Below are 286,220 nucleotides of genomic sequence, written 5' to 3'. Positions count from 1 at the left end.
TGCTATGTCCTTGATCTAATAAATGGTACAGCACAAGTATAGTGTCAAACTGTCTTGCAAATGTATTTGTTAGCTCAGTAGAAGTGCTGTTTTAATCTATAACGGAATTATGCTGTTTCATGCTGTTTTGTGTCTCTGTATGGTTTGAGATGGCCTGAGGTTATGCGTGAATGTAAAATGGGTATTTAAAGACTGGGGCTTAATATTTACGCCAAATAGCTATCTTTTACCTATCAGGTGTATTAGAAAATAGTCTGTTTCTACAGTTCCCAATTCTTTATTCACAATTAAGGAGCAATTTGGCCTGGCCAATTCACTTACCCCACATATATTTTTTGGGTTGTGAGGGTGAGACCCACGGAGACACGGGGAAAATGTACAAACTCCACACGGACAGTCACCTGGGGCCAGGATTGAACCTGGGTCCTCGGCGCCGTGAGGCAGCAGTGCTAACCAATTTATTTTTACTTTCCAAGGGTATTTTGTACTTTTCCTCTACTGTGAGAATTAACCCAATGTTCTTTTTATCTTTCATGGGGCATTGGTGTCGCTGGCTAGGCCAGCATTTTTATCCCTAACTGCCCTTGAGATAGTGGTGGGGAGCCACCTTCTTGAACTGCTGCAATCCATGTGGTGGAGGTATATCCACAGCGCTGTTTGGGAGGAGATAAGGAGAACTTTGCAGGGTCGACAGGGCTGGGTTGGCTATTGGAGGATTAATTTATCTAATCTTCATTTCCTTTTATTCTTTATGGATCTGACTTTAAGAGCCCATATTCCCCCCATGGTCTATAATCTTGATATGCTTACAAAAATGTTTACTATTAACTTTAATATTGTTTCCAAGTTTTTTGCATTATCCTTTTCCCACCTCATTACTTTCTTGGCATCCATATGTTGCTTTTTATAGGCCCCCCAGTCAACTGAATTTCCACTTCTCTGTGTGAACCTTTTTTTTAGCTTGATACTGTCGCTTCCTTCGTAACAGCCTCCCCGTAACAGCCTCCCCGAACAGGCGCCGGAATGTGGTGACTAGGGGCTTTTCACAGTAACTTCATTTGAAGCCTACTTGTGACAATAAGCGATTTTCATTTTCATTTTTCCATTCCCTCATTTGTTGATCATTGTTGCTTAACTGCACACATGGGGCTTTAGTTTAAGGGTTTCTATTGTACAAATGACCTTTTTGAATACTTTATAATAATAATCTGTATTGTCACAAGTAGGCTTACGTGAAACGTTCCTAGTCGCCACATTCAGGAGCATGTTCGGGTACAGAGGGAGAATTCAGAATGCTCAAATTACCTAACAGCACGTCTGTTGGGACTTGTGGGAGGAAATCGGAGCACCCGGAGGAAACCCACGCAGACATCGGGAGAACATGCAGACTCCACACAGAGAGTGACCCAGCCGGGAATCGAACCTGGGACCCTGGGGCTGTGAAGCAACAGTGCTACCCACTGTGCTACTGCGCCCACCATTCGCCTGTCGGCCTATCTGCTAGAAGTTTAACAAAGCTCTGTGGTCAATTTATTTCCAGGTTAATTTCTTTCATATCAATTAAACAGAAACTAAGATTAATTTCAAACTTTGTTTGCAAGTATTGCCAAACGCTGGGGATTTACCTGCCCTGCCCAATTCTCTGGTCTACCTGGGTAAGTATGGAGCGGGCTTGTACAGAATGTTCTATGACATCAGAATCTTGCTAAACAGGTGAGAAACTTTCTTTGGAAAATGAGTGCATGTCATGCTATAAATAGGAATGCCATTGTAGCTAACAAAGCTCATAAATTCCTTCAGCTCCAAAAATAGGATTATTATGAACACATTATCTGTTCAACAAGCTTAAAATAGAATCACTTCTTGATGTAATTTTGTTTTGGTAACTTAGCACGGAAGATGAGTGCACCTAAAGGGCATTCCAGGGAACTACAGGCAAGTCAGTCTAACCTCAGTGGTGGGGAAATTATTGTAAGCAATTCTGAGCGTCAGAATTAATCTGCATTGAGAGACGCAGGGATTAATCAAGAACAGTCAGCCTGGTTTTGTTAAGGGGAGGTCATGTCTGACCAACTTAATTAGTTTTTTGAAGATGTGACCAGGTGTGTGGATGAGGGAAATGCATTTGACGTAGTCTACTTGGACTCAGCAAGGCTTTTGATAAGGTCGCACATGGGACACTGATAGCGAAAGTAAGAGCCCATGGGATCCAAGGAAATTTGGCAAATTGGATCCAAAATTGGCTGAGTGGCAGGAAGCAGAGGGTGATGGTTGAAGGTTGTTTTTCTGACTGGAAGCCTGTGTCCAGTGGGTCCGCAGGGATCCGTGTTGGGGCCTTTGCTGTTTGCGGTTTATATAAATGATTTAAATATGAATGCAGGAGGGTTGATCAGTAAGGTTGCGGATTGTACGAAAATTGGTGGGGTGGATAAAGATGGGCTGGTCAGATGGACTGATCAGTGGCAAATGGAATTCAATCCAGATAAATGTGAGGTGAATCACTTGAGCAGGACAAACAAGGCAAAGAAATACATGATAAATGGCAGGACCCTGCAAAGCACCAAGGATCAGAGGGACTTTGGTGTGCATGTACATTGGCCCCTTCAGGTAGCAGAGCAGGAGGATACAGTGGTTAAGAAGGCATATGGTATATTTGCTTTTATTAGCCAATGTTGGTTAGGCCACAGCTAGGGTGCTGTATGCAGTTCTGGAATCCACATTACAGAAGGAATGTGATAGCACTGGAAAGAGTGCAGAGGAGATTTACCAGGATGTTCCCGGGGCTGAAGAGTGTTAGTTATGAAGCGAGATTGGATAGACGTGGATTGTTTTCCATGGAGCAGAGGAGACTGAGGGGGGACATGAAAGAGATGTATAAAATTATGAAGGGCATAGATAGAGGAGACAGGAACAAACTTTTCCCCTTGGTGGAGGGATCAATGACCAGAGAGCATAGATTTAAGGTAAGGGGCAGGAGGCTTAGAAGGGATGTGAGGGAAAACCTTTTTACCCAGAGAGTGGTGGGAGTTTGGAATTCGCTGCCTGAAAGGGTGGTAGAGGCAGAGACCGTCGTAACATTTAAGAAGTATTTTGATGTGCACTTGCGATGCCAGGGCACACAAGGCTATGGACCAAGTGCATGAAATTGGGATTAGTCTCTGACAGGCGTAGATGCAATGGACTAAAGGGCCTTTTCTGTGCTATATGATTCGATGGCTCGATGACTAAAGTTTTAAAACTACTGTACTTGCAAATTCCTGTGCTCATTCCGTGTTGTGTAAAAACTATCAAAAATGGTTTATTAAATAACAGCCATTAACAAAGTGACCTGGAAATTCATGGAATCCTATAATGTTGGTGTAAGTGCAGCAGAGCAAAAAACTGACTGTTCCAACTCCAAACTACATCTACAAATTTGGGGATGGGCCCAGGGTAGAGGACCATCAACTTAAATGTACAAAACTGTCCCATTTTGAGCCCATCCGCTCACGAGCCCAAATAACTGAAGGGATTTCTTCTTTAATTCTCAGCTCCCACTGGAGCCACTCCATTTAAAATGCCTACCTATGCCAGCTGGCACACTTACTTTTCATAAAGACCTGGAACTGAAAGAAGAAATTTCAGGAAATTTGTCACATCTTCCAGGAATTGCTGAATCCGGGTGCTCTGGTTTCTTCCCACAAGTCCCGAAAGACGTGCTGTTAGGTAATTTAGACATTCTGAATTCTCCCTCCGTGGACCCGAACAGGCGACGAGGGGCTTTTCACAGTAACTTCATTGCAGCGTTAATGTAAGCCTACTTATGACATTAAAGATTATTATTATTACTATTATACTAGAAAGGTGCCAGGCAACTGGAGAAAGGCAAAGGTTCCCATTTTTAAAAAAATAGAAAATTACGCAGGAAACTACAGACAAAGGCGTTTACCATTAGATTTAAAGTTGTGAAATCTTCATTAAAGATTGTGGAGCATCTGGATAGAAATAAGATGATGAAGGACGACCAATATAGGCCCAACACAGATTGAAATTGCTCTAGCTCTGGCTTGACGGTACGGACAGCTTCATATCATCCAAATGGTATTCGTCAAATCATGAGGTTAAAGTGAAAGGGCACTGTTTGTCAAACACAGGGATCCAGGAACAGGATCTGCATTCCTATGGACTCTCAATCATGTGGTTGAGAGGAGATTTTGACCAGCTAATGTACATGCTTTCTTTGAGGAAGTGACAAAAGATAAACCTCTGGAAAGGGAGGCACTGAAAATAAAGCAGGTGGGATCCTTGACAATATTTTACAATGGTTATGTCATTGGCTGAATGATTAACTTAAAGAATGGTTGTTCAGGCAATGTCATCATTGTGTTACAGTGGGATCTCACAGGAATCTGTTTCGGAGATTTTTATTTAATATTTTTATCAATGATCTGGAGTCAGGAATCACACACTGTGGCTAAATTTGCATGCAATAATGAGGGTGGTTGTCTACAAAGCTCGAAAAGATAAGTCACTGCAGGATTTGTATATACTTTGGAATTGGACAGACAAGTGGGAAGAAATTCAATAGGAGAAATGTAAAGTGCTTCAGATGGGGACAAAGATCGAGCAATTATTTAAAGGGAAGAAAATAATGTGTGCAGATGAAAGAGATCTGGGGGTCGTGATGGAGAATAAATTGAAGCTATTGTAACACTGCTCAGTGGCAATGTGTAAATCAAATCAAATGTTAGGATGCATTAAAAGGCTGATTTAGCAAGGTAATCCTGCCATTTTATAAATCATTAGTGTGACTGTATTTAGAATATTGTGTAGAGTTCTGGAAACAACATTGCGGTTCTTGAAGTCTGCAGAAGAAGGCAACCCGAATGACTGATGTGAAAGAGGAATTGGATTATAAGGCGTGATTATGTAAATTCGACATGTTCTCAATGGAAAAGAGGAGTTGAGAGCTGATGTAAGGCTGATTTTAGGATTCTAAAGGACTAGATGATGTAGACCGTGATAAGCTGTTTCACCTTATCTAGAACAGTGGAACCAAAGGATAAGGCCTGTGTCCGAAAGGGAGCACATTCAAAACAAATCTGTAAAATCCTTTAAGTAAGCGAATGGTAAATCTACAGAACAGGTTTCCTATAGGTGAAGAAGATTTTATTGATTCCTTCATGTACATATTGCTTTCTGAAAATAATGGGTGTGATGATTCTTTGTAAAGATTTCTAAGTGTGATAGTGAGTGGGAACTGCCACGAGTTTCCCGTTGCTCGGCCCAGCGAGGCCGGCAACACAATGCAACATTTACTGGTCCACTTAACAAGGCCCCACGGGCATCACGACGTAAATGAAGGCTCGCTACAGCCGATTAGCCAGGACCGCGCTCGCCACCCCCCTGCTAACAAGGTCTAGCAGCACTTAAACAGCACTTGCACAGCCAACCCACTCAGCACACAGCCATGGCGGCGAGACGACCGGCCCCAAGGTTTAGAGACACAGTCCTGGGGAGGCGCCTGGATATAGTCAAGGCCAGGAGGGAGGTCCTGATCCCCCGAGGGTGCTGCAGGGTAAGCAACAGGATAGTCAGTGCCGCCTGGGATTAAGTGGCAATGGCTGAAAGCTCGGGAAATGTGATCAGGAGGACTGCACCCCCTCCGACACCTTCCCGCCCCCATGCGAACAGCACCCCCAACGCCTTCTTCACCATCCCCCCTCGCCCCAACAACTGTGAACCACACATGCGACGAACAATGCCCTCTCTGTGTCTCCGCAGGACAAGCTCTCCCATAATCACAGGTAGAGGGCCCAGACTGGCAGAGGGGTGCCGGACATAAGAATCCTCGCAACCTTCGAGGAACGGGCCTGGGAGGTTACGGGGGTAGCGGAAGACGGAGTGACCACCAATGCGGAGGACGTCCCGCGCCGCAGATGTAAGGATCCAGCAGGCCCCACCCTGAGGACTTGCACAAGTGAGTTGTTATTGCCATACAGACTGATGACGAGAGCCCGATTTCCGAGTGAGGCCAGTTGCGTCGCAAACGGTTTGGCGCCCGGCACTATTCTCGTTTTTGGCCTCTCCCGCTATTCACCTGCCTCATTGTGCTCTCGCTCGAGCGCAGCAAGTCCAGAGAATTACGCGCAATATGAGTGATTTGAGACAGTATATGTTGTTAGTGTATCATACTGGGGAGGAACATATCACTTTTTAACCTAAGGTTCCCAACACGACAAGTTTGCCTCATGTCTGGGCCTGTTGTACAGTAATTAATAGAGCTTGATTGTCATGATTAGTCCCTTAGTCCATAATTATTTTATCATCAGACGGACTAGTTGGACTTCAGTCTCTTTCTTTTGTCTAGAATGTTTTATTTTCCTCTGTTCATTCTGAATATTCCTTTAATAAGGTGAATGCAGGACAAGTTAAGGTACTAAGCTGTCTTCTTTTTTTTTTTCAGTTCTCTACCTGAAGGCAGGTGCCCACTGATTTGCACCATAGGTAGGGCAAGGAATCAGATCCGAAACCCATCCCCCATCGAACCCTGAGGTCCTGGAACCAATCTGATCCATATCAGCCATCCAGCCAACTGAGCCAACCCAAGGAGTCTGAATTGCCATGGCAACATGCGTTTTTCCATGCATATTGGAGCCATGGATAGTGACGAGAAGGTCTAGTTTCTTTCCATAGTACGGCTGATCAGGAATCTCACCTGTGTTCACCTCCTGCAATTGGTGTATGTTGGAAGGATTTACAAGTTGGTATCTATTTGGCTGCATTATGAACCATCAAGTGCTGGATCGATACTTGAACCTGGAGTTTCTGGTCCAGTGGCAGGGACACTACTCACTGCATCACACTCCTTGTACTAAGCTGCACAGAATCAGAAGGATGCCAAAGTCAATCCTTTGTCTCTCCTGAGTTAGTCGATCTTAAGCGATATGTGGACAGGCGTGCCTGATTTCAATACAATTGGACCAGGTAGAGTAAAGTTCAGCTAGAACTCCCATTCCTCATGCTATCTGTGACTGCTGGGAAAAAAAGAGCTGAACTGTGGCTATCAATCAGGTAAAGACAGGGTCAAACTTGACTGTGATGCCCTCTGCAGTAAAATACTTCCTAAAGTCATGCATGAAGAGTAAAGGATAAGGAGGCACTGCAGAGAGGAATGCTTTTCAACCAGAGTGACAGGGAAATATAGAATGTCTCAATAAACCAATTATGAGGTAGGACTTTATTTAAATTCTCCTTGAATGAACGTCATTATGCAGTGCCTCACCAACTGCACAGCAGCAGCTAGTAAAGAAGCGAAATCATTTGTACTTGTTTCTGTCTCTCAGTACAGCCCTGAAGCTACTCCTGCATCACTGCTCTGCAAACCATGAGTTGTTTCGTCGATTCAGCAGATAGGCTGCATACACAAGCCATTTGTAAATTGAAGAGATCATTCAGGTGAGTTGCGATACTTTGAGATACTTATTAATTCCAAACTGTTATTGTGCATTTTTAATAAGCAAGACATTCAAATTGTTTTGTCTAAAAAAAGCCATTCTTGGTTTCAGCACTTCAGGGCTAGAAAGGGATAAAATCATCCAATGCTCCTGCTCCTATTTGCTATTTAATGTCTCTGTAACAAACTAATTTCTACTTTATTAGTTGTGTAATTAGTTGTGATTAAATAAAAAGCTGTATCTTGTACTCTTGTGAATCTATTTTGCCACTGAAACCAGTTCAGTCAGTTTTGGTAATGTAAGTACAGGGCTAGTGGTGTTGCTTTGTGGATGGGGGTGATCATACTGTAATCCCAAATATTCTCCCCATCTCAGTTACACTGCTGTGCGAGATGCTGGTTGCTTCCTCACAGGGGAGAGAAGAAATCAGTGAGAGAGCATGCAATGACTGGGGAAGGAAAGAGGGTTGAAGAGAAAATAAAAAGTTTTGTGCCTTGGCAAAAAGGACTTGGGTATAGACGCACTGTGACAATCTTGTTATTACAAAGTTTGTAATAATTACTGCCACAACAATGCATTTCCTTTGATTTCAGCTGGAGCTCTATTACCATCAGCATTGGGGAGCTGGAACCTGAGTAAGATGAGCTGAACTAGATTCTATGGGGTGGCTTGTATGAATTAGGTTTATCTGTATAGTGCGATTATCATTTAAAACATCTATATTTCCGGGAATAGAATCTCATGCTGCAAGAATTGGATAAATCCCTTGTGTCACAACTGCTGCATTAAGGATACCAGACCAAGGAAAGGCTAGGTTAGATGCAGCGACACAATGTTGGGGATAAGTTCTGGGCCAGTTGGAAGTACTCTTGACTCTTTCTCAGGAGCTTATGGGTTCAAGTACTAATTCAGCAACTTGAGCAACAAAAATATCTAGACTGACACTCCGGTGCAGTACTTTCAGTTTCAGTTGAAAACATTCAGCTCAGTCTCTTGTATTCACATTAGGAGTTCTTCCGAACAGCACCTTCAACGATCTATGGAGCAAGGTTATTTGCATGCAAATCCACAGAGTTCAGCTCCAACGCAACTCTTCCAGTAATCAATTTTCCCTGGACAACAGAATGACAAATGTGTGCCAACCTAGGCTCGGGGATAGCACACTCATCTCTAACTCAGAAGGTTCATTCCGTGTCCAGAGCCATATATAGGCACATAGGTACAAGAGTGAACCATTTTAGCCCCTCATATCTGGCATGCCATTCAGTCAGTCCAACTTTAGTTACCCAACTTTGCTGAATATTCGTCGATAACCCTCGCTGAAAAAGTAAAAAATCCCAGTCTTGCAAATTTTAATTCACCCAACCAACATCCTTTTGTGCGTGAGAGCTCCAAACTTGCACCACACTGTGTGATAAAGAGCTTCCTGATTTTACGTTTACAGTGCATCGTGACTGAAAACTTCATAATCAGTGCTCCCCCAATCTACAGTGCCGTAAACCTCAACCAGTACCTTCACTCTGAGATTCAATATTCCCTCCTGATTTTAATAAGGACACAGGGCATCCACACCGAGTAAAATAAGAAACAAAGTTTTATTTACACTATCCGGTAGATACCTACCGGGTTCCTATTCTGGTCGATGCCTTACTGGCCGACCTTTTATACATTGGTCAATTGAGATACCCCGCCCCGAGCAGGGGAGCTTGTACTCCGCAGGGAGTAATGTCAGGGTAGGAATGATTAAAAGCTACATAACTCAACCTATCTGGCTGCATCACAGTCTGGTATGGCAACTGCTCGGCCGAAGACCGTAAGAAACTACAGAGTCGTGAACACAGCCCAGTCCATCACACAAACCCGCCTCCCATCCATCGACTCCATCTACAGCTCCTGCTGCCTTGGGAAAGCGGGCAGCCGAATCAAAGACCCCTCACACCCAGGTTACTCTCTCTTCCAACCTCTTCCATCGGGCAGGAGATACAAAAGTCTGAGAACACGCATAAACAGATTCAAAAACAGCTTCTTCCCTGCAGTTATCAGACTCCTGAATAATCCTCTTATGGACTGAACTGATCTCTCCACACATCTTCCCTACTGAGTATTACTAGACTCCATATGCTTCACCCGATGCCTGTGTCTATGTATTTATATTGTGCATCTATCATATGTCCTATGTTTGTTTCATGTATGGAACAATCTGCTTGGGCTGTACAAAACAATACTTTTCTCTGTACCTCGGTACATGTGACAATAAACCCAAATCTAATACAATACAATCCAGTTCATCTTGCTGAAACAGTTTTCCTTGGCCTGCTACCATGTGCTACCATATTTCTCTGCTCTCCCTAAGCAACCGGTCTGGACATTATGTGAAAGAGTGCTTCTCAAATATTCATCTTATTGCATAGTTCATCCAAATACATTTTAATCAAGCTTTAGTTTATTGCAGAGTTTGCAATTGAATGTAGAGTCAAAACCACATTTTTATGTTCAAATGTTTTTCAGTCCAATACGAATTGCTTACAGAAAATATCAGAAAAATTATCAATAATAATATTTCTCCTTGCAGTTCTTTAAGAGATGTTAATCCTGAGAAAATGGTATCTGAAATAAACCTGAAAACGGAGAATGAGAAACCTTTCTGTATTGAAGGAAACCGAGCGTGTTTACCCGTTGAGAGTGAAATACCATCCCACACCCAACAAGCTGAATCCAGTTCAACAGGCATACCTGGGACTGAACTCATACCTGTTGCTCCGGTTCTTCGTGGCAGTGAAACAAATCAGAAGAATGACAATGGTTCTTTGGGCACTACATCCAAGATGAAAGTAGATGGTGCTGATAAGACCCAAATTGAAGCTCCCTCTATCTTGCTCCAGAGCAATAATATTTCATTTAATGATCAGGACATTGTCTGTCCAACAAACTGCTGCAAAAAAAGTGGTGAAACCGAGAATGCCTCTTGGACTTTCTCTCCAGACGATAACATCATTGAACCGGTTGTAGGAAAAGCATTGGGAGATACAGACAGCAGCCAGTGCAAGACATCAGGGCAGAAAAAAGAGATGACACAAGAACTGGCTGACACAGAGGAGTTCCAATGCTGTAGTAGCTGGAGAGGTTGCTGTACAACATTCGCCTGTGGCCTTCTCACTGTGGGCTTGGTGATCTTCTCACCACTAATATGTGCTTGGGTTTTTTTGTATGAAATTTTTAGTTGTGTGCGCAAATGTAAGGATCCCAGTCCTGCTTAACACACTGCTGTTTCTCACACCTACCCAAGAGTTAGTTTCTCAACTAACAGGTTTGGCAGAAAATACTAAGTCTTTAATTTATCCGCTTCATGTCTTTGCGTCAAAGTTAACTTTTGACATTTGCAACTAAGTAAAGAAGTAACTAATGGATTTTGAAACTTCCGAATAATGGTGTAAAATTAGATAAATATGACATAAAATTTTTCATTTGCAGTTAAATTGATTGTTGGAATCTGATCGTTAACAATGCCTGTCAGCATTTTTTCAAATTTAGAGTACCCAATTCATTTTTTCCAATTAAAGGGGCAATTTAGCATGGCCAATCCACCTAGCCTGCATATCTTTGGGTTGTGGGGGCGAAACCCACGCAAACACGGGAGAATGTGCAAACTCCACACGGACAGTGACCCAGAGCCGAGACCGAACCTGTGACCTCGGCACCATGCTAACCACTGCACCACCGTGCTGCCCTTGTGTTCAACAATCACAACCTCTGCCTCCAACTTACTAGATATTTTCTTTTGCTGGTTTGGTCTTGTCTCATTTTTTTCTTTGTCCCTTAATATTTCATAAGGATGACTACTGTGTGGCCATTCACACCTCATCTGGGCATTTTTTCATTCTTTACCCATTATGACTAGGGCAGCACGGTAGCACAGTGGTTAGCACAGTTGCTTCACAGCTCCAGGGTCCCAGGTTCGATTCCCGGCTTGGGTCACTGTCTGTGCGGAGTCTGCACATCCTCCCCGTGTGTGTGTGGGTTTCCTCCAGCTGCTCCGGTTTCCTCCCACAATCCAAAGATGTGCAGGTTAGGTGGATTGGCCATGCTAAATTGCCCTTAGTGTCCAAAATTGCCCTTAGTGTTGGGTGGGGTTACTGGGTTATGGGGACAGGGTGGAGGTGTGGGTTTGGATAGGGTGCTCTTTCCAAGAGCCAGTGCAGACTCGGTGGGCCGAATGGCCTCCTTCTGCACTGTAAATTCTATGATTCTCGGACTAAACTATCGTGCGGGTGCGTGTTGACACCTTTCACGCAATTTCATGCACTTCCAGGTTGGGCGTGCCCAAGCAACATAGAAATCTGGCTCAGGACTCAAAGTCGATAGTCAAACTTCTAAGTGAGGCCTTCAGAGTGTACTTGTATTGCTTCCTTTGACCACCATAAGAGTGCAACACAGACTCCAAGGGCTGGATTCTCCGCTGGCAGCCCAGGGGTTTCCTGATGGCGTGGGGCTGCCCCCATTGACCAGCCGGCGTAACGGAGCATCCCGCTGGCGGGGTGAAACAGAAAGATGGCGCGGGGGGGGGGGGGGGGGGGGCAGCGAATCCAGTCCCAGCTCTCCACAGAAAATTTGCTTTGGTAATCGGTTGTCAGGAATTCTGGCTACTTGACCAGCCTAACTCAACAGTTGTGACTCTCACCATGGTGTAGATGCTTGGCCTGCCAACTCTGGTGAATGAATGAAAAGCAACAAGTGAAAATTAAACTCTTTACTTTTCTTTCTGTGCCAATTTTATTCCAATTTACCTGTAATAAGCTGCACGGGACACACGGGGCAGGGTTGATTGTTTTCCCTGTGTGGTGAGAGGAGCATGGACTCCCCCGCTAACTACGGGGCTGATAGCCATGTTGTATAAGAGGTCAGCCAGTCAGGAACCACCCGACACAGAGAGAGGACCCGGTGAGGTATAACCAGGCCCCATGTGAATAGGGCAGCACGGTGGCGCAGTGATTAGCACTGCTGTCTCATGGCGTCAAGGTCCCAGGTTCGATCCCGGCTCTGGGTCACTGTCCGTGTGGAGTTTGCACATTGAAAATTAATGAAAATGAAAATCTCTTATTGTCACAAGTAGGCTTCAAATGAAGTTACTGTGAAAAGCCCCTAGTCACCACATTCCGGCGCCTGTTCGGGGAGGCTGGCACGGTCTCCCCGTGTTTGCATGGGTTTCGCCCCCACAACCCAAAGATGTGCAGGCTAGGCAGATTGGCCACGCTAAATTGTCCCTTAATTGGAAAAAATGAATTGGGTACTCTACAAATTTCAAAAAATAAATAAATGCCGTATTTTGTTTACTCGCCGGACTCCCCTCGCCTTTACTAAACTGGCAACGTGGATAGGATTAAAGGCTTTTTCCACCACTATGTTGGAGCTGACCGTTGAGGACGGCTTCTTCCTGTCGGACACAAGGGTCGTCGCCCCTGTGAAATGGCAGCTTGGGTTCTGAAAAACCCTCATGCAGCACAACCGGGATCTCCAAAATGAAAATGCTGGCCAGGGCCAAAAAAGAGGTGTGCAATTGTTCGATGGTTGCATGGAGGTGATGGACGCCATTTTGTGGACCTCCAGCCACTTCATGTGCACATCACCAAGATGCGAAGCATGTATTCCAAAAACGAGCCAGCTAAACGCCTATGGGCGTCTTGGCCACTCTCAAGGGTGCAGAAGCACCACTGCCAGAGGCTTCAGATGTCTGGTGGCCGGGACTTGTGGCGGCCTTGAAGTGGTAGCCCAGCGCTGCCCCATTTGTCAAAAACATCTGATGTGGTGATGTGCAGTGATATTCGCTATGTTCGCTCCGCTCCTTATCACCTAGCGTCAAATGGACTGGCGGTGTGCACCATATATACTGCTTACTCATCAGACTTCCCTCGCCTTTATTAAATTACTTTAGTTTCTTCTCTGCCATTCCATTATTTATTTCTTGATCATAAAATCTCATTGGTTCCTTTGTTCATCAAAATCCCGGATGACCACTAAACATTATCGTGCTTACATTTCAGCTTCAGCTCACACTTCCTTAATGTGCAAAAATGTTTTGCACTGAGTGGCAAGGAGAAAATCTAGCAGCAAATCCTAAGCAATTGCATGTTCACCTTGTATCTATCCTACGCTATCTTTGACCAGAGTTCGTGAGCACAGAGACAATGGGCAGAATTTTATGGCCTCTCCCATCAGTGGGATTTTCCGTTCCCGCCGAAGTCAATGGATGTTTGACTGGCTAATCGCATTTTACCACCCCATCCTCACCACGACAGGTCTTCAAAATCCGCCCAATGTTACTCAACATCTAACCTATGATACCTTACTCTGGCATTGTGCGGTGCTTACTCTCAATGCCCAAGCTTAAAAGCACTTTGAATCTCACCCAGAGTGGTAAAATGCTCCTCAGCAGCTAACTGCACAAAACGTCTGTGCGAAATGAGTTTAGATGATCTCAATCTAATTCTTAGTAGCAAGGCACAGAGATTAAAACTGCCCCCGGTTTAGATCTAACTGATATTCATTGGGTAATCTTGGAAAGACGGTACATTTTTCATCCGGTTACTCAGAAAACCTCAGTTTTCCAGCCGTTCATGGGAAGAAAACGATTGAGCTGACATTTATACGGTGTCTTTCAAAGCACTTTACAGCCATTTAATTTTGAAATACATTCACTTTTCTAATGTTAGGAAATGTGGCAACCAATTTGTGTACATTAAGGTCCACAACCAACAAGCATTTCACAGACAATGAGCTACTTTTGAATTGCGGTTCGCCGTTGCAATGCAGGAAAATTGTCTCACAGCAAGGCCTCACAACCGGCAATGAGATAATGACCTATTTTAGTGATGCCGTTGAGGGATAGGTGTTGGTCCAGGACATGGGGAGAACTCCAGTGCAACAATATGTCACTGCTGCGCAAAACATTTAATATCCCATCCAAAAGACTGCTCAGTACGTCTGCAACATTGCACAGGAGTGTCAGTCTAGATTATGTGCTCACTCACATCTCCGGAGTGGAACTTGAACCCACATCCTTCTGATTTAAAGGTGAGACTAAGAAAACAATGCTAACAGAGAGGGTTCTAAGAACGATGAGAGTAAAGGAGAACCCAGAGGAGTGTGCCTCCTATAGGCCAATCTCGCCTTTGAACGTTGATTTGAAATTGTTGTCTAAGTTGTTGGTGTGCCAGTTCGAGGGAATTCTCCTGATGATCACCTGGGAGGGTCAGATCAAGTTCATAATGGGTCGGTTTTCCAGCAATAATGTCAGGTTACTGAATGTGATCCAAGTTTTCAGAGTGAGTGCTAGATGGGTTGGTGGTCCCCTTGGATGCAGAGAATGCTTTCAATAGGGTGGAGTGGAATTATACAATTTACACACTGCGGGTGTGGGATAGGTTAAATGGATTCAGATGCTGTATCGTGGGCCTCTGGCGGCAGTACTCATGAATGGTTTTAGATCTGAGAACCTTGGCCTTCAGATGGGGACGAGGCGGGACTTCCCCTGTCCCTGTGTGTTTGCACTGGCCACAGAGTCTCTGGTGGAGGCCTTTAGGCAGGGCCCCTTAATATCGCGGCTGGGTTATGGGGGGAAACAGCATAAGATCACGCTTTATGCTGATGATGTGCTGCTGTTTGTATTGGAATCGGATGTTTCATTCCCCTTACTATTGATATGATGGATAGATTCAGAGCCTTCTCTGGTTATGATTAATTTTACAAAGTCGGAGGCTATGCCGATGGGAAGAGTTGAGGGACAAACCTCCGCCCCCCCACCCCCATCGGTGCCAATTTTGCTTATCTGGGTGTTGCAATTACCCTCTCTTTCCGATAATTATTTGGGGCCAATTTTCGTCAGCTGATTTCATCTATTGGGCAGAATATGACACATTGGTCTTCACTACCGATTTCATGGCTGGGTAGGAGTGCGTTGATTAAGATCAATGTGTTGCCTTGATTGCTGTAACCGTTGCAGATGTTGCCAATCTTGTTGTCTGCTGGAGACTTAAAGGAGATTAATGGAATGATTAATTTGTTTACTTGGAATAAAAGGAAGCCTTGTCTAAAATCTGCCAAATTGCAACTCCCAGGTTCCAAGGGAGGTCTGGGTGTCCCGAATATTAAACTGTACCAATTAGCCTCTCATCTTAGACTTATAAGGGATTGAGTTAGGAAGAACCCTGCTTCCGGTTGGCTCGATATTGAAGCAGTTCAGTCGGTTTATCCTTTGCAGGTCTTGTTATTTTATGGAGTCTTTAGGTCAGGTTCTGCTAGGTGTGAGAATCCTATTATTACTCATAATCTTAGAGCATGGAGAATGGTCCGTCAGCAAGAAGGGAGATCTAAACTGACTTCCATTCTCTCTCCCATCTACGGCAGCCCGTACAGAACTTCTGGACCATGGATTCCATACTTGGAGAAGTAGAGGCATTTGTAGGCTAGGATATATGTTCAGTGATGCTTCCTTGTCATCCTTTGAGCAGCTATGCCAACAATTTGACATGCTGAGACACTCCTTTTGTAAGTATCTTCAACTTAGAGACTTTATCCTGAATAAGACAACCCTGCATCTTTACTCCTTTATTTTCCCCAGTGGAAAAACTCTGATTTCTACGCAGCCTGTTAGCAAGTTCTACAATAGGTTGTGTTCTAGATTCTGTGTTACTACATTGGGTACGGCACAGTCTTGGGGAAAAGACTTGGCAACTAATACTGATGAGGAGACATTGATGAGGAGACACGGGTAGTATATGAGATTATGCCAATAGAATTTCGGTACGTAACAGAATGATCGAGACTCAATTTAATATACTGCATCACACACAGTCTGAGACACAGGTTTGATCCTGCGATATCCCCAATGTGCCTAAAGTGCCCGTTAATCGAGGGTGCGGATGGACTTGTGTTAAGATTCAATCCTATTGGTCTGGTGTAGTTAGGGAGCTGGAGATGGTTTTTTGACAGGGCCTTAGAATTTGAACCTTTATTCCTAATTCTGGGTCTTCCAGATAGGAGAATTACTGACATTGATGAAAAAAGCCTAACTTTTGCAGCTTGTAAAAATATTCTCTGCTCCTAGGTCAGCGACGAGTATCCTTCAGTACAAATCTACCATAAATTAGTCATCCCTGGCACGGAGTCCCATGAGACATGTTGTAAGTCTTGATCTCGCTACACATAAAGATGTATGACCGAGGTATTATCCAATCTTATTTACATGGCTTTATCTATCCCCTCCCCTGTTTTCTGACTGATCCAGCATTAAAACTGGAGGCACTAGTTCCTAAGGTCCATTGTTGTGAATTTATCTTGCCTTGCTTGTTCTTACACTGCAGTGTCTGTTTTGTGCTGTACCAGTTGTGCGCTGAAATTTTTGTTGCGTTACTTGTAAAAAAATTGCAAAACTTTAATAAAAATGTATTTTAATAAACACAGAAAATTGAAGGCGTGGCAAGAGGACCAATCTAGGCAAAAAGACAGTTTGTCATTTTACCTTAAAAAATTTGAAGTATTGAACAAATTGCACATTTGTTCTCATCCAAAAGTATGAGTGAATTATCTGATGACTAAGACTTGCCGATTTTGAGAGAAACCACATCACCTGAAAAAGTTGGACTAGAAGTGGACTCTAAAATGACAACGAAACTGTAAGATACTGCTGATTTTGTTGAAGTGAGGGAAGAAACCTACCTGGAAGACATTGCCTTATGGCCAAAATATGTTCCACTCGGTATGATAGAATATTTCACACTAAATAAACCAGAAAACACCGGTAATATGGACAATTTGAAAAAAGAGTTTGAGGTTGGAGGCCGAAGCAGTTTAAAAGTCTTCATAAGTCCCATTTTCTGAGGGCGAAGAGAAATGGGATGAGGGAAATTAGAAATTCGGAAACCTCTGAGGCAGTCTCCTGTTATGTTTGCAAATTAGGCCCCATTCCTAGTAAAGGAAAACGAGTTTCATCGTTGGGTACTCTAACTGGAGAAATGTTGGAAGAGATTGTGCTGATCATGAAATTTCCAAAGCTCATATTAAAGCTTTGTGTGCATTCATTCAAAGATGTAAATTATTTGGAAGAACTGATTCTGCGTTATCAGCTCAGTTTGAAAAGGAGTGTTCTTGCTGGAGGAAAGCACTGAGACATGTTGTTGCCACAGTCAAACTTCTGTCTTCCTTGGGATTACGTCTAAGAGGACATGAAAAGACATCAGTGTCAAATTGAAGAGGTAATTGTTTAGCCTGCTTTGAATACCTCAGTGAATTTGATGAGCTTCTCAAAGAGCATTTGGAAAGTTATCAGTTGCTGCTGGGGGAAGGCCAACGTTTTAACGCACCAAACATACAATGATGTCATCATTATAATGGCAGACCAGCTCCGAAACCAATTTACTAATGAAGTAAAAGACAGCAAATATTATTGCATAATCGTTAATTCAACACCAGATGTGAGTCGTACGCTCCAATTAACATTAATTATAAGATATGTGACCAGCAATAGTGAAGTTGAAGTGCAATTTATTTGTTTCAACAAAGTAAAATCCCACACTTCTGAGTGTCTGGAGACAATTGTTTGGATATCATTTCTGGGAGGTGAGTAGTGAGTTTAAAAGCCTTACCTTTACAGGAGCAGCCCTTTGGATTTCGGCGGCAGCGGTGCGCAGGGGCCTTCTGGGAGGTGAGTAGCGACTTTAAAACCACTTACCTTTACAGGAGCAGCCCTTTGGATTTCGGCGGCAGCGGTGCGCAGGGGCCTTCTGGGAGGTGAGTAGTGAGTTTAAAAGCCTTACCTTTACAGGAGCAGCCCTTTGGATTTCGGCGGCAGCGGTGCGCAGGGGCCTTCTTGGAGGTGAGTAGTGTATTTAAAAAGCCTTACCTGGTCCCATTTCTGTTCTTCTTTTCTGTTTTATTTGTTTTTATATAAGGCGGGAACCGGAAGTTCGACCTCTGGCAAGTCCCCCCCCCCAACCAATAAATTCTGGTGGAGAGGAAACCCGAGACACTACACGTGTAGTGTCTCCCACCCGCCCTCCTCCTCTAACCTAATAATAAGACCCATTGGTGTAAGGTAAGTGCCATATTATATTATTATATTATTAGCATTGTGCAGGTCAAGGATCGGAGATGGAGGAGCAGTCTCTGTCAGCGAGAGAACCTGAGAACATCTCAGACACTCAGAAGGTAAGAAGGTAAGTAAGTGATTTTTACTTTTATACCTTTTTTCAAATTGTGTGTGTCGGGGGGAAACTGAAGTGACATCACAGAAAAGCTGTGACCTGAGTGGCTGGTTGGGATTCTAACCTAAATTTAAAAAAAAAAAAAAATTTGAGTATTTGGGAACTAATTAAACATTAATTATAATTTAGAGGATATCTAAGCCAGAGATCGGAGAATATTATAGTTAGCTATCGCATTTCTATTAGAAATCTAGTGCTAGGAAACAGATAGTTGACAGTAACTTTGCAATTTTAAAAAAAAGTATTTAAAAAAAAAAAAGACAAATTTTAATTTTAATTAATTGATGCAATGTCAGTTAGAGGGGTGCTGTGCTCTGACTGTGAGATGTGGCAGGTCCAGGAGGCTTCCAGCGTCCCGGATGGCTTCATCTGCAGAAAGTGCACCCAACTGCAGCTCCTCACAGACCGCATGGTTCGGTTGGAGCAGAAATTGGATGCACTTAGGAGCATGCAGGTGGCGGAAAGCGTCATAGATCGCAGTTATGTAAATGTGGTCACACCCAAGGTGCAGGCAGAGAAATGGGTGACCACCAGAAAGGGCAGGCAGTCAGTGCAGGAATCCCCTGTGGTTGTCCCCCTCTCGAACAGATATATCCCTTTGGATACTGTCGGGGGGGATAGCCTATCAGGGGAAAACAGCAGCAGCCAGAGCAGTGGCACCACGGCTGGCTCTGATGTTCAGAAGGGAGGGTCAAAGCGCAGAAGAGTAATAGTAATAGGGGACTCTATAGTCAGGGGCACAGATAGGCGCTTCTGTGGACGTGAAAGAGACTCCAGGATGGTATGTTGCCTCCCTGGTGCCAGGGTCCAGGATGTCTCCGAACGGGTAGAGGGAATCCTGAAGGGGGAGGGCAAACAGGCAGAGGTCGTTGTACATATTGGTACTAACGACATAGGCAGGAAGGGGCATGAGGTCCTGCAGCAGGAGTTCAGGGAGCTAGGCAGAAAGTTAAAAGACAGGACCTCGAGGGTTGTAATCTCGGGATTACTCCCTGTGCCACGTGCCAGTGAGGCTAGAAATAGGAAGATAGAGCAGACAAACACGTGGCTAAACAGCTGGTGTAGGAGGGAGGGTTTCCGTTATCTGGACCACTGGGAGCTCTTCCGGGGCAGGTGTGACCTGTATAAGATGGACGGGTTGCATCTAAACCGGAGAGGCATAAATATCCTGGCCGCGAGGTTTGCTAGTGTCACACGGGAGGGTTTAAACTAGTATGGCAGGGGGGTGGGCACGGGAGCAATAGGTCAGAAGGTGAGAGCATTGAGGGAGAACTAGGGAATAGGGACAGTGTGGCTCTGAGGCAGAGCAGACGGGGAGAAGTTGCTGAACACAGCGGGTCTGGTGGCCTGAAGTGCATATGTTTTAATGCAAGGAGCATTACGGGTAAGGCAGATGAACTTAGAGCTTGGATTACTACTTGGAACTATGATGTTGTTGCCATTACAGAGACCTGGTTGAGGGAAGGGCAGGATTGGCAGCTAAACGTTCCAGGATTTAGATGTTTCAGGCGGGATAGAGGGGGATGTAAAAGGGGAGGCGGAGTTGCGCTACTTGTTCGGGAGAATATCACAGCTATACTGCGAGAGGACACCTCCGAGGGCAGTGAGGCTATATGGGTAGAGATCAGGAATAAGAAGGGTGCAGTCACAATGTTGGGGGTATACTACAGGCCTCCCAACAGCCAACGGGAGATAGAGGAGCAGATAGGTAGACAGATTTTGGAAAAGAGTAAAAACAACAGGGTTGTGGTGATGGGAGACTTCAACTTCCCCAATATTGACTGGGACTCACTTAGTGCCAGGGGCTTAGACGGGGCGGAGTTTGTAAGGAGCATCCAGGAGGGCTTCTTAAAACAATATGTAAACAGTCCAACTAGGGAAGGGGCGGTACTGGACCTGGTATTGGGGAATGAGCCCGGCCAGGTGGTAGATGTTTCAGTAGGGGAGCATTTCGGTAACAGTGACCACAATTCAGTAAGTTTTAAAGTACTGGTGGACAAGGATAAGAGTGGTCCGAGGATGAATGTGCTAAATTGGGGGAAGGCTAATTATAACAATATTAGGCGGGAACTGAAGAACATAGATTGGGGGCGGATGTTTGAGGGCAAATCAACATCTGACATGTGGGAGGCTTTCAAGTGTCAGTTGAAAGGAATACAGGACAGGCATGTTCCTGTGAGGAAGAAAGATAAATACGGCAATTTTCGGGAACCTTGGATGACGAGTGATATTGTAGGCCTCGCCAAAAAGAAAAAGGAGGCATTTGTCAGGGCTAAAAGGCTGGGAACAGACGAAGCCTGTGTGGCATTTCAGGAAAGTAGGAAGGAACTTAAGCAAGGAGTCAGGAGGGCTAGAAGGGGTCATGAAAAGTCATTGGCAAATAGGGTTAAGGAAAATCCCAAGGCTTTTTACACGTACATAAAAAGCAAGAGGATAGCCAGGGAAAGGGTTGGCCCACTGAAGGATAGGCAAGGGAATCTATGTGTGGAGCCAGAGGAAATGGGCGAGGTACTAAATGAATACTTTGCATCAGTATTCACCAAAGAGAAGGAATTGGTAGATGTTGAGTCTGGAGAAGGGGGTGTAGATAGCCTGGGTCACATTGTGATCCAAAAAGACGAGGTGTTGGGTGTCTTAAAAAATATTAAGGTAGATAAGTCCCCAGGACCGGATGGGATCTACCCCAGAATACTGAAGGAGGCTGGAGAGGAAATTGCTGAGGCCTTGACAGAAATCTTTGGATCCTCGCTGTCTTCAGGGGATGTCCCGGAGGACTGGAGAATAGCCAATGTTGTTCCTCTGTTTAAGAAGGGTAGCAAGGATAATCCCGGGAACTACAGGCCGGTGAGCCTTACTTCAGTGGTAGGGAAATTACTGGAGAGAATTCTTCGAGACAGAATCTACTCCCATTTGGAAGCAAATGGACGTATTAGTGAGAGGCAGCACGGTTTTGTGAAGGGGAGGTCGTGTCTCACTAACTTGATAGAGTTTTTCGAGGAGGTCACTAAGATGATTGATGCAGGTAGGGCAGTAGATGTTGTCTATATGGACTTCAGTAAGGCCTTTGACAAGGTCCCTCATGGTAGACTAGTACAAAAGGTGAAGTCACACGGGATCAGGGGTGAACTGGCAAGGTGGATACAGAACTGGCTAGGCCATAGAAGGCAGAGGGTAGCAATGGAGGGATGCTTTTCTCATTGGAGGGCTGTGACCAGTGGTGTTCCACAGGGATCAGTGCTGGGACCTTTGCTCTTTGTAGTATATATAAATGATTTGGAGGAAAATGTAACTGGTCTGATTAGTAAGTTTGCAGACGACACAAAGGTTGGTGGAATTGCGGATAGCGATGAGGACTGTCTGAGGATACAGCAGGATTTAGATTGTCTGGAGACTTGGGCGGAGAGATGGCAGATGGAGTTTAATCCGGACAAATGTGAGGTAATGCATTTTGGAAGGGCTAATGCAGGTAGGGAATATACAGTGAATGGTAGAACCCTCAAGAGTATTGAAAGTCAAAGAGATCTAGGAGTACAGGTCCACAGGTCATTGAAAGGGGCAACACAGGTGGAGAAGGTAGTCAAGAAGGCATACGGCATGCTTGCCTTCATTGGCCGGGGCATTGAGTATAAGAATTGGCAAGTCATGTTGCAGCTGTATAGAACCTTAGTTAGGCCACACTTGGAGTATAGTGTTCAATTCTGGTCGCCACACTACCAGAAGGATGTGGAGGCTTTAGAGAGGGTGCAGAAGAGATTTACCAGAATGTTGCCTGGTATGGAGGGCATAAGCTATGAGGAGCGATTGAATAAACTCGGTTTGTTCTCACTGGAACGAAGGAGGTTGAGGGGCGACCTGATAGAGGTATACAAAATTATGAGGGGCATAGACAGAGTGGATAGTCAGAGGCTTTTCCCCAGGGTAGAGGGGTCAATTACTAGGGGGCATAGGTTTAAGGTGAGAGGGGCAAAGTTTAGAGTAGATGTACGAGGCAAGTTTTTTACGCAGAGGGTAGTGGGTGCCTGGAACTCACTACCGGAGGGAAGCAGGGACGATAGGGACATTTAAGGGGCATCTTGACAAATACATGAATAGGATGGGAATAGAGGGATACGGACCCAGGAAGTGTAGAAGATTGTAGTTTAGTCGGGCAGTATGGTCGGCACGGGCTTGGAGGGCCGAAGGGCCTGTTCCTGTGCTGTACATTTCTTTGTTCTTTGTTTTGTTTGATGTTTGGACATCAAAAATCATTGTTGGTGGAGCTTCGATAATGCACAAATATGGCAGGAAAATATTCAGGTCTATAAACAAGACTGAACAATGCAAGCCCCTGTGCATTCTTCATCCCATGTTCTATTTGCTCCTTGAATTTAATGTTCAGTGCTGCAGCTGAATCCTGGGAGGGAACTGTACATTTGTTTGACGTTATTCAAAATGTATATGCCTTATTTCGGTTTCCATGCATCAGTGGAATATGTCGCAACCATGCTGGGAACAGGCACATGGAAAACATTTGACGGTCAAAATAATTTGTGACACCAGGTGACCTGCTCATGCAGATGCTGTTTTGGCTTTGAAAACAAACTTTGCTGATACAAAGGAAACATTATTAGACATAACAGCATCAAAGTCAGAAAAAACATGTGTGAAAACAGAAGCAAAATCCTTAGCAGCGAATTTGAACAGTACGATATTGCTGTTTTAAATTTTTGTGGAACTATTTACTTTAAATAATTAATGCTGCCAGCAAAATATTGATACAAATTTATTGAATGCTGCACAATTTATAGCCTCAGTTAAAAGTTTTGTCGTGGAGGTTCAAAATTACTGTAGCTTGATGAAGGTAGAGGCACAAACATTAACAAAATAATAGGTCCCTCTGATATATCTGATGAGAAGAGTACAAGACAAAGGAAGCTATTTTTCGATGCAACTAGAGACAATTAAATGAATTTAAAAGGGAAAGAGAAGATCATTGTTGAGATTGTCAATGTTATTTGTCACATAGTAATGGTGAGTAGAAGTGAATCTCTGAGGAAAACTTTTGATTTATTTTGCGTGCTTTTTGACAGAGATTTGGATGAAAATTCTAAAAGCCACTGCAGTAAGAAATTAAGTGAATCCTACCGGGTGAACATAGACACAAATCTTTTTAAAGATGAAGTGAAACAAGTTATTAATTTCATTGCTAATGGTGAGCTCTGTGCTTTGAGGTCACCAACTGATTTGTACAGACTTGCACGTTATGGTCTGTGGGCAATTTTTCCAATTGTGGAAACCAATTTGAAAATATTTTTAACAATCATAGAATGATAGAATTTACAGTGCAGCAGGAGGCCATTCAGCCCATTGCGACTGCACTGACCCTTAGAAAGAGCACCCTATTTAAGCCCATGCCTCCATAACCCAGTAACCCCACCTAACCTTTTGGACACTAAGGGGCAATTTAGCATGGTCAATCCACCGAACCTGCACATCTTTGGATCACTTGGAGGAAACCCACGCAGACATGGGGAGAAAGAACAAACTCCACACAGACAGTCACCAATAAGTCCATAAGACATTGGAGCCGAATTAGGCCACTTGGCCCATCAAGTCTGCTCCGCCATTCAATCATGGCTGATATTTTCTCATCCCCATTCTCCTGTCTTCTCCCCATAACCCCATATCCCCTTATTAATCAAGAACCTATCTATCTCTGAGTTAAAGACACTCAGTGAATTGGCCTCCACAGTCTTCTGCAGCAAAGAGTTCCACAGATCCACCACCCTCTGGCTGAAAAAATTCCCCCTCATTTCTGTTTTAAAGGATCGTCCCTTCAATCTGGGATGGTGTCCTCTGGTTCTAGTTTTTCCTACAAGTGGAAACATCCTATCCAGGCCACACAGTATCTTGTTTCAATAAGATCCCCTCTCATCCTTCTAAACTCCAACGAGTACAGACCCAGAGTCCTCAAACATTCCTCATACGACAAGTTCTTCATTCCAGGGATCATTCTTGTGAACCTCCTCTGGACCCTTTCCAAGGCCAGCACATCCTTCTTTAGATATCGGGCCCAAAACTGCTCACAGTACTCCAAATAGGGTCTGACCAGAGCCTTATACAGCCTCTGAAGTACATCCCTGGTCTTGTATTCTAGCCCTCTTGACATGAATGCTAACATTGCATTTGCCTTCTTAACTGCCGACTGAACCTGCTCATTAACCTTAAGAGAATCGTGAACAAGGATTCCCAAGTCCCTTTGTGCTTCTGCTTTCTGAAGCATTTCCGCATTTAGAAAATAGTGCATGCCTTGATTCCTCCTTACAAAGTGCATAACCTCACACTTTTCCACATTGCATTTCATTTGCCACTTCATTGCCCACTCTCCTAGCTTGTCCAAGTCCTTCTGCAGCCCCCTTGCTTCCTCAATACTACCTGTCCCTCTACAGATCTTTGTATCATCTGCAAACTTAGCAACAGTGCATTCAGTACCTTCTTCCAGATCATTCATGTATATTGTAAAAAGTTGTGGTCCCAACACAGACCCCTGAGACACACCACTAGTCGCAGGCTGCCATCCTGAAAAAGACCCCTTTATCCCCACTCTGTGCCTTCTGCCAGTCAGCCAATCCTCTATCTATGCCAGGATCTTGCCCTTAACCATGGGCTTTTAACTTATTTAACAGTCTCCTATGCGGCACCTGGTCAAAGGCCTTCTGGAAATCTAAATAAATCACATCCACTGATCCTCCTTTGTCTAACTTGCTTGTTATCTCCTCAAAGAATTCTAACAGATTTGTTAGACACGACCTCCCTTTGACAAAGCTGTGCTGACTCAGTCCTATTTTACCATGCACTTCCAAGTGCTTCGCAATCTCATCTTTAATAACAGACTCTAAAATCTTACCAATGATCGAAGTCAGGCTAACCGGCCTATAATTTCCCATCTTCTGCCTCCCTCCCTTCTTAAACAGTGGTGTTACATTAGCCACCTTCCAGTCCTCTGGGACCCTTCCTGCCTCCAGTGATTCCTGAAAGATCATCACGAATGCCTCCACAATTTCCTCAGCTATCTCTTTTAGGACCCTGGGGTGTAGTCCATCCGGTCCCGAGGCTGGACTTGAACCCGGGTCCCTGGAGCTGTGAGGCACTGTGCTACCATGCCGCCCATCACAAATCCTTCCAGTGAATGTTCTTTTTCTGCATTGAAAATGTCGTGTTGGGTGTTCCGATACACAAATGAACCAATACGGTTGTAGAGGGTACAACTCTGTTTTATTGTTCTGTACAATAATAACTATTAACTTCTGGCTGATGTTTGTGCTTCACCAGTTAACCTGTGGACCCAGCCCTTGCACTATCTTGGTGAGGCACTCAGCACATGGTCTATGTCTGAGTGGCAGGCTGTGAGCTCTGTGCTCTGAGCCATCTCCTGGTAGAATGAGCGGGAACTGTGGTGTTCCCTGTTTTATAGTGCGTGTGCTCTCACTGGTGATTGGCTGCGATGTTGTGTGTGTGTTGATTGGTCCAACTACCTGTCCATCAGTGTGTGTGTGATTGCACCATGATATGCTAATGTGGATATCGTGACATCCCCCTTTTCACAAGGATATGTGCCTACATGCTAAGAAATATTGGTGTGTACTGAGTGCATCTGAGTATGTGTGTGCAATATTTACAACATGTACATGAGGCTAAACTATATACAGAGGAAGGTGTCAGGTGCAACAGAGCAATGAGGTTGTACCACTAACAAAACAAGTGCAATAAGCAAACATCGAAAGAGAACTTCTGGAACGACAAGAAATAAACACGTTAACAGTACTGTAACAATTCAGTGAGTCCAATGTGCTAACAGGCTCATAAGTCAAGTCTATCAGGTGGGCGACGAATTCGGGTTGACCGCCTCAAGGGTGAGTCAGGATCCATCGGCTGAGGAATGGGCCTGGCCACGGGCGAGAGAGGAATGGGCAGAGTGGCAGGAAGCTCAATGAAGTCAACATCAGGGACCACAGGAGGGCGTGGCACGGGTGCATGATCTCGTAGCGAGCGCGGAAGCAGCCGAAGGGCCCGCCGATTATGCCGGCGAATGGAGCCATCAGGCATGCGAACCAGGAACGAGCGGGGAGCCACCCGGCGGAGAACCTCGGCGGTTGCTGACCAGCCATCATCCGGTAGGTGTATGCGGACATTGTCTCCAGGTGCCAGGGCAGGAAGATCAGTCGCCCAAGCGTCATGTGCCACCTTCCGCTGAGCACGCTGTTGTGTCCTTTGCAGTACTGGAGCATGGTCGGGTTCAGGAACACGAATGGACGGCACAGTGGTTCTGAAGGTGCGACCCATCAACAGGTGGGCTGGCGAGAGGCCCGTGGACAGTGGGGCCGAGCGATAGGCCAGCAGGGCTAAACAGAAGTCAGATCCGACATCAGCAGCCTTGCAGAGGAGCCGCTTCACGATATGGACGCCCTTTTCCGCCTTGCCATTCGACTGCGGATGGAAAGGACTGGACGTCACCTGTGTGAAGTTGTATGAAGTGGCAAAAGAAGACCATTCTTGGCTCGCAAAACAGGGCCCGTTGTCAGACATGACGGTGAGCGGAATTCCATGGCGAGCGAAGGTTTCTTTGCATGCGCGGATGACGGCTGATGACGTCATGACGTGCAGGTGTATGACCTCTGGATAATTTGAAAAATAGTCAATTAGAATGACGTAGTCCCTGCCGAGCGCATGAAAGAGGTCCACACCCACCTTTGCCCAGGGGGACGTGACCAACTCATGGGGTTGAAGTATCTCAGGGGATTGCGCCGGCTGAAACCTTTGGCAGGTGGGGCAGTTGAGCACCATGTTGGCAATGTCGTTGCTGATGCCCGGCCAGTACACAGCTCACGGGCCCTCCGCCTGGCCTTTTCAACCCCGAGATGGCCTTCGTGCAATTGTTCGAGGACAAGCCGGTGGGATCACAATCCGGTCCAACCTTAGGAGGACACCATCAATGACAGCCAAGTCGTCCCGGACATTGTAGAATTGTGGGCACTGCCCCTTGAGCCACCCTTCCGTCATGTGGCGCATTACACGCTGTAGAAGGGGGTCAGCCGCAGTCTCACGGTGAATGTGGGCCAGACGTGTGTCAGTAGCCGGCAGATTGGCCGATGTGAAGGCTACTTGTGCGTCAACCTGACAAACGAACCCCTCCGATTCGGGCGGTGTGTTCACTGCCCTGGACAGAGCATCCGCGATGATGAGGTCCTTTCCCGGGGTGTAGACAAGTTGGAAGTCGTACCTCCGGAGCTTGAGCAGAATGCGCTGGAGGTGAGGGGTCATATCATTGAGGTCCTTCTGAATGATGCCGACCAGGGGGCGATGGTCGGTCTCCACAGTGAACTGCGGAAGACCATACACATAATCGTGGAATTTGTCGATGCCAGTCAACAAGCCTAGGCACTCATTTTCAATCTGTGCATAGTGCTGTTCTGTGGGGGTCATGGCCCGCGAGGCATAGGCGACCGGGGCCCATGATGCATTGTTGTCCCGTTGCAGGAGTACCGCCCCAATGCCGGACTGGCTGATGTCAGTCGCGATCTTTGTGTCCCGAGTGGTATCGAAAAACGCCAATACAGGGGCGGTGGTGAGCTTGACCATTCACTCTGGTGTGCGGGCAGCCACTGGAATTCCGTTGTCTTCTTGACCAGGTGGCGAAGAGCCGTTGTGTGCGAGGCAAGGTTGGGAATAAACTTCCCCAGGAAATTGACCATTCCGAGAAAGCGCAGCACTGCCTTCTTGTCTGACGGCTGCTGCATGGCTGCGATGGCTGCCACGTTGTCGGTATCCGGCCGCACTCCTGACCGGGATATGTGGTCTCCCAAAAACTTTAGCTCAGTCTGGCCAAAAGAGCACTTGGCTCGGTTGAGCCGTAGGCCCTGATCTCGTATCCGTGCAAAGACACGCTGGAGATGACTGATGTGCTCCTGTGGTGTGGTGGACCAGATGATAACGTCGTCAACATAGACGCGCACCCCTTCGATGCCCTCCAGCATCTGTTTCATGATGCGATGGAACACCTCGGATGCCGAGATGATGCCAAACGGCATCCTATTGTAGCAGTATCTGCCAAATGGAGTGTTGAAAGTGCACAACTTCCTGCTGGACTGATCCAGTTGAATCTGCCAAAAACCCTTTGAGGCATCAAGCTTGGTGGATATTTTTGCCCGAGCCATTTCGTTCGTGATTTCTTCCCGTTTGGGTATGGGGTAGTGTTCCCTCATGATGTTATTGTTCAGATCTTTGAGGTCGATGCAGATCCAGAGCTCGCCGGAGGGCTTTTTAACGCACACCATGGAGCTGACCCATGGCGTTGGCTCCGTGACCCGGGAAAGCACTCCTTGGTCCTGCCGGTCCTGCAGCTGCTGCTTGAGGCGGACTTGAGTGGTGCTGAGACCCTACGAGGTGCGTGAATGACCGGGGTGGCGTCCGGTTTGAGCCGTATTCTGTATGTGTAGGGCAGTGTGCCCATGCCCTCGAAAGCCTCCTGGTTGTGGGCGAGGAGTGAGTGGAGCTGCGCCCTAAAGTCTGCATCCGGGAAGTCGGACGTGCCTTCTGGAGACAGAGTGTGTACCCGCTGAACGAGGTGGAGGATCTTGCACGCCTGTGCGCCTAACAGAGAGTCCTTCGAGGATCCAACTATCTCAAAAGACAATGTGGCTTTATGTGAGTTGTGTGTAACCTCGAGCTGGCAGGACCCCATGGCCGGGGTTATAGTCAACCAGTTGACAGTGGGATGGCAGAATCGGTGGTTTAACCTTCAAGGTGTGGAAGGCTGACCATGCAAGGAGATTGGCGGACACACCAGTGTCCAAGCGGAATGTGATTGGTGATCGGTTGACCGTTAGGGTGGCACACCATTCATCGCCCGGATCAATGCTGTGCACTGGCATCGGCTGGTGGTTCCGACTTGGGGACATCCGGTTCTTGTTTATTACCGCAACGCGGAAGGGTTCACGGTCGTCGGTATCACAGGTCTGCATGTTGTCAGGGTATGACTCAGTGTATGGGGCTGAATGGCCTGCACGTCCCTGCGAGGCTGGCGGAATTGCGGAGAGTTGGCAGGTTGAGCTGCTCGACAGCAGGCAGCGTAGTGGCCCATCCTGCCACAGCGGAGGCATTGTCGCGCTTTGGCCGGACATTGCCGCTTTAAGTGTGCGGATCCACAGTTGCTGCACGTCGTGACGTCATGGCGTTCGTTGCGCCACTGCGATCCTGCGTAGAGCGCGCCTGCGCATCCCGTCCCTCTGTGTCGACGTCCCCTCTTTTGGCGCGTACAAGCGTGGGAGGCCTCGGAAAGCGCGCGAAATGGCCGCCCTCGTCCGGGCCGTGGGCCGAGAGGAACTCGATCGATTGGGCCCGCTCGGCCTCGTAGGACCCCTGCCGTGCCGATTCGGCCGCCTCGATTTGGGAGTACCGGCTGGTCGCATTTTCGTGGAGGACGCCGGTCTCGATGGCAGTCGCTGGGGTGAGGCGCTTTATTTTGAGGAGCTGCTGGCGTAGGGTGTCCGAGGTGACCCCAAAAACTATCTGATCCCGAATCATGGAGTCAGACGTGGCCTCATAGCCGCAGGACTGCGCGAGGATACGGAGGTGTGTCAAATAAGATTGAAAAGGCTCATCCTTACCCTGCATGCGCTGCTGGAATAGGTACCTCTTGAAGCTCTCATTAACTTCCACGCTGAAGTGTTCCTCAAATTTTAGAAGGACCGTCTTCTATTTCGTCTTGTCCTTGCCTTCCGTGAATGCCAGGGAGTTGTAGATGTGGATGGCGTGTTGCCCCACCGTGGAGAGGAGGAGGGCGATCTTCCTGGTGTCCGATGCATTCTCCCTGTCTGTGGCTTCTAGGAAGAGCTGGAAGCGCTGTTTAAACAGCTTCCAGTTGACGCCAAGATTTCCAGCGATTCGGAGCAGCTGCGGCGGGCTGATGGTTTCCATGGCGCAGGATGGCGGATTTCTGAAGAGGTGCAGGTAGGTCTCACAGTCGCTGGCTAGTTTCCAGTCCTGGTATCATGTCGTGTTGGGTGTTCCGATACACAAATGAACCAACACGGTTGTAGATGGTACAACTCTGTTTTATTGTTCTGTACAATAATAACTATTAATTCTGGCTGCGGTTCGTGCTTCACCAGCTAACCTGTGGACCCAGCCCTTGCACTATCTTGGTGAGGCACTCAGCACATGGTGTATGTCTGAGTGGCAGGCTGTGAGCTCTGTGCTCTGAGCTATCTCCTGGTAGAATGAGCGGGAACTGTGGTGTTCCCTGTTTTATAGTGCGTGTGCTCTCACTGGTGATTGGCTGCGATGTTGTGTGTGTGTTGGTTGGTCCAACTACCTGTCCATCAGTGTGTGTGTGTGATTGCACCATGATATGTTAATGTGGATATCATGACAGAAAAGTGTTAATGCGTCTTTACAAGATTTTACCTATGGTGATGTAATTGATACTTTTGTAAAGAAAAACTGTAGGAAAATTAACTAATTTGCCGTGCCAACAAGGGATGAAGGAAGAAAATCACAAAAATCTGTCCCTCTCCCATACTCTCTTGTTTAAATTTTATATTTCAAAATGGACCATTGCTGGTCTGATATAATGGCTGCAGCTCGTCACATGCTGATCAATCGAACCACCATCGCTCTGGGTGGCCGTCAGAAAGTCTCTAGGTGGACTTCCGGTTGCGGCTATGCCTAGGTAGGTCGCATGGTCGGCAGCTCCCGCCGACAACGGACTTTTGGGCCCTTGTACGGAGCTCCAGCAGCACTTGGACAGCGATTCCTGGTGTAGGAAGGAAACAGTGAGGGCCCCCCAGAGCTGTATGGAGTGGACCAGGAGTGGGGTGATAAAAAAAGCGGCTTTGGAGAGGAGAGGAGAATGGGCGTGAAAAAGCAAGATGGCGGCCGGCGTGGATCAGGCAGCGTGGTCACGGAAGCAGCAGGAGTTTCTTAGGAGCTGCTTCACTGAGCTAAAAGCGGAGATGCTGGCCCCTATGAAGGCTTCTATTGAAAAGTTGGTGGAGACCCAGAGGATGCAGGGGACGGCGATCAAGGAGGTGCAGCAAAAGGCCTCTGACAACGAGGACGAGGTTTTGGGCCTGGCGGTTAGAGTGGAGGCGCACGAGGCCCTGCACAAGAGATGGCCGGAGAAGCTGGAAGACCTTGAAAATAGGTCGAGGAGGCAGAACCTGCGGATTCTGGGTCTCCCTGAAGGCGCGGAGGGGTCAGATCCTGTGACCACGATGCTCGGAACGCTGATGGGCGCGGGGGCCTTCCCGTGGCCCCTGGAGCTGGACGGGGCGCACAGAGTCCTGGCAAGGAGGCCAAGGGCGAACGAGCCGCCGAGAGCTATGGTGGTACGGCTCCACCGCTTCACCGACAAGGAGTGTGTCCTGCGATAGGCAAAGAAGGAGCGAAGCAGTAAATGGGAGAACTGCGAGATCCATATTTACCAGGACTGGGGTGCAGAGCTGGCTAAGAGGCGTGCCAAGGCGGTCCTCCACAGCAAAGAGGTGAAGTTCCGGCTGCTACAACCGGCGAGGCTGTGGGTCACGTACCAGGACCAGCACCATTATTTCGATACGCCGGATGAGGCGTGGACTTTTATGAAGAACGAGAAGCTGGACTTGAACTAATGGACTGCTGTATGTTGTTGGGACACCCCGGTGGGGCGGTGGGGGCTGGGGGGGGCGGTGTTATGTTGGTTTTCCCCTGTGTTTTCTTTTTTTTTTGCCCCATTGTTCTGGGCCCTCGAGGTTCTGGGTCTGTTTGCTGTTGGTATAGAGCTGCGTCACAGGCGGTGGGGACGGGCCGGACAGCGAGAGCAGTTTGCGGGGTGGGGGGTGTCGCTCATCGTTGGGGATACCACCCAAAGTTTGTTTGTTTGTTTGAGCTTTTCTTTCATGACACACGGGAATAAGGTGGGGGGTTCTCTCTCCCTCACTTGGGTGGGGGGTTGGGGGGGGGGGGGGAGTTGGAGACCCGTAGAGGGAGCCAACAGTGGGCTTGGAGGTAGAGGCGGGAGCGGCCGGGGTCAGCATGAGTCAGCTGACTTACGGGAGAGCAATGGGGTGGAGAAGTGGGGTTAAGCGGATGCTTGACTTGGGAGAGGGGAATCGGAGGGGGGGAGGGCTGGGATGCTGCTTTGCTGGCTGTAGGGGAAGCAACTTTCGGAGTCAAAGGGGGAGTCGGGACGGGGAGCCTCGGGCTGGGGGGCTGGAGTGTGCGGGAGACGCGGGCACGTGGCTGGCCTAAAAAAGGGGATGGTTAGTCGGCGTGGGGGGGTTAATTAACCCTCCGACCAGGCTGATCACGTGAAACGTGAAGGGCGTGAATGGGCCGGTCAAGAGGGCCTGTGTGTTCTCGCACTTGAAAGGGCGAAAGGCAGACGTAGCCATGCTACAAGAAACACATCTGAAGCTCGCTGATCAAACTAGGCTGAGGAAGGGATGGGTGGGGCAGGTCTTTCACTCGGGGCTGGATGGGGGGGGGGGGACGGACTTTAACACGCTCCTGGACCCGGCACTGGACCGGTCTAGGTCTAGATCGGGTAAGAGCCGGCAGCGGCCAAGGTCCTGAGGGGGTTCATGGATCAGATGGGAGAGTGGACCCGTGGAGATTCGCTCGGCCAAGGGCGAAGGAGTTTTCTTTCTTCTCCCATGTCCACAAAGTGGAGGGGGTAGAGTACTCAGCCTTGCGGTCTCAGACCATGCTCCGCACTGGATGGAGTTGAGGCTGGGGGCGAAGAGAGACCAACGCCCTCTATGGAGACTGGACGTAGGACTATTGGTGGATGAGGAGCTCTGTGGGCGGATTAGGAAGAGTATCCAAAACTATGTGGCGACCAATGATACAGGGGATGTTTCAGTGAGTATGGTGTGGGAGGCGCTGAAGGCAGTTATCAGGGGGGAGCTCATTTCTATCAGGGCCCACAGAGAGAAGAACATAGAACATAGAACAATACAGCGTAGTACAGGCCCTTCGGCCCACGATGTTGCACCGAAACAAAAGCCATTTAACCTACACTATGCCATTATCATCCATATGTTTATCCAATAAACTTTTAAATGCCCTCAATGTTGGCGAGTTCACTACTGTAGCAGGTAGGGCATTCCACGGCCTCACTACTCTTTGCGTAAAGAACCTACCTCTGACCTCTGTCCTATATCTATTACCCCTCAGTTTAAAGTTATGTCCCCTCGTGCCAGCCATTTCCATCCGCGGGAGAAGGCTCTCACTGTCCACCCTATCCAACCCCCTGATCATTTTGTATGCCTCTATTAAGTCTCCTCTTAACCTTCTTCTCTCCAACGAAAACAACCTCAAGTCCATCAGCCTTTCCTCATAAGATTTTCCCTCCATACCAGGCAACATCCTGGTAAATCTCCTCTGCACCCGCTCCAAAGCCTCCACGTCCTTCCTATAATGCGGTGACCAGAACTGTACGCAATACTCCAAATGCGGCCGTACCAGAGTTCTGTACAGCTGCAACATGACCTCCCGACTCCGGAACTCAATCCCTCTACCAATAAAGGCCAACACTCCATAGGCCTTCTTCACAACCCTATCAACCTGGGTGGCAACTTTCAGGGATCTATGTACATGGACACCGAGATCCCTCTGCTCATCCACACTTCCAAGAACTTTACCATTAGCCAAATATTCCGCATTCCTGTTATTCCTTCCAAAGTGAATCACCTCACACTTCTCTACATTAAACTCCATTTGCCACCTCTCAGCCCAGCTCTGCAGCTTATCTATATCCCTCTGTAACCTGCTACATCCTTCCACACTATCGACAACACCACCGACTTTAGTATCGTCTGCAAATTTACTCACCCACCCTTCTGCGCCTTCCTCTAGGTCATTGATAAAAATGACAAACAGCAACGGCCCCAGAACAGATCCTTGTGGTACTCCACTTGTGACTGTACTCCATTCTGAACACTTCCCATCAACCACCACCCTCTGTCTTCTTTCAGCTAGCCAATTTCTGATCCACATCTCTAAATCACCCTCAATCCCCAGCCTCCGTATTTTCTGCAATAGCCTACCGTGGGGAACCTTATCAAACGCTTTGCTGAAATCCATATACACCACATCAACTGCTCTACCCTCATCTACCTGTTCAGTCACCTTCTCAAAGAACTCAATAAGGTTTGTGAGGCATGACCTACCCTTCACAAAGCCATGCTGACTATCCCTGATCATATTATTCCTATCTAGATGATTATAAATCTTGTCTCTTATAATCCCCTCCAAGACTTTACCCACTACAGACGTGAGGCTCACCGGTCTATAGTTGCCGGGGTTGTCTCTGCTCCCCTTTTTGAACAAAGGGACCACATTTGCTGTCCTCCAGTCCTCTGGCACTATTCCTGTAGCCAATGATGACATAAAAATCAAAGCCAAAGGTCCAGCAATCTCTTCCCTGGCCTCCCAGAGAATCCTAGGATAAATCCCATCAGGTCCCGGGGACTTATCTATTTTCAGCCTGTCCAGAATTGCCAACACCTCTTCCCTACGTACCTCAATGCCATCTATTCTATTAGCCTGGGGCTCAGCATTCTCCTCCACAACATTACCTTTTTCCTGAGTGAATACTGACGAAAAATATTCATTTAGTATCTCACCTATCTCTTCAGACTCCACACACAATTTCCCATCCCTGTCCTTGACTGGTCCTACTCTTTCCCTAGTCATTCGCTTATTCCTGACATACCTATAGAAAGCTTTTGGGTTTTCCTTGATCCTTCCTGCCAAATACTTCTCATGTCCCCTCCTTGCTCGTCTTAGCTCTCTCTTTAGATCCTTCCTCGCTACCTTGTAACTACCCATCGCCCCAACTGAAACTTCACATAGGCCTCCTTCTTCCTCTTAACAAGAGATTCCACTTCCTTGGTAAACCACGGTTCCCTCACTCGACGCCTTCCTCCCTGCCTGACCGGTACATACTTATCAAGAACACGCAGTAGCTGATCCTTGAACAAGCCCCACTTGTCCAGTGTGCCCAACACTTGCAGCCTACTTCTCCACCTTATCCCCCCCAAGTCACGTCTAATGGCATCATAATTGCCCTTCCCCCAGCTATAACTCTTGCCCTGCGGTGTATACTTATCCCTTTCCATCATTAACATAAACGTCACCGAATTGTGGTCACTGTCCCCAAAGTGCTCTCCTACCTCCAAATCCAACACCTGGCCTGGTTCATTACCCAAAACCAAATCCAACGTGGCCTCGCCTCTAGTTGGCCTGTCAACATATTGTTTCAGGAAACCCTCCTGCACACACTGTACAAAAAACGACCCATCTATTGTACTCGAACTATATCTTTTCCAGTCAATATTTAGAAAGTTAAAGCCTCCCATAATAACTACCCTGTTACTTTCGCTTTTATCCAGAATCATCTTCGCCATCCTTTCCTCTACATCCCTAGAACTATTAGGAGGCTTATAAAAAACTCCTAACAGGGTGACCTCTCCTTTCCTGTTTCTAACTTCAGCCCATACTACCTCGGAAGAAGAGTCCCCATCTAGCATCCTCTCCGCCACCGTAATACTGCTCTTGACTAGCAGCGCCACACCTCCCCCTCTTTTGCCTCCTTCTCTGAGCTTACTAAAACACCTAAAACCCGGAACCTGCAACATCCATTCCTGTCCCTGCTCTATCCATGTCTCTGAAATGGCCACAACATCGAAGTCCCAGGTACCAACCCATGCTGCCAGTTCCCCTACCTTGTTTCGTATACTCCTGGCATTGAAGTAGACACACTTCAAACCACCTACCTGAACACTGGCCCCCTCCTGCGACGTCAAATCTGTGCTCCTGACCTCTATACTCTCATTCTCCCTTACCCTAAAACTACAATCCAGGTTCCCATGCCCCTGCTGCATTAGTTTAAACCCCCCCAAAGAGCACTAACAAATCTCCCCCCCAGGATATTTGTGCCCCTCAGGTTCAGATGTAGACCATCCTGTCTGTAGAGGTCCCACCTTCCCCAGAAAGAGCCCCAGTTATCCAGAAATCTGAATCCCTCCTGCCTGCACCATCCCTGTAGCCACGTGTTTAAATGCTCTCTCTCCCTATTCCTCATCTCACTATCACGTGGCACGGGCAACAACCCAGAGATAACAACTCTGTTTGTTCTAGTTCTGAGCTTCCATCCTAGCTCCCTGAAAGCCTGCCTGACATCCTTGTCCCCTTTCCTACCTATGTCGTTAGTGCCAATGTGGACCACGACTTGGGGCTGCTCCCCCTCCCCCCTAAGGACCCGGAAAACACGATCCGAGACATCACGTACCCTTGCACCTGGGAGGCAACATACCAAACCTGAGTCTCTCACGCTCCCACAAAATCTCCTATCTGTGCCCCTGACTATAGAGTCCCCAATTACTAATGCTCTGCTCCTCTCCCCCCTTCCCTTCTGAGCAACAGGGACAGACTCCGCGCCAGAGGCCCGTACCCCATGGCTTACCCCTGGTAAGCCCCCCCCCCCACAAGTATCCAAAGCGGTATACTTGTTTCTCAGGGGAACGACCGCAGGGGATCCCTGCACTGACTGCTTTTTCCCAGTCCCTCTTACAGTTACCCACCTATCTCCAATCTTTGGTGTAACTAATTCCCTGAAGCTGCTATCTATGACCCCTTCTGCCTCCCGAATGATCCGAAGTTCTTCCAACTCCAGCTCCAGTTCCCTAACTCGGTCTTGGAGGAGCTGGAGATGGCAGCACTTCCTGCAGGTAAAATCAGCAGGGACACTAACTGCATCCCTCACCTCAAACATCCTGCAGGAGGAACATTGCACTCCCTTCCCTGCCATTCCTCTAACTTTCTACCAAGATCTGGCTAACAACTAAATTAAATTTTTTATAAAAAATAATAATATAATATAATAAAATATGGTACTTATCTCAGACCAATGGGTTTTATTATTAGGTTAGAGGAGGAGGGCGGGTGGGAGACACTACACCTGTAGTGTCTCGGGTTTCCTCTCCACCAGAATTTATTGGTGAGGGTCTTCCCAGACGTCCGCGGGTCGACTTCCTGTTCCCGCCTAAAACACTAATTAAAAAAAAAAAATTCTCAGCTCCTGCTGAAATTGACTAACCAGCCAGCTCCACTCCCGCCGAAATCGACTGGCCTGCCCCTGCAAAGACAAGTGCTTTTAAAGGACAGACTTACCTCCCAGCAGCCACTTCCACACTGCTCCCGCTGAAACTGACTCACCAGCTGTTCTCCCGCCGAAATCGACTGGCCTGCCCCTGCAAAGACAAGTGCTTTTAAAGGACAGACTTACCTCCCAGCAGCCAGTTCCGCACTGCTCCCGCTGAAACTGACTCACCAGCTGTTCTCCCGCCGAAATCGACTGAGGGATAGGAAGGAGAGGGAGAGGTTGGTGGGGGAGATACTCAGGGTGGACAGGAGGTATGCGGAGTCCCCCGAGGAGGGGCTGCTAAAAGAGCGCCGGAGCCTGCAGGCGGAGTTTGACTTGCTTACCACAGGGAAGGCAGAGGCTCAGTTGAGGAGGTTACAAGGAGCGGTGTACGAGTATGGGGAGAAGGCAAGTAAGATGCTAGCGCACCAACTACGGAAGAGAGAGACGGCCAGGGAAATTGGGGGAATTAGGGACGGGGGGGGGGGGGGGTAACACGGTCCTGAGCTCGGAAAGGATCAATGAGGTCTTCAAGGATTTTTATGGTAAATTGTATGAGTCAGAACCCCCGGAGGGGAGGGAAGGGATGAAGCAATTCTTAGACCAACTGAGGTTTTCGAAGGTGGAGGAGGAGCTAGAAGTGGGATTAGGGGCTCCGATTGAGTTGGAGGAATTGGTTAAAGATTTGGAGGGTATGCAGTCGGGCAAGGCCCCAGGACCGGACGGATATCCTGTAGAATTCTATAGGAAATTCTCAGAGCTGTTGAGCCCGCTATTGCTGAGAACCTTCAACGAGGCTAAGGAAAGGGGAGCCCTTCCCCGACGATGCCGCGGGCCTTGATCTCGCTCATCCTTAAGCGAGATAAGGACCCGCTGCAATGTGGCTTCTACAAGTCGATATCGCTCCTTAATGTAGACGCCAAATTGTTGGCCAAGATCCTGGCCACTAGAATTGAGAGCTGTGTCCCGGGGGTGATTAATGAGGACCAGACAGGGTTTGTCAGGGACAGGCAGCTGAACACGAACGTGCGGAGGCTCTTGAACGTGATCATGATGCCCTCGGAAGGAGGGGCTGCAGAAGTCTGGCTGCGATGGATGAGGAAAAAGCCTTCGATCGGGTGGAGTGGGAGGACCTGGGGGAAGTGTTAGGCAGATTTGGATTTGGTGAGGAATTCATAGGGTGGGTCAAATTACTGTATCAGGCCCCTGTAGCGAGTGTGTCAACGAATCGGATGTGGTCGGAGTACTTTAGGCTGCATCGAGGAACGAGGCAGGGGTGCCCCCTGTCCCCCCTGCTGTTTGCCCTGGCGATCGAGCTGCTGGCCATGGTGCTGAGGATGTCTAGAAACTGGAGGGTGCTGGTTCGGGGGGGGAGGAGCATTGTATTTCACTGTACGCGGATGACCTGCTCCTGTATATTTCAGATCCGGTGGAGGGAATGGGGGAGGTCATGCAGATCCTAAAAGATTTCGGGGATTTCTCGGGGTATAAGTTGAATGTCGGGAAAAGCGAGCTTTTTGTGATACATGCAAGGGGCCAGGAAAAGAGACTGGGAGAGCTACCGCTTAAGATGGTGGAGAGGAGCTTTCGGCACTTGGGCATACGGGTGGCTAAGAGTTCGGATGCCCTGCACAAGCTCAACCCAACTCGGCTGGTGGATCAGATGGAGGTGGACTTTAAGAGGTGGGACATGCTACCGCTTTCCCTGGCGGGCAGGGTGCAATCCGTAAAGGTGGTGGTCCTCCCCAGGTTCTTGTTCGTCTTCCAGTGCCTTCCCATCCTCATCCCCAAGTCTTTATAGATGGGACTTTTGCTAGCCTGAAGGCGCTGGAGGAGAAATTCAGGTTGCCCGCAGGGAATACCTTTAGTACCTACATGTCAGCGCTTTCTTGAAGAAGCAAGTGGTGGAATTTCCGCTGCTACCTGCCCGCAGGATACAGGACAGGGTGGTCTCGGGCATGTGGGTAGGACATAGAAAGGTATCAGACATATACCAGAAGCTGCAGGAGGTGGAGGAGGCCTCGGCGGAGGAGCTGAAGGGCAAGTGGGAGGAGGCGCTGGATGAGGAGCTGGATGAGGGCCTGTGGGCGGACGCCCTGGGCAGGGTCAATTCCTCATCTTGTGCCAGGCTTAGCTTGATTCAGTTTAAGGTGGTACACCGGGCGCACATGACAGCGGCAAGAATGGGCAAGTTCTTTGGGGTGGAGGACAAGTGTGTGAGGTGTTCAGGGAGCCCAACAAACTATGTCCATATGTTTTGGGCATGCCCGGCACTTAAAGAATTCTGACGAGGCATTGCAAAGACTATGCCCAAGGTCTTGGACACTCAGGTAAAGCCGAGTCTGGGGATAGCGATATTTGGGGTGTCAGAAGATCCGGGAATGCAGGAACCGAAAGAGGCCGGGGTTCTGGCCTTAGCCTCCTTGGTAGCCCAGAGACGGCTCTTGTTAATGTGGAGGGACGCAAAACCCCTAAGTGTGGAGACTTGGGTCAGTGACATGGCTGGGTTTCTAGGTTTGGAGAAGATAAAGTTTGCCTTGAGAGGGTCCTTGCTGGGGTTCTCCAGGCGGTGGCAACCGTTCCTTGACTTTCTCGCGGAACGCTAAGTGAGGAGGTCAGCAGCAGCAGCAAACCTGGGGGTGGGGGGGGGGATTCTTTTTTTTTGTTTTTTGTTGCCTTCTTTTAGTAGTGGTTTTGTAAAAATTCTGTAAAAGTTTGAATAAAAACAAGTTTAAAAAAAAAGAAAGTCTCTAGTACAAAGAATGGAATCCTGGCAGAGAAAGTCGATGATATTGGACTTGGACACACTGGACACTCCACTCACGTGAATTTAAGGCAATAATTTATTTGATTCAGTGGGAGGAATAATGGAGGTTAACTTTTATTTTTGAACGGAATGAGACTTTGTGAAATATACTGAATGGCAACAGATGCATCTTGTTGATTGGAGTTTTTGCTCCTGCGCTGGTCCAGCTCATTCTGTCCTGCACTGGCCTGTACTGCAGTGATATCATCGGCTGATCTTTCCGTCTCGTTGCTCATCAGCAAGTTCCCTATTTGCTCGCCTCAAAGCTCACATCGCAATATTGACCATTTTTACCGTCATTCTGACAAGAGGCAAGCTTGGATTTCAGCAATGATTCAGACAGGCGTGGTGTTACAAGTGAAAAAGCAGTGATCAATCTGTGTATTTTATGGCTTCCGCCTTCAGATTCTGTGAGGTGAGGGTGGGTGGGGAGGGACGTGGGCTTGGGGAGGGGGACAGAAATGAAGGTGAACACGGGGCACCACTAATTGTAAATCTGCCTCTGCCTTAAAAATATTCAAAGACTCTGATTCCAGCACCTTTTGGGGGAGAGTTCCAAACGCTCCTGACCTTCCGAGGGAAAAAGATTCTCATCTATCTTAAAATGGGTGACCCTTATTTTACAAAATGACCCCTAGTTCAGTTGCACAACAACTTTAGCAACGCAAGTACAGCATTATTTATATCATCATTATGGCATGATATCCCCTCTTCTAAAACCCATTGGCCGGATTCTCCATTCCTGAGATTAAGTGTTGATGCCAAAGTCAGGATTAACGGACTTCTACGACAGCAAGAGTGGCGCTGCACCTGGACCGATTCAACTACCATTAAGGGGTTAGCATTGGTGCCACGTGGAACACAATCGATTCCAAGGAGAAACGGTGTGGGATTCGTCAGGCCCTGGATTGGCACTAAGGAGGCTGACAAGCTGCAGCCACATATACACAGTTCACTCCCCACACACACACCATCCCAGCCAACAAGATGGCAGCAAGATGCCCAGTGATGCGGGACTGGAGACCCTGTTAGATGCCATGGAGGAGAGACGTGGCACCCTGTACCCTGAGGTGGGAAGGAGACTGCCAGCAACCGTTGTTCGCCGGGCCTGGATGCAGGTGCCAGAGGTGGTCAGCACCGTGGGCAACACCGTCCAGGCTCCACTCTCGCGCACCCCCCGGCCTGCAATGCAATCATGCATCCCCCCCCGGCCCGCAATGCAATCATGCATTTCCCCCCGGCCCGCAATGCAATCATTCACCTCCCCCCGGCCCGCAATGCAATCATGCATCTCCCCCCCGGCCCGCAATGCAATCATGCACCTCCCCCCCGGCCCGCAATGCAATCATGCACCTCCCCCGGCCCGCAATGCAATCATGCATCACCCCCTGGCCCGCAATGCAATCATGCAGCTCCCCCTGGCCCGCAATGCAATCATGCACCTCCCCCGGCCCGCAATGCAATCATGCACCCCCCCGGCCCGCAATGCAATCATGCATCTCCCCCCCGGCCCACAATGCAATCATGCACCTCCCCCCGGCCCGCAATGCAATCATGCATCTCCCCCCCGGCCCGCAATGCAATCATGCACCCCCCCGGCCCGCAATGCAATCATGCATCACCCCCCGGCCCGCAATGCAATCATGCATCTCCCCCCGGCCCGCAATGCAATCATGCAGCTCCCCCTGGCCCGCAATGCAATCATGCACCTTCCCCCGGCCCGCAATGCAATCATGCACCCCCCGGCCCGCAATGCAATCATGCATCACCCCCCGGCCCGCAATGCAATCATGCACCTCCCCCGGCCCGCAACGCAATCATGCATCTCCCCGCCCGGCCCGCAATGCAATCATGCACCTCCCGCCCGGCCCGCAATGCAATCATGCATTTTGTTGTGTGTCTTGCAGGAGTTGCTGGTGATGGGGCGAGCCCTTTTGGTTTTCCCGTCCCCTACCCCAGACACATCCGGAACTCCAGGTGACAAGCAGTGACGAGGATGACACCAACATAGACAGGAGCCCTCGACCCACATCCCAGGACACCCCAGAGCCCAAGTCCATGGATTACTGATTTCCCGTCCCAGCTGTCTCCAACACACTCCACCATCCCAAAGACACTCACGTCTGTTGGGCATCGGAGTGAAGAGGCTCCTGGGACACTATCTGGTGCTCACCACACACATGTTCTGGTACAGCAGGTGGAGGTAGGAACTCTCGAGGGGGCGGATGGTCGGAGGGAGGGCCAATCCCAATGACTAGCTGCGTCCAGATGGATTTCGAGCTTCTGGAACAGAAGGTCCCATTGATTGTGGAGATGCAGTCGCAGAGCCAGGGACTACATGAGGGGTTGTCGGAGAGCATCCAGCACCTGCAGGTGCAGTTGGAGGAGTCAAACTGCTTGCAGGAGCAGGGTGTGGTGCCGGGCATGTGTACCACGCAGGCCAACACCGTACGGGTGATGTCCGTGGTGGAGGCCTTGGGAGCAAAGGTTTCGGCCATGGATCAACATGTACAAGGCCTGGGGCAATCTGTGCAGGCAGTGATTGAGGTCCAGGACAGGGCTGCCCCTTCACAGGCAGCCATGTGTCAGAACCACCTGGACATTCAGCGATGCTCTTGAGCATGGTCCAGTCACAGCGTGCCATGGCTGAGAGCGTCGGCGGCATTGCCCAGACACTGGACGATGTGGTGCAGACACAGAGGGAAGTGACCCAGTCCCAGAGGGATATGGTGCAGTCACTGGCTGATGTGGCACAGACCCAGAAGGTGGTGGCACAGTCGCACACCCTCCCCCCTCCTGTCTCTGGCGATCACATGGGCAGCAGGCAGAACAGGGCAGCACCAGGCCACCTGGGACACCTGGTGGCCCCAGAAGACGGCTGCCAAAGGGGACCCAGGTCACAGTGTGGGAATTACGGCAGGCTGCTTCCACTCCTAATGTACCGTCTGGGGAGCCACCTAGGCGTAGTGTTAGTGCCCGTAAGGCCAGAAAAGTAGTCACCAGTTAAGTTGGCAGGGCACAGTTTAGCTATAGGGGTTAGCGCACATACCTGTATATATGTTTTTATATTAAACACCTGTGCACAATGTTACAACCTGCCTCGGTGCTCTGTCAGAAGGGTGTGAGGGGTGGCTGGGCTGGCTGCAGAGGGGCGGGTGGGGGGGGGGAATGGTCAGACGTTGGGGGTGGGCTCGGCCCAGGGACCAGGGTTCAACCACCGTTCACTGCTCCGGTGTCCCCCCTCACTCTACCCTAGGGAATTGATGGGATTGATGTGATGGGAGTGGCCAGCTCACATGCACCCAGGTAGGTGGATGGTGGAAAGTGCTCCAATGGGCAGGAGTCAGACATTGTCAAACGATGAGGAGCACCAGAGCTCATTGCAGGACGGGTTGTCATCATCCTCCATCCCATGTACCATACCCGCTGTTGCTGCTAACCCAGGGCCCGCACCCCATAGTGCGGCAGGTATGTATCACGGAGGGGGTTGCAGGCGGGGAGATGGCCAAGGGAGGAGGGGGTGGCGGGGGGTGTGGAGGTGAGATGTAGTGTCAGTGCCCCTGGCCAGTCCCTCCACCCCCCCAGTCGGTGAACCTGGAGGTGGTCAGAGCATCCCGTCCGCGTTGGCCCTGGCGCACACTTTGTAATAATAATCTTTGTTTGTGTCACAAATAGGGTTACACTAACAGTGCAATGAGGTTTCTGCGAAAATCCCCTCGTCCTCACACTCCAACCTGTTCGGGTACATTGAGGGCGAATTCAGAATGTCCGATTCACCTAACAAGCACGTCTTTCGGGACTTGTGGGAGGAAACCGGGGCACCAGTTGTGTGGCCTCCCAGGCCCCATGCCCTGCCTACCCTCGTCCTCCCCTGCATCCACCGTCGAGTATGCCAGGATGAAGGCATTGTGCCCGAGCATCGGGTACAGACGTGCATGATGCGCAGCAGATGGTCACACACCAGCTGCACCTTCATCGAGTGGAACCCCCTTCGGTTGGTGTACAGCAACCTGTTATCTGCAGGTGCTCGTAGGGTGACATGCATCCTGTTGTTTGATGTGTTGGGTAGGCTGGGTCGAGGTGAACTGCACTTGATGCAGTGTAACGAGAGACAGACCTCCAACACTTGATAAAATGCAACATGATTTTATTCAACATCCAAACTATTATACATGACTGGTGGTGCAGACCTGCACAAGGCTGCATAGTGTCCAGGCTTCCCGCAGTTTAAACATCGCCTGCCTCTTGCAGGGCAATGTCCCTTTAAGTAGGCCTTGCCACAGTTCGGGCACGTTATGACGTTGGTGTCGTGACGCGGTGTACGTCATCGCACATGCGCAGTGCGGTCGGCAGACTTCTGCACCTGCGCGGTGTGGGTGTCGGCCGCTTCGTTATCCCGTTCTCATCGCGCATGCGTGGGGCTCCGGGAAAAGCACGCAAAATGGCCGCTGTCTTCAATGCTGAGGCGCTGCATCCGGGAGATGGCCTGCACACTCACTCACAGTTTCTCATTTTCAGCCGATTTGTATTGGGAATACCGTTTTTTTGCGTGCTGATGCAATGTACATATTTCAATCGCGACTGGCAGGGTCATATGCTTGATTTTTAAGAGCTGCTCTCTCAGAGGATCAGAGTGAACTCCAAACACGATTTGGTCTCTGATCATGGAGTCAGCAATATGACCAAAGTTGCAGGACAGCGCTAGCAGGCGGAGGCTAGTTAAGAAAGCATTGAAAGATTCATCTTTACCTTGAAGACGTTTGAATAACGAGCGCTCAAAGATTTCATTGGTGTCCACTTCACAGTGACTATCGAACTTGTCCAAGATGGTCTGAAACTTTGTCTTGTCCTGGCCTTCGGTGAAGTTAAGCGAGTTGAAGAGTTCGATGGCTTGATCACCCGCTGTCGAGAGGAGAAGTGCGATCTTTCTTGCATCAGACGCACCCTCGAGGTCTGAGGCTTCGATGTACAGCAGAAACTTTTGCTTGAATATCCGTCAGTTGGCACTGAGATTGCCGGAGGTCCTTGTCATAATATACACATCAGTATATGATGGTGCGGAGACACACACTGACTGACACACTGCAAGACCAATCAACACACACAACACAGCAGCCAATCACCAGTTAGGGCACGGTCACTATAAAGACAGAGGGCACTAGTTTTCCCGCTCATTCGGGATGCAGCCTCTGAGACAGACAGAGCCCGCAGTCAGTAGGACAAACATCCACCATGTGCTAGCAGTACAGGCTGGTCAGGTTAGGCATAGGTCTTCAGTCAATCTAACATAGTGTCAACCCACAGTGCAAGCATGTTTAACAGGTCTTAGTTAAATAAAATAGAGTTGTACTATTACAAGTGTTGGTAGCCTGTCTATGTTATTGCTAAGATAAACGCAGTCTCCACAGATCCAGAGTACCCAACACATCATGGTACCAGTATGTGATGTTAGAGTTTAATAGGCCTACCTTCAAGTGATCTGCCTTCAACCAACAATCGGCCATCCGATAGTATGGACAGCATCCGCCCTCCCCCGCCGCTCCGCATCACCGGCAACCTCGGTGCGAACTGGAAAATCTTTAAACAACGATTCCAGCTATCCCTCAAAGCCACAGACCTGGAAGCTGCTTCAGACGCCAGGAAGATTGCTCTCTTCCTTTCCACGACCGGGGACCACGCCATCCATATCTTCAACTCCCTCACTTTCGCTGAAGGGGCAGCACGGTAGCATTGTGGATAGCACAATTACTTCACAGCTCCAGGGTCCCAGGTTCGATTCCCGGCTTGGGTCACTGTCTGTGTGGAGTCTGCACGTTCTCCCCATGTGTGCATGGGTTTCCTCCGGGTGCTCCGGTTTCCTCCCACAGTCCAAAGATGTGCAGGTTAGGTGGATTGGCCATGATAAATTGCCCATAGTGTCCAAAATTGCCCTTAGTGTTGGGTGGAGTTACTGGGTTATGGGGATAGGGTGGAGGTGTTGCCCTTGGGTAGGGTGCTATTACCAAGAGCCTGTGCAGACTCGATGGGCTGAATGGCCTCCTTCTGCACTGTAAATTCTATGATATCTAAGTCCAAGTTCAAGACAGTCCTGCTCAAATTCGACAGTCACTGTGACATTGAGGTAAATGAAAGTTTTGAGCGCTATGTCTTTCAACAGCGGCTGCAGGGTAAGGATGAAACTTTTCAATCTTTCCTCACCCACCTTCGCATCCTCGCGCAGTCCTGCAATTACGGCTCCACCTCCGACTCGATGATCCGTGGCCAGATTGTTTTCGGTGTGCAATCGGACCCCCTACGCTAGCAGCTCCTCAAGATTAAACAGCTCATCCTTGCGATAGCCATCGAGACCTGCGTTCTGCATGAACACGCCACTAACCGATACTTGCACATTCAAGTGGCTGAAACGGCACGGCAAGGTCCCCACGAGGCAGAGCTGGTGCAAGCCATTAAACAACTCCAGGGCCTAAGCCTGGATGAGGGCGGTCATTTCACATGCTTTTCGCAGGCTCCCGCGCATGCGGGCACTGACCGAGAGGACGGCGAGGCCGAAGACTGCACTGCGCAGGTGCGCACTACGTACGACCGCACTGCGCATGCACGGTGGCGTACCGAACGTTCTGACGTCATGACGTGCGGCAACTGTTGCTCCGCCCACTTAAAGCGACAATGTCCTGCAAAATCCCGACGCTGTCTCCAATGTGGCAAGTGTGGCCACTATGCAGCCCTATGCAGGTCTGCTCAACCTACTACCTCTCGTCGCTCCAACCAGCCATGCAGGGATGTCCGAACCAGCCACCGGTAACCGATTCCAGCTCCGACTTGATTCTGGACCTTGACACCGAGGACCCTAAAGCACCATTTTGGGTGGGCATCATCACCAAACACAAGATGCTCCAGAAGACAAAAGCCATTCAGCGTTGATCCAGACGACGAGTGGTGTGCCACCCTCACGGTCAACCGATCCCGCATCCGATTCCGCCTGGACACCGGCGCTTCGGACAACCTCATTACACGGTCTGACCTCGAAAGCCTCCATGTCAAGCCTGCCAGCCGCCTGCCAGCTTCTGGACTATAATGGTAATGCCATTGCTGCCAGTGGCTCTTGCCAGCTTGAAGTGTCGCACCGATCATTAAAGGCTAACCTGCCATTCGAAATAGTGGGATCCACGAAAGCCTCCCTGCTTGGTGCTCAGGCGTGCAAACTTCTAAACCTGGTCCAAAGAGTTCACTCCCTGTCGCCCGCAGACACTTCTGCATCTCAGGACGCTGACTTTCGGACACAGCTGAACGCCACCATCACCTGATACCACGGTGTATTCGAGGGCACGGGCACACTCCCATACACTTATAAAATCTTGTTAAAACAAAATGCCACGCCTGTGGTGCATGCACCTCGCAGGGTACCAGCACCCCTCAAGGACCGCCTCAAGCAGCAGCTGCAGGACCACCAGGACCAGGGTGTAATTTTGAAAGTTACAGAACCGACTGACTGGGTCAGCTCTATGGTGTGCGTGAAAAAAACCATCCGTCGAATTACGCATATGTATTGATCCCAAGGACGTCAATCGCAATATTATGAGAGAACACTATCCCATTCCAAAGCGCGAAGAACTCACCTGCGAGATGGCTCACGCCAAATTTTTCACCAAGCTAGACGCATCCAAGAGGTTCTGGCAGATCCAACTCGACGCATCCAGTCGGAAGCTCTGCACCTTTAACACCCCATTTGGCTGGTATTGCTACAACCGGATGCCGTTTGCCATCATCTCTGCATCGGAAGTGTTCCACAGAATAATGGAGCAGATGATGGAAGGTATCGAAGGGGTTCGGGTATATGTGGATGACATCATCGTCTGGTCTACCACCCCGCAGGAGCACATTGATCGCCTCCAACGCGTCTTCTGACGAATCCATGAGCATGGCCTCCGCCTCAACAGGGCCAAATGCTCCTTTGGTCAAACAGAACTTAAATTCCTCGGAGACCACATTTCACAGTTTGGTGTGCAGCCGGATGCTGACAAGGTATCTGCCATTAAGGCCATGAAGACACCGGAGGACAAGAAGGCGGTCCTCCGCTTCCTGGGCATGGTCAATTTCCTGGGGAAATTCATCCCTAACCTCGCCTCCCACACCACAGCTCTCAGGAACCTGATTAAGAAGACGACCGAGTTCCAATGGCTCCCCGCCCACGAACAAGAATGGTGGGAACTCAGGGCGAAGCTGACCAAGGCCCCGGTGTTGGCATTTTTCGATCCAGCCAAAGAAACAAAGATCTCCACGGATACCAGTCAGTCTGGCATTGGAGCAGTGCTCCTTCAACGTGACAACGCCTCCTCATGGGCTCCTGTTGCATACGGGTCACGTGCAATGACTCCCACCGAACAGCGCTCTGCGCAAATTGAAAAAGAGTGCCTGGGCCTTCTTACCGGAGTCGTCAAATTCCATGACTATGTCTATGGACTCTCAAATTTCACAGTCGAGACAGACCACAGGCCACTGGTCAATATCATTCAAAAAGACCTTAACGACATGACGCCGTGCCTGCAGCGCATTCTCCTTAAACTCAGGCAGTACGACTTCGAACTCGTCTACACCCCGGGTAAGGAGCTCATCGTCGCCGATGCACTCTCCCGATCTGTCACCACACCCTGCGACCCAGCGGGCTTCGTGTGCCAAATTGATGCTCAGGGGCATTCGCCGCATCCGTTCTGCCCGCCACAGACGAACGACTCATCTAAATTCGTCGTGAGATGGCCAACGATCCCCCGCTCCAACGTGTCATGCGCCACCTGACAGACGGGTGGCTCAAGGGTCAATGCCCTCAAGTCTATAACATTAAAGGTGACCTGGCGGTGGTAGATGGAATTCTACTAAAGCTGGACAGGATCGTCATTACACACAGCATGCGGAACCTCGTCCTTGAGCAGCTCCATGAGGGCCATGAGGGCCACCTGGGAGTGGAGAAATGCCTCCGATCGGCCTGTGGGGCAGTGTACTGGCCTGGAATCAACTAGGCCATTGCCAACACCATTCTTAACTGCCCAACATGCCAGTGTTTCCAGCCTGCTCAGCCAAGGGAGACCTTGCAACCTCATGAGTTGGTCACGTCCCCCTGGACCAAAGTGGGCATCAACCTGTTCCATGCACTTGGCCGGGACTACGTCCTCATAATGGACTATTTCTCAAACTACCCGGAGGTAGTTAGGCTACACGACCTCACCTCAACTGCGGTCATCCGTGCGCACAAGGAAACCTTCGCTCACCATGGCATCCCGCTCACGGTCATGTCCGACAATGGCCCGTGTTTTGCCAGTCAGGAGTGGTCCAATTTTGCCAAACGATACAACTTCACACATGTCACGTCCAGTCCCCATAACCCCCAATCCAATGGCAAAGCTGAAAAGGGGGTGCACATTGTCAAACGACTCCTGTGCAAGGCGGCCGATGCAGGATCCGATTTTTACCTCGCCCTGCTTGCTTACAGATCAGCTCCATTGTCCACCGGCCTGTCACTGGCTCAATTGTTGATGAATCGCATGCTGCGGATGACGATGCCGGCCATTCATGTCCCAGACTTGGACAACCTTCCGGTCCTTCGTCGAATGCAGTTGTCTCGGGCCCAACACAAATCGGCGTATGACGCCCGCGCCAAGCATCTCCCTGCTCTGGCTCCTGATGACGAGGTCCGTGTCCATCTTCCCGATGGTGGTTGGTCGGTCACCGCTGTGGTGCTCAGACAAGTGGCCCCCAGGTCATTTTTGGTTTGTCTACAAGACGGCTCTCTTCTTCGCCGAAATAGGTGGGCACTACGACTCCTTCCTCGCTCGCCACCAGATCATCATGTCCTGCCTCGCCGTCACGACTAACCCGTCACAGACTTTGCAGATCTCCCTTTCACTCTGCCACCCTCTGAGTCTGACACAGTCCCGCCCATTCCAGAACAGGTGGCCCCTGACCCACCCTTGAGACGGTCAACCAGAATTTGTCGCCCACCTCAGAGACTGAATTTATGAACTGCCTGAATTCATGGACTCTTTGAACTCATGAACTGATTGTTTCGGTACCCTGTTTGATTAACTCACTGGTTTGTACATACTGTTGTTCCAGTTATATTTTGTGTTACATACTGTCCATCTGTACTAGACAACTTCCAATGTAAATATCTTAGAGTTTCTGTACATAGTCCTGTAAATATGCTCGCATGTGCCACACATAGTTAGGAACATTCGCATACTACATTATTTATTGCCACGAACACACATTTTTTTTAGAAAAGGGGGGAGTGTCATAATATACACATCAGTATACGATGGTGCGGAGTCACACACTGACTGATACACTGCAAAACCAATCAACACACACAACACAGCAGCCAATCACCAGTTAGGGCAAGGTCACTATAAAGACAGAGGGCACTAGTTTTCCCACTCATTCGGGATGCAGCCTCTGAGACAGACAGAGCCCGCAGTCAGTAGCACAAACATCCACCATGTGCTAGCAGCATAGGCTGGTCAGGTTAGGCATAGGTCTTCAGTCAATCTAACATGGTGTCGACCCACAGTGCAAGCATGTTTAACAGCTCTTAGTTAAATAAAATAGAGTTGTACTATTACAAGTGTTGGTAGCCTGTCTATGTTACTGCTAAGGTAAACGCAGTCTCCACAGATCCAGAGTACCCAACACATCATCAATCACTGCCTGTCTGCACTCCATTGTATACATAGATGTATATTATGACATCTCCCCCCCGCTTTTTAAAAACTTTTTTTAATATTGTGTGTGGTGAGATAATAAATATTAAGGTGCATGTGCGTGTGGATGTGTATATGTGCGTGACTATATACAGAATGTGCTAAAATTACCTTATGTACACAGGAACGTGTTGCTAGTGCAGATATTGGGCAGATGAAATGGTAACAACGATATTTACAGAGGTCAAAACGATAAGGTAACACAGTTGTGCAAAAGTTCAGTATGTAAGTTTAGTCGCTGCGGCAGGTGACAAAGTCTGGTTGACCGCCTCAAGGGTGTATCAGGGGCCTCCTGCACTTGGATAGGCCGGCAATGCGGTGGTCGCAGAGGTTGACAGGATTGCTGGTCGATCGGTGGCCTCGTGGTAGGGCACGTCCGGAGGAAGCATTGTGTGAGGCGGGACATCATGGTTAGGTGGTGGGCGTGGAACTCTGCGCAGCGCCCGTCTGTTGCGTCGTAGGAAGGAGCCATCAGCCATGCGGACGAGGAACGATCTCGGGGCCACTTTGAATGACCACCGCAGCTGTGGCGGACCAGCCGCCGTCAGGCAACTGCACACGAACACGATCAGTTGGGACCAGCTCGGGGAGATCCGTGGCATGAGCGTCGTATGCTAATTTCTGTTAGGCCCGAGACTGCTGCATCTTTTGTATGACCGTGAGGTGGTCAAGGTCTGGAACATGGATGGCTGGAACTGTGATTTGCAGAGTGCAATTCATGAGCATCTGCGCGGGAGACAACGCAGTGGACAGCGGGGATGCTCTGTATGCCAGCAGTGCCAGGTTGAAATCGGAGCCTGAGTCTGCAGCCTTGCATAGTAATCTCTTGACGATATGGAACCCTTTTTCGGCCTTCCCGTTTGACTACGGGTAGTGGGGGCTGGAGGTTATGTGCCGAAAGTTGTATAGGCGGGCAAAATCAGACCATTCCTGGCTGTACAAACAGGGACCGTTGTCACTCATCACCATGAGCGGTATCCCATGCCCGGCAAACGTTTCTTTGCATCCTTTAATCACCGCCTTTGACGTGAGGTCGGACAGTTTCACCACTTCAGGGTAATTGGAGAAGTAGTCGACCAGGAGGACATAGTCACACTCCTTGGCGTGGAAAAGGTCGACACCGACTTTGGACCATGGGGAGGTCAATATCTCATGTTGCTGCAGAGTTTCTTTGGGTTGAGCTGGCTGAAATTTCTGACATGTGGGGCAGTTGAGGACCGTGTTGGCAACGTCCTGGCTGATGCCCGGCCAATAGCCTGCCTCTCGAGCTCTGCGTCGACATTTCTCGACCTCCAGGTGACCCTCATGGTGACGAATGTGATATAAAATAGCTACTTTAAAGATATTAGTTACTGTAATGTAGATATAGGCCGGTCTAATTCATGCTAGTTCACAGACAAAGGATTTCAGAAAGCATGGCAAAGGAGGGGGGATGGGGTGTTTAGTGTATGAGGAGAAAAGGATGCTGGGTAATAGGAGGCCAGAGGAAGGAATGAGAAGTGAGCCAATTAGGATGTATGGCCAGGTCAGGAGGGGTATAGGATGACCTATGGGAATTGTGTATGTGAAACTTGATGCCATTTGAATGTGTTGGTAGAGATTTCTTTGTTCTTGAGAATCACTCGATTCTGTAGACCTAAGAGGTAGCTTGTGTTCTTGGTTCTGAGAAATGAGTCAGACTTGCAAGTCGAATAAAAATAACTAATGCTATGCCTACAAATCAATCTCGAGTTTTATTGAGGCCAGACTGACGGGTAAAGAATTTATTATTTCTCAATGGAGTTGGCTGAGCACCATAGCTCGCTTGCTCTGCGGAATCACAATCCTATCGAGCTTCGTGAGGATGCTGTCCACCACCGTCAGGTTGTCCTTGACGTTGTAAAACTGGGGACACTGACCCTTCTGCCAGCCATTCGTGAGGTGCTGCATCACACACTGTAGCAGAGGATCCTTGACCGTTTCCTCACAAATTTGGATGACCCTCTCATCAGTGGCCGGAATGTTGGAGGCACACAATTGCACCTGCGCATCGATTTGGCAGACAAAGTCAGTTTGTTCACACGGTGTGGTGATAGACCTGGAAAGGGCATCTGCAACAATGAGTTCTTTGTCTGGCGTGTAGACAAGTTCAAAATCATAGCGGCGTAGCTTGAGAAGGATTTGTTGTAACCGAGGCGTCATGTCATTCAAATCCTTCTGGATTATGTGGATTAGTGGCCTGTGGTCCGTCTCAACCGTGAATTTTGGAGGCCATACACATAGTTGTGAAATTTGTCGATTCACGTTAGGAGGCCCAGGCATTCCTTCTCGATCTGAGCGTACCGTTACTCAGTGGGCGTCATGGCTCTGGAGGCATACGCAACTGGGGCCCATGAGGAGGAGTCATCCCGTTGGAGGAGCACCGCCCCAATACCGTCCTGGCTCGCATCAGTGGATATTTTGGTCTCTTTGGTAGGGTCAAAGAACGCCAGAACCGGGGCTGTGGTGAGTTTTGCCCTGAGCTCACGCCATTCGTTCCCATGAGCGGGCAACCACTGGAATTCCTTCGACTTTTTGACGAGATGGCGGAGGGCTGTGGTGTGTGCCGCCATGTTGGAATTGAACTTCCTGAGGAAGTTGACCATCCCTAGAAAGCGGAGGACCGCCTTCTTGTCCTCTGGGGTCTTCATGGCGTTGATTGCCGAGACCTTGTCAGCATCTGGCCGCACGCCTTGCTGCGAGATGTGGTCATCAAGGAATTTGATTTCTGATTGACCGAACGAGCACTTGGCTCTGTTGAGTCGGAGGCCATGCTCATGGATTCTGTGGAACACCTGCTTGAGGCGATCGATGTGTTCTTGAGGAGTTGTGGACCAGATTATGACATCGTCAACATACACACGAACACCCGCGATATCCTCCATCATCTGTTCCATGATGCGGTGAAATACCTCTGAGGCAGAGATGATGCCAAAAGGCATCCGGTTGTAGCAGTAGCGACCGAACGGGGTATTGAATGTGCACAGCTTGCGACTGGATGCATCCAGCTGTATTTGCCAGAACCCTTTGGAGGCGTCCAGCTTCATAAAGAGTTTGGCATGAGCCATCTCGCTGGTCAACTCCTCTCGTATTGGTATTGGGTAATGTTCCCTCATGATGTTGCGATTTAAATCCTTGGGGTCGATGCAGATTCAGAGCTCCCCTGACGGCTTCTTGACGCAGACCATGGAGCTGACCCAGTCCGTGGGTTCTGTGACCTTTGATATGATGCCCTGGTCCTGGAGGTCCTGTAACTGCTGCTTGAGGCGGTCCTTGAGGGCTGCCGGCACCCGACGTGGTGTGTGGATCACAGGGGTGGCGTTCGGTTTGAGCAGGATTTTGTATCGGTCTGGGAGTGTGCCCATTCCGTCAAACACGCTGTGGTACTGCGTGAAGATGTCATCAATTTCAGCCTGGAAGTTCTCATCAGGTGAGGCCGTCGCCTGTGAGGATGACATGGTGTGGACTCGCTGAACCAAGTTCAGGAGTTTGCAGGCCCGAGCACTGAGCAGGGATGCTCTGTCAGGTCCCACTATCTCAAATCGCAGTGTCACTTTAAATGACTTATTGGAAACTCCGAGTTGGCATGAGCCACTGGCAGCTATGGCATTGTCATTGTAGTCAAGGAGCTGGCAGGCCGGTGGAAGAATGCTTGGTCTGACGTGGATGGTGTTGAGATCGGGTTTGGAGATGAGGTTCGCCAATGCGCCGGTGTCCAGTTTGAACTGGATGCGAGCCTTGTTGACTGTGAGGACAGCACACCACTCATCGTCGGGATCCATGCTGAGGATCGGGAGGTACGTCGCTGTCTTGGAGAAAGGCAGCGCATGCTTCGTAATGATGCCCACCTGGTATGGAGATTTGAGGCACGCAGCATCAGGATCTGTTGGGCTGTCGAGGTCAGAGTCTGGCATGGCCTGCTGTATTGAATGGACGCTTCTGCGCCGCGGCTGGGATCGCTGGACAGTGGAGCAGATCTGCAAAGGGCTGCGTAGTGGCCAAGCTTGCCACACTGTGGACACCGTCGTGATTTTGCCAGACATTGCCGCTTTAAATGGGTGGAGCCACAATTCGGACACATTATGACGCCAACGTCAGCGCGGTCCGTACGCCATCGCGCATGCGCAGTGCGGTCGAACGACGTACGCACCTGCGCAGTCTGGTCGGCGGTCTCGCCGTCCCATCAGTCGTGGCGCGCATGCGCAGGGGCCCGGAATGGCCACTCTCGTCGATACTTAGGCCCTGCATTTGTGCGATGTCCTGCACCCGTTCCACCTTGTGGGAGGTTAGCTTTGCCGTTTCTGCCACCCTGATGTGGGAGTACCGATTGTTAGCATGTTCGTGGAGAACGCACGTTTTGATGGCGATGGTGAGGGTGAGCTGCTTAACTTTCAGGAGCTGCTGGCGAAGGGAATCGGAGTGGACCCCAAAAACGATCTGATCCCGGATCATGGAATCAGTGGTCGAGTCATAGTTACATGAGTGCGCGAGGATGCGGAGATGGGTCAGAAAGGATTGAAAAGGTTCATCCTTACCCTTAAGCCTCTGCTGGAAAACGTACCGTTCAAAGCTCTCATTCACCTCAATGTCGCAGTGGCTGTCGAACTTCAGCAGGACTGTTTTGAATTTTGTCTTGTCTTCGCCTTCAGCGAATGTAAGGGAGTTGTAGATGTGGATGGCGTGGTCCCCGGCTGTGGAGAGGAATAGTGCGATTTCCTGGTGTCCGATGTGGCCTCAAGATCGGTGGCTTCAAGATAGAGTTGGAACTTTTGTTTGAAGATCCTCCAATTTGCACCAAGGTTGCCGGCGATGGAGGAGGAGCGGAGGAGGAGGGCGGACGTTTTCCATATCACCGGATGGCTGTTTGTGGTCAGCGCTGATTCACTCAATGTAGGTCCGTCAAATTTTCAGCATCACTCAGCCGGTACCATGATGTGTTGGGTAGGCTGGGTCGAGGTGAACTGCACTTGATGCAGTGTAGCGAGAGGCAGACCTCCAACACTTGATAAAATGCAACACGATTTTATTCAATATCCAAACTATTATACATGTTCAGCTGTGGGTTGACACTATGCTGACTTGACTGGAGACCTGACACTAGCCTGACCCGACTAACCTAGCTACCACATGGTGTAAGCACTGGCCAGCTCACGAGCTCTGACTGTCTCAGAGGCTGGGTCCCGAGAGAGTGGGAAAACTGGTGCCCTCTGGCTTTATAGTGGTCGTATCTTGTCTGGTGATTGGCTGCTCTATTCTGTGTGCTTACTGGTCATCCTGTGTGTCAATCACTGCCTGACTGCACTCTATTGTATGCATAGATGTATATTATGACATTGGTCACCCCCCGGACCCAGGGCATCTTGATGATGGCGGCGAACCCCACTGCCCGGGCATCCTGGTGGACTCTGACCACATTGAAATGGATGTATTGTGCCGGATGGGAATATAGGGCCTTCGTGACAGCGCGGATGCACCTGTGCATCGAGCTCTGTGAGATCCCTGACAGGTCCCCACATGGTGCCTGGAAGGACCCCGTGGTGCAGAGGTTCAAGGTGATCATCACCAGTGGGTATCCTCCCCAATTCCCCCTGCGGTGCCAGTTGCGCCATGATCTGGCAGATATGTCGCACTGTCTCTCTGCTCAGCCAGAGTCTTCGACGGTATGTGCAGTCTGGCAGGTCCTTGAATGACAGGCGTTGCCGGTGTGTGCGAGGCTTGATGCGGCGCCTCCTTTACACCTCCTCCGCCTCAGCCTGTTGGATGGCTGATTCTCCATCCTCATGAGCTGATCCTCTTGGGGGGTCTTCGCTGTTGCAGTGTCCTCCTCCTTGAGCAGCTCCAGTGCATCCCCCAGGGTTATGGCAAATAGGAGGATATCACCATTGCTGGTTGTATTCCAATATTCATTGTCTGCAGGGGGTTAAAGGCCGATGTGTTAGCATGCTGAGTGGCCCGTGCCCAACCAGGTCCACTGGGCTACACGGTGACCTCGGTTGGCATTGCGGAACCTGCCCCCACATGTCCCTGTTCCCCCGGTCCGTGCCTGGACACCCTGGTCCCGTGGCAGGTCACCCTGCTCCCCCTCCAGTCAGCCCGGCCAGTGTCAGAACCGGCAACCCACAGTCAAGCCTCTGCTTGTCCTACCTCCTCTCTCCCCCTCATCAGCAACAGCACGCTTCCCAATTTTAAAAGCACAAGTGGACCTCGCCCTCGGAAATTCTCCCCGGTGGTGGCAGAGCATCGCGGAGGCCCTGGAGAATACTGGGTCAGGCCCACTAATGATATGCAAATGGTGTTTACTGTACGTGCGGAGTGGAACACATTGACACCGCTGCGAGGCACTGGAGCATTGCGATTTGGCAGGAACCCGTCACCCGTCACGATTTCGACGTCAAAACCGATTCGCTGCCCAATCGCCTTTCCCCATTTCGTCATCGGCCGATGGAGCATCCCGCCCCATATCTTTTTAACAATTCGAACAAATGTCATTTTAATTAATAAGCAAATCGAAATTGCGTGGTGTAGTGAAGATTTTACTGTTTAAAGAAATTCAGACGCTTGTTGCAAACATTTATACAAAGGTTTGATTCAGTCTGAAATCGATAGTTAAAGTGCATTTCAAATTACTGCCTGCATCTTTATAAGTCCTTGGCTGACTTTTAAAGTGTCTATATTTTGTGGTTGTCATTTTGTGCTTTTCTGACATTATGTGCCTTTGATAAGTCAAAGAAAACATAAAGAGTGTGCTATTAATTGATTATCAAACATCATGGTATTTGCTTTCTCAGTCATATTACTAGTAGATTTAGTAGAGATTGACTCAGGATATGACTGACATGGCTGATTACAATCCACCTACGAGTACAGCCAACCTTGCCTGCTGTCTGTGTATGCAGCCACTCTGAAGGAGGGAGAGCGCCATCTAGTGCATTTTACATTGTCTGAAATGACTCCGGTTTCTTCGCTGCTGAAAAAGCCTCAAACCGACCAACAGGAAAAGCCAACTGTGTGTAAGGCTCTTGCTTTGCATTAATGGCAAAACCCAAGGGAAGGTGCTAAGTCTGTGGTACAAGACCCTATTATTAAAGTTCAAAACAGTGAGAGTACTGTATGTTCCTGCAACACATGGACTGCAGCAGTTCAAGGCAGCAGCATATCACCACCTTCTCAAGGACAATTAGTGATGGGCAATAAATTACCTAGCCAGTGATGCCCACATCCTATGAATTAATATAAAACAATCAGGAAGTATTGATGTGACACTTCATCAGCCTTGCACGTATAGATATGCCTAATTAGTTGCTTGGTAGTACAGGACTTGAGTATTGCTGAAAAAAAAGACATGCAGTCAAAGCTTTTTGCCTTTTAAATTTGGTATTTTTGCAACTGTCCAGATGAGTGCAAAATGAAAAGCTTTGACAGCGTGCCTCTTTTCAACAATACTGATATGCATAATTCACAGAAACTCTACAGTGCAGAAGAAGTCCATTTTGCCCATCGAGCTTGCATCGACCCCCTGAAAGAGCACCCCATCCAGGCCCACTTAACCTGTATATTGTTAGACACAAAGGGGCTATTTAGCATGGCAAATCCACCTACCCTGCACATCTCTGGACTGTAGGAGGAAACTGGAGTACCCGGAGGAAACCCATGCAGACACAAAGAGAATGTGTAAACTTCACACAGTTGCCAGAGGCCAGAATCGAACACGGGTCCCTGGCACTGTGAGGCACCAGTGCTAGCCATTGTGCCTGCTATCCTTCTCTAATTCTATTACAATGTACAAACAAAGTGAAATTCTGCAAAGTTTAAGAAAATAACACAAAAGTTAAGTAGTTTCTGTCAGGCTCTGTTATGAACGTGTACCCTTGGCACAAAACCTCACATGACCATTTGGATGAAATGCTTTAGGGATTGTTCCTGGATATGTGCTCCTGGTAAATGATCCTCTCTCTGTATCAGGAGCATGTAATCAGAACATTTATCCTTCACTGTCCAGTACCTATAATATAAAAATGGGATGGTGATGTGTGCCAGTTGCTTGAAACATCACATTTCCTATGTCATGACATACATTCAGTCACACTTGACAACAATATTGTTTGACTCATTTCCTCTTTGGTAACTCACTTTTAGATTAATTCAATTTTTATCTCCAACAAACCATAACTCAGAAATTAAGAAATGTGACCAAAATCTACCTATGCAGCAAAACAGCACCAAACTAATTAAATCATTCAAACTTGTTTTAAATGTTGTTGTGTCTACATCCAATTATAATTCTACAACTACAAAGCTGATCAAAATCAACTAATAAAAATCAAAAACTGGGTAAGTAAAATCACTCCAAATACTCTTTCATACCATTTTCCCTCAGCCTGCCAACCACACCCACGTAAAAATATAATTAATTTAAGAAGTGTAAGAACTTCCCACTGCAGAGATTCAAATATATATGGCTGGAACTAAAGATCCCATTGTATATTTCAAATAATAGGAAATAAATTCTTCTGATGTCTTGACCAACTGGTATCCCACAAATAAAATGCCCCAAAATGGATTTCTGCCCATTTATTTCATTACTAAAGTCCAGAATCCTCTACTGTTGATGATGAATCCCCACATATATATATTCAGAATCACATGGTTAACACGCCTTTTAATATAAAAGGGTACATTCTCAAGAGTTACTTCTGTGCAAACCATCTGGACTCATGCTTATGTTGTAGGTATGTAGTAGATTGATAATTGCATATTTATTATAAATGTACATCGTTATACAAGTGTGGTGCATGTTATATTGTGGTGTATACATGTTTCTACACACAATATCTTCCTCTTTAATGTTCATTATGGTACCAAAGTAATATTACGATTTGCACTAAAATTAATGTCAATTTTGGCACAATTCATTAATGTTGCTGACATTTAGGAGACAATTTTAACCATAGTTTGCCAGACAGAAATTCTACCTTCCCATGTATCCCAATATTGTGAGATGAAAACCTGCCGGAAGTCAGTGGGGCTTGATTAAATATGCAGTTCAAGGTCTGATGAGATCATTGCTGTTCAATTGGTTAACCAAGTCCTCATGATTTTCTAGCTTGGCTATGCCAATCAGGCAGAGGACCCAGAGCCAGAAGGCAAGTTTCCTTTCTTTTTTGCTCCTTATAGACCAGACATCCCCACAATGAAACCACCCATCTTCCTGACCACTTATTCTTGTGCTGTGGGCCTAGTGATCTCTGCTAGGTTTGGGCAGAAGACCGCCCGAGTATGAAAAGGCAGCTTGGGAGTTAAAAGAAGTAGAGAGCAGGAGAATTTCCCATCCAACCCTCAGCCCCCCCCCCCCCCCCCCCCGCCCCCAAAAGCAACACCATGTTCTTGTCCAGCTCCAATGAGATCAGATTCTTTGTACAAAGTTCTTTACCCACACTCTGTAGAAACTGGGCAGAGAATGGTTGCAATTCTATATACTTTTCACAGCCGTGAAGCAAGCTGATCATTGCCTTAAAGCCACAAAAACTCCATATCCAGTTGTGCTTTAGGTAGAGCAACTGTAAATCTTGGGTTAGTGCAGTTCAACACTGCGTTGCAAATAAGCATTTTAAGTGCATCGTTTAGTGGGTGTAAATGTATCAATGTCATAACTCAAACTTCATAAATAAAATGTGGCCAATACTGCAGTTCTGTATGTATATCAGAGAATTAAAGGTATTCTTCTAATTTCTTTAGTTTATTTGTTAGTTATTTATATTTATGTCCCCCTGTTCTAGACTTAACTAGAAATGCTAGTTCATAGTTTTAAAGACTTCTATTAGGTTTCCCACTTATTCTTCTCTTTTCCAGAGAAAAGAGCTTTAACTTGCTGAGCCTTTCCTGCTAACTGCATCCACAAGTGTCCTTGTGAATCATTTCTGCATTTTTTCCTCTGCTTCAATATCTTTTGTCATCTGGAGACCATAACTGCAGTCCATAAAGTGTGGCCCCACCACGATTCTACCAAAATGTAACACTCCCAGCCCACTTCTGGTTATCAATTCCTCTAGAAAAGAACCTCATTAATTTGTTTGCAATTGATGGCCATAGCAACTTGCACTGCCTTTAATGATCTATGTATCTGTATTTCCAGGTCTATTTTCTCCTCTACTGCAATTAGGCTCTTTAGGAGGAGACAGTAGTATACTGGTAATATCACCAAATGCACAATTGAGAAGCACAGGCAAATGCTCTGGGAATGTGGGCTCAAATCCCACCGCAACTGCTGGTAGAATGAAGTTCAATAAATCTGGAATTATAAAGCTAGTCAACTCACTGTTTCCTATAACGGTCTAGCAAGTCACTCAGGTATTGAGCAATGAGGGATGAACAGCAATTGCAGTCCTTGCCAGTGATGCCCACATCCCAGGAAAGAATAAAGAAAAAAAAAACCTTCCACCAAATGATTGGCCACCTTATTTAGGTGAATTGGACATTCTGAATTCTCCCTCGGTGTACCCGAACAGGCGCTGGAATGTGGCGACTAGGGGCTTTTCACAGCATCTTCTTTGTAGTGTTAATGTATGCCTACTTGTGACAATAAAGATTATTATTTAAACTTTATTATTATTTCTCCCACCAAAATAAACAATCTCACTCATGGCTATATTGAACTTCATTTTCTATTCATCTACTCACTCTGGTTCACATTTGGTTGTAATTTAATTGGATAATAAATTCACATAAAACTAAAGGTTTTCCTGGTGACAGGTTATTCCATAAAACAATGCATCCTGCAGTTCACACAGATATAGCCAGATAAAACTTCCGCTGCTGGAGATTGCTATTAACTTCTTCTTAGATTAACCTATTTGCAACTGAAAAATCCTATGAGATTGCATGAGTACACATCATAAATTAGAAAGACCAAGGTCGCAGATTCAGTAACAATCACATTGATTTTAGCTGATCTCAGCTGGAGTGGCAATAGGCATGCAACAGCTCTTAGTTCCCCTGGGTTAGAAAGGTAAATAAAATCCCCACTCCTGGTTGCTATCCAATGACTGCTGCTGGAAAGTGCATGCCTGTGGATGTCAGGCAAAAATAGGATCAAGGTTGGCTATTATCCAAGCTCGCAAGTTATAAATGAGCACGTGTGAGATATTAATGCTCCCAGTATTAGGTTGTGTAGATATTCGGTTCTATCCACTGACACCGTGCTTTTATGTGGAAAGCAGTGATGCAAAGCCATGTATCAGTGCCACTCAGCAGACTAGTTTCTTCAATATTGCTTCATAGAATTTACAGTGCAGAAGGCTTATGAGGTTGCCACGAATGTTGCTTGGAATGCTTCCTCATTGAACTCCACCTTTCCTCTATTTGTCACCTTCCAGCTGAAACCTCCTTACAGAGAAACGGCAATGTAACATCTGGCATTGAAGCACATGAATCCACTTGCATATTGTTCGACTCTAGAATGCATTTTCCTTCCACTTGTTCTGAAGCCCTCCCCATTTCTCTCCTCCAATAAATCATGCCTACTGCCCATTCTTCAAATAAGCTTTGGTCAGCATTGGCAGGCTATTTAACCATGAGGAGGCATTAGAAAGTACATTTTAAACAAGGTTTAATTACACTAGGCAGAGACAAGTATTACTTATTTTTTGTTCATGTCACCATCAAGCACGGTTTTGTATTAGCTGGCTGAGAGCTATTTGGTGTTGGCATGTTGAATAACTTCTACTGCAAACAATAAGACAATGATGCTTTTGTAAATTAATCTTCAACCCACTAATGAGGCAAGGGGAGTTGTATATTTCTAGAACAGTCCATGTTGGCAAACTGAAAAAAAATTATGAATTTGAGAACTGCAGTAGATTTTCAAAAGAAATTCTTCGAAAACAACAGATTTTCTTTTTTTAAAGTGACACTTTACACCACAGAAAAAAACACCAAAAATAGGAAATAACCAAAACTTCAAAATCAACTCCTTATTTAAACAAATCCTCATGAGCTTCTTAAGGAAAATGCTAATGGGATTATTTCATGCATGTATAATTTATTGGTGTTCCATATTACTCCGTGAAGAGGGTATAACTTAAAGCTTCAAATAAAAACTAAACGTGCTTACATTTTGCACAGTACTCATTAGAAGAATAACACAGAAATTGAGAAGGAATGAGTATTTGTTTCTTCTATATCTCAAGCAAAGAACAAATTGGTTACAGTCTAATTTAATACAGGGTGCTCAGAGATACTCCTGAAAATGTTAAGGCATCATGCAGTAAGTATCAACAAATTGAGATTTTTCTAAAAATATTTGTATTCTTCAGATACTAAAAGGATAGGTGGTTACATGTTCTAAATTTATTGAACTGAACAATTTAAAAATAGTACATAAAAATTTTTACATGATCATTAAATACCGCTCACATGTATGTTGCTTTCCTGTTAAAAAGTGCATTCAGATGCTGTTTGTCCAAGTACACTCTCTGTCCAAAACTGTACAGATTGATGGTTTGGTTAATGTTATAAATCAAAGCAAGGAAACTGGTATCTTATCCACTGAAATTAGAGTGTTACCATATTGTAACTTCAAACATACAAATTGTTTAAGAACTTTTTTTGAGGCCTCATACATACAGATGATTTTGTTTCTTTTAGCGCAGCCAATGCTATTGTTATTCTTCTAGAAAAACATCAAACTTTTATAACCAAACATATACCCAGAAAATGTCTATTAGGTTCAAGTTGTTGTATGTTGGTAGCCGATCTTCAGCCGATGACATAACTTTCCCAAAGTCATCTTCAGTCTATGTACTGAGCTAGCCAGCGGAAACCTTCTCCATAACCTTGTCTCTTTAGGACACTGCACATGAAGACTTCTAGTGGTCGTGCATTAAGCTCCTTCATGGAAATATTTCCCTGTTTTTGACCAGTAGGTAGTGAAAGAGAAAGAGTTAGTTTAATTGATTCTGATATCACCTCACAGACTTCCATTATTGCAGATCTAAATCAGTGAACATAAACCATGAAATCTACCAAACAAATATATTTGTAAACAAAATGATCCGAAAATGAAAAAGTTACTTTGCTTCCATTCACCCCAAAGCATACCTACCCAAGCATAAAATGTCTTGACCAACAATTTGTACTAATAATGCATCTTGTTAAACTGCCCCAATGCACTTTATGGGATAATGATGAGACAAGACTGGACACTGAGCCACATTTGGAGATTCTGGCACAAGTAACCAAAATCATGGTCGCAGATTTAAGTTGTGAAGTATCTTAAATGAGGTGACGGAGAGCTGTTTTTGGAGGGAATTCCAGCACTTCAGGTTTAGACACAGTTTAGGACATGGTGCTCAATGATGGGGTGAACAAAATCAGAGATGCACATGAGGCCACAATTGAATGAATACAATGTTCTCAAAGGATTGTAGGGCTGAAGCCATTACAGAGAGGTAGGTGTAAGGCAATGGAAGTATTTGAATACAAGGACAAACATTTTCATTTATGGTAAAGCTGCACTGGGAACCAACCAGTACAGCGGTTATAGGAATGGTCACTGATGCTGAACCTAAAAAAAATACTTAGCAAAAAAACACCATTGAGATGACATGTTAAAATTGATAGAGTATGAAGGAATGACTTTAAATAAAGGCAGTACAAGAAATGCTACAAGGGAAGGGAGGAATTGAGATAATTGATATTAACTGCCCAAAGAGAAAATACTCCTTTAATGGACAGCTAATCAAACGACAATGGAGATATGTTTCCCTATAATATGTAGATCACCAAGGTGTAGTACTGTAGACGTTTCTGCTTTTGGTCTATTTGCCATGTTCCCAATTTTACCCGAGTGGCAACAGGAAGCCATTTAGCAGAGAACTTGTGCCAACACCAGAGCAGTAGTGATGAGAAAAAGAGGCATTGTATTAATCTGCTCTAGCACTGGAAGAATCCTCAGAGGTCATGTCATGTAAGTCAGAAAGAATAATAGAGGGCAAACCTTTTGAAATAAAACAAACACATTTCTCCTATCACATTTGCCTTTCAAGTTTTACTAATGGCAAGGGAACTAGAGAAAATTTGTATACAATATGGCACTTGTACCATGTTCAAGATGCACAAATAAACGTTTTAGGAGTTTTTTGTACGTCTCAGATGCTCTAGTATCAAAAAGACAAGTAAATTAGAATTCAATAAATTCTGGAATTGAAAGTCAAACGACAGAACATAGAACATAGCAGTACAGGCCCTTCGGCCCTCGATGTTGTGCTGACCTGTGAAACCACTCTAAAGCCCAACTACACTATGCCCTTATCGTCCATATGTCTATCCAATGACCATTTGAATGCCCTTAGTGTTGGCGAGTTCACTACTGTTGCAGGCAGGGCATTCCACGCCCTTACTACTCTCGGAGTAAAGAACCTACCTCTGACATCTGTCTTATATCTGTCTCCCCTCAATTTAAAGCTATGTCCCCTCATGCTACACATCACCATCCGAGGAAAAAGGCTCTCACTATCCACCCTATCCAATCCTCTGATCATCTTGTATGCCTCAATTAAGTCACCTCTTAACCTTCTTCTCTCTAACAAAAACAGCCTCAAGTCCCTCAGCCTTTCCTCATAAGATCTTCCCTCCATACCACGCATCATTCTGGTAAATCTCCTCTGCACCCTTTCCAATGCTTCCACATCCTTCCTATAATGCGGCAACCAGAATTGCACGCAATACTCCAAATGAGGCCGCACCAGAGTTTTGTACAGCTGCAACAGGACCTCATGGCCACGAAACTCAATCCCTCTACCAATAAAAGCTAACACAACGTATGCCTTCTTAACAACCCTCTCAACCTGGGTGGCAACTTTCAGGGATCTATGTACATTGACACCGAGATCTCTCTGCTCATCCACACTGCCAAGAATCTTACCATTAGCCCAGTATTCTGTCTTCCTATTATTCCTTCCAAAATGAATCACCTCACACTTTTCTGCATTAAACTCCATTTGCCACCTCTCAGCCCAGCGCTGCAGCTTATTTATGTCCCTCTGTAACTTGTAACATCCTTCCACACTTTCCACAACTCCACCGACTTTAGTGTCATCTGCAAATTTACTCACCCATCCTTCTACACCCTCCTCCAAGTAATTTCTAAAAATGACAAACAGCAATGGCCCCAAAACAAATCCTTGTGGTACACCACTAGTAACTGGACTCCAGTCTGAACATTTCCCATCAACCGTCACCCTTTGTCTTCTTCCAGCTAGCCAATTTCTGATCCAAACTGCTAAATCACCCTGAATCCCATGCCTCCGTAGATTCTGCAATAGCCTACCGTGGGGAACCTTATCAAACGCTTTACTAAAATCCATATACACCACATCAACTGCTTTACCCTCATCCACCTGTTTGGTCACCTTCTCAAAGAACTCAATAAGGTTTGAGAGGCACGACCTACCCTTCACAAAACCGTGTTGACTATCTCTAATCAAATTATTCCTTTCCAGATGATTATACATCCTATCTCTTATAAACCTTTCCAAGATTTTGCCCACAACAGAAGTAAGGCTCATTGGTCTATAGTTACCGGGGTTGTCTCTACTCCCCTTCTTGAACAAGGGGACAACATTTGCTGTCCTCCAGTCATCTGGCACTATTCCTGTAGACAAAGATGACTTAAAGATCAAAGCCAAAGGCTCAGCAATCTCCTCCCTAGCTTCCCAGAGAATCCTAGGATAAATTCCATCCGGCCCAGGGGACTTATCTATTTTGACTTTCCAGAATTGCTAACACCTCCTCCTTATGAACCTCAAGCCCTTCTAGTCTAGTAGCCGGAATCTCAGTATTCTCCTCGACAACATTGTCGTTTTCCTGTGTGAATACTGACGAAAAATATTCATTTAGCACCCCTCCTATCTCCTCGGACTCCAAGCACAACTTCCCACTACTGTCCTTGACTGGCCCTATTCTTACCCTAGTCATTCTTTTATTCCCGACATATCTATAGAAAGCTTTAGGGTTATCCTTAATCCTACCTGCCAAAGATTTCTCATGTCCCCTCCTGGCTCTTCTTAGCTCTCTCTTTAGGTTCTTCCTAGTTAACTTGTAACTCTCGAGCACCCTAACTGAACCTATGAAACCATGGTTGACTGTCATAAAAAAACCACCTGGTTCACTAATGTCCTTTAGGGAAGGAAATCTGCCATCCTTATTTGGTCTGGCCTATGTGATTCCAGGTCCATAGCAACATGGCTGACTCTCATATGCTCTCTGAAATGGTCTAGCAAACCACTACGGGAAATTAGGGATGGACAACAAATGCTGGCCCAGCCGGCGATGCCCACATCCCATGAACAATTTTAATTTTTTAATTTTTATTTTTAAAGTATTGTCTTCAGCTCGTTAGTTCAGCCATCACAGGCCCGGTTACAGGTGAGCCTATAATCTTGATCATCTTTAACTCTAAGGACAAACAGGGCGTCAGCTGTTGTGCTTTGTAGGATTCCTGTGGGCATTTTGGCGACCGCTAAGGCCGATCTGCACCCAGAAGGTTATGCTGCAAATAGGGCTAAATACACCAGACAATTGAGTTTTGGATGAGCTGCTGGCTTGGGATTTCCTCCACTTGCGCATTTCCCTCTGCTCCCAATACAGGTTTGATCTTGAACAAGCTTTCCCAGTTTTGATGAAAGGTCACAGACCCGAAACGTCAACTCTGCTTCTCTCTCTCCACTAATGCTCCTTGATCAGCTGAGCATTTCCGGTGATTTCTGCTTTTAATTCAGACATCTAGAGCATTTTGCTTTTGTACTGTGACTGAATCTGCCCTGCAGCATAAACGGTAGGGAAATGCTTCCATAATATTAAAGGGTCATCACTGCTTGAGTGAACTTTGTTCAGAAAATTAGAGCATGTTAAACAGTTGTAAGATTAAGTCTTACCTTTCCTGTTGTTTGTCCGTACAATCCAAACAGTTCTCGGAACTTCTCTTCACTGATTGCCTCAGGTCGATCAATTTTGTTACCAAGGATAAGAATAGGCACATTTCCAACGGTTTCATCTGTCATTAGTGCCTGCAAGAAGGAGAATGCCAAATTAATCATAAGATCCATCCATGTGCTGTGTTATATACACATTTTCCTTGACCACTGATTCCCCACATATTTTGCTTGAAGTTTACTTCACCCCTTTTCAAATACTCAGTTAGGAAATTATTTTTTTTTTAAGACATCCAAATGCATGTCACTAGTCTGATTCATTAAAGTACATATATCTAGGAATTTCTGTAGCAGCCTGTAATTTCATCCTTCACCTTCAAGTTGAATTCTAATATTTGGGGTGTATGGTGTGTAGATTCCGTTACATATATAATATAAAAGGTAGAAGAAAGATTTTACAGCTGTTTATTTGTTTTTCAAATACGATACTGGTTCCATTTTATTACTGAAGTTCCCATTTTCCAAATCAAAAAGATATTTATGGATCTGTGATGGGTTGAAATCTATGCCTCAAAGACTCTACATCTATATATAAAATATACTGAGAATGAAAATAGTTCCTATTGTCATAATTTTTACGAATCATTTTAATGTCTTGATTTCAAAATACTCATCCTGGTTTTCAAATTTTTCCATGGCCTTACCCCTCTCTAGCTCCGTAACTCTGCCAAACCCCGTATTCCGCTAATTCTGGGCTCTCGTGCATTCCCAATTATAATTGCTCCACCACTGTACTGATGGCCATGCTGCCTTCAGTTGCCTAGACCCTAAGTTCTGGAATTCACTCCCTGCATCTCTCCCCCTTCTCTAAATTGCTTGCTTCATTTGAGCCACTTGTTAAATCTATCTCTTTGACCATCTTGGTCATCTACCTAATATCTCCTTTTGAGGCACAGTGCCACACTGTGAAGTGTCTTCAATACGTTAAAGGTGCTATATAAATGCAAGTTGTTATTATAATAGTACTCAACACTAAAACTGCTTATGTGTATGTAAACAGCATCACGTTTCTCACTTGGTAGTGGTATGCCTTTGTTTTGATTGAGTTAATTCTAGCAAAAGAGCCAATGGAGAATTAAGTTTGTTTTCAATGTTCCCACCCTGAGTGAAATTCGTCCTAAGTTTCCCATACCTTGTTATATCTGTTGAAAGGTACGCGTACAAAGCCTGATTATACCTCAAAAGTCAAATGCCCCATCCAAACTCATTGTTCTGTATCACTGAGAAACAAAGGTTACTTGGCCGAGGGTAGTTACCGCCAATGGTAAAATAGTCCAAACTCAATTTCAGGATGGGAGTGATGAGGGAATAAAATTAAACAGTATTGATATAATTTATATGATAGAACTTACATTACACCGTGCACAGTTACCAAATATACCTGGAACTGAAATGTGTAAACACATTTATCATATTCTAATTATTTGAATAACTTTGTATAGAGACAGTTAAAAATATTTGTGCTCTAGGTGTTGTGGAGGTATTCTCACTAAAAATGTACTTACATCAAGCTCTGCTTTAGATTCTGCCAGACGCTCACAGTCTGCGCAGTCAACCAGGAAGACAATAGCATTGATAGCAGGGAGGTAGTTTTTCCAGACTCTGCGGGCTGAGGAAGTGAGAGAAAAGAATGGAAGATACCATTTCAGTTGCCATGATTTTTTATAAAATATTTTAAGATGCCACTATTAACTGATTTGTACCTTGTGCATGGCCACCCAAATCAAAAGTAGTAAAAGTCATCCCAGCAATCGTCAGCTCTTCTGAGGCTTTGGTAGAAACAAAGAGTTGGTTATTTATGTGGAAATTTTCCAGTACTTATTAACACACCTTTAGCAATCATTGCACCATACAGAATGTAACTACTCTGTACACTTGGGTACAAAAGAAACAAATTACAATTTGAAGCGACCAATAGTAATGTTTTGAGAATTTATTTGATCTCCCATATTAATACATGCAGAAATATTTTAATAAAGTATACTAGCAGATCTCCAGTGGTGTTGCTCCTGGTGAGTTAAACATTATGCTGTTTATAAGAACAGGAATGTTGTACATGTACTACATAATGTTTTTATTATGTTGCTAAGGTAGATCATGTTTAATGGGAGGGGTGATGATGTAGTGTTATTCTCACTGGACTAGTAATCCCGGGACCCAGGGTAAAACTCTGGGGACCCAGGTTGTAATTGCACCACGGCAGATGGTGAAATTCGAATTCAATAAAAATCTGGAATTAAAGGTCTAATTCACGACCATGAAACCATTGTTGATCGTGGTAAACACTCATCTGGTTCACTAATATCCTTTAGGGAAGGAAATCTGCCATTTTTAACTGGTCTGGCCTATGTGTGACTCCAGATCCACAACAATTTGGTTGACTCTTAAATACCTTCAGAAATGGCCGAGCAAGCCACTCAGTTCCAGGGCAATTAGGGATGAGCAATAAATGCTGGCCTTGCTAGTGACTGCCACATCCCACAAATTAATTTAAAAAAAAATTAGTTTGTCTTCCACTTACGCCACCGTGGCAAATTGGATATTTCCTGGGGAGATTAGAATTTGTCTTCTTTTCAGGAAACTTATATCTGTAATGGTAGATTCAGCATTTGCTTTCAGCTTACAGTTTGAGAGAAGGCTGCTTACTTACATTGATTTGAATTTATATTTAGCAATACAAAAGGGCTGTTATGCACAATTAAGACTTCAGGCTATGAGAAGATCATTCGTTGCTATACAGAAAGTCCTTGGTGTTGCTTAATTCCACGCATTACACAGCAGCAAAGGAGGGGCAGCTTAATTAACATAGAGATACCGGGGAATTTCACTTACACATCAAAGGGTAGGAATTCGCCTCAGGGTAGTGACTGTCACGTCATTGAGAGTCGTCAGAGAATTTTCAATCATTTAGACAGAGATTGCGGTGTGCTGTATCAAGATGCTGCGTTTTAAAAGATTTGGACCAGTTTAGCTAAAGAAGGTGAACTAACATTTAAGACTGTCTTCTCTTTGCTTCTGTAGCCAAGGAATGCAGAGAAATTGACTACTGAATTTGAAAACAGTACACCGCTCCTTCATGTGCTTTTTTAAAATAAAGCAGCTGATAATACACTTGTTTTCAGTGTGCCATCCATGACAGCTGGTGGCATGGTATATTTTTGATAATAAGGGCTCTCTTATAATACTTAGGGCATGCTGTCATTTAACTAGAGAAGTCAAAAGATGTGCATTGGAATGGGAGTTCTGCTCACAGGAGCAACTTGACACTGAGCCCAAGAGTACATTGCAAAAGTGCCTACACGTCAAAACTACTTCATTGATTGTAAAGCACTTTGGCACTGCTGCAGGTTATGAAAGCTGCTTTATGAATACAAATCTTTTATCTTTAACTTTTGTAAATAAGCGCAAGACAAATGTGATTTAGTAGTTAATCGCTGCAGAGGATGGAAGTTGGCAGATTGGAAGGTACTTGAAAATCCGGTTTCAGGTCAAGCCCCATGTTTCTCTCATAAACATTGTACTCTATATTAGATAACTATATTTGAAATGAAATGAAAATCGCTAATTGTCACAAGTAAGCTTCAAATGAAGTTACTGTGAAAAGCCCCTAGTCGCCACATTCCGGCACCTGTTCGGGGAGGCTGGTACGGGAATTGAACTGTGCTGCTGGCCTGCCTTGGTCTGCTTTCAAAGCCAGCGATTTAGCACTGTGCTAAACCAGACCCTGCCCGTAGATACGTGACAAGGTTCTCAAAACTTTCACATACTACAGAATCTCTTGTGATACCATTCAGGTTAGGTTACAAGATATACTATTTGAAACGAACAGCAACATGTGCTATGAAAAAGACAATGTATGATGGTGATGGTAACGTTTTGGTAGAATATCCAATAACCAGTGCATAGAAAGATGATTCAGGCTGAAGTACAGATCGTAGATTATCTGTGGCAGTGCCAACGTACAGAACAAGGACACTGAAACCTAAAGAGGGTGGGGGAAAAGAAAAACCTAAGTTTCCAATTCATATTACTATTCAGTGACATCTGCTGGAAATCCACATGGAATTTGGTCAAGAACAGGAATTATTTCAGTCTTAATGTCAAGGGGGTAGAGGACACTATCCCAACAGCAGACTTCAGGAAATTGTTGGGTAGAAAAACTAAACAAAAATTAAAATACCTGGTACGTAGATGTATGAAGGCATCAAAAATGTAATCTGTTTCTGAAAAATATATGATTTCGGCATTGGTGATAGAGAAAAGTGGATAACGTTATCCATGTTATCATGGAGTTATCCATGAAGGCCCCACCTTCTCAACTTTGCCCCTCGCCTGAGATGTGGCGATCCTCGGGTAAAATCACCACCAGTCAGCTTTACCCATTAAAAGGGAAAAGCAGCCTATGGTCATCTGGGCCGATGGCGACTTTACTTAAGAGAAGTGTATGAAATTTTGATGTATTTCCAGAGGTATTACTCTTAATATTTACATAATGGAATGAAGCTGTAACCAGAACTCAAAAGTTAGCACACTGATGGGGGTCATTGTGTTAATACCCAAGGAAACAGGCAAATGCGAAGTACAGTTGGCCGTTTATGTAAAATTCCATTTGCAAATACATCAAACACTTCTTCACTGAGTTATGAATAAAGCAGGTAATATAAATGCAGGCACAAAAGAAGACCGAGACTAAGGACAGATTAATATACATTAATTTCTCAAGGAAGAAAACCCAGGAAATTCAGAAACTTCTTATATTGTAAGCGCTGTCCCATTCTATTCTACTGTGACATGGGGCTGTGATGGCAAATAATAGAATATAAAATACCAGCCGTCATCAGCCAGCACTTGCAAAGTAGAACAACATGGTATCAAGAGAGTGCGACCAGTAACATTACAAATACAGCCCAAAATAATATTCAGTATTGAAGCTGCAATCAGTAGACTACTGCGTGAACAAACTACATCCAAAGTTATTATTGCCTGGGCCATTCAGCAATCCCCATTTTCAAAAATGGCCCAGCCCCAGGTTTGAGCTTTTTTTTCAACCAAAAAGAAAGAGCACAAGAAATAGGAACTGCAGCATGTCATTTGGTCCATTGAGTCTGTTCTGCCATTCAACAAGATTTTGGCTGATCTTCTACCTCCATCTTCCCACGCTATCCTCATATTCCAAAATACCAATAAGAGAACATAAGAAATAGGAACTGGGTTAGGACAAGAGCCACCCAAGACAACCCACTTGCCGATCTTCCCTTTCTTTGTTTCGAAGTGCAAAACCACCACTCAGTGTCCTTCCTTGCCCCAGGTGGTATAACTAAGACGAGGAACTTAGTGTGTACAATGCCACAGGCACAAACCATATCCTTTTCAGTTGGCATATCATATTTGATTTTGCAATTTCAATCAAATAACAGATTTAACTTTGGTTAACTTCGAATCATTCTTAGCTCTGGGCCAGAAGAATCTTGATTCAAATTCTTCCAGGGCAGAAGTCCCTAATCTGCACTAATGGCACACATCATTATTGAGTGAATGCTGCATTATTGGATGTCCTGTCACTTGGGTGAAATGCTACAAGTGGCACCATCTACTTTTCCAAGGGAAAATGCAGGACCCATGGTATTACTGAAAGAAGAGAAAGGAGTTTGCTTAGTATCCTGGCCCCAACACCACCAACAAATAAAATGGTCTTTCAGTTCATTTGTGTGTAAATTGCCTACCATCTTTGTCTACACAACAAGTGACTGTCCTTTCAAGTAATTCATTACACAGGGAGTACTTCAGGTTTTTCTGGGTGATGCAATGAGGTGCTATATAAATGAAAGATCTTTCTTGCATACACAAAAAACAGATGATGTAGAGGAAGTTTAATGTAAACTAGTGTGGGTAATGACCAATGGTTTAATTCTTACTTTACCATTACTTTTGAACTTCCCTTCACATTATTCTATCCCATATAACTTTTATAAAAGTATATAATAATCAACATATAATTTTCTATAGACCACATGGTGTGATGAACTATTGAAGCATCCTATCACTCCACAAACCAGATATGTGTTAACCCAGACTGAAGATTTCCTCTTTCCAAGTCTGGTTGAGTTCAAAGAGAAACAAAATTAGCTCGACTAATGGGTTAGGATCCACAGCTGAAAATTCCCCAAGATATAATAAAAATAGCAATTGCAACCACATTTTTATAGTTGGTTGGTATGGGAATGAAAAAAACTCTTGCTCCATTTGAGATAACCTTCTGAGGTTAGGGCTCAAGTAGATTTCCTGCTGCCTTGCTCTAGCACTTTAATCTGCACCTGACAACGAGAGACTACTTAGAAATGCTCAATATTGATACGGATTACCCACTCCATTCCCTATATAGATATCATCCACTCCATTCCCGATATCGATATTGCCCACTCCACTCCCGATATCAATATTGCCCACTCCATTCCCTATATGGCTATCAAACAACTTGAATAGCACAAAAAAGTTAAAGAAATAAATTCATAAACTGATGGTTTCTTGAAATCATAATTCTAAGAAGAATGAATTGTTAGTGACTGCACAACTTACTTGGATGTAGCGTTGGCACATGCTGTGCCAGTCTATCATCTTTGAGCATGTGCAACAGAGTAGTCTTTCCAGCATTGTCCAGGCCTAGAAATACTAATTTTCCCGATTTCTTGTACAGTCCTAGAACAAATAACCAAATATTTGACATTGGCAAAAATATCACATACTGTGATTAAAAACTATGTTCAACTAGGTGTGTCCTTCTCATTGATTACAAAAGTAAGTCAAAAGCAAATATTTGGCTGAATATTTAACAAAATGGAAAGGTTCAAGATGACATAGACCTATAGTGCATATGTTGTTTTGCCACATACAATGTTCTATTTTGGGATATGAAGGTGCACTCTTCACCCAATTCCTTGGCGCCAATAAATTGTCCAACTAGAGGGAGACCGTTTCCATTGTGCCTGGCAAGTCTTTCTTGTGAGACGTCCCGACCTTCCACTGTGTTCTTCGCACAGGTGATCTCTTTGGAGACCAGAATTTCTTGTTTGGAAGAAATCATAGATGCATACTTACATGTCGAGATGCCAGGGCATTTCAGATTGGAATTTTAGATTGTCATCTTGGTATCAGATCAACAGATCACTGGTGTAACAGTATTACAAGTGTTTTTAAAAAATACTTACCAGGAGTGTTGCAAATTTCCCGTCATCACAGGCTGCTTTACGCTTTACTTACACGTGGTTACTCCTTGAATGACACAATCTTCCTTACAGCAACCTGATTATTGGATGGTACAAGGTACATGGTGAGGGACATTTGACTTTGTCCCTCATCCTGTACAGGCACACCCTCATTCCAACTGCATTTATAATGCAGATGCTAGATATCAGATACCATACTAGTGTTGAACACATCTATTGTACAAACAGCAGAGCTCAAAGGGTTTGACACAGGGAGTGCATTTAAAATCCGAGGTAGTTCTACGTGCCTTAGTCTCAATAAGTAGACTTAAAAGAAATTCTGAATTGCTTTGTTGCACATTTCAATCAATCTATATAAATGATTGTTTTTCCATAGATTTTAAGGACGGGGAAATCTGCCAACAATATATCACACAGGTAAAAAGCCAGGGCGGTGTATATGTAGTGGGAAAATAATTGAACACATGTAGTAATGCACGTAATCCGGGTTAACCGTATACACCAAGCAGAAAACCAGCAAATGACTTTCTGTAGATCTCTTTGCTCCCAGGATAATTAGTATTTGACAGTAATCACCATTGCACTCGGTGTGTTTAATACAGGACACACCCAATCTATGGTACATTAAGTTGTTCGACAAGTTTGGATACAACTGGTGACAACTAAACCTTCTACTTGCCCTTACCGCTCCAATGACATATAAAATGGATCAAGTTTCAGTGAATGGAATAACCTGGAAATAATTGAGGATTGAATTTAAATAACACCCAGAAAAAAAACTGTCATTTAAATCTTTTGGGAACAGCTTTTTGATTTCTTGAATAATAATAACAACAATCTTGGGGTGGCATGTGGCACAGTGGTTAGCACTTCAGCCTATGGCGCTGAGGACCCGGGTTCGAAATCCGGCCCTGGGTCATTGTCCATGTGGAGTTTGCAAATTCCCCCCCCCCCTCCACCGCTGTCTGCGTGGGTTTCACCCCCACAACCCAAAGATGTGCAAGTTAGGTGGATTGGCCATGCTAAATTGCCCCTTCATTGGAAAAATAGTAATTGGGTACTCTAAATTTATATTAAAAAAATAAGAATCTTTTTATTGTCAACAGTAGGCATACATTAACACTGCAATTAGGTTACTGTGAAAAGACCCTAGTTGCCACATTCCGGCACCTGTCCGGGTACACAGAGAGAATTCAGAATGTCCAATTCACCTAACAGCACGTCTTTCGGGACTTGTGGGAGGAAACCGGGGCACCCGGAGGAAACCCACGCAGACACAGTGCTAATCACTGTCCTACGGTGCTGCCCATAATACAATCGATGGACATGGAAAATGAAAGCCATTTCTCTGCTGACAAAGTATAATAAGCTTCTAAGGCTCTGTATAATTCTACTTGGGTGCCAAACATTTGCATGTATTCTCGAATATTTATTAACACACTGCGAACTGTTAATGAGTATAATAATCTTGTAAAACGTTTTACGAAGCGCTGATATGGGTTGTGTGTGAGACAGCCTTGGCTAAGTAGATAGCACTCTTGCCTCTGAATCCTAAAGTTCTGGGTTCAAGTCCCACTCTAGGAATCAAACATAAAATTCGAGGTTGACATTTCAGTGGAGTACGGAGGCAATGGAGATAAAGATCTTTCGGGCGAGATGTTAAATTGAGGCCCTGTTTGTTTTCTCAGGTGGATGTAAAAAAATCCCACCACACTATTTTGAAGAGCAGCGGCATCATCCCCAACATCCTGGCTAACATTTATCCCTCAAGCAACATCACTAAACAGATGAAAACATTGCTGTTTGTTGGAGCTTGTGTGTAAACTGGCTGCCACATTTCCAACATCACAATAGTGAATATACTTCAAAAACATTGATTGGCTGGAAAGAGTTTTGGGACATCTGAAAAGTGCTGTATCACTTGCTCAGTATTCAAACAGAATGCTCAAATAAAATAATAATCTTTATTAGTAGGCTTACATTAACACTGCAATAAAGTACTGTGATTATCCAAATGCCATGTTTCCACAAGTTATATTGTAAAGGGGTTGGGGCAAGGAAGACGGAAAATAAATAACCCGAGTGAGAGCACATATTACAAATATTACATCTATAATTGTAAACCAGATATAACCCCATTGTGTTTACTCGGTGAACTTGCCTGAAGTTTAGAATTTATATAAACAGAAATTCTTACCTAGAAACTGAAGTGCACTACAGAAGCTATTAGTGAAACCATTATAAATCCATTCAAAAAAGGAGGTCATATCCGAGTCTTTAGGAATCTGAAAAGCAAATGAACATGCATTTTACACAGCAGAATATGTACACTATACAGTTTCAGCAACTGTCTTAGTTATAGCTGGACCAGACAAATTCTGGGAAATACTTCAAAAAATTGAGAATTTAAAATGTTTGAATTATGAAACTTGGTCAAATAGAAGAAACAGTTTAATCCTAAATTTTTAATTAGGCGGCACGTTGCCACAATGGTTAGCACCGCTGCCTCATATCACCAGGGACCCGGGTTCAATTCCGGCCTTGGGTGACTGTCTGTGGGGAGTTTGTACGTTCTCCCAGTGTCTGCGTGGGTTTTCTCCGGGTGCTCCAGTTTCCTCCCACAGTCCAAAGATATGCAGGTTAGATGGATTGGCCATGCCAAATTGCCGCTTAGTGTCTAAAAAAGGTTAGATGGAGTTCTGGGGATAGGGCAGGCTAGTGGGACTCGGTAGAATGTTCTTTCAGAGGGTTGGTGCAGACTTGGTGAGTCGAATGGCCTCATACTGCACTGTAGGGATTCTATGAATCTATGATTAGGTTTCAAACAACCAAAATCATGCACCATATTTTTAGTTAATCGCCACAAAATCTAATCGTATTCTTTGAAACAAAACTCAAAACATGGATACCGTTGCTCGCAAAATATCAATCCCAATACTCTAATGAATTTGGCAGTTTAAAGGATCATTGTTTGATTCATTAAAAATAACAAGTAGGGGAGAAGCATTTGACCCATCTCACCCACTTCTTCCAACAGACCATGCATCTACACTGCCATTTATATTCCTTAATTGCATTCAATCTCCTGAAGAATGTACAATTTTTCATCTCCGAAATGCACGTTTTACTCACCTTATAATTCAGCGCATGGGATCAAGGTGATAGGGGCCAAAAATGTTGCACGCGAGTTTGGTAGAAGTACACAGGTGAATAATAAACATAAATGGCTCCTAATGTAAAACGATTAAAGTACAAAGCTGATTTCAAGCTAAAAGTCATAACATTTGCCAACTCATCAAATAACTGCTGCAGCGAAGGAGTTTGGTGCAAATGAAAAAACTGCAGCGAGAACAGAAGGAGGAAGGTGCCCAAGATCAAATGTGCCATGAGAACAGGGGCCAGCCACTGGCCTGATCTTGAGAAGCATTTATTGGAGTGGGTCTTTGAATATTGTCACTAGAAATGCAATGCGAATATATGGATTTAAGTGGGCCAAATCAAACCTGGGTCCAGGAAAGATTTCAGAGCAACAGTGATTTGATGTAGGCTCTTTATGGAATGAAAATGCCTAGTGTTAATGGAATTATTGTTATTTTTGTTATATTTCAGAATGGCAACTCCCTACACCACACTGGTGGTTCCCATTCTATATTTAGTATACAAGTTGATTCCTGTCTTTGGAAGGATTTTGAGGTTTCAACGGTCAACTTATACAAATGTTTTTGACAATTTTGCAGTGACACTGAAGTACAAACACTTCCTCAATCAATATAAATATATAGATGATAAAAATAAAATAAAAACACAATGCTGGAAATCTACAACAAAAACATCAATGCTAGAAATACCAAACAGGTGCAAGCAACGATATTTTAGGCAGTTGTTTAGGACGCAGACGGTGCACAGTGCCTATTAAAGGCAATGGGAAAACTGTCAAGGTCAAAAACCTGAGAGGGGTGGCTAGCATCATCAAACCAGGATAGAGTAATAAGTTTTGATAATGGGAGTCAGGATTGTGATCGCTTGAAAATGTGCTTAAAGTGTGAATGTCAGATATTCCATCCAGCCACTCGTTTTGAGACTTTACGCACTACCAGACTGAAAGTGGGATAACAGCATTAAATTAATAAAATGCTTGACCCGTGAATGCCTTTTAAAGATGGTTTCCGGAATACATCTATGGAAAAATTCATGGCCCCCCATAACGTAAAGAAAAGTCGCTATAGTCCCAGATGTATAGGCTGTTTTCCCCTTTGAAGGGGAGAGCTGATTGGTGGTGATTTAACTTGAGGATCACCACACCTCAGACAAGGGGAAAGGTTGAGAAGGCAGGGCCTTCATGAATAACCTCAGGTGGTACAGGAATTGAACCCACACTGTTGGCCTTGCTCTGCATCAAGAACCAATTGTCCAACCAATTGAGCTGTATGTTGTTTCTTGTTGCTCACAATCGGTGATATCTCTTTAGACCACTTCACCCACTGTTGAGCTAATTGATCGTAAAGTGCCTCTATGGTTGGGTGAAATTGGTCAAGGTTTCCACCTTTGATTGCTGTTCTATCATCCCACTGGAAAATGCAGGTACGGAGATGTTAGGCAAGCACAAGACTGGGCTGAGTTCGGAGGATTTCCGGTGGCTTTATGTAGGGGAGGAGGTGCACGAGCGGCTCCCACTAGAGTAACTGCACTTTTAGCACTTTTCGCTTAGTTCCAGCAGGTATTTTTGTTTAAAAACCCACACATTTAATTGGATAAGGTACCGACATAGGTGAAATGCCTAGAAAACCCAAGGGGAAAAAGGCTGACAGTGGAAGGTCACCAACATAGTCCGAGGCCTCTCAGGGCTCGGTAGAAAAAATGATGGTGGCATCCTCCGAGACTCCGGCAACTCCACTAACAGCCGAGATGCTTACGAGCACCTTGGCGTCAGAATGAGATCACTGCAAATCGATGGAAGAGGCCTTGGCTCACATTTGTTTGCCGTTGGAGCGGACCAACGAAATGGTAAAAGGCACATGGAACCACGATACAAGGCATGGAGGTAGCCAATCCGAGGCATAGTGACCAGATTGCCTCTCTGGAAGCGGAGATGTTGCTGATGGTCGATGTGAATAAAATGCTAAAGGTCAAGTGGATGATTTGGAGATTTGTTCCAGGAGGCAAAACATCTGATTTGTGGGACGGCCAGAAGGGATGGTAGGCCCAACTCCCACTGAGTATTTTGTTGGGATGTTTGGGAAAATGGTGAGAGGGTGGACTCGCGTCCCCTCCTGTACTGGACTGTGTCCAGCGGGCACTCCGACAGGAGATCTGTCCCAACGAACTACCGTGAACAGTAATCATGGGCGGGATTCTCCGACCCACCGCCTGTGTGGGAGAATTGCTGGGGGTTGGCGTGAATCCCGCCTCCCAAAAATTGCCCCGGCGTGAGTCGCGCCGCCCGCCTCGGAGAATGGCGGGGTCCAGCTCGACTCAATGGGTGCCGGGGCTGCCCGAAATCTCCGGCCCGTGATGGGCCGAAGTCCCGCCCGTCTGTTGCCGGTCCCGCCGGCGTAAATCGGAGTAGGGCCCTTACCGGCGGGACCTGACGGCACTCAGGGCTCCAGGGTTCTTGGGGGGGCGGGGGGAACTGGCCCCGGGAGGTGCCCCCACGGTGGCCTGGCCCACCGATCCGCAGGCGGGCCTGTGCCATGGGGGCACTCTATTGTTCTGCACCGGAGGCTGTGGTCTTCTGCCATTCCCGGTGCAGAAGCGAATCCGTCTGCGCATGCGCGAGGATGACGTCAGCACGCGCTGGCGCTCCCGCGCATGTGCCGACTCGCGCCGGCCGGTGGAGGCCCTTCGGCGCCGGTTGGCATGGCGCCAAGCCCCTTACCCGCCGGCAGGCGGAGCGCCAACTACTCCAGGGCGGTACTAGCCCCTAAAGGTGCAGAGGATTCCGCACCTTTGGGGCGGCCTGACGCCGGAGTGGTTCACGCCACTCCGTCCCGCCGGGACCCCCCGCCCCGCCGGGTAGGGGAGAATCCCGCCACATACGTTTCACAGCTACAAAGAAAAAAAGTGGGTCTGGAGGTGGGCGAGGGACCGTCCTGACTACAATGGGAAGGCCATGCCATCAAGTTTTACCAGGATGTGGGAGCAGAGCATGTGAAGAATCGTGTGGTGTGCAACAAGATCAAGGCCACCCTGTAAAAGGTGAAGTCCAGTTTGGGGAGGTGTACGCGGCACGACTAAGAGTAACTTTTGAGGGAAAAAAATATTTATGATGTACCGGGAGAGGCAGATTCCTTTGTGAAGAAGCATGGGCTGGGGACGGGATGATTAAGGTTTTTGGATATTGGGGTTGGACATGCTGATACATGGAATTGTTGAGAGTTCCTTGTTCATGTTTGCATTTCTTGTTGGGGTTGAATGTTTTGTAAGTTGGACTTGGGTCTTGGGTTTAGTTTTATGTGGGGTTTTGTTCTAAATGTTGTGAAAATCCATAGCTCCCTGTTGGAGTACTATGTTTTAAGGGGTTTTTATACTTTGTGCTTTGTTCTTCTGTTAGCACTTTTTCTTCACTCTGCTGGGAGCCATCCTGCTAGCTGAGGAGTTAGCTAACAGGAGTGGTGCTGAGGGGTTGACTGCAGCTCATTACAGTAGTTCTGTTTTAGATAATTAGCTTAGTGTTTTTTTTCTGATTGGGGCTAGGTTTAGCAATAGTAGGTTTTAGTTGTTTATGTTTGCCTTGCTGTTTTCTGTGTGTATTTGGGGGTAGTAGTGTCGGAGGGCGAGGGTGAGGGAGAGTAATTTGCTGACAGTTTCTGCAGATGTTTTTGCTTAATCTCGTTAGCAGGGTTGGTGGCCATCTTGGATGGGCCTGGTTGCAATGTTTTCTATGTTACTGTTGGATAATCTGTCTTGGTGGAAATGGCTGACTCCCGGTGCATAATAAAAATATTTTTTCCCCTCAAAAGTTACTCTTAGTCGCGCAGGGCACACCACCCCAAACTGAACTTCGCTTTTGTTTAGGGCGGCCTTGGCCTTGTCAATTGGAATGTAAGGGGATTGAATGGCCCAGTGAAAAGGTTGAGGGTATTTGCTCACCGTAAGAATTTAAGTGCTGACGTGGCATTTCTGCAAGAGACTCACTTGTGGGTCAGAGACTAGACAAGGCTGCGGAAGGGGTGGGTGGGACAAACTTTTATTTTGGGCTTTGACGGTAGGGCCTGTGGTGCAGCAATATTAATCAATAAAAGGATGCAGGAGGTGTAGACAGAGTCAACGGATGGGAGGTGGGTTCACGTGATGGGCTGTGCTGTGTTCACGTCTTGCTGTAGTTTCCTACAGTCTTGGGCCGGGCAGTTGCCATACCGAGCTGTGAAACAGCCAGATATGGTGCATCTGTAAAAATTGTCAATGTGGATATGTCGAATTTCTTTAGTTTCCTGAGGAAGTATAGGGGCTGTTATGCTTTCTTGGTCGTAGCGTCAATGTGGGTGGACCAGGGCAGATTGTTGGTGATGTGCACACCTAGGAATTTGAAGCTGTCAACCATCTCCACCTCGGCACCATTGATGCAGACAGAGGTGTGTATGATACATCGCTTCCTGAAGTCAATGACCAGCTCCTTAGTTTTGCTGACGTTGAGGGAGAGATTGCTGTCATTACACCACACCACCAGGTTCTCTACCTCCCTCCTGTATTCTGACTCATCGTTGTTTGAGATCCGACCCACTACGGTTGTGTCATTAGCAAACTTGTAGATGGAGTTGGAACCAAATTTTGCCCCACAATCATGTGTGTATAGGGAGTATAGCAGGCGGCTATGTACGCAGCCTCGCAGGTCCCGGTATTGAGGACCATCGTGGAGGAGGCGTTGTTGTTTATCCTTACTGATTCTGGTCTATGGGTCAGGAGGTCGAGGATCCAGTTGCAGAGGGAGGAGCCAAGTCCTAGGTTTTGGGGTTTTGATAGGAGCTTCGCTGGGATTATGGTTGTTATGGTGTGGAAAGCGGAGTTGCAGTCAATGAATTGGAGTCTGACGTAAGAGTCCTTGTTGTCGATATGCTTCAGGGATGAGTGTAAGGCCAGGGAGATGGCATCTGCTGTGGCAGTAGGCGAATTGCAATGGATCAAGGCAATCTGGAAGGTTGGAGTTGATGTGTCTCAGGACTAACCTCTCGAAGCACTTCTTAATGCTATCTGTCAGGCCCACTGGTTGATAGTCAATGAGGCACCAGGCATCGGTTACATAGTGGTCTTCTTGAAGCAAGTGGGAACCTCGGAATGGAGTGGGGAGAAGTATAATATATCCACGAACACACCCGATAGTTGGTCCACGCAGGATCTGAGCCACGAGAGTTTTAACGACTCTTTATCCCAGGGTTCGTTGCCCTCTACACTCGTGCAAGCCTCTATTTCCATGATCCTAAAGAAAGACAAGGATCCTACAGAATGTAGGATCTATTTCACGTTTAAATGGGGAAGCTAAGTTACTTTGCTGGTTCTGTGCTTAAGAGCCCTGCCACCCAGAGGTGATATTGGAAGACCAGACAAGCTACTTTAAGGGTCGGCAATTGTCGGCCAATATACGTCATCTATAAATGTTGTCTTCTTCCCCCTACTCCATGCCCGAACCGGAGGTGATTGTTTCCCTAGGCGCTGAAAAGGCTTTTGATGGGGTGAAGTGGGAATATCTCTTAGATTATTGGGAGGTTTGGATTTGGACAAAAGTTTGTATCTTGGATTTGTTTATTGTAATCGGGCCCCCACTGCTAGTGTTCACATGAATGCTTTGAATTCTGGCTACTTTCCACTGAATAGGGGCACGGGACAGGAGTGCCCATTGCCTCTGCTCCTGTTTGCTCTGGCAATAAAACCGCCTGCCATAGCGCTGAGATTTTCCAGTAAGTGGAGGCGGATAGGTCGGGGTGGGGTGGAACATAGGGTATCCTTGCACACGGATGACCGGCTTCTTTGTATTATGGATCTAGTATCCACTATGGATGAGATAATGAAGCTGCTTGGGAGCTTTGGCTCCTTGAGTATAAATTGAATTTAGATAAGAGTGAATACTTCCCAGTTAACCCCCCGGGGAGGGAACCCTATCTGGAGATGTTACCTTTTTGCCTTGCCAGATCTAGCTTTCATTATCTGGGAATCAAGTTAATGGGGTCAAAGAAGTGGGATAACCTCCCCCTGTCCTTGGCGGGAAGGGTCAGATTATTAAGCTGAATATACTCCAGAGATTTTTATTCATTTTTCAATGTTTTCCCCTTTTTCTCCCCAAGTCCTTCTTTTTCAAAATTAATAAATTAGTGTCCTCACTTATTTGGGTGGATAAAACCCCGAAGGACCCGTAGGGCATTCCTCCAGAGAGATAGGCAATCAGGAAACTTGGCTTTACCCAATTTATTAGTTTACTATTGATCAGTCAATATTTTGTTTATAATGAAAAACTTTCAATCAACGTATTTTAAGTATCTTCATTATGCCATCAAAAAAAAAGCCTGAGCTCAATTCTGATAGTTACAGTGACCTTCACCAGGTTGGTGGGGTGGAGACAGTCTGTATCTACATATGCTTCCTCAAGCTACTGGAGGGAAAAGTGAAAAATATTTATTGCTCCAATAAATATTTATCACTTTCCAAGGTCCGTTGATGGAAATAAAACTGTGTGAAAGACAGGTGGTCACAGGCTCATCGCAGTCTGCAGTTTCCACTGATAACATAGCCAAAAGGGCTCTAGCCCACACAGAGTTAAATTCCAAAACAGGCATTAGGTCAACTGATTTCGTATTTAAATCTGGTATGTTTAATTTAATTACCAAAATAGCGCTGTGTGCAGAGCCTCACAGCTGAATAATAACTCTTAAGCAAAACTTGCTTTGAAACATTGGCACCTACCAATAACCCCTCCCCCCACCAAAAAAGCTTTTTTCAAACTTTTTTTGCCCGGGACCCATTTTTACCAACTGGCCATCCTTGGGACCCATGCCGGTCATACTTCGCAACACATGCCGGCCGACCTTCACGACCCACCATTTTTGTTTACCTTTAATGTGACAGCTGAGCCTGCTGATTGGTCCTCACAATCTCACTTGCTTTGTTATTCAATGTTACATTACTGCCAAGGACTGCAGCTGATACAAGTTTTCACTGCATCCATTGAACAAAAATCAAGAGGTTCGTCATCGGACTCGCCATGCTTAATCTTCAAATGCCTTTGAAGTTTGTAATTTTTAATTTGCCAGTACATCCCTGCATATCATGCATTGGCTTTGCATCCTTCTTTGCACTGACACTATTAATAAACCCATAACTCAAGGCAACGTTTTTATACAGCTTTGTACCCAATTTCAGCTTCTTCTTAAAGGGTTCAGTAAGAAGTCTTACAACATCAGGTTAAAGTCCAACAGGTTTATATGGAATCACGAACTTTCGGAGCGTAGCTCCTTCATCAGGTCATCACTCACCTCATCACTCAGTCCAACGCCGGCATCTCCACATCTAGAACATAGATGTCTAGAACATAGAACATACAGTGCAGAAGGAGGCCATTCGGCCCATCGAGTCTGCACCGGCTCACTTAAGCCCTCACTTCCACCCTATCCCCGTAACCCAATAACCCCTCCATCACCTTTTTGGACAATAAGGGCAATTTAGCATGGTCAATCCACCTAACCTGCACATCTTTGGACTGTGACATCTTAATGGGGTGTTCACCAGAAGCCCTGGCGCTCACTCTAGCATTGCTGACATCGACAAAATGGAGGAATCTCTCTCGTGCCCAAAGCACGTGACATCTGTGTATGGAGCGCGTGACCTGCTCCTTGCCGCTGCTTCTGGAGAGAAGACACCATCGATTTTCAAAAAGAATCTGCTCTTTGGTCGGCGCGCTGATCAGAGGCAGTCTGCCTCGCTAGGCTCTGGGCCACGCACTGCTGAGGGGGCACGCATGCGTGGGACAGCCAGCATTTTTAAAAGCTGGTCGCGGCCACTGAGCACTTCTTCCAGCGATCAGGAACAACGCGACCCAAGACCCCTCGTGACACTTGCTCGTGACCCACCCATGGGTCGCAATCCTGATTTTGAGAATAATTGCCCTACACAGTGGCAAATGCATCACATGGGATGATCCTCGAGTCAGACAGACAAGGAATATTTCAATCCCTCACCTAAATATGGTGATATCAGCCAGATTGGTGGGGAAATATCAGCTAGGGCTTCTGCTCCTGATTATTAACCAGCCTTTCCTGCTGAGAAATTGTAGCTTGCAAATGCCATAAGATTAAAATGAGGCTAGGCTGTAACAGGCCTGCTCTAAAAGAACATTGATGGTTTGTGACAAGCCAAATGAGAAAACGATCGGACATCTTCCTAAGCATGGAGAACTATGTCACAGCACAAGTCATTGTTGTGAAGAGAGAAAGAGGGAAGATAGAAAATTAATAGAAAAATTGAAGGATGGAGGTCAAATAATTCTGCAAGCATCACTGCTTTACAATTCAAGTTAGGCGTTGGGATATTTGAGGTTAATTTTGACTTTCACATTGTAGGTTTGGAGCCTGGATTATCGGATTTGATTTTCAGTTCTCGCAACTTTTTTTTACTTAATTTCCGGGATGTGGGCATTGGTGGCTGGGCCAGCATTCATTGTCCATCCCCAGTTGCCCTCCAGAAGCTGGTGAGTTGCCAGCCCCAGAGTGCTGTGACGGAGGAAATCCCAGGATTTTGACCGAATGACAGTGAAGGAATGGTGAAATATTTCCAAGTCAGGATGGCAAGTTAGTTGGAGGGAAACCTCCAGGTGGTGGCGTTCTCAGATATCTGCTGCTCTTGTCCTTCTAGACGGTAGGTCATGGGTTTGGAAGGTACTGCCGAAGAAACCTTGGTGAATTCTTACAGTGCATCTTGTAGATGGTACACATCTACCTGTGACCAAATGGATCAAACCCATATAATGCTCTAAAATGCGCAATCCTCTGCTGTTGTATTACTCCAAACCACGAGGGGATGCTAAAAAGCTGGTGGAATGCGGAAGCTATTTCAGCAGCTGAGGCAGAAATCAAGCTCTGCAAGATTACAACTAAATTACAGTTTACGGTTTACATTTCAGTAAACTTTAGATATGGATCGTCAACAAAGGGACATCTGGGGTGGCATGTGGTACAGTTGTTAGCACTGGGACTGCGGCACTGAGGACCCGGGTTCGAATCCCGGCCCTGGGCCGCTGACCTTGTGGAGTTTGCACATTCTCCCCATGTCTGCGTGGATTTCACCCCCACAACCCAAAGATGTGCTGGTTAGGTGGATTGGCCACGCTAAATTGCCCCTTAATTGGAAAAGAAAAATAATTGGCTACTCTAAATTTCTTTAAAAATACAAAGGGGCACCTAACTTTTTCTACACCTCTTCTCTCTGCCTCAAAATTAAATGTCCCAGTGGAAATGTATTTACGAGGGCAGCACGGTGGCACAGTGGTTAGTACTGCTATCACACGGCGCCGAGGACCCGGGTTCAAGCCTGGCCCACTGGTCACTGTGTGTGTGGAGTTTGCTCATTCCCCCACCCCCCCCCCCGTGTCTGTGTGTGCCTCGCCCCCACAACCCAAAAGGATGTGCAGAGTAGGTCAATTGGCCACACTAAATTGCCCCTTAATTTGGAAAAAAAATGAATTGGCTAGTCCAAATTTTAAAAAAAGGAAATGTGTTTATGAACAGAAGTCCATAGAATCCCTACAGTGCAGAAGGAGACCATTCGGCCCAACAAGTCTGCACCAATCTTCCAAAAGAGCACTATACCTAGGCCCACTCCCTGTAATCCCGCACATTGATCATGGCCAATCCATCCAATCTGCACATCTTTGGATACAAAGAGGCAATTTAGCATGGCCAATCCATCTAACCTGTACATCTTTGGATCGTGGGAGGAAACCAGAGCACCAGATGAAACAAATGCAGACAAAGGGAGAACGTGCAAATTCCACAGGCACCCAAGGTCGGAATTGAACCCGAGTCCCTGGCACGGTGATGCAGTAGTGCTAACCATTGTGCAACCCCTTTGTCCGATAAAAGGCAGTTTTACACTGCAACAATCATTTTCTTGATAACAAAAGAGTATCACCTCTCTCCATGTACAATAATTGGCCATTACAAATTGAAATGAAGTAATCTTAGTCCCGTTTTTGTTCAGCTATGTCATAGCTGCCCAGCAGAGAAGATGTCACTCATTTTTGTTACTTACAATGAATAATTAATGTTTCATTGACAGATTCTAAACGACAGAGGCCGCAAACCCATATTTGTTCTTTGTCAAAATCATAATGTACAATACCTGTTGCATGTACATTAATTTAACTAATGTTCAATTATGTTATGATGTCATTCTATCCCAAAGATTGATGTTTTCATTAGCCACTTTGTGCACCAAAGTCCCCATGTGTTATCGTCAGCCATGCTCCACTGAGTTCGCCAAGAACAACAAACTTGTTGCAAGCTTCTGCCAGTCTTGTTCTGAACCGTGAAGGTGCTCCCTTCTCCAAGAACCCTCTATTTCCTGGTACAGGATCTGCCAAGGCCTGGAACCTACACTTAGAATAGCTCCACATTTCATAGAATTTACAGTGCAGAAGGAGGCCATTCGGCCCATCGAGTCTGCACCGGCTCTTGGAAAGAGCACCCTACCCACGCCCACACCTCCACCCTATCCCCATAACCCAGTAACCCCACCCAACACTAAGGGCAATTAAGCATGGCCAATCCACCTAACCTGCATATCTTTGGACTGTGGGAGGAAACCCACGCACACACGGAAAGAACGTGCAGACTCCGCACAGACAGTGACCCAAACTGGGAATCGAACCTGGGGCCCTGGTGAAGCAACTGTGCTAACCACTATGTTACCATGCCGCCCCATAGGCAGCACGGTGGCGCAGTGGGTTATCCCTGCTGCCTCACGGCACCGAGGTCCCAGGTTCGATCCCGGCTCTGGGTCACTGTCCGTGTGGAGTTTGCACATTCTCCCCATGTTTGCGTGGGTTTCGACCCCACAACCCAAAAGATGTGCAGGCTAAGTGGATTGGCCACGCTAAATTGCCCCTCAATTGGAAAAAATGAATTGGGTACTCTAAATGTTTTTTTTTTAAAGAATAGCTCCACATAGCTATAGCAAAGACTGGGAACTGGGTAGGAAGGACAACATCACAAATCAAAAATGCGGGGTACTACTTTTTCCACACAATCACACCGGATTAGATAAAATTAGCTGCGCTCCGCAAGCTAGTGATTCGAAACAAATCTGTTGGACTTTAACTTGGTGTTGTAAGACTTCTTACTGTGCTTACTCCAGTCCAACGCCAGCATCTCCACATCATTAAAATTAGATATATAATCTTTTTTAATAATCTTTATTGTCACAAATAGGCTTACATTGCAATGAGGTTACTGTGAAAAGCCCCTAGATGCCACATTCCGGCGCCTGTTCGGGTACACAGAGGGAGAATTCAGAATGTTCAAATTACCTAACAGCACGTCTTTCGGGACTAGTGGGAAGAAACTGGAGCACCCGGAGGAAACCCATGCAGACACGGGGAGAACGTGCGCACAGACAGTGACCCAAGCCGAGAATTGAACCCGGGACCCTGGCGCTGTGAAGCCACAGTGCGAACCGCTGTGCTACCGTGCTGCCCATAACAGAGTATACAATCTTGATTGTTTCAAATGATCCCAAATAAGACCACATGATATAGGATCAGAATTCGGCCACTCGGACCTGCTCTGCCAATCGATCATGGCTGCTATGTTCCTGATGAACATAACCCCTTGATCTCCTCATGAATCAAGAAATCCCCTCATTAATCAAGAACACGGAGGAGCGGTACTTCTGCCTCACGGCGCCAAAGAACCGGGTTCGATCCCAGCCCCGGGTCACTGCCCTTCTGGAGTTTGCACATTCTCTCAGTGTCTGCGTGGGTCTCACCCCCACAACCCAAAGATGTGCAGTGTAGGTGGATTGACCACGCCAAATTGCCCCTTAATTGGAAAAAGAAATGAATTGGGTACTCTAATTTTTTTTAAATATAAAGTTAATCAAAAACACCAGATTTGTACTGGAGATGCTGTTACTTAGAGGGCTACAGATCAAGAGCTGGAAGGTGGAATTGGACAGATTAGTTCTTTTTTAGAACACAAGAACTGGGAGCAGGAATAGGCAATTAAGTCTCTCGAGCCTGCTCCACCATTCAATACGATCATGGCTGATCTCATCGTGGCCTCATCGCCACTATCCTGTTCATTCTCCGTAACCCTTCAACCCATTACTGTCTAACTCCTCCTTAAATTTATTCACTGTCCCAGCATTCACCACACCACACTCTGGGGTAGCGAATTCCCCAGATTCATGATCCTTTGGGAGAAGTAGTTTCTCCTCATGTGTTTAAAATTTGCTACCCCTTATCCTAAGATTATGACCTCTCGTTCTAGAATGCCTCACAAGAGGAAGCATCTGCTCCACATCTACTTCATCCATACCTTTTAGCATCTTGTATACCTGAATTAGATCTCCACTCAATTCTTCTAACCTCTGGAGAGTATCGGCCTAAACTGCGCTCTCTTCATTCGACAAACTCATCTCTGGAATCAATCTAATGAACTTCCTCTGAACTGCTTAAAATGTCACTACATCTTTCCTCACAAGGGGCCAAAACTGTGCACAATACTCCAAGTGCGGTCTCACCAATGCCATGTACAGTTACAACAACACTTCCTTACCTTTATACTCTATTCCTTTAGCTATAAATTCCAACATTTCATTGCTTCCTTTATTACCTGATGTACCTGCATGTTAGTTTACTGGAATCACCCACGAGGACACCTCCGCACGAGCACCTCAAAGTCATTACCCATTTATTTTTTTAATTTAGGGTAAACAATTCTTTATTTCCAATCATGGGGCAATTTAGCATGGCCAATCCATCTATCCTGTGCATCTTTGGGTTGTGGGGTGAAACCCGCGCAGACACGAGGAGAATGTGTAAACTCCACAGACAGTGACCCGGGGCCGGGATCGTACCAGGGCCTCAATGTCCGGCAACAGTGCTAACCACTGCACCACCGTGCCTCTCCCTATTTAGATAATAAGTTGCCTTTCTATTTTTCCGACCATAATGCATGACCTCACACGTATCCACGTTAAACTCCATCTGCCACATTTTGGCCCACTCTCCTAACCTATCTATATCCATTTGTACGGTTCTTAAGTCCTCATTGCAACTTACTGTCCCAGGTATTTTTGTGTCGTCTGCAAATTTGGCTACAGAACCTTCTATCCCTGTATCCAAGTTGTTAACATAAATTGTAAATAGTTGGGACCATGTGGCACCCCACTAGCTACATCTTGCCATCCAGAGAAAGACCCATTTATCCCGACTCCCGTCAGCCAGATAATAATAATAATAATAGCTTTTTGTCACAAGTAGGCTTCAATGAAGTTACTGTGAAAAGCCCCTAGTCGCCACATTCCGGCGCCTGATCGGGGAAGCTGGTATGGGAATTGAACCCGCGCTGCTGGCCTTGTTCTGCATTACAAGCCAGCTGTTTAGCCCACTGTGCTAATAAATTACCCTAATCCCATGTGATCTAACTTTGCGTATTAACCTTATGTGCAGCACCTTGACAAACGCCTTCTGGAAGTCCAGATATATTGCATCTACAGGATAAAAGGCTGTGGATTCTGAGCAATGGTAGAAATGGGTTTGGTTGCCTGTGCTCCTCACAAATAAATTGCCTGCCACCACTTCACACATGTGAACCATTGCTTGGGCAACATTTTATAGGTTGATGATGAACTTTTAATATGAGGCTTAGCATTGTTCAATGGCTTCACAGAAGAAAATTAGAGGAAAAATAAAAGTACATACATTTGCATTCAAAAAGAAGATTTTGAATCAGATTAGGATTTCACAAGGGAAGAATTTTTGGATGTATATTCAAGGAAGAGAAACTGCACACAGTGCTGGAGCTTTCTATACATCTAGGCAACATTCTTGTTAAGATGCACGCAGGTGTAGTCCAGCACGTACTGTGGAGGAGACTTTGGTTCAAGTGTTGAACACTTGTGTAAAACAACTTAAAGGTACCACGCATTGAAAAACTGGCCGTACACTCACATAGTTTTACCGACAACACTGCACCTAAGAGCACTTACATTTTTGAATGTGCCAAGAGTGGAAACATTTTGTTGCACTTATATAGCTGTCAGCAGGAGATTCAGAAGTGGCTATTCCACTTTGAGCTGTCACAGAGGAGCCCATTCCTGTCCTAACCTGATCTCCTGACACACAGGAGGAACTTTCAGCATGGAGGGTCACTAATGATCAGAAGCTGAAATATTGGCTGATGTCTTTTACTTGCTTAACCTTGGGGTGCGGAGGCCAATGACGCCACTGTCCTGGTTGAGTTGAGATAACTCGGTGCAGACCAGATCTGAATCATTCAAAGCAAAATTTCACTTCTCACCAATTTTCTCATTTGTTGAAAACGATGACTCCTTGCTGGAATGTGGTAGGTACCCGAATGCGCTATTGTTATTCGTTGGGTGAGCTTTGACTGAATGTTGGCATTAGAAGGGCATTTGTAACCATACATTTTCACTTCCAGCCAGGGTTACTTGGTAGCAATCAGGAGTGGGAACACTTTTCTCCCCTCCACCCCAAAATTGTTGAGATCATCTGTAACTCAACACAGGCAAGAGATTGGCTGGAACCATCTTGACTTTAATTGCTCAACTACTGACAGGTAATTGAGCCCTCAATAGGGCTAATCAATGAAAAGTAGAGCACAGGAGGTGGTAATTCAACCCAGAGTCTGCATCGCATCGTGCCTCATTTGTTTGTCCAACAATGTTTCTTGCAATAATCTTCAAAAACACTTTGCAGTACACGAACCCATTGTGAAGTAACAAGAGTGCCATCGACCGAGTATGACAGCACTTCCACACACAGAAATGGTCACAGCAATTTAAAGTGGGAGAAATACATGCATAGCAAGCTACAGCCCACTTACTTAAAAGTAAAATAAATGCTCAGTCCCAAATACACTCACAAAACATAACTTACATGCACAAGATGCTTTAGCAAACAGTATTAATTGTTAGAGTGAACCCTGTTTAAATCTGGAATGGTCAACATCACCTCACTGTATTTTTGCTGTGATGCACACACCTTTCCTTGTTTGTGGAGAAAAGACACTCAAACACAACGTTATTACATTACTCATATATGAAGATACATCAGGTTTCATCGGTAGGGATGGGGTCAAAGAGGTACTGACATTCAAACAATGAGACATTAGCTCCTCTTCGAAATCCACTTGGGTATTTCTGTACCATACTGCACCCAGACCCGGCATAGTAACATTTGCAACCTAAACCACTTCACCCCAACACCTTCTCCTTAAAATCCACCTCTTAGTGGGCAGCACGGTAGCCTTGTGGATAGCACAAATGCTTCACAGCTCCAGGGTCCCAGGTTCGATTCCGGCTTGGGTCACTGTCTGTGCGGAGTCTGCACATCCTCCCCGTGTGTGCGTGGGTTTCCTCCGGGTGCTCCGGTTTCCTCCGGGTGCTCCGGTTTCCTCCCACAGTCCAAAGATGTGCGGGTTAGGTGGATTGGCCATGCTAAATTGCCCACAGTGTCCAAAATTGCCCTTAGTGTAAGGTGGGGTTACTGGGTTATGGGGATAGGGTGGAGGTGTGGACCTTGGGTAGGGTGCTCTTTCCAAGAGCCGGTGCAGACTCGATGGGCCGAATGGCCTCCTTCTGCAGTGTAAATTCTATGATTATGTCCAAAGATGAGCAGGTTAGTTGGGACTATTGAGATAGGGTGGATTATGGGCGTAGGTAGAGTGCTCTTTCAGAGGGTTGGTGCACACTCGGCGGGCAGAATGGCCTCCTCCTGCACTGTAGTAATTCTATGTTAATTATTTTTCACCAAACCTCCTCATTGCTCCTCCTTTAATTCAAAGTCCACTTTTGACTGATAATGCTTCTGCCATGTTAATCATGGCACTCATGAATTGCAACCTGTTATTTACACACGTTTCATTTTTTTGTGCAAAGTTGTTTTTACTGATTAAACCTCAATTTTCCGAATAAAAAATGCTTTGTTTCATTTCTTAGGCCACCAAAAATATATTGATACTTGCAACTGGCTTTTAGACTCAAATTCAACGGTAAATAAAATTTGTCAATCAGAAGGTCCATACCTACCATCTATACTGAAATGGCCTTAAAAAGGATCAGTCCTGAAAGAGTTAATTTAAATGACTGGATAATGGACCGTTTTCTATTACACAACAGAGGACTAATAGGTGTCTATTGCATGTGGGCAGCCAAAGGTCAACAACATGCACACATGGCATATTATACCACATGCCAGGTGGGACACCACTGATATACAGGAAAACATCCTTGGACCATCTACATCAATTGGAGTTAATCTGATACCCTTCAACAGCCAAATCAAAATCGCTGCCCCACTGTGATGTGCACTGTTTACAGTTTTATACCTCTTGAAGGAACAGCCAGTCCTTGGAGGAGAAAGTGATGTGACCTGCAAAATGAGCTTCAAGCTCTGTGACATTTGAACTGATTCTTGGTATAAGCACAGGGTGAATAATCAAACAAGATGCCACAGATCAGTACAGATTAGCTTCACAGGGGCTGTTTAGCATAGGGCTAAATCGCTGGCTTTGAAAGCAGACCAAGGCAGGCCAGCAGCACAGTTCAATTCCCGTAACAGCCTTCCCGAACAGGCGCTGGAATGTGGCGACTAGGGGCTTTTCACAGTAACTTCATTTGAAGCCTACTTGTGACAATAAGCGATTTTCATTTTCATTCATTTCATTTCATAGTCTATCTACCCATTCCCTGCCACAGGGCATGGTTTAAAATCTGACCTTGTTCCCAGTTTGACTTTTAACAAGCAAACTTGCAAGTTTCTTCTTGATTAACAGGGAAGAAATTATGACCCTGGGACGTGGACATGAAATCACCCCGGTTTCCTGCTCGTAATCACTATTTTTAAAATGGTTCTTTGGGCAAGCACTGGTGAGCTAATCCAGTGGCATTTGCAGCAATCATAACTTGCAAAACAACTGAAATAATTGGAATTTCCTTGGATGTGTTTTAAAAGGGGAGGGGGTTGGAGAGTGAAGTGGTTTCAGTTGAGACTCCAGAATACTGAGTCCAAAATGAGCTGGCACAGAAGTCTTTTAAAAATAAAATGTATTGAGTTAAACAGAAATAATACCTACGGTTGACATGGCTGTGATTTGGGCAGATCACTAGTCCATTTAACCTTTCCTTAAAAATCTCCCATTAAGTTCCCTAGAATTGATCACCCCGAATTCTGTTTGCTAATGGGAATTTATTCAAAGTTGAAAGCACAAACAGCAATGGACTAACAGGAATCACCTGCATTGCTATTATGACAAATAGGCTTCTGTGAAGCGCAGAATAAGATTTTGACAATCCCAGTAGTGACTGCTATCTTCAACAATACCTACTTCTTAAGTGACACAATGCATAAAACTAAACACCGGTTAGAAATAATGAGGGCCAACACACTGCTTCCCTCCCCCCAGTAGTACAAGTGTTTAAAGTTGGTTACAAAAAAAAACACAGGGTGGGTAGGGGATTGGCTACAAACAAAACTGTCCAGGGCCCTGGCAGTTGTGATACATGGTCCATTTGGCCATTCCATAGGCGAGTTCAAATAGTGAGTTCTGGTGGGTTATACAATCTCAAGAGCATCACACTGGACTTCAATCCTGTACACACTTTCGACAGCTGTCACTTTTGACAGGTGTCATTGGAATACTCCCTAAATCAAAGGTATGGAGGTTAATTATGGCACCCTCCCTGAGATAAGTTGAGTTCGCACAGGCTAGTAATCAAACATGGGATTCTTTGGGACTCTCTGGGAACAAAATTTCTCTTTTAATGAAAAAAGGGATGACCTCCATTTTCCTTCATAACTGTCCGTGTACAAAATGATATGGGCTTTGTTATTAATTTATTAACAATGGAAAAATATAAAAATCTTTTCTTTAAAAAAAAAACTAAAATAGAAATTTCATCATCTTGTTTGTATGACTCAAGGCTGTACTGTTTTCCCTGCTAGATCAGGAGAGAAAGCAATTCATAGTTCATTTGTTAAATTAGGTTTTGCAGCCAAAACTAAATAACTTGTCTCTACTTTTGTTCAGATCCATTCTCTTCCAACACTTAATTCATAACTATCGACCATTCAACCAGTAGCACCTTTTATCATAAAAATTATACACAAACTCCCCTTGTTGCACCTCTGTTCGAGACTAGTTCCTGTAATTAAAGTTCACAAATGATCCCTGGAATGAAGAACTTGTCGAATGAGGAACGTTTGAGGACTCTGGGTCTGTAACCGTTGGGAGTTTAGGAGGATGAGGGGATCTTATTGAAACGTATAAGATACTGCGAGGCCTGGATAGAGTGGACGTGGAGAGGATGTTTCCACTTGTAGGGAAAACTAGAACCAGAGGACACCATCTCAGATTAAAGGGACGATCCTTTAAAACAGAGATGAGGAGGAATTTTTTCAGCCAGAGGGTGGTGAATCTGTGGAACTCTTGGAGAATGGGGATGAGAAAATATCAGTCATGATTGAACGGCGCAGCAGACTCGACGGGCTGAGTGGCCTAATTCTGCTCCTATGTCTTAGGTTCTTGATTAATAAGGGGATCAGGGGTTATGGGGAGAAGGCAGGAAAATGGGGATGAGAAAATATCAGCCATGATTGAATGGCGGAGCAGCATTGATGGGCCGAGTGGCCTAATTCTGCTCCTATGTCTTATGGTCTTATTTCCAGCAAGGTGGCCAATACCCTGTTCAAAGGTAGGCATCACCAGCAGCCACCGACACCTTATTTTGTCACTGCTATCCCTAAATTGTTCTGCTACTACCTTGACTTAGTCGCAGCCTATTCGAGAGTCCACCAAAGCCAAAGAGCAGAAAAACCAGCCATACATCCCCAGTTTAAATAGTCAAATCCAGATCTCAGTACAACCAAATATCTGCTCGCAATTTAAATACAGCCTTTCGGGCCCGATTTTGCTCATTTGTCTGGACAGCCGGTTCGTGATGCAAAGCAAGGCCAACAGGTCTGGTTCAATTCCCGTACTGGCTGAGGTTATTCACCAAGGTTGCCTTCGCAACCTTGCCCCTCACCTGAGGTGGGCTGACCCTCAGGTTAAATCACCACCACTCAGCCGGTGGTTATCTGGGGACCATGGCCAATTTACTTCTACATCCTTTACGTGGCCTTCACGGCATCAGAGCCCCTGCCCTTAGGATTGACAGCGCTTGGTTAAGATTAGCTGCCAACGCGTAGAATAATACAAAAAGAGCGGTTTTCAATTTTGGATATATCCATCCATACACACGAATCAATTTGTAGGAGAGATTAACATCCGGGCGACGGAGCCAGCTTTGTCGCACAGCAGAGACCGACCGACTCACCGGCTTATATTTACAACCACATCTGAAGGGGGGGGGGGGGGCAAACGCCACGGCACGATAACCTGGGATTCGGTTATTGAGGTGGGACACAACCCGGGCGGGGGGGGGCTGTCCTGACAAAATCGACCTCGGCTCCTCTGGGCGCCGGTTGTTCGCGACTCGGCACCGTCCGCGCTGCCACATCCCGGGGGAGGGGGTTGTCGCCGGAGTCCAGGAGCCCCAGACAGACATAGCCCCCCACCCCCCCAAACACTGCGGGTCTCCGCCCGGCGGCATTAAAACTCACCGGGAAACGTCAGCGGGAGGAGGCCGTGGGAGGGGAAGGAAAAGCTCGGGCGCCGGGGCGACTTGATCCGAAGATCGGGCTGTTTCCTCGCCTTTCTGCCGGGAGCTCACAATCAGCTGGGAGCCGTCAGAGCCACGACACAACAATGGCGGCCGCTTCACTTCCGCCCGGTGCAACCCGCTCACTCTTCCCCACCCCCCTCTCCCTCCGGGCCGCTGGGTGCCACGAAACCCGTCCGCGCTACCCCCGCCCGGAAGGCAGGAGCCGGCCAACAGGCAGGATGGGATGTGATGGGAGATAGCCCGCTTCCACATCAATATTCAACACTTCATCATACTTCAATATTATCAAAGCACCATTTAAGCCGGGAATCAGCGATTCTAACTCCTTCAGTGATATTTGTTCGATACTGTGCTGTGACCGCCCCCCCCCCCCCCGTGATTAGTTTGAATGCAAATCATCTCTTTGATGACAATTACGGTTCGGTGGGTGTTCAACCTGCATCGACGCTTTGCAATAAAACAAGTACCTCACAATACTGCCAATACCATGACCTTGGCATACAGTGAGCGCAGTTTGCAAAACTACACCTCGTATCTAATTGTAGAAATGATGGGCTAAAATTATTAAAAAGTGTGAAGTCATGATGCAGAAATTACTTATTTGGGAGATCATTTAATAAAGAAAGACCTACATTTAAAATAGATCTTTCCACGATCACCAGAGGTCACAAAGCACTTGACAGCCAGGGAATTTTTGAAGTGCAGTCACTGTTGCAATGTCAGGTACACAGCACTCAGCAAACTCCCACAAACAGCAATGTGATAATGACCAGGTACATGTTTTTGTGATGTCAGTTAAGGGATTATTATTGGCCAGAGTGTGAGGATAACTCCCCTGCTCATCTTTAAAATAGTGCCATTGGGGCAGCACGGTGGCACAGTGGTTAGCACTGTTGCCTCACACGTCAGGGACCTGAATTTGATTTTGACCTCGGGTGACTGGAGTTTATATGTTCTTCCCATGTCTGTGCGTTTGCTCCGGGTGCTCCAGTTTCCTCCCACAGTTCAAAGATGTGCAGTTTAGATGGATTGGCCATGCTAAATTGTCCCTAGGTGGTGTTTCGGGGATAGGGTGGAAGATTGGGTCTGGGTGGGTTGCTCTTTAAGAGGGTTGGCACAGACTCGATGGGCCGAATGGCCTCCTTCTGCACTGTAGAGATTCTATGATCTTTTACATCCACCAGAGCAATGGGATCTCAGTTACATCTCATCCGAAAGGCAGCACTTCTGACAGTGCAGTGCTCCCTCAGCACTGCCAGCCCCGATTTTTGTCCTCACTGCTCAAGCCCTAGAATGGGACTTGAAATTTGTGATTCAGATGTGAATATGCTACCAACTGAGCCATGGCTGATACACACACACACACAGCTGACATGTCTAATAAGCAAAAAGTCCATATTATTATTAAAACGTGTATTCAAATTCCGTTTGCTAACGCTCCTGTGAAACATCTCAGGGCATTGCTTTGTCAAGTCACCATACAAATGCAAGATGTAGTTTTTGTTGAAATAACAGTATGCTTTATCAACTCGCTTCATCAACTTTGGGTAATTTTCATCCACCTCTTGGTCGACATTAGCCCACAACACAACAAAACAATCCTTAAATTGAACACTAAATTGTTAAGCTTTAATAGTTCAGTTGAGGCAGAAGGTCAGCTGTGATCAAATTGAATAGCATAGTAGACTTGAGGGACTGTACGGTGTCCCCTTTCTTATGTTAGAAGGACAGTTGTCATGGGAAACAAAACTGCCACACTGGTATTTTACCAGGACAGTGTTTAGTAGTTATTGACAACGGCATTGCTCAGGCTCTATGAAAGGAATTTTGTTTTGAATGAGTTTATGTTGTAGTTGATGTGGAAATACTTTGTTTTGAATTTAAGTGCCTGAAAAGGGATAATATTCCAATTCCCAGTGGTAACTTCATTTGTTTTGACTGACACATAAAACATCACCAAAAGTGGTCAGTCTTGGCTCAGTTGTGGAACTTTTGCCTCTGAGTCACAGTTTTAGGTTTAAGCTTAGCCCCAGAGATTTGAGTGTGTAATCTAAGGCTGGTACAGTGTTACAAAAGTGCTGAGAGGGTCTGAGGTGCCATCTACTGTTTGTCTTCGCAGGTGAATGTATAAGATCCAATGGCACTATTTGAAGAGCAGAGGGGTTCCCATGGTCAACATTTATCCTTCAATGAACAGCATGAAAAACCAAATGAACAGATTTAAAAAGAATAACATCAATTATTATTTGCCATCATGTGTCACAGGTGAACTTTCAAAAAGAAAATGGACAGATTCTTGTGTTGGTGTGGAGACGGATACAGCACGGTGCTGAGTCAAGGAATTTAAAATATAATGTGAAGGTCCTAAGCATGTGTTTTAATGGTAAGATAAGATTGATTGTTTTCTATCTTTCCCTTTGTTTAGGATCTTCGCATTAAGTGAGAGCACAGGTGGAGCCCTGTTCTGAACCTCTCAAAATGCTTTTGAGCCTGTCACTCTGAAGGCATGGAGTCGGCAACTAGGTATTTGAGTTTGGAGCAGGGTCCAAAACAATGCCTCAGTGGGTGTAGACTCTCTACTGAGACACATGAACTTCAAAATCTCAAAATCAATTTTTGCTGTAACAACTTGATTTTTCAATTCTGTAATTGAAAATATGGAAAGATATGTCATTTGAAACACGGAGGTCTGGTAATACCTGATTTAAGAAACATGAGAGAATGTAGGGGAAAATCCCACGAAGGGTTAACAGCAGCTGCCAGGAAAGGATTGTAAAATGCAGATAGCCTTGGTCAAGCAGGCTTAGCAAACAAAACAAGCAAGTCTTTGAAGTCACAATGGAGTGAATCTTAGTATACAGCTAAAAGCAATGTTTTGCACCTCCTTTTGAAGTTAGGTAAGCAGATGGAAAAGAATGGATGAGGTTCAGTTGAATTAGGTGACAAATGTAAAGGTGTGAAGTTCTGCGAATATCAGGTAAATTAAAGAAAGCAGGAGACAACGTGTCTACGAGAACACAAATTAGACCCAAATCATAACCAAAATTATGAGCTGGGGAAACAATTTGATAATAATAAAACTATAGAAATGACAGGAATCAAAAGTCACACCACGTTGAAATCAAAGCATTTTTGAACGTCACAAAGGAAACAATGTAATCAGATCTATGAACTGAGGTCATGCTCAAAATGAATATTTAGTTGTGTTAGAAAAATTTTGATTAAGGGTACTTTTTACAATCCAAGTGAAATAAGTTACTTTACAATAAAGTCATAAAAACTTAATAACTGTTAGAAAGATATATAAACCCTGAGAAAGGGGACAGTAGGCAGAGAAGCAGAGAAGGAACAAGAGAAGCAAGCAGAGTCAGCTTATAGTCAGCTCGGTCATGGGAAAGGGACAGAGTAAAGCAGCCGAGCTAAAACAGCTAATATATCTAAAGAAGACCAGATTTTAAAAAGCAGATTGATTGTCAAGGTGGGCCTGAAGTTCCCTTCAACCAACCAGAAGAATTCAGAAGATCTTTTTACTTTTCTGTAAAGACAGTGACTGCATCTTTTAAAAGAAAAATATATAATAATTAAACAACTTAAAAGTTTTAACCTGAAACAGTGGTTATTACAAAGCCTACTTTACTTACTTAGCAACGCAGGACCCAGGATATCGATGCTACTAAGTGGTAAGTAGATAAAATTCTTCTGTGAAGGTATGGGTTATACCGGGGTATAACTTGAAAACATAGTTTGACCTGAATAGCACCCACCTAAGCCTGCATAGGAGTCAGGGAGTGAGAATCCGTGTTCACCATTTAGAATATCACCCCTTTTTGGTATATAGTGGTGAGTTTTTAAACATCAATTCCCAATTGCCCTTTTCTTCCCTGAATATCTGCTGCAGAGGGATTTTCTGTGAAACAAAATTTTGTTTTGAAATATGCTCCTCATGTCTCCCGTGCCGCTTTTTCAATTCTTGTACAGTTAGTTGTCTAAAAAACAATTTAAGGCTATCCTAGATGCAAACTTTTAATGTTGTGGAGGCTCCGTGATGGCATGTTTAACAACGGAAATGCAGGAACAAATCGACGTCCTATGGTAATCCAGCAGCCATACCTGCTTTGGAAACTGCATGAATTGTAGTATCCCAGCAACCTCTCAGGAGTCCCTAAACTGTGCACTGCCAAACCACACTTAAGCTCTTGAAAATTAGACAAATGTACCTATGATCAAATAAACTCTACATGTATCATGAATTAGAAACTTATGTTTGTGGGTTTCTCTGTCGATCAGACATTTTGCCAACCAAAACAAAAGTCCTGATGTTATCAGCACCGAGAAGGAAAGAACAGTGTGGAGTTGTAGGATATTAGAATGTGATTTACCCATCAGAAAAATTGACACAGATTTCAAATCTGTTTAAAAAGATTTATTGGGCATTTTTAAAAATGTTTATGCCCCCACAGAACCGAAACAGCTGTGAACAAAGTCATAAATTACATCCTATGTGATTGTGGCAAAGGTAAACTTTCCCTCCTTGTCTTTCTTGACCCGCCGACAGCCTTTGGCACAGGTAACCACAACATCCTTCTCCACGAATCTCCACTGTCGCCCAGCTGGGTGGGAATGCTCTCACCTGCTTCATTCAGTCTTTTCTAACTTCAAGAAAATCACTTGCAATTGTTTTTTTTCTGTTCCCGCACCATTAGTTCTGGTGTCCCCCAAGGATCTATCCTTCTCCCCATCTATTTCTCATCTACATGCTGCCCCTCAGTGGCACAGTGTTAGTTTTCACGTACAATGTCTGCACCAGCTCTACCTCACCACCATCTCACTCGACTCCATTGTTGCTAAATTATCAGACTACATATCTGACATTCAATGCTGGATGTGCAGAATTTTCCCGCATTTAAATAATGGGAATACTGAAGACATTGTGTTCAGTCCATACTCCAAACTCCATTCACTAGTTACCCCCTCAATTCCTCTCAATGAGCTTTCGATCACATATTTGTCCATTCACTAAAACTGCCTATTTTCACCTCCGTAACATTTCCTGACTCTGCCTCATCTCAACTCATTTACTGCTGAAACCCTAATTCATGCCTTGTTGCCTCGAGACACAACTATCGCAATGCACTCCTGGCTGGTCTCTCACATTCCACCCTCCCTAACCTAGAGGTCATCCAAAACTCTGCCACCCATTTCTTAAATGGCACGAGTCCCAGATTTAGTTCTCGTTACCCTGTGCTCATTGACCTACATTCACTCCTAGTCAAGCCATGTCTTTTTTTTTAATACACATCCTTGTTTTCAACTCTCTCAGTGGCCTTGCCCCTCCCTCCCTATCTCTGCAAGCTCCTCCAATCCCAGATATCTGGACTCTTCTAGTTCGAGTCTCTTGTGCACATCCCAATTTTAATTGCTCCACTATGTGTGGCTATGCCTTCAGTGGCCGAGCCCCACCACTGGAATTCCCTCCTTACCCTTTCTGCCTTGCTTTCCTCCTGTAAGAAAGATATTCCTTAACCTTCTTTGACCATGTTTTTGGTTATCTGACCTAATACTCCTTATGTGGTTCAATGTTTAATAATGCTCTTGTGAAGTGCCTTCCAGTGTTTTACATAGAAACATAGAAAATAGGAACAGGAGGAGGCCATCCTGTCCTTCGAGCCTGTCAGACCATTCATTATGATCGTGGCTGACCATCCAACTCAGTGTAACCTGTTCCCACTTCCCCCGCCCCCCCCCCCCCATGTCCTTTGACCCCTTTAGCCCCAAGGGCTACATCTAACTCCTCTCAAAAACATACAATATTTTGACCTCAACTGTTTCCTGTGGTAGCGAATTCCACAGGCTCACCACTCTCCCGGTGAAAAATATTCTCATCATCTTAGTCCTAAATAGTTTACCCCATATCCTCAAACTGAGACCCCTGATTCTGGACTCCCTGTCAATGGGAACATCCTTCCTGCAGCTACTCTGTCTAGTCCTGTGAGAACTTTATAGGTTTCTGTGAGATCCCCCCATATTCTTCTAAACCCCATCAAATATAATCCTAACCGACTCAATCGCTCCTCATGTCAACCCCGCCATCCTAGGAATCAGTCTGTACTGCACTCCCTCCATAGCAAGAACATATTTCCTCAGATAAGGAGGCCCAAACTGTATACAATATTTCACGTATCGTCTCACCAAGGCCCTGTATAATTTCAGGAAGACATCTCTATCCCTGTACTTGAGTCCTCTCACTATGAAGGAACATACCATTTGCCTTCTTTACCTCAAAGTTCACCCTCTCACCCAGCTTTGTGCCATCTGGCAATTTGGAGATATTACATTTAGTTCCCTCATCTAAATCTATATATTGTGAAATGTTTTACTATATTAAAGATGCTATATAAATAGAAATTGTTGTGTGGTTGAATATTTTTCAGTGCAATAAATGAAAATCAATTCAAATTTATCCATATCACTTTTAAAGGAATTACATATAATTGACAAAATGGAAATAGTCTATTTAGAGTTCATCCTCCAAACAGGCTGAGTCCCAAATCTGCAAGCCTGCCCTGTGCCATATCGTTTTTTCCTTCAACAAACTATCAATTCTATGTGGTCATTGTTTCAATTATTAACTCTACAATGCATATCCTACACTATCGGAGTAAATGTTTCTCCTACTGTCTGGACATCCTATGAATCATAGGAAACGCCAAATTTCATATACTTTGCCCATCATTTTAAACAAGTCTTCAGATTTGAATGTACTCACTTGCTGGGCAATGGGAGGTGTCTGCAGTTCTCTATGATTCTAAAACGTGTAATTCTAGACAAAAGTCTTGGCAAGCTATGTAACACAGGAGCCATCAAGGCTGTCTAATAATTGCATTAACAAGGGCAACTTATATACTCTCCAGTAAAGAACCCGACGTAATTCTATTTGCAGTAACCCAGGGTTGCTCTGGCCAATTATTGTATCTCTACAATGCAACTGAAAGCGCCTAAATTAGCAGATATTGAGACTAGGACCTGCCACCTTCAATACTTGTATAGCTCAGAGCCGCAATTGTGCATTACACTAATGAAGACATTAGGGAAGACCTAATTTTATATCGACGGCCCGAGAGAGAGAGAGAGAGGTACATTCCTGAGGGTGACGGCAGATGAGGTTTAGTGAAGCGATCGGTCAAAACATTGCAGGCGGTGACGTACCTGGTTTCCCTCACTTCACTTTAGGCTGTCACACCGGAAATGCCACGTGTACCAAGTGCGCATGTGCGGGGGCTTCGGCTGCTCGATTTCAGCCCCCTCCGGGTCGGAAGCGGCGCGCGTGCGCGGGTGGGGAAACGTCACAATCGGTGGCGGGGGAGGAGCTAAGCTAGGCTAGGCCAAGCCAAGCAGCGTCACAGCCAGCCGCTTGGCCTCGGCTCCGGTGCGGCCATGTCACGGAGCGGCAACAGCGGCGGCTACAGCAGTCCGAAGATCGGCGCCGGGGCCCCGCTGCCCTGTCTCAACGGTGAGCAGTGAGTGGGTGGGTGCGCGCGCGCGCCGCGGCGGGGGTCTGACCCAATACCAACCCCCCTCCCCCCAGCCCTTTCCCCATAGACTGAGCCGGAGTGTCACCCCTCCCCCACCTCACCGCCTGGACAGTCGGTGATTGGGACCGTTAGATGGGACCAAGCTCTGCGCCCCCCGACTCCTGAGGATCAGCCCCCGACCCCCCCCCGCCGTTCAGACTCCTTCTCCTCGACCTATGTAAACGTGTCAGTGAAACTTGGTGACGCCCCGGCTCTGCCTCCCCCTCCAACAGCTGCAGTGTTTCGAAACCACTGGAGCTGAAGTCACCAGACCTTCCTCCATGTTGCAAATCAACCAGGAGTTATGTTCATCTTAATATATGTGTGTTGGTGGATTAATTATGTGCTAATCCTTTCTTTTCTCACTGGTACCAACCCCACTTCGTGTATTTCATTCAATCTTCAATAATTTCTCTCTCTGGATGTCGATCTGTGTACATGGGTGACTGTGTACATGGGTGACTGTGTACATGGGTGACTGTGTACATGGGTGACTGTGTACATGGGTGACTGTGTACATGGGTGACTGTGTACATGGGTGACTGTGTACATGGGTGACTGTGTACATGGGTGACTGTGTACATGGGTGACTGTGTACATGGGTGACTGTGTACATGGGTGACTGTGTACATGGGTGACTGTGTACATGGGTGACTGTGTACATGGGTGACTGTGTACATGGGTGACTGACTGTACATGGGTGACTGACTGTACATGGGTGACTGACTGTACATGGGTGACTGACTGTACATGGGTGACTGACTGGTCACAGTTTTTTCAGCTGACGTGTTGGTGTACTCGCCCAGGGTGTTGTACTCCACATCTTTATAAAACTGCTGAGTGCATTACGAGGGTGGATACCAAAGCGTGAGTACAAAGCCCAGCTCAAACGCCCAAAAAATAATAGGTGCATTTTTGAAGGTCCTGTTGGGCGATGCCAAGATGTTTCTGAACAACTTGTTATTGACTGTTGATGTAAGTGATATCTCTGTGGTGAGAAAAATCAAACTCTTCAATCATAGAATTTACAGTGCTGAAAGAGGCCATTCGGCATGCACATCTTTGGACTGTGGGAAGAAACCGGAGCACCCGGAGGAAACCCATGCAAACACGGGGCGAATGTGCCGAGTCCGCACAGAATGACCCAAGCCGGGAATCGAACCTGGGACCCTGGAGCTGTGAAGCAACTGTGCTAACCATTGTGCTGCCCACCTTCTACTTTTAGATCAGAGATAGTGGGAAATCGCAAATTTCAGACCTGTTATTTTCTCTGTCATTCCTAATGGATACTAACTTGAAAGGATTAATTGAATGTCTGGTTTGAGAAGGGGTCTACAAGAGACCAACCTGCTGCAGAACTACAATGGGACAATACCGATTGGTGGATATAACAGTTGGTGTAAGAATGGTTGTAAGTTTGCTCTACAAATGTAACCAGGCTTTGTACAGATTTTTAAAAAAAAAACTAATTTGGAGCATTTGTGTGCAACTCCTTTTACCATAACTTATAAATGACCAGAATGATTGATTTTTTTTTTTCAAATTGCCACAGATTTGGACTCAAAAACTCTCATTTTTTTAGTCCAACAATATAACCAATAAGCTGCTCTACACAGTTGTCAAATGAAGGTATGGTGAATAAATTTTGAATAAGTGTATGATCCCAAAAAATGTAAATTAGCATGGTTTTATTAAAAGTCGTACAATGTATTTCCCAATTTTCTCATATCCCTTTGAGGGTGATGACTGGCAGCATGAAATTATAGTTTTTCACAGGGTTTAAAGGTGGTGGCCAAGTTCTTGAGAGCAAGAAGCTTTAAAAATCAAATCAGAGAGATTATGTTGGCGAGATGGGTCATAGCGTGATCATCAATCACAAAAAAACTTGTCTAATGCCAGAGGAAAGCTACAACCATTCTGACAACTTATGTGATATCCACCAATGGGTACAGTTCTGCAGCAAGTTTATCTCTTTTTGAGGGTAAGTATTAGAGGGATAAGATCAGCTATTTGTTCGTACCTTCAGTTGATGGGGTAGTAATGATGTTGTCTCCACCACCTTTGAGCACGTCTACCACATTACCTAGGAAAGTAAGCTCACATTCTTGTTACTCTTAACCAAAGTGTAGACTTTCAAAATAAATCTTATGCAGTTGAGATGAAGAAATTGATGAAAATCACTGGCAGAAAGTCACAGTCGTGTAGTGATATCACAAAGACTCACTTAAAAATGTTTTTTCTAGACAAAAGATAAATGAGTTGTGATTCCTGAATATTGGGTTTACCTTGAGTGCTTGACTAAAGATTTCCTATTCAGAGGCATTTGTGTAAGAGAAACATTCGGACATCTGAATTTCAGCACAGCATTGCTTAGCTGCTGGCAGGACTGGTGAGCCTAACACTGCTCAGGAGCAGTGCTCCGAAAGCTAGTGATTTGAAACAAACCTGTTGGACTTTAACCTGGTGTTGTAAGACTTCTTACTGTGCTCATCCCAGTCCAACGCCGTCTTCTCCACATCGAGTCTTACACAGTTAGGGCAGCAAGCCTATGAAGCTAAATAACAAGCAATTATCCTGTTCGTCTACCTTGTGAAAAATCTTCCGATTGCAATTGATAATGACACCTGTATTTTTAATCACATTTGATATAGATCTAATTATTGGGTGGCGAATGACAAACTGAAATTAGAATCATAGAATCATAGACGTTTACAGCATGGAAACAGGCCCTTCGGCCCAACCAGTCCATGCCGCCCAGTTTTTACCATTAAGTTAGTCCCAGTTTCCCGCACTTGGCCCATAACCCTCTATACCCACCTTACCCATGTAACTATCTAAAATTGTTTTAAATTTAATTCTGATTGCCTTTATGATTCAGCTCATGCCTTGAGGTGATGAGCCCCACAGATCAGTAAGTCCCCAGCTTTATTCTTATTGTGGACTCATAGCTGTTTTCAACCGTGGCACAATTGAAGGGCAAGTTGACCAGAGCTTGTGTTTCTGATTGTTTTCTAGTATCTATAGCAGAAGTGTTCTTGCGTAAATATCAGCTGTGGACAGTATTGAGCAAGACGATGATAACTTTATGTCCAGTACTTTGCATTGTCATTGTCCGGGCTCACAAATGAGGAATGGCCACTTGAACAAAGGCCAGAAGGTGACTGTAAATGTCCTAGTATCAAACTCCTTTTGATGAGGGAGAAAATTGACGGTGAAAGGCATACAAAGAAAATCCTTATGCATTATGTCTTCCCATGGAAAGTCACCCAGCCATGGTGGCGAGACCCTTGTGTTCCAATGAACCAAAGAGTGATATTGTCTGGAGCTCACGCTCCTGGTAGGGCCTCCCTGGTGGTGAGGTTGGGGGTAGGTCCCAGACACAGAACGATGCAAGAAGTCCTCAATGGCAAAGCAGATGGAGGAGGGTGGTGACCCCCAACGGCTGCAAAGTCTGAAGAAGGAGCTCCAGTTGTCATGGTTCACCATGGCATTGAATCTGGCCACCAACCGCCGGGACTGCATGCCCGGGGCTGTGCACCTGAGTCCCCACACTAAACCATGTCATGCCCAGGCCTCCATCATGCAATGTGTCCAGAAGCTCTTTTGACTTGGCTTCAGGCCAGGTAAACATGGAATTTTGTACACATTTCTCAGCAGGAAATGACAAACCATCGTGATTGTTAGATGATTGTGAGAAATTGGTCCCTAGCTTTTCAATGGGGAGGCCAGATCTGTTTCTTTTGTTCCATTTTATGACATAAATTCTGGATGGACAGAACCAGATGAATGGGTAGATCAAGAGAAGTTCAGTCCCTTCAGTGCACCGAGGTCCCAGGTTCGATCCCGGCTCTGTGTCACTGTCCGAGTGGTATTTGCACATTCTCCTCGTGTTTGCGTGACTTTCGCCCCACAGCCCAAACCTGTAGCTGCATCGGCCACGCTAAATTGCCCCTTAATTGGATAAAATTAATTGGGTACTCTAAATTTATTTTAAAAAAGGATTGTATTCACTGGAATTCAGAAGAATGAGTGGGGATTTCATAGAAAATTATAACAGAACTGGACAGGGTAGATGCAGGAAGGATGTTTCTGATGGTGGGTGTGTCTAGAACCAGGGGACACCAGGGTAGATAATTTATCACAGAGATGAGGAGAAACTTCTTCACCCAGAGAGTAGTGAGCCTGTGGAATTCGTTACCACAGGAAGTAGTTGAGTCCAAAACATTGTATGGCTTCAAGAAGCAGTTAATGTAGCACTTGGGCGAAGGGGATCAAAGGATATGGGGGAAGGTGAGATTAGGTTATTGAGTTGGATGATCAGCCATGATAATGAATGGCGGAGCAGGCTTGCAGGGCTGAATGGTCTCCTATTTCTTTTCTGTTTCTAAACCACAGGAATTCCTCAAGCCGGAAAAATAAAATCATGCCAACGGCACCACTGAGATTATGGTGACGATAGATGAATGAATGACATAAATGTCACTGACTTGTTACAACCTCAAATGCACACATTTTGATATACATGTTTCATCACTTTGCTAACAAAGAAATCCTATTGCCATGCAATGTGCTGCGATATGCAGTTCAATTTGCTTCTTGTTATGAGTAACCATAGCAGCCATGTGGTTTTGAAGTTGGTATCCCATTTAGAATCATAGAATGGTTCAGGAGGCCATTTGGCGTGTATGTGTGTGTCAGTCCTAGCTCTCCCATGAGCAAATCATCTAGTCCCACCCTCCCACTCTTCCCTTTCAGATAATTTGAATTCCCCTGTGAAAGCCACGATTGGATACGCCCCCAATACATTCTCGGACAGTTAATTCCAGATCCTAACCACTTGCTGCTTAAAAAAGGCTTTCATTTCCTATTGGTCCTTTAGTTAATCATCTTAAATTGTTGCTTATTTTGCCAGTCACCTCTTTCCCTACCTTTCTACCAATAGGAACAGTTTCTCTTGATCCACTTTGTTCATACTCATGATTTTGAACACTTAAAGACTTCCTTAAAAAAAAACTTTTCTCAACTCTTGTCCCTGTTGCATCTCCTGTTAATTTCAAATTTGCACCATTATCTTTAAAATAACCCATTTCAAACTGCAGTTTAGTCCATAGTTGTTGGTTGACTAAACTATAAATGGATTTGGAAGCTATTTAAAATGATAGGTGCCATTGGTATCCTGGCTTCAAGGAAAAATTGTACGGTTGTGGTCTGCTGCCGACATAAAGATTGACAATTCCTGCTCTAACTGAAAAGCTAAAGGATACATTTATTTCTGCTCATAGCTGCATCTTGGTGTTCTCTTAGGTGGATTTTTAAAATATGTGCCCTTTCCTTCAAAGAGTAAATTTGTTTGGAGATATTCTCAGCTTTAATCTGAGTCTGAGAGTCATCCCAAGTGGCACTGGTTGTATGCGGAAAGACATGTTACATACCAGCACAGGACAATTTTGTTGGGTCTTGCAGGAGCAAATATTTATCCTGTTGAGTATTTCTCCCTTATTTTTCCTTGCTCTTCTGTGAATCAAATCCACATAAAAGTGATTTTTGTGATATTCATCTTATTAAAGATGCGGGTACTACGACCTTTCAGTTTGGTCTTTGTTCTGCAGAACTCTTAATTAATGTTAAAATCTACCTGAGATGTTATCCGGAGTATGCATCTAAGTTTATCTAGATCTGATTTTAAATGATGGGAATTGTGTTTTGACACTCTGCACAATATCTTTTCCCAGGCCCTTTGATGAATCAACATCCTTCGGTTCCCACTGAGCAAGGATATAATGTGATCCCACCAGCACCATTTCCACAGCAAATACCAGCAAAGAACTTTCCACATCTTGCCACTGAGCATCATAACTATGAGTACCATCAATATTTTCAACCTGGTGGTAATTTTCAGAGCTTTGGACAGACTGCCAGCAGACCTCCACCAAATACTCCCCATTTGCAAAAGGGTACCTCTGCTGATGGACAAAGCGTACATATGGCTGCATATGTAGGGTCTTACTCAAGAATGCCACTGCCACCCCAAGGCTCATTTGCATCTGCAGCATCCAGCAGTGTTCACACTGGAGCCTCAAACCTTCCACAGACAAGCTGGCAGTATAATCCTCCGCAACAGTCCCATCCTGTCAGCCAGCTTCCAGCTGGGATGCAAGCAAATCATGTAGTTCCAGGTGCAGGAACTGGTCAGGTGCCCTATGGAAATGCTGGTCCAAAACCAGCGATGGGCAATCAATATGCAAATGCAGCTGGAGGATCTTTCGTACAAAACTACACAAACCAAGGTAAGCCAGAATTTATGTTTCTGGTTTCTCAAATTGTGAAAAATGATGATTGCTTATAAACTGGTGATTTGTGCAAAAACCGTCTCAGTTCTTCCTGGAGGGGCAATAAATACCACCATGAGTAGAGAACATCTGCATTTCTCAAATAGCTACATTTGCGTAACTGTGTTAGGAGTTAGTGTGCTGTATGCCCTGATTCTGTCAAGGCCAAGTTACATGTGCCGATGACTTCTGATAAATGAGATTGCTCTCAAGGAATCTGTTTCTACTGTATTTTACTTATGTAATCAGAGTTTCTGGGTAGTACAGCATCTTAAAAGTACAGAGATTTTGTGCATTGAAATTCTTATTGCACATAGTATTTGCGACAGGGCTGAGATAACATACAATTGGAGCACCTCAAATCTGCCTGCTTGTAAACGGTGAATTCATTGATCTCTGGTCGTAGAACAAAATTGAACTTGATTGAGATTTTTCACTAGGATGGGATTTATTAACTAAAAGACATAAAGTTGACCAATCAGTGAATGAGTGATAAAAAGGAAATACAGGGATTTACAGAACTGAGATTATACCTATCAGGAATAGTTGAACAGACTGGGACACTTGGCTCTAGTAAAGAAATGGCAAAGGGTTGACTTGATAGAGGTCTTTAAGACTATGAAAGAATTTGGGTAGATGAAAATATATTTTTAATTTAACAGGAAATCAAATCTGGAGGGCATAAATGTACATTAGAGACTTGAATCCAACAGGAAATTGAGAAGAAACCCCCCAGGACCGGTGCAGACTTGATGGGCCAAATGGCCCCCTTCTGCACTGTAAATTCTATGATAAGTGCTTTACATGTGAAATATGCTAACACAGGGAGCAGTTGCAGTGACTAGCATAAATGTACGGGAAAGCTAGGTGAATACAGAAAAGGAGAAACAGGATATTCTGAGGGAATTAGATGAAGTGGGGTGGGAAGAGGCGTAAACTCTGACACTGGGTTGATGGGTCTGTCTCATTAGTGTAAACACAGGTTGGAAATGTTTGGGGCCGAGTATGTATCGGATTTTGGGATTTCAGAATGTACTGTGCATGTGCGGCTTGGGTTGGGAACTGTGCGGATTTTGGATAAGTGTGCTCCACCTGTACTACACAATTCTATGACAAGAAGTTTAAAATGGCACCACCTTCCCCACCTCCAGTCTGAAACTAAGTGGCAGTGGCAATGTTGAGATGTTGAATAGAAGTGTGGTGTCCATGCCTGTACCTGAGCTCCGCTGGGAGCCTGCTTTTTCTCTTAGGAAATGTAGCTTTTTGAGCATTTTGGTTGAGTATTTTCCATTTCATACATTGTGCTTTTTAAACATTTTCCTCAATTTTCTTGCCTTGGCTTTCCTTTGACCTTTCATTATTTAAGGATATTTGGACCTTTAGTGTAATGATTTTTCATTACCAAAGATAAACTTTTGTATAATTTACCATTTTTTGTTTTTGTATTAAATTGCTGAAATATCTGATTCTTCTTGCCAGTCCCATTTATCTTTCAGTTTTTACCTCCTGAAGTGTATAAGAGCCCATAAGTGTTGATCTGTCGTTCACTTCACAGGTAGCATGGTAGCATAGTGGTTAGCACTATGGCTTCACAGCGCTGGGGTCCCAAGTTCGATTCCCAACTTGGGTTCATTGTGCGGAGTCTGCACGTTCTCCCTGTGTCTGCGTGGGTTTTCTCCGGGTGCTCTGGTTTCCTCCCACAAGTCCCGAAAGATATGCTGTTAGGCAATTTGGACATTCTCCCTCTGTGTATCCGAATTTTCCAGCATTTGTAGTTTTGTTTCTTTTTCTTACCCCAGTTTGTTGTCTATCTGGAGCTGAACATTCCGTATGACCAGCTTAATATCTTAAATTCTATGATCAATATTTTCTGTCTTGCATTTAGCTCTATTCTTTGATACGAATGCACATTTTCTGAAAATAACTCCATTTTCATTAGTGAAGTCGTCATATTTTGAAAGATTTCAAAGACTTTGCAGGTGCCCATTTTTTAGGGTGTACCCCAGACAGTATTAGGAAATGACATATTTACTACATAGAGGCTGAGCTAACTTGGTTTCTTGGAGTGTTTTTAATTGAAAATATCATGGCTCCAGCTCTTTGGGGAGCAGAGGGCCCAAGGTTTTTGTTTAAAGCAAGTGTTTGTCTTTGCAATAATTTAAATGGAATCTGACCATAGTATCTGACGTTTTCAGTGCTATATAGTTCAGAAACAGTTGGTGATTGTTGCAAAGATTTTAGGAAATGGGTTTTTCTGAAAAATTAAATGATATTTGACAGATTTCTGCAAGGTACAGAAACAAAACCCATTTGACCAGAATGACATTCTTTTGTACTTCTGGTAGGCACTTAAGACGTCGAAATTTAAAGGAATTGAAACTTGAACTGACTATAACTAGTTCATCCCTTACATTGCGCAGTCTATAACTTTGTACCGTGTTGGATTGTGCTGCAGTGTACGCGAACCTACTCACGAAAGGTGAGTTGTTGGATATGTGCTTCTTTGACATAGGTCAGAGGTTCCCAACCTCTGTCCATGCGAGTACTGCAGGTGATTAACAATGCAAATTATGTTACCCAAGGATGTTTATAATGTATTTGTAGTGTGCTTAATAAACTATTAGAAATAGTTGAGTTTTTGATATCCGTCGAAAAACAAGCCTGACTACCATCCCTATGCTTAAAAAATAATGTTTAAAATGGCTTGCATGTGTGTGGACCGCAAAAGCTTTGATGCCGATCTGTGGTCTGCATAAAGGAAAAGGTTGGGAGCAGCTGACATAGGATATGCTGCTGTTGGAGGTGAACATTGACCTTTATTCTGTTGAGCATTAGGCAGCAAATCTGGACAGGAATCTCCTTTTGTACAAAGTCTTTTCAGAAACCATAAAAGAGTGAATATTGAACTGAATTGAGAATGCCCTTTGACTTAATTATTTAGGCAATTCTAATTGTTGCTGGCTGAAAAAAAAAGTACTGAAGCGCACACCTTTGTTCAAATAGTTATCCGTGTTTCAAAAATAGCCAACGCATCTTTTATTCTTGTTTTTTTTTGGGGGGGGGGGCGGGGGAGAGGAATGCCATTTCTGATCTTATCAGAGCCATACCATTGCAATTTTGTGCACGAGCACTCCACCCTGATCTTTATGGGAAAATAATAGTTTTGCTGTTTCAGTGTATGGTGATGCTGGGCAAATGCAGCTTAACATGTTGAAATGATAAGTGAAAGGGGCTAATTGGTTGTATTTTTGCATCAGAGTCTTAGCGGCCTTCGGCACAGCACGGAAAAGGTCCTTCGGCCCATTGTTTTTGACTGGCGCAGATGCAATCACCTAACAATTCTAATCCCATTTTCCAGCACTTGACCCATAGCTTTGTATGCCTTGGCATCGCAAGTACACATCTTAAGTGCTACTTAAATGTTAGAGGGTCTCTGCCTGCATCACCCTTTCAGGCAGTGCGTTCCAGAGTCCCACCACCCTCGGAGTGAAATGTTTTTTTCTCACATCTTCTCACCCTCCTGCCCCTTACCTTAAATCCATGCCCCCTGGTCATTGGTCCCTCCAAAGGGAAAAGTTTCTTCCTGTCTACTCTATCTATGCCCCTCATACATTTTTATACATCTCAATCATATCTCTCCTCTCCTCTCTCTCTCTCTCTCTCTCTCTCTCTCTCTCTCTCTCTCTCTCTCTCTCTCTCTCTCTCTCTCTCTCTCTCTCTCTCTTTCTCCCCCCTCCCCCCCCCCCCCCCCCCCGTCTCCTCTGCTCCAAGGAAAACAAACCCTGTCTATCCAATCTCTTCTTAACTAACACTCTCCAGCCCCGGGAACATCCTGGTAAATGCTATCACATCCGTCCTATAATGTGGATTCCAGAAATGCACCCAATACTCTAGCTGTGGCCTAACCAACATTTTATACAGTTCCAGCATAACCCCCCTGTTCTTAAACTCTATGCTTTGGTTCATAAAGACAAGTATACTGTATGTCTTGACCACTGTCTCTACCTGCCCTGCTACCTTAAGGGACCAGTGTACATGCACACCAAGATCGCTCAGATCCTCGATGCTTCTCAGGGACCTGCCGTTTATCATATATTCCCTTGCCTTGTTTGTCCTGCCCAAGTGCATCACCTCACTTATCCGGATTGAGTTTCATTTGCCACTTAACAGCCCATCTGACCAGCCGGTCTATATTCTCCTGTAATCCGAGGCTATCCTCTCCACAATTTACTATCCCACCAATTTTTGTATCATCTGCAAACTTACTGATTCAACCCTCCTGCATTCATATCTAAATCATTTATATAAACTACAAACAGCAAGGGCCCCAACAGTAATCCTTGCGGAACCCCACTGGACACCAGTCAAAAAAACCACTAATCGGCCATCACCCCCTGTTTCCTGCCACTTGGCCAATTGTAGATCCAATTTCCCTGGATCCCATGGGTTCTTACCTTTGCTATCGGTTTCCCATGTGGGAAGTTATCAAAAGCCTTGCTGAACTCCAGTAGACTGTCATAAGACACAAGTCCTCATCTACACTCTGGTTACAGCTTCAAAAAATTCAATTAAGTTGGTCAGTCATGACCTCCCCTTAACAAAACCATGCTGACAGTTCTTGATTGATCCCTGCCTCTCCAAATGCAGATTAATTCTGTGTCTCAGAATTGTTTCCAATAGTTTCCCCATCACTGAGGTTGGACTGACTGGCCTGTACTTCCCTGGTTCATCCCTGCCTTCCTCCTTGAATAATTGACTATCCTGTGGCCAGAGAGAAATGGAAAATTATTGCCGGTATCCTGCTATTTCATCCCTTGCACACTCAACAGCCTGGGATACGTTTCATCCGGCCGTGGAGATTTGTCCACTTTTAAGTCTGCCAGATCACCCAGAACCTCATCTGTCTATGTTAATTTCTTCAAATTTATCACTGCTCGCTGATTTCTATACCCACACCAGCAATTTCATCAATAAATACCAATACATTAATTTAGAACCCTACTTATGTCCTCTGGTTCCACATGCAAATTAAAGCTGTGGTCCTTAATGGGCCCTACTGTTTCTCTCCAATTTCTCTATCTCTCACTCACACACCCTCTCCCTCTCTCTCTCTTCTCTCTCACTCCCTCTTCTATTTTTTTGATATTTAGTGTACCCAATTATTTGTTTGCAATTAAAGGGGAAATTTAGTGTGGCCAATCCACCTACTCCGCACATCTTTGTTTTTTTAATTAAATATTTCTTTATTCTCCTCCTTTTGAACATTTTCTCCCAAATTTACACCCACCAACCAATCAGTAACAAATATGTCATACCCCATATCCATAACAACGATCCCATCCTCCCACCAAACCCAAAACATTCGCCCACATGTTCACATAAACAACTGACAAAGAGGAATCCGGAATCACCCATAGCCACCATTAACACCCCCCCCCCCCCCCCCCCCCCCCCCAAACTAATGTTCGATGTTATACAGTTCTTGAAGGTGCATAATGAATAATGCCCATGAATTGTAGAACCCTTCCCCTCAGTTTAAACTTGACCTTCTCAAGAGTCAAGAATTCCAACAGATCCCCACCATGCCAGGGCACAGGGTGGAGATGCTGCCCTCCAACTCATCATCATCCACCTTCGGGCGATCAACATCTGCCTCCGCACCCCCCAACGTTCACACACATCTTCTACTCCTTTAAAGAATCGGCTCATCCTCGCCCTCGTGAGGTGTGCCCTGTATACCATCTTCAGCTGTATTAGCCCCAACCTCGCGCACGAGGTGGAGGCATTCATTCTCCGCAGCACCTCACACCAGAACCCCCCCCCCTCCATATCCTCTCCCAACAGACATGGATAGAGCATGGACAGGAATGGATGTTGCAGGTTCCGGGGTTTAGGTGTTTTAGTAAGCTCAGAGAAGGAGGCAAAAGAGGGGGAGGTGTGGCGCTGCTAGTCAAGAGCAGTATTACGGTGGCGGAGAGGATGCTAGATGGGGACTCTTCTTCCGAGGTAGTATGGGCTGAAGTTAGAAACAGGAAAGGAGAGGTCACCCTGTTGGGAATTTTTTATAGGCCTCCTAATAGTTCTAGGGATGTAGAGGAAAGGATGGCGAAGATGATTCTGGATATGAGCGAAAGTAACAGGGTAGTTATTATGGGAGACTTTAACTTTCCAAATATTGACTGGAAAAGATATAGTTCGAGTACAATAGATGGGTCGTTTTTTGTACAGTGTGTGCAGGAGGGTTTCCTGAAACAATATGTTGACAGGCCTACAAGAGGCGAGGCCACGTTGGATTTGGTTTTGGGTAATGAACCAGGCCAGGTGTTGGATTTGGAGGTAGGAGAGCACTTTGGGGACAGTGACCACAATTCGGTGACGTTTACGTTAATGATGGAAAGGGATAAGTATACACCGCAGGGCAAGAGTTATAGCTGGGGGAAGGGCAATTATGATGCCATTAGACGTGACTTGGGGGGGATAAGGTGGAGAAGTAGGCTGCAAGTGTTGGGCACACTGGATAAGTGGGGCTTGTTCAAGGATCAGCTACTGCGTGTTCTTGATAAGTATATACCGGTCAGACAGGGAGGAAGGCGTCGAGCGAGGGAACCGTGGTTTACCAAGGAAGTGGAATCTCTTATTAAGAGGAAGAAGGAGGCCTATGTGAAGATGAAGTGTGAAGTTTCGGTTGGGGCGATGGATAGTTACAAGGTAGCGAGGAAGGATCTAAAGAGAGAGCTAAGACGAGCAAGGAGGGGACATGAGAAGTATTTGGCAGGAAGGATCAAGGAAAACCCAAAAGCTTTCTATAGGTATGTCAGGAATAAGCGAATGACTAGGGAAAGAGTAGGACCAGTCAAGGACAGGGATGGGAAATTGTGTGTGGAGTCTGAAGAGATAGGCGAGATACTAAATGAATATTTTTCGTCAGTATTCACTCAGGAAAAAGATAATGTTGTGGATGAGAATGCTGAGCCCCAGGCTAATAGAATAGATGGCATTGAGGTACGTAGGGAAGAGGTGTTGGCAATTCTGGACAGGCTGAAAATAGATAAGTCCCCGGGACTTGATGGGATTTATCCTAGGATTCTATGGGAGGCCAGGGAAGAGATTGCTGGACCTTTGGCTTTGATTTTTATGTCATCATTGGCTACAGGAATAGTGCCAGAGGACTGGAGGACAGCAAATGTGGTCCCTTTGTTCAAAAAGGGGAGCAGAGACAACCCCGGCAACTATAGGCCGGTGAGCCTCACGTCTGTAGTGGGTAAAGTCTTGGAGGGGATTATAAGAGACAAGATTTATAATCATCTAGATAGGAATAATATGATCAGGGATAGTCAGCATGGCTTTGTGAAGGGTAGGTCATGCCTCACAAACCTTATTGAGTTCTTTGAGAAGGTGACTGAACAGGTAGACGAGGGTAGAGCAGTTGATGTGGTGTATATGGATTTCAGCAAAGCGTTTGATAAGGTTCCCCACGGTAGGCTATTGCAAAAAATACGGAGGCTGGGGATTGAGGGTGATTTAGAGATGTGGATCAGAAATTGGCTAGCTGAAAGAAGACAGAGGGTGGTGGTTGATGGGAAATGTTCAGAATGGAGTACAGTCACAAGTGGAGTACCACAAGGATCTGTTCTGGGGCCGTTGCTGTTTGTCATTTTTATCAATGACCTAGAGGAAGGCGCAGAAGGGTGGGTGAGTAAATTTGCAGACGATACTAAAGTCGGTGGTGTTGTCGATAGTGTGGAAGGATGTAGCAGATTACAGAGGGATATAGATAAGCTGCAGAGCTGGGCCGAGAGGTGGCAAATGGAGTTTAATGTAGAGAAGTGTGAGGTGATTCACTTTGGAAGGAATAACAGGAATGCGGAATATTTGGCTAATGGTAAAGTTCTTGAAAGTGTGGATGAGCAGAGGGATCTAGGTGTCCATGTACATAGATCCCTGAAAGTTGCCACCCAGGTTGATAGGGTTGTGAAGAAGGCCTATGGAGTGTTGGCCTTTATTGGTAGAGGGATTGAGTTCCGGAGTCGGGAGGTCATGTTGCAGCTGTACAGAACTCTGGTAAGGCCGCATTTGGAGTATTGCGTACAGTTCTGGTCACCGCATTATAGGAAGGACGTGGAGGCTTTGGAGCGGGTGCAGAGGAGATTTACCAGGATGTTGCCTGGTATGGAGGGAAAATCTTACGAGGAAAGGCTGATGGACTTGAGGTTGTTTTCGTTGGAGAGAAGAAGGTTAAGAGGAGACTTAATAGAGGCATACAAAATGATCAGGGGGTTGGATAGGGTGGACAGTGAGAGCCTTCTCCCGCGGATGGATATGGCTGGCACGAGGGGACATAACTTTAAACTGAGGGGTAATAGATATAGGACAGAGGTCAGAGGTAGGTTCTTCACGCAAAGAGTAGTGAGGCCGTGGAATGCCCTACCTGCTACAGTAGTGAACTCGCCAACATTGAGGGCATTTAAAAGTTTATTGGATAAACATATGGATGATAATGGCATAGTGTAGGTTGGATGGCTTTTGTTTCGGTGCAACATCGTGGGCCGAAGGGCCTGTACTGCGCTGTATTGTTCTATGTTCTATGTTCTAACTCTTCCTCCCACTTTGCTTTGATCCCTTCCAGTGGTGCCTTCTCCTCTTCCAAAATAGCTCCCCAGACTGCTGACACTACCCACTTCTCCAGTCCCCCTGTCGTCAGCACCTCCTCCAGCAATGTGTTGGCCGGCTGCTCTGGGAAGTACTGTATCTCCTTTCTGGCAAAATCTCAAACCTGCATGTATCTAAACATTTCTCCCTGCACCAGCCCATATTTCGCTTCCAGCTCCATCAATCCTGCAAACGGACCCCTAAAAAACAAATCTTTCAGTGTCTTAATCCCCTTCTCCTCCCATTTCTGAAAATTTCCATCCCACCTCCCTGGCTCAAATCTGTGGTTCCCCCGAATCGACATTTCCCTTGACCCTGCCCCCAACCCGAAGTGTTGGCGAAACTGCCTCCAAATTCTCAATGAAGCTATTATTACCGGACTCCCTGAGTACTTCCCCAGGGCTATTGGAAGCGGCGCTGTTGCTAGTGCTTTCAATCCCGACCCCCTGCACAAACTCTCCTCCATTCTGACCCACTGGGAATCAACCCCTCTGACCCAGCTCCACACCTTCTCCACATTCGCCGCCCAGTAGTAATACATCAGGTTCGGAAGATCCAAACCCCCTGCTTGCCTTCCCCTCTGTAGTTGCACCTTTCTAACTCTGGCCACCTTCCCTCCCCATATGAACGACGTAATACTTCCCTCAATCTCTCTGAAAAAAGCCTTTGGCCGGAAATTCGGCAGGCATTGAAAAATAAACAGAAATCGTGGCAACACATTCATTTTAACCGCCTGTACCCGTCCCGCCAGTGACAGAGGGAGACCACCCCACCTTGCCAGATCAGCTTTTACTCTTCCCACCAAACTAGAAATGTACCTGCGGAGCCCCCCCCACCCCCGGGCAACCTGCACCCCAGGTACCTAAAGTGAGTCCCTGCCCAAGGAATGGCAGCCCCCCCCACACCCGGCTGAGCTACCACAAAATACTCACTCTTGTCTAGATTCAGCTCGTACCCTGAGAAAGACTAAAACACTCCAAGCAGCCCCAATATTCCCTTTATCGACACACTCGGTTCCAACACGTATAACAGCAAGTTAAGGACACCCTATGCTCTATCACCCCCCCCCCCCCCCCCCCCCCCCCCCCCCCCTGCACTGTTCCTTTCCATACCCCCAAACTACTTAATGCGATAGCCAACGGCTCAATCGCGAGTGCAAACAGCAGGGGGGGACATAGGACATCCCTGCCTAGTCTCACGGTGGAGAGAAAAGTATCTCGAGCTGATGTTGTTTGTGCGGACACTCTCCCTCGGCTCCTTAGATAGTAGCTTTACCCAATTCACAAATCTTGGTCCAATCCCAAACCGCTCCAGAACTGCCATCAAGTACCCCCATTCCACCCGGTCAAACGCCTTCTCAGCGTCCAATGCCACAACCACCCCTGTTTCCTTCCCCTCTGCCGGTGCAATAACGACATTCAATACCCTTCCAATGTAGGAAAAGAGCTGCCTCCCTCTCACGAACCACGTCTGATCTTCACCTATCACCTTCAGGAGGCACTCTTCCAGCCTACCCGCCAGTACCTTCGCTAATACTTTTGCGTCTACATTCAGAAGTGATATGGGCCTATACGACCCACACTCCGTCGAATCCTTATCTTTTTTTAGCAACAGGGAAATCGATGCCTGTCCCAAGGTTTGTGGCAACACCCCCTTCCCTATCGCCTCTTCAAGCATTCCCACCATCAGGGGTGCCAGCTTATCCTTGAATTTTTTATAATATTCCACCGGAAACCCATCCGGCCCTGCCACCTTCCCCGACTGCATCCTCCCAATCGCATCCTTTATCTCCTGCTCCACTATCACTCCTTCCAATGTAGCCCTGTCCCCCTCCCCTAACCTCGGGTACTCCAACCCATCTAGAAATTCCTGCATCTCACGATCTCCCCGTGTGGCTCTGAGCTGTACAACCTCTCATAAAATTCCTCAAAAATCTTGTTAATCAGATCCGGCGCCACCACCAACTTCTCTGCCCTATCCCTCACCTGCACAATTTCCCTTGCCGCTGCTTCCCTCCGGAGCTGACCTGCCAATAGACCTGCCTTATCTCCATGTTCGTAAATTGCACCCCTTGCTCGTCTCAATTGGCGACCGTCTTCCTGGTAGACAGTCGGTCAAAGCTCGCCTGTAGTTCCTTCCTCTTATCCAGCTTTGCTGGGTCCCCATCCTCTGCATAACTCCTATCTACCTCCAGCCTCCCCGAACAGGTGCCAGAATGTGGCGACTAGGGGCTTTTCACAGTAACTTCATTTGAAGCCTACTTGTGACAATAAGTGATTTTCATTTTTCATTTTCAACATCTCATCTATTACCCTCTGCCGCTCCAACCACTCCTCTTTGTCCACCCTGGCCTTAAATGAGATCACCTCCCCCCTCACAACCGCCTTTTAGAGCCTCCCAGACGACCACCTTCGACACCTCACATGTACAGTTGAAACTTACATATTCCTTAATTACCTTTTCAATTTTGTCACGGAACAAGTCCCACATCCAATTTCCACCCCGGCCTCTGCGCTACCCCCTTCTCCAGCACCATATCCACCCAATGCGGAGCATGATCTGACACTGCAATTGCCGAGTATTCTGACCCCTTAACCCCAGCCAACAAAGCCTTCCCCACCAGGAAAAAGTCGATCTGCGAATATACCTTATGGACTGCTGAGAAAACGAGTATTCCCACTCCCTCGGGTGCAGAAACCTCCAAAGCCCCCCCCCCCCCCCCCATTTCCACCATTAGCCCAGCTAACGCCTTTGCCCCCCCCCGATGGGACCAGCAAGCGTGGCCGTGACCTGTCCAACCTTGGCTCTTGCACCAAGTTCCAGTCCCCCCCCCCCCCCCACTATCTGTTCGAGTGTGTCCAAGTCGGGGATGGCCTCAAACACCTTTGCGAATCCCACATCATCCCAATTGGGACCATATACACTTAACAGCACCACTAACCTCCCCTCCAGCCCCCTTGTCACAATCACATACTTACTCCCCTGATCTGCCACCACCATCTCCATCTGGAAGCGTACTCTTTTGCTGACCATTACCGCTACCCCTTCAGCCCTTCCGTAAAGTCCAGAGTGAAACACCTGACTAACCCAGCCCTTTTTAAGTCTCACCTGGTCCTTCACCCTCAAGTGAGTTTCCTGCAGCATTGCCACACCGGCCTTCAAACTTTTAAGATGCGCAAGCACCCTTGATATCTTGACCGGACCTCCTAACCCCCTCACGTTCCACGTGACTATCCTAACTGGGGGTCTCTCACACCCCCCCCCCCCCCCCCGTCTTGTCCACCATCATCATACCACCGGCTCCCAAAACCCACCCCTACATTTCTTCTCGAAAAAACATCTCCCAGCATCAATCCCCCCACCCCCTCACCTCACCTCTGTTCACTAGCCGACTTTAGTTAGCTAGCACGGGTGGCTCCCCCCACCAAGATATACCGTCCCCTCCCACCCAGTCCCAGAGAAAGCAAAAACAGAAACACCAATCCAACCCATACAATTCCCTAAACAAAGATATAACCGTCGCAACACAGAATGCCAATCAACCCAACTAATAACTTTAACTCTGTAACAATGTGAAGAGAAGTAAATTACAATACACGTCAGTAAAAAGAAAGTTATAACATTTATACATTTTCCAGCTCCCCAATCAGTCCACAGCCTCTCTTCCAGCTCCGCTCTTCACGTCTGTCCCAAGCCTTCTGTCATCAGCCGCCTCCGCTGTCTCAAAATAAAAGTCTTTGGCACCATACGTCACCCTCAGCTTCGCCGGGTATACCATACCAAATCGCACCCCCTTTTTGTACAGTGCCGCCTTCACTCGCCCAAACGCCGCTCGTCTTTTTGCCAACTCCACCGTCAAGTCCTGGTAGATCCGAACTCCGGCACCATCCCACTGTACCTTGCGCTTTTGTTTCGCCCAGCTTAACACCACCTCCTTCATGCAGCACTTAGGGAAACCGATGATTACTGCTCTTGGCGGCTCATTCACTTTGGGCTTCCGTCTCAATGACCGATGAGCTCGGTCAAGTTCGTACCGAGAGGGGTTCTCACCCTCCCACCTCAGCTCCGCCAACTTCTTAGCGAAGTACTCTGTTGGCCTTGGACCCTCTATCCCTTCGGGCAAGCCCACAATTCTTAGATTGTGCTGCCTCGAGCGGTTCTCCAAGTGCTCGATCTTTGCTCGGAGCCCTTTGTTGTTGACCTCCACCGCCCTCCGCAGCTCGTCCCCCATAGATGTTAGCTGGTCGCTGTGCTGCGCCACAGCCTCCTCCACTTCCTTCATCTTCTCGCCCAGCTCTCTCACCTCGGACGATGTCTTTGCCACAGGTACTCTCACTGGGGCGATTGCCTCCTCCACCAATGACTTCAGTATGACTGCCATCTCCTTCCTTAAAGCCTCCATGTGCCTCACAAACTGCTTTTCCAGCTCCACCTCCATCACCTCGGTCATCTTCTCCACTGTAAGTAGTGCGGCCCCACCATGCGGTCCGGCCTTCGCCATCTTGTCAGCACTTTTGCTCATCTTCTCATTCAACGGCGAGCCCGTGTTTCCTCCCTTCCTCAACGCCGCTTTTCGCATCCTTTAACGGCTTATTATTTTTCTTTTTTTCCCACTCTTCCTCCTTCAATGTCAAATTTCTTTAAAACTTCTTTCTCCTCTTTGTTTCTGTATACCTCCAGTATTTCCCTGTGACCGGGCTTCAGTCTTCTTGCCGTATTCTAGGCGGGAGCCATCCGATGTGGGACACCTCACCTACGTCGTGCCCTGGCTTCGGGCCCGCTGCCTCGGCCTCCGTTTGGCTCCGCCCCCACTGCTTCCTTCAAGTTTTCAGGAGACAGAAAAAACACAAAGATAAATTTTTCTCCTTTCCTCTCCGTGCGCTTTGAGCCCTTCGGCTTTCAGGATGCTCCTTGGGGAACAAGTCGCGATCCCCGCTCTTCCTCCACATACACATCTTTGGTTTGTGGGAGTGAGACCCATGCAGACACGTGGCGAAGGTGCAAGGAAATGATGTTTATGGTTTTGCCTGCACACCAGGGAGACAAATTGCCCCTCTGAATGTACTTGCTAAATTAAGGACTGCAATTAATTTTTCTGTATGTAAAATGTGCAGCAAACCTAAGTAGTGCGTGGACATATCCTGTAAAAGGGCATGCATCTTAATTATGCAAGCCTAGACATCTCTGTCAGTTGCAGGTTTTTATTCCATTTGTCAACATAGTTTTTCCTCACTTGCAATGGTAATGCTGATTAGATGTGACAGGTCTCCCTGCACAAGCTGCTGTCTTCCCTGCATCCTTTCACCTGGATTGGGAACATTTTAAACATTTCCACCACTACTACTTCACTAACTAGAGATTGAAGCCAAGATTTTCTTAGCCTGTATGGCTCTATATTGCACTTGTGTGCAGCATTCCCACCTAATATTTGGGTGAAGCGTTACAATATACTTTAACATGGTACCACCGCCTGTAGAGAATTTGGGGCATGTGTGTATCTAGTTACGGCGTACCTGACCTAGAAGTGACACTGGGTTGCCCAACTGGAGTATGTTATTGCCCATTATTTCCACTTCTTGACTCAAACATGAAGGGACACTTTAAAAATCATAGCATAGCCATTGATTTGCATCATAGGACTATATGAAACCCATCTCAGTGCAAGTTGATTCCTGGGGAGGAAAGACAAAAATAAACCAGTGATCCCATCATTGACTTGCCACTTCAGTGAGCAGTTTCGGATTCTGCTTGCTTTAAAAGTAGCTATGAAGCTGGAGAAACTGAATAGAACATTCAAATTAGCTTCCCATAAGACATCTAACACAAGTAGAATGGTGTTGAATTGAGTGGATTATCTCGTTAACTTTTCTCTTTACCCCCTCCTGGACTCTTCTATTGTCATGCCTCCTTTCACTTCTCTATTTTTAGGTACTGTGCTCTTCCGATTCCCTATCCCAATTCTTCAGTAATTCCTGACTTTTTTTCATGCTGCTGTTCAAGGATTGAATATCTGTTTGACAATCCTTTGCAGCTTCCCACTGTGCCTCTCTTGGTATTTTTCAATAGACTCATTGAGGCACTGAGTACTGGCTCAATTTGAGCAACAACCTTAATTGACTCACCCCACTCCAGTGTTGATGTTCCTGCCCATTGTGCCCGATGAGGACTAATCTTGCCAATATTCCTCCTGCCTAATTATTCTCCCCTCCCCACCCCTACCCCCACTGCTGACCCTGTGGACTCTGCCAGTGATCAGCTCTCCAACCCCTGCAAGCACCTCATTCTGCAATGTGTGTTCATTTATGAATGAAGTACAATCACCCTCAATGTTCATGGATGGAAAGTATCACCATCATGACCTTATCCGAAATGTGGTTGAGGGGTAATGAGACTTTTCCCCTTGAAAGAAACATCCCTTCCAGGCTCCATCCTCCACCCCTTGCTCTGTCAAGACCATTGGATTGATGGTTTGGTGCTTATCGCCAAATTATACCTTGACCTGACTCTCTACTTGCTTTCTCCTTTGAGCTCTTCCCCTTGTTCCAGGCCTCTCATCTCCTTTTTCAGATTCATTGTTCTATACTTGTATGATAAACATGTTATAGTGTCACGGTTGGCACAATGGTTAGCACTGCTGCCTCGCAGCACCAGGGACCTAGCCTTGGCCTTGGTGTGCAGCTTGCACGTTCTCCCATATTCTGCTTGGGTTTCCTCCAGGTGCTCGGTTTTCCTCCCACTGTCCAAAGATGTGCCGGTTGGGTGGATTGGCCATTCTAAATTGTCCCTTGGTGTCCAAAGATGAAGTTATGGGGTGACAGGGATAGGGTGAGGGAGTGGGCCGAGGTCGGGTGTTCGTTCAGAGGGTAGACTTGATGGGCCGAATGGCTTCCTTCTGCACTGTAAGGATTCTATGATTATCACTGAGATAAATATCTTATTTGTCTAGCCTCTGATTTTGTTCATCTGCACTTTCACCTCCACTTTGGCTACAGTCCCCAGTAAAACCATTAGCCTCTCTCACCTGGACCATTTCCCAGCACAGCCCTCAGTCCATGAGACACCGATCTAAAAGGATTTGGTGGAAAACTGGTTTAGCCATCTAGCAGCAGGTCTGGTTGGAACACTTAACATATGCTTGGGCAACGCTCTTGTCTGCTCAGACTGCTCACTCTTCTAGGATCATCCTGGGTTGCAAATATAACACCTGGCTTCTAACTTTGCCACCTCTTTGATTTTCTTTCCCCTGACCCCTCTTCCCTTACTTCCAACAGCAGGTGTGAGGGGTTCACAAATTCTTTGTAACTAAGATTGAGACCATGCAATCGGCTTCCTCTGCCGTATCTGTCTCTTCCACTAGCCCACCTGGCCTGACTTCCTCTAATGTTCTCCCTATCCTAACTGTGAATTTGTATCTTCCTCTTGTTTCTATCCTATTTCTGCTTTGGACAAGAGTGGGCATGCGAGCCTCCTGTTCCCTCCATTCTATTCCCACTAAAATCCTTGTCACCCAATTTCCCACCTAGTCCCATGTTAGCTGATATTGGTAACAGTTCTCTCTTCAGATGCTGGCCCTCTTACTTTTAAATCTGTCTCTTTGGGGGCGGGGGTGCAACCTTTGAATCCCCTTTGAATTGCAAACTGCTGTACCTTCTCCAACCTCCGTACACTCCAATCCTTGCACTTGTTGTCACCTCCAAAACAAAATTTTAAAAATTGGCATTGGGCATTCACCGCTTCACTGCTGTTGAGAAGGTGGTGATGAATCACTTTCTTGGGCTTTCTTGCAGGATATGTGCAGATACACCCACTGTGCTGTTTGGAGAAGGGCGTTCCAGGATTTTGACTGTTTGGTAGCACTGTCGTTGACACCTTCCATACTTAGCTGGTGATCGAGAGTAGACTGCTAGGGTGGAAATTTGTGGCTGGGACATAGCTGGGTAATTTTCCACATTATCAGGTAGATACCAATGTTGTAGCTGTACTGGAACAGCTTTCCCATCTTCTCTGGAATTCCATGTTTCAATCTCTCCAGTCAAGTTTCTACTCTTGTCACAGTACCAAAACAACACTCATAATCACATTCATGTAATTTGTGACTTTTATGACAACGGCAGTCTCTCCCCCTCATCTGTCGCGACCTGTCTACAGCCTTTGTTACAGTTGAGCACAGTATTCTCCTCCTCGCCTTTCCACTGGGTAAGCTTTCATCAGATTCAAAGGGTTAGAAATGTTTGAAGTGTAAAGTCAAACAAGAAACTGAGGTTAAGAAGTGTACTGTTATGTGAGAATTTTTAACTGATTTATGAGCCTGATTATTGTCACTCTGCTTGACACATGCTGTGAAATAAAGAAGCTTAATAATTCACAATTACCAATGTCATGTGTGGTCTTGTGTCAATGTTCAGAAAGCTTTGTGACACACTAAGGCATGTGCAAAAAACACTAATTTAGACCGTAGGGTGCTCCTGTTACACCAGTGGGTTGCACAATCATGCCCTGTGATTAGATGTTAGGCAGTAATGGGCACAATCCTAATGTAAGATGCTTCAAGGCAGTAGCGCACTTTTTGCGATTGAAGACTGAAATTTGGATACATCTGGGGTCCAGTGAATTTTAAAAATATTTTGTCGAGAAATCTTTTGAAACTGTTGTAGATTGGATTACGGATTTTTATTTAATCTTGTGTATTGGAGGTTTTGTATGAAAACTGTTGGATCTCTCCATGTCACATGGGTTATTTCCTGGGACTGAGTTTGGGTGAATTAGGGTTGATTGGAGTTGACCGTGGGTGCTGATTTCAGGAACGCAGTTAATTCTGGGATGGCAGGTGCAGGAAAAGAGTAAGGACAATATATATTTGATAGAAAGTATTTCTCATTTGAATAGATAAAGAAGAAATGTATTGAAGACCCAATGGTATTGCAGACACACAAAGTTTCATCATGTACTTGGCTGCTTGGTAGTGAATAAAATATCTTATTGCAATAGAATGTCATGCTGTGCTTAGAATATCAAAGCTCAGTTGGGCAGTTATCTGACTGGAATTTGCTTTGATTTTGTTCCAAGTTTGGATTTGACTATTATAGCTGTTGTGCCTTGGAGAATCTAGTATTGCTGCACAGGTTTTTGAAAATGCATGACAAGGATGAGTTGATCGTCAACTCTAATATCAACTCCTGAAAGTATTGCTATTGGCATCACCAGTATGGCTGGGATCCATCCAGGTGATGGAGCAAAGAAGTACAAAAATAAACCAGTATCTTGAAGGTTTTTCCTTTTGCAATTCACCTCATTGGATTAATTTGGCTGCTCCAGTGGCCTGTTTTAAAAAGATTGAATTTGATTATCTGATTTTTACTCATTCCGATCAATTTACATTTTAAAAATCAGTGCGCAATATAATCTGTGGTTTTAATGGACACAGTTTTTTGTAATGAGGACAAAATTTTCCCAAGTTCAACTTGCCCTTGTGATATATAGCAATGTTGAGCTATTTGCTGTACCAGGTTTTTTTTATTCCAGTATGTATGTACTGAGCTTGTTTAAACATTGTCTTTGAGGTTCCATTCTTGTTGTACAACATTTCAATGCAATACATTTCAGATAATGTAATTCTAAGCTTTTATGAGTAATGTAATTCTAAGCTTTTATGAGTAAACAAAAGTTTTGATTTATTGTATTATTTCAATGTTTCAGTAGGATCAAGTCCGCTACCAGTTAACCAGCCATTAAATCAGATGTATCAGCCTGGCAGGACACCCTTGGGTCCCCCACCATCAAGTGGAGGTCCTCCTTTGATCAGACCAACGCATCCTGTGGTAACCACTAATCATGATGCACCACTCACTCAAAATCTTTTAAGAGACTCTGAAGGTAACATTTCTACTAGACATAATCATTAATTTCTATTTTAAATTTAGCATGTTGGTACATCATGGAACATGTAACTGTTCCATGATGCCAAGTTGTCTACAGCATAAATGTGCGCTAGCATTAAATATGTACCTCAGACCAGGAAAAGTTTAATACTTCAAACTGTTAAATGGTAGAATTGTCACATTTGAAAATAGTTCTGAATGATATATTTCTGGTTTGAAAATGTTTTATAGGGCTTGTGTGTTTAAGATTTGCAAGTAGAAGATGAATTTGCCTATATGTTAGATTGTAGAATGCTATTCTATAGAAAAATAACAAGTTTATATTTAAACTACGTTTCCTAACTTCTAACTTCATCCCTCTATTTGGCAACAGTAAAGCTGCAACCTTGCGATCACATTTGATTGAGATGAACTTCCAATGCTTCATTCATGCTACCTGTTTCTCCCTTTGTAACATCACCTGACTGCTGCTATCTTAGCTCATCTGCTTTTAAAATAAATAAATTTAGAGTATCAAATTCTTAATTTTTTCCAATTAAGGGACAATTTAGTATGGCCAATTCACCTAAATTGTTTTTTAACACAAAAATGTAATCAGAATAATCCATTCTGGGCAGCATGGTGGCACAGTGGTTAGCATTGTCACGGCGCTGAGGACCCGGGTTAGGACCCGGGTTCGATCCCGGCTCTGGTTCACTGTCCGTGTGGAGTTTGCACATTCTCCCTGTGTCTGCGTGGGTCACACCACCACAACCCAAAGATGTGCAGGGTAGGTGGATTGGCCACACTAAATTGCCCCTTAATTGGAAAAAATAATTGGGTACTATAGAATATTCCATTCTATCATGCATTGTTCTAAATCTGGAACATCCACTTGCTGACATTCCAACTATGATGGTACTTGGGCAAGGAACTGATGATTATAAGATTAAAAAGTTCAGCACAGCATTTTGAAGAGCAACGGGAAAATTTCTGTGGCACAAATTTTAACATACCAAACTAGTTGGTTATGTGAATCCTTATGACCATAGACTAGCAGAGTGAATTGAACTAAATTAAATATATCTATATATGGAATGTGCAACATGCATATTATTTAAAATATTCAGTTGAGATAGGCCTGTTTAGATTTGTATGGTGTGAACCAATGGAGCTCTCAATCCTAGCGATGACCAAATTAGTCTTTGCCTGATCCGAGTTCCATTAATTGGAGTTGTGAACATTATTATGGACTGCAGGAATGATTATTGCATTCTTCAATTGAAGAAGAACTTATTTTCAGCTGGAACCCTGTCTTGGTGGCTTAAATTTTATACAGAAATGATTACTACTTAAAATCAAAAGTGAAACCTGTTTAGAAGTTTTGGAATGAACACTAGAATCCTTGTCATTTGATCTTTATTACTTGCCCAGTATTATGTTTCCAAGTGCAGCTAGAATATGAATTAAAGGCTGCAGTTTCAAAATATGTAAACATAATGTGATGGATGTAGGAATTTATTTTATATTGCATTACAAGTATCTGACGCATGAATGGTTTAAAAGCCTGGATTAGGATTTGTATATATCTGCCGCAGTAATGTTTTTAAACGTCCTGTTTTTAAAAAAAAAGACAGGTGCAGAAGGTGCAATTAAGATGTCATAAAAGTAGGATCATTGTTACTTTAACCCAAACTTTTAAATTTAAAAAGGGAGGCTGAATGTTATGATTTCTGGAGAGTAGATAATTAGAGACATTGTGTTAAATTGAAGCAATTTGGTTATGGGATTTGAGTATGATAAAGAAGGCGTAGTAATGGGAGTGGCCAGTCTGTGGCAGTTAGTTTAGTGCTCTGATAGTTGAGAGCTGAACAATAGTTTCTTCAAAAGGCTGTCAGGTTAAGCAGTAGTCTGACACCGTCAAGACTCTGCAGGCAGTTATTTAAAAGGAATTCTTTATCAAGAGGCTGGCGAGTAATCCTGTGTTTGCTAACTTCTTTTAAAAGTGGGTTTTGACCTGTGATGGGTTTTGCTTGATTGGAGATAAAGAAGGTAGCAGTTAGGAGTTAGTGTTTCATTTTATTGTTAAGCATTGTTAACTGGTAATTGCACGCTCTATGTCTGTGCTGTTGAATGTAGTTTAATACAGTGTTGTTAAGAAAGTTTGTTTTACGGACTTCCGGGTGCGACGATGACCAGCTAAGTCGCACGTTTCGGCAGCTCCCGGTGGAACAGACTTTTGGGCTCTTAATAGGAGCCCCAACGGCAATTTTAACGGCTAAAAGCACTGTGCGGTAAACCAGAAGGGAATCCCCCCTGGATACGGATGGAAAAAGGAGAGTAAAGTGGCCGGATTGCGGTGGATCCTTTAGAGCAGCGGCAAGGAAGGCAAGCAAAAACCAAGATGGCGTCGGAAGGTGGCAGTTTAATATGGGGCCCTGAACAACACGAGTTTTTGAAACGCTGCGTGGAAGAGCTGAAAAAGGAGATGAAGAAGGAGCTGTTGGCCCCGATATTACAGGCGATCGAAGGGCTAACGGATGAGCAAAAGACCCAGGAGCGGGAGCTTCGGGTCGTGAAGGCAAAGGCTGCCGAGAACGAGGACGATATACAGGGCCTGGTGGTGAAGACGGAGATGCACGAGGCACACCATAAACGATGTGTGGAAAGATTGGAGGTGCTGGAGAATAACGCGAGGAGGAATAATTTAAGGATTCTTGGTCTTCCTGAAGGTGTAGAAGGAGCAGACGTCGGGGCATATGTGAGCACGATGCTGCACTCGTTAATGGGAGCGGAGGCCCCGGCGGGTCCGCTGGAGGTGGAGGGAGCATACCGAATGATGGCGCGAGGACCGAGAGCAGGAGAAATTCCCAGAGCCATAGTGGTGAGATTCCTCCGTTTTAAGGACAAAGAGATGGTCCTTAGATGGGCAAAGAAAACTCGGAGCAGTAGATGGGAGAACGCGGTGATCCGCGTATATCAAGACTGGAGTGCGGAGGTGGCGAGAAGGAGGGCGAGCTTTAATCGGGCCAAGGCGGTGCTCCACAAAAAGAAGATAAAATTTGGAATGCTACAACCGGCAAGACTGTGGGTCACATATCAAGGGAGGCACCATTACTTTGAGACGGCGGATGAGGCGTGGACTTTTATTGTGGAAGAAAAACTGGAATAAGCGGGTTACTAAAAAAGAACGTTTGAAACAAAGTGGTGAGGCGAGTATGGGGGGCGAAGAGGGGGGAAAAAGGGGGGGAAAGATGAGTCTTATGTTATTAATCCTGCGATGCGGTAACTTTTCTCTCTTCCACAGGTGGTGGTGGAGGGAGGAAGGGAGGTGGAGGAGATGGGGCTTTGGCCATGGGGGGCGGGGCCAAAAGGGAAGCGCGGGCTTTGTTCCCGTGCTATGATAATCATGGCGAGAATAGGGAAGCAGGAAGGAGGGGGCGTCGCACGGTGCGAGCCGAGGTCACGGGGGGAAGCCGAGGTCGGCCAGAGTTTGCTGACTTCTGGGAGCAACATGGGGGGTGTAACTACGCTAGTGGGGGATCTAGTGGGAGGGGGGAGTTACTGGGTTGCTGCTGCTGGGGAGGGGGAGCTGGAATGGGGTGGGGTGGGCGGGGGGGGGGCGCCGCCTGGGGGGGACACAGCTGCGTGGGAACCGGGTGAGGAGCTGGAAAAAGGGGATGGCTAATCGACAAGGAGGGGGGGGGGGGGGGGGGGGTAAAAAGCCCCCCAACCCGGTTGATCACGTGGAATGTGAGAGGGCTGAACGGGCCGATAAAGAGGGCACGAGTACTCGCACACCATAAGAAACTTAAGGCAGACGTGGTTATGTTACAAGAGACGCACTTGAAACTTATAGACCAGGTTAGACTACGCAAAGGATGGGTGGGGCAGGTGTTTCATTCGGGGCTAGATGCGAAAAACAGGGGGGTGGCAATACTAGTGGGGAAGCGGGTTATGTTTGAGGCAAAGACCATAGTGGCGGATAGCGGGGGCAGATACGTGATGGTGAGTGGCAAATTACAGGGGGAGGCGGTGGTCTTGGTAAACGTATATGCCCCAAACTGGGATGATGCCAATTTTATGAGGTGCATGCTAGGATGCATCCCGGACCTAGAGGTGGGAAAGCTGGTAATGGGGGGAGATTTTAATACGGTGCTGGAGCCAGGGCTGGACAGGTCGAGATCCAGGACTGGAAGGAGGCAGGCTGTAGCCAAGGTGCTTAAAGATTTTATGGAGCAGATGGGAGGAGTAGACCCGTGGAGATTTAGCAGACCTAGGAGTAAGGAGTTCTCGTTTTTCTCCCAGGTCCACAAAGTTTATTCGCGAATAGACTTTTTTGTCTTGGGAAGGGCGTTGATCCCGAAGGTGAGGGGGACGGAGTATACGGCTATAGCCATTTCGGATCACGCTCCACATTGGGTAGACTTGGAGATAGGGGAGGAAACAGAAGGGCGTCCACCCTGGAGAATGGACATGGGACTAATGGCAGATGAAGGGGTGTGTTTAAGGGTGAGGGGGTGCATTGAAAAATACTTGGAACTCAATGATAACGGGGAGGTCCAGGTGGGAGTGGTCTGGGAGGCGCTGAAGGCAGTGGTTAGAGGGGAGCTGATATCAATAAGGGCACATAAAGGAAAGCAGGAGAGTAGGGAATGGGAGCGGTTGCTGCAAGAACTTTTGAGGGTGGACAGGCAATATGCGGAGGCACCGGAGGAGGGACTGTACAGGGAAAGGCAAAGGTTACACGTAGAATTTGACTTGCTGACAACGGGTACTGCAGAAGCACAGTGGAGGAAGGCACAGGGTGTACAGTATGAGTATGGGGAGAAGGCGAGCAGGTTGCTGGCCCATCAATTGAGGAAAAGGGGAGCAGCGAGGGAAATAGGGGGAGTGAGGGATGAGGAAGGAGAGATAGAGCGGGGAGCGGAGAGAGTGAATGGAGTGTTCAAGGCATTCTATAAAAGATTATACGAAGCTCGGCCCCCAGATGGGAAGGAGAGAATGATGAGCTTCCTGGACCGGCTGGAATTTCCTAAGGTGGAGGAGCAGGAGAGGGTGGGACTGGGAGCACAGATCGAGATAGAGGAAGTAGTGAAAGGAATTAGGAGTATGCAGGCGGGGAAGGCTCCGGGACCGGATGGATTTCCAGTCGAATTTTATAGGAAATATGTGGACTTGCTTGCCCCGATACTGATGAGAACCTTTAATGAGGCGAAGGAAAGGGGACAGCTGCCCCCGACTATGTCGGAGGCAACGATATCGCTTCTCCTAAAGAAGGAAAAAGACCCGCTGCAATGCGGGTCCTATAGACCTATTTCCCTCCTAAATGTAGACGCCAAGATTCTGGCCAAGGTAATGGCAATGAGGATAGAGGATTGTGTCCCGGGGGTAGTCCATGAGGACCAAACTGGGTTTGTGAAGGGGAGACAGCTGAATACGAATATACGGAGGCTGCTAGGGGTAATGATGATGCCCCCACCAGAGGGGGAAGCGGAGATAGTGGTGGCGATGGATGCCGAGAAAGCATTTGATAGAGTGGAGTGGGATTATTGTGGGAGGTGTTGAGGAGATTTGGCTTTGGAGATGAGTATATTAGATGGGTACAGCTGCTGTATAGGGCCCCGATGGCGAGCGTGGTCACGAATGGACGGGGGTCTGCGTATTTTCGGCTCCATAGAGGGACGAGGCAGGGATGTCCTCTGTCACCATTATTGTTTGCACTGGCGATTGAGCCCCTGGCAATAGCATTGAGGGGTTCCAGGAAGTGGAGGGGAGTACTCAGGGGAGGCGAGGAACACCGGGTATCTCTTTACGCGGACGATTTATTGGTGTATGTGGCGGACCCGGCGGAGGGGATGCCAGAGATAATGCGGATACTTGGGGAGTTTGGAGAATTTTCAGGATATAAGCTGAACATGGGGAAAAGTGAGCTGTTTGTGGTGCATCCAGGGGAGCAGAGCAGAGAAATAGAGGACTTACCGCTGAGGAAGGTAACAAGGGACTTTCGCTACTTGGGGATCCAGATAGCCAAGAATTGGGGTACGTTGCATAGGTTAAACTTAACGCGGTTGGTGGAACAGATGGAGGAGGACTTCAAGAGATGGGACATGGTATCCCTGTCACTGGCAGGGAGGGTACAAGCGGTTAAAATGGTGGTCCTCCCGAGATTCCTCTTTGTGTTTCAGTGCCTCCCGGTGGTGATCACGAAGGCTTTTTTCAAAAGGATTGAGAAGAATATCATGAGTTTTGTGTGGGCCGGGAAGACCCCGAGAGTGAGGAAGGGATTTTTGCAGCGTAGTAGGGATAGGGGGGGGCTGGCGCTACCGAGCCTGAGTGAGTACTACTGGGCCGCCAACATCTCAATGGTATGTAAGTGGATGGGAGAAGAGGAGGGAGCGGCGTGGAAGAGATTGGAGAGGGCGTCCTGTAGGGGGACTTGCCTACAAGCCATGGTGACGGCGCCGTTGCCGTTCTCACCGAAGAAATACACCACAAGCCCGGTGGTGGTGGCTACTCTGAAAATTTGGGGGCAATGGAGACTGCATAGGGGAAAGATGGGAGCCTCGGTGTGGTCCCCGATAAGAAATAATCATAGGTATTCTCCGGGGAGAATGGATGGGGGATTTGGAACATGGCAAAGAGCAGGAGTAACACAATTGAGAGATCTGTTTGTAGATGGGACGTTTGCAAGTCTGGGAGCGCTGGCCGAAAAATATGGGTTGCCCCAAGGGAATGCATTCCGGTATATGCAACTGAGGGCTTTTGCGAGGCAACAGGTGAGGGAATTCCCGCAGCTCCCAACGCAGGAAGTGCAGGACAGAGTGATCTCAAAGACATGGGTGGGGGACGGTAAGGTATCAGACATATATAGGGAAATGAGGGACGAGGGGGAGATTATGGTAGATGAGCTGAAAGGGAAATGGGAAGAAGAGCTGGGGGAGGAGATTGAGGAGGGGCTGTGGGCTGATGCCCTAAGTAGGGTAAACTCATCGTCCTTGTGTGCCAGGCTAAGCCTGATACAATTTAAGGTGTTACACGGCGCATATGACTGGAGCACGGCTCAGTAAATTTTTTGGAGTAGAGGATAGGTGTGCGAGATGCTCGAGAAGCCCATCGAATCACACCCACATGTTCTGGTCATGTCCGGCACTACAGGGGTTTTGGGTGGGGGTGACAAAGGTGCTTTCGAAGGTGGTGGGGGTCCAGGTCGAACCAAGCTGGGGGTTGGCTATATTCGGGGTTGCAGAAGAGCCCGGAGTGCAGGAGGCGAAAGAGGCTGATGTTTTGGCCTTTGCGTCCCTAGTAGCCCGGCGCAGGATACTGTTGATGTGGAAGGAAGCCAAGCCCCCGGGTGTGGAGACCTGGATAAATGACATTGCAGGGTTTATAAAGCTGGAACGGATTAAGTTCGTCCTAAGGGGATCGGCTCAAGGGTTCACCAGGCGGTGGCAACCGTTCGTCGAATACCTCACCAGAAAGATGGAGGGAATGGAAATGAAGAAGACAGCAGCAGCAACCCAGGGGGGGAGAGGAACCAGAGGGATTCTCAGGGATGTCAATATATAAGTATATAAGTATAATATGTATAGGTTGTTATAGATAATTGTATATTGGACGGTTAAAACATATTTTTGGAGAATATTTATCTGGGACAAGGCAGTTGCCATTTAGTTTTGTTTTTGTTTATATATTATTTCTTGTTTATAAAACTGGCCATTGTTATTTATATTGTGATATTACTGTGTAAAGGATACACAATGTACTGTGATGGTTGGCCAAAAATTTTCAATAAAATATATTTTTTAAAAAAGTAACTTTGTTTTACTACACCATATCCCTATTTATGCATGGCATCACTCCTGGAGCGAAGAACCCTTTCCTCAGTTTTACAAATAAAACAAAAGTGATTGGGGTTCCTGTCCAGTATCCTAGCAAATGTTGGGGTCTAGTCCAGGATTGCAATAATAATTATTCTACCGTTGGGTAATTTCACCTACAAGATAAATCAAACAGCGTTGTACTGTTTATTGAATGGTGATAGCTATGCTTCAATGGATTTTATTAGTCTTTTTGAAGGAATTTGTATACAACTAATTGCATTCCACATAGAGGCTTCAACATAGCAAGACATCCCATGTCACTTCACAAGAATATTGGCAAACCAAATTTAACACTGAACCCATAAGGAGGTAATAGGGCAGAAAAGGTAGATTTTAAGGAGTGGCTTAAAGGAGGAAGGAGAGGCTTGTGGAGGGAATTCCAGAGCTTAGGGTTTCGGTAGTTGAAGGTGCAACTGCAACAGTGGAGCAGTTAAACTCCTGGATGAGCCAGAGGCCAAAGCTGGAGAAATGCAGATATCTTGAATGGTTGTAGAGCTGGAGGGGGTTACAAAGGTAGGGACAGAGAAGACGATGAAAGCTACAGAAATAAATATTTTAAAATAGTCATCTTAGTGCAATAAGTGCAATTTGTTTTCAACTAAATGTGCTTGATGCAAGTTTTTAAAAATCTTTTTAGGAGTCAACATTGGGTCATCTGGTGATCAATCGGTAGCTCCTGACAATTACGATACTGTGGAAGGAGGAGGTGAAATCAGTAAGTACCACACTTTTTATAAATGGTCACTTTTTGTTGTTGGGTGACAGGCCAAATAAGTTGTATTGTTGCAGGATTGACAGTTAGGGATGCCAGCTTTTGCTGAGGTCAGCGTAACAGTACTTTGCACTAACATTTGGAAGGGGAGAATGAGATAAACCTTTGTAAAGCTCTTCCTTATCTGTATAAGCAAGGCTGTCCTCTGAACAACTACTTCAAGTTTGTCGTAACATGTCTATAATCATAAAAGAGGAGATACTGTGATGATGACAAGGTCATAGTTTAGAAAACTGATTTTAGCTTAAGATTGTGAGGATTCTTTGAACAATTTTTTTCTTTACTTTGAGAGGCATTCATACTTACAGCTTTCAATAATGTCATCTAATGGAATGCTACTGTGTTCGAATCTACAATTAAGTAAGTTTGAACTATTTGTTTTTGTTTCTCTATTTTCACTACAGTGCAGCCTATTCAACAAGGTCTCAAAACTAGAAGGACACTTGGCCACTCTTATCCCTCCTTACCCCCTGGCTACCAAAACATGGCTAGCCCTGGCATTCCAGGTGGTCAGCTGGCAAATACAGAAGGACCGCAGCAATTCTCTCAGGTATATGAGGTGTTGCTACCAATGTAGTACTTTTTCCAGTTACTGAGAAATGGTGAAGAACAACATTTGAGTTAGGTCCTCTGTAAAGCATGTGCAACGCCTTCGTAGTCATATACCTATGGGATCTGGGTTCCTGCTGGCACTAGCTTATTTGTAAAGGCACAAGTTAAGATCACATCAGCACACCTCAAAGCGGGACAACTGGGAAAGTCTTCCCAGCATTGCTCCCCGTTTTTTGCTTGCTATTGGGTGTGGAGTAATGTTGTTGAAGAACTGGGTGAAAGTTGTTTGTGATCTTGCCTGCGTGGAACATTGCACAGGAAACCATAGAGAAGAAATTATCTATCTTTAGCGAAAATCAATTTTTTTAAATCGGTGAATTCTCTTCAGTGAGAATTATGATCTACCACCATTTATCAGCAGTAAAATATATTGTTTATGGACAAAGTATTGAATGTTTGAAAAATGTCCACTTTTTATTGAAGTTAGACAGTAGCCTGTTTATTAATCAGACATCTCCATTTCAATTGTTTCTGCTCCAGTATGGTATTCCTCTTGTGTAATACACTTTCATGCAACATATGCAGAAGATTGACCCTCTGCCAGTTTTTATTTACTGCACAATATTTTGGAATATCTTAGTTAAGTGTACTTCCGATGGCTCAGCCTCCAAATAATGGTAGTAATCTATCCTTGCATTGTTTCAGAGATCTGTGGCAAAGGATGTTTGTGACTATTTCTGTTGAAACAAATTGTAACCTACTGCTACCCCATTGATTTATTTTAAAAAAAAAGAATTTGGAGTACCCAATTCATTTTTTCCAATTAAGGGGCAATTTAGCATGGCTAATCCACCTATCCTGCAAGTCTTTGGGTTGTGGGGGCGAAGCCCACGCAAACACGGGGAGAATGTTACTGCCCCATTGATGACCAACTCAGTAAGTCTTTGCTGAGATATTGACTTAAAATCTATTTTGTTGCGTGATGCAAAGGTAATCCCAAAATGTTCTCTCTTCCTCTTTTCCAACATCACCTTGAGCTCTTGATTCGATAAGTGCTGCTGCTTTGGGACTCGAGCTTTAATAATTGCATTACAGTGGCACTCTTGAGATTTATTTTTACAAGCCAATTTATGAACAGATGGTGCACATTTATGAAAATTTTAAAGGAATTGAGGAATCATTTCGGTCAACTCTTCAGTGGTCATCCCAGATAACTCGATTAAGCAAATTGTTTGACTGTATCATTAAGAAATGTTATAATACACAGCTGCATTGCAGGAAATGTGCATCATCATAGAAAATGTAAGCTGAAACAGAACATTTTTCAACATGTGCACCCAAAATCTTTTACTGCAGACTTTTCCCTTCTGTTTTCAGAACACCTGTTTCAAAAGCCCTGGAAATTATGTTTTTTTTTTAAAATGTCTTTTAGGTTCTTTTTATGCTGCAACATATTCTAATATTAAAACTTATTTTCTTCAGACTCCACATTTTAACCAACTAATGACTGGCATGGGTGGGCTTAGCTTGCAGCAGAACCAACAATCTGAGGCAGCACGACCTCTGAATCTCCTGCAGGAGAGGAACATTCTGCCTTCAACTCCAGTCAAAGCCCCTCATCCAAACCTACACCAGGATCTACAGAAACTAAATTGCAATCCAGAGTAAGTTGGGGGGGGGGGGGGGGGGGTGGGGGGCGGGGGCAGTGCTGCTGTGTGTGTGTGTAGTTGAGTATTAAGTAGTATTTTTAATTCTTGCTTATTTATCAGATCCTATTTTAGAACCTAATCTGACCAATTTTTGTTTCTCCTTTGCTGAATCAGGAATTTCAATTTCCTTTTGATGCTTCAACAGCAAGCATGTTCGAGCTAATGGCAATCCATTTAAGAAGCTGGGTCTTGTCTTTGTAGTGTACTGTGGATCTTTTTTCCATTTTTCCTACCTGAAGGGGTTATGGTTCAGTGTGTAACAATCTCCTGTAATCTTGCCCAAGTCAACTTAAATTGATACATATTTAATATAGTTAAGTAATAAAATTCTCAGAACATTTTGTTAGTCATATAATTGTACCTCTTCCAAACTGCAGGTCATCCTTCCAAATTTCTTCTAACTTTTCCTCGTGTTTCTGTGAAGCACCTTGTGATACAACCCAATCCTGTCCATATCCAAATTCACGTGTGCCCAATTCTCCAGCACAAATTGCTTGCTGGAAACAGAAACACAGGATTTACCACCAACCCTCCCTTTTTAATAAAGGAATTTGATTATTGCATTCTGACTGCTGTCACACTGACTATGAATTGAACTGGAACCTTCTGTGTCTTTACCCATTACTTTTACGGAAAAGTTGTTTTTTTAAAAGATCTTTTGATAAAGATCTGTCTGTACCTAATTTTACTAAAATGAAATATTTTTCTATTTAGTGTATTCAGGTGCACATTGACCAACATCCCTCAAACTCAGTCTTTATTGAGCAAAGCAAAACTTCCTTTAGGATTACAGCTACATCCATTCAGAGATCTATCAGTAAGTGATAATATTTCAGTAGTGTAACACTATTTATATTCCAGAAAAAATGTGCTTTGACTCCTTTTCACCCCCAAACTCCCTTCTTCTGAGGTGAGGAGTCGCCTGTTTTTCACTTGGCTCCCCTCCGCAGCAATGTGGTTGATTTAGGCGCAAACTGATTGGACCAAAAGAGGAAAATGAGACTCCTTACCATCTCCTTATTGAACCTGTAGTCCTAATGTAACTGGAGGAACTAATAAGCAACATGTAAAAGGGGAACCTGTGGATGTGGTGTACATTTTTTAGAAGGCATTTGACAAGCTGCCACTTCAAACATTACGGCACAAAATAAAAGCTCATGGTATACAGTGTAACGTATTAGCATGGATAGAGGATTGGTTAGCTAACAGGAAACCAGAGTAGGCATTTTAAGATTGTCAGGATGTTACGGGTAGAGTGCCACAAGGATTAGTGCTGGGGCCTCAACTACTTGCAATCTGTATCAATGATTTGGATGAATGGACCAAATGTATAGTTGCAAAATTTACTGATGAAATAAAGATAGGCAGTTGCGAAGAGGACATGAGGGGTCTGCAAAGGAAGAAGATGTTATAACCTGCCTACTTACCATTGGCTGGGGACTAATGACAATCCCAATCCTGTGGGAGTATGAGCTTCCCCAATGAGGGGGGCCGCGAAACCATTATGTTAAGTGAATGGGTAAAAAAACTTGGCAGTTGGAGCACAATGTGGGAAAATGGCAACTTGTCCACTTTGGCCAAAACAATTGAAAAACAGTAGATTATATAAATGGAGAGAGATTGCAGAGACAGAGGGATCTGGGTGTGAATCACAAATGGTTAACTTGCAGTTACAGCTGTTGGAAATTTGTCTATTGTCAGGGGAATGGAATATAATAGGGATATTTTGGTGCGCATTGATGAGGCCATATATAGAGTACTGTGTCCAGTTTTGGTCTCCTTATTTAAAGCATAATTGCATTAGAAGCAGTGCAGAGAAGGTTCACTGACATTCCTGGGATGAGGGGGTTATCTTATGAAGAAAGGCTAGACAGGTTATGGCTTCATCTATTGGGTTTTAGAAGAATAAGAGGTGATCTTATTGAAACAGATAAGAACCTGGGGATATTTAGAGCAGATGTTGATCGGATATTTCCCCTGTTAGGAGAGAGCAGAAATAAGGAACACAGTTTAAAAATAGGGGACCTTCAATTAAGTCGATGAGAATTCTTTCTAAGGGCCTTGAGTCTGTGGAACTCGAGAAGGGTAGAGGCAAGGTCATTGAAGATTTTTATGACCGAGGTAAATCGATTCTTGACTAAAAAGGGAGTCAAAAGGGTGTAGGAGATGGGCAGGAAAGGGGCATTGAGGCCACAATCCGATCAACCATGATCTTATTAAATGGTGGAGCAGGTTTAAAGGGTCAAATCACCGATTCCTTCTCCAAGTTTGCATGGAATAATTTAATTTTACCCCTTTCAATCTTCATTTTAAATGTCGCACTGTTTAAAAAAAAAAATGGAAATGTATTTTTTTCATAGTTTTTTTTTAAAAAAAAGGTCTGTCCATATCATTGCACTTAAATTTATTTGCTTCATGTTGCAGCAATTGCCTGTGGTTACATCGAGTACCATTGTGAGGTGTCGTACTTGCAGAACTTATATAAATCCTTTTGTCAACTTTCTGGACCAAAGAAGATGGAAATGTAACTTGTGCTATCGAGTTAATGATGGTAAGTTCATCAAAAAGAACATCTGTTTTGAAAACATTGACTATTTAAAGAGAACCAGATACAGGGGTTTGAGATGAGGACTGAGTTGGCTTGAGAAAGGGGTTTGAGAGACGAGGGCTGAATTAACATGAAATTCTGCTCTCCCTTGCAGAGCAGAACAAGGAGGGTATGCAGGAAGGATAAGAGGTTAGAAATGGTGATGATCGTGGTTATGAAAGAGAGAAGCTGCCATGTAAATGGTACTTTATGAATGTTATAGAATCAGAACCACAATGTAGAGGGAGGCCATTCAGCCCATTATGACGGCACCAACCCTCTGAAAGAGCACTCTAACCAGGCCGTGTCCCTGCAACCCCATAACCACATTTAACTCGCAAACCCCTGGACACTAAGGGGCAATTTAATATGGCCAATCCACCTAACCTGCGCACCTTTGGACTGTGGGAGGAAATCGGAGCACCTAGAGGAAACCCACGCAGACACTGGGAGAATGTCTCACTCGATTGCTTTAGCAGGACAGACCCAGTTATGCAGGCAAGCATTGTTTCAATTTTCACACAACCGAGTCTCTCAGCAAATTAACCACCAGGTCACGTACTTTAGGTGCTGGTCGAAGAATGGATGTTGGGAATTCTCTGCTATTGCTCAAGTAGAATCACAAAACTTTTTTGTGTCTATTTTAGCAAGCAGACAGGTTTAACCAATCCAAAAGATTCCTACAGAATAGGAATCCTTCAGATGTGCACTTTGGTGTTGGTTTAGAATGTGTTCAGTAGCGTTGAATCCACAACCTGCAGATGAATATTGCCATCAACTGAGTCAAACTGACATATTATTCCGTTGACGAAGTGATAGCACAGTGTTTGTAGATGAGAATTTAAAATGTGATTCTTCATTGTTTAAAACTAGTGCAGATAGTTCGGAACAAGGATGAGCATGACTTAAAGCAGGATTGGATGCGGGCAGTAGGAGCTTGGATGACTTTTCATTTGTGGGTGGTCAGGAGACCATTAAAGAGAACACTCATGCACCCCCATGCCCCCCACACAATGGGCAGGAGAGGATCGATGGGTGGGGTGAAGGTGGGAAATGCATTTCCATACTGCAACGTACAGGCTTGTTACTGTTTTTGCTGCAGTATATTTTGTGTCATGCATGTCTCCCATCTTGGAGAATTGGGGAACTTCATTAACATGTTTAAATTGCTGGGTGGCACGGTGGCACAGTGGTTAGCACTACTGCCTTGCGGCACCTAGGTCCCAGGTTCGATCCAGGCCCGAGTCCCTGTCCGTGTGGAGTTTGCACATTCTCCTTGTGTCTGCATGGGTTTCACCCCCCACAACCCAAAGATGTGCAGGGTAGATGGCGTGGCCTCGCTAAATTGCCCCTTAATTGGGAAAAAAAATAATTGGATACTCTCGATTTATTTTGAAAAACATATTTAAATTGGACTAGATGATTGACTTTATCTCTGAATAAGGAAATTTAAGAGGCAATTTGAGGGAGTAATTTCACTTAGCGCCAATGCTGAACTTGTGCAGCCTGACTTGGAGGAAGAGTCTTTGACCATTTCACATTGGAGTCACTTTGGACCCTGTTGTCCAACAGAGGTTTTGGGTTGATGTGAAGGTGTAATTGTTTTGCCCCTCCACTAAAATTGCAATGACTTTTCACTTTAATTTTAAACAATTCATTATTAAATGTTGCTTTAATTAATTATTGTTTTTGCTGGTCAGTGAATTGGTAGTAAGTTTAGGATTCATGTTAGTAGTACGAAAGGAGTGTCAGAAGAAATATTTCACTAAGGTTTTTGCATTAACACTTGACTAGTGACGTGGAGTCAGTTGCAGAACAAAATCAAAGTGCCTTCAGGGTTGGAGCCAGCTCCTACACGTGCATAATTTGTTAAAAGGGCTGCTTTTGTCTATTTCTTTAATTCAAGTTGGTTACGAGTGGTCACTTAGTGGTTGTTGTCTGTAAAACCTCAGACACTTCAGTTTATAATGCAAATGTTTTATCCAGGTGCCCTTATTTACGAGATGAACAAAAGACAAATACAAGTATTACGTTTCAACCAAAGTAAAACAGTTACCTTTAATTATCCCGATTACAATAATCCCAAGAGTCTTAATACTACCCGTGCCATGAACTGAGTTGAGTTGCAGGCCCAATTCTGAATCTCGGTTGTCTCAGGGCTTCTGTCCATGAAGGTGGGTCTCCATAAGACATAGGAGCAGAATTAGGCCATTTGGCCCATCGAGTCTGCTCCGCCATTCAATCACGGCTGATATTTTCTCATCTCCATTCTCCTGCCTTCTCCCCATAATCCCTGATCCCCTTATTAATCAAGAACCTATCTATCTCTGACTTAAAGACACTCAGTGAATTGGCCTCCCCACAGCATTCTGTGGTAAAGAGTTCCACAGATTCACCACCCTCTGGCTGAAGAAATTCCTCCTCATCTCTGTTTTAAAGGATTGTCCCTTTAGTCTGAGATTGTGTCCTCTGGCTCTAGTTTTTCCTACAAGTCCACTCTATCCAGGCCTCGCAGTATCTTGCAAGTTTCAATAAGATCCCCCCTCATCCTTCTAAACTCCAACGAGTACAGACCCAGAGTCCTCAAACGTTCCTCATACGACAAGTTCTACATTCTAGGGATCATTCTTGTGAACCTCCTCTGGACCCTTTCCAAGGCCAGCACATCCTTCTTTAGATATGGGGCCCAAAACTGCTCACAATACTCCAAAAGGGGTCTGTCCAGAGCCTTATACAGCCTCAGAAGTGCATCCCTGGTCTTGTATTCTAGCCGTCTTGACATGAATGCTAACATTGCATTTGCCTTATTAACTGCTGACTGAACCTGCACATTAACCTTAAGAGAATCATGAAGAAGAATTCCCAAGTCCCTTTGTGCTTCTGGTTTCCGAAGCATTTCCCCATTTAGAAAATAGTCTATGCCTAAATTCTTCCTACCAAAGTGCATAACCTCACACTTTTCCACATTGTATTTCATTTGCCACTTCATTGCCCACTTTCCTAGCTTGTCGAAGTCCTTCTGCAGCCCCCTTGCTACCTCAATACTATCTGTCCCTCTACAGATCTCTGTATCATCTGCAAAATTAGCAACAGTGCCTTCAGTACCTTCTTCCAGATCATTAATGTATATTGTAAAAAGTTGTCCCAGCACAGGCCCCCAAGGCACACCACTAGTCACTGGTTGCTATCCTGAAAAAGACCCCTTTATCCCCACTCTGCCTTCTGCCAGTCAGCCAATCCTCTATCCATGCCGGGATCTTACCCTGAAAACCATGAGCTCTTAACTTATTTAACAGTCTCCAATGCGGCACCTTGTCAAAGGCCTTCTGGAAATCTAAATACATCACTTCCACTGGTTATCTTTTGTCTAACTTGCTTGTTACCTCCTCAAAGAACTCTTAACAAATTTGTCAGACACGACTTCCCTTTGACAAAGCCGAGCTGACTCAGTCCTATTTTACCATGCATTTCCAAGTGCTTCGCGATCTCATCTTTAATAACAGACTCTAAAATCTTACCAATGACCGAATTACCAATGACCAATTACCAATGTCTCGCATGCTGTTTTCTTCAGTCCTCTGGTCTGTCGTTGAATCTTCCCTCTTGCCTCTGTGCCGAGTCTTCACCGGGGAGGGTCCTGGGTGGTCGATCTTTATCCCGCTCTTTGCGCCTGTCTAGAAAGTTCTCTGGCCCTCAGCCAATGAGCTCTCGGGGCAGAGGTCCCAACACTCAATGGAGCTTCCGATTGCAACTCTGCAGGACGCCAGGAAGCCACCCTCAGGGGTCCATCTTTCAGGTGTGTTGTTCACACGTAACCATACTTCATATATGGTAACGGTTGGAAAACTGGGTGCCAGAAAGTCTAGCTTCATCTGGGCAATTCACAACAATCTATCCATTTGAATGGGACTGAATTATCGCTTGATGTCTTGTTGACAGTGCAGTTCCAGACTTGTCCCAACAGTCTGTCTCTGTTCAGTGGATTTGAACTTGGCTTTTCGAATTCCCATCAGGCCTCCCTGTTGGGGTAATTTAAAATGTCAAATTCTTAATTTAAAGTGTCCATTTTATATCAGGCCTAAAATTCAGGCCGTTGTCCATTTTACCATAGCTGGCATAGAAAATGGAAGCATGCTCTTGAGATTTATCTGACTTATTAAGGCAGTGGTGCACAAGTGTACAACAACTGATCTGGTAGTGTCCAAAAAATCTTCCACTATCCAGCACTAACATCATCATCTAGATATGTATAAATGTACAAAAATGCAAGTCTGAGAGATGATGTTGCACTGACTTGGAATTTGTGCATTACCTCTGCAAACTTCTGAAACTATTGTACTGATATTTAGTTCCTGAAGAATTCATGTATAATCCTGTGTCTCGATCGTACGGTGAACCACATAAGCGACCTGAAGTTCAAAGTGCTACTATAGAGTTTATTGCTCCTTCAGAGTACATGGTGAGTCTAGTTTTTTATTTTTTAAACTAATATATTTCTCCATCCTCATTGCGCAACTTTTGCTTTTGAAGTGATGTTGAACTTTGTCCAATTTTGTTACCAAACCTTGTTTATAATGAAGTACTGTTGAATTCCATGAGATCCTAAACTGGCTTTAAAAATGTAACTGAATAATATCTTGCCCATGGCACACTTTTCCCACCTATTTAGTGTCCTATATGTGCTTCAAGCTTGTGGATCAACCAGGGCTATTAGCAACTATTTTTTAAATGGTAATTTATTTGTTAAGTTGAGATACTGGACTTAAATAAATATCAAGTTATTTTTATATCAACATGCATGATGTCCAGATGTCCCAAATCACTTTGAAATATTTGAGACTGTTAATGTGGCAGCTAATTTGCATACTTTAAGATCAGACTATCAGATGGATGTTGGTTGAGGGGTAAATATTGGGCCAGGGCACTGGGAGAACCCCCCTCCTCTTAAAATTTGCACCTTCGACAGTGCAGCACTCTATTCGCTCTCCACTGCAGTGTTGATTGCATTATATCCTTTGGTCTCTGGAATGGGACTAAACTGCGATCTGCTGTCTCAGTGATTGGTATGTTACCACTGAACCAATTGTGACATCCATAAATGCTTTAAAAAGTTCCAAATGTATTCTGGGTCCCTGGTTACGCAAGAGATATTACGTGCATGAAAGAGTTCCCACGTCAGTTTCTCCACTCATACCTTCTTGATTAAAGTGCAAAAAACCTGTTGGTTCTATGCTACCCTTGCAACAAGCAGAACTATGAGCTGATAACAGCTTGCCATCCAGCCATGTACTGTGCTCCACTCATCAGAACATTTAATTTTAAGCAGGAGCATGTTTAAAATGCTGGTGTTCCATCTTTCTTTGATATCTTGGCTGTGGTAGAAGTGGCACACTGCAGTCACTTGGATGGCAGAACTATGGCCCTGATATTTAGCATTTTTTTCCTGATAGCTAAAAGTTGCAATACCTAACAAAATCTATTACTTGCATTTGTGTACAAAATGTATGGAACTGGTTAAAATGTGTTTATTGTGAGCATGATGACTTTATCCATGTGTTAAATCTATACAAACGTACATGTTCTCTTGCATTGGCCCATTTTTTAAATTCGGGGTTGTTTCCCATTTCATGAAATTAGTAAGCCTGTTTGAGCAAACCACTGTTTGTCCGCCACTCATGATAGCTGAGAAACTCCTTTATGGGAATTCACGTTGAATGATCATAGAGGTTAGGGGTTGAACAACTGTCTCTTTGCCAGGAGACCCAGTTTTGTAGCACAGCAGCTATCTGCCAATACTGAAAGATCATTTTAAGAAATTCTGGGAGTTTAAAAAAAATATTTTTAGTCGCATTTTCCTGTTTTTACAGAGTAACAGCTCAATCTATGGTACACCTGGTATTAACATATAGAGTCACTTCTTATTTAGAATTTGCTTTATGCGCTCCCTCTGGATCAGTACCACATCAGCCAGTGCCCGGGCAATGCCGCCCCCCCCCCCACACACCCATTGGTAGTCTAGTTTTTCCCCCTAGTACTGACTTCTGTCCTGGGTGTCATATACTGTGCTCCATTCCTTTCTGTTGTGGTTTTTAGATGTTGTCCTTGTGGAGTCGGGGGCGGGAAGGGATGGGGGGGGGGGGGAGATGGGATGCTTCCCTGGCCCCTCCCTTTTTCCCTTTGTTTTGTTCTGTGACTCCCTTGCATTCCCTCCTCACCCTTCCCCCTCTGTTCCTTTCCAATGTCGTGTCCCCCCCCCCCCCCCCCCCCCCCCCCCCCCCCCCCCCCCCCCACACTCTTCCTAGTCTATTGGCCTTGAACAGGTTTTGGAACAGGCTGGTGAATGGCCCCCATGCTTTGTGGGAACCGTCGGATGGTGTATTTAATCTTCTCCAGGTGGAGAAATTCCGACAGGTCTTCCAGCCAGTCTGCAGCTGTGGTGGTGCTGCGGATTGCCAGCTGAGCAGGATTCTCCGCCGTGTAATTAATGAAGCAATAGCCAGGGCGTCGGCCCTTTATCCCCATATGTAGTTCTGGCTGGTTCGCTACCCCGAAGACTGCCACTCCTGGGCACGGCTCCACCCTCACCCCCACAACCTTGGACATTGCCTCGAAGAAGGCTGTCCAGAACCCGACAAGTCGGGAACAGGCCCAGAACACGTGCACGTGCTTGACTGGGCCCCCCCTGGCACAGTCGCATTTACCCTCCACCTCCGGGAAGAACCTGTTCATTTGGGTTCTAGTTAGGTGGGCTCTGTGCATCACTTTAAACTGCATGAGGCAGTCTAGTTAGCGCAGGAAGAAGTGAAGTTTAAATTTAAAAAAATATATATATTTTTATTTAGAGTAACCCAATTATTTTTTTCCCAATTAAGGGACAATTTAGCGTGGCCAATCCACCTAACTTGCACATCTTTGGGTTGTGGGGGTGAAACCCACGCCGACATGGGGAGAATGTGCAAACTCCATATGGACAGTGACGCAGGGCCGGGATTCGAACTCTGGTCCTCAGCGCCGTAATCTCAGTGCTAACCACTGCCACATGCTGCCCAGGAAGAGGTGAAGTTGGCCCTGTTCTGCTTTGGTCCTGAGTACCCAACGCACTTAGTCCCCAGTTCGTCCTCCCATTTTCATCTGGCTCCGTCCAGTGGTATTCTTGCCCTATCCAGTAACCATCCATAGATGTTCCCCCAGTTCCTCTTCCTCCTCTCTCTCTTCACCCCCGCCCCCCCCCCCCCAAACTTACTGTCCGTGTTTATTCGTTCCTCCAGTAGTATGTGTCTCTTGGGGCCCTGGGGTATCTTGCTATCTCCTTGTAGAGAAAGTATTTAATTTGAAGGTACCCGAGTTCCTGTCCTGTCGGTCGTCAGTTCGCTCAAGGTCGCGATTCTGTCCCCTACGTAAAAGCCCATAACTGCTAGTTTTCTCTCTCCTCCACCCCCCCCCCCCCCCCCCCCCCCCCCCCACCCCTGCCCTGTCGCCATTTTTAAAATAGTAGCATCGAGCATGGCTGGTGGGAATTAGGTTCCCGCAGACGCAGATGGGGGCCATTGAGGACACCTCGATTAATCCGAAATGTTGCCTCATTTGGTTCCATTTCTTCAATGTGGCTACCACCATTGGGCAGGATGTGTATTTTGTCGGTGGGCGGGGGGGGAACACGCTGCCGTGGCGAGGGTCCGGAGTGTCGTTCTCTTGCAGGAGGACTCCTCCAGCCTCACCCATTCAGTGTTGGATTCTCATATCCATCCCCTCTCTCGGCTGTGGCTTTGTAGGTTCGGTAGTGCCAAACCGCCCATATTTTTCCTCCTTTTGCATGCATGTCGACTTGGGGATCTTTGTGTGTCCCCCCCCCCCCCCCCCCCCCCGTGTCCCCCCATACATACACACACTAACGCCATGATCATTTTGTCAATCTTATGGAAAAAAGCCTTGGGGATCAAGGTCATTCTGGATCTAAACAGGAAAACGAACCTCGGCAGTACATTCATTTTGATTGTCTGCATCCTCCCCATCAGGGAAAGCGGGAGTGCATCCCATCTCTGTAGGTCCTTTTTAACTTCCTCCGCCAGACTGGTCAGATTCCACTTGTGGATCCCTGTCCAGGCCCGGGCTATCTGGAACCCCAGGTAGCGGAATTTGTTTTGGGCTAGTTTCAATGGCTGTCCCTCCCCCATTCGGGTTCACCAGGAATGCCTCGCTCTTGCCCAGGTTGAGTTTGTAGCCCGAGAAGGCGCCAAACTCTTCCAGGAGCTTCATGATTACTTTCAGGCCGATCTGTGGGTCCGAGATGTAGAGGAGCAGGTTACCCGCATAGAGTGACACTCTGTGCTCTCTGCCTCCTCTTTGGATGCCCTTCCAGCTTTTTGTGTCACGCAGAGCATTCACCAGGTGTTCAATTGCCAGGGCGAACAGGAGTGGTGACAGTGGGCATCCCTGCCTTGTTCCTCTGTAAAACTGGAAATATTCAGAGCTGGCGGTGTTGGTCCAAACGCTCACCTTGGAGGCATTGTACAAGAGCTTCACCCACGAGGTGAACCCCGTTCCTAGCACAAACCGCTCCAGTACCTCAATGAGGTACTTCCATTCGACTTTTTCGAAGGCCTTTTCTGCTTCCAGGGAGACGATCACCTTTGGTTCTCTCCCTGGATGGGGTCATTATTACATTCAGCAGCAGCCTGATGTTCGCAGTTAGCTGCCTACTCTTAACAAAGTCCATCTAGTCCTCTGTGACCACCTCCAGTACGCGGTTCACCGGTTTCTTGGGAAGGACTTGCGTGAGTCTCTTCGCGTCTACGTTGAGCAACAAAATGGGTCTGTGCGGTCCACATTGCTCGGGACTTTTGTCTTTTTTGGATATCAGCGATATCGTGACCTGTGTTTGTTTTGGAGGCAGGGTCTCGAGTCTGCGAACATGTCTCATAGGTGTGGGGCCAGGGCCGGTGCAACATTTTTAGAGGTCCACCGGGACCCTGTCAAGTCCCGGCTGCTTCCTCGGCTGCAGGGAGCTGATGCTCTCCATGATCTGTCCCAGTCCTATTGGCGCTCCCAGTTTCCCCTGCCTATCGCCTCCCATGACTGGCATGTCCAGTCCATTGAGGAAGCATTTCATCCCCATGTCCCCATCGGGTGGTGTACAGTCCCCAGCAGATGATCTCAAACGCTTGGTTGATCTCTTTTTGTTCGGTTACCAGTCTGCCTGTGCTATTCTTCGTCAGGGCTATCTCTCTCTCATGGCTGCCTGCTTTCTCAGCTGGTGAGTCATTAGGCGACTAGCCTTTTCTCCATGTTCATAGATGGTCCCCCATGGCTGGCAGAGTTGGTGCACTGCTTTCCTGGTGTATAGCAGGTTAAAGTCCATTTGTAGCTATTTCCTCTCCACCAGAAGCTCTACGGTCGTGTCCTCTGAGTACTTTCTGTCGACCTCCAGAATGGAGTTGATCAGTTGCCTGGCCGCCCTCTCTTCCCTTTCTCTATGTGCCTTGTAAGGTGTAATCTCACCTCTAATCACAGCCTTCACTGCCTCCCAGAACGTGGAAGACTTCCCCATTCTGGTTATTTGTAATGTACTCTCCTATGGCTTGTCATGTTTTCTGGCAGAAGGCCTTATAATAATAATCTTTATTGTCACAAGTAGGCTTACATTAACACTGCAATGAAGTTACTGTGAAAAGCCCCTAGTCGCCACATTCCGGCGCTTGTTCGGTACACTGAGGAATTCAGAATGTCGAAATTACCTAACAGCACATCTTTTGGGACTTGTGGGAGGAAACTGGAGCATCCAGAGGAAACCCACATAGACACAGGGAGAATATGCAGACTCCACAGACAGTGACCCAAGCCAGGAATTGAACCTGGGACCCTGTGCTACCATGCCACCCATATCGGCCAAGAGGTCCATGTCCAACCTCCACTTGGGGCATTGGGCACAGCTTGTCTCCAACCTCATCCATGTATTGTAGAGCGTGGTGAGAGATAACTGTCACTGAGTATTACACCCTTACTATTCCTGGAAGCACCGATTTTCCCACTGCAAAGAAGTCTATAATTGAATATGCTTTCTGCACCGGTGAAAAGAACGAGAATTCCTTCTCACCGGGGTGTAGGAACTGCCATGCGTCCACCGCTCCGATCTGTTCCATGAATGCTCCCAGTTGCCTAGCCATGCCTGTCCTTTTCCTCGATCTGGGGCTCGATCGGTCGATCAGCGGGTCCTGTACACATTCAAAGCCCCCCCCCCCAAAAAGATAATTTCCGCCATAGACTTTTTAAAAAATAATAATTTTTATTAAAGATTTTCATAAAATATCAATAACAAAATAAGAAAAAAATAACCCAACAGGGTTAAGTACAAAACACAATCTCAAAAAAGCAACCCCCCAAACCCCTCTTTTCCCCCCCCCCCCCCCCGTACCTAAATAATAAATTAACATTAACACCCGACTTAACACAACAGGTGTATACACCCCCTCAGACCCTTCCAGTGTAAATAACATGAACAAAAATAAAGTAAACCCCCCCCCCCCCCCCCCCACTCCCCGAGCTGCTGCTGCCATTGACCAATGTCTATCGTTCTGCCAGAAAGTCTAAGAACGGTTGCCACCGCCTAAAGAACCCTTGTACCGACCCTCTCAAGGCGAATTTCACCCTCTCCAATTTAATGAATCCTGCCATATCGCTGATCCAGGATTCCACGCTTGGGGGCCTCGTATCTTTCCACTGAAGGAGAATCCTCCGCCGGGCTACCAGGGACGCAAAGGCCAGAATTCCAGCCTCTTTCACCTCCTGCACTCCCGGCTCCTCTGCCACCCCAAATATTGCGAGCCCCCAGCCCGGTTTGACCCTGGATCCTACCACCCTCGACACCGTCGTCGCTACGCCCTTCCAAAATTCCTCCAGCGCTGGGCATGCCCAGAACATATGGGTGTGATTTGCTGGGCTCCCTGAGCACCTAACACACCTGTCCTCACCCCCAAAGAACCTGCTCATCCTTGTCCCGGTCATGTGTGCCCTGTGCAGCACCTTAAACTGTATGAGGCTGAGCCTTGTGCATGAAGAGGAAGAGTTCACCCTCCCTAGGGCATCTGCCCACGTCCCCTCTTCGACCTTCTCTCCCAACTCCTCCTCCCACTTACCTTTCAACTCCACCACCGAGGCCTCCTCCTCCTCCTCCTGCATCACCTGATAAGTTTCCGAGATCTTCCCCACTTCCACCCACCCCCCCGAGAGCACCCTGTCCTGTACTGTGTGTGGCAGTAGCTGTGGGAATTCCACCACCTGCCGTCTGGCAAACGCCCTTACCTGTAAGTACCTAAAGGTGTTCCCTGGGGGGAGCCCGTACTTCTCCTCCAGCTCACCCAAGCTCGCGAACTTCCCGTCCACAAACAGGTCCACCAACTTTCGTATGCCTGCCCTGTGCCACCCCGAAAACCCTCCACCTGTTCTTCCTGGGGCGAACCGGTGGTTCCCCCGTAATGGGGTCCACGCCGAGGCCCTAACTTCCCCCCTATGCCGCCTCCACTGCCCCCAAATTTTGAGGGCCGCCACCATCACCGGGCTCGTGGTATACGTCCTTGGAGGGAGCGGCAGCGGTGCCGTTGCCAGCGCCCCCAGACTCGTACCCACACAGGACGCCGTCTCCAGCCTCTTCCATGCAGCCCCCTCCCCCTCCATCACCCACTTGCGCACCATTGCCGCATTGGCGGCCCAGTAGTACCCACAGAGGTTGGGCAGTGCCAGCCCCCCCCTATCTCTACTCCGCTCCAGGAATACCCTTCTCACCCTCTGAGTCCCTCGCGCCCACACAAACCCCATTATACTCCTGTTAACCCGCCTGAAAAAAGCCTTTGGGATAAACACTGGGAGGCACTGGAGCAGGAACAAAAATCTTGGGAGCACCGTCATTTTGACTGACTGCACCCTACCCGCCAGGGACAGCGGCAACACGTCCCACCTCTTGAACTCCTCCTCCATTTGCTCCACCAGCCGTGTAAAGTTAAGCCTATGCAGGGCCCCCCAGCTCCTGGCCACCTGGACTCCCAAATATCTGAAACTCCTCTCCGCCCTTTTTAGTGCGAGCTCGCCAATCCCCCTCTCCCGGTCCCCTAGCTGAACTAGAAACAGCTCGCTCTTCCCCATATTGAGCTTGTACCCCGAAAAGTCCCCGAATTCCCTAAGGATCCTCATTACCTCTGGCATTCCTCCCACCGGGTCCGCCACATACAGCAGCAGGTCGTCCGCATAAAGCGACACCCTATGCTCCTCCCCACCCCGCACCAACCCCCTCCAGTTCCTCGACTCTCTCAGTGCCATAGCCAGGGGTTCAATCGCCAGTGCGAAGAGCAGGGGGGACAGGGGACACCCCTGTCTCGTCCGTCGGTGCAACCGAAAGTACTCGGACCTCCTCCTATTTGTGGCCACACTCGCCATCGGGACCTCATACAACAGCCTAACCCACCTGACAAAGCCCTCCCCAAACCCGAACCTCTTCAGCACCTCCCACAGGTACCCCCACTCTACCCTATCGAAGGCTTTCTCAGAGTCCATCGCCACCACTATCTCCGCTTCCCCCTCCCTCGCCGGCATCATGATAACGTTCAAAAGCCTCCGCACATTCGCGTTCAACTGTCTCCCCTTCACAAACCCCGTCTGGTCTTCATGGATGATCTGCGGCACACAATCCTCAATCCTCGTGGCTAAGACCTTCGCCAGCACCTTGGCATCTACATTTAGCAAGGAAATCGGTCTGTAAGACCCACATTGCAGGGGATCCTTGTCCCGCTTCAGGATCAAGGAGATCAGTGCCCGGGACATCGTCGGGGGTAAAGCCCCCCCTCCCTTGCCTCATTGAAGGTCCTAACTAACAGCGGGCCCAACAGGTCCATATATTTTTTATAGAACTCAACCGGGAAACCATCCGGCCCCGGTGCCTTCCCCGCCTGCATGCTTTCTATCCCTTTGATCAGCTCCTCCAGCCCAATCGGGGCCCCCAGTCCCGCCACCAGTCCCTCTTGCACCTTTGGAAACCTCAATTGGTCCAGGAAACGGCCCATCCCTCCCTCCTCCCGTGGGGGCTCGGATCGGGACAATTCCTCGTAGAAGTCCCTGAAGACCCCATTGATGCCAACCCCACTCCGCACCACGCTCCCTCCCCTGTCATTAACTCCCCCGATCTCCCTAGCTGCATCCCGCTTCCGAAGCTGATGCGCCAGCATCCGGCTTGCCTTTTCCCCATACTCGTAGACCGCCCCCTGGGCCTTCCTCCACTGCACCTCCGCCTTCCTGGTGGTCACCAGGTCGAATTCGGCCTGGAGGCTGCGCCTCTTCCTCAACAATCCTTCCTCAGGTTCTTCTGCATACCTCCTGTCTACCCTCACCATCTCGCCCACCAGCCTCTCCCTCTCCCTCCGCTCCTTGTGGGCCCTGATGGAGATCAGCTCTCCCCTCACCACCGCCTTCAGTGCCTCCCATACCATCCCCACTCGGACCTCCCCGTTGTCGTTGGTCTCCAAGTACCTCTCTATACTTCCTCGGACCCGCTCGCTCACCTCCTCGTCCGCCAACAGCCCCACCTCCAAGCGCCACAGTGGGCGCAGGTTCCTCTCCTCCCCCATCTCCAAGTCCACCCAATGCGGGGCGTGGTCTGAAATGGCTATTGCCGAATACTCTGTATCCTCTACTCTCGCTATCAGCGCCCTACTCAAAATGAAAAAGTCGATTCGAGAATAAGCCTTATGGACATGTGAGAAGAATGAAAATTCCCTAGCCCCCGGCATTGCAAATCTCCAAGGGTCCACCCCTCCCATCTGGTCCATAAACTCCCTCAACACTCTAGCTGCCGCCGGCTTCCTACCCGTCCTAGACCTGGAGCAATCCAGTGCAGGATCCAACACCGTGTTAAAGTCTCCCCCCATTATCAGGCCCCCCACTTCCAAGTCTGGGATCCGACCCAACATACGCCGCATAAAACCCGCATCGTCCCAGTTCGGAGCATACACATTGACCAGTACCACCCTCTCTCCCTGCAACTTACCACTTACCATTATGTACTACCGCCATTATCTGCCACAATGCTCGACGCCTCGAATAACACCTTCTTTCTCACCAAGATCGCCACCCCTCGATTTTTGGCATCTAGCCCCGAGTGAAACACCTGACCTACCCACCCTTTCCTCAGTCTTACCTGGTCTACCACCTTCAGGTGTGTCTCCTGGAGCATAACCACATCCGCTTTGAGCCCCTTCAGATGTGCGAACACGCGGGCCCACTTAACCGGCCCATTCAGTCCCCTTACATTCCAGGTTATCAGCCGGATCAGGGGGCTACCCGCCCCCCTCCCCCACCGACTAGCCATGACCCCTCCTCGGCCAGCCACGCCCCCGCACCCCACACCCGGCCCGTTCCCCACAGCGGCATACCCCCGTCTCAACCCACCCCACTCGCTCCAGCTCCTCCTTGATCTTAGCAGCAGCAACTCTATTCCCCCCCCCCCCCCCCCCCCCCGGGCTAGGACCCATCCTAGCTGGTTTACTCCCCCCATTGCACTTCCGCAAGTCTGCTGACCAAGGCCACTCCCGCCTCCCCTTCGACTTCTCCCATTATGTGGCACACCCTCCTCTCCCGCTGCCCATTCACAGGCTCTCCCCCTCCGTTCTAAGCGCGGGAAACAATCCTCGCTTCCCCGCCCCCCCCCCAAGTCTTCGGCGCGGGAAAAAACCGCGCGCTCTCCACCTACCTGGCCCCACCGCCAACCAAAACAGTGCCGAACCCGCCCCATCCACCCTCCCCAACCCGAAAGAGAAAAACACAGAAAAAGAAACCCAAAACAATGCAAAGGTCCCCCCCGAACCAAAAGTAGGCATAACACATCCACCGCCGTCCCCAATCGCCCATCCCGACCCTCAGTCTGTGTCCAGCTTCTCAGCCTGACCAAAAGCCCACGCCTCCTCCGGAGACTCAAAATAATGGTGCCGGTCCTTGTAGGTAACCCACAGTCGCGCCGGCTGCAACATGCCAAACTTCACCCCCTTCCTGTGCAGCACCGCCTTTGCTCGATTGTACCCGGCCCTCCTCTTCGCCACCTCCGCACTCCAGTCCTGATATATCCGAACCTCCGCGTTCTCCCACCTGCTGCTCCTCTCCTTCTTGGCCCACCTGAGCACACACTCCCGATCGACGAACCGATGGAACCGCACCAGCACCGCCCGCGGAGGCTCGTTAGCCTTGGGCCTCCTCGCCAACACTCTATGGGCCCCTTCCAGCTCCAGGGGCCCCTGGAAGGACCCCGCTCCCATCAGCGAGTTTAACATGGTGACCACATAGGCCCCCACGTCCGGCCCCTCCAGCCCCTCCGGGAGGCCCAGAATCTGCAGATTCTTCCGCCTCGACCGATTCTCCATCTCGTCGAGCCGCTCCTGCCATTTCTTGTGGTGCGCCTCCACCTTTACCGCCAGGACTAAGATCTCGTCCTCATTGTCAGAGATCTTTTGTTGAGCCTCTCGGATCGCCACCCCCTGGGCCGCCTGTGTCTCCAGCAGCTTATCAATAGAAGCCTTCATCGGCTCTAGCAGGTCCGTTTTAATCTCTCTGAGGCAGCGCTGGATACCCTCCTGTTGCTCCTCCGCCCACTGCCTCCACGCTGCCTGGTCTCGGCCCGCTGCCATTTTGTCCTTCCCTCTCTTCTTCTGGTCCACCACCACCTTTTTTGTCACCCCGCTCCTAGTTAAAGCCATATACTGACGGGGAGCTATTATTAACTCCTTCCCACACCGGGAAACGTCGAAAAGTGCCCTTGGGGGCCCTGAAAAGAGCCCAAAAGTCTGTTTTTGCGGGAGCCGCCGAATGTGCGACTTAGCTCCGCATAACCGCAACCGGAAGTCTCGAGACGGAATCCTTTTGGCAGTGTTCGCTTCACCAATCTGCCCCAAAATGTCTGTGGAAACTCCTGAAATAGTTCTAAGAGTCCGTTCCAGACGGGAGCTGCCGAATGCGCGACCTACTCCATGGCTGCCACCGGAAGCCTTGTCCCTGCTTCTTCAGTGGCCTTGGTGAGATCTTTTCACTGTTGTTCCCTCTGCTGTTAGAATTCACTTTTGATAAAGGCCCTCAGGTCAGCTTGCAGCTTTAAGCTTGCCCTTCCCCCGCCTGCTTGCTCGAAGAGGCCCTGTTTATCCTGTTGCAGCCAAATCTTTTACTGTTTCTGCCGGGTCTGGAAGCCAAAAGACATACATTCCTGGGGGACACTGTCAGGGAAATGTTGCAGTCTTCTTGCCACACCGGGAAATGTCAAACAAATGCAGTGGGGGCCCTGTAAAAGAGCCCAAATGTCCATTCCAAGCGGGAGCTACCGAATATGCGACCTAGCTCTGCATAGCCGCACCCGGAATTCCTCCGCCATAGACTTTTTAATGAAATCTGTGTCATCCTAGTTGGGTGCGTGCACATTTACAAGAACTAATAATGCCCTGTCTAGGACACTGCTGACCATGACATACACGCCCTTGGGTCTGTAACCGTCCTTGTCGCTGTAAACACCGTCCTTTTAAAAATCAGTATAGCTACTCCCCTAGCCCTTGTAACATGAGTGATACATCTGACCCATCCAACCCTTTCTTACCTGCAGTCGGCCCTTCTCCCTCGGGTGCGTCTCCTGCAGGGAAGACTGTCAGCATTCAAACTTCTTAAATGGATCTTTTCACTGCACCGTTAGTCCCCTGATATTCCAGGTGATAATTCTGGTGATGGGGATTTTGTCCCCCCACCTTCCTGCGGAATCAACCATACTTACCTCGTGGAGCGCCCCTGCATGCCGGGGTTTCCCTTTGTAAGGGGGCAGTCCAAAATGGCTGTGGTCACCGTTCTCACCATGAGGTCGAGCCCCTGTGCTCCGGGGTTTCCCTTTGCCCAGGGGGCACCCAACATGGCCGCCAAATGTATGTATGCCTCGTGGGTGCACCCCTGCACTCCGGGGTTTCCCATTGTTTAGGGACCCGCCATAGAGGCTGCTTGCGGCACCATCTTGTTTCCTCAACCTGTACCTTACCTGCCAAAACCAATCCGAAAACCAACCCTTTTTGCCCATTGTGGTCCTCCCCCACACACACGTTGCCCCCCCCCCGCGTTTGCTGTCCCTGTACCCCCACAACCAGCTCTCCCTCTCTGCCTGGAGACGCACCGCGGCACCCCTTGCTGTCTGTCTTCCCATGCTAGCTACTCCTGCTAGTGTGGTGGACCGCTCCCAGGACTGGTCTAGCCCCTAACTTATGCATGCTGACTGTCCGCTTTCTCTGCCTATACTCTACCTGCATTCCCCCTTAACTCGTTCTTTCCTGGGACACTATCTTTTTGATCAGAGCGAGGCAGCACATCCCGCGCAAACATATTAACTGCCCAATGAATCTCATTAGCGATCCTCCTTTGATGCCTTCATCTTTGCCTCATTTGCCCATTGTCCAGGCCTTTGGTCCATACGAATATGTTTGCCTTCGCCGGCGTATTGAAATAATGTTCTTTGTTCTGGCATGTGACCCAGGCTGGGAATCAGCATGCCAAATCACATCCCGTTCTTGGCCAACTTCGCCGAATTAAGCTCAGCCCTGCGTTTTGCCAGATCTGCCCCAGTATCTTGGTAAATTTGGATTTTGCGCTCTTCCCAAGTACCCTCTTTAGTCTGTCTTGCCCACATCAGGATCCTCTCACGATCCTGGTATCGGTGCAGCTTTGCGATGACTGCCCTCAGCTGCTCTCCCACCTTGGGTTTCAGTCTGAGCGACCCTGTGTGCACTGTCGAGCTCTGGAGGTTGGGAAAGCTGCCTCTCCCTACTAGGTTACCCAGCATTTGGGTGACGTACTCCGTTGGACATCTGCCCTTGATACCTTCTGGCAGGCCCACAATCCAAATGTTTTGTTGTCGGGACCTGTCTTCTTTGGTCCTTTACTTTCCCCTTTAAGTTCCCTTGGGCCACCACCAACCTTTTAACTTCTGCTTCCAGGGCAACGGTCCTGTCACTCTGGACGTCGAGGCTTTCTCCAGGTCGTGGATTGTCCTCTCTTGTGTAGCACGGTAGTACAATGGTTAGCACTGTTGCTTCAGAGCTCCGGGGTCCCAGGTTCGATTCCCGGCTTGGGTCACTGCCTGTGTGGAGTCTGCACGTTCTCCCCGTGTCTGCGTGGGTTTCCTCCGGGTGCTCCAGTTTCCTCCCACAAGTTCTAAAAGACGTGCTGTTAGGTAATTTGGACATTCTGAATTCTCCCTCAGTGTACCCGAACAGGGGCCGGAATGTGGCGACTAGGGGATTTTCACATTAACTTCATTGCAGTGTTGATGTAAGCCTACTTGTGACAATAAAGATTATTATATTATACCTTCTTCTCCAACCCGTAGATTGCCTTTTGTTTCGTGACAATTGCCTTTGTCACCGCCAGCTGGATTTTGATCCTGATCGCCTCTTTCATGGCGGTCAGTTCCTTCATGAGGAAGGTCTTCCATCTGTCTCCAGATGGTGGGGGGAGGCTGATGCATGGGTCGTCGGTCTCCCTCGCTCTTGGGTGGCCAGGGCCCCCTCGCCTCGTGGGTCTGCCTGCTGCTCGTGGCCCTTTCCGCCACTTCTGCTGTCCCTTCGACCCCTCGAGCTCCCGGTTGCTGGCATTTTGCTGTTGATCCTTTCTTCTCACCGTTGAGGTTAATTTGCCTTCGAATTCTCAGGCAAAATTTGCCTAAAAGTACCTATTTTGTTCTGGTTTTGAGCAGAGTCATCTGATGTGCGTCCACTCAGCACATTACCGTCACCGGAAGTTCAGAAATTCTGTTTTTAGTGCGGAGGAGAGATGCAATAAATGATACTAAATGAAATAGCATTAGACTTAAGATATCTCAAAAAAGCCAAACTTGTGTTTTGGAAAATTTGACAACTTAATAGATTGGGCATATTTCTAGAAACCAATCTCCTTTCTATTTACATATTTTACCAATCTGGTTTAAACATACAAAATTTCAATCATTTGCATTTACAGGTGTGACTACTTGTTTTATAGTATGATTACAGTTTTTCTAACTTTTTCATTGCAGACATCATACATACTTCATCAATATTTGTTTTTTTTTTCAGCTGCGGCCACCACAACCTGCAGTTTACCTTTACATCTTGGATGTGTCGCATAACGCAGTAGAATCTGGATACTTGAACATTGTCTGCCAATCATTGTTGGATAATCTGGATGTGTAAGATTTTTTTCCTATAATCTGACAGGTTTTTAATGGAAAGCTTTTATATTTATTTGACTGCTTTGAATTCTTGGAATTTCAAAGTGCATTTGCTGGATTTATAGCCATGTGGTTTATTTTAAAAAGGTACATATTGATCATTTAAGGAGTAGAGAAACACAAAATGGAATTTATTATAATAATCTTATCCAGTTGTAATAGACTTCCACAACACAGAAACTGGGAACTTTAAGATACTTTAATTCTACTATATAGTATCGCAAATAAGTAGTCCCACTTTCAAATGTCAGAGATTTGCTGAAGGGTGCAACAGGCTTAGTTTGATTCCATAAAATGTTAACATGCTGCTACGGCGTGACCAGTCTCACACCAGCTGTAAAATACTACTTTTCAGTATTGAAGATTACTTGATTCTTTTATTGTCCCTTTCAAATAAATTACAGAAGCAAGCTTCACTTTTTTGAATTCTCAATGTTTTCCAGTTTATCTTTTGTTTAAAATTATGGGTGCCTCACAGACATGTTCTTTTTTTTTAAAAAGTAGTTTTCATTCCCAATATTACTTCACAACTAGTGTGTCTGAGTGTAGTCAATTCGCCACATGAAAGAGTTTGAATATGGTACTTTGATCTATAAGATTCCTGACTGCATTACTATTTGCAGCCTCATTGTTGCATTTCCCCCCGCCCCAGTTTTCTACTGTAGGTGTTGACTCTTTGTTGCATGTTTTAACAAATTTGATCCATGTGCACTTGTGTAAAAATGGGAGCCAATTATATATGATATGCAATCGTTAATATATATATACACCTGTTAAATATGACCAGGGAAGCTGGAGAAATGTTTTCTTGTAAAAAAAAAAAAAAAAAAAAAAAAAATTTATTAAGATTTTTAACACAATTTTTCACCCTCACAAACAATCCCCCCCCCCCCCGTAACAAATAGAAAGAAAACGCACACAGCAAGACATAAACATGGTAAAACGATATATTACACAACATTGGATTCCTCCTGTACATGTCAGTTTTCCAGATCCTTCATGTATTTTCTTGCTCAAATACCCCCCAGACAGACCCCCCCCCCCCGTTGCTGCTGCTGCTGACCGACCTTCATCTAACGCTCCGCGAGATAGTCTACGAACGGTTGCCACCGCCTGTAAAACCCCTGCGCAGACCTTCTCAAGGCAAACTTTATCCTCTCTAACTTGATAAACCCTGCCATATCGTTTATCCAGGCCTCTACGCTGGGGGGCTTCGCCTCCTTCCACATTAGCAAGATCCTTCACCGGGTTACTAGGGACGCAAAGGCCAGAATGCCGGCCTCTTTCGCCTCCTGCATTCCCGGCTCGTCCACTTCTCCAAATAGAGCTAGCCCCCAACTTGGCTTGACCCAGACTTTCAACACCTTGGATACTGTTCCCGCCACTCCCCTCCAGTGCCAGGCATGACCAAAACATATGGACATGGTTTGCCGGGCTTCCTGAGCACCTCCCACATCTGTCCTCCACCCCAAAGAACCTACTCAGCCTCGCCCCCGTCATGTGCGCTCTATGAACCACCTTAAACTGTATCAGGCTAAGCCTGGCACACGAAGAAGAGGAATTAACCCTACTTAGGGCATCAGCCCATAGCCCCTCCTCAATCTCCTCCCCCAGCTCCTCCTCCCATTTACCCTTCAGCTCCTCTACCAACGCCTCCCCCTCTTCTCTCATCTCCTGGTATATCGCCGACACCTTGCCCTCTCCGACCCATACACCCGAGATCACCCTGTCTTGAATTTCCTGTGCCGGGAGCAATGGGAATTCCCTCACCTGCCACCTCACAAACGCCCTCACCTGCATGTATCTGAAAGCATTTCCCGGGGGTAGCCCAAACTTCTCCTCCAGCGCCCCTAGGCTCGCAAACGTCCCATCAATGAACAGGTCCCCCATTCTTCTAATCCCTGCTCGATGCCAGCTCTGAAACCCCCCGTCCATCCTCCTTGGGACAAACCGATGTTTACCCCTGATCGGGGACCACACCGAGGCTCCCATTGCACCCCTGTGCCGTCTCCACTGGCCCCAGATCTTTAGCGTTGCCGCCACCACCGGACTCGTGGTGTACCTTGTCGGCGAGAGCGGCAGCGGTACCGTCACCTGCGCCCCCAGGCTCGTTCCTTTGCAGGACGCCATCTCCAACCCCTTCCACGCCGCCCCCTCTCCCTCCATCACCCACTTACGGATCATCGCCACATTTTCTGCCCAGTAGTAGCCACCCAGATTCGGCAGCGCCAACCCTCCTTGGTCCCTACTGCGCTCCAGAAACCCCCTCCTTACCCTCGGGGTCTTATTCGCCCACACAAAACCCATCATACTCCTGCCTACCCTCTTAAACAAGGCCTTGGTGATTACAATTGGAAGGCACTGGAACACAAAAAGAAACCTCGGGAGGACCACCATTTTGACCGACTGCACTCTACCCGCTAGCGAGAGCGGCAACATGTCCTATCTTTTGAAGTCCTCCTCCATCTGCCCAACCGGCCTCGTCAGAGGAGAAATGTTTTCTAACCTAACTCCCCTCACTCGTGCATTCTCTCTTCTCCCTCAACGCATGTTTATTTAAGGAGACCTCCGTTTTTTTTAATTATGGAGGAAAGCCTAGATGTTTGCCATGAGGCTTTCCAACTTTGTCTTTTATTTGAACAAAAATCCAAATATATACTGAGTTTCTGGAAAATACTCATATTCTTGTACACGGCTAGCTAATTTTATGCAAATTATTGCTTGAGATAAATGCTTGCAATGTTTCTTAACTGCCACACCTCTGGGTACACCCTTCTTTGGCTTCTCCCAACCAACCAAGATGGTCTTTGATCTCTTTGCGCATTCCCTGCGGAATGGAACCTATTGTCAGCTTGTTTGTTTTTTGGTATCCCTTCTGAATTTTCTTTTCACTCCTGAGTGATCCTGTAATGTGTTGAAATAAGCCAAGTGGTTAGTAAACATGTCACAGTTACATGATGAATTATGGGCAGTAACTGCTCATACACACTAGAGTGTTAGCGCTTGAATGATTATTGCTTAGAACTGAAAAGAAAATGTGGGAAATGTGCTTTCATTAAGGATGAAGAGATTGTGGGCATCCTGTTAAATATTTGAAAGAATTGATCGGATACCAATTTTCCCCTTTTCCTAACTTGATTGGAATAGCAACTTGGGCTACAAGCAATAGTTTCTGCTGTTATAAAGTACCTATGTTTTCTATTATCTGGGCCTCCAATATGAACAAACATATTCACAAAGTAACATTCCTGCAGATTAAACAAACAGCATCTTGTAAAGTTGCCTTTGAGCTGTAGATTTCAAGAATATATATGTTCCTGTAAATGTTAGACCATTTTCCAAAATTATTTGGAATTGGATGTTTGGTGAGGAAGACAAGTTACTGGTTATGAATACTCACTTTCACTTTTTAGAGTACCCAATTATTTTTTTCCAATTAAGGGGAAATTTTGTGTGGCCAATCCACCTAACCTGCACATCTTTGGGTTGTGGGGGTGAAACGCACGCAGATACGGAGAGAATGTGCAAACTCCACATGGACAATGACCCAGAGCCGGGATCGAACCTGAGTCATCAACGGCGTAGGCAGCAATGCTAACCACTGTGTCACCGTGCCGCCCTTACTCCCTTTCACTTTAATGGCATATGATTATATTTGTCTTTGTGGTTACTGGGCGGGAATGTGGAGGGTATGATTCGCAGATGACACAAAAATTGGTGGTGTGGTAAATAGTGAGGAGTAAAGCCTTAGATCACAGGCTGGTCAAAGTAGATGGGCTGGTCAGATGGGCAGAACAGTAGCAAATGGAATTTTGCAGGTGATGCATTTTGGGAAGACTAACACGGCAACAGAATGCGCAATGAACAGTAGTACGCTAAGAAGTACGGAGGATTAGAGAGACCTTTGGGTGCATGTCCAAAGACTATTGAAGGCAGCAGCACTGGTAGATAAGGTGGTTAAGTAGGCATATGGGATATCTGTCTTTATTGCTGAGGCATAGAATATAAGAGCAGGAAGCTTATGATGGAGCTGTATAAAATGCTTGAGGCCACAGCTACAGTATTGTGTGTAGTTCTGGTCCCTACACTTTCGGAAGGATGTGAGTGCGCTGGGGAGGGTAAAAAGGAGATCCACCCGGATGTTGCCTGGACTGGAGCATTTCAGTTATGAAGAGATGCTGGTTAGGCTTGAGTTGGTCTCGGCAGAGAAGACTGAAGGCAGACCTGATTGAGCATGAATGTTATATTACTGTATCATAGAATCCCTACTGTGCAGGAGGAGGCCATTTGGCCCATTGAGTCTGCATCGACCCTCTGAAAGACCAGACTACCTAGGCCCACTCCCCAAAAACCCACCTAACATTTGGATACTAGGGGGCAATTTAGCATGGCCAATCCACCTAAACTGCATCTTTGGATTGTGGGGAGAAACTGAAGCACCTGGAGGAAACCCACGCAGACACGGGGAGAAAGTGCAAACTCCATACAGACAGTCACCCAAGGCCGTAATTGAACCTGGGTTCTGGAGCTGTGAGGCAGCAGTGCTCACCAGTGTGCCACCAAGGCTTTGCAAACTCTACACAGATATTGAACCCAGGCCTCTGGTGCTGTGAGGCAGCAGTACTAACCACTGTGCCGCTTGAGGTGTTCAAAATTGTGAAGGACATAGATAGGAAGGTACGTTCCCCCTTAGTAGAGGCGTCAGTGAATCTAGATAGCTGTGATTTAAGATTGATGGTTACTATTTGGTTTTGGATGCAAGGTACCCACGGCAGTTTTACAGGCTGCGACCTGCCACACAATCTGGTGTCTTCAAGTAAAGACTGACAGTTGAGCTGTAGTATGATGGATTTGAACTTGCACATGCCTTAGAATTAAAATTCTAGCATTTGATATGTCTCCAAGAGCAGGCCGTGTTCGACAAAGATCACCAGTTAGATTGCTATAAACTGACTGTCGGTTCAAGTAGTGTATGTGGTGTTTTACTTTCGTGATGGGCCCATAATTGAGTATTATGTTTGGCATCTTGCTCTTGATTTGATTGTTTATTCTTTGCAGGGTAGGACCTGTTTTGTTTGTCGATTCACACCTCATCTGCCATTGATGTTGCCAACATAAAATTATTTTTTTGCCATGGAACATTTAATACAAGTACAGGATATGTTAACAGACACTCTGAGCAGAATGGTGCATTATCATATTTCATCCATATGCTCGATAATTTCAGCAAATTAGACTGTGTAGAAATGAAGCTGCTAGCTGCTTCAACGGAATTGAAAAGTGATCGTGCTGCACAGTTCTGTTCTTTTGGGGGGAAATGTCCCTATGCATGTGTTTCTTTTCCCTACTCTAAAGTTCTGCATATATGATTGCCTGTGGCCCCCAGTGGTTAAGAAACAGTAACTCCTGGGATTGGTTAAAGCTCTGCGTTAATTAAGTTCCAGTTCAACATCTGGTCGAGTTCAATTTCTGAAAAAATTAGAAATTGAAAGGTTGGTACTTAACAAATTTAGAAATATTTTAAGCAAAATGGGGCTTGTGGAACAGTCGACATAGATGACACCCAAACCAAAAAGCCGGGTTTAGCATGTAAAGAAAATATTTATAAGTCCACTTTTCTGTTTGTCATGCAATTAGATGGATATTTTTCCAACTAAAAGAACATGAGGATGGATTTATAAAACAGAAGTGTTTAAACTGATATTTAAAGTGGATAAGCTCCTTGATCAGAAGTTTGCAGTTCAGAAGGATCGGATCCAGAATGATTCAGCTTCCTTTTGAAATTTTCAGGTTACCTGGTGATTCACGTACTAGGATAGGTTTTATTACATTTGACAGCACCATTCATTTCTACAGTCTTCAGGAAGGCCTATCTCAGCCTCAGATGATGGTGGTCTCAGACATAGAAGGTATGTTTTACAGCAGGTAATTTTTCACTGCACAGTGTATGAAGATCTTAGAACAATATGAATATTTGATGTGTAATAACTTGGAAGTAAATATTTTAAAAATCATATGATCACTGATCTCTTGACGATTGCATTAGCTGAAATGTAAATGGTAATTTTACAACTGCAAAGCCGCTCAAAGCTTGCAAGAGAAATTTGAATGAGATTTGTAAGTTAAACTGCCTGAAATTGCATCTTGGATGAGCCACACTATACTTTGGAAAATTGAAGGTGTTGTATTTATGTCCCATAAACTCCATATCCCTCTCCCTATTCCAAGCCACAGTCTCTGATTGAGGCAGATTGTTTGCAACCTCTGTATCTGTTCGTTGCTGAGCTGAACTTCTGACCCTTTGTCCTCCATCACAAAGGCTACCACGTTTCTCACCTCCAACAATGTGCAAAAGCTCATGAACTACGGTTACCAAAATTGAGACTATTTGATCAGCTACCTTTGCCCCTTCTCTCCATTCCCCTAGCCCACTGGGTCAAGCTTCCTGTAAAGCTTCCCTCCCTACTCTAGCCATGAATTCACATTGTCTTCCCATATCCCCTTTCTAAGTTCCATTTGTGCTCAAACCCACGGTCTGCTCCTTCGATCCTATTCCAAGCAACTGCTGACCTTTCAACTTTCCTTCCTGGCTTCCATGATGGCTGATCTTGTTAATAGTTCTCTCCCCTTCAAATCTATCACCATCACCCATCTCTTCAAACAACCAACCTTTGACAACTCCAATCCTTGCAAACTACTACCCATTTCCAACTTCCCTTTCTTCTCCAAAGTCATGAATGTGTTGTGCTTCATCCATGACAATCTTTCCTGGAGCTCCACATTAGAATCCATCCAATCAGGTTTCTATTCCTGTGTCATTACCGAAATTGCTCTTTATGACACAGTGAAAAAGGTAAATTACCGTCCCAGTATTTCTCGACTGTTCTGGTACCTTTGACATCTTTGACTGTTCCACCATCTCTCCAGCCAGCTGGGTGGGACTGCACTTCTCTGGTTCTATTGTTTTCTAATTGTAGTCTGTATCACCTGAAATGGCTTTCCTTCCTGCCCCTGCACCATTATCTTTGGTGCCCCCATGATCTATCCTTAGCCCCTTCTAATTTCCTACCTACATGTTGTCCCTCAGAGATATTTCCAAAGAAGGTGTTAGTTTTGCAAGTAGACGTTAGTGACACCCAAATTTTTTACCACCATCTCTCTGGCTACCTTAACAAATTGTCTGAGATCTGGCACTGGATGAGTAGAAATTTCCTCCAATCAAATATTGGGATGTCCAAAACCATTGTATTTGGGCCCTGCTACTACTTCATTTTATGGCCCTGGATTTCATTCCCCTACCTGGCAACTATCTGAAGCTGAACAAAATTGTTAATAAGCTTGGTATCATATTTGATACTGAGATTTTCTGACCACATACCCAAGCCATTGCTGAGAATGCCTTTTTCCACTTTTGTAGCATTGCTCAACCACATCTGGTTTAGTTCATTTTGAGTTGAAACCTTCATCCATGCTGTTGTCACTTCTGGACTTGATTATTCCGATCCAGCCTCCGGCCTTCTGCCTTTTGTAAACTTGAGTTTGTCCAAAACTCTGCCCACATCCTTGGGTTCATCAAGTTCTGTTTCCTCCATTGTCCCAAACCACTTCCCCACACTGTACCCACTGACCTACATTGATTTTCTGGTTAAATAATTTTTTTTAAACTCTCGCCCTTATGTTCCATGATCACATCCCTCCCTGGCCTCTCGCGCCCCATCCATACAACCTCCTCTCCCACCAAAGCTCTCCGTTATCAGCAATCCCTCAATTTATGGTCTCATGCCCCATTTGATTGAACTACCATTGATGACCGTGTCTTCAGCTGTCAAGCTCTAAAGTTCCTTTGCACACTACCTCTCTTTCCTCTTTTAAAACATGCCTTAAAACCTACCACGTAGATCAAGTTTTTGGTCATTTGGTTCAGCGTCAAATCTCGCTTTGTAGTGCTTCTTGGAAGCATCTTGGGAGTGTTTTATTACTTTAAAGGCACTTCAGAAATACAAGGTGTTGTAGATTTTCCTCTAACCCTCACTCTCTTTAGACTTAATTATTCCAATACTCATCTGGCTAGCTGTCCAGTCTCCATCCTCTAAATTTCAGCTCATCCCAAACCCTGTTGTCTTTCTCCTATCCTGCACCAATTCCCACCAGCCCATCAGCTGTGCCCTTACTAGATTATGTTGACTTAAAGCCTTCCAACACCTAAATTAAAAATCTTGGAACTAAATGTTAACATAGACCTATCTTCACTGTCTTGTAACTGTCAGCCCTTCAATATCTTTATCTGCAAACGTTCTAGTTCTTTGACTCCAATCTCTTGTGTTTCTCCCTCCTTTTGTCCCACCGTTGGTCATCGCATCCCTAAATTCTGGAATTCGTCCACTGAACTCCTCGGGCTCTCTATCTTTCTTCCTGTCAGACCCTCCCACTTCTTTAACCAAGCGTTTGGCCACCCTTGCTTTACTATAGGAAGCGTGTCAGCCAATTTGGATGCAGCAAGATCCCACAGCAGCAATGGGAGAATGACCAGAACCTGTTTTAGGTATTTAATTTGGGTTTAATGGCAAATCTGTGCAAAAGTGAAATGGGACAATTGCTTCAAACTGAAGATCCCACCTTAAAGCAGAAATAATGCTCGTCTTTTGCAGATATCTTTATACCAACTCCAGACAACTTGCTGGTGAACTTGAATGAAAGCAAAGAGGTAACTATTGGAATATGCTACATTTATATAGAATCAAATATACATTGAAATAGACTAATCGTGACTATCCTGATAACTACAACACATGGCTATCACTTAAAAAGATGCATCTCTAATATATAATTCATTTTTATCATTGACACACTCGGAGCCCCCCTTCAGAAGGACCTATTGGCTAACATTGATGATGAATAAGCCTGGTATGCAATATTGGACTTGTTTATGGTGCCCTCACGTCTTACCACCATGGTTCACTGTAATTTCTTCTCTTTGATGTGGATAACCAAGATTTGGTGCAGCAGGTGCTACGTGGATTACCTGGATTCTGATTGAGACCACATGGTCACACAGCCAATGTTGTTGTTTATCCTGATTAGCTTGCAAGCAATGACTGCTGGAACTCCACATATCTAGCTAGTGAAACAAATTTGTGGGATATAATGGTTGCATATCCTGTGAGGGCTGGACAATCCATTAGCAAATTTTATGGGAATCTTTTTCTTCTTCGTTTCCCTTGTCTGACTAGTGAGAGCACATACCCTTGGTTAACCTGGTGGCTGAGAATCCTTCGCAGTTAGGATGTGATTGATGGTAAGCAGGGCCCCATGGCAATTGAGGTGGCACCATTGGAAGTGGAAAATTGAAGTCATTCCTCAAAGCAGACTAGGTAGTCCAGCACCAGACCTAAGCAGATATATAGTGCTCCAGGTCACTTATTGACCAACCAGGCCATCACGATTTTCACCCAGCTCTGTAATTAATTTAAATTAATCTTGCAAACCAGAACGTTAATGGATTAAGCAGTGCTTGCTGGTCAATCAACAGGAAGCTTGCCATTGCATCGTGCTGACAAGCTGTGTCTTGAAATCTATTCAGGGGAATCTTTTGTATCAAATATGTAGAAGGCCCAACAAGAGATGGGGCAGTGCTGGATCTGGTTCTGAAGAACGAAGCCGGACAAGTGTTCAATGTGACAGTGGGGGAGCATTTTAGTGACCGTGACCACAACACGGTATGGTTCAAGTTTGCTATGTAGAAGAGAAAAGATGACCTGCCAAAGACTGTTTTGGATTGGGGCAAGGCAGATTTTACTAAACAGAAGGTTGGTTAGGCTACAGCTGGAGTACTATGCAGTTCTGGTCACCTCACTTAGGAAGGAAGTGATTGCACTGGAGGGGGTAGAGGAGATTCACCGGGATGTCGCCTGGGTTGGAGCATCTGAAGTATAAGGAGAGACTTGGTAGGCTTGGATTGTTTTTTTTAAGAGCAGAGAAGGCTGGGGGGGAATATGATTGAGGTGTACAAGATTGCGGGGTTTGGACAGGGTAAATGGCAAGCAGCTGTTCCCCTTGGTTGAGGAGTCAATCACAAGGGGGCATTGTTTTGGGGTGAGGGGAATTGCTAAAAAGCAGTTTCACTCTGAGGGTGGTGCGAATCTGGAATGCACTGCATGGGAAGTTGGTGGAAGCTGGAAATCTCACAACCGTTCAAAAGCACTTGGATGAACACTTGAAACACCATCACGTTCAAGGTTATGGGACAAGTGCTGATAAATTGGATTAGCACGGGATTAGGGGTAGTTACTTATGGTGCAGACCTGATGGGCCGGAAGGCCTTTTCTGCACTTTTCGACCCTGACTCTATGTAGTTTTAGTTGACCAAGCCTCTCTGTGTCTGAAATTTTATAACATACACTAAGTTCTCCAGCATCCGATAAATTAACTATGTACTTATAGCAAGAAAGTCCATACTCTGCATTGGATAAACAGAAACACCATCTCTGTGCATTATTTGGTTGATTCATTTGGATTGCCGTAATCACATTGACACCCAACTGACCAAAATAAAACATGGACTCGTTACCAATGTACTAATACTTTCCCACTGCAATTTTTGGCTTCATCTTCTCATGCTGAAAATATTGTAATTTGTGTTGAAGTTGCTTAGAATGTAGGTGATGACTATTAATTAGCTTCTGCATAGCAATATGTCACTATCCAATAATGAAGCAGTTACTGCAACACAGGAAATTAAAGGTACACGTGACTGGTTCATTTTGATTACTATGTAATCTTGGGCCAAAACGGTGGTTTATGTTTCTCCTTTATGATTTCAGTTGATCCAGGACTTGCTGAGAACTTTACCGCAAATGTTCAGCAATACATTGGAGACTCAAAGTGCCCTGGGCCCTGCATTACAGGCTGCATTCAAGTTGATGTCTCCCACTGGTGGTCGTGCCTCTGTCTTCCAAACACAGTTACCTTCATTAGGTGTAGGTGCCCTAAAATCCAGGGAGGATCCCAATCAAAGGTCTAGCTTAAAGGTAGGATGAAATGAAAAGAAAATCGCTTATTGTCACAAGTAGGCTTCAAATGCAGTTACTGTGAAAAGCCCCTAGTCGCCACATTCTGGTGCCTGTTTGGGGAGGCTGGTACGGGAATTGAACCGTGCTGTTGGCCTGCCTTGGTCTGCTTTCAACCCCAGCGATTTAGCCCTGTGCTAAACCAGCCCCTGGATGCTGCTCTTTGTGTCAATGTTTGAACAGCAAGTGTGGTTTTTCATAGGAAATTAAAGTTTTGATATCTTCTATGGTAGACTACTTTTCCTCAACTGCCTTTGAGGATATCTCTGAGACTACATAATTTTAAAATATCTTAGTTGATCAGATGTTAATTCAGTGCATCTTGTTTGTCTCATGGGAAATTTGTGTGATATATACTTGTGATATCACATAAGGGGAGGTAGTGGTATTGTCACTGGATTAGTTTCTTTAAAATAAATTTAGACTATCCAATTATTTTTTTCCAATTAAGGGGCAATTTAGCGTGGTCAATCTACCTAACCTGCACCGCTTTGGGTTGTGCGGGTGAAACCCACGCAGACACGGGGGAATATGCAAACTCCACACAGATAATGACCCAGGGCTGCGATCGAACCCGGGTCCTCAGTGCCATAGGCAGCAGTGCTAACCACTGCGCCACCGTGACCACTATGCCACTGTGCTGCCCTGTCACTGGACTAGTAATCCAGAGGCCCAGGGTAAATGCTCCAGGTTCAAATCCCACCATGGCAGGAAGTGAAAATTGAATTTTGACCATCAAACCAGTATTGATCGTTGGAAAACCCCATCTGGTTCACAAATGTCCTTTTAAGGAAGGAAATCTGCCATTATCACCTGGTCTGGCCTACAAATAACCCCAGATCCACAGTAATGTGGTTGACTCTTAAAGTCTTTATGGGCTACCTCTGCTTGAATATAAAAGTGGTAAAGTTGTATTGTTTTCCCAATTGTTTATACTCAGTAAATCTGAATGATTGCTTTGCAATCTTCACATTAAGTAATACCCCCAATATTAGTGATGATGTTCTAAAATGTGGTATGAATGTAACCTAAATGTTTGAAAGTCTACAGGTGGTTCATTTTTCAATGTCATTTTTTCAATAATTTCTCCAGATCTGAGTTTTTCTTAAATTAACTTGATCATGTGAATATTAAATGCACCCTTTTTTATTTTTATTTTCTAAGGATGTGCAGCATCTTTCTCCAGCCATTGATTTCTACAAGAAGCTTGCCCTGGACTGTTCAGGACAGCAGATTGCAGTGGACCTCTTCATGTTCAATAGTCAATATTCTGATTTGGCATCTCTGAGTAAGTAGTAATATAGGAAGTTAACCACTATTCTTAAGAATTGCACTGTGATTTCTGTAACTAGCTCAGTTGACTGGACATGTGGCTCATGATGCGGAGCAACGCCAACAGCGCGGGTTCAATTCCTGTACCAGCTACGGTTATGAAGGCCCTGCCTTGTCAACCTTGCCCGAGGCCTGGTACCCTCGGTATAAATCACCACCAGTCAGCCTATGGTCCTCGGAGAACTATGGTGACTAGAATTGTAACAACCTTTGCTCAATTCTAAAAGCACCCCCTCCCTGCCACTATGCGTAACTGCAGTGCCCCTTTTGACCCTGAGCTGAGCTTCTCATTGGATATTTTTGAAAATAAGGAGTGATTCTTGCCAGTGTGATGGCGGAAGAAACGTCGTGGGGAATCATATGATTTAATAAAATCTATAGAAATCACGTTCACGCCGCAGTGAACTAAGATTTTGCTGGTGCGAATACCGTTTTTGACCGCTCATGAGATTTAGCAGCCATTACCACACCCGACGTTTCAGGTTGAAGTTAGAAATGTGGTAGCTTTTAAACAAGTGAAAGAGGGAAGGCAGGAAACTGAAGAAAAAGTGGATGTCTGTGGGAGTGTGGAAGAATTTGTCACACAAGGCCAAAGGTAATTGGATAAGCAAAAAAAAAAACAAAGCCGTGTCGAGAGGAGATCTGAATGACAGTCCTAAACAGCTACAAAAGCAAAAATAAGGAGACAAAACCTGCAAAAAATAAAGTTATGATCGAAAATTGTTGAACCCGGTGCTGGATCTGGAAGGCTACTGACTGTCTGATTGAAAGATGAGGTGCCACGGGCTGAGACCATGGAAGAGCGAGGTAATTCTCATCTTTTGATTAGACACTGTATGGCTTTCCATCTCAATATTGAGATGTAAACAATTTCAGATCATAATGTCAGTCCACATTTTGTTTCAGTTTTGTATTTTTTGTTTTTGTGCTGCATTTGCTTTTGGACTGCAATTGTTCATGATTCTGCCATTGACCCCTTTGGACAAATGATTTGTTTCTTGCCTCATTTCCACTACCTCTAAGCTTGCATCACTAACTCTTGTCATTTAATCTCTTCCGCCTTTCACTCTATCACAGGCATTTTTTCTTTATCCCACTGTATCCCCTCCTCGCCCCTTTCACTTGCTTAATAATTATCACATTTTCAACATTTCCCAGCTGAAAGATTATGAACCTGAAACATTAACTCTAGTTTCTCTTTCCACAGATGCTGCCTGACCTGTTGAATATTTCTAACATTTTGCCTTTTCTTTTGTCTGGTTGCAGTTCAGTTAAAGCTGCCATGTAAATGCAAGTTACTGTTGAATAATGGAAATGATTTATGCACTGTTTTTTGCAGTCCTTGTATCTAAATTTAACAAGCAGAAGCTGTTTGCTAATGTTTTTCAGCCTGTATTTCGAAGTACTCAGCTGGTTGCATTTACTCTTACCCATCCTATCATCACAAACATAATCCTGTCCTGGTGGAGAAGTTTCAGAAGGACCTGCAACGCTACTTAACTAGAAAGATTGGCTTTGAAGCAGTCATGAGGATACGATGCACAAAAGGTCAGTGCAATTCACCTGTACTGCTGAAACTGTTGTGCCTGGCTACAGGAAATCTAAAGACCATACTTAAAACTGCAATGGGAATATTATGAACTTTTCCTTTTTTGTGGTCTTGTGGACATACTAGGCTATTGAATGTGGCCTGACAATGTTTTCGAATTTCAGTAAATATTGACACCATATTTACCACATGTAACTGAACATCCTTTTTGCTTTCTCACCAGGTCTCGCCATCCATACTTTCCATGGAAATTTCTTTGTGCGTTCTACAGACTTACTGTCATTGCCGAATATAAATCCTGATTCAGGGTTTGCAGTACAGATGTCAATAGAAGAGAATCTGGTAGATGTGCAGCTTGTCTCATTTCAAGCTGCCCTATTGTATACGTCAAGTAAAGGTATCGATAAACAAGAATAATATTTACTATCCACGTGTCTAATTTTTCTGAATTCATCCAGAAGTTATTGCTGTACAGAATTTATAGCACAGAAAATTGTTTACAATCCAAAAGGGCTGAATTGGTGTTTATACTCCCTAGAAGCTGCCCCCCCCCCCAACTCTATATCTAACCCTATCAGCATATAGTTCTGTTCTTTTCTCTTTTATTTAATTCAGCTTCTCCTTAAATGTGTCTGTGCTATTCATCTCAAACTATTCCCTGTGGTAGCGTGCTCTACATTTGTACTACACTTTTCGTAACAATGTTTCTCCCGAATTCCATTCATCTAAATTGGATTTATTGGTGACTATCTTGCATTTATGGCACCAAGCTTTTCTTTCCCCCAGGTGGAAACATCTGTATATCTACAACAAAAGCAAAGTACTGCAGATGCTAGAAATCTGCAAGTATAAACAGAAAAGGCTGGAAACGTTCAAAGCTCAGACTTGTGGAGAGCAAAACCATTAACATTTTAGCCCAGTGATGGGCAACCTAGACGAGTGAGTGGGCTGCATCAGTAGCCCTCCTTCATCTCAGTGGGCCGCAAGATTGAAATCAGGCCTGTTCACTAATCGTGACCTTTCAATAAGATTGAATATATTACATACATGCTGAATATTTCATAAGTTATAAAAAATGCTTTCATATTTTAATAGAATTGTCATCAATCTGAAGTGGTAAAAATACAATAAATACTTGATTGGATGCAGAGGGAGCTCACGACTCCCACAGTCCATGTTGTGAGCAATCAGCTCGCACTTCATGTGTATCACTTCAGCTAGACTGATGGGAAAAAAGCAATGTCGAAGGAAACCAGTGGAATGTGGCAACTCTGTGTGGACAACAAAATGTCTCGTGGGCTGCACTCAAAATCCTCATAGGCCACATGTGACCCCTGGGCTGCAGGTTGCCCACCACTGCTTTAGCCCAATGACCTTTCATCTGAATTCCATTCACAAAGGTTACTTTTCAAAGATCACAAATAGAATCATAGTCATACAGCACAGAAACAGGCCCTTCGGCCCACCATATCTATGCCAGCCATCAAATCTAGACTAATCCCATTTACTAGTACTTGGTCCATAGCCTACTATGCGTGGCTCGACCAGATGCTCCTTAAATGTTGAGAGTACCTGCCTCTACTATCCTCTCAGGCAGCACGTTCCATATTTCCACCGCTCTCTGGTGAAAAAATATTTCCTCGGGTTCCTTCTAACCCACTTACTCCTCACTGTAAACCTACACCCTCTGATCTTAGACACCTCTGCCATGGGGAAACGATTCTCAGGGTCTATCTCAATTTTGAATACCTCAATCAAGCCCCCCCCCCCCCCCCCGCCCCTAGCCTCATCTGCTCCAGGGAAAACAAACACAGCCTATCCAGTCTCTCCTCGTAGCTGAAACTGTCCATCCCAGGCAACATCCTAGTGAACCTCCTCTGCACCCCCTCCAGTGCAATGACATTCTTCCGATGGTGTGTTGACCAGAACTGCACAGTATTCCTAACCAATGTTTTATAAAGTTGTACCAAGACCTCCCAGCTCCTATATTCTATGCCCTGGCAAAGAAGACGAGCATTCCGTATGCCTTCTTCACCACCCTATCTATCTGTGCTGCCACATTCGGGCATCCATGGACTTGTACATCAAGATCCCTTTGTCCCTCAATACTCCCTAGGGACCTCTTTTTAAATTTGTTTGTGGCACGCGGGCATTGCAGGCTGTGTCAGTATTTATTGCCCATCCTTAACCTACCATTCATTGTGTATATCCTACCCTTATTAGACCTCCAAAAGTGCATCGCCTCACACTTATTATGATTAAATTTCATCTGCCATTACTCTATCCAATTTACCAGCTGATCAGACTGTCCTCACCATCAACAACACCATCAATTTTCATGTTGTCTGCAAACTTACTAATTATGCCTTCTACATTCACACCCAAGTCGTTAATATATATAAAACAAACAGCAAAGATCCCAGCACTGATCCCAGCGGTACATCGCTGGTCATAGGCTTCCAATTACAAAAGCAACACTCCACCAACACCCTTTGCCTCCTATTAACAAGCCAGTTTTGAATCCAACTTGCCTTGGATCCCATTGGTTCTAACCTGTGGAATCTGATCAAAGACCTTAATAAAGCCCTTGTATACCACATCAACTGCATTATCCTCATCAGTGTATTTAGTTACCTTTACAAAAACTCAAATTAGTTGCATGGGATGTCCCAACAACACATCTGTGCTGATTATCCAGGATTAATCCCTGCCTTTCCAAGTGATTGATTAATCCTGTCCCTCAATTTTTTCCAATAATTTCCCTACCACTGACATTTGACTAACTGGCCTGTAATTACCTGACTTATCCCTGCTGCCCATCTTGAATAAAGGTATCACATTAGCTATCCTCCAGTCATCTGGCAATTCACCTGTGGCCAGTGAAGATTTAAATATCTCTGTCAGGGCCCCAGCAATCTCCTCCCTTGTCTCCCACAGCAGCCTGGGAAACGTCTCACCTGGCCCTGGGGATTTATGCACCTTTATGCCCTCTAAAAATATCTACTACCTCATCCTTATTAATCTTAAGGTTCTCTGAATTTCACCATCCCAACTGAAATCTCCAGCTACTATGACTTTCTCCTTGGTGAATACAGATGAAAAATATTCATTTTAAGACTTCGCACATGTCCTTTGGCTCCACACACAGATTGGCCCTTTGGTCCCTAATGGGCCCCACTCTTTCCCTGGTCATCATCTTGTACTTGTACTTACAGAATGCCTTGGTGTTTTCGTTAATCCAATCTGCCAATGATAATTTGTGGTCCCTCTTTACCTTCCTAATTTACTTTTAAGATTCTCCCCCCCCCCTCCCACCACACACACTGTGCACCTGAAGGGTCTCCCTCGTTTTTAGTGCTCTATACCTACCGTATGCTTTTTCTCTTATCCAACCCTTGATATTTCATGACATCCAGGTTCCCTGGACTTGTCACCCTTGCTCTTCACTCATAGAGGAACACATTAGCCCTGAACACTCATTACTTCACTTTTAAAAGACTTTCGAAATGTAGATTTGGCTGCAAGCAGCGAACCTCCAGTCTTCGTTTGCCAGATCCTGTCTAATCTTGAAATTGGCCTTCCCCCAATTCAGACATTTGATTTCTAAACCATCCATGATCATAGAATCTCTACAGTACAGAAGGAGACCATTCAATCCATCGAGTCTGCATCGACCCTCCGAAAGAGCACTCTCTCTAGGCCCACTCCCCCCACCCTATCCCTGTAACCCTGTAACCCCACCTAACCTTTGGAAACTAAGGGGCAATTTAGCATGGCCAATCCACCCAACCTGCATATCTTTCGACTGTGAGAGGAAACCGGAGCACCCGGAGGAAATCCACGCAGACACGGGGAGAAAGTGCAAACTCCACACAGATAGTCACCCATGGCCGGAATTGAACCCGGTTCCCTGGAGCTGTGAGGCAGCAGTGCTCACCAGTGTGCCACCAAGATGTTGAAACTTAGAGAATTATGGTCACTAACCCCCAAATGCTCGCCCGCTATTGATGGTTTTAAAAAGTTTTTACATTTTCTACAAAATTACAAAAATGCAAACCATAGCAAACAACCAGAACCCCAAACAACCGCCCTTCAACCCAAGGAACAAGCTAACCAACTCTCTGAAATACAATATAAACAACCGCCATCTCCGGTTGAATCCTTCAAATCGACCCCTTCAAGGTGTATTTGACCATCTCGAGGTGCAGAAGTTCCATCAAATCCCCGTCGCCACGCCGAAGCACTCGGCGGCGTTGCTAGCCTCCAGCCCAACAGGACCCGCCTCCGTGCCGCCAATGAGGCAAAGGCAAGGACCTCCATCCCTGCACCTGTCCGCAGCTCCGGCATATCCAAAACTCCAGAAATAGCCACCAAAGGGCCATGGTCCAGTTCAATACTATGATCGCCCCTGATCACCACCTTCACGCCCCCCACAAAGTAGAGGACGAGACCATCCCGTTATCGCTATGCGCTACATACTCCTTATGGCCCTCTAAGTTCTTCCACAAAACCCCATGTCTGCCAGTAGCCCTACATCTAACCGCCAACCCCTGTGATGCGTCCGGCCAACCTCCAACACCAGGTCCGCCCCCAGTACTGGCGCAGACTTTATGCTGAGGTCTGCCGGGAATCCATCCAGCCCCAGTGCCTTCCCGCCTGCACGGAGTTTATTCTCTCCATGACTTTCCCCAGTTCTAATGGTGCTTCCAGGCTCCATATCCTTTCTCCCCTAATGACCTGCATGTCCAGTCCGTCGAAGAACTGCTGAATCTTTGAGTCCCCTCTGCGGGCTCGGAGGCATACAGCTCTCAGTAGAAGGTTGCGAAGGCCTCGTTCATCTCCTCTGGCACTGCGACTAGCCTGCCGCTCCTGTCCTTTACTTGGGCTATTTCCCTTAGCATTCATGTTGAGAGGGCTAGAATACAAGACATGGGATGCACTTCTGAGGCTATATAAGGCTCTGGTCATACCCCATTTGGAGTACTGTGAGCAGTTTTGGGCCCCGTTTCTAAGGACGGATGTGCTGGCCTTGGAAAGGGTCCAGAGCAGGTTCACAAGAATGATCCCTGGAATGAAGAGCTTGTCGTATGAGGAACGGTTGAGGTTTCTGGGTCTATACTCGTTGGAGTTTAGAAGGATGGGGGGGGGATCTTATTGAAACTTACAGGTTACCGCGTGGCCTGGATAGAGTGGACTTGTAGGAAAAACTAGAAGCAGAGGACACAATCTCCGCTAAAGGGACAATCCTTAAAAACTGATGAGGAGGAATTTCTTCAGCCAGAGGATGGTGAATTTGTGGAACTCTTTGCCACAGAAGGCTGTGGAGGCCAAATCGCAGTGTCTTTAAGACAGAGATAGATGGGTTTTTGATCAATAAGGGGAAGAGGGGTTATGGAGAGAAGGCAGGCGAATGGGGATGTGAAACATATCAGCCATGATTGAATGATCGAGCAGACTCGATGGACCGAGTGGCCTAATTCTGCTCCTATGTCTCATGGTCTTATCTGTGACCCGTCATAACCAGCGTCCCCTCACTTCTGCCCCCCCCACCCCCACCCCAATCTTCTCTCTTCCTGTCTCTTTCCCCCCCCCCCCCCCCCCCCCAGTTGCCAGGCACTCCCCATTGGGAGCTATGCTGCGTCCCCCTCTTTCCCCCATACTTCCTTGTGTTAGCCTCCTAGCTCATGTGGTTCTCTTTCTTCCCCCCCCCCCCCCCCCCCCCCCCCCCCCTTACCGCCGGAGCGATCTTTCCCTCCCCTGCCCGTTGTGCAACCTTCATCATCGCCATCTTCTCCAACTTAATCATGTCCCTGTGTTTGAGGAATTCCTGTGTTAGGCGCTCCATGCACTGGCTTAATGCACTTTGACTTTCCTCTACAGAGTTTTGCTAATTCTGCCGTCTCTTTGGCTCTTTGAGATGTTTGCAGGCATCTCTCCAAATCCATGATGATCTTTGAGGGGGGGTTGCTGGTTTAGTGGCTTATTTTCGGGCTAAAAGTGCCAGTTTTCAGGAGAAGAGCCACCTTTCCGTGACTGTTCAGCACATCCCCACTACCAGAGATCCATCCTTCGCGCACAGTTAATATTGAAGTGTTTCTCTCGACAGATTGCGTGTGAACTGCACACTGCTTTCCTTATTTTCTCTTTTCTGTCACTGTCAAACCCCTTTATTTTAAAGTTCTTTTAGTTCACCTTAACCCCTCTCTTTTCCAGAGGAAAGGTTCCAGCCTCTTCGGCCTTTCCAAATAAGTATAACGTTTCTGTTCTGGTATCAAACCAGTGAGTTTTCTTTGCACTTTCTATAATGCCTCCAAATCTTCCCTATAACTGTGTACAATAATCGGTATGGCATAATCACAGTTTGATTTAAGTTTAACTGAACTTTTGATTTTCAATTCTACCCTGCTGGAAATGAACCTCCATTCTTACTCGCTTTTTTTACATGCCGTTATTAAACTCCCTTCGCTGCTTTTAACAACTTGTATATCTGTATCCTATATTGCTTCACTCCTGTTCCATTTAGACACACTGCCATGCAACTTCAGAAGTTTTAACCTCAGCTGCACCATCAATGAAAGTCTCAAATGCAGGCCCGGTGGCTGCTCAATGTTGGCCTGTTTCACTCCAGTGCATTTGATTTTTTTTTTGATCATTTTTTGATTTGTGTGCTGTTGTGTACATTTAAATCGTGCTGGTTTAGCACAGTGGGCTAAACAGCTGGCTTGTAATGCAGAACCAGGCAGCAACGCGGGTTCAATTCCCGTACCGGCCTCCCAGAACAGGCGCCGGAATGTGGCGACTAGGGGCTTTTCACAGTAACTTCATTGAAGCCTACTTGTGACAATAAGCGATTATTATAGTGAACAAAAGCAATCTCAACAAAATCTGTTGGAACCGATTAACCACTCAGCCATTGAAAAACTGCTCTTAAATCCTAATCTCTGTTTTCTCATTTTCATTTAGTTCTCAATTCCACTTTTTGCCCTTTCCCATACCTCCCTTTTTAATGTAAGCATGGGACTTACATTAGGCTCCCTGCATGGCACCTTGTTAGGACCTTGCAGGTTTTAAATATATTGTTTCAAAGTTTACGTTTTGCATACTGGTTTTTGTATTTTTCAGTCAACAAATTTCTACCCCCATCTCTGCACCCGCAACCCCGAGACTCCTTGCTGAGACAAGGTTTCTGGAGTATCAAATGGCAAATCTTCATGTGAATCCAAACTTGGTGTCCATAGACTTGTAGTTAAATTGATGGGGCAGTATCACTGTGAAGTCTAATTGTTTTCAGGCCTATGTCCACCGCTTAGAAGTAATTCAATATTTTTTGTTAAAATATAAAACTCAAAAGTTGTGTTTTGCCACAATGCAGGTGAGCGTCGCATTCGGGTCCATACTATGTGTCTACCTGTAGTGAACTCGCTGACTGATATCTATGCAGGAGCTGATGTTCAGGCTGTCACATGCCTGCTGGCCAGCATGGGTACGTGTTTCAATTGTATTCAGATCAATTTATTTGTAAAGCTGACTTTTCTTTTCTGTACGTGTAAAAATAATGTCAGATTTTCTCATTTGGACAGTTTTGCTGTAGGTTACAGATCATCATTTTGTAGGATATTAAAATTTTGGATGTTATAATAGAGCAAGGTTCCACAAACACAACATGTGAATTTTTAAACTGTTACACTTGATTTTCAGTGTATGAGCCATGACACTACAGACTATTTCCCTGAGAACTAGGTAGTTTGGTGGCCTGTTCCAGAGTTGTTTCCAGAACCACTGTTAAGCCAGTGAGATGTTGGGGTAATCTTGCTCATGAACACTCAATTGAGGGGGGTGGAGGGGGAGGTGAAACCTGTGCTTGTAGAGTCTTTATCTGTAAATTATGTTTTAATATTTTACTTCTAATCAGAAGTTGATGCTTTGCTAGTCTAGTACTGGAATTGGTATGGGTTTTTCCCTCTTTAGCTGAGATTCTTCTGAAATGTTTGTAGACCTCATTTGTCTTTTGATTTTTTTTTGTATGTGTGATGAATATTGAAACTGTTTTAGGTCCCTGCTTTAATTGAGTAATAAATGGCAAAGATTGAGGAAATCTGACAGTGTGCTGGTTTATAAGTTTTCCAGCACAACTGTTCAGCTAGCAATTGAGGGTCTGTATGCTGAAGTTGCCGGAAGATGTTCATTTAAGTTTTTATCGTTTTGCTATGGCATTGTAATTTATATTCTCTGTCCACATATAAACCAGATCATTGTTTGTAATGTTTGTGTCAAATGCTGTAAGCTGTCTGCTTTGATTGCAACACTGTCTTCCCTCACATTTAGCTGTTGATCGATCAATTTCATCAAGTTTGAGTGATGCAAGAGATGCTTTGGTCAATGCTGTGATAGATTCGCTTTCTACTTATCGTACAGCAGTTTTAAGCCAGCAGCAACAGCCAGGTGTAATGGCTCCCTCGTCATTACAGCTGTTTCCTCTCTATGTGCTAGCTCTACTGAAACAGGTATGGAAAACCTTTATTTCTGTCAATCGCCTTTCCTGGAACAGGGTGTTTAAACTTTTTAAGCAAATTACTTTTGTATGCTTGGACTTTCTTGCGGGGTTAATTGAAGTGCTCTAATTGAATTGGGTAAAGTCCACTATTTTCCATTCCGTACATTGAGTTTTAGTAGAGGAAAGGTTCAATTCTTTTGGCTGTCTCAACAGTAATCTGCATTTACAGCAATGGTTCAAAGGAATCGCAGGACACTTTTGTGAGAATTATAAAATAATAATATTAGGGTCGAAGGGACATCTTGCAAACCATGGTGAAAATGTTAGGAGAATTGACTGAAAGTTTGGTTGAAAGAAAGATGGATTTCAGAAGATTTGGTGGTCTGGCAAGTGCACAGTTAGAGCTTTAGAGAGGTAATTGTGTTAATTGTATATTGATTAGGTGTTTAATTGTATGCATGTGGTCGGTATTAACTCTGGATTCCCTTGTGCTCCCTTAAATAGGAAAAACAGAAATTGTGGTGGTGGCTAAGAGTTGGGTGGTCATTGTGTAATATCTATAAGTATATAAAAGCGTGTAAACAGTCAGGTCCAATTCTGTGCAAGAAGGATGTTCCCGATGGTGGGGGTGTCCCGAACCAGGATTCTCTGACCCCCCCGTCGGGCCGGAGAATCGCTGGGAGGGGGGGGGCAGCGTAAATCCCACCACGGCTGCTGGATTCTCCGGTGCCGGTTTTTTGGCGGGGGCGGGAATCACATTGCGCCAGTCGGGGGCCGTTGGCAGTGCCCCCCCCCCCCCGATTCTCCACTCCGAGTGGCTGCCCGTTTTCGGTCAGTCCCGCCGGCGTAAATCAAACCAAGCACCCCCCCCCCCCCCCCCCCCCCCCCCCCGGGGGGGGGGCGGGGGGGGGAGGAGAGAGAGAGAGCGAGAGAGAGATCTGGCCCCGGGGGTGGGGGGCCTGGCCCACGGTCGGGGCCCACCGATCTGCAGGCGGACTTGTGCCGTGGGGGCACTCTTTCCGCGCCGGCCGCTGTAACAGTCCAACATGGCCGGCGCGGAGAAGAACCCGCATGCGCTGTAACAGTCCAACATGGCCGGCGCGGAGAAGAATCCGCATGCGCTGGGATCACGCCAGAACGCGCTTGGATCACGCCAGAACACGCTGGCGCTCCCGCGCAAGCGCCAATCTCACCGGCCGGCGGAGGCCCTTTGGCACTGGTTGGCGTGGCGCTGGCCTAGCCCCTGAAGTTGCGGAGGATTCCTCACCTTCGGGCGGCCCAACGCCAGAGTGGTTCACTGTACTCCTCGGTGCCGGTACGGCCTGCCCAGCCAGATAACGGAGAATCCCGGCCCAGGAGTCACAATCTGAGGATACGGGGTCGATCATTTAGGACAGAGATGAGGAGAAATTCCTTCACCCAAACAGTGGTGAGCCTTTGGAATTTGTTACACAGGAAGTAGTTGAGGCCAAAACATTGTATGTTTTCTTGTCGCCATACTCCAGCGCCTTTTCGGTTACATTGGGGGAGAATTCAGAATGTCAAATTACCTAATAGCATGTCTTTCTGGATTTGTGGGAGGAAACCGAAGCACCCGGAGGAAACCCACGCAGTCACTGGGAGAACGTGCAGACTCCGCACAGACAGTGACCCAAGCCAGGAATCAAACTTGGGACCTTGGTGCTGTGAAGCTACTGTGCCGAGCACTTGGGGCGAAGGGGATCAAAGGATATGAAGGGGGAAAATTAGGATTAGGCTATTGAGTTGGATGATCAGCCATGATCATAATGAATAGCGGAGCAGGCTCACAAGGACCAAATGGCCTCCTCCTATTTTCGATCACCAATGGTGAAACAAAAGCTAGAGAATACTCCAGAACCCAGAATACTCCAGAACCCAAAGACAGAATTGGTGGGAGTTTATGTAAGATTGGGGGCAGGGGTGTTGCAAGAGTTTGTTTGGTTTCGGTCTTGGGAGAAATTTGAAGATGAGAATTAAGTTTTCACATTTTGCATTGGGGCCAATGCAGACCCCTGAGGATGGTGAGGGGTGAATAGCACTTAGCATGAGGTAAGTTTGTGCACCTTTATATGTTCCATGTGTGGAAGGTGGCGAACAGCAGGCTCTAGAGACAAACTGTGCCTATAGCATAGCCTCAAGATGTCCCATAGTGTTTTGTAGCCAATTATTTACCGTTGAAATGTAATCACTGACTCAATGTGGGAACATGGCAGCCAATTTGTGCACTGCAAAAACCCACAAATAGCCATATGATAAATGCCAGATACTTTGCTTCAGTAAAATTGGAAGAAGAAGAAATTTTACCACCATGTTCAGGAGAATTCCCTTGCCCTCCTGGTCAGTCGCGCACAGATCATAGACGTGGCCTTTCTTAATGTCTTGTGTGAAAGATGCAGAACTTTCTTGTACTGCACTAGTGTATCAGCCTAAATTTTGTACTCCAGTTTCTAGAGTGGGACTTGAACCTCTTGACTCAGATGTGATTGTTTTATGTTTTAATCCCTGATATCTTTTGTTTCTGGGTCAATGCAACTCTAGTTTAATTGCAAACAATATCACAGAAAATCCCCAGTGCATAAAATATAAAGTAAACACAGGTAACAGGGTATTATAGATTGTTTAAATGGTTTCTTTGTAATTGACGCCCAAGACAAATGGTTAGTGCTGTTTTCTGTTCTAGGCTATCATGATTTGGCATAATGTGATGGAGATTAAGGGACTAGTTTGTGAGATGACAAACATTTCAAGGTGGTGCAGAGAGCAGTATGTTAGAATCTGGGAATCCGTACAGTGAAACAAGAGGCCATTCGGCCCATTGAGTCAGCGCCAACCCCCCCCCGAAAGAGTACTCTAACCAGGTCCACTCCTACACACACCCCACCCTATCCCCATAACCATACCTGTACATCTCTGGACTGATGCTTATTGATGGGGTTGAGATGGGTGATGGTGTAGGGGTTGAGATGGGTGATGGTGTTGGGGTTGTTCAGTAATGATAGTCAGATGGCAGGGGGGATATTCGAGAATTTACTTCCCAGTGGTGAAAGGAGGCTGGTTAACATGAAGCAGATTCAGCAAAAGGCTGCGTAATGGGAAGGACTGAGGGAAATTGTGGGTTGTTGGCAGCTGCAAAGGTAAGTTATGTCAGGTAAAGAGGGAGGATTGAGAGGTTATGTGCTGGAGAATGAAAAAGTAGGAGGAGGCATTATTGATTGAGATGAGGAGAGAGCAAATCAGTACTCAAAGAAAAAGTGCACGTGTACGTCGGCGGCCACGTCTGGAGAAACCACCAAAATGTGGTTGGACTAAGGAAAATCTTTATTTCGTCAATGGCGGAGAGTTGGGCTTGATGAAGAAAGTTCAATGAGTAGTAGTTGATCTGAAGGGAAGCTACAATATAAAAAGCAACAGTGGAGTAAAGTTTGATTTGCTAGTCAAGAAAGGATCAAAGGTTTCACATTGTGCAAGTGATGAGCAAATACTGCCTGGAAGCTAACAGCGAAGCAAAGTCCAGCTTAGGAGCTCGTAATAATAAGAATCTTTATTATTGCCACAAGTAGTCTTGCATTAACACTGCAATGAAGTTGCTGTGTAAATCCCCTAGTCGCCACATTCCGGCGCCTGTTTGGGTACACTGAGGGAGAATTCAGAATGTCCAATTCGCCAAACAAAGAAAAGTACAGTACAGGAACAGGCCCTTCGGCCCTCTAAGCCTGCACCGACCATGCTGCCCTGCCAAACTAAAATCTTCTACACTTCCAGGGTCTGTATTTCTCTATTCCCATCCTATTCATGTATTTGTCAAGATGCCCCTTAAATGTCACTATTGTCCCTGTTTCCACCACCTCCTCCGGCAGCGAGTTCCAGGCACCCACTACCCTCTGTGTAAAAAAAAAAAAAAAAAAAAAAAAAAAAAAAAAAAAAAAAAAAAACTTGCCTCGTACATCTCCTCTAAACCTTGCCCCTCGCACCTTAAACTTATGCCCCCTAGTAATTGACCCCTCTACCCTGGGGGAAAAGTCTCTGACTATCCACTCTGTCTATACCCCTCATAATTTTGTCGACCTCTATCAGGTCGCCCCTCAACCTCCGTCGTTCCAGTGAGAAAAAAACGAGTTTATTCAACCTCTCATCATAGCTAACAAGCACGTCTTTCAGCACTTTTTTTAAAATTTAGAGTACCCAATTATTTTTTCTCCAATTAAGGGGCAATTTAGAGTGGCCAATCCACCTAACCTGCACACCTTTGGGTTGTGGGGGTGAAACCCACGCAGACATGGGGAGAAAGTGTGGAGTTTGCACAGACAGTGACTCAGGGCCAGGATTCGAACCTCAGCGCTGCAGTCCCATTGCTAGCCACTGTGCCACATGCTGCCCCACATCTTTCAGGACTTGTGGGAGGAAACCGGAGCACCTGGAGGAAACCCACACAGGCACGGGGAGAACATGCAGACTCCGTCAGACAGTGACCTAAGTAGGAATCGACCTAGGACCCTGGCGCTGTGATCCAGTAGCTTTGAATAATCCGTGTGGGGCCCAGGAAATTAAATTCGGAGCAGGATTTGCACAGGAATTCTGGTCTAACATGGGAAATAATACATGATAAATAGGCATTAACCTTTACTAGTATATAACCGGAGAGGAGCCCATAAGATCAAGTGGAAAGCATCCTAATGGCATCAGGCAGATAATTGAAAACAGCAATATCATATTGCAGCTTTAACTTTTTAATTTCAAGCTATATCCATTGTTGGAGGTGGGGGAGTTTTCCAGCCTTGAAAGGAAAAGGGAAAAGGGCAGGACGGTGGTGAATGGTCATTGTTGGAATATTTTGGGCTCAGCAAGAAACAGCCAACCCATGTGTCATTTTGGGAAGCGGAATAAATGCTAAGATAGAATACTGAAGCACTTTGTCTACAGTGATGAACATTTTCAACTTTGTCACACTGAAAATAATTTCTTGTAAATTGATACTTGATGACCAGAAACCTATGAAATATTTAGCAGTTAAATCAACCCCTTACTCTGAGATACCTAAACATCTCCAGCTTCAGGGATCCTACTCATTGTACACCTTAATAGTCAGATATTGCCAAAGAAAATGGAGGAAATTATTTTTTTCTTCAGGATATGAACAAGTTTTAAAAATATTTGGGGCAGTACATTCGGATGTCATTTTAGAGTAAGCACCTTTCTGCCTTTGGTCTTGAATGTGATAATCTGCCAACTGTATCTGCATAAATGTTGAATGTGCATGAACATTGCAAATGTATACTCGAGTCTAAAGTTAGCCATTTTAAAACTTTATATTACATGACGCACCCATCAAGATGGAATAAAAATGGTGAACCTGGTTAAATCCAACCCACATAACAACAAATTTTAATGTGGGGAACTCGACCTGGCATTGTTAATTTTCCTTTTAAAGGTGACTAAAATAATGTCAAACTAACATCAAACCGTGCCAACTTTCCAAAACTAAATATGAGAATCTGTTTGGGCAAATGATAAGATGCAGTTGGGGTGGCATGGTGGTGCAGTGGTTAGCACTGCTGCCTCGTGGTGCTGAGGACCCGGGTTCAATCCCGGCTCCGGGTCACTGTCCATGTGGAGTTTGCACATTCTCCCGGTGTCTGCGTGGGTCTCACCCACACAACCTAAAATTATGTGCAGGGTAGGTGGGTTGGCCACGCTAAATTGCCCCTTAATTGGAAAAAAGAAAGAATTGAATACTCAATTTTTTTTTTTAAGTACTCAGATGCAGTCAATTTAGAACATTGTTCTAAGCTGTTTAACTGTTCTGTTAGGGGTTCACTTATCTTTGTTCTTCCTGTTTGTATTGAAAGTAGATTAATCATATTGCATAGGGATATCAACTTTGATTAAACTTACTGCCAAGTGCCTTAACTTTTTATGCAGAAAGGCCAGCATAATTGTACAGATATTAAGTTCTAACTTCACTCAGCAGGATGTTGAAATGTTGCTTACCCATGTGTATGTTCACTTTATAAAAAAAAAAAAGCAGCTCTAGGTGTGCTTGCAACAGTTAATGACTGTCCCTCATTATTGCAGAAAGCATTCAGAACTGGGACTAGTACAAGGCTAGATGATCGCGTGTTTTCTATGTGTGAAGTGAAATACCAACCTGTATCTTACCTCGTGCTTATGATTCATCCAAATCTGTACAGGATTGACAATCTGTCAGATGAGGTAAGCTACCTTTATATTAAATCACTTGTTAATGCTGAAAGTGTAAGTAATTTTATGAGCAGTGGTTTAATGCATTTTCTGTTGCAGGGATCCATTAACATTAATGATAAAACCATACCTCAACCACCAATTCTTCAACTGTCTGTGGAGAAACTAAACCAAGATGGCGCCTTCTTAATGGATGCTGGCACTGTAAGTGACTTAGTTTTCACCAGTCTTCTATTTAGCGATCATAGTTGAATTTAAGAATTTGATGTTACTCTTAATGTTAGTCTTAATTTGCCAAAAATAATGCAGAACTGCTTTCCTATTGAGAGGCCAGCCACTAAAAGTCCAGATTTAATTCTAGAAATACCTTGATTATAGCTTTATTCTTTCACCAATGCAAACCTCTCACTTACAATGAAAAACCCTGCTTCCTGTATACAGCTGACCCAGCATATGGTTTAGTTGTTGAGTAGATTATAGATCATTATGGTTAGAATACAAGAAGATTTGGCCTTACAACCTATGTGGGTGGGATGATGATTTGGGTGGTAGTGGGAACCTAACTTTAGTGATGTGCTGGATTGACATATGCATATATCACCAAGGCAGTGAGCAACTTTGTTGAATATTTGCTACTCGATTAGCAAAGGTGATAATGAAAGGTTAAAAGAACATTGTTGTTGCATAGAAGCAAAATACTGCAGATGCTGGAGTTCTGAAATGAAAAACAGAAAAAGCTGGAATAACCCATCAGGTCTGGCAGCGCCTTTTGGAGAGCGAAACAGTTGACGTTTTGAGTCCAATATGACTCTTCAGAACTATTGTACTATTTATAAGTATTGTTAGAATCGAAAGTTGAAGGATTGTTCTCATTAATTGTTCTGTTACATATTAACCATGATTATTTCCCTGATCCAAGTTACTTGGCCTATGCAAAAGGACCATTTAGCCCTTCAATCCCATTCAGCCAATCAAGTAGATCTGTACCTATTTACGTACCTTTATTCCATATCTTTTTACAATCTCGCCCAACAAAAATCTATTGATACAAGTCTTGACATTTCAGTTGGCCCAGCAATCACAGCCTTTTTGACAAGTGTTCAGATGTGTGAAAAAGCGCTTCCCAAAATTCATTTCTGAATAGCCTATTTCTAATTTGAAGTTCCCTTGTTCTGGCTTTCCCCACCAGATAAAATAATTTCTGTGTGCACTATTGAAACCTTTCATCATTTTGATCACACCAACCATCTAAACTCTAGGGAATACAAACCAGGTTTATACCTGCGGTCCTAATGCGTTAACCCATGAAACTCTGATAAACGTCCAGTGAATCTGCACTGTTCCCAAAGCCAAATAATTTCCGAGGTGCAGTGCCCAAATTGAACCTTGTACTCGGACAAGGTGATCGTAGCTCTACCATTGAAGCATCACTTCCTCTTTTTTATATTCCAATGTTCTTGAGATAATCATTGATGTTCCTGTAGACTTTATGATTACTCTCTGTACTTCTACACTTTTACTGATTTGTGCCTCCTAAATGCATTTCTCCCCCACAGCTCAGAACCATTTGCTTGAAAAAATATTGCATTTGACTTTCTCAAAGCAAAAATGGATAACCTCATAGTTTTCCCACACTGAAATGCATCTAACTTTGTTTTTACTGGCTCACCTATTTTTACTGCGTTCCTTTGTAACTTCCTGCTTTTAGTGACATAACTTACTTTTTCTCTTAATTTGCTATCATCTGCATATATGGATATGCAACTCTGTATCTCCGTGACGTGGATGAAAAAATACATGGTAAAAAGCTGATGTTCCAGTACGGATCCCTGTGCACACCACTTGTTACATCCAGTCCATCAGAAAATTAACCCTTTGCTCGCTGTCGCCTATCTCTCAACTAATTACCAAATAATATCACATGGTTAACTCCAATTCATTTTTTGCTAGTCTTTTGATAATTTATAAAATGTCTTCAGTAGTCCATAGATAATCTCCAATCCACGAAGCTAAAGACCTCCTGAAAAAATTGACGGATGGTCAGATTTGACTCATCTCAAATCAATGGTTAGCTGATACCTGTCCATGTTGTCACTCGGTGTCGCGAACTCATGTTGTGAATGCTCTACAGTCTAATTCGTCAAGGTGTACTACAGATTTTTGTTTCCATGTCAACTGTTTCGGTCAGAATAAAGTTGGTTTTTGTATGTTTGTGATTTTGAGGGAAATCATAAACATTGCCATTGTGGATTGAGTGTTGGATTGAGGGGCTACTGTAATTACGAAATATACTTGTGGCAGATTGATCCTAAATTCACTGAAAACTGCTGGTGCAATCATGGCCCAATATTGAAATGAGTAATATGTACCATAATTTTAGTTTTTGAATAACCTGATTTTGCATTGGAATGGTAAATTACTTTTGGATTGCAAAAGATACCATGTTAATGAAAATGTATTACTTTCTGGAACAAAGGTGATTTTAATGGATTTTATGACGTTCAAACAATTTTAATTTGTGTGAGTGCAGCTTTTGTGGGGGGGGGGTAATAAATATTTTTCATGTGGATCAAGGTGAGGGATGCATTTGTGGGAAGTGACGTTTTCTTCCTGGCCAGTATTTGATTGGGTGTACTGGCTTAGTTGGGAATTTTTCCCTTTTCCATTTGACCTCTGAGGAGGACTGTTGCTTTTATTATTAAGTTTTGTGTCACTTTGAAATCTTCATTTTAATAAAACATGTTGCATTAAGACCCCTTGCAGCTGATGTGGATGGTTTAATCAGTCTATATTGATATAAACCTAGGTCAGGGTGGACAAATACTGTGGTAACTCTCAATGCCACCCGTCCACAATTATATTTGAAGGTAATTTTAAATAATTGAAAAAAGTACAATATTAATTCTGTCTTTCAGATGCTGTATCTTTGGGTTGGAAAAAAATGTTGTCTAAACTTTGTGAGCCAAGTTCTTGGTGCTTCCAATTACGTTTCCATACCACAAAATATGGTAGGTCAAGAATATAAAAATGCTACAACTAAAATCCATTTTCCTTGTGCCTCTGTGGTGATTATGACCTTTTTCCGGTCCAATTTTCCAATTGAAATTGCTGTATAAATGCAAACTGCAAGTCTTAAGTTTACAGCATCCATTTCATAATGGTTGTGTTGCTCTTAATTCCTTAAGTTTGTACTATTGCTAGAGTGTCAACAAATCTTTATTTCCCTCTTCAGTAGCTACTTCAGGATGTCATTGCAGAATATTTTTGTATTTATCTCAATATTTATCTCTATTAAACAGACACAGCTTCCAGAACTGAACACTGCTGAATCTGAGCGAACTAGAGCCTTCATCTCCTGGTTGCGGGAACAAAGACCATTCTTCCCTGTACTCCATGTAATCAAGTGAGTGATGTAATTTACTGTACATATTCTAATATTTACAGCACAAACATTTGGCTGAACATGTCTATGCTGGTGCTTGAGCTTCACATGAGCTTGCTTCAATCCTTTTTCTAACCCCATCACTATTTCCTTCTATTCCATTTTCCCTCTTGTACGTAAAGGAAAAGTAGATAAATACATCTTTGGCTGATCACCTCAACGACTCCGCAATAGTGAGTTCCACATGCTAACCACTGCATACATAAAGAAGTTTCTCTTCACTGTCTTTTTATTTACTGTCCCCTAGTTCTAGTCTCGCCTTCCAGCCTTGCCCAGTGGAAATACCTTCTATACGACTACCTTAGCAAGCCCTTCCAGGTTCTTAAAGGCCACTGTCAGGTCACCCTTCAGTCTTTTCTTTCCTGAAACAAAGCATATTGATTATTTTCTGATGAGTTTATCCTTTCTGTCAGGTGTAGCCCCTCAGTTCTGATATTTTTCTAGTTTTTTTTAATACTGTTAATTTTTTAGTGGGATGAAAATTAATTTGAAGAAGCTAGGTTCAAATGTAAAATCCCTTTTCAAACAGCATACTTTACTGATGCATTGCTTTTAATTGATTTTTAGGCGGTTGATAACCATTTATCAAAATGCCGCATCCAATTGATCCACTAACCAAACTATAATTCAGTATGGCTGCAGCATTTAACTATTCCACAGTATTGAATACGCTTACTGAATTAATATTTAACACCGTAAAGAACAAATTGTTGGAATCAATTTTCTCAGCTGTTCATTTATTGGAATAGAAATGATGTATGAGTATTTGTGAAATGTACAATCTCTCGTTCAAAGTGTAAACCCAACTTCAACAGTACGCTTTTGCCTGATGCAACTGCCAACAAGTAATTGGAAGTACATGTATCTTTATCAACATTATAATCTTCTTACAGGACAATTCCTACAATTGTAGGAATCCTCTTTCTGTATTCTTATGCTGTCTTTGCTTTGTACTTTGTCTTGTCTTTGACTCGCAAATTACTTGTCTGTTAACATGTGTCTGTGACTCATTGTGAGACCTTACCACAGCAGCTAAGCAAACTTCCATCACCAAATTTAAACTATTTTCCAACTTTGATGGGAAGAGGGGCGAAGAGGGTATGGATGTGCCCCCACAACCATATTTATTGTGATCTGTGTATGTGTACTTTTTGCCGATGTCAACTGTACAGCATTAAGAACTAATTTATGCTTATTTTCTCCCCAAATCTCCCCTGCTACAGTTGCTGGCGCTATTTTTAGCACCGATACAACCCTTGCTGAGATTGGTTAACTCCGCTGGGAACCTTCTTGGTGCGCACAACAGTGCTATTAAATACTGCAATTAATTTTTAAAGGCATTCTTAGCTTATTGCTAAATACCTCACTGTCAACACACTGGAGGTTACCAGTAACCAGAAATTTAACTGGATCAGCCGCATGAAAACTATGATTGTCTGAGAGAGTCAGAGGCTGGGAGTTCTGCAGTCACTAACTTTCCTCCTGACTCCCCACTTTCAGTGCAGCTTCAACAACACTAAAGGTTGCCATCGTCTAGGTCGAAGTAGCCTGCTCGATTGGCACCCCATCCACCATTGTAAACATTAACTCCTCCACCACCAGCACTCTGACTGCAGTATGTGCCATCTACTGCAGTAGTTCACCAAGACTTCTTTGACAGCACCTACAGAACCCAGGACTCCTACTGCATAAAAGAACAAAGGCAGCAGGCACATAGAACACCACCACTTGAAAGTTTCCCTCCAAGTCACATACCTTCAACACTTGAAAATCTTGTTCTTCCATCGCTGAATCGATGTTGTGAAGCTCCCTCCCTTAAAAGTGTACCTATGCCCCACAGACTGCAATGGTTCAAGACAACACCTCTGTGCCACCTTAGGGTGGCACGGCAGCACAGTGGTTAGCACTGTTGCTTCACAGTGCCAGAGTCACGGGTTCGATTCCCGCTTGGGTCACTGACGTGCGGAGTCTGCACGTTCTCCCCGTGTCTGCGTGGATTTCCTCCGGGTGCTCCAATTTCCTCCAACAAGTCCTGAACGGTGTTAGGTAAATTGGACATTCTGAATTCTCCCTCTGTGTACCCGAACAGGCACCATAGTGTGGCACTAGGGGATTTTCGCAATAACTTCAGTGCAGTGTTAATGAAAGCCTACTTGTGACAATAATAACGATTATTATTATTATTCTCGGGGGCAATTCTGGATGGGTAATTAATTACTAGAATTGCCAACAATCCCCACAACAAAGAACAAAGAACAAAGAAATGTACAGCACAGGAACAGGCCCTTCGGCCCTCCAAGCCCGCGCCGACCATACTGCCCGACTAAACTACAATCTTCTACACTTCCTGGGTCCGTATCCTTCTATTCCCATCCTATTCATATATTTGTCAAGATGCCCCTTAAATGTCCCTATCGTCCCTGCTTCCACTACCTCCTCCGGTAGCGAGTTCCAGGCACCCACTACCCTCTGCGTAAAAAACTTGCCTCGTACATCTACTCTAAACCTTGCCCCTCTCACCTTAAACCTATGCCCCCTAGTAATTGACCCCTCTACCCTGGGGAAAAGCCTCTGACTATCCACTCTGTCTATGCCCCTCATAATTTTGTATACCTCTATCAGGTCGCCCCTCAACCTCCTTCGTTCCAGAGAGAACAAACCGAGTTTATTCAATCGCTCCTCATAGCTTATGCCCTCCATACCAGGCAACATTCTGGTAAATCTCTTCTGCACCCTCTCTAAAGCCTCCACATCCTTCTGGTAGTGTGGCGACCAGAATTGAACACTATACTCCAAGTGTGGCCTAACTAAGGTTCTATACAGCTGCAACATGACTTGCCAATTCTTATACTCAATGCCCCGTCCAATGAAGGCAAGCATGCCGTATGCCTTCTTGACTACCTTCTCCACCTGTGTTGCCCCTTTCAATGACCTGTGGACCTGTACTCCTAGATCTCTTTGACTTTCAATACTCTTGAGGGTTCTACCATTCACTGTATATTCCCTACCTGCATTAGCCCTTCCAAAATGCATTACCTCACATTTGTCCGGATTAAACTCCATCTGCCATCTCTCCGCCCAAGTCTCCAGACAATCTAAATCCTGCTGTATCCTCAGACAGTCCTCATCGCTATCCGCAATTCCACCAACCTTTGTGTCGTCTGCAAACTTACTAATCAGACCAGTTACATTTTCCTCCAAATCATTTATATATACTACAAACAGCAAAGGTCCCAGCACTGATCCCTGTGGAACACCACTGGTCACAGCCCTCCAATTAGAAAAGCATCCCTCCATTGCTACCCTCTGCCTTCTATGGCCTAGCCAGTTCTGTATCCACCTTGCCAGTTCACCCCTGATCCCGTGTGACTTCACCTTTTGTACTAGTCTACCATGAGGGACCTTGTCAAAGGCCTTACTGAAGTCCATATAGACAACATCTACTGCCCTACCTGCATCAATCATCTTAGTGACCTCCTCGAAAAACTCTATCAAGTTAGTGAGACACGACCTCCCCTTCACAAAACCGTGCTGCCTCTCACTAATACGTCCATTTGCTTCCAAATGGGAGTAGATCCTGTCTCGAAGAATTCTCTCCAGTAATTTCCCTACCACTGAAGTAAGGCTCACCGGCCTGTAGTTCCCGGGATTATCCTTGCTACCCTTCTTAAACAGAGGAACAACATTGGCTATTCTCCAGTCCTCCGGGACATCCCCTGAAGACAGCGAGGATCCAAAGATTTCTGTCAAGGCCTCAGCAATTTCCTCTCCAGCCTCCTTCAGTATTCTGGGGTAGATCCCATCAGGCCCTGGGGACTTATCTACCTTAATATTTTTTAAGACACCCAACACCTCGTTTTTTTTGGATCACAATGTGACCCAGGCTATCTACACCCCCTTCTCCAGACTCAACATCTACCAATTCCTTCTCTTTGGTGAATACTGATGCAAAGTATTCATTTAGTACCTCGCCCATTTCCTCTGGCTCCACACATAGATTCCCTTGCCTATCCTTCAGTGGGCCAACCCTTTCCCTGGCTACCCTCTTGCTTTTTATGTACGTGTAAAAAGCCTTGGGATTTTCCTTAACCCTATTTGCCAATGACTTTTCATGACCCCTTCGAGCCCTCCTGACTCCTTGCTTAAGTTCCTTCCTACTTTCCTTATATGCCACACAGGCTTCGTCTGTTCCCAGCCTTTTAGCCCTGACAAATGCCTCCTTTTTCTTTTTGACGAGGCCTACAATATCACTCGTCATCCAAGGTTCCCGAAAATTGCCGTATTTATCTTTCTTCCTCACAGGAACATGCCTGTCCTGTATTCCCTTCAACTGACACTTGAAAGCCTCCCACATGTCAGATGTTGATTTGCCCTCAAACATCCGCCCTCAATCTATGTTCTTCAGTTCCCGCCTAATATTGTCATAATTAGCCTTCCCCCAATTTAGCACATTCATCCTCGGACCACTCTTATCCTTGTCCACCAGTACTTTAAAACTTACTGAATTGTGGTCACTGTTACCGAAATGCTCCCCTACTGAAACATCTACCACCTGGCCGGGCTCATTCCCCAATACCAGGTCCAGTACTGCCCCTTCCCTAGTTGGACTGTTTACATATTGTTTTAAGAAGCCCTCCTGGATGCTCCTTACAAACTCCGCCCCATCTAAGCCCCTGGCACTAAGTGAGTCCCAGTCAATATTGGGGAAGTTGAAGTCTCCCATCACCACAACCCTGTTGTTTTTACTCTTTTCCAAACTCAGTCTACCTATCTGCTCCTCTATCTCCCGCTGGCTGTTGGGAGGCCTGTAGTATACCCCCAACATTGTGACTGCACCCTTCTTATTCCTGATCTCTACCCATATAGCCTCACTGCCCTCTGAGGTGTCCTCTCGCAGTATAGCTGTGATATTCTCCCGAACAAGTAGCGCAACTCCGCCTCCCCTTTTACATCCCCCTCTATCCCGCCTGAAACATCTAAATCCTGGAACGTTTAGCTGCCAATCCTGCCCTTCCCTCAACCAGGTCTCTGTAATGGCAATAACATCATAGTTCCAAGTAGTAATCCAAGCTCTAAGTTCATCTGCCTTACCCGTAATGCTCCTTGCATTAAAACATATGCACGTAAGGCCACCAGACCCGCTGTGTTCAGCAACTTTTCCCCGTCTGCTCTGCCTCAGAGCCACACTGTCCCTATTCCCTAGTTCTCCCTCAATGCTCTCACCTTCTGACCTATTGCTCCCGTACCCACCCCCCGCCATACTAGTTTAAACCCTCCCGTGTGACACTAGCAAACCTCGCGGCCAGGATATTTATGCCTCTCCGGTTTAGATGCAACCCGTCCATCTTATACAGGTCACACCTGCCCCGGAAGAGCTCCCAGTGGTCCAGAAAACGGAAACCCTCCCTCCTACACCAGCTGTTTAGCCACGTGTTTGTCTGCTCTATCTTCCTATTTCTAGCCTCACTGGCACGTGGCACAGGGAGTAATCCCGAGATTACAACCCTCGAGGTCCTGTCCTTTAACTTTCTGCCTAGCTCCCTGAACTCCTGCTGCAGGACCTCATGCCCCTTCCTGCCTATGTCGTTAGTACCAATATGTACAACGACCTCTGCCTGTTTGCCCTCCCCCTTCAGGATTCCCTCTACCCGTTCGGAGACATCCTGGACCCTGGCACCAGGGAGGCAACATACCATCCTGGAGTCTCTTTCACGTCCACAGAAGTGCCTATCTGTGCCCCTGACTATAGAGTCCCCTATTACTATTACTCTTCTGCGCTTTGACCCTCCCTTCTGAACATCAGAGCCAGCCGTGGTGCCACTGCTCTGGCTGCTGCTGTTTTCCCCTGATAGGCTATCCCCCCCGACAGTATCCAAAGGGGTATATCTGTTCGAGAGGGGGACAACCACAGGGGATTCCTGCACTGACTGCCTGCCCTTTCTGGTGGTCACCCATTTCTCTGCCTGCACCTTGGGTGTGACCACATTTACATAACTGCGATCTATGACGCTTTCCGCCACCTGCATGCTCCTAAGTGCATCCAATTGCTGCTCCAACCGAACCATGCGGTCTGTGAGGAGCTCCAGTTGGGTGCACTTTCTGCAGATGAAGCCACCCGGGACGCTGGAAGCCTCCCGGACCTGCCACATCTCACAGTCAGAGCACAGCACCCCTCTAACTGACATTGCGTCAATTAATTAAAATTTGTCTCTTTTTTTTTTTTAAATACTTTTTTTTTAAATTGCAAAGTTACTGTCAACTATCTGTTTCCTAGCACTAGATTTCTAATAGAAATGCGATAGCTAACTATAATACTCTCCGATCTCTGGCTTAGATATCCTCTAAATTATAATTAAGTTATTATGTTTAATTAGTTCCCAAATACTCAAATATTTTTTAAATTTAGGTTAGAATCCCAACCAGCCACTCAGGTCACAGCTTTTCTGTGATGTCGCTTCAATTTCCCCCCGACACACACAATTTGAAAAAAGGTATAAAAGTAAAAATCACTTACTTGCCTTCTGAGTGTCTGAGATGTTCTCAGGTTCTCTCGCTGACAGAGACTGCTCCTCCACCACCGATCCTTGACCTGCACAATGCTAATAATATAATAATATAATATGGCACTTACCTTACACCAATGGGTCTTATTATTAGGTTAGAGGAGGCGGGCGGGTGGGAGACACTACACGTGTAGTGTCTCGGGTTTCCTCTCCACCAGAATTTATTGGTTGGGGGGGGGGCACTTGCCAGAGGTAGAACTTCCGGTTCCCGCCTTATATAAAAACAAATAAAACTGAAAAGAAGAACAGACACGGGACCAGGCAAGGGTTTTTAAACTCACTACTCACCTCCAAGAAGGCCCCTGCGCACCGCTGCCGCCGAAATCCAAAGGGCTGCTCCTGTAAAGGTAAGGTTTTTAAACTAACTACTCACCTCCCAGAAGGCCCCTGCGCACCGCTGCCGCCGAAATCCAAAGGGCTGCTCCTGTAAAGGTAAGTGGTTTTAAATTCACTACTCACCTCCAAGAAGGCCCCTGCGCACCGCTGCCGCCGAAATCCAAAACCCGTAAGCAAATTATAAAAAATCCATGCAGAATGGATTTCCGTGGGAATAATTGGCCTACTCCAAGCATTTGTATGTTTATGTTCAATAGTTAAGATGTGTGACCTTCCTTCCCTTCTCTGTTCTAGCTCTGCCCACAGACTAGTGCTTCTTCTCCCAGTAGGAAAATGTTTGATTTTTCTTTTTCAATTTCGAACAGCCTTCATGATATCTGTCCTGTTTGAAGATTTTTTAGAAAATAAAAATTTGGTATTTATCATTCAGATAAGGTGAATCTGTACTCTGTTTAAACTTCAGTGAGCTGTGTGACTGGGATGCAGTGGCTGAAAGGGTGGTTGGTGGACGCAGATTCTATAGTGACATTCAAAATATCATTCGATAAATACTTGGGAGGGGAAATATTTCATGTCCATGGGGAAAGAACAAGGGCATGCGACTAATTGGATAGCTCCACCAAAGTGCTGACAGAGTCTTGATGGACCGACTGATGATCCCCTCTGCTGTAACATTGTGATATTTGTGCATATATCAAGTTTCACTAGTATTGCTTGGCATTTGAGTTCAGAGTGAGGACAAAGAGCATGTCATCAGTCTACATATGGATAATGCCACTGTGGGATAGGAGGGTGCCAAGGGTGGAATGTCAGGGTACCCTTAATGTGTCCTTGGAATGCAGAAGAGGAAGCTGTTGCAGTAAGTGCTCTGGCCATGTTGACACTGCTGGTTGTGCAAGCACATGAAGGCGCAGCTATGGACAAAGATGGGAGTTGGTCAACAGTGTTGAAAACGAGAAGGAGATTGAGAAAACTTGGAGAGATAACACACTGCCAGCACAAAGGATATTGATAGGTTTGACCAGGCAGCCTTAATGCTATGGGTAGGACAAATATTTAGGAAAGACATGTTCATAGGGTTGGATATTCAGCTCACTGTTTGTCTTTGTCAGAGTTTCTCCACAACCTACAAGGTATGAGTGAGAGGAATGAGAAATCACTCTCTACTTGCCTGGGTGGGTGAAAATGTAACACCAAAGAAACTTGTCACCATCCAAGACCAAGCGATTTGTTTAAATGGCACTTCACCCACGAGCCTAAACACCTCCCCCTGTTCAACAATATGCATTGCTGCAATTTGTCATGAGTTCTTCAGCGGCACTTCCCAAACCCATGACCCTCCACCACCTGAAGAATAATGATACACGAGAGCACGATCATCTCTATATTCTCCTCCCAAATTGCACCCTATCCTGTCTTCATGTTTCTTCATTGTTGAATTAAAATACCAGAATTCTCCACCTAACAGCATTGTAGGAGTTCTTCAGCACAGACTGCAGCAATTTAAGAAGGTGGTCCATCACTATCTTAAGGGCAACTCGGGATGGGAAAATAATGATTAATGTATTTTCGAGGAACTTTTTTCTAATAAATTTGAAGTACCCAAATTCTTTCCAATTAAGGGTCAATTTAGCGTGGCCAATCCGCTTAACCTGCACATATTTGGGTTGTGGGGGTGAGACCTATGCAGACACGGGGAGAATGTCCAAACTCCACACGGAAAGTGACCCAGGGCCATTGATTGAACCCGTGTCCTCAGTGCTATGAGGCAGCAGTGCTAACCACTGGACCACTGTGCCGCCTCTCGTATTTTCCAAGAACACTTGCATCCCAAGAATTAGTGGGGAGAAGAAAAGACAAATTATTGTTAAAATTGTGTCGACTATTTCAACCAGTTATGCAACTCAGCATAGAAAATCTGTCCATATAATTAGGTATTTAGTAAATGCAGAATTTTACTTTCTGCAAAAGAAACAACATTGAATGAAAAAAATAAGTGAGCTGGATTGGTACGGAAGAACATTTCAAACTTTGGAGATGAGTTCTATTGAGACTGAAATATTTTCTACATTTTGTATCTTGCTTTACTATGAACAATTCTGAAATGAGCAATTGCACACGTAGAGGGTGAAATTCCCTCTTGTCTTAACATGTTTTGAACTGATTCTCGAGATAGCAAAGCTTTTATATATTTGGCAGTTCCCACTTCAGAGAAAGTGGCAACTGTTTTGCTGTCTCAGAAAATACCCAAGAGTGGGGCTTTTACATGGTTTGAGTGGTGCAAGGAGAAGGTGTCATGACGTTTAGAGTTCAGGGGGCTTAATTTTCTAAAAGAAGCAAATCATAATGTTCTCTTGACACATCTTGGAAGCCTGTGGTGCATATCTGTTGAACTTGGTTAAATAAACATGCAATTTCTTTATTATAGTATTGTTTTAGAATTGGTATAGAAATTCTGAAGCTACTAAACCAAGCAAAACCGCATCTTTCTCTAGTGTATAGTGTTCATTACCAAAATTAAGATTTTTTAAAATGTTGTTCCGCATATGGACTTGCTTCAATGTCCAAGAAATACATGTCTCGTATGACTACTGGAATGGTAGATGGTGAACAAGGTAGATTTTGGTCTTTTTCCATCCTCTCCTGTATAAATATTAAGATCCCCAGATTTTCTGAGAAGTTCAGTTTTCAAGCTATTAGAATAACCGTGTTTGTATACCTGAGCACTTCCTTAATCCTGTTTAAAATGTTTAAGTATTGCAAATTAACATTAGTAACTGAGCTTTTTCACTTTCCTTGTCACAGGGATGAGAGCCCTCTTAAGCCCAGCTTCCTCCAGAACATGATTGAAGATCGAACAGAGTCAGCATTGTCTTATTATGAATTCTTACTTCACATACAACAGCAAGTGAACAAATAATCCACAAAAGAAATGCAAGCTTCAGCTGCATGGTGACGGCTCGTGTTGGTACAAGGGATACCAGTATTTATATATGCTTAATAAAAATAATTAAATATTGGTATCCTTTTAAATCAAACATATTCTAGCTTACATTGAGCCAGTCTACATTTTCCACACGGTATGGAAATATATTTAATAGATTGGATGACAAAATATTATAGAGTGAAGCCATTTTACGTTAACATTTTGAAGGTTTGCCTAGTTAAACCTAGCTGCATACAGTTGTGAAAACCTAGGTGTACCAGATATGTTCATGAGATTTGGATTTCTACTTTTGGGAGTGTGGGCTGTTTTCACATGTCACACACGGGTGTAATAGCATGGTTCAAATATTCTATAGTAAAAGCTGTGGAAACTAGAGGAAATCATCACTGTGTAGAGTTTGGTGTAAATTTCAGATTTCAAATCAAGCAATGGTTGAATGTCTCCTCCCTGCCGACCTCCTGAAGAACAGACACAATATTATAGAGATGCTTATAAAAAATATGAAAATGTAGTAATGAAATTATCTCTCTTTCTGTACTTGTGGTCTTTACGCCTGACAATTTAGAGAGAAATGGCAGACTTGGAAGTCATTTGTAATCTTGTGTCGATGAAGATGTTTTTCGATTCTGGTCTTTTCGCCAAAAATTGCATCTCCTATATCATTGTATCTGGTCTTGAATCAGCTAGATATGACCACATTCAATGTAACATTATCTTAAATTTGCTATATTTTTCTAGTTTCTCCTGCTTTTTTACTAGGAAAATACAGATTTATGCAAAAGTGACTTATTTATGTAATTCACGACATATGGTAAAGTGTGATTTATATTGATGTTGCTGTATTGCTAATATTACCACATCGTTGTGCTTGGAGTATCATGTGCATCACCTTTTTAAATTTGTCTTGATATTTAAGTTTGAATGATTCTAATATGCTAATAGGCAGAGTCCGTAACATTGCCTACCATGTCTGATATTTCTACTTGAAGAGAACAAACACTTTTGAAATCATTGGGACATATGTATTTTACAGACATGCTTTTTAATACAGAATTGTTTAAATTAGTGAACAAATTGATGCTGCAAAACCCGCTGTAACAGTATCTGGGACCACAAATAGTCATTTGAAAGTCCATACACTATAAAATGTAATCTGTAAATAGTAAATTGCATTTTGTAAAGTAGTGTATAAAATTGTAACAAATTAAATCCTAATTCTCTTAAAAGTGTCTGATACTGAGGCCTTGTGTTCTGCAATTCCATTTTTTTGGTGGAGCAAGTGGTGAGGCTTGGAGCACGTGAGTGCACAACCTTTTACTCAGCGGTTTGTACTTACCCTTTTGAAATTATTGAAAAGAACCATTTGTAATGTTCATTGTGCCTCAATAGATTTGTTTTTTGTGATAGCTGGTGTGGAAAAGATTTGAAATATGAAACCTCCTGTGACATGAGTGACACGCTTGTTGAGTTTGGTAGTGATGGAAGATGACCACTGGAATGATAAGTGCAATGAGAAAACAATTATTTCCAGAACTAGTAGTTTCTGGCTTTGAAATGTCTCAAAACAAAAAACTTGTAACCGCATTTCACACTTGTCCAATTACCATAGTTCTCTGTTCGTCAAATAAACACTTATTCAAATTAGAGTTAAATTTCAAGACTGAGGGACCTGTCTGTCTTCCATGAGCACTTCTGCACTTTGGGTAATTTAATGGGATGCTGCTGACAGCTGTTTCATCAAGATCAGATGTTCCATGAAGTAAACCCTAGTTATTGGCATTAAGCATTGGATAGCTGGCACTGACCTACTAATGGGACAGTTAGATTTCCATAGCTTACTGCCTGAAGTTCAACAAATCTATACCAACTCTAATAGTGTTACATACATGGTAAATGTCTGGGTGTGGTGCCATCTGGGAGACTATTCTTCACAAACAGCTGCTGGTACTGTGCACTATCCTTTTGGATTGACCAGGAATGTTCAAACATAGTTATAGCAGCTTTTATGTTTTATGTGACTTAAACAGTTAGCTCTTGTAATACTACTTCAACTGTCTATTGATGAATTCATTGTGCTTCAGAGTACAAGTATGTCATTGAGTTTTAGTTATGAATCTTTGTGTTCTGTTTTTGAAGCCCAAGGAAATATCCAGAGCCAAATTTCATTGTTTAAACGATCCTGTCTAAAGAACGATCCAATATCTATATTCACATGAAATATTACTGAATTTTTGGTATGCCAGACAATGTGCTTTGGAGGGAATAATCTAGGATCTGTCAGGAGTGAGAATTACACAGGTGACTTTAGCAGTAAATGTCTTGAGTACTGAAATCAACCTGCTGCCATGGACTGCAGAGTGTAACCTACTTGAAGTAGCTCTGATGGAAGAATTGTGTTGAATGAAGCAATATGCTTTGACATGCAATCAGTTCTTCGGAAAATATCCACTAACTTGCTGGATAATTAATGTTTCTGGTATAACATTTGATGGCCACCACTGCAGTTGATATGGTCAATTTTGAACTGGTATATTTCTGCTGTATTTTGCATATTTGAAGAGTGATAAGATTACTGAACGTTAGATTTTGGCAGGTAAAAAGTTGTTATTCCCAAGAAAAGAACCTGTTATGCCTTTTGATCGGTTGCATGACATTATGATTGTTTCTCTAAAAATGTGCAGAGCACAGGTTATTTGAAACTGATTCCAGAAAAATTTACAGGATTTATTATTTTTGCATGTGTCGTGAGGCAGGCCCACATAAGTGGATGACTTATTTTTTAGAAAAATGAAAGTGCCTTTAAAAAAAAAAGTCGGATGTATTGAAAAAAAACGATGATTGCATTCACGTATTTAAAAAGAATGTAGAGAGCGATATCAGAGGCATTACTACTAACGTTTAGTAATTTATTTGAAAAAGGTGTAGTGCGACAGGACAGGTGGATAGCTAATGTAATTCCTAATTATTTAATCTTTATTAGTGCCACAAGGAGGCTTATATTAACACTGCAATGAAGTTACCGTGTAAATCCCCTAGTCGCCACATTCCGGCGCCTGTTCGGCTACATGGAGGGAGAATTTAGAATGTCCAAATTACCTAACTGCATGGCTTTCTGGGACTTGTGGGAGGAAACCGGAGCACCCGCAGCAAACCCACACAGACACGGGGAGAACGTGCAGACTCCGCATAGATAGTGACCCAAGCTGGGAATTGAACCTGGGACCCTGGCGCTGTGAAGCAACAGTGCTATCCATTGTGCTACCGTGCTGCCCATAAGAAGGGGGACAGAGCATCTCCAGGGAATTCTAGACCAATTAGCTTAATGTCAGTCCTGTGAAAAATAATGGAATCCTCACTGTAGGAAGAATAGAAGAACATCTAGAAATGAGGCATATTATGATGAACATTCAGCATAGATCTCAAAAGAGAGAATCTTGTTTGTCCAAACTTATTTATTTTTATTAAGGAGATAACCAAGAAGACAATGGTAATGGAGGACATGTAATTTATCTGGATTTTCAAAAGACCTTCAACAAGGTGCTCATAATAGACAAATGAAATGAGAGAATGTGGAGCCGGGACAAATGGCAGAATTAATTGCTAGCTGGCTTCAAGTCGGAAAGTAGGAGTCGAGGGTAATTATTCAGAGTGGTAGAAGGTGGGGTGAGCTATTCCATAACTATCAGTACTGGGACCACTGCTGTCCACAATCTACATTAATGATTTGGAATCAAAAATACGACATCTACATTTGTAGATCTGAAACCTGCCAAAACCTTAAAATTTGGGAGGAAGGATGTGGTGAAGTCAATACTCAGGACAACCGCAACAAATTACAGGAGGACATTAATAAACTTGCAGAATGGGCAAATAATTTTCAAATTAAGTTCAAAGATACATGTGAGTTAGTACTTTTTTTTAAGAAGAATTGTAGGGTCACTTATCACTTGGCGCAAGTGTAGGTGCGCAAAAGGATCAAAGGGATCTTGAGTACAAAAACATCAATCATTAAAAGTTCCATCTCGGGCCAGCACAGTCATTTAAAAGAAAAAGCAAACCAAGTATCCTGATTTATTTCGAGAAGGAGAGAATTGAATACTACACTTGATCTGAGCCAAAAGGCCGAAAAGCGATGAGAGAATTGAAAAGAAAGGAAGGTATGCTAAGCTTGTATCAAACCTTTTACTGGATACAGTATAGGAAGGATATAGAGGCACTGGCGAAGGTGCAGAGGGGACTTACAAGGATGACACCAGAAATGCGTATCAGTAAAGGACGTTCAGGCTGTATCACTTCACTTTGTTTGAAAGAAAGTGACCTAATGGAGGTACAATATTTTAAATTGTGTAAAGTTTTGATAGTTTAATTTGAGAAAGAATGTTTCCTCTTGTGGGAATGTTTCCTAAATGTGGGAAGAACCAGAACTAGAGGCCACCAATATAAGATGGTTACCAAGAAATCCAATAAGAAATTTGGAGGAAACTTCTTGACCGAAATAATGAGAATGTGGAACTCCCTGCCCCAAGGAGTAGTTGAAGCAAATAGTACAGATAGATGCATTGAAGGGGAAACTAGACGAGAATTTGAGGGAGAGTAGAATGGATGGTTAAAATGATGCATTGAATGAGCACTTGAAATGCCAGAGCATACAAGGCTATGGATCAACTGCTGGAAACTGGGATTAGAATAGATAGGTGTTTGATGGCTGGTGCAGACACGATGGGCTGAAGCTGTGAAGCTCCTATGACGTTATACATTTACATGAGAAGGCTGAAACGTTACCGAATGGCCTATTTGCATGCAGTATATTCAATGTACCCAAAAACCAAAATCTTCCCCATTCCACAGATCACGGAGGCTCATAATTTCTCCCTCACCTCCAGCAAAGCCTCTTTCCTTGCTCCAATATAGCCAACAAGGACTTCTCTATTGTAAAATTTCCTTTCAAATCTTTCCACCCAACTTATATTTGAAGATGTATTTTGGAACTTTTAATCAAGTCTTTTGGCCACTGAACCTGCTCCAGTGTTTCTTTTCCATCTGCCTGTGTGTGAAGTGCCATGAGATTTTTTTTTTTTTTGCACTAAAGGAGCTTTCGCCCCGTTTTCTTTTTCTAAGTTTGTAAAGTTTGCCTCCTTCTCTTGCTTCATGTTATCCAGCAGGGTCTTTAGCCTGGAACAGTGCAAAACTTGCAATATAATGCTGCAAATGTGGAACACGCTCTAAACCAGCAAAGACATCTGCACGGGATTATTTTGATTTTGCGTCAGTTATTGAATGATGGATCAATGTTGCTTTTAGGGGTTTTTTTTAAACAAAGATTTCCCACTCCTTGCTCGATTTTACAATTCAAAAATGCTGATCACTCTAGACTATAAAAGCTGCCTGCATACATTTGAGCAGTAGTGCCAGTTCACCCTATACAGATATATGGACAGATGGATTAAACCAAGCTCAAGTCAGTATGATATTCTACAGTTAAGTAAATGTGTAGCTGAGCCATGTTGAAAGGAACTTCTAATGAAACACATGGTGCCGAGGCACAGGGCCCTGACTGGGGTGCATGTTCACTGATGGCTTTGGGGGGTAGTATTCAGAACATGATGGGCTAAATTTAGAGCACAGTAAGAAGTTTTACAACACCAGGTTAAAGTCCAACAGGTTTGTTTCGATGTCACTAGCTTTCGGAGCGCTGCTCCTTCCTCAGGTGAATGAAGAGGTATGTTCCAGAAACATATATGTCGACAGATTCAAAGATGCCAGACAATGCTTGGAATGCGAGCATTAGCAGGTGATTAAATCTTTACAGATCCAGAGATGGGGTAACCCCAGGTTAAAGAGGTGTGAATTGTGTCAAGCCAGGACAGTTGGTAGGATTTCGCAGGCCAGATGGTGGGGGATGAATGTAATGCGACATGAATCCCAGGTCCCGGTTGAGGCCGCACTCATATGGAACTTGGCTATAAGCTTCTGCTCGGCGATTCTGCGTTGTCGCGCGTCCTGAAGGCTGCCTTGGAGAACACTTACCCGGAGATCAGAGGCTGAATGCCCTTGACTGCTGAAGTGTTCCCCGACTGGAAGGGAACATTCCTGCCTGGTGACTGTCGCACGATGTCCGTTCATTCGTTGTCGCAGCGTCTACATGGTCTCGCCAATGTACCACGCTTCGGGACATCCTTTCCTGCAGCGTATGAGGTAGACAACGTTTTCCGAGTCGCACAAGTATGTACCGCGTACCTGGTGGGTGGTGTTCTCGCGTGTAATGGTGATATCCATGTCGATGATCTGGCACGTCTTGCAGCGATTGCCATGGCAGGGTTGTGTGGTATCGTGGTCACTGTTATGAAGGCTGAGTAGTTTGCTGCAAACAATGGCTTGTTTGAGGTTGCACGGTTGTTTGAAGGCAAGTAGTGGGGGTGTGGGGCTGACCTTGGCAAGATGTTCATCTTCAGCGATGACGTGTTGAAGGCTGTGAAGAAGATGCCATAGTTTCTCCACTCCGGGAAAGTACTGGACGACAAAGGGTATTCTGTCGGTTGTGTCCCCTGTTTGTCTTCTGAGGAGGTCGGTGCGGTTTTTTGCTGTGGTGCGTTGGAACAGTCGATCGATGAGTCGACTGCCATATCCCGTTCGTACAAAGACATCTTTCAACGTCTGTAGATGTCTGGTACGCTCCTCCTCATCTGAGCAGATCCTGTGTATACGGAGAGCTTGTCCATAGGGGATGGCTTCTTTAATGTGTTTAGGGTGGAAGCTGGAGAAGTGGAGCATCGTGAGGTTATCCGTGGGTTTGTGGTAAAGCGAAGTGCTCAGGTGACCGTCCTTGATGGAGACGAGTGTGTCCAAGAATGCAACTGATTTTGGAGAGTAGTCCATGGTGAGTCTGATGGTTGGATGGAACTTATTGATGTAATCGTGTAGTCGTTTCAGTGATTCTTCGCCGTGGGTCCAAAGGAAAAAAATGTCATCGATGTATCTGGTGTATAACGTCGGTTGAAGGTCCTGTGCGGTGAGTAGGTCTTGTTCAAACTTGTGCATGAAGATGTTGGCGTATTGGGGTGCGCATTTGGTCCTCATGGCTGTTCCGTGTGTCTGGATGAAGAACTTGTTGTCGAAGGTGAAGACGTTGTGATCCAGAATGAAGCGGATGAGTTGCAGAATTGCGTCTGGAGATTGGCAGTTGTCGGTGTTGAGTACTGAGGCTGTTGCAGCAATGCCATCGTCATGGGGGATGCTGGTATAGAGTGCCGAGACGTCCATTGTGACGAGGAATGTTCCTAGTTCAACTGGTTAGAGCAGGTGCAGAGCAATATGGGGCTCTGATTGACCTTTGAGCAGGAAAGCAATGTCCAAGATTGTTCAGAGGTGATGGTGACTTGGAGGGAGAGGGCAGTAATGAGGATCTCTGAAAAATATTTTATTTAAAGCAGCAGTCAGGTGTCCGACCCATAGCTGAGGGCGGCAGGCGGGCAGTCTGAGCCAACAGCGAGGTCATAGAGCTTGCCTCGGGGATGCGAGCCTGAGGGCTAAGCAAGGAGGCAGGCGCTGGCTGGCACTCATCTAGGGGAGCAATGGGGCAACTCTCGACCCCCAGGTCAGGACTGAGGAGGGTGAGCGGGCGGGCAACCTAAAATTATTTTTTAAAAGCATCAACAATTTCTGACACGGCCAGGGGGCTGAGGCCAGATGGTCAGGTATTGAGCCAGCACAACTCACAGGGTCATTGTTGAACATAGCTCGAGGTGCGTGGGCCGAGCAGGCACCGGCGGCGTTGGGGACAGCTCGTTCAGGCCAGCAGGGCTGAAGAGCCCAGATAGCCAGGTTGACAGATACGAAGCCAGCACAACTCCCGCAGTCGTCGAGCAGAGCTTCAGGTGAGGTGTAATGATTGAGGAGGTGCCAGCAGTCATTGAGGAGAGCAGTCAGTGGCTCAACTTCCAGGCCAGGGGCTGAGGTGGGCTGGGCAACTGAGGGTGAGATGAAGCCAGGCAGATGGCCAGAGCCAGCAACAAGGCGGGCCGAGGCCACGGTGGGGGGGGGGAGATCTGACCCCCAGACCAGGCCTGGGCAACCGAGGGTGAGGCCATACTATAGCCAGGCAGCCTGAGCCAGCAGCGAGGTGAAGTCATTGAGGTGAGCAGGAGCAACATGAACCCCAGGTCTGAGGAGGGCAAAAAAGCCTACTCTTTCAGAAAATTAATTTTGTCAATACGAAGCGATGTTATCAATCTTGCTCTTAAAACTGAAGGCTAGGCAAGAGGATTAAGCTAGGCAAAAAGACAATTTGTCATTTTACTTTGGAAAGTTTGAAGTATTGAGCAGTGCACAAACTGCACATTCATCCTCTCCAACCAAATGTATGGTTGAATTATCTGATGACTTCGGCATGCCAATTTCTGGAGATACCACATTGCCTGAAAAGGTTGAACAAGAAATAGACTCTGGGACTTCCGGGTGCGGCGATGACCAGCTAAGTCGCACGTTTCGGCAGCTCCCGTTGGAACGGACTTTTGGGCTCTTAATAGGAGCCCCAACGGCAATTTAAATGGCCAAAAACACTGTGCGGTAAACCAGAAGGGAATCCCCCTGGACACGCATGGATAAGGGAGAGGATAGCGGCCGGATTGCGGAGGATCCTCTGGAGCAGCGGCAAGGAAGGGAAGCTCAAAGCAAGATGGCGTCGGAAGGTGGCCGTTTGTTATGGGGCCAGGACCAACAAGAGTTCCTGCGGCGCTGTGTGGAAGAGCTGAAAAAGGAGTTGAAGAAGGAGCTTTTGGCCCCGATATTACAGGCGATTGAAGGGCTAAAGGAGGAGCAGAAGACCCAAGAGCTGGAGCTTCGGGTCGTGAAGGCAAAGGCTGCTGAAAATGAAGATGAAATACAGGGCCTGGTGGTGAAGACAGAGACGCACGAGGCACAGCACAAAAGGTGTGTGGAAAGGTTGGAAGTACTGGAGAATAATTCGAGGAGGAAGAATTTAAGAGCCCTGGGTCTTCCCGAAGGCGCAGAAGGGGCGGACGTCGGGACATATGTGAGCACGATGCTTCACTCGCTAATGGGATCGGAGGCCCCGACGGGCCCTTTGGAGGTGGAGGGAGGTTATCGAGTTCAGGCGCGAAGGCTGGAGAAATACCTCGAGCTATAGTGTTGAGGTTTCTCCGCTACAATGACAGAGAGACGGTCCTCAGATGGGCGAAGAAAACTCGGAGCTGTAGGTGGGAGAAGGCGGTGATCCGCGTATACCAGGATTGGAGTGCGGAGGTGGCGAGAAGGAGGGCAAGCTTTAATCGGGCTAAGGTGGTGCTTCACAAAAAGAAGATCCAGTTTGGAATGTTGCAACCGGCGAGATTGTGGGTCACACACCAAGGGAAGCACCACTACTTTGAGACGGCAGAAGAGGCGTGGACATTCATTGTGGACGAGAAGCTGGAATAGTCTGGCGAGATAAAGAGCTTTTGGGACAAAGTGGTGGGGTGATTATGTGGGGCGCGAAGGGGGGGGGGGGGGGGGGAAGGGAAGGGAAGAGAGATGATTTTTCAATTTGTTAATTTTGTGATCCTGTAACTTTTCTCTCTTCCCCATGTTGGGGGGGGGCGGGGTGTATGAGGAACTGTGGGCGCTGGGCCGAGTGGGAAACACGGGCTTTGTTCCCGCGCTATGGTAATTATGGCAAGGACAGGGATGCAGGAAGGAGGGGGCCTCGCACAGTGGGGGCCGAGGACAAGGGGGGAAGCAGAGGTCAGCCAGAGTTCGCTGACTTCTGGGAGCAACATGGGGGGTGCAACTACGCTAGAGGGGGATCTAGCGGAGGGAGGGGGGGTGGTTAACTGGGTTGCTGCTGCTAAGGAGAAGGGGGAGCTGTTATGGGATGGGGTGGTCGAGGCAGGAGGGCGCCGTCGGGGGGATATACGGGTACGTGGGAACCGGGTGAGGAGCTGGGTTAAAAAAGGGGATGGCTAGTCGACAAGGGGGGGGGGGGGGTAAAGAGCCCCCCAACCCGGCTGATCACGTGGAACGTGAGAGGGCTGAACGGGCCGATTAAAAGGGCACGGGTACTCGCACACCTAAAGAAATTAAAGGCAGATGTGGTTCTGTTGCAGGAGACGCATCTGAAACTGATAGACCAGGTCAGACTATGTAAAGGATGGGTGGGGCAGGTGTTTCATTCGGGTTTAGATGCGAAGAACAGGGGGGTGGCTATCTTAGTGGGGAAACGGGTACTGTTTGGGGCAAAGACCATAGTGGCGGATAGTGGGGGTAGATATGTGATGGTGAGTGGCAGATTGCAAGGGGAGGCGGTGGTTCTGGTGAACGTATATGCCCCGAACTGGGATGATGCAAATTTTATGAGGCGTATGTTGGGACGTATCCTGGAGCTGGAGGTGGGAAAGTTGGTAATGGGGGGAGACTTCAATACGGTGCTTGATCCAGGGCTGGACCGGTCGAGGTCCAGGACCAGGAGGAGGCCAGCAGCGGCCAGGGTGCTCAAGGACTTCATGGAGCAGATGGGAGGGGTAGACCCCTGGAGATTTAGTATGCCTAGGAGTAAGGAGTTCTCATTTTTCTCCCATGTTCACAAAGTATACTCACGGATAGACTTTTTTGTCTTGGGAAGGGCACTGATTCCGAAGGTGACATGGACGGAATATACGGCCATAGCCATTTCGGACCACGCTCCACATTGGGTAGACCTGGAGGTAGGAGAGGAAAGAGAACAGCACCCACTCTGGAGAATGGATATGGGCTTATTGGCGGATGAGGGGGTATGTTTAAGGGTGAGGGGGTGCATCGAAAGGTACTTGGAGCTTAATGACAATGTAGAGGTTCAGGTGGGAGTGGTCTGGGAGGCGTTGACGGCGGTGGTTAGAGGGGAACTGATATCCATAAGTGCACATAAAGGGAAGCAAGAGGGTAAAGAAAGGGAGCGATTGTTGAAAGAACTTTTGAGGGTGGACAGGCAATATGCGGAGGCACCGGAGGAGGGACTGTACAGGGAAAGACAAAGGCTACATGTGGAATTTGACCTGCTGACCACAGGTAAGGCAGAGGCACAGTGGAGGAGGGCATAGGGTGTACAGTACGAGTATGGAGAGAAGGCGAGTCGGCTACTGGCCCACCAATTGAGGAAGAGGGGAGCAGCGAGGGAGATAGGTGGGGTGAGAGATGAGGAGGGAGAGATGGAACGGGGAGCGGAGAGAGTGAATGGGGTGTTCAAGGCATTTTATGAGAGGTTATATAAGGCTCAGCCCCCTGAAGGGAAGGAGGGAATGATGTGTTTCTTGGATCAGCTGGAATTCCCTAAGGTGGAGGAGCAGGAGAGGGCGGGACTGGGAGCAAAGATTGAGATGGAGGAGGTGGTAAAAGGGATTGGGAGCATGCAGGCGGGGAAGGCCCCGGGACCGGACGGATTCCCGGTGGAATTTGAAAGGAAATACATGGACCTACTGGCCCCGCTTTTGACGAGAACCTTTAATGAGGCCAAGGAAAGGGGGCAGCTGCCCCCGACTATGTCGGAGGCAACGATATCGCTCCTTTTTGAAGAAGGAAAAAGACCCGCTGCAGTGTGGGTCCTACAGGCCCATTTCCCTTTTAAATGTAGATGCTAAGCTCCTGGTCAAGGTGATGGCGACGAGGATAGAGGACTGTGTCCCAGGGGTGGTCCACGAGGATCAAACTGGGTTTGTTAAGGGGAGACAGCTGAACACGAACATATGGAGGTTGCTAGGGGTAATGATGATGCCCCCACCAGAGGGGGAGGCGGAGATAGTGGTGGCGATGGACGCCGAGAAAGCATTCGACAGAGTGGAGTGGGATTTTCTGTGGGAGGTGCTGAGGAGATTTGGTTTTGGAGAAGGGTATATTGGATGGGTACAGCTGCTGTATAGGGCCCCGGTGGCGAGCGTGGTCATGAACAAACGGAGGTCTGACTACTTCCGTCTTCATAGAGGGACGAGGCAGGGGTGTCCCCTGTCTCCGTTACTGTTTGCATTGGCGATTGAGCCCCTGGCCATAGCACTGAGGGGCTCCAGGAAGTGGAGGGGAGGAGAAGAACACCGGGTATCTTTGTATGCAGATGATTTATTGCTGTATGTTGCGGACCCAGTGGAGGGGATGCCTGAGATAATGCAGACACTCGGGGAGTTTGGGGAATTTTCAGGGTACAAATTGAATATGGGGAAGAGTGAGTTGTTTGTGGTGCATCCGGGGGAGCAGAGCAGGGGAATAGATGACTTACCGCTGAGGAAGGTAACAAGAGATTTCCGGTACTTAGGGATTCAGATAGCCAGGAGTTGGGGAACCTTACATAGGCTTAATTTAACAAGATTGGTGGAACAGATGGAGGAGGATTTTAAGAGATGGGACATGGTGCCCCTGTCACTGGTGGGTAGGGTGCAGGCGGTCAAAATGGTAGTCCTCCCGAGATTCCTTTTTGTGTTTCCGTGCCTTCCGGTGATGGTCACGAAGGCTTTTTTCAAGAAAATTGAGAAAAGTGTCATGAGTTGTGTGTGGGCCGGGAAGACCCCGAGAGTGAGGAGGGGGTTCTTGCAGCGTAGCAGGGATAGGGGGGGCTGGCACTACCAAGCCTAAGTGAATACTACTGGGCCGCCAATATCTCACAGGTGTGTAAGTGGATGGGAGAAGGGGAGGGAGTGGCGTGGAAGAGACTGGAGATGGTGTCCTGCAAAGGAACCAGCCTACAAGCAATGGTGACGACGCCATTGCCGTTCTCCCCGAAGAAATACACCACAAGTCCAGTGGTGGTGGCAACACTAAAAATTTGGGGGCAGTGGAGACGACATAGGGGAAGGACGGGAGCCTCGGTGCGGCCCCCGATAAGAAATGACCATAGGTTTGTCCCGGGGAGAATGGATGGGGGATTTGGAGCACGGCAGAGAGCTGGGGTTGTGCAACTGAGAGATCTGTTCGTAGACGGGACGTTTGCGAGTCTGGGAGCGCTGACGGAAAAATATGGGTTGCCCCAAGGGAATGAATTTCGATACATGCAACTGAGGGCTTTTGCGAGGCAGCAGGTGAGGGAATTCCCGCAGCTCCCGACGCAGGAGATTCAAGATAGAGTGATCTCAGGGACATGGGCGGGGGATGGTAGGGTGTCGGATATATACAGGGAAATGAGGGACGAGGGGGAGATCATGGTGGATGAGCTGAAGGGGAAATGGGAAGAAGAGCTGGGGGAAGAGATTGAGGAGGGGCTGTGGGCTGATGCCCTACATAGGGTAAACCCGTCGTCCTCGTGCGCCAGGCTAAGCCTGATACAATTCAAGGTTTTACACACGGCGCATATGACCGGAGCAAGGCTCAGTAAATTTTTCGGGGTAGAGGATAGGTGTGGGAGATGCTTGAGAAACCCAGCAAACCACACCCACATGTTTTGGTCATGTCCGGCACTGCAGTGTGTAGCGCACAAAGACTCCGTGAGACGAATAGAGTGAAGTCGATGAGGCTTTATTAAGCATGTCTGTTCCCCCGCAGCTCGATAGTAAACTGGCCTGCGGGGGAAGACTCCGGCTTCTTATACTCCGCCTTCAGGGCGGAGCTAGAGGTCAACGGCTAACCAGGACCCGGGATCTGTCAGCCAATGACATTAGGGCTTCCAGTCCCACATGACCCCCAATACATACTACCACATTCACCCCTTGTCAAAAATGAACCCGGCGGGGTGACGCTTCGTATGGTGGTAAGGGTTTACAGGGTTGGTCCTGGGAGGAAAAAAAACATTCACAAGGCAATACAGTATTGTACAATTTTGTCCTGTTGCAACTATTTACAGAGGGTATGGGAAGAAAAGCAAAATGTTCTTGTGAAAAGTCCATATTTAGTTTTAGATCGACGCCACGAGTCAGTCGGGTGGTCTGGTCGTCCGTGTCGATCGCCTCGGCCCCGGTGGTGGTGGTGCTTGTACCGGTGTTGTCGCCTCCAGGAGCCTTACGGTTTCAGCTTGGGTTTAATTCTTGGTCGGTGCTGAGGGGAGGGGAACCGATCCTCCTGGGAAGGGGGCGGTCGCAGGGTGCGGTGGTGGCAGGAAGGGGGGGGGTTGGGTTGATGGTGTCGGGGGGGTGTGCGTGTTGCCGGCGGGCGCCAGATCTCGCAGGGAGACAGTGTCCTGTCGGCCGTCGGGGTACTCCACGTAGGCGTACTGGGGGTTCGCGTGGAGGGGGTGAACCCTTTCGACCAACGGGTCCGCCTTATGTGCCCGCACATGCTTTCGGAGCAGGATGGGTCCTGGGGCCGCCAGCCAGGTCGGCAGCGACGTTCCAGAGGAGGACCTCCTAGGGAAAACAAGGAGACGCTCAAGGGGCGTTTGATTAGTGCTCGTACATAATAACGACCCGATGGAGTGGAGAGCGTCCGGGAGGACCTCCTGCCACCGTGAAACTGGGAGGTCCCTGGACCGTAGGGCCAGTAGGACGGCCTTCCAGACCTTGCCGTTCTCCCTCTCTACTTGCCCGTTCCCCCGGGGGTTGTAGCTGGTCGTCCTGCTTGAGGCTATGCCCTTGCTGAGCAGGAACTGGCGCAGCTCGTCACTCATGAAAGAGGACCCCCTGTCGCTGTGGACGTAAGCGGGGTAACCGAACAGTGTGAAGATGCTGTTCAGGGCTTTAATGACTGTGGCCGTGGTCATGTCAGAACAGGGAATGGCAAAAGGGAAGCGGGAGTATTCGTCCACCACATTAAGAAAATATGCGTTGCGGTCGGTGGAGGGGAGGGGCCCTTTGAAATCGAGACTGAGGCGTTCAAAGGGACGGGAAGCCTTAATCAGGTGCGCTCCATCTGGCCTGAAAAAATGCGGCTTGCATTGCGCGCAGATGTGGCAGTCCCTTGTGACTGTACGGACCTCCTTTAAAGAGTATGGGAGATTGTGGGACTTGATGAAGTGGTAAAACCGAGCGACCCCCGGGTGGCAGAGGTCCTCGTGGAGGGTTTGGAGGCGGTTAATTTGTGCGTTGGCACATGTGCCGCGGGATAGGACATCGGACGGCTCGTTCAGCTTTCCGGGACGATACAAAATCTCATAGTTGAAGGTGGAGAGCTCGATCCTCCACCTTAAGATCTTGTCGTTTTTGATTTTGCCCCGCTGTGCATTATCGAACATGAAGGCTACCGACCGTTGGTCCGTGAGGAGAGTGAATCTCCTGCCGGCCAGTTAATGCCTCCAATGTCGCACAGCTTCCACTATGGCTTGGGCTTCCTTTTCTACTGAAGAGTGGCGGATTTCTGAGGCGTGGAGGGTCCGGGAGAAAAAGGCCACGGGTCTGCCCGCTTGGTTAAGGGTGGCCGCTAGAGCTACGTCGGAGGCGTCGCTCTCGACCTGGAAGGGAAGGGACTCGTCGATGGCGCGCATCGTGGCCTTTGCGATATCCGCTTTGATGCGGCTGAAGGCCTGGCAAGCCTCTGTCAACAGAGGGAAGGTCGTGGTCTGTATTAGGGGGCGGGCCTTGTCTGCGTACTGGGGGACCCACTGGGCGTAGTATGAAAAGAACCCCAAGCAGCGTTTCAGGGCTTTTGGGCAGTGCGGGAGGGGAAATTCCATGAGTGCGCGCATACGTTCGGGGTCGGGGCCTATTATCCCATTGCGCACTACGTAGCCCAGAATGGCTAGCCGATCGGTGCTAAAAACGTACTTGTCCTCGTTGTACGTGAGGTTCAAGGCTTTGGCGGTCTGGAGGAATTTTTGGAGGTTGGCGTCGTGGTCCTGCTGATCGTGGCCGCAGATGGTTACATTGTCGAGATACGGGAACGTGGCCCGCAACCCATGTTGATCAACCATTCGGTCCATCTCCCGTTGGAAGACCGAGACCTCGTTTGTGACGCCAAAACGGACCCGTAGGAAATGGTATAATCGCCCGTCTGCCTCGAAGGCTGTGTACTTGCGGTCACTTGGGCGGATGGGGAGCTGATGGTAGGCGGACTTGAGGTCCACGGTGGAGAAGACTTTATATTGGGCAATCCGGTTGACCATGTCGGATAAGCGGGGGAGAGGGTATGCGTCTATTTGTGTGTACCTGTTGATGGTCTGGCTATAGTCAATGACCATCCTTTGTTTCTCCCCTGTCTTCACTACTACCACCTGCGCTCTCCAGGGACTATTGCTGGCCTGGATTATGCCCTCCTTTAGTAGCCGCTGGACTTCGGACCGAATGAAGGTCCGGTCCTGGGCGCTGTACCGTCTGCTCCTAGTGGCGACGGGTTTGCAATCCGGGGTGAGGTTCGCAAACAAGGACGGGGGTTGCACCTTGAGGGTTGCGAGGCCGCAGATAGTGAGTGGGGGTATTGGGCCGCCGAATTTGAACGTAAGGCTCTGTAGATTGCATTGGAAATCTAATCCCAGCAAGGTGGGGGCACAGAGTTGGGGAGAACGTTTAGTTTGTAGTTTTTGAACTCCCTCCCCTGCACCGTTAGGGTAACTATGCAGAATCCCTGGATCTGTACGGAGTGGGATCCTGCAGCTGGGGAAATCTTTTGTGCGCTGGGATAGGTGGTCAAGGAACAGCGTCTTACCGTGTCGGGGTGTATAAAGCTCTCCGTGCTCCCGGAGTCGACTAGGCATGGCGTCTCGTGGCCGTTTATTAGCGCCGTTGTCGTCGTCGTCTGGAGTGTCCGGGGCCGAGCTTGATCGAGCGTAATTGAAGCGAGAGGTGGTTGTAGTAGTGGAGTGGGGTCCGTTGTTGCCGTCCAAGATGGCGTCGGGGATGGACAAAATGGCCGCTCCCCATACATCGCACGTGGCTGGGGGGGTCACAAGATGGCGGTGGGGGTGGACAAAATGGCCGCCCCCACGCGTCGTACAGGTCTGGGGCGGTCCAAGATGGCGGCGCCCCTCCCCTCGTGGTGGCCGGGACCCAAAATGGCGGCGTCTGCGGGTCGCACATGGTGTGCTGGGGGGGCTGGGGAGCGCTCGGACCGCGCGGAGCTCCCTCACCGGGGACAGCGGTGGTCGGGGCCCAAGTAGGTGGCGCCGGCGGGTCAGGCGTGGGGTGGGGGTTAGGGTGGCGTTAGGGACGCGCAAAACTCCCTCCTCTCCATGGAGAGTGTTGGCCGGGTCCCAAAGCGGTAGCGCCGGCGGCGGGTCATGCATGGGCTGCGGGGAGGGGGGTTGGGGAGCGTAAGCGGTGTGCAGAGCTCCCAGTTCTCCCGGGACCGTGGTGGTCGGGACCCAGAGCGGCTGCGCCTGCGGGTCGTACATGGCGTGCTGGGGGGGTTGGGGCGCGTAAACTGCTTGCAGGGCTCCCTGTGCTCCCGGGACAGCGGCGACCTCGCAGGAACGGCACACAACCGCATAACGGCCCTTTTTCCCGCAGCTTTTGCAGATAGCTGCGCGGGCCAGGCAGCGCTGTCGGGGGTGTTTCGCCTGGCCGCAGAAATAACAGCGACTCGGCGTTTGGACCGCGCAAGCCTGTGGGGTGTCGGGGGGGGGGGGGTAGGGGGTTTGCCGCGACGGGTACGTATGGGGCCCAATGGGTTGCCGCGCGGTCGGGGCCGTAGGCGCGGGTATTACGCGCGGCCACGTCTATGGAGGCTGCTAGGGCCCGGGCCTCCGAGTCCTAGCGACTCTTTTTCTAGAAGTCTTTGGCGGATTTGGGAGGATTGCATACCTGCCACAAAAGCATCGCGCATTAACATGTCCGTGTGTTCGTTTGCGTTCACCGACGGGCAGCTGCAGGCTCGTCCCAAAATCAGCAGCGTGGCGTAGAATTCGTCCATCGATTCTCCGGGAGCTTGCCGTCTCGTTGCGAGCTGGTAGCGAGCGTAGATTTGGTTAACTGGGCGGACATAGAGACTTTTCAGTGCTGCGAACGCCGTCTGGAAATCCTCCGAGTCTTCGATGAGGGAGAAAATCTCCGTGCTCGCCCTCGAGTGCAGGACCTGCAGTTTTTGGTCTTCTGTGACCCGGCCGGTGGTCGTTCTGAGGTAGGCCTCGAAGCAAGTCTGCCAGTGCTTGAAGGCTGCTGCCGCGTTCACTGCGTGGGGGCTGATCCTCAGGCATTCCGGAATGATCCTGAGCTCCATAGTCCTTTAGGCATGCTTAATAAATTGTAGCGCACAAAGACTCCGTGAGACGAATAGAGTGAAGTCGATGAGGCTTTATTAAGCATGTCTGTTCCCCCGCAGCTCGATAGTAAACTGGCCTGCGGGGGAAGACTCCGGCTTCTTATACTCCGCCTTCAGGGCGGAGCTAGAGGTCAACGGCCAACCAGGACCCGGGATCTGTCAGCCAATGACATTAGGGCTTCCAGTCCCACATGACCCCCAATACATACTACCACACAGGGGTTTTGGGTGGGGGTGGCAAAGGTGCTTTCGAAGGTGGTGGGGGTCCGGGTCAAGCCAGGCTGGGGGTTGGCTATATTCGGGGTTGCAGAAGAACCGGGAGTGCAGGAGGCGAGAGAGGCTGATGTCTTGGCCTTTGCGTCCCTAGTAGCCCGGCGAAGGATATTGCTTATGTGGAAGGAAGCCAAACACCCGGGCGTGGAGACCTGGATAAATGACGTGGCAGGGTTTATAAAACTAGAACGGATAAAGTTTGCACTAAGGGGTTCGGCTCAAGGGTTCACCAGGAGGTGGCAACCGTTCATTGACTACCTCGCAGAACGATAAGGAAATGGGAAGGTAACAGCAGCAACCCGGGGGGAGGGGGGGTCCTCAGGGGTGTTTTTGTATAGATATTTGTACTAGGTTATGTATAATGGATTGTTTGATTTTTATTTTTGGAGAGTTATTATTTTTGTTATGGCAGTTGCCATTTAGTTCATATATTATTTATTTATTTGTTAAAACGGCCACTGTTATTTATATTGTTTTATTGTTGTAAAAAGGAAAACCTTTGTATTGTTTTGTTTGGCCGAAAAATTTGAATAAAATATATTTTTTTTAAAAAGAAATAGACTCTGAAATGGGAAAAGAGCTATAAGATACTGCTGATAATTGTGCTGAAGTGAGGGAAGAAATCTTACCCTAAAGGCATTGCCTTATGGAGAAATCTGTTTCATTGGGTGTGATAGAATATTTCATACTAAATGTCCACATTGACTCTTACCAGCTTTTACAGAAGCACCATAGAAAGCATCCTATTTGGCTGCAGCACAGCTTGGTATGGCAACTGCTCGGCCCAAGACCGTAAGAAACTACAGCGAGCCGTGAACACAGCCCAGTCCATCACGCAAACCCGCCTCCCATCCATTAATCTGTCTACTCTTGCTGCCTTGGGAAAGCGGGCAGCAAAATCAAAGATCCCTCCCACCAGGCTTATTCACTCTTCCATCGGGCAGGAGATACAAAGGTATGAGAACACGACTAACCGATTCAAAATCAGCTTCTTCCTCGCTGTTACCAGACTCCTGAATGACCTTCTTATGGACTGATCTGATCGTTTCACACATCTTCTCTACTGAGTAGTACTGTGCTCCTGCATGTTTCACCCGATGCCTGTGTCTACATATTTACATTGTGTATTTAAGTATGCCCTGTTGCTTTTTTTCATGTATGGAATGGTCTGTCTGGACTGTACGCAGAACAATACTTTTCACATACCTCTGTGCACATGACAATAAACAAATCCAAATAAACCAGAAAACATGTATAATATGGAAGGTTTGAGAAAAGTTTGAATTAGAGACCAAAAGCAGGTTGGAAGTCTTCATTTGTCCCATTTTCTGAGGGTGAAAAGAAATGGGATGATGGAAACTAGAAACTGGTTGATTATTTTTCAGAAACCTCTGAGGCAGCCGAGTGTTATGTTTGCAAATTATTCCCTGACCCTTGTAAAACAAGCATTCGTAAACGGGTACTCTAACTGGAGGAATGTTTGAAGAGATATTCAGATCTACAAGCAAGATTGAACAATGCAAGCCCCCATGCATTATTCATCCCATGTCCCAGTCACTCCTTGAATTTAATCTGCAACACTGCAGCTGAATCCTGTGAGGAAGCCATTCATTTTTTTGACTTTGTTCAAAACTTGTATTTCTTCCTTTCGGTTTCCGCTCATGCAGGTGCTGTTTTGGCTTTGAAACTGAACTTTGTTGCTATAAAACAAACCTTATCAAACATAGCTGCATCAAATTCAAAAAACGACGTGTGAATTCTGAAGCAAAATGCTCAGCAGAGAAATTTGAAAAGTACAATATTGCTGTTTTTACTGTTTTGTGGAACCATTTACTTCAAAAGAATTAATGCCATCAGCAAATCACTGCAAAATGTTGATACTTTATTGAATGCTGCACAATTGTTAGCCTCAGTTAAAAGTTTTGTCATGGCAATTTGAAATGACTAGCTCAGTGGGAGCAGAGGCACTAACATTTAAGAAAAAATATAGGTCCCTCTGATGATGAGAAGATGCAGGAAGTTATTTTTTAGTGAAACTAGAGACGATGAAGTCAGCTTAAAAGGGAAAGAGAAGATCTTGGTTGAAACTGTCAATGTTACTTGAGACAAAATAATGGTGCAATTGCAGAGTGGAAGTGAATCTCAGAAGAAAGCTTGATTTTGTTGGCTGCTTTTCGACATAAGGTGGATGAGAATACTAAAAGTATCTGCAGGAGGAAATTAAGTGAATTTTAGCAGGAGGACAGAGACACAAATCTTGTTGCAGATGAAGTGAAACAATTCATTCATTTCATCAAGAATGATGAGCTCTGTGTTTTGATATCACCCAGCTGATTTGTACGTGAGGCAACCTTTCCAAATGCTGAAACCATTCTGAAAATATTTTAACAATATCTGTCACCAATGCTTCTGATGAATGTTCTTTCTCTGTTTTGAAAAGAGTTTAAAAATATTTGGGAAGTACGATGGAGTCAGGAATATTTGACAAGTTCAGCAATATTGATGATTGAAAGTGAGTCTTTACAAGATTTTACGTACGATGATGTAATTGATGATTTTGTGAAGAAAAGTGCAGGAAAAAAGCTATCTTAATTGTCATGCAAGAAGCAATAAAATATTAAAAATACATCCCTCTTCCATATTCTGTTGTTTAAATTGTGTTTTTTGAAAGGTACTACCATTTTTTGGTATATAATGGCTGCTGGTCAGATGCAGATAGTTCTAAACACCATCCCCCATCGCTCTCAAGACTAGCCTTCAGAAAGTCTGAGAACAGGCTTGGATTTCAATTCGGCAATTACAGGTGTGTTTTTATAAGTTAGAAAGCACTAAAGCAGATGAGCGGTGTCAGGAGGGCTGTGACGGGGGTCAGGGCATTGCGTCATGGGGTTGGGGGGGGGCATCACGTCACTGGGGAGCTTGGTCTGATATCATGGGGAGTGGGTGGGTGATGTGCATAGAAATGAAGGTGAGCGCAGGGCCTCCCAATGTGCAAATCTGCCACTGGCCATGTTAGGTATATTTAAATAGGAATAATCAAATGTTCAGCCAATTCATTTAATGTGCTTTAATCTAAACCCGTTGTGATGTTATGAGGCTTTTCCGGGGTATTTTTCAGATTATGATGGGGAGGGCATTATTCATTGACCTGTGTTTCTGTGGATGTAAGAATACACAAAGATGGAACTGGGAAGGTACCATAATTGGATGGGTTGGCAGTTTGCAACCATGTTTGCCCTGAATTGCATTTCTAACCTCCTTACTTGAAACTTCCATCTGCCTCCTGGCTTTAGCTACATCTCTGTTGAACTCTTATCTAATTACTGCATAAACGCTTTGGGCTCTGATGGATCTCTCTGTCTTTTCGGAACTCTGGATATGCATTATCCCTTCTTAGTTCCCAAATAACAGAGATTCCAGACTGTATTTTTTGGCAAAGTTATTTGAAACTTTATTTGTCAGCTTTTTAGTATCTACTGGTAAACTCAATTTCAGTACAAAATTTTAACAAGTTCCAACTAGCCCTGCAGCAAGCTAGTCAGATCGATTGTCTTTAGCAAATACAGTAGTTGAATTCAAAATACAATTATATTTCATGGTAATTTCTTCAAATCAAGATGCACAGTACAAAAGCGACTGAGTGATTTAAAACAAAAGAAAATGGCGATTTTGCAAAGCAAGCAGAATAGGTTTCAGGAAAAAGGCTAGAGTGATTCCGGAATGAGTTTTCCCATCCTGACAACTGATCTTTTAAGGAGATTACTGTCTTAAAGTGTTGCCCTCTTTACAGCTGTGATTGACTTTAACTAATTTACAATTCACACAATTTGACCAAACTGTCTGTCTGTCAATTTAAGAGATAAATGATTTGGGGTAATTTGCCATAACATTGCCTGAGTGAAACACATTTCCCACCAGGACATATCACCATGGACTGACTGGTCATTACCATGGAAACAGAACTGGGACCTCAGCCCAGTTCTTTAACACAAAGGGTCTTTCTGCTATTTGACCTTGCAGTCTCTAGCAGTTTGCACAACTTGCAAGATGTGAAAGTTTAGTCTTATCTGATTAATTCCCAGCCATTCAGCTTTTCTTACTCTCTTAGTTAATATGATTTAATTCATTATTCTTAATGATTTCTTCATTAAACCTTTTATCTATCTCATCTATAGCTAACTCAAAAGGCTGATTTCTATCCGGCTCCTTCTGTCTTTTTTTAGTTATCCATTGCAAAATCGCTTGTATTTAAGAGGCATTTGTTATATTTGAAGAATAAAATATTATGGGGAATATTAACTATGCGGAAAGGGTGGAGAAGTGGGATTAGTGTAGGAGAGCAATAATGATGTCAGTGGGATTCACATGTAAGTAGTGCTGGTGTGCACAATGAGATTTGTATGTGTAGCACTGATGGGCACAATGGGCAGCCTTGTGCTGTGATTTCTTTTGAGTCAGAGATATAAGTTTGGTATGGCTTTCCTCCCATCAAGATGAATAATAGAGTTATGTGAGGAAACTTGTTATGATGAATGTGTTTTGCTGTGGGTTCTTCAGAAAATCCACACATACTTTCCATTGAAAGGAAAGTCCAATCTAGATTAAGTGTATATGGTGAAGTACAGAAGATCATGGTGCAGTTATCCTGTCATATGGTAAGAATTTCACTCACCTTTGGAGCACACAAAAGGACTTGCAGATGAAGGGAGTAAAGTTTCACTCTACCTGTTTATCAAAGGTGATCGAGGGGAACCATCAAATGCTTTCAGAAAGATTTGCAAGTTGGGTATAGTTTAATAACCTGATGTACAGAGATGATATGCTCATCCTTAAATTAGCAAAAAACATGGAAACATAAAAAATAGGAGCAGGAGGAGGCCATTCTGCCCTTTGAGCCCGCTCTGCCATTCATTATGAGCATGGCTGATCATCAGCTCAATAGCCTAATCCTACTTTCCACCCCCCCCCCCATATCTTTGATCCCCTTTGCCCTAAGTGCAATATCTAACTGCTTCTTGAAAACATACAATATTTTGGCCCCAACTACTGACTGTGGTAACAAATTCCAGTCTCTCCACTGTCGGTGAAGAAATGTCACCTCATCCCTGTCCTAAATGTATCCCTGTATCCTCAGGCCATGGCCCCTGGTTCTGGACATCCCCACCATCGAGAACACCCTTTTTGCATCTACCCTGTCTAGTCCTGTTAGAATTTTGTAGGTTTCTATGAGATTCCCCCCCTCATTCATCTGAACTCCAGCGAATACAATCCTAACCGACTCAATCTCTCCTCATATGTCCATCCTGCCATCCCAGGAATCAGTCTGGTAAACCTTCGCTGCACTCCCTCTATAGCAGGAACATCCTTCTTCAGAAAAGAAGACCAAAACTGCACACAACATTCCAGGTGTGGCCTCACCAAGGCCCTGTATAATTACAGCAAGATATCCCTGCAGACCCAATGGGCCAAATGGCCTCCTTCTGCACTGTAAATTCTATGATGATCTATGATACTTGAATCCTTTCGCAATGAAAATCAGCATACAATTTGCCTTTACTGCCTGCTGTACTTGCATGCTTATCTTCGGTGACTGGTATACGAGGACACCCAGGTCGCATTGTACATTCCCCTCTCCTAATTTATGGCCATTCAGATAATAGTCTGCCATCCTGTTTTTGCTACCAAAGTGGATACCCTCGTGTTTATCCAAAGTATACTGCTATACTGCATCTGCCATTCATTTGCCCAATCACTCAACTTGTCCAAATCACACTGAAGGATCTCTGCATTCTCCTCACAGCTCACCCTCCCACCCAACTTTGTGTCATCTGCAAATTTTGAGATAATACATTTTGTTCCTTCATCTAAATCATTAATATATAGTGTGACTAGCTGGGATCCAGCACTGATCCCCGTGCAACCCACTAGTCATTGCTTGCCATTTTGAAATAACCAGTTAATTCCTACTCGTTGTTTCCTGTCTGCCAACCTGTTTTCTATCCATCTCAATACACTACCCTTAATCCCATGCACCTTAATTTTGCACACTAATCTCTTATATGGTACTTCTGAAAGTCCAAATAAACCACATCTACCGGCATTCCATCATCAACTCTACTAGTTACATCCTCGAAGAATTCCAGTAGATTTGTCAAGCATGATTTTACCTTCATAAATCCATGATAACTCTGCCTGATACTGCCACTGTTTTCTACGTGCTCTGCTATAAAATCTTTGAGAATGGATTCTAGAACTTTTCCCACTACCAACGTCAGGCTTACTAGTCTATAATTCCCTGTTTTCTCTCTGCCTCCCTTTTTAAATAGTGGAGTTACATTAGCTACCATCCAGTCTGTAGGAACTGTTCCAGAGTGTCTCTATCCTGGAAGATGACCACCAATGCATCCACTATTTCTAGAGCCACAACCTTAAGTACTCTGGGATGTAGATTATCAGGCCCTGGTGATTTATCAGCCTTCAATCTCACCAATTTACCCAACACCATATCTCTACAAGTATAGATCTCCTTCAGTTCTTCCCTTTTTGCGAAATCCGCATTCCCCAACTTTTCTGGTATCTTTTTGTGTCCCCATTTGTGAAGACAGAACCAAAGTATGTATTTAATTGCTCAGCCACTTCTTCGTCCCCCTTTAGAAATTCCCCTGTTTCTGTCTGTAACGGATCTACATTTCTCTTCACCAACCTTTTTCCTCTTCACGTACCTCTAGAAACTTTTACGTTCACTTTTTATGTTCCCTGCAAGCTTACTCTCGTACTCTCTTTTGCCCTTGTTAATCAATTCCTTGGTCCTTTGCTGAGTTCTAACCTCCCAATCCTCAGACCTGTTGTTTTTCTTGGCCAATTTGTATGCTTCTTCCTTGGATTTAACACGGTCTCTAATTTCCCTAGTAAGCCATGGATTGGCCATGTTTCCCATTTTACTTTTGTGCCAGAAAGGAATAAACAATTGTTGCAGTTCCCCCATGCACTCCGTGAATGTTTGCCATTGCCTATCCACAGTCGCCCCTTTAAGTAACGTTTCCCAATCTTTCAGAGCCAACCCGTGCCTCATACCATCGTAGTTTCTTTTATTAAGATTCAGGACCCTAGTCTCAGAATCAACTACTTCACTATCCATCTTGATGAAAATCATACTATGATCGCTCATCCCCAAAGGGTCTCGCACAACTAGAATGCCAATGATTCCGGTCTCATTACACAGTACCCAGTCTAGGATTGCCTGTTCTCTAGTTGGTTCCTCAACGTATTGGTCCAGAAAACCATCTCATATACACTCCAGGAGTTCCTCCTCTGCGGCGTTGTGACTAATTTGATTTGCCCAATCTATATGCAGATTAAAATGACCCCTAATTACAGATGGTCTTTTATTGCATGTGTCCGTAATTTTCTGTTCAATGCCAGTCCCAACATCACCATTACAATTTGGCCATCGATATACGACACCCACGAGCATTTTTTGCACCTTGGGTGTTTCTCAGCTCTACCCTTACAGATTCCACATTGTGGGAGCTAATATCCTTTCTCACTATTGCGTTAATTTCCACTTCAACCGGACTTCCGGTGGCGCTCGCGAGCGGAGAAGAAGAGAAGAGGCTCCTGCCGGTCCGCGATATTTCGGACTTTTTTGGGGGTTTCCCCGTTCTTTCTTCCCGAATTTCTTCAGCCTTTGGGGCCTGAGGGATGGGCGCCAGGTCGGTCTGGAGCCTCACGGGGGTGTAAGGCGGCCGGAGCGGGAGGCATCGATCCAGAGGTCGGATGCGTGGATGGAGCTTGACACGAGGTGAGGTAATCGAGGTGGCAGGCCTGAGTCCAGAACGCGATGTAGAGGGGGACGAGAGCACATTGGGTGGCTCCCACTGAAAATTGATTTTTGAGGAGTTTGAAGTCCGGTCACCGGGGGAAGAGATTTTTTGATTTTGAATTTTTGGGATTTTTTTTTTTTTTTTGAAAATAATTATTTATTTATTTTCGGATTGTAGAAAGAAAGAAAAAATAATAAGGATGCAAAAAAGCAGCTAGAAAGAAGGAAGAAAACGAAGGTTCGCCGTTGAATGAGAAGGCCAGCAAAAGCGCTGACAAGATGGCGGATGCCAGACCGTATGGTGGGGCCGCACTACTTACGGTGGAAAAGATGACTGAGATGATGGCGGTGGAGCTGGAAAAGCAGTTTGCGAGGCACATGGAGGCTTTGAGGAAGGAGACGGCGGGCGCATTGAAATCATTGGTGGAGGAGGCAATCGCCCCGGTGAGGGTAGCTGCGGCAAAGACATCGGCCGAGGTGAGAGAGCAGGGCGAGAAGATGAAGGAAGTGGAGGAGGCCGTGTTGCAGCACAGCGACCAGCTCACCTCGATGGGGGACGAATTGTGGAGAGTGGTGGAGGTCAACAGAGGACTCCCGAGCAAAGCTCGAGGACTTGGAGAACCGCTCGAGACGGCACAATCTGAGAATTGTGGGCTTGCCCGAAGGGACAGAGGGCCCAAGGCCAACAGAGTACCTCGCTAAGAAGTTGGCGGAGCTGATGGGGGACGGTGAGAACCCCTCCCATTACGAGCTGGACCGAGCTCATCGGTCATTAAGGCCGAAGCCCAAGGTGAATGAGCCGCCAAGAGCAATAATTACCTGTTTCCATAAGTACTGCATGAAGGAGAAGGTGTTAAGCTGGGCGAAGCAGAAGCGCGAGGTGCAGTGGGATGGTACTGGAGTTCGGATCTATCAGGACTTGACGGTGGAGGTGGCAAAAAGACGAGCGGCGTTCGGGCGAGTGAAGGCGGCACTGTACAAAAAGGGGGTGCGATTTGGTATGGTATACCCGGCGAAGCTGAGGGTGACGTATGGTGCCAAAGACTTTTATTTTGAGACAGCGGAGGCGGCTGAGGCGTTCTGATGACAGAAGGCTTGGGACAGACGTGAAGAGCGGAGCTGGAAGAGAGGCTGTGGACTGATTGGGGAGCTGGAAAATGTATAAATGTTATAACTTTCTTTTTACTGACGTGTATTGTAATTTACTTCTCTTCACATTGTTACAGAGTTAAAGTTATTAGTTGGGTTGATTGGCATTCTGTGTTGCGACGGTTATATCTTTGTTTAGTGAATTGTATGGGTTGGATTGGTGTTTCTGTCTTTGCTTTCTCTGGGACTGGGTGGGAGGGGACGGTACAGCGTGGCGGGGGGAGCCACCCGTGCTGGCTAACTAAAGTCGGCTAGTGAACGGAGGTGAGGTGAGAGGAGGGCTGCGGACATTGGAGACTGGTTAGCAGGTTTCGATGGGCCTACTAGGCGAGCGAGGGAGGGGGGGAGAAGGGATTGATGCTGGGAGATGTTTTTTCGAGAGGAAATGGGGGGGGGGGGGCTTTTGGGAGGGGGGGGAAGGGGTTCGATGTTAACAATGGATAGGGTCGGGTCAGGCTCATGGGGCAGGGCTCGGTGGTATGATGATGGTGGATAAGAAGGTGGGGGGGGGTGAGAGATCCCCAGTTAGGATAGTCACGTGGAACATGAGGGGTCTAGGAGGTCCGGTCAAGGGTGCTTGCGCATCTTAAAAGTTTGAAAGCCGATGTGGCAATGCTGCAGGAAACTCACTTGAGGGTGAAGGACCAGGTGAGACTTAAAAAGGGCTGGGTTAGTCATGTGTTTCACTCTGGATTTGACGGAAGGGCTCGAGGGGTAGTGGTGTTGGTCAGCAAAAGAGTACGCTTCCAGATGGAGAAGGTTGTGGCAGATCAGGGGGGTAGATATGTGATTGTGACAGGGGCGCTGGAGGGGAGGTTAGTGGCGCTGTTAAGTGTATACGGTCCCAATTGGGACAATGTGGGATTCGCAAAGAAGGTGTTTGGGGCCATCCCCGACTTGGACACACACAAACTGATAGTGGGGGGGGACTGGAACTGGAACTTGGTGCAGGAGCCAAGGTTGGACAGGTCACGGCCGCGCTCGCTGGTCCCAAAGGTAGGGGAGTCTAAAACTAGAGGGCATAGGTTTAAGGTGAGAGGGGAGAGATTCAGAAGGGCCCAGAGGGGCAACTTCCCCTCAGAGGGTAGTGAGTGTCTGGAATGGGCTGCCAGAGGTAGTAGTAGAGGCGGGTACAATTGTGTCTTTCAAAAAGCATTTAGATAGTTACATGGGTAAGATGGGTATAGAGGGTTATGGGCCAAGTGCGGGCAACTGGGACTAGCTTAATGGTAAAAACTGGGCGGCATGGACTGGTTGGGCCGAAGGGCCTGTTTCCATGCTGTAAACTTCTATGATTCTATGATCAGGGGGGGGCGAAGGCGTTAGCTGGGCTAATGGTGGAAATGGGGGGGGGGACCCTTGGAGGTTTCTGCACCCGAGGGAACGGGAGTACTCGTTTTTCTCAGCAATCCATAAGGTATACTCGTGGATCGACTTTTTCGTGGTGGGAAAGGCTTTGCTGGCTGGGGTTAAGGGGTTGGAATACTCGGTAATTGCAGTGTCAGATTATGCTCCGCATTGGGTGGATATGGTGCTGGAGAAGGGGGAAGCGCAGAGGCCGGGGTGGAAATTAGATGTGGGACTTTTGGGGAACCAAGTGTTCTGTGAGAAAATTGAAAAGGTAATTGAGGAATATGTAGGTTTCAACTGTATGGGTGAGGTGTCGAAGGTGGTCGTCTGGAAGGCTCTAAAGGCGGTGGTGAAGGGGGAGGTGATCTTGTTTAAGGCCAGGGTGGACAAAGAGGAGAGGTTGGAGCGGCAGAGGGTAATAGATGAGATGTTGGAGGTAGATAGGAGTTATGCAGAAGATGGGGACCCAGCAAAGCTGGAAAAGTGGAAGGAACTACAGGCGAGCTTTGACCGACTATCTACCAGGAAGGCGGTGCGCCAACTGAGACAAGCAAGGGTGCAGTTTACGAACATGGAGATAAGGCGGGCATGTTAGCAGGTCAGCTCTGGAGGGAAGCAGCGGCAAGGGAAATTGTGCAGGTGAGGGATAGGGAGGGGAAGTTGGTGGTGGCTCCGGATCTCATTAACAAGATTTTTGAGGAATTTTATGAGAGGTTGTACAGTTCAGAGCCACCTGGGGGAGACCGGGAGATGCAGGAATTTCTAGATGGGTTGGTGTAGCTGAGGTTCGGGAGGGGGAAAGGGCTACATTAGAAGGAGCGATAGTGGAGCAGGAGATAAAGGATGCGATTGGGAGGATGTAGTCGGGAAAGGTGGCAGGACCGGATGGGTTTCCGGTGGAATATTATAAAAAATTCAAGGATAAGCTGGCACCCCTGATGGTGGGGATGTTTGAAGAGGCGATAGGGAAGGGGGTGTTGCCACAAACTTTGGGGCATGCATCGATTTCCCTGCTGCTAAAAAAAGATAAGGATCCGACGGAGTGTGGGTCGTATAGGCCCATATCACTTCTGAATGTGGACACTAAAGTATTGGCGAAAGTACTGGCGGGTAGGCTGGAGGAGTGCCTCCCGAAGGTGATAAGTGAAGATCAGACGGGGTTCGTGAGAGGGAGTCAGCTCTTTTCAAACATTAGGCGGGTATTGAACATCGTTATGGCGTCGGCAGAGGGGAAGGAAACAGAGGCGGTTGTGGCATTGGACACTGAGAAGGCGTTTGACCGGGTAGAATAGGGGTACTTGATGGCAGTTCTGGAGTGGTTTGGGATTGGACCAAGATTTGAACTGGGTAAAGCTACTATATAAGGAGCCGAGGGCGAGTGTCCGCACAAACAACATCAGCTCGAGCTATGTGGAGGGGGGCTATGTGTGTGAATGGCGACTATGGGTGATCCCTAATTCCTTTTCGTCATTTGTTTATGTGAACATGTGGCCGAATGTTTTGGGTTTGGTGGGAGGATGGGATTGTTGTCATTGACATGGGGATTGACATATTTGTTACTCATTATTGTTTATTGTTGGTGAGTGTAAATTTGGGAGAAAATGTGAAAAAGAATAAAAAATATTTTTTTTAAATTTCCTCTTCAACCTGCACTGCAACTCCACTGCCTTTTCCTTCTGTCTGTCCTTCCTAAATACTGAATACCACTGGTTCAGTTCCATCCCTGGTCACCCTGCAGTCATGTGTCTGTAATCCTGATTATGAACCCGTTTATGGAGTAGCCATTGTCAGCAGGCATCATAAACTCCCAAGAAAACAATGGTCTCTTGTAAGGAATCAATAGGAGTAGTCCTATCAGGTATTGCATAAATCACAGATTTTGGGTCAGAGCAGGACTATTCAGAAGGGCGAAGAATTAGACTGTTTGAAGCAGCAGAGGGTGGAGAAAGGGGGGGTGGGGGGAGTTGAGGAATTTAAAAAGATGGAGATGTACCTTGCAGTAAGGACTGCTGAGAAAATACACACGTGATCCAAAGCATAAATTAGCGAGTTATAAAAGTGCATGGTGCTAATTAGGGGATTGATATACCTGTCTAGTCATATGGGCTGTGACAAGGTGGAAGGACAAAGTGCTTGAAAGGTAATAAACACTGGAAATCCTCAGCATGCCAAAGGGTATTTGTGGAGAGAGAAAAACAGTTAATGTTTCAGGCCGATGGCCTTTCATTCCAAGGAAAGGTTATTAACCTGAAATCTTAACCCACATTCCCTACCCAACTGATGCTGCCTGATCTGATTATTTCTGACATTTTCTGCTTTATTTCAGATTTCCAGGATCTGCTGTAATCTTTTGTGCTTGAAAAGTGTGCTCACCCTGATAAAGACCAGGGACATGACATTACTTTGGGACTCTCCAGGTGGAAAATAGATCACCTAAACAAAATTATAATGTTGGGAGCAAACCAAAGGAAACTACGAGCTTGATGTGAGGAACTGGAGCAGATTGCCAAACTGGAGGTTTCAGCACGTGGGAGGAAATATTCATCTAGGCATTGTGAATGTCTATTCCCAGATCTGCTTAAAATTCTCTGATTTGAGGAAAATATTTCCTCATGTTCCTGCACCGAAGTAGAAAATACCAAGTCACACGTTACCATAGATTTCAGCTCGGAGAGGAGATTTTATTTTGATACTTGCTGCCAGCAATGATATTTGAAACTAACTCCACTATTCATAAACTTGTCTGTTCCCAGATTTTCTTAAAATTGCTTCTAAGCACTGAGCAGGACCAACTCCACTCTTCCTGCGCAAGGCTCAGCCTAATGCAGCTCAAAGTGATGCACAGAGCACACCTGACCAGAACCAGAATGAGCAGGTTCTTCCCGGAGGTGGAGGACAAATGTGAGCGGTGCCAGAGGGGCCCAGCCAACCACACCCACATGTTTTTGGGCTTTCCCCAGGCTTGCCGGGTTCTGGACAGCCTTCTCCGAGGCAATGTCCAAGGTTGTGGGGGTGAGGGTAAAGCCATGCCCAATAGTGGCAATCTTCGGGGTATTGGAGCAGCCAGAGTTACACATGGGGAAGAGGGCCAACGCCCTTGCTTTAGCTTCCCTAATCGCACGCCGGAGAATCCTGCTCGGCTGGCGATTGGCAGCACCACCCAAAGCTGCAGACTGGCTCACTGACCTCTTGGAATTTCTCCACCTGGAGAAGATTAAGTACGCCACCCGAGGGTCAGAGGAAGGTTTCCTGAACACTTGGGGGCAGTTCGTCGCCCTGTTCCAAAACCTGTTCAAGGCTAGCAACCAGGAGTAAGCTAGGGAAAAAACACATAGATGTGGAACCAAAGGACTGGGCAACCTGGGGGGGGGGGGGGGGGGGGAGGGAGGAGGAGGAGGAGGAGGAAGGACAAGGAAGTGTGCTGAAGCCAATGGGGGGGGGGGGGGGGGGCGGGGAAGGGGAGGGGGGGGAGAAGGGAAGGGAGGGGGGGAATCATAGACCGATCCAGAGGGCAACAAAATGTACATAGAGTTAGTTAAATGAAAGACAAAACAAACCTCTCTGTAAAATAACGTAAATCAGCGCAGGCAAGAAAAATGCCATGTATATACACAATGTTTATAAATATGAGAAAAGCCAATAAAAAGATTTTCAAAATAAACAAATTGTACACAGCACCTTAGCTGAAGTCTAACTAGTGTCTTGTATAAGTTCAGCATAGCCTCCTTGCTATCATACTCTATGCCCTTCTAAATAATGCCTACAATATTATATGCTTTATTAACTGCTCTCTTCACCTGTCCCACCATCTTTCAATGATCTATACACATCTATAACCAAGCCTCTCTGCTGCTACTCAGAATTTGACCCCTTATTTTATATTGCCTTTCTATGTTCTTCCCAACAAAATGCATCACAAAGAACAAAGAGCAATACAGCACAGGAACAGGCCCTTCGGCCCTCTAGGCCTGCGCCAACCATGGCACCTGCCTGAACTAAAACCGTATGCACTTTTGGATTCCGTATCCTTCCATTGCCACCCTATTCATATATTTGTCTAGATGCCCCTTAAATGCCGCTATCGTACCTGCTCCCACCACCTCCCCAGGCAGTGCATTCCATATATTTACCACCACCTGTGTAAAAAGAACTTGCCTCACACATCTAAACTTTTCCCCATGCACTTTAAACCTAGTACTTGACTCTCCTACCCTAGGAAAGAGCACCTGACTATCCACTCTGTCCATGCCACTCATAATCTTGTAGACCTCTATCAGGTCGCCTCTCAACCTCTGTCGCTCCAGTGAGAACAGACCAAGTTTATCTAATCTCTCCTCATAGCTAATGCCCTCCATACCAGGCAACATCCTCATAAACCGCTTCTGTACTCTCTCCAAAGCATCCACATCCTGGTAGTGTGGCGACCAGAATTGTGTACAGTATTCCAAATGAGGCCTAACTAAGGTCCTGTACAGCTGCAACATGACTTGCCAATTTTTATATTCAATGCCCCGACCGATGAAGGCAAGCATGTCGTAGGTCTTCTTGACCACCTTATCCACATGCGTTTCCACTTTGTGTTCGGTGGACATGCACGCCCAGATCTCTCTGCCTGTCAATACTCGCAAGAGTTCTACTGTCATGTGAGAGTACCTTTAAGAAATGGATGTTTAAGCAATGTACCTTTAAGAAAACAGTGATGTCAGAGAGTGGGTGGAGCTGAGCTCTGTTCAGCCATTTTGAAGTTTCAGTTTTGAGGAAAAGAGCTTGGGGTGTGTCTGTGTTTGCAGTTAGCTGGGTCTGCTGTGATCTCTGCCACAAAAGACTATCTCTGGATCATTTGGGTGATTTAAACTCATAATAAAGCCTTTAACCTGATGTGTTTCTGTTTAAAGGTATTAAGTCTCTCTTGGATGTTGAAAGGAATAACTGAAGGATTATTTAGTTTTGTAATATTTTCAGGGTTATCTTTGAAGGGGGTGTTAAGAGGTCCAATGTTTATTTAAAAGTGTTAAGTTGAGTTCATGGAATAATCATTGTTTTGTGTTTAAAAACCATTTGTCCATAATTGCTGTATCACACCTGGAGAATAAGCCATGTGCTCGGAAAAGCAAAAATAGCATTAAAGGGGGAGGTTGGTTGAACTCCATGATACATTTTGGGGTTCTGAAAACACCTCTCCCATAACACTACCATTTACTGTGTAATTCTTACATGCATTGGACCTTCCAAAGTGTATTACCTCACACTTATCCGGATTAAATTCCATCTGCCGTTTCTCCGCCCAAGACTCCAACCAGTTTATATCTTGCAGTATCCTCTGACAATCCTCTTCACTATCCGCAACTCCACCAATTTTTGTGTCGTCTTACTAATCAGACCAGCTACATTTTCTTCCTAATCTTTTATAAACACTACGAACGACAAAAGTCCCAGAACTGATCCCCGTGGAACGCCGCTAGTCACAATCTTCCATTCAGACAACACCCTTTTACTGCTACCCTCTCTCTTCTGTGCCCAAGCCAGTTCCGTATCTAACTTGCCAGCTCTCCTCTGATCCCATGTGACTTCACCTTTTGTTCCAGTCTATCATGAGGTACCTTGTCAAAGGCTTTACTGGAGTCCATGTATACAACATCTACTGCTTTCCCTCATCTATCATCTTTGTCACTTCCTCGAAAAACTTAATCAAATTAGTGAGGCACGACCTTCCTTCACAAAACCATGCTGTCCATCACTAATAAGTCCATTTGTTTCCAAATGTGAGTAAATCCTGACTCCAAGAATCTTTTCCAATAATTTGCCTACCACTGACCTAAGGCTCACCGGCCTATAATTTCCTGGATTATCCCTGCTGCCCATCTTAAACAATAGAACAACATTGGCTACTCTCCAGTCCTCTGGAACTTCACCTGTAGCCAATGAGGATACAAAGAGTACTGTCAAGGCCCCAACAATTTCCTCCCTTGCCTCCCTCAGTATTATGGGGTAGATCCCATCAGGCCCTGGGGACATATCTACTTTAATGCTTTTTAAGATGCCCAACACCTCTTCATTAATATCAACATGACTCAAAATATCTATATACTCTACCCTATACTTCTCATCCACCAACTCATTCTCTTTGGTGAATACTGAGGCAAAATATTCATTGAGTATCTTGCCTGTTTCCTCTGGTTCCATACGTAGATTCCCTCCAATTTCCTTGAATGGACCAACCCTTTCTCTGGCTCCCCTCTTGCTCTTTACATAAGTATAAAACGCCTTAGGATTTTCCTCAATCCTGTTTGCCGACGACATTTCATGACCCCTTTTAGTCTTCCTAACTCCTACCTCATGTTCCATCCTACTTTCTTTATATTCATAATATCCCTTGTTATCCAGGGTTCCCTATACTTGCCGCCCTTATCTTTCATCCTCACAGGTACATGCCGGTCCTGAATTCTAATCAACTGACATTTGAAAGCCTCACACATGCCGGATGTTAATTTTTACTCAAACAGCCTCGCCCAGTTAACACACTTCAGATCCTGCCTAATGCTGTTGTAATTAGCCTTCCCCCAGTCTTACACCTTCACCTCAGGACCACTCTTGTCCTTATCCATCAGCAGCTTAAAACTTGCAGAATTATGATCACTGTTCCCGAAATGATCTCCTACTGAAACTTCTATCATCTGGCCAGTCTCATTTCCCAGCACCAGGTCTAATGTGACCCCTTCCTGAGTTGGGCTTTTTACATTTTGTTTCAAGAAATCATTCTGGAAGCTCCTTACAAATTCTGCTCCATCTATAATGGGCCAGGGTTTAGAGAACACCAAAGTATATCATGCTGTTTACCTGACCCACAATATTAATAGATTTTAGTTAAGGGGAGCACAAGGGCCCACTTTCCAGGTGTTGTGCAACAGAGATCTTAAATACTTTTAAACAAAACAATGTTTATTCTATGAATCCAGTTAACATTTTATAAACACATAGTAAACAGTTTATCAACTACCAACACAAATACTCTATAGGTAACCCTTAATAAGATTCCTAACAACATCCAGAAGTCAAATACACCTTTTAACAAAGATAGTAGGTTTGAATTCTCTACAGAGAAAGCAGGTATAACTTTTACATTATCAAATGGTCTGGAGACATTCTTTAGCCTGCAGAGAGAGAGAGAGAACTCAAAATACACCTTGTTTGAATGCAGCTCCCCAACTGAAAATGAAACCAAAAACTCAGCTACAAAACAGCTTCCAGCTCAGGACGAAAGTAAAAGCAGAAACACAGCTCAGCTCCACCCACACAATGACATCACTGCAGCAATTTGATAGACACATTTTTCTTAAAGGGACCCTCACAAGACACATCCATGCCTCCAGCAGTAAGTGTGCCCCAGTCAATATAGGGAAAGTTAAAATCACCCACCACAACAACCCTATTGTTTATGCATCTTTCCAAGATCTGTCTGCATATCTGCTCCTCTATCTCCCACTGACTGTGAGGAGGTCTGTAGTAAACCCCCAACATCGTGACAGCACCCTTCCTATTCCTGAGCTCACAGTGATTAGCACTGTGGCTTCACAGCACCAGGGTCCCCGGTTCGATTCCCAGCTTGGGTCTGCACGTTCTCCCCGTGTCTGCGTGTGTTTCCTCCGGGTGCTCTGGTTTCCTCCCACAAGTCTTGAAAGACATGTTTGTTAGGTAATTTGGACATTCTAAGTTCTCCCTCAGTGTACCCAAACAGGCGCTGGTGACTCGGGGCTTTTCACAGTAACTTCATTGCAGTGTTAATGTAAGCCTATTTGTGACAATAAAGATTATTATTATTACCTCGCTGTCTGAACCCTCCAAGATGTCCTCCCTCAGCACAGCTGTGATATTCTCCTTAACCAATAATGCGACTCCCCTACTCCTTTTGCATCCCCTTCTATCCTGCTTGAAGCATCTAAATCCTGGAATGTTTAGTTGTCAATCCTGTCCCTCCTTCAACCAAGTTTCTGTTACAGCAACAACATCATAATTCCACGTATTAATCCAAGCTCTAAGTTCATCTGTCTTACCTGAAATACTCCTCGCATTGAAACTAATGCACTTCAGCCCATCAGCCCCGCTGCGTTGAATAACCACTTCCTGTCTGCTCTTCCTCTTAATCTTACTGGCCTTAGTCTGTAGTTCTCCCTCAGTTATTTCTCCCGCTGACCTACTGCTCTGGTTCCCACCTCCTACCATAGTAGGCAGTTCAATCTGTTTCTGTGTCTTCCACTTTTCTCCGTACTAGCATTTGTTTCTGTCCCCTCTTTACTACTCTCTGACGTCCTGCATTAATTCCCATCCCCTTGCCACATTAGTTTAAACCCTCCCCAATAGTGCTAGCAAACAACCCCCCCTAGGACATTAGTTCCAGTCATGCCCAGGTGTAGAATGTCCGATTTGTAATGACCTCTCCCATAACCGGTTCCAATGTCCCAAAAATCTGAATCCCTCCCTCCTGCGCCCTCTCAAACCACACATTCATCCTGTCTATCCTATCTTTCCAACTCTGACTAGTACGTGGCAATCCGGAGATTACTACCTTTGAGGTTCTACTTTTTAGTTTATCTCCTAAATCCCTAAAATCAGCATGTAGGGCCTCATCCCGTATTTTACCCATATCGTTGGTGCCTATATGCACCATGACAGCTGGTTGTTCACCCCCCCCCCCCCCCCCCCCCACACACACACACACACACACACACACACACTTTAGAATGTCCTGCAGCTGCTCTGAGACATTCAGGACCCTTGCATCCGGGAGGCAACATGCTTTCCTAGAGTCTTGTTTGTGTCTGCAGAAACGCCTGTCTACTCCCCTTACAATTGAATCCCCTATCACTATAGGTCTACAACTCTTTTTCCTACCCTCCTGCGCAGCAGAGCCAGCCACGGTGCCACGAACCTGGCTACTTCTACCTTCCCCTGGTGAGCCATTTTCCCCAACAGTATCCAAAACGGTATACCTGTTTTGGAGGGAGATGACCGCAGGGGACCTCTGCACTGCCTTCCTCCTCTTCCTCTGTCTGATGGTCACCTATTTCCTATCTCCCTCAGTGACCAACTCGCTAAACGTGCTATCCACGACTTCCTCAGCATCGTGGATGCTCCAACGTGAGTCCATCCGCAGCTCCAGAGCTGTCAAGCGATCTAACAGGAGCTGCAGCTGGACACGCCTTGCACATGAAGGAACCAGGGACAGTGGACACGTCCCTGAACTTCCACATCTCACAAGAGGAGCATGACACAGTTCTGGGATCTCCTGCCATGTCTTAACCTTTAAGTTAACTTACAACAACAACTACAATGCCAAGAGAAAAATGGAAGGAAAAACTACTTACCTAATCACCTACCTGCTGGTCGAGGTGACTGAGTTGACTTCTCCCAGAATCAATCTGCTGACCATGATATCCTTCTTTACCCTTGCTTGTCCTCTCACAGTGGCTTTTTTTTTTGGTTAGAGGGGAAGGGAAGGATGGAAACACCAGACTTAAGCGCTCTTTGACTCCAGTTCTTCAGCTACCCACAGTACAGTCGAGGTGACTGAGTTGACTTCTCCCAGAATCCTTTTGGGCCGCCTCTATTGGACAATGATCTTCCTCCTGTTTGTCACTGGAAGGGCTCTTCGGCCACCCACAGTACAGTCGAGGTGACTGAGTTGACTTCTCCCAGAATCCTCTTCTGCTGCCCCTGTTGGATAATCGCTTCAAAGCTTCTCCGCATTGAACTTCATTTGCTACCTATCTGCCCACTCCACCAACCTGTCCAAGTCATTTTGAAGTTCTACACTGTCCTCTTCACTGTTTACAATCCTTCCAAGTTTTGTATCATCTGTAAACTTTGAAAATTGTCCCCTGCATACAAAGATCTAGATCATGAATATATATCGGGAAAGGATCTCAATACCTACTCTTGGTGAACACCACTACAAACCTACCTTCCTTCCATTGCAGGATCCAGTCAACACTTTACAAACCCCAACACAACAAAAAATACAAAAAGGTCATGACCACATTAATTCTAAGGGGGCATTTCTCAACATAAGTGAAGACCTGCAAGGCTAACCCTATGGCCATACCATCATTACCATAATGAATAGTGGGGCAACATGGTGGCACAGTGGTACCTGGGTTCGATCCCGGCCCCGGGTCACTGTCCATGTGAAGTTTGCACATTCTCCCAGTGTCTGCGTGTGTCTCACTCCAACAGCCCAAAGATGTGCAGGGTAGGTGGATTGGCCATGCTAATTTTCCCTTTAATTGGAAAAATTAAAATTTTGAAAAATGTTTTTTTTAAATGAGGAGCACCAGGGCCTGCTGAAAAACTGCTATTCCTGCACCCAAATCACATGTTTCCCCCCTAATTAATTTTTGATTTGACAGCGCTGGTGATTATTTGTTGCATGGAAATGCTTGAGCACATCCATTAAGATTAGAGGTAGTGTTTTCTAACAGTGCTGATAGGTTTATCTAAGTTTACAGGTGACGGTATGGGAGAACCTGGAACAGAATCTTCTATTAACTTTAGCACCCAGAATAGTTAGCACGCAGTTAGGATATGACATGATCCATCTCTGAGCCTCCAATTAGGCATCTTCACCCCATTCCCCAATACATCATGTCTCCTGGCAATGAGGTATAAAATCTGCTTTGCTTGTCCTGTCATGTTGCAATTTTAAAAGCACTTCAGCCAGATAATGGGGAATACTTAATATTCCTTCAGGATTCATTTTAAGAGGAATAGAATGGGAGAGAAGACAAATTATGTTAAACTTGCATTCAGGAGAAGCCTTTTTACTCGGTTGTTAGAATATGGAACTGGCTACCACAGGAAGTAATTGATGTTACTAATGTAAATATATTCAAGACTTAGTTAGATATCCATACGAGGGAGAAGGGAATAGAAGGTAGGGTATGCTAATGGCATTCGATGAAGAGCTTAAAGGGGAGGCTTAAACACCAGGGAACCGTTAGGCCGAATGGTCTGTATCTCTGCTCTAAACCTATTGGATTTCATATAAACAATCGTGTTTTTATATATAAATTAAAATGCATGTCCCCTGAAGTAACAGTGCAATTGTTAGATGGTATCGGCTTTCTTGAGTGAACTGATAAAGTGTAATCAATTTTTTATTAACTGCTGGAAGTAGTTGAGATTTCCTCAAATTTGAATCCCTCAAGAGCCGTACAGCTAGGAGACAGAAAAAATGTCATCCATTAGTCTTCGGTGGAACATGCAGCACAATGACGCCTGCAAATCTCCACAACATTCTCAATCGCATTCCATTGTTACAACACTGGCTTCTACCTGCCTGTGTGGAAAACTGGCCAGGTTTGTTGCCCACTGTAGCGCACAATGACTTACGAGAGAGACGAATAGAGATGAAGTCGATGAGGCTTTATTAAGCGTGACTTGTTCCCCGCAGTTCAGCAACAGACTGGAGCTGCGGGGAGAAGCCCAGGTTCTTATACTCCGCCTTCAGGGCGGAGCTAGGGATCAACAGCCAACCAGGACCCGGGATCTGTCAGCCAATAGCATCACAGCTTCACAGTCCCACATGACCCCTAATGCATACGACCACATTCACCCCTTGTTAAAAATGAACCCGGCGGGGTGGTGCTTCGCATGGTGGTAGGGGTTTACAAGGCTGGTCCTGGGAGGAGAACATTTTTGGCATGTCCTTTCAATGCTCTACACTTTGCCCTACATTGGGCTATGTACAGGGTTTGTGAACTATTTACAATATTCGTAAGAGGAAAAAGAACATTCTCGTTAAAGTCCACAACATTCTTGTGTTACACCGATGCCACGAGTCGAGCGGGCGGTCTGGTCTTCCTTGTTGATCGCCTCAGCCCCAGTGGTGGTGCAGGTGCTTGTTCCCGCGTTGTCGTCTCCGGGAGCTTTTCGGTGTCTGCTTCTGTTTCACTCCTGGTCGGAGTGACATGGGAGGAGGACCGATCCTCCCGGGAAGGGGGCGGTCGCGGGGTGCGCCGGTGGCAGGGAGGGGGTGATCGGTGTCGGGGGGGTGTGCGTGTTGCCGGCGGGCGCCAGGTCTCGCAGGGAGACCGTGTCCTGTCGGCCGTCGGGGTACGCCACGTAGGCGTACTGCGGGTTCGCGTGGAGGACATGAACCCTCTCGACCAACGGGTCCGACTTGTGCGCCCGCACATGTTTCCGGAGCAGGATGGGTCCTGGGGCCGCCAGCCAGGTCGGCAGCGACGTTCCGGAGGAGGACTTCCTGGGGAAGACAAGGAGGCGCTCATGAGGCGTTTGGTTAGTGGTGGTACACAGCAGCGACCGGATGGAGTGGAGAGCATCCGGGAGGACCTCCTGCCACCGTGAAACTGGGAGATCCCTGGACCGTAGGGCCAGTAGGACGGTCTCCCAGACCGTGCCGTTCTCCCTCTCTACTTGCCCGTTCCCCGGGGGTTATAGCTGGTCGTCCTGCTCGAGGCTATGCCCTTGCTGAGCAGGAACTGGCGCAGCTCGTCACTCATGAAGGAGGACCCCCTGTCGCTATGGATATATGCGGGGCAACCGAACAGTGGGAATATAGTGCTAAGGGCTTTAATAACTGTGGCCGCTGTCATGTCGGGAAAGGGGATGGCGAAAGGGAAACGGGAGTACTCGTCCACCACGTTCAGGAAGTATGTGTTTCGATCGGTGGAGGGGAGGGGCCCTTTGAAATCCAGACTGAGGCGTTCAAAGGGGCGGGAAGCCTTGATCAGGTGCGCTCTATCTGGCCTGAAAAAATGCGGTTTGCACTCAGCGCAGATGTGGCAGTTCCTGGTGACAGTACAGACCTCCTCCACGGAGTAGGGGAGGTTGCGGGACTTTATAAAATGGTAGAACCGAGTGACCCCCGGGTGGCTGAGGTCCTCGTGGAGGGTTTGGAGACGGTCTATTTGTGCGTTGGCACATGTGCCGCGGGATAGGGCATCGGACGGCTCGTTCAGCTTTCCGGGACGGTACAAGATCTCGTAGTTGAAGGTGGAGAGCTCGATCCTCCACCTTAAGATCTTGTCATTTTTAATTTTGCCCCGCTGTGCATTATCGAACATGAAAGCTACCGACCGTTGGTCAGTGAGGAGAGTGAATCTCCTGCCGGCCAGGTAATGCCTCCAATGTCGCACAGCTTCCACTATGGCTTGGGCTTCCTTTTCCACTGAGGAGTGGCGGATTTCTGAGGCGTGGAGGGTTCGGGAGAAGAAGGCCACGGGTCTGCCCGCTTGGTTAAGGGTGGCCGCTAGAGCTACATCGGAGGCGTAGCTCTCGACCTGGAAGGGGAGGGACTCGTCGATGGCGCGCATCGTGGCCTTTGCGATATCCGCTTTGATGCGGCTGAAGGCCTGGCGAGCCTCTGTCGACAGGGGGAAGGTAGTGGTCTGTATTAGTGGGCGGGCCTTGTCTGCATACTGGGGGACCCACTGGGCGTAATATGAAAAAAAACCCAGGCATCGTTTCAGGGCTTTGGAGCAGTGGGGAAGGGGAAATTCCATAAGGGGGCGCATGCGCTCGGGGTCGGGGCCTATTATCCCATTGCGCACTACGTATCCCAGGATGGCCAGCCGGTTTGTGCTAAACACGCACTTGTCCCCGTTGTATGTGAGGTTCAAGGCGTTTGCGGTCTGGAGGAATTTTTGGAGGTTGGCGTCGTGGTCCTGCCCTATCGTGGCCGCAGATGGTTACGTTGTCGAGATACGGGAACGTGGCCTGTAACCCGTGTTGATCAACCATTCGGTCCATCTCCCGTTGGAAGACCAAGACCCCATTTGTGACGCCAAATGGGACCCTTTGGAAGTGGTATAGTCGCCCATCTGCCTCGAAGGCTGTGTACTTGCGGTCACTTGGGCGGATGGGGAGCTGATGGTAGGCGGACTTGAGGTCCACGGTGGAGAAGACCTTATATTGGGCAATCCGATTTACCATGTCGGATATGCGGGGGAGAGGGTACGCATCTAGCTGTGTGTACCTGTTGATGGTCTGGCTATAGTCTATGACCATCCTTTGCTTCTCCCCGGTCTTTACTACTACCACCTGTGCTCTCCAGGGACTATTGCTGGCCTGGATTATGCCTTCCTTCAGCAACCGCTGGACTTCGAACCGGATAAATGTCCGGTCCTGGGCGCTGTACCGTCTGCTCCTAGTGGCGACGGGTTTGCAATCCGGGGTGAGGTTTGCAAACAAGGATGGCGGTTCAACTTTGAGGGTTGCGAGGACGCAGATAGTGAGTGGGGGTATTGGGCCGCCGAATTGAAACGTTACGCTATGCAGGTTGCACTGGAAGTCTAATCCCAGTAATGTGGGTGCGCAGAGTTGGGGAAGGACGTAGAGCCTGCAGTTTTTAAACTCCCTTCCTTGCACCGTTAGGGTCACTATGCAGAACCCTTTGATCTCTACGGAGTGGGATCCTGCAGCTAGGGAAATCTTTTGCGTACTGGGACAGATGGTCAAAAAACAGCGTCCTGACTCCGCAAGACCTGTCCACTGTCTACAAGGCACAAGCCAGGAGTGCGATGGAATACTCTCTACTTGTCTGGATGTGTGCAGCTCCAACATCATTCAACAAACTAACTCAACAACATCCCAGCACAAGCTGCTTGTTTGATTGACAACCCATCCGCCAGCCGTGCACCGTAGCTGCAGTGTGCCCCGGCCATAAGGTGCACAACAGCAACTCACCAAGGCTCCTTCAACAGCATCTTCCAAACCTGTGACCTCTACCACCGAGGACAACGGGCAGCTGGTGCATGGGATCATCATCACTTGTAAGTTCCCCTTCGTGTCACATACCACCCTGATTTCAAATTATCTCAATGTTCCTTCATTGTTGCTGGATCAAAATCCAGGAACTTGCTTCCTGACAGCACTGTAGGTGTACCTATAACAGTTGGGCTGCACTGCTTTAGAAAGTGTAATATCGAGGAGAGTTAGGGGTGGGCAATAAATGCTGGCCTTGCCAATGGCCCACACACTATGACTATGTTTTTAAAAAATGATTGTTGTGACAAATGGAAAAGTAACCGTACTGCAGTAGTAGGTTTAATAACTTAATCTATCTAATGTGTACATTAACTCAATGGGGAGTGCTCAATAGTAAATATCCAAAATGAAAGTGTTCCATTTCACCTTGAGAAAATGGAAAAAAAAGATAAACTATTTTTGAACAGTGTAGATTTGTTGGTCGCTAGGTAATTGTAATAACAAACTTTACCACATGAGGGTGCATTCTCCTGCATTTAGAACAAAAAATTATAATCTTCACAATGGCTAAATGCCCTGTTGAAGCTGAATTACACACTTGTAGGTATTAGAATAAATTGCATTCACACCTTATTGAGGTGAAACAATATGGGAAATGCATCAAAAATTATGTAGTTCTACATAATGCACCAAATGGATGACATGTCTGAAAAAACAGGCTGAATATTCATTTGTGGGCGATGAAAACATGTTACAAATAAATTCAAATCTCCAGCACCTGCAGTATTTTTCTTTTATGTAAGAAGCCGTAAGTGGTTGTAAATCCTGTCTTGGATTATTTATATATAGCTAAAATTCTTCATCTAATTCTTTCTTAATTTTTAAAAATAAATTTAGAATACCCAATTATATTTCCAATTATGGGGCAATTTAGCGTGGCCAATTCACCTACCCTGCACATCTTTTTGGGTTGTGGGGGTGAGACTCACGCAGACACGGGGAGAATGTGCAAATTCCACATGGGCAGTGACCCCGGGGCCAGGATCAAACCCAGGTCCGAGGTGCCTTGAGGCAGCAGTGCTAACCGCTGTGCCGCACCATCTAATTCTTTTTAAAGGACATGTGTATTCATTATGCTCAAATGAGATCATTGATTTGCTTTGGAACGCTTACCTGTCGTGGAAAATAACCATTCGAGGTTACGCAGCATTTCACTTGCACCTCTTGCAATCTGGTCTGTTGCATTCGCTGCTCCCAATATGGTCTCCTCTATATCGGAGAGACCAGACGCAAACTGGGTGATCACTTTGCTGAGCACCTTCGTCTGTGCGCATTCAGGACCCTGACCTTGCCGTTGCTTGCCATTTTAACACAAGACCCTGCTCCCATGCCCACATGTCTGTCCTTGGCCTGCTGCAATGTTCCAGTGAAGCTCAACGCAAACTGGAAGTACAACATCTCATCTTCCGGTTAGGCATGCTACAGCCTTCCGGTCTCAACATCGAATTTCAGATGATTAACTCTACCCCACCTTGACCCATTTGTTTTCATCCCATTTCATTTTTACTGTCTTTTACCATTTCTTTCTTTCTTGTCTTTCTTTATATATATTTAATTTCCCCCCTTCCCCTCCCCCACATTTATACCTGTCACAGTTTACCCTCTGATGTTAGTTTCTCTGCTGTTTGGCCTTTCACACCTTTTGTTCTCTCTGGGGACTGCCATTGCCACTCTTTCTCCTCGGTTTCTGTGGCTATTAACTCCCCGTTTCTCTGGGTTTCTGTGGCTATGACTCATCTTTCATTCTCACTCCACAGTATAAATATTTCCCACTTTCTCTGTCTTATAGCTTTGATAAAGGGTCATCTAGATTCGAAACGTTAGCTCTTTTCTCTCCCTACAGATGCTGCCAGACCTGCTGAGATTTTCCAGCATTTTCTCTTTAGTTTCAGATTCCGGCATCTGCAGTAATTTGCTTTTATCCAGTTTTTTTTTCAGTAGTGTTCCCTACTTATTTCAATGTAAAACATAATTGGGACCTCTCCCTGACCTACCTAGATATGTGGTATGTGGTATAAGTTTGATAAAATTAAAATGCGACTTCCGGTGGCGACCATGGAGTGAAAGGTCGCACATACAGCAGCTCTCGCCTTTAGATTTTTTAAATGTTTTTTAAGCCGGATTTTTCAGGAAATTTCTCAACGTAAGTTGATCGAAGGGAGAGGAAAAGGAGGTGACCCTCAATCTATGGAATCGTGTCCAAATAAGAGTCGAAAAAGAAGAAACCAAAAGATGAGTGAAAGCAAGGCTCAGAGGCCATCGAGCACAATGGTGACGAGACAAAGCGTGCCCACTCCAGCTCACTGGTCAATGGAGCAATGGGTCGAGTACCTGGATGAGAAGCCGGCCCGGCAGCATAAGGAGTGTGCAGAAGACATGACCCAGGCAATAGCCTCGATTAAGGAGATGGTTGACCGGGTGGAGGAGAAAATTACGACCCAGGGACAGGAGATTCAAAAGTTGCAGGAGCAGGTGACTGAACGGGAGGAGGAGTCCACTGCAATGGCTTTGGAAATTAGCATACTCCAGGACAGCCAGAAACGACTGCTAGATAAGGTAGAAGACTTGGGGAACCGGTCTCGCAGGCAAAATATCCGAATTGTCGGGCTGCCAGAGGGAAAGGAGGGATCAGATGCGGGTATGTATGTGGGGAAGATGTTGAAGGAGATGGTCGGGGCCGCTGGAGGTGGACCGCACACATAGGGTGCTCGTATGTAAGCTCCAGGGTCATGAGCCCCTGAGGGTCTTGGTGGTGAGGCTATATCATTTCCCCGAGAAGGAGCGTATCATGACGTGGGCCAGGCAGACAAAATGGTACATATGGGAAGAATCCGAGATCCAGGTGTACCAAGATTAGGGACCAGAACTCGCAAAGAGGAGAGCAAGTTTCAACAAAGTTAAGGCAGCCCTGTTTCCGAAAGACATTACATTTGGATTGTTATACCCGGCTCGTCTGTGGGTGACCTATGAGAACGGGGAGCTGTACTTCAACTCTCCGGAAGAGGTGGCTACTTTTATGAAGGACTATAATCTGTTTTAAGGACTTTTAAATTCAAACTGTGGTCGAGTGAGTTTGAGGGAAGGGATAAAGTGGGGGGGGGGGGGGAGAAAAATAGTTCTGTGTTTTGTTTTGTCTTGTTTAAAATTTCAGTCTTTCTAATTCTGTGAGTTAAGTGGCTATGTTTGGGAAGAAAAGGGTTTTTTGTTTCTTGTGTGATTTGATTTTGATTTATTGCTTTATGTACTAGATTACAAAAGAAAAAACTTTTAAGTTGTGACGGGGGTTTTTCTTTTGTGTAAGAAAGATGGTTGATTCTTGCATGCATAATTTTGCTTAAGCTGCTTGAAGCTTCTTCTATTGTGTTTGATTCTGTTTGAAGGTGATGGGACTGATAAGAATCGGATAAAGGGGGAGGAGTGGGCCCTATTGCCTGCACATTGGGGGATGGTGTGTTTGCTTTTGGGGATTGTTGTTACTGTGTTGAGTGCTTGTGCTAATTTTAGGGGGATAGAATCTGGCAGATGGCAGGTTTTTTGACGCCGGATGGCTAGCTGATGGGCTAGCTGGATAGCTAGTTCATGGGAGCAAAGTGGGGGGAGAGCTGAGGAACGATGAAGTGGGGGGGGCGGGCGGGAGGGGGGGGTTACTGCTGACGGATAAGGGACAGCTAAGAGACTGGAGATGGAGATCAGATGGTGGTCGCCGCCAAGGGGCAGGTCAAGTGAGGTGCGGAACTGGAGCTGGCCTAGGAAAGGTCATGGCTGATCGACAGGGGGGGGGGGGGGGGAGAAAGGCCCCACCCCGACCAGACTGGTTACGTGGAATGTTAGTGGACTGAACGGGCCGGTTAAGAGAGCCCGTGTGAGGGCAGCACGGTGGCGCAGTGGATTAGCCCTGCTGCCTCACTGTGCCGAGGTCCCAGGTTCGATCCCGGCTCTGGGACACTGTCCATGTGGAGTTTGCACATTCTCCCCGTGTTTGCGTGGGTTTCGACCCCAGAACTCAAAGATGTGCAGGCTAGGTGGATTGGCCATGCTAAATTGCCCCTTAATTGGAAAAAATGAATTGGGTACTCTAAATTTATTTTTTAAAAAGAAAGCCCGTGTGTTCGCACAGCTGAGACAGTTAAAAACGGATGTTGCCATGTTACAGGAGACACACCTGCAGCTGGGAGACTAAATTAGATTAAAGAAGGGATGGGTCGGGCAAGTGTTTCATTCAGGACTGGACTTTAAAACAAGGGGGGTGGCTATCCTGATTAACAAAAGAGTGACATTCGAGGTGGGGAAGATAGAGGCAGACACGGGAGGCAGATTTGTTATGGTTAGCGGGAGGCTAGAGGGAATGGCAGTGGTGCTGGTTAATATATATGTCCCAAACTGGGATGATGTTGTGTTTGTCAGGAAGGTGCTGGGAAAGATCCCAGACCTTGACTCGCACCGGCTGATCATGGGTGGTGACTTTAATACGGTCCTGGACCCGAGATTGGACTGGTCGAGTTCTAGGTCGGGGAAACTATCATCAATGGCAAAGGAACTGTGGGGGTTCATGGAGCTCTTGGGAGGGGTACATTCGTGGAGATTTGAGAGACCAAGGAGCAGGGAATATTCATTCTACTCCCATGTACATAAGGCGTACTCCAGGATAGATTTCTTTGTGCTAGATAAAACACTGTTAGCAGGGGTTGAGGACACTGAGTACTCAGCAATTGTGGTTTCAGATCACGCACCACACTGGATAGACCTAGGGGCAGGCACGGGAATGCCCCAGCACCCACAATGGAGACTAGATACAGGGCTGTTAGCGAATGAGGAGATCTGTGAATGAGTGAAAGAGGCCATTCGGGGGTACATAAAGATCAATGACACGGGAGAGATTGCGGCTGGGGTGGTCTGGGAGGTAATGAAAGTGGTTATTAGAGGGGAATGTATTTCGATTTGAGCCCACAGGAATAAAACTGAGCGGTCGGAGCTGGACAGGTTGGTAGGATAAATCTTACAGGTGGGCAGGAGATATTCAGAGTGTCCAAATGAGGAGCTCCTGAAGGAGCATCAGACTTCAAATGGAGTTTGGGCTCCTTTCCACAGGTAAGGCGGAGGGTCAGCTGAGGAAACAGGAGGCAGCGAGAGAAATAGGGAAAATAAAGAAGATGGTGACGGACCCGGGGCAGTGAATGAAGTGTTCCGGGAATTTTATAGCCAGCTATACGAGTCTGAACTCCCGGTTGGGGAGGAGGGCATGAATCATTCCTGAGGAGGCTAGAGTTCCCGAAGGTAAATGAAGAAGTGGTGGAGGCCCTCGGGGGCCCGATTGGGCTTGGGGAGGTGATTGTTGGACTGGGGGCGATGCAATCGGGTATGTTAAGTAATGGGTTAAGAGACATTGCAATTAGTTGTCTCATTTATGTTAAGTATCCATTAATTGACACTGGTATGTAAAGGGGCTTCAGGTAGCCTCTGTCAGGTGGTGTGTTGTTAAGAGTTTTGTGCAGAGGCTGTGGAAGTGAAATAAATGGTGTTTGGTGAAAAGGAACAAGAATTTTAGACTCTTCATTTCACAGCACCTAAAACGTCTAACAATGGTAGCAGAGAATGGTTGCTGTGCAAATGTGAAGGTTTGAAAGATACAACTTTTCCTGATCAAACCAAGGAGTGAGTGAGAAGGAAAAAAAAAGATACATGGCTGAACCCAGGATAACGATGGCTGGATATGACTATCCTCCCTTATTTTCTGAAAGGGAATCGTACGACCAATGGAGAAGTGCAGTAGTTATGTGGACTAAAGTAACTGCTTTGGGAAAGAGAAAACAAGGTATGGCATTGGCTCTTTCTCTACCATATGGCAGTAAAATCCGAAACAAAGTGCTTTCTGAGCTGGAGTTGGAAGAGTTAGACTCAGAAGAAGGTCTGGAGACTTTATTACATTATATGGATAAGATTTCTAAGAAAGATGACTTGTTAAGTGTGTATGAAGCATGGTCGGATTTTTATAAGTTCCGGAAAATGGAGGATATCTCCATGGAAGACTATATAATGGAATTTGGCAGACTATATAAAAGGCTGCAGAAACACAATCTGAAATTTCCACAGTCTGTGTTGGCCTTTAAATTACTTGACTGTGCTAGAGTGAGCAACATGGATAGGCTCCTGGTTTTGACAGGAGTTCAGTTTACTGATAAGAATACCTTATTCGAACAGATGACAAAAGCTTTACAAAAGTTTCTGGGGAAACATTCGATTCCGATGGCTCTGATGACCCAAATAGGTCAGCCTGCAACAAGGCAGAATATGGAAGATACACTAGTAACAGGATGGCGAAATCGTATGGCTACGAACAGGGCTCAAGACTATAGACGGAGACCGAGACAAGGAAATTATGAAGACAGAAACCCAGTTAAAACCTACAAGAGGAAGATGAACCCCAGAAATGCACGGGGCATGATAAATCGATGTTTTTGATGTGACTCTCAATACCATTATGCTTTCAACTGTCCAACTCGTTATGATAGAGTGTTTGAAGCGACACATGACACGGAAGAGTCAGAAGAGGAAAAAGATAGTGACCAGAAAGAAGGCATTGTCCTATTGACAAGCAGTTTTACGCCGGTAATGATGGTGTTGGTTGCAGAATCCTTCAACTTTGCTGTATTGGACAGTGGCTGCACATCTACTGTGTGTGGAATTGACTGGTTAAAATGTTACCTGGACTCTTTGAATGCTGAAAATCGTAACAAGGTTAAGGAATTTGAAAGTTCCACAAGTTTCAGGTTTGCGGATGATAATACTCTGAAGTCGCTGAAAAGGTGATCCCTTGCAATATTGCCGGAGTGAATCATTTCATTAGCACGGATGTTGTATCAAGTGATACCTTTGTTTCTGAGCAGACCGTTGATGAAGAAAGCACACATGAAACTGGATATGGAACAGGATAGGGCAACAGTTTTTGGAAAGACTGTGGACTTACAATTTACACAGTCGGGACACTACTGTATTCCATTACTGACAAATAATTTTTCAAGTAGAGTGATTAAGGATGTGTTAATAGCAGTTGAAAATGGGACTTTAGCTGATAAAAAGCTTGTGGTATTAAAACTGCATAGGCAATTTGCACATCCGTCACCTCGGAGGCTGAAAAATTTATTAAAGGATGCAGGGGTAAGGGATGACGACTATACTAAACTGATAGAACAGGTTAGTGATGCTGTGAAGTTTGTAGGAAGTACAGAAGGACACCAGCACGACCGATAATAACCCTACCTTTGGCCAGGGATTTTAACGACATTGTGGCCATGGACCTTAAGATCTGGGATAAAGCAAATAATATATTTATTTTGCATTTTGTAGATTTAGCAACCAGATTTAGTCAATCAATGATTGTATGAAGTAAAGAAAAGAGAGTAATTCTGGATCAAATCGTGGAAAAATGGATAGGGACAGGAATGGGTCCACCGGCAAAATTCCTTACGGACAATGGGGGAGAATTTGCTAATGACGAGTTTAGGGATATGTGTGAAAACATGAATATCAGAGTTATGAATATGGCTGCAGAAAGCCCATTTAGTATTGGTGTCTGTGAAAGAAATCATGCTGTCATCGATGACATGCTTCGGAAAATGTTGGCAGATCGACCAAATTGCAGGCTAAATTCAGCTTTAGCAGGGGCAGTACATGCAAAGAATTCATTGCAGATGGTTGGGGGCTATAGTCCTTATCAATTAGTGTTTGATAGAAATCCTAAAATTCCATCCATTTTGGATGACCAGCCTCCAGCTTGGGAGGGGACTACAATTAGCTCTGGTTTTGCTGAACATTTAAATGCATTACATAGCAGTAGAAAAGCTTTTTTGGAAGCAGAAGTCTCTGAAAGAATTCGCAGAGCCTTAAGACCAAACGTACGGCCATCAGATGCCGTTTTTCAGCAAGGAGACATGGTATGCTATAAGAGAGACAACTCTAATGAATGGAAAGGCCCAGGGAAGATCATAGGCATAGATGGCAAAACAATTATTTTACAACATGGTAATCAAACTGTTAGGGTCTATTCATCAAGGATAATGGGTACAGATTACAAATTTTCAAATTTAGACAGAGCAGACAGACATGATGAGGAACCAGAGTCATCTGGTCCGCATGTGTTACAGAACTATGAGGACCAATTAACTGATATAGACAGGGTTTCTGTGGAGGAACACAACACTTCTGGTGAATTAAAGCAGGCCATTTTTCTGAAAGGGCAACTGCCAAAAATTAGTACAAAAGTGACATATTTGCCTGAAGGGTCTAGTCAATGGAAGGATGCAACTGTTATTAGTAGAGCAGGGAAGGCCACTGGAAAGTATAAACATTGGTTGAATGTACAGCATTCAGGGGAAGGAGTCAAGACCATGGATTGGGAAAACGAAGTTCAAAAATGGAGGCCACGGAAACGCAGTGCCAGTTCAGATAGTACATCGGATAGTGAACAGGTCCGCAGGAAAAGGTCGAGAACTATTGAAAGGACATCCCACAGCAGAAGGGAAAGATCAAGCAGTAGCAGTACAGAACGAGATACCAGGCGGGGGAGGGGATGTAGTTTGTCAAGATCTTGGAACATGAGTAAGACTACGAATACTAATAGGAGTAGAAGCCCACGTGCACGTGAGATCTTGGTGGCTTCAAATAAATTAGATGAAAAAGTTATTAAAGAAGCTAAACAGCAAGAATTGCATAGTTGGAGTGAATTTGGGGTATACACAGAAGTACCGGATAGGGGACAAAGAGCTCTATCCCACAGATGGATTTGCGTGGAAAAGGTTCTTCCGGGTGGAACTTATAAGGCAAAGGCCAGGCTCGTGGCAAGGGGATTTGAAGAAAACTTAGAAGATCAGGATTTAAGGGTAGATTCACCTACAGCAGGAAAGGTTATTTTAAAGATCTTCTTGGCTCTATTAGCCACAAAGGCATGGGAATGCAAATCTATATATATATATATATATATATAAAAGCTGCCTTTTTGCAGGGGCATCAGTCCCAGAGAGACATTTTTCTCCGTCGTCCTAAAGAAGCAGCTAACACAGAAGGGGTACTCTGGAAGTTGAACAAATGTGTATATGGATTAAATGATGCATCTAGAGTCTGGTATTTTTCAGTAAGGTCAGATTTGTTAAAGTTAGGCTGTTGCCAGTTGAAAGCAGACCTTGCAATGTTTTACTGGCACTATAAAGGAAATCTTTCTGGCATTTTTATGATGCATGGCGATGATTTTTTGTGGGGTGGGACTAGTGATTTTGAATCTATTATAATCTCTCGTTTGAGGAAAGAATTCAGGGTTGGAAGTCAGACTTCCGGTGCATTTAAATATATTGGACTGGAAATCGGACAGACTAAGTTAGGGGCAACTTTACGTCAGCAATCTTATTTGGAAAGCATCACCCCAATAGCAATTAGTCGTGGCCGAGTTTCACAAAAAGACGCAATGGTTTCAAAGATAGAAAAAGAGCAACTGCGAAGTTTAATTGGGCAACTGAACTGGTTAGGTAGACAGACTAGACCGGACGTGAGTTTTGATGTCTTGGAGTTGAGTACAAAAATGAATGATCCCAAAGTGGAAGACATAATAAGAGCAAATAAAGCGTTGGCCAAACTAAAAATGCAGGAGTGTGTTTTGAAGTTCCCGGTTTTAGGTGACCTTAAGCACTCGAAACTCATAGTTTATAGTGATGCGTCCTACGCAAATTTATGTGATGGGGTTTCAAGTGCAGGAGGTTTTATAATTTTCCTTTTGGGGAACAATGGTAAATGTTGCCCACTTTTGTGTGGGAAACGAAGAAAATAAGGAGAGTGGTAAAAAGCACTTTGGCTGCTGAGACGTTAAGCCTTGTAGAGGCGGTGGATATGGCTTTTTATATAAGTATGATATTGACAGAAATTTTGGGATTAGGGGATTTGGGTAATATACCTATTGACTGTCACATTGACAATAACTCCCTGTGGGGAAATGTGCACTCTACAAAAAGTGTCAATGAAAAGAGGTTACGGATAGACATCGGAAGTTTGAAGCAGATGTTGGACAGAGGGGAAATAACAAAAATTAAATGGGTCGACAGGAGCTATCAACTGTCAGATTGTTTTACGAAAAGAGGGGCGAGTTCACAGAACCTTTTGGATATTGTTAATGAAGGGTGCTTGTTTCTTGTTTCGTCCAAAAAAAAAAAAAGGGGTGGGGGGGACATGTGTGTGTTTTTGAGTTTCTTGAAATTTTGTTTTCACCTAATTATTTTTTTTCTCCAAGGAAGGGGAGACTGTTAAGTAATGGGTTAAGAGACATTGCAATTAGTTGTCTCATTTATGTTAAGTATCCATTAATTTACACTGATATGTAAAGGGGCTTCAGGTGGCCTCTGTCAGGTGGTGTGTTGTTAAGAGTTTTGTGCAGAGGCTGTGGAAGTGAAATAAATGGTGTTTGGTGAAAAGGACCAAGAACTTTTGACTCTTCTTTTCACAGCAACTAAAACATCTAACAGGGTAAAGCCCCAGGACCAGACGGATACCCAGTGGAATTTTATAAGAGGTTTTCTGGGTTACTGGGGCCACTCCTGGTTAAGGCTTTTAACAAGTCCAAGGAGCTGGGAGTACTCCCCCCAACGTTATCACAGGCATCAATTTCTCTCATCCTGAAGCGTGACAAAGATCCGGAGAGCTGTGGATTGTATAGGCCAAGCTCCCTCTTGAATGTAGATGCCAAACTATTGGCAAAGATCATGGCCACTCGAATAGAGGATTTTGTCCCTGAGATAATTGGGGAAGATCAGACGGGATTTGTAAAGGGCAGGCACCTGACATTCAACATTAGTCGGCTTCTTAATGTAATTATGATGCCAGCGGAGGGGCGCGAGGCTGAGGTGGTAGTCGTCATGGACACGGAGAAGGCTTTTGACCAGGTGGAGTGGAAGTATCTATGGGATATTTTAGGCAGGTTTGGGCAGGGATTTGTAGAGTGGGTCCGGTTATTGTACCAGTCCCCGGTGGCAAATGTAAGAACTAACATTCGGTCGGAATACTTTAGTCTATGTTGGGGGACAAGGCAGGGATGCCCGCTTTCCCCATTACTGTTTGCCATGGCCATAAAACCCTTAGCAACAGCCCTGAGAGCAGCGAATGCCTGGCGGGGTATAGTGAAGGCGGGGGGGGGGGGGGGGTGTTGGAACACAGGGTCTCTCTCTATGCGGACGATGTGCTGCTTTATGTCACGAATCCGCTGGGGAAGATGACCGGAATCATGGAGGTATTAGGGGAATTTGGACGATTTTCAGGCTATTAGTTAAATATGGGAAAGAGCGAGATGTTCGTGATCCAGGGCAGGGGCAGGAAAGGAGACTGAAGGAGCTACCTTTTAAATGGTTGGGAGGGGTTTTAGGTATCTGGGGATTCAAGTGGCCAAGGATTGGGGGCAGCTTCACAAGTTAAATTTGGGCAAAGCAGTGGATCAAATGAGAAGGGATTTCCGTAGATGGGACATGCTCCCACTGACGCTGGCGGGGAGGGGTCAGACGGTGAATATGATGGTCCTTCCAAGACTGCTTTTCTTTTTTCAATGTCTCCCGATTTTTGTCCCGAAAGCTTTTTTCAGAAGTATGAATGTGGTGATACCGAGGTTTATATGGGTGGGTAAAACCCCGAGAGTAAAGAGGACACTCCTGGAACCGACCCGCGGAGAAGGGGGCTTGGCTCTCCCGAGCTTTATTAACTATTACTGGCCTGCCAACATATCGATGGTCAGGAAGTGGGTAGTGGGGAAGGGGTCGGTTTGTGAGCAGATGGAGGTAGCATCCTGCAAAGGTACGCGTTTGGAGGCTTTACTGACGGCGCCCTTGCTGTTCTCACTGGCTAGGTAAACTACAGACCGGTGGTGGTGGCAGCCCTAAGAGTGTGGGGGCAACGGAGGCAGCATATGAGACTGGAGGGGGCGTCAGTGTGGTCACCAATCTGTGACAATCACCGGTTTGACCCGGAGGGGCTGGATGGGGGTTTTAAGGTATGGCAGCGGGCAGGGATTGAGAGGTTTGGGGATCTATTCATCCAGGAGGGTTTTCCAACCTTGGAGATATTAGAGGAGGAGTTTGATTAGCCAGGTGGGAACGAGTTTCAGTACCTTCAAGTGCGGGACTTTGGGAGACAGGTCCAAAGCTTTCCTCGCCTCCCCCTGAGGGACTACAGGATAAAGTGCTGTCAAAAACAGGGGTTGGAGGTGGGAAGGTTTTGGAGATATACAGGGAATTGTTAGAGTGGGAAGGGGCCCCTATCAGAGAGGTGAAGAGGAAGTGGGAAGAGGAGCTAGGAGGGGAGCTGGAAACTGAACTGTGGGAAAAGCCTTGAAAAAGGTAAATGCATCCTCGTCCTGTGCGAGACTTAGCTTGATTCAGTTCAAGGTAGTGCACAGGGCCCACATAATGGTAGCCCGGATGAGTAGGTTCTTCGAGGAGGTGGAGGACAGATGTGGGCGGTGTGGGGGCAGCCCGGCCAACCATGTTCATATGTTTTGGGCATGTTCGAAACTGAGGGAATTCTGGCAGGGATTTGCAGATGTTATGTCGGAAGTCCTGAAAGGTAGGGTAACTCGAACAAGTCCAGAATTGGCAAATTTGGGGTGTCGGAGGATCCGGGGGCAAAGTGGGGGAGGGAGGCCGATATCCAGGCCTTCTCCTCCCTGGTGGCCCAGAGACGGATCTTGCTGCGATGGAGGAACTCGGAGCCCCCGAAGTCAGGAGTGTGGGTCAGCGATATGGTAGGGTTTCTCAGTCTGGAGAAAATCAAGTTCGCTCTGAGAGGATCAATACAGGGATTCGCCCGGAGTTGGCAGCCATTCATTGATTTCTTTAACAAAAATCAGCAGTAAGGGGGGAAAGGGAAAAGGTGTGGGGGGGGGGGGGGGCGAACAGACGGCATGGTAATGTTAAATAAGGACGGGGTACTCAGTATACGGGTAATTGGGGACAGGGCGGGAGAGGTGGGAGACGTGGTTTATTGTTTGTTCTTTTAGGGGGTATTTTGTGCGTTGACCCGCACGGTTGTTTTAGAAATGTCAACATGTTAAATTGTGAAAATTACAAATGCTTCAATAAAATATTTTCTAAAAAAAAAAGTACCCTTAAGGCGGACTGTATTATGTATTTACTCTGAATACATTGGAAGAAATGCCAGCCCTTTCCTTCATGGCCCAGTTTGGTTCCTGAGTTTTACTGATGGAAAATCTTTTATGGGCTTTCTTAGAATTCACTTCTTCAAAGAACAATGCAGCGCTGGAACAGGCCCTTCGGCCCTCCAAGCCTGTACCAGTCATAACACTAACCTTGGCCAAAACTCCCAGCACTTCCTTGTGCCGTATCCCTCTATACCCATTTTATCAATATATTTGTCAGATGCCTTTTGAACACCGTTAATGTATCTGCTTCCACAACCTCCCTTGGCAATGCATTCCAGGCACTCACCGCTCTCTGTAAAAACCCTGCCTCGCACATCTCCTGTAAAGTTTGCCCCACAGACCTTAAACCTAAAGCAGCACGGTAGCACAAGTGGATAGCACTGTGGCTTCACAGCGCCAGGGTCCCAGGTTCGATTCCCCACTGGGTCACTGTCTGTGCGGAGTCTGCACGTTCTCCCCCTGTCTGCGTGGGTTTCCTCTGGGTGCTCCGGTTTCCTCCCACAGTCCAAAGACGTGCAGGTTAGGTGGATTGGCCATGATAAATTGTCCTTAGTAACCAAAAAGGGTAAGGAAGGGTTATTGGGTTACGGGGATAGGGTGGAAGTGAGGGCTTAAGTGGGTCGGTGCAGACCTGATGGGCCGAATGGCCTCCTTCTGCATTCTATGTTCTATGCCCCCTGGTGACTGACCCCTCCACCCTGGGAAAGAGTGCCTTTCCATCCACTTTATCCATGCCCCTCATAATCTTGTAGACCTCTATCAGGTCACCCCTCAACCTCCGTCGTTCTAATGAAAACAGTCCGAGTCTGTTCAGCTTCTCCGCATAACTAACACTCTCCAGACCAGGCAACATCCTGGTAAACCTTCTTTACCCCCTCTCCAGAGCCTCTGCATCCTTCTGGGAGTGTGGCACTTTAGTGCTGGTTTGGGAGTTAGGATTTGATTTGGTGCACATGATTTTTGGACGTTGGCTTTGACCCTCGAGTGAATGTTTCACAAGAGCAGTCTTTTTAAAAATAAGCTTAGAGTACCCGATTCTTTATTTTTTGTTGTCCCAATGAAGGGGCAATTTTAGCGTGGCCAATCCACCTAGCCTGCACATCTTTTGGTTGTGGGGGTGAGGCCATGCAAACACAGGGAGAATGTCACAAGAGTTGTCTATCCAGCTTAGGTTCTGATTAAACGTCTGTTCAAGATTCTTATTGATTGGCAAATAATTCAAAAATTCCTTCCTTGCATGTGATTGGATGTTGTCACATTTTGAAATCTCTCCATTTTTCCACAGGTTTTGGTAAGAACTGGAGTTTCCTGCAAACGTGTTTTAAAGCATAGTGCAAGCACGCAAATATTTTTTAAAGACTGAAGGATGCTAATGCACATGCTTTGTCGATGTTTTCTAATAGACTGTTCATAATAAATAAATTATTACACTGACTCAACAATAAAAAAACACTCTGAAATTCAACGTCTTAGAAAGTCCTTGTTTCTTTTCTGGTTATGGGTGGTTCTGCCATCACCCACATTGGCGCATGTAGTGATTTGGACATGATTCAATTACTACACTGGTACTCCAAAGATGTGATAAATATCCTGCTCAATGATGCTGGAATTTTATTACTGACTTTAACATCAATAATTAACAGAGCTCAAATAGAGGTAGGGAATTTGCACAGGTCTCCAACTACTGAACAAAAACAATTATTAAAGGATACTCCAAAGTTTTAAACACACAGGTCACAAAATGCAAATCTATAATGAATGGATTTCAGGCGAGTGTTACAATGAGATATGAATCAATTTATGGTGTGAGTTAAGGAATAGATGAGCAGTTAATTAAAATATTTATAATAATGTCTTTGAAGCCTCCTCAATCTCCAATTTAAAGAAATATTGAATTTGTTTATTGTGAAGTAAACACATCTTTCAAATAGGTTTATATCCTTCAATTACTTTCATACTACATTGTCATTTTGCATCATTATTAGACAATGTTAGTGTGACATGTTTTAACAAATACATTTCCCAGAAGTGGAGGGCAGGAATTCTCCCAAGTTCTCGCCAGCGGGTTCGTGGGCATGGGAGTGAATTTGGCATGAGGTCCAGAAAATGGTTTCATGCTGGCGTGAATTTACACCAGGATCCCCCACTGCTGCCCTCCACGGCAGGTCAAAAAACCTGCCAGGGGCCTGTTTGAACCTCATTTGCAACCTGTTAATAGGATGCAAGTGGAAGCCTGGCCCACTGCGCCACTTTCCCTGCAATGCTGGTGCGAATCACATTTGGAACAATGTGGCGTGCTAATGTCAGTGTCATGATATTCAAACACACACATCATGATGGACACACCAACAGGCAAATCAGAGCACACAACACCACAACCAATCACACACAAGAACACCAACCACATAAAAAGCACGAGCACGACACCTGGTGGTCAGTAGGTCTGGGGACAAAGACACAGAGAAGAGCTGTTACAAAATCACAAGCAGGGAACCCCCACGTGCAGAGTGTCAAGACAAAACTGTACATAGTAAGTTTGAATAAAATAGCGTTGTACCATATACAACCGTGTTGGCTCATCTGTGTGTCAGAACACCCAACACCACATGGTACAGGAGTGGATCGATACCTGCCAACTAACCTGCCATTCTGGACATGGACCGCACCGACAAACCGCAGCCGTTGCAAGTCGCGGGGAACCTAGGTACCAATTGGAAGCTCTTCAGGCAGCGATTTGACCTGTACATCCGTGCCACCGAAAAACAGAGTGCCTCGGATGAAACGAAGATTGCAATGCTCCTCTTCTACGCAGGTCAGCACGCCGTCGACGTCTTCAACTCACTGGTGTTCGAAGAAGGCGAAAACCAATCCAAATATGACACGGTCATCCTCAAACTGGACCAGCACTTTAAAGTTGAAGTAAATGAAAGTTTTGAAAGATACCTCTTTCAGCAACGCCTGCAAGGTAAGGAGGAGCTTTTTCAACCCTTTTTGACGCACCTCCGGATTCTAGCGCAGTCCTGCGGTTACGGCACCACCACAGAGTCCATGATCAGGGACCAGATTGTTTTTGGCGTTGCCTCTAGTGGCCTACGCCAGCAGCTTCTTAAAATAAAAAGCCTCACCTTAGCATCTGCTGTGGAAGCCTGTGTCCTCCACGAAAATGCTACCTGCCGTTTTGCCCGATTTCAGGCGTCCGAGTTGGCACGGAGGGGGTCCCCAGCCGTCGAATCGGTAAGCCAGGCCGCCCACGACGTCGAACGCATCCAGGCCGTCGATTACTTCCCGACCCACGGCCCGGACGACAGCGGCCGCTTCCCGCGCTTTTCGCGGTTTCCCGCGCAGGTGCGCGCCAAAAATAACGGCCACATCGAGGGACGCACTGCGCAGGCGCGCCCACCGCAAGATCGCACTGCGCATGCGCAGTGGCGCAACGAACGCCGTGACGTCATGATGTGCGGCAATTGTGGAGCTCTACATTTAAAAGGGCAATGTCCTGCTAAAAACCGACAGTGCCTCAGATGTGGCAAGATGGGCCACTATGCTGCCCACTGTCGTTCGGCTCAACCCATGGATCCGGCACATCCCCGACAATCTCGCAGACAAGTCAGGACCGTCCAGCCCACGCATCAAGACTTCCAGTTAAGTGATGCAGATGACCAGGATGCCTTCCGCGTTTCCGTCATCGATGTCAACAAGGTCAATGCCATCAATCCAGCCGATGAGTGGTGTGCCACCCTGACGGTCAACCCGAACTCGTCACAAGCCCATTAGACTGGACTTATAATACCGTTCATATGTCTAACAAGTTGCACAATTTTACATGATAACCTGTTGTTGTTTATCGCTCCAGATGTCGTCTGACTGGACAACTGTTCAAGTTTTTTTTCTTCTCTCGTTCGCATTCATGTTATGTTATGGTACAACTTGGTTCATGTGACGCACCCGACATCGCCCCATGTACATAGTTCCGTCATATGCACATGCTGCACACGACACACACACACTCTTAGATGCACTCACGACACGATCATATTTATTACCACGTAGGCACATATCTTTGTAAAAAGGGGGGATGTCATGATATTCAAACACACACATCATGATGGACACACCAACAGGCAAATCAGAGCACACAACACCACAACCAATCACACACAAGAACACCAACCACATAAAAAGCACGAGCACGACACCTGGTGGTCAGTAGGTCTGGGGACAAAGACACAGAGAAGAGCTGTTACAAAATCACAAGCAGGGAACCCCCACGTGCAGAGTGTCAAGACGAAACTGTACATAGTAAGTTTGAATAAAATAGCGTTGTACCATATACAACCGTGTTGGCTCATCTGTGTGTCAGAACACCCAACACCACAGTCAGGACTCATCTGAACAATGCCTGGCATTGCCTGTGTTGTTCAGGATGGAGGCCACCTGCAACCCTGGACACTGGAACACCACAGCAGTGGATTGGAGGAGTATCTGCTGGTGGTCCTTCCGGATTCAGTGTTCTGGAGGAAGTCCATCTTCCAACCTTGGAATGTCCCTGCAGATCCATCTTCATTTTCAGGAGGTCCATCTCCTTTCTTCAATAGTGGGTCAGTGATGTTGGGCAGCTTTCAATATGGCACCTGGACACGATGCCAGAGTACGTTTCATCCAGGCCTGCCCCTCTACTGAACATGATGTAGAACTCCTGGGTGCATAATCGATGAGGCCGGAGATAGAAAATTTGATGTGATTTCCTGCCAGCATCTGCAGTGAGAAACACTCCACCCCCCCCCCCCCCCCACCACTCTCCATCCCCACCACCACTCTCCATCCCCACCACAGCACATAGTCTCAAAATGGGAGAATTCCACCTGTAAATTTAATTTCTGCGGAATAACAATAGGGCCATGATGCACGATCAATGACCACTAAAGCGAGGTTGTAGTCCAACTGAAGGCTTTAATAAGCTAGATGTTTCCCCCAGCAGCTCAGGTACAGAAAGAAGGCTGCTGGGGCGGCACGGGCTCTTATACACCGCCTTGCAGCGCGGAGCTACCATACAGCTTGACCAATAGGAAACATACAATATCTACCAATGGTGTTCCAGCATTACCAGGTACCGTAATACCTCTACACAGACTACCACATTCACCCCCTGTTAAAAAAGAGTCCGGCGGGGGTGGTGGCTTGATATTACAACATGGTAACATGGTAGAAATTATAGTTATGGAGGTACCGTAATACCTCCGTACAGCGTTTTGTAACTATTTACAGATTCACAATTAACTATATACATTTTAAAATGAAGCAATCAGTCGATCGGGGGCCCTGGTCATCCTCTGTGATTGTCGAAGCTTTGGTGGTGACGCCGGTGGAGGCTCGGGCGTCTGTGACTCCGGGAGCGTGGCCTCGATCTCTGTGGCAGCTTCAACACCCCTAGACGGCGCTGGTGGGGAAAACAGTTGACCTGGGAAGGGAACGTGTGCGGGTGCGTCGGTGGATGGGGGGGGCCTAGACGGGGCCGGCGGAAGGACCGATCCTCCTGTAAGGTGCCCCGGTGGGAGGGAGGGTGGGACTGGTGGCTGGCGTGTGCGTGGGGATCCGGCGGGCGCCAGGTTTCGTAGGGAGACCATATCTTATCGGCCGTCGGGGTACGCCACATAGGCGTACTGGGGGTTAGCGTGGAGAAGATGGACCCTCACGACCAACGGGTCCGACTTGTGCGCCCGTACGTGTTTTCAGAGCAGGATGGGTCCGGGAGCTGCCAGCCAGGTCGGGAGCGAGGTCCCAAAGAAGGACTTCCTGAGGAAGACAAGGAGACGTTTGTGAGGTGTTTGGTTGGTCGTGGTACAAAGCAGTGACCGGATGGAGTGGAGGGCATCCGGGAGGACTTCCTGCCAGCGGGAGACTGAGCGATTCCTGGACCGTAGGGCCAGTAGGACGGTCTTCCAGACCGTTCCGTTCTCCCTCTCTACCTGTCCGTTATCCCGGGAGTTGTAACTGGTCGTCCTGCTCGAGGCGATGCCCTTGCTGAGCAGGAATTGGCGCAGTTCGTCGCTCATAAAGGAGGACCTCCCTATCACTATGTATGTAAGCGGGGAACCCGAACAGTGCAAAGATGCTATGGAGGGCCTTGATGATGGTGGTTGCGGTCATGTCGGGGCAGGGGATGGCGAATGGGAACCGGGAGTACTCGTCCATCACGTTCAGGAAGTACGTGTTGCGGTCGGTGGAGGGGAGGGGGCCTTTGAAGTCCATGCTGAGGCGTTAAAAGGGACGGGAAGCCTTTATCAGGTGCGCTTTCTCTGGCCGATAGAAGTGTGGTTTGCACTCCGCGCAGATTTGGCAGTCCCTGGTGGCTATCCTGACCTCCTCGATGGAGTAGGGCAGGTTGCGGGGCGTGATAAAGTGGAAAAAGCGAGTGACCCCCGGGTGGCCGAGGTCCTCGTGGAGGGCTCGGAGGTGGTCCACTTGTGCGTTGGCACATGTGCCGCGGGACAGGGCATCAGGAGGCTCGTTTAGCTTCCCGGGACGATACAAGATCTCGTAGTTGTAGGTGGAGAGTTCGATCCTCCACCGCAAGATCTTATCGTGTTTTATCTTGCCACTCTGTGCATTATCGAACATGAAAGCAACCGACCGTTGGTCAGTGAGGAGAGTGAATCTCCTGCCGGCCAGGTAATGCCTCCAACGTCGCACAGCTTCTACTATGGCCTGGGCCTCCTTTTCAACTGAGGAGTGGCAGATTTCGGAAGCATGGAGGGTACGTGAGAAGAAGGCCACGGGTCTGCCCGCTTGGTTGAGGGTGGCCGCCAGAGCTACGACCTGGAAGGGGAGGGACTCGTTGATGGCATGCATCGTGGCCTTTGCAATGTCTGCTTTGATGCGGCTGAAGGCCTGGCGGGCCTCTATCGACAGGGGAAAAACTGTGGATTGGATCAGGGGACTGGCCTTGTCCGCATAGTTGGGGACCCACTGGGCGTAGTAACTGAAAAACCCTGGGCAGCGCTTCAGGGCCTTGGGGCAGTGAGGGAGGGGGAACTCCATAAGGGGGTGCATGCGTTCAGGGTCGGGGCCTATAGCTCCATTTCGCACTACGTAGCCGAGGATGGCGAGGCGGTCGGTGCTAAATATGCATTTATCCTTGTTATACGTAAGGTTAAGGATCTTTGCGGTCTGGAGGAATTTTCGGAGGTTGGTGTCATGGTCCTGCTGGTCGTGGCCGCAGATGGTGACATTATCGAGATACGGGAATGTTGCCCGTAAACCGTTCCGGTCAACCATTTGGTCCATCTCGCGCTGGAAGACCGAGACCCCGTTAGTGACACCAAAGGGAACCCTTAAGAAGTGGTAGAGCCGCACATCTGCCTCAAAGGCAGTGTATTTGCGGTCACTAGTGCGGATGGGGAGCTGGTGGTAGGCGGACTTAAGATCCACCATGGAGAAGACCTTGTAATGCGCGATCCTGTTTACCAGGTCGGATATGCAGGGGAGAGGGTACGCGTCCAGCTGCGTAAATCTGTTGATTGGCTGACTGTAGTCGATGACCATCCTATGTTTCTCCCCGGTCGTTACCACCACTACCTGAGCTCTCCAGGGACTGTTGCTAGCTTCAATGACTCCTTCCCTCAGTAGCCTTTGGACCTCTGACCTAATAAAGATCCGATCCTGGGCACTGTACCGTCTGCTCCTGGTGGCGACGGGTTTGCAATCCGGGGTGAGGTTCGCAAACAGGGAATGCGGATTGACCTTGAGGGTTGCGAGGCCGCAGACAGTGAGGGGCGGGGGGGGTATAGGGCCGCCGAATTTGAAAGTTAGACTTTGGAGATTACACTGGAAGTCTAAACCTAGGAGTGTGGCTGCGCAGAGGTGGGGAGGACGGTAGAGCCGTTAATTTTTAAACTCCCTTTCCTGGACTGTGAGGTTTGCTACACAAATCTCTACTGAGTGGGAACCGGAGGCCAGGGAGATTTTTTGATTAACGGGGTGGACGAGGAGAGAACAGCGCCTTACCGTGTCGGGGTGTATGAAGCTCTCCGTGCTCCCAGAGTCGATTAAGCAGGACGTCTTGTGCCCGTTGATTAGTACTGTTGTTGTAGCAGTTGAGAGTGTTCGAGGCCGGGACTGGTCCAGGGTCACCGATGCTAATCGCAGCAGTTGAGTGTTCTCTTCTGGCGGTATGCGGTCAGCCGAGCTGGGGTCCTGGGAGTCCATCCAAGATGGCGGCTACCATTGGTTGCACATGGCTGGGGGTGCATAAAATGGTGGTGCCCATCCATCGAACGTGGCATCCGCGGGACAAGATGGCGGCACCCGGGGGCCGCATGTGGCCATGGAGGAGGAAGGTGGCGGCACCCACTGGTCGCACGGGGACCGTGGAGAGGTTTGTGGTGGCGGTTCGCATTCGTCACTGGAGACCGCGGCGATCGCACGGGCCTGGCATACCACCACGAAGTGGCCCTTTTTACCGCATCCCTTGCAGGTGGATGCACGGGCCGGGCAGCGCTGGCGGGGGTGCTTGGCCTGCCCGCAAAAGTAGCAGCGGGGCCCCCTGGGGTTGCCAGGCCACCTTGCAGCACAAACTTGTGGGGGGATGGGAGATGTCTCCGGGTCGGCTGCAGAGAGGTTCCACGCTGCCCAGGGGGCTGCCGCGCGGTGGGGAACATAAGCGCGAGCGTTTCGGGAGGCCACATCCAGGGAGCCTGCAAGGGCCCGTGCCTCATTGAGGCCTCGAGTGTCTTTTCCCAGCAATCGCTGGCGGATTTGGGAGGACAGCAAACTTGCCACGAAAGCGTTCCGGATCAAGAGCTCTGTGTGGTCGCTCGCCGAAACTTGCGGGCAGCTGCAGTTTCTCCCCAACACCAGGAGCGCACGGTAGAATTCTTCCAGCGATTCCCCAGGGATTTGGCTCCTTGTTGCCAGCAGATGTCGGGCGTAGACCTGGTTTACCAGGCGAATATAATGTCCTTTTAGCAGCTCCATTGCTGCATCAAAGTCGTCCGCGTCCTTGATGAGGGTGTAAATCTCCGGGCTCACCCTTGAGTGCAGGATTTGCAATTTCTGTTCTCCCGTGGGTGTGTTTTCGGCCGTCCCGAGATATCCTTTAAAACACGCCAGCCAGTGCTTGAAGGTTGCCGCTGAGTTCGCCACGTGGGGGCTGAGTTGCAGACACTCTGGCTTGATTCGGAGCTCCATCCTTTTAATTCTAGCTTATTAAATTGATGCACGATCAATGACCACTAAGGCGAGGTTGTAGTCCAACTGAAGGCTTTAATAAGCTAGATGTTTCCCCCAGCAGCTCAGGTACAGAAAGAAGGCTGCTGGGGCAGCACCTTGCAGGGCGGAGCTACCATACATCTTGACCAATAGGAAACATACAATATCTATCAATGGTGTTCCAGCATTACCAGGTACCATAATACCTCTACACAGACTACCACAGGCCATATAAATCAATTTTATTCAAGTGTATGTTGAGAGAAAATAAGACTATTTTGGGAATAGAATAAGATGGGATGTGTCACACTGAAAAAACAAATCGATTACTTTCACAAATAGTCCCAATGTACAACATCATAGAATCACAGAATTTACAATGCAGAATGAGGCCATTAGGGAAGAGCACCCTACTTAAGCCCACGCCTCCACCCTATCCCTTTAATCCAATCTAACCTTTTGGACACTAAGAGGCCATTTATCATGGCCAATCCACCTAACCTGCACATCTTTGGACTGTGGGAGGAAACCAGAAGACCCGGAGCAAACTCACGCAGACACGGGGAGGAAGTGCAAAGTCAACATAGACAATTACCCGAGGCCAGAATTGAACCAGGGTTCCTGGAGTTGTGAGACAGTAGTGCTAACCACTGGACCACTGTGCCACCCATCAGCTATAATGCAGACAACTGAACTTCAATCCATCTGGAATCCAACTGGAAATGACATAAAGGGCGCGGTCTAACCAAAATAAAATAGAATACAGGCCTGGGCGGGATTAAGCACTGGGAACGACCCTGCTATCTCACGGTGTCTTGTTTTCGTGCCCGGGCAGGGAAAGCCTTGCTGAGGCCGCACAATTGAGCAAAACTCCTCAGTGCAGAAAGGGATTGGAATGACATTTTTAAATGGCACCTCGAACTCTCAATCTCCCGATGCAACGCCTGGACCTCCCCCAAAGCCCACCTCACCTGTCGGGGGTGGGGGGGTCTTCAGGGGGGAGGGGGGGCCTGCACTCCACCACATATGGCATGGAACCCTCTGGCCCTGGCATTGTGCCCGGTGTGGGCACAATACCAGCTTGGCACTGCTAGGGTGCCCTGGTGACACTTCCAGGCTGGCACCCTGGCACTACCGGTGTCAGCGAGAAACCCTGGCAGTGCCCCTGCCAGCCTGGAAGTGCCACCATGGCACCACAGCAGTGCCATCTGGGCACCCTGGCAGTGACACCGGGTGCCAGCCTGGAAGTGCCACAAGGGCACCCTGGCAGTGCCAGGCTGGCACCCTGGTGACACTGCCAGGGTGCCCAGGTGGCACTGCCAGGGTGCCCAGGTGACACTGCCAGGGTGCCCAGGTGACACTGCCAGGATGCCCAGGTGGCACTGCCAGGGTTCCTGGCTGACACCTGTAGTGCCAGGGTGTCAGCCTGCCCAGAGGCTGACCATCCGGAGGCCTCTGATTGCCTGGGTAGTCACCCCCAGGTACCATTCCACCTGTTTGTGAGAACCATTACTGAACAGCGCCCAGCTGGGGTCGCCTTGGCTCTAGGTGGCCATTCAATCCGGCAAAGGCAGAGGTAAGTCAGCTTCTAAACCGACTTCACTCTGCGAGACTCTTCCAGATCTCGAGAGGCATTACGGCCATCGGCAAGTCCAGGGAAGGCCTCGCCCAGCATCTACCAGCTGCATCGCACCCCCATTCTGGTGCAGCACGGCCAATAGATCTCCATGATTATACTTGGCAAAGTATTGCAGTGGTTTGCCATTGCCTTCTGCAGTATGATAGGCCAGGAAACTCTCCAACTTTTATCACAAGCTATCAGATGTATTGGAAGGATTTACAGGCTGATATTCAATCTGTTTGGCCATGCTATGAATGCACCTTCTGTGGCCATCAAGCCCTGATGTGCGACTTGAACCTGGAGGTTCCGGTCCAGAGGTAGGAATGCAACCACTGCGCCACAAAACCTCTCCTTGAACTATTAACCATCAAGGTTCATTCCCATGATCCCTGTATGTTTCTGCATTTATTTTATTGTACGTCTGATGATAAAACTATGAAAAATGTTATGGACTGAATTTTGCAGTTATAAAAATAGTGAGACTATCAGCAGTTGTTATCGATCTTCTGTGAAACTGACAGTAAGTTCAGGCATTTGCACATGTGCACACAACAGAGTTTGCTAGGTGGTAAGCTTTCTTTGTGATCACTGAGCAATACTTTGCTGCCAACTGCAAAATAGAGGCCATTATGAATTTATTGCCACAAATCTTCCTTTCCAAAAATAGCAAATAACAAACTTTGACAAATCCCTGATAAAGAAATTAGAGACGTCAAGACAATACTCAATGTTATTTTTTCATTACAATGTGGAAATTGAGACGTTGCCATCAATGGTTCCTTGCTCCTCCTCAGGGCATACTGCTGACGTCTTCAGAGAAAAATCAAATCACTAAATTTGACATGAACGTCTACTTTTTATGCTACTTTCTTGCTGTAAAAATCCTTTGAAAAGTTACACCTTGTTGAATAGGTGTAACAGAATTTTCAATGATGCATTACGTCATAATATTTTTTCAGGATGTGTTGATTTGAAATTTTTTGACTTGATTGAGTAAGGCATGTCCTTGGTTTTATTAAAATCATGTAATTTGAGCTATTGGATAATTCAAATACTTTTGGGCAGTACAATGGAAAAATAGCCTGTTGGTCTTTATTCTACTCAATGTATTTAGCGACACATAGCCAATTTGAAACAACAGTATGAGTAAAGATCCATAGTACAATCCCCGACAATTTCCCTTCCCATTTTCCAGAAGTGTTCAATTCATGTTTCTATTGCCTTTACTATGGCTCGCATGTGAGAATGAAGCCTGAAGCAAATGTAATGTATGGGTCTATTATCCCAGTGACCAAAAGGTTGTGAACATGCCCTGCACATCTTTACAATGATACGTATCAGAATTGCATCAAATATCGATCCAATCGTCAACAAACATTGATGTTCTGATATAATTCCTCTTTTTGAGATATTGTCATATATGTGGAACTGAATTTACTAACTGTAATATTCCTTTTGGTAGCTTTCAAGAAAGCAAAGAATCATACAGCACAGTAGAAGTCGATTCGACCCATTATGCTTTTGTTGGCTGCTAGAATGAGCTGTCCAATAACTTGTAACCCCCTGCTTTTTCCCTATAGCCCTGTATTTCTTTCCATTTTTAAGTAAATAACCAATTCATTTTGAAAGTTATTATTAAATCTACTTTCAGCACATTTTTAGGCAACGCATTTCATATCGTAACAACGCTGAGGGGACAATTCTCCTCAGGCATGATTTTTAACTATGTAAGTGAATGAGTTTTGAGTCAGTTAAAATCTCATCTCCCTCTTGGCTTCTTTTTTACCAATTATCTTAACTACTCCAATCTCTTCTTAGGTGCCACCACAATCCCAAAACACTCCAACAAAAAAGCTGCCTTGTTAATGAAATTATATCCCTTCAGACTCTATACAAGACGCAGAACTATTGTATTTTTGTTGTCGCAATAGCAGTCTTGTTATCGTTACTGTCCTGTTAGGGACCATTAATAATTAAATAATAACTCTGAACACATGAGGATGATTCTCAGAGCATACAGAATTATGCCCAAGATTGTCAATCTTATTGGAGAGTTCAAAGAGCACTTTGAATGCAGTATCATCCTCGGCAATTCATTATTTGGGAGGTTTGATGTGAAGTCCAGAGTGCGGCAGCGCTGCATCCTCTCTCCTATTCGTGAGATGACAGTGAGTGAGCTCCCAATGGATATGTGATGGGTGTGTGAGTGGGTGAGTAGTGACAGATGAGAGGGGAGTTACTTACCCTGGCTGCACGGAGGACGTCATTCATCTTTTTCCTGCACTGGACGCCCGTCCTCCTGGCGCTGACCAGCGCTGCCACCACCTTCCATGCAGGGCTCGTGACCTTACTGGATGGTCTCCCGCTTGTTTGAGGTACAGCACAGCATGTCTCTCGTCCACTGCATCCAGCAACCTGGTCAGAGCACCCTCCGAGAATCTTGGTGCCGGCTTCCTCGTTGCCATCCTCTTGGCTAGACTTTGAACAAGTGCAGGGAAGCCATTTAAATGCAGCACCTGGCTGATTGAAATGCTCAACTGATCCCCAGGCAGGCCTTTCAGAGCCATCTCACCATAGCCGCGCCGTGAATCTAGTGGCAATTTTTTTTTAAAGTGCTGAAAAATACGGCGCAAAATCGCATCAACGGGGTCGGTGAGATTCCTTCCGGCCCAAAATGATACTTAGCCAAAATAATGGGAAATTGCGCCCAAAGTTGTTTATGTAGCCTCATTGGAATCATAGGTAATCCCTGGTGTAGCCATCTGGGATGGCCACGTCCCGATTACAAAATGGACACTTGCAAAGAATGCAGGGAAAATTGGACAATGCTAAGAAACAAACAGGTGCAAGCTCTGTCTGTTGATTAGAACCTTAAACGCTCAAACAGGACAGAAACTATCAAACGATTTACATACTTATGAGCCATCTCCAGGGACAAAAGGGAAACATTTAGATACACAATGTTAGGACAGACTCCCCGGCGCCAGAAGAAGCTAAGACCAAGCTGACTGACAGTCACCAGGACACGCCCAGCGATCAGGGAACCACCCCTCTATTGGAGGAAAATCGATACAGATGATTGGGAAAGACCCAATTAGTTGAGGCCAAGTTCAAGGCCCGCCCAAAAGAGCACAAAGCCCTTTTCAGTATAAATGGTATCCCCCAAGGGAGAATCTCTCTTTTTTAGCTTTGGGTCTCACCGAAGAGAGAGACCTGCCTAGCAGCTGCACCAGACCAAGTAAATCCCAAGTCAACGCACACTACGAGATAGATGCTCCTAGTTGTTACCCTGTAAACAGCTCAACCCAGCAGCCTCAGAACCGAGCAACGGCCATTGTTCCTCTGACTGAGTGGGCACCCGAAGCTAAGTATAGGCTTTAGTAATAGTGGTAGTTTAGTTTGTAGAGTTTATGCATGAGTAGATTTGACTGTTGTTGGCTGCTAGAATGAGCTGTCCAATAACTTGTAACCCCCTGCTTTTTCCCTATAGCCCTGTATTTCTGAACTTTTGGGATTGCTGTGCTGTTCTTGTACCACAGCTGAGCAGCAAGTCAGTCACGTGCTTAGTGGTACTGTGGACCAAATAGCATTGAACAATATCTCCTGTTAGGACCTGCAAGCTACCAATGGCCTGCAAATTGACAGCAGTTGTTATCTTGGCAACCATAGCGAGAACAGTGCTGAGTGAAAATTGTCTTTGCAGCTTATCTGTCAGAGAATATCACAGGTCCGTAATCACTTTCTTGAACATCCTCTGCCTTTTACATATAGTACAGCTCAGTTAGGGTTTGCCAACTCTGATTGGAAGGATTCGTTGAGTTTCATTACGTGACCTCCCACCTCCAATCACCCTATCAAACATCCTTTTTTCCCCATTCTCAAATATTTTTGTTGCTAATAAATAAGAAAAAAAAACACAATTGTTTTTAACGTTGCCACGATCTTTCTCCTGGATTTCTCACACCAGTGTCCAGGAGACTCATCTTTAACTTTGGAGATTCCAGAATAATTTGAAGTATTTGGCAACCCTGCGATCTGTGGTGACAGGTAACTTGGTGCAGTGGTCATAAATGTTTTTTTTAATCCTCCCGCCTGTTTTCATCAGACAATGCCTGATCGAGGGACCCAGCATTGGGGATGGCGGAGGCCACCCACCCATTTTTATTCGCCGTCAACCCTCCCCTTCCTCTGCAATCACCCCACCCTGTGACTCCCATCTGCTAGTTTCCAATGCAGTATGAAAATACCTGAGTATAGAGGTGGATGACAGTTGTTACTTTCACTGACAATGACATTATCAGGAAATAGGTGCCACAATTCCAGTACAGCCTCACAAAGGAAATACAGTATTTTTAATCATAGCTCCTCGGTGAAGTTGAGATAGCAGTATGTTGCTAACTTTCTCCTTGGTTCAATTGCTCTGTTTTATTACCTTTGCTCTCGAGTCGCCAGGTATCTTTATGATACCGCCATGAGGTTCAAGTCCGAGTAATGATCAATAATCCAATACACCGATTAGTAAGATTCAAATCAAAGCACATTTATTATACACAGTAATCGCTACTCATGCACAAATTCTACGTCTAAGCTACTTCTAAAACTAACAGGCCTATACTTAACTTCGGACGGCCCAGCAGGTCAGGGGAACAAATGGCCTTTGGTTCGGGTTCTGAGTCTGCGGGATTCGAAGTTGGTATGGATTGGTAGCTAGGAGCGCCTATCTCGTAGCGAGCGTTGAATTAAGACGTACTTCGTTCGGCGGTCACTGCACCGGTCACGGTCAATGTTGGTTCGTGTTGCTGGGTGACCCGGGCAGGACGAAGAGGTGAAGAGAGTGATTTGAATTTGGGGCTTAACTCTTATAGTCCCCAGGGGCTTCCCGCCTTTCGGGGCGGACCCTGTACCTGGTCCCAAGTGATTGGACTTTGTCTCAATCACTTGGTTCGATTTCTCCAATACTGGAGCGGTTCCCTGATCGATGGGCGGTCTTGAGGTGCTTGTTCACCTCCTTTGTGTTGGCTCCTGCTGGCGCCGGGGAGTCTGGCTTAGCTTTGGTTGTCCCAAATGTTACTTATTGTTCCCGGGGATTGCTCATCAGTATGCAGATGGCTGCTACATTGTTATGGTGATGGTCGCTGGTATCGATGTTGTCTGGCCTTTTGCAGAGTTTTAATACACAGGAAACCTGCACCTGCCGGTTTCTGCCTTTGTTGGCTGACTTTCCCATCAGCCTTTGCCGTTTGCCATTTCAAATCGGGAGTTGGCCAATTTAGGTGGCTACACTCCTCCTTGTAATCCTAACGCGAAGCGTGAAGGATCACATAACTACGTTGCTTTCCATTCCCTGACCTGGTGAGCACTCCTTTCATGGCCTCCAGACTGACCATAACTATGCAAAACAATTTTTTTACTGATAATTCTAAGGGGCGCTATGTCAAACAGGGACATGCATTACAAAACAATTTTTAAAATGGGGACCTCTAACTATCCTTAATACACTACTCGCACTTAAACATTTCATCTCTCTAACTTCCTCAACCATACAAACAAAATCATAGCAGTTTATACACATTTTCCCTGGCTTGGCAGTCAAGCTCAGGATCGCACAATTTGCTCATGAACATTCTGAACATTTCTTTATTTACAACAAAAACGCAAATGAATGCTCTTTATTATAGATCGCGGGGGTCGGGGGGTCTGGTCGTATCCGAAAATAGGGGATCTGATCCTATATACCGGGGTTCGAACGCGGTAGGCTCTCCTCCATTTTCTCAGATGCATAGTCTGCACGATGCAACAGAGTATCGCCAATACCAGTAAGGATTCTATTACATTGGACAGGGAGTAGCAGGTTATAAACCTGTCACACCAAGATGGTGTGGTGTCGCTGGTGACTGGGCTCTGGGTACTGTGGGGAAGTGAAACATTAACGGCTGGGGGGCTTGAGGTCATGGGGTTCGCATTCACGCCCAACCAAATGTCCATTGTGATGATGAACCCTGCGAAGGAAGACCTCATGGTGCTTCTTCTTTCCCTTCTCTTCTCTTCTCTTCTCTTCTCCGGTCATGGAGCTTCTGGAGTTCTGTGGAATCAAGCATAGTGTCTGTAACTATCTTGGTTTAACATCTCATATGATAGCCTGTCTGCCCTTTAGTGCCAATTACTCCCTTTATAATTGGTCACTATGTGTGACTCCCTCATTTATTTTTTGAAAAACCGAATTTTAGGACAAGACACACTTTCAAATAATGAACCAGTGCGAGCCGTCTCGCAGACTGTGCGATTTACCATCCAAATGTTTCAGGATGTAAATAGCATATGGTTGGCAACCTAAGGGGTACCTGAAACAAAAAATGAGGTGCGCATGGGCTGCGACGGGTAAGAGTTGGATGGGGTCCCCGTGTAGGACGGCGACCAATGCCGTGTCTCTCCCCTACCTGAGCGTAGCTGACCAGAGGGGGGGGGGTTCCCAGGCAGGGCGGGTCCCAAGCCGTTTCTCCACTGCCTGAGCAACCGACAAGAATGGGCAAGAAATGTAGTCATCGTGGTGGGGCTGCCGTAGTGGTTCTTCCCTCGAACCAGAAGGGCAGTTACGAACGGGCGTGTGGTATCTGTTGACAGACTAGTTCCGCTGAACTGGCGTCTGGGACCTTAACAAGTCTCTGCAGACAAACTAGTTCCTCTGAACTAGCGTCTGGCCAATAGCAAGTCTCTGTGGGCAAGTCCTCAGAGGGTTTCGGCCGAAAAGGCGTGGGGCCGTGAAAACAAATTTGCGGTCTGACAAACAACATTTAACAAACTTACAAACAACGTAAAAAATGCTGCAGGTTCCATCAGAAAGGACACCATTTCTCCCAAGCGGTTCCTTTTAAAACATCATCTGGACACCTCAGTTATCGGTTGCGAACAGGGTCGCAAAGGGGTTCTCGTTTTGGGAGTCAGACTCAAGGTCGTCATCTTCTCCCGGATGCCAAACTCTTGAATGTATTAAGGTTGATAGGGCTGCATGGTGTGATTTGGGGTCGCTCTCGTCGTTTCGGACGAGTCTGTATGGGTTGTCTCTGTGCCAATACGTGGTGTCTAGTTGTGTGGGGACGGAATCGGGGTCGTCATGGTAGGTCGGTGGTCGGTGGTGGGGTTTGTCTAGGAAAGTGATCATGAAGGGATCACTCGAATCGTAGTCGGATTCGCTGGGTATGGGTCCTGTTGCATGGGGATAGTAGGGAGGCGTGCTGTGGCTATCGTCCGAGTCACAGTCGCTGTCTCTGCTGCTGCAGTCGGTGGGCATTCCGGGGCGGAGTGTATATGGGTGGAGTCGAGGTCAAGTCCGTGGCTGGGCTGGACGTGTTGGGGGATGGCAGGGTTACATTGGATGTGGGCGGGGTGTGGTGTGCTGTGTCGAGCATGACGTGGTGTGAGTGGTTAGACTGCATTCCATATGCCTTCAGCTGGTTGATATGGAACCACGCAGTCTTTCCGTTGGGATACTTTATCTTGTATACGGAAGGGCTTACTTTGTCCGCAATGGAGTACGGACCCGAGTACTTTGGTGACAGGAATGTGCTGGGGTTGCATACGGAGAGCATGACTTGCTGTCCTACACTGTACTCAGTCGCATGCACTGTCTTGTCGAAACAAGCCTTGCTCTGTTTCTTCCTTGTGCCCAATTTCACTGCGGCTGCTAGCTGAGCCGTTTTAACATTATTCACTAATTGCTCTACTGCTTTCTCGTGTGTGAGGGCCGTCACTTCGGGGCTGGTCAAGTCCAAACCTAACAAATATTCTGTGCCTTTCATGGGGCGTCCGGTCATGAGGGTGTGTGGGGTGTAACCTGTGGAAGTTGAAATTGTATTACGCAAAAACATAAGCGCAAAAGGGAGGACTGAGTCCCAAGTGGTGTTGTTTTGCTGGACCATTTTTCTGAGGGTGGATTTTAGGGTCCGATTCATGTGCTTCACGATACCGCTCGACTGTGGGTGGTATGCTATGTGGAATTTTTGGGTGATGCCAAATATCGTGAGGACGGTCTGCATGACACATCCCGTAAAATGGGAACCTTGGTCGGATTCAATGCTGCGGGGGAGTCCCCATCTTGTAAAGATGTGGTGGGTCAAAATCTTGGCTGTGGTTTTTGCCATGTTTGTTCTGGCTGGGAATGCTTCCATTTCGTAAACGTGTCTATCACCACGAGTACATATTTATAACCATTCCTGCAAGGGGGCAATGGTCCTATAAAATCAATCTGGAGGTTAGTCCAGGGGCCATTAACGGGTTGGGTGTGGCTGAGTTGAGCCTTTTTGGCATATCTGTCCGGATTATTCTGGGCACAGATAAGACAATTCTCGATGTAGTGATTAACATCTTCCTTTAAATTCGGCCACCAACAAAGCTGCTTGAGGTGGGCTGCAGTGGGATCGATTCCCTGATGTCCATGACCGTCATGGAATAAACAAATCAGTTGATTCCTGTCCTGTTCAGGAACACATAAAGGGTGTCTTTTAACACCACACCGTCATGTGTGGTCAGAGCATTTTTAAACCTCTCATAGGGTGCTGGATAGTTTCCTTTTACAATCTCCCTGAGATTGCTGTCCTGCTTTTGGGCCTCCACTAGATCCTTGATCTTTGTCTGCGAGACCTGAACTGCATTCACTGGTGCGCTTTCGGGGGGTGTCAAACAATATCCGTGCCTGGAACCTGCTTTAGCCAGTGCGTCGGCTTTCACATTTCCAAGGGGGGAGGAACGATGGTGACTTCGAACTTTGACTATCCCAAAAGTCCTGTTCTGTGCGGGGAGGGGTTTCCCGTCTGCGGAAACAAATCCTCTTGCTTTCCACAGGGGCAGGAATTCCGTGAGGCTGTTGCAGACATAGAGGCTGTCCGAATATATGTCTGCTGGGCTGGGGAAGGATTCTGGGTGTTCCACTATATACGCGATGGTCCGAGCTCTGCTGCCTGCGTGCCTAAGGGGCCTGGAAGTTTTATTGCTATTTGTTCTAGGGCGCATCCCTGCGCGTCCTCGACATAAATACCGCAACCTGTTATGCGCTTCCCATCCAATACTGTGGAAGATCCATCAACATCAATCTTTAAGGGCTCGCACGTGTCTGTGTGCTGGGGGCTCTGGGTTGAACTACCTATCTTTCTGGGGGGGGGGTTTTAGCAATAAAGGGGCCTGTGTTGTGGTGTGGAGAGATAATTTCACATTCATGGAGAGTTCCGGGGTACTGTAAGTTGTCGGCTAAAAAGGTGTGCGTCTTTGTCGGTTTAACAGTGAGTCCCTGCAAGAGAAGGGTCCATCTAGCTGCTCTAATCTGGCTTACTGTACCGTCATTGAGTCGTCCGTCCAGTAAAAGTTGGGTAGGGGGGTGTTCGGTGAGAATTGTGATGGGGTTCAGTCCGGTAATATACGAAAAATACTGAACTGCCCAAAATACTGCGAGCAGGTGCCTCTCACAGGCTGAAAATCCCTGCTCCACAGCATCTAAAATTCTGGAGGCGTAAGCTACGGGCCTTAACTGGTCGTGCCGTTCCTGGAGGAGCACAGCCGAAAGGGTGCGGTCTGTGGTTGCTACCTCTATAGCGTAAGGGGAAAGCGGGTCTGGAACTTGTAGTGCGGGGGCTGCTATGAGTGCCTGTTTTAAAGAGTCCACAGCATCCGTATGCTGCGGAAGCCATTCCCAGAGGGCTCCTTTCTTTAGGAGGTCTGAGAGGGGTGCTGCCTTGCTGGCGAAACTGTCAATGTGGTTCCGGCAGTAGCCAACCAGTCCTAAAAACGATTGGAGGGCTGAAACGTTCTGGGGAAGGGGCAATTTAGCAATCAAGTCAATCCTTTTATGCTCGATCTCGCGTTTACCATGTGTGATATTTGTTCCCAAATATATCACCTTATCTTCCAAAATCTGGGCCTTTTTGTGGTTGACTTTACAACCGATTGAGTGTAAGAGTTCCAGGAGTTCGGACAGAAGCTCAATGTGCTCTTCCTTAGTGTCTGTCTACAGTAGTAGGTCGTCTACGTACTGGACCAGACATTCGGGGCGAGAGAATTTGGCTAAACCATTTGCCAGCTGTCGGTGGAAAATAGAGGGGGAGTTGTGGAAGCCTTGTGGCAGGCATGTCCACGTGTACTGCTGATTTTTAAAAGTGAAGGCAAATTTGTACTGGCACGCCTTTGCCAATGGAATGGACCAGAATCCATTACTGACATCCAAAACCGTAAAGAATCGGGAATTGAGTCCCTGCTTGAGCATGGTCTCGGGACTTGTTGCTACTGTGGGGGCTGCTGCGGGGTGATCTTGTTGAGTTCCCGGTAATCGATGGTCAGTCGCCATGATCCATCGGGCTTTCTCACTGGCCAAATCGGGGCATTATTAGTGGAAGCTACTGATCTAAGTACGCCATGCTCTAATAAGCTTTCTATTACCTTGGAGATTTCTCCCTCTGCCTCTTGGGGAAATCCATACTGTTTTGGGGGTCGAGGGTCAGGTCCTGTTATTTGTACGGAGCCAGTCATCCGTCCACAGTCGTGCTTATGGGTCGCTAATGCTGCCCTGTTCTTTTGCAGAACTGCCCTAACCTGCTTGTCCGTGCTAAGCGTGATCGGGTTGAACCAAAATTCGCCTACGGCACTAATTTTGTTCGCGTATTCACCTATGTTGAGCGTAGCGGGGCTCTTGCAGACTTCGCCATTTTTCAGACACACTGGTTGACTGGATCAAATGAAAGATTGTGGGAATTCATGAAATCGATTCCCAGAATGTGTTCTGCTGTGTGGGGCAGGTCAACTAAAACCACGGGGTGCTTGGTGGTGATGGTACCGATTTGAATGGGTACAGGGGCTGTGATGTGTCCCTGCTGTGAGTGGCCTGTAAAGCCGCTGAGGGTGATGGTGGCTGTAGTGAGCCATGTGTCCTTTTGGAACATGGTGGAGGAATTTATTGTGGTGCGGGACCGTCCTGTGTCACAGAGAAATTCGATGGGCTCTCCCCGAATTTTCGCTGCAACTACCGGTCGTCCGGACCTATCCCAAAGGGTGTCGCAGACCCAACTGGGGGAGCCCGAACACCGTCAGTCCGTTCCGGTCAAGTCCGTCTGATCTGAACGGGCGCTAACACTATGAATGGGCTCTGTCTTATTCTTACTCAGAGTGCCCGTCTGCTGGGCTCTCTGTGGCTTTCTAGGGGCATTGCACTCTTTTGCGAAGTGTCCCAACTGTCCACAGTTGTAACACTCCTGTGACTTGGATGGGGGGGCTGTTCTTTCCTTCATTTACCCATGCGGGGTTCTGGTATGTTGTAACTGCCTTATATCTGCGTCGGCCTGCTTTTCTTCGGGAATTTTAACTGCGGGTTTGCTTTGTACAGATTGCTCCCAGGCGTAGGACAATCTTTTTACCACCCATTTTTCGTTATGGGCCTCCTCTGAGGGATCATAACTCGCGCAAGCTTTCTGTCCTGTTTCTGTGGCATGGGAGATAAGGGTGCGGGTCCATGTGGCCATGTTGTCTGGGGACAAATGGGCACGGTCTACGTCTCCAAAGACTGCTGCAAAGTAGATCCACAGGCGTCCAGCAAACGCTGTGGGGTGCTCGGATTTCTTTTGCCTGCATTTGTTGAGGCCATCTATGGGGTCACCCCGGTTATACCCGATCGCATCCAGGATCGCGGTATGCATTTCTGCAAGGGTGCCTCCTCCTACATTCTGTGGGTCGGGAAGGGCTGCTGCGACTGAAGGGTCTAAACTCAAAACTGTGAGCTTTACATGCTGTCGCTCATCCAGGCCGTACATGGTCGCCTGATGCTTTACTGTGGCAAAGAATTGGTGGGGGTCTGAGGTGGGGAGGAACGGTGTGATCTTATCGCACGCGTCCCGTAATTGGGTCACAGTTAAGAGAGTGTAGTATAGAAATTCCGTATCGTCCACTATGGTTGTGCGGCGGGTGGTTACTGGGTTCATTGGAGCCTGAACTATCTGCTGTGTTGGGGGTTGGGGCGCTTTCCTCTTTTGTGGCTTTCCCTGCGCACATGTTCCCTGAACATATCTCTGCGATGTTCCATTTAATTCTTCCCAATCAGGGCCGTTTTCCTCATCTAACTTTGCTCCAAAGGTTTCCTGGAATCCTTTCTGAACTGAAAGCAGCGATTGCAGCTCTGCAATCTGCTTCCGGCACTTTGCGTGATCTAGCGTGCTTTGTCTTTGCTCTGTGGTGGCAGCATGGAGTGCTCTTAACGCTGCCTTTAGGTTGCTGCACTGTCTCTGCAATGCTTCTACCTGCTTTTCTGTTTCTTCAAGTACCAGGACTGCACGTTGCGTGTCCTGATAGGCCTTTTCATATTGAGACTGGAAGCTGCTTAAGTGCGCCAGACAAGACTGGTGAGCCCTTTTGGCATCCTCCACCTCTCCATCTTTTGCTGCCAATTTCCTCCTCAATTCTAACTTCTCTCTTTCTACCTCGCTTACTCATTCGATGTATGCCCTCTACTTCTTTCCGGAGCGTCCTAACAACCTCCTCTGTGCCTCGCAATTGTGCCAAGCAGGACACGATTGCCAGTGGCTTGTGAGCTTTCCCTCAGCTCTTTTTGTGGATCTCGCTCAGGGTCTCCCACCAAGTATGTCCTATACTCCCGGGACCTGATTCCTCGTTGTCACAAAATTCACTCCAAAGGGGCCATCCTTTCCCTTTGAGGTACTTCCTGATTTCTTCCTCCCAAATGGGACACTGTCCCACTCTACTGCTGCTGGTCGCTGCGACCGCAAATTCCTCTGGGTTCATGAGGCATTGCATTGCCTGCATTGCCATCTTTCCTATCCGAATGCTGCTCTTCAAATTTGGGACAGGGGTATTAAGGCGGTGCTGTAAATACGGGTACGGCTTTTGCTACTTTCCGATATACAAACTCCCGACAGTTTTGTCGCAACAAAAAATCTATCAGTTTTATCTTATCGCCCTGTTAGTTACGCATGCATACACACACTTCCGAATTATGAGTATTGATCAGAACTGCTTGAACACTTGTGGTTTTCTGTTTCCAATTGGATTTCTAATTCAAATTCTGGTTTCTGCCAGAGTGGTTATGCCACTTCTAGATCGGGTCCCATCAGGGAGTCGCCAAGTAATGTTGCTAA

At 46.2% G+C, this 286,220-nt stretch overlaps 3 protein-coding genes across 6 annotated transcripts; 2 read left to right on the top strand and 1 right to left on the bottom strand.

Moving 5' to 3' along the window:
* Positions 1-7,318: 7,318 nt before the first annotated feature.
* On the top strand, positions 7,319-10,968 carry LOC140427475 (uncharacterized). The gene is made up of 2 exons (XM_072512996.1): positions 7,319-7,437; positions 10,009-10,968. Exons 1-2 carry the CDS (start codon positions 7,367-7,369, stop codon positions 10,691-10,693), a joined length of 756 nt encoding a protein of 251 aa, XP_072369097.1. The 5' UTR covers positions 7,319-7,366; the 3' UTR covers positions 10,694-10,968.
* A 52,048-nt stretch (positions 10,969-63,016) lies between these two features.
* sar1b (secretion associated, Ras related GTPase 1B) lies at positions 63,017-105,754 on the bottom strand. 2 transcript variants are annotated; one of them, XM_072512416.1, is made up of 7 exons: positions 105,733-105,754; positions 77,837-77,924; positions 74,993-75,112; positions 70,120-70,185; positions 69,922-70,025; positions 68,360-68,491; positions 63,017-64,331 (listed from the first exon to the last, which is right to left on the bottom strand). In XM_072512416.1, exons 2-7 carry the CDS (start codon positions 77,904-77,906, stop codon positions 64,215-64,217), a joined length of 609 nt encoding a protein of 202 aa, XP_072368517.1. In that variant the 5' UTR covers positions 77,907-77,924; positions 105,733-105,754; the 3' UTR covers positions 63,017-64,214. The 2 variants fall into 2 exon arrangements, with proteins under 2 accessions (XP_072368517.1, XP_072368516.1); XM_072512415.1 differs by lacking the exon at positions 105,733-105,754 and adding an exon at positions 98,465-98,643.
* Positions 105,755-105,863: 109 nt separating this feature from the next.
* sec24a (SEC24 homolog A, COPII coat complex component) lies at positions 105,864-207,293 on the top strand. 3 transcript variants are annotated; one of them, XM_072512413.1, is made up of 23 exons: positions 105,864-106,036; positions 111,830-112,384; positions 130,775-130,948; positions 139,453-139,530; positions 139,992-140,137; positions 141,622-141,803; positions 142,563-142,665; positions 144,273-144,399; positions 148,785-148,894; positions 163,539-163,651; positions 169,484-169,602; positions 172,342-172,397; positions 174,514-174,720; positions 175,924-176,047; positions 177,481-177,639; positions 177,864-178,037; positions 185,013-185,123; positions 185,966-186,144; positions 192,228-192,365; positions 192,453-192,557; positions 195,269-195,361; positions 195,653-195,756; positions 205,500-207,293. In XM_072512413.1, exons 1-23 carry the CDS (start codon positions 105,961-105,963, stop codon positions 205,612-205,614), a joined length of 3,348 nt encoding a protein of 1,115 aa, XP_072368514.1. In that variant the 5' UTR covers positions 105,864-105,960; the 3' UTR covers positions 205,615-207,293. The 3 variants fall into 3 exon arrangements, with proteins under 3 accessions (XP_072368514.1, XP_072368512.1, XP_072368515.1); XM_072512411.1 differs by having other exon boundaries at positions 130,772-130,948; XM_072512414.1 differs by having other exon boundaries at positions 105,897-106,043; positions 130,772-130,948.
* Positions 207,294-286,220: the final 78,927 nt, after the last annotated feature.

This window comes from Scyliorhinus torazame, chromosome 7, assembly GCF_047496885.1.
Source record: "Scyliorhinus torazame isolate Kashiwa2021f chromosome 7, sScyTor2.1, whole genome shotgun sequence".
NCBI classification, from domain to species: Eukaryota; Metazoa; Chordata; class Chondrichthyes; order Carcharhiniformes; family Scyliorhinidae; genus Scyliorhinus; species Scyliorhinus torazame.
This window is presented reverse-complemented; position numbering and strand designations above follow the sequence as displayed.

Excerpts from the sequence above, each read along its gene's own strand:
- LOC140427475 (XM_072512996.1), top strand. The coding sequence starts at position 7,367 with ATGAGTTGTTTCGTCGATTCAGCAGATAGGCTGCATACACAAGCCATT. Across the intron at positions 7,438-10,008 it reads AAATTGAAGAGATCATTCAG|TTCTTTAAGAGATGTTAATC; the intron begins GTGAGTTGCGAT and ends TTCTCCTTGCAG.
- sec24a (XM_072512411.1), top strand. The coding sequence starts at position 105,961 with ATGTCACGGAGCGGCAACAGCGGCGGCTACAGCAGTCCGAAGATCGGC. Across the intron at positions 112,385-130,771 it reads ACAAAACTACACAAACCAAG|TAGGATCAAGTCCGCTACCA; the intron begins GTAAGCCAGAAT and ends TCAATGTTTCAG. Across the intron at positions 140,138-141,621 it reads GACCGCAGCAATTCTCTCAG|ACTCCACATTTTAACCAACT; the intron begins GTATATGAGGTG and ends TATTTTCTTCAG.
- sar1b (XM_072512416.1), bottom strand. The coding sequence starts at position 77,906 with ATGACCTCCTTTTTTGAATGGATTTATAATGGTTTCACTAATAGCTTC. Across the intron at positions 68,492-69,921 it reads AATCTAAAGCAGAGCTTGAT|GCACTAATGACAGATGAAAC; the intron begins GTAAGTACATTT and ends TCCTTCTTGCAG. Across the intron at positions 64,332-68,359 it reads ACGGACAAACAACAGGAAAG|GGAAATATTTCCATGAAGGA; the intron begins GTAAGACTTAAT and ends GGTCAAAAACAG.